Source organism: Vigna unguiculata, chromosome 9, assembly GCF_037176805.1.
Source record: "Vigna unguiculata cultivar grain cowpea cultivar isolate G323 ecotype 2 chromosome 9, ASM3717680v1, whole genome shotgun sequence".
NCBI classification, from domain to species: domain Eukaryota; kingdom Viridiplantae; phylum Streptophyta; class Magnoliopsida; order Fabales; family Fabaceae; genus Vigna; species Vigna unguiculata.
Window position 1 is genome coordinate 1,452,503 of NC_140800.1, and position 261,300 is coordinate 1,713,802.

Below are 261,300 nucleotides of genomic sequence, written 5' to 3' on the forward strand. Positions count from 1 at the left end.
CAAAAAAGATGAGAGAATAACGTTGATAAATAAAGAAAAAAAAAAGCAAACCGTTTTATAAAAATTCTTGTAAAAATAATGATCAATTTTCAAAAGTTTAATAAATAATTATATTTTTAAGGATAAAATTGATATTTTGAAATGTGTACACAAAAGAGAGAATTCTTTTTATATATTGTTATAAATAATAGTGTGTATTGAAAATTTTAAACTAAAAGAAATAAATATAATCAAAATGTTATTATTTTAAATTGTTAAATATGTATTTTTTTCATAGATAAGAAATCACCACTCTAAAAAAATATACTTGTTAGCATTCATACACATTCATTGCCTCAGATTAATCTACACAGATAGATTAATAAGTTTATCATTGAGTTCGTTGATGTCATCTTATGCTGCATTGCTTTTAATATTCCATGAATTAGATTCAACTAGAATTAAATTAAGATAGTGTAAGGCAAAACAACTTAAACTAATACTATGATAGATGAATTTCATTTGACCATTATTTATTCAGTTAGGTTATATTTTGACACTTGTAAATTTTATTAAAATAGTTCGATTCAATTTACATATTTTGACTTACCTCAATAATAATAATAATAATAATAATAATAATAATAATACATTTCTTAGTTCTAACAACTAACGAAACTTTCTATTCATATAAGGTATTTGCATTTCTATTAACTGTTAAGTGTATATCCATTTTTTTTTTCTATATCATATTTAGAAATATTTATTGACTTTGTCAATAACTAACTTTTGTGTCACACTCAAACCAAATTGTTGACAATTTTTTTTATTCATACTATAAGTATAATTCGTTAATTAGTTGTTAAAGCAACAGAAAAGAAAATCACATAAAAATAAAGACTTCCTATTTTTTAATACAAAACTTATTCAGAAGTCAGATAAGATTGCTTAAGTTGGAAATATTTTATACATGCTCAAAACTTTAATAAATCAGATTCAAAATTACTGAATAAGTTAAGACAATTTTACACACGTTTACCAATATATTTTGTCAGTTTCTAAAAGCTTTTGTTTTTTATTCAGTGTTTTTTTTGTCCATAAAACTTTTTTTGTCAATTTTTTTGAGTTAAGCAGACTTTATAAATTTGCATCTTTACAGCAATGACATCGAACAAGTTCGGTTAAATTTAAAATAAACATTACTATTTTTAAAATAAAAACACTTGAGACAAACATATAAAATAAATAGAAATTTAAATACTTTATTAATAATTTGTATTAATTAAAAATAAAAAGGCGACAAAGACTTTCCTCCATGGAGAAAAGATATATAAATTCTGATTCACGTAACAAAATAAAAAGAAAAAGAAAAAAAAGAAGTGTGTGTTGTGTTGGCGCGCGTGTGTGTCTGTTTCTGTAGAGGTAGCTCCCCTGACTCCGTCCACCACCTCCTCTTCCTTTCACCTGTTGTTTACCCTCGCTTTACGTCACCGTTTGATTGCGAAACGCAAACCTCCGCACCATTAAACGACACACACACTCTCTCTGTTTCTCTCTCTCTAAGCAAACGTTTTCACCGGTGCGACCCAGACAGTTACACAATCTTCAACCACACGCCTTCTCCTCCTCCTTCTTCTTCTTCTTCTGCTCTGCTTCTTCTTCTTCACTGACATCACAAACGCAAATTAACCATGAGACTGTGCGTTGCTGAGGCTGCGGCCGTCACTCTGTTTGCGGCGTGGCTGATTCTTGTCGACGCGCGGTTTGTGGTGGAGAAGAGCAGCATAACTGTTCTTTCGCCGCACAAGATGCGGACGAAACGTGACGGCGCCATCGGTAACTTTGGCCTTCCTGACTACGGAGGATTCATCGTTGGCTCTGTGATGTATCCAGCCAAAGGCTCGCACGGTTGTAAGGTCTTCGACGGAGATAAGCCCTTCAAACTTCAGTCCTATCGTCCTACTATTGTTCTTCTTGATCGCGGAGGTATCTATCTATATATCTATCAATCTATATGTGTATCTATCTGTTTCTTCGGTTTTGTCTTCGTTGACTTTGATTCGTTCATTGTGCGTGCTTCGTGTTTCATTCACGCCGTGTTAATTTACTGTTACATGATTTATTTATTTTTTTTGTCTGGTGTGTTCTGATACTAGTTATGTTCGTTGATAGTTTATACTTTGATTCTAGTATGGCATATGTTTATCTGTTAATTGATCCTGTTGTTTTTTCTTGTTATGTTTTCTCTTTTTATTGAGTTTCTTATATTTTAGTGAAATATGAAGAGAAATGAAGTCCTGCTCTTTCTTTTTTCGACTGGTAGTCATTGTTTCTTCTTAATTTGGCTTTCTTCTCCCGTTCGGATTAATGGCTTAATTAAGCGCTTATCACGTAAGTTCAATTTGTATAAACTGTTTATATACCGGAGGAAAATAAATTTCGGGAGTTATAAACAGAACAAAATATGAAAGAAAAATAAAATAAACTAATTTTATATGTTAAAATTAATTCATAGATAAAATAATAAACTAACTTACAAAGAGTCTCTAATATTAATTTCTCATAAAATTAATTTTTAACTTACGGAATCTTATTCCAAATGTTTTACACAAGTGTTTGTCTTATGATAGGTCCGTATAAAACTATAAATAAGCTCTTCTAAACAGGTTCTTGGATCTTTCTTTTAATGAGTCCTTAACGCAACAAAAGAACATGGCTCCGAAGCATTTCATGGGAGCTTCAAGAATCCTTTTCTATTATTATTCTTCACATCCATATTTTTGTGATGCTTACTGGGAAAGTTATTTGCATTTGTAGAGTGTTATTTTGCCTTGAAGGTTTGGCATGCACAACTAGCTGGAGCTGCAGCAGTTTTGGTGACTGACAGCATTGATGAGTCTCTTATAACCATGGATTCTCCGGAGGAGAGCTCTGATGCTGATGGATATATCGAGAAGATTATGATTCCATCAGCTCTGATAGAAAAATCATTCGGTGATTCGTTGAAGGAGGCTTTGAATAACAAAGATGAAGTTTTGCTGAGAATTGACTGGAGAGAGTCAGTACCTCACCCTGATAACAGAGTTGAGTATGAGTTTTGGACCAACAGCAATGATGAATGTGGAGCTCGTTGTGACGAACAGATGAATTTCGTGAAGAATTTTAAGGGTCATGCTCAGATTCTTGAGAGGGGTGGTTACACCTTGTTCACACCACACTATATAACGTGGTTTTGTCCACCGCCCTTCATTCTTAGCAGTCAGTGTAAATCGCAGTGTATAAACCATGGGAGATATTGTGCCCCGGATCCAGAGAAGGATTTTGGAGAGGGATATGAAGGAAAGGATGTGGTGTATGAAAATTTGAGGCAGCTGTGTGTCCATAGGGTTGCCAATGAGAGCAACCGTTCATGGGTCTGGTGGGATTATGTGACAGATTTCCATGTCAGATGTTCTATGAAGGAGAAAAGATACAGCAAAGATTGTGCTGAGGAAGTGATGAAATCATTGGGTAAATATTACTTTTTGATGCTGTTGAGTCAAAAAATAGTTTTCTCTTCTATTGTGAAAGTTAAATCTTAATGCTACAGATCTGCCTATGGAGAAAATTAAAAAATGCATGGGTGATCCTGAAGCGGATGTGGAGAATGAAGTGCTAAAGAATGAGCAACAAGTCCAGGTCACATTTTAATATTTATTGCTATGTCTTTAGAAAAATTAAATAAAAAAATGTTATAACTGTCATAAAAAGGGCTACAGTATAAAATGAAGTACCAAATCCAGGCGATTACATAATTCAATAATTGATGTACTCGTGTTTCATTTGTGATATTCAGATCGGTAGAGGATCTCGTGGTGACATCACCATTTTGCCCACATTGGTTTTGAACAATGTCCAGTATAGAGGTTAGTTACTTAAGTCCCACATGAAATCAAGTAAATTGAACAAGTCATGCTTTTACTGATTTCCAAAAATGTATGAGTGACCTATGCGTTCTTTTATTGAAATTGGCTATCAAAATCCTGTTTTAAGGGTCCAGAAAATCTCCGTGAATTTCAACTATGCAATGCTTCTGTCTAAAACTAGAGCATCAACCACCGTGATCATCTCCCGAGACGTAAATGGAGAACATTTTTTCTGTTAATGCAAAAGGACATGTTTCATTGTCCGAAAACTAGTTATGACTCACGGAAAATTTTAATTTGATTTCGGGCGTCAACCTAATTCTTGTTTGTGAATTTAGGGCTTTGACTCTGCCTTTAAGTTATTGAAAAACTTGGTTTTCTTTCTCACTCGAGGCAGATTGGTGTAGTTTAGAACTTCTTTAGTGCTCTCTAATGTAGTTTTGTTCTTCTGTATGATCTTCTTCCATTCCTTTATCTCTTGCTTGTATATTATGGGCTCTATGCTTTTTATTTTAGTTGAATTGAATGTCTAAATTTGTTATTGGTGTAATGTAGAGGATGCTTATGTTGTACGTCAACTTCAACTATCCTTTATATGAACATGCCTGATATATCTGATTTCTGAATATTATATTCATCTCGTCTAAAGGAAAATTGGAGAGAACTGCTGTACTGAAGGCTGTATGTTCTGGGTTTAAGGAGACTACTGAACCTTCAGTTTGTTTAAGTGGAGGTTAGTGTGCTTGATATCTTATTATATGAATTTCACTGATGATTGACTCTTCTAGTTCTAAAAGTCTAATGTGTAATATTCTAAATTGTACATCCTGGTTTGAGTTTACCAGATGTTGAGACTAATGAGTGTCTTGAAAGAAATGGAGGATGCTGGGAAGACAAAAAGGCTAACATAACTGCTTGCAAGGTAAAAAAATAAGGAATTGCTGTTACCGTTTCCCTTCCCCAAGTTAGAATCATTGGACATGTTGTATGGTAGCCATGTGTGTCTGCTTATGATTGACTACAAACTTAGACTTTATACTTTTATTCAGGACACGTTCAGGGGAAGAGTTTGCGAGTGCCCTGTTGTGAACGGTGTTCAGTATAAGGGTGATGGTTATACTACATGTGAAGGTATGCATTTTCCAATCTAAAAAGTTATTTTAGAATATCTAAAAAGGGTGATGGTTATACTACAGTACTAGGTTGCTTGGTTTAACTTATACAGAAGGCTTTTGAAAATATAAAAGCCCCATTTTAATATTGCTAGAATTGATTTATTCAAGCCAGTCATCTCATCTCTGTTTCTCTTTGAAGAGCCTTGTGTGTCAGTGTTACCTATGGCTGCTAGAGAATAAATTAATAAAATATTCAAATACTATGGATGGGTTAATGCATATTAAAATGACCAAACTACTAAAAGAGTCGTTGCACGGTCCATAATAAGAGGCAAAATGTTTTGCTTCTGTATTCGAGAGTTATATGTTCTGGTTCATTACGTTTCTGAGGTTTGTATTCTTTTCCTTATATGACAGCTTTTGGACCTGCAAGGTGTTCTATAAACAATGGTGGTTGTTGGTCAGAAACTAAAAATGGAGTTACTTTCTCAGCTTGCTCAGTTCAGTACTGCATAACCTAACTTTCATTTTATCTTCTGATTATTGAAAAAGACTTATTCTACCACTTTCCTTTACATCCCTCTTGGCTAACTGAATTCCCTTCTGTATAAATGAAGGACTCCAAGGCGAACGGTTGTCAATGCCCGGTTGGGTTTACTGGGGATGGTTATAAATGCGAAGGTAACATTCGATTTTACTGTGGCAAGCAATTAAACAAATGTTGTTTTCTTCGAACGATCAATTTTTTAAATATATAAATCTACCTAAAAACGTGTTTTGATCTTATTCAGATATTGACGAATGTAAGGAAAGAAGTGTTTGTCAGTGTGATGGCTGCAGCTGCAAGGACACTTGGGGTGGTTACGATTGTAAATGCAAGGGAAATCTTCTATATATAAAGGAACAAGATGTCTGTATTGGTAAGATATTAAAGCCCATCTGTTGCTTTGCTATTATTACTACTGTCAATTTGTGATCTCACCACCATAACTAATGTTTTCTAAAGAAAATTCAGTTTTGTTTATGATTAGAATTTTGCTTTCTTTCTCACGCAGAAAGAAGTGGATCACGATTTGGACGGTTCCTTGCCTTTGTGGTCATAGCAGTTGTTGTGGGCGCTAGTCTAGCTGGTTACGTGTTCTACAAATATAGGCTCCGGGTAAGCCTAATTCATTCTCAACTACAAATAATGTTACACAAAGTTCATGTTAAATTGGAAATCCAAATTATCACCAATAACTATATTAATTTATGTGTCTTTTTTTTGTAGTCTTACATGGATTCCGAGATCATGGCTATCATGTCACAATACATGCCACTGGACCAGCAAAATAATGTAGTTCATGCTGAAGCTCAGCCTTTGCGACAAGAAGACACCGCGTAAGGTATATTCATATCTCTTCACCTATTAACCAAAGACAAAACTTAGATGCAGTTCAAGTGTATCTGATATTGTTCTTTGATTAGAATTGATGTTTTACTTAGTAAATTACTGCATAAATGGTCCACATAAGTTATCAAGGTGAAAACATGTATAAGGAACTGCATTAACATTTTGTCCTTCAACTAATTTACTGCATTTGAGACAGCTTTTATGGGGAACAATCTTCTTATTTTACCATTATCTGTATTCTGCCTGCAGACATACACATGATAAGCTAAAAGTAGTCAAAGAAACTCGTTGCACTATAGAATCCATTTGAGAGATGGATTATAACAGGTCTGGCTATGTGGATTTGAATCCATTTGACAACGAGGGAAGATCAGTACTTTACTGTAGGGTAATTATGCGAACGATTGGAATGCATACAGAAATTTTCTGCATAGAATAATTTCCATTTTCCACAGTTTGTAAATAGAACTTTTGAGATGTACATGTATTACATTAGATAGAGAATAAGGATCCATGTGATGTTAGAGAACAACTTATGACAACATTGATACCAAGTTGTCAATATAAGGACATCACTCTGCTTCTTCTTTGTGGCCTAAATATAATTTTTGGTTCACCAATCGAATATCTCATCGACCATTCCTAATAAAAGTTCGTAAGGGTAATCAAATCTGCTCAAAGTTATCTTCAATCTATCACGTTCTTTTCGAATAAGCAAAAACTTATGGTACTGGTATTCTCCAATAAGAATTACTTGTAAAGGAAACTCCGAATTACTTCACAAAGTGCCATTGAAGATTGTTTCTCTAAAATTGTAGAATCACCTTGTAATAAATGTTGGCCATAATTATGTGCTAGATAAGAGAAGTGCTAAACAAGCTAATTGATGTAATAAAGCTGAGTAAATATCTTTTGTTCTTAACATTTGTTGAAATTATTTAATGTGGCCTATTGTGTTATCTCTGTTTATCTTTGTTAGTCAATTTAGTTAGTCTTATTAATTTCTTGTCTTTATTGTTTTATATATTATAAGCAGCCATTCTTGATAAGAGAACTCTTTGTAATTTGTTTTTTTTTTATCATTTAATGTATTTTTCCTTTTTTTTTTCTTATAAAATATCTGGAATTAATATGATAACTTAATTATTTTTTTTCGATGTGTCTTTTTATAAAAAAAAATTAATGTGATCTCACCTGTTAAATTAATGATAATTTAATAATAATGTGGTTTAAAGGATAGTGAAGTGACATTGTAAATGACACTGGTATTATTGTCTAATCCAACGGAGTTATTTACGTGTAAATGACATATGTCATTGTCGTTATGAGTGAGTTATCCAATGAGACATTAATCCTTCGATATTACGTGTGGATTATATTATCACACTATCACCCTCTAACCAATATCAACACCAATTTAATTAAATGATCGTATTAACTCATTTTTTACAAAATATGAAAACTACATCAAAAAGAAAAAGAAAATATTAAATATTAAATAATTTCAAAATATATTAAAGGGTTAAATATGTTTTTGGTCCTTTGACTTTTAGTGAAAATTGAAATTAAACCTTAGACCAATCTAGTTCCTCAACTTTGTAAATGAATGAATTTAGTCATTTTAACCAAATTTTATTAAGTTTATTGACGTTTCAAACATATTTTATTATAGTATTTTAGATTTTTTACACCGTTTGATACATGTTCACTTCAATGTTAGTTGATAAACGCGTTTGAAACATTAAATAGACTTAACAAAAATTGGTTTAAAGGAGTAAATCTACGCATTTTTTAAAGTAAGGGACTAAATTGGTTTAGGGTTTCCAAGAGGAACTAATTACAATTTTCAATAAAAGTTGAAGGACTAAAAACATATTTAACCCTATATTAAAAGCAAAAGTGGTATTAAACCAATGGAAAATTATACTTTGACTCCCAACTTGTACTTTTTGTGACTTAGTGTGAATCATTAATTTCTTCAAAGAAAAAAATAATAGTATATTAATCAATGATTCACACTAAGCCACATCAGAAAATAAATGATCGAAGTAAAAAAAAAAGATTGAAAGTATCATTGTCTTTAAACCAATTTAAAAATAACTAATTAAATACTCATAAAGTAATCCAGCATAAAAATATACTCATAAAAACAAAATTTTACCATAAATCCTACTAAAGAAAGCAAAAATTATTACACATGCATAAGTGTAAAAAAATAGAATAGTAAATTTGGTGCTTGAAAATATAGCAAAGTTTCAATTTTATCCCTAAATACTAATTAAACAGTAAAATTAAAAAAAAAAATATTTCGTTTTCCATTTCAAATAAATTCTGTATACTATTATTAAATTGCAATTTAATATCTATTATTATGATTAAAAGGCAATTTACATAAGTTGGTGGAGGCAAAGACAGGATAACGTTCTCTCTATTCATATTCTTCTGCCTACACTCTGCTCCGTGTTACTACTGTTACTGTGCTCACATGCTTTAACTCAGTGCTTCTTTCCATTTTCATTATCCAATGGCTTCTTTTCCTCTTTACCAGCCAACCCACACCGTTTTCTCCAATACCCAGGTTCCAATTTCTTTCCTTTTTCCATCCATTTTCTGTCTCTTCACTCTGAACATCTTTCCAACCATGTTTTCTTTCTCAACAGTTCAAGGGCTTGCGCAGTGGCTTTTTCTGGCGACCCTCTTACTCCTTTGGGACTCTTGCTGAAAACAAAGCACAACCTATTAAAGCTTTGGTTGCTAAATCCCCATTTCCCCTGTTTCAGCCTCCCCAAGTTGAAGAAGAGTCACCGTCTGAGGTAAATCCCATTTTTTGTGTTTCCTGTTTTGCCCCTTGCTTATTTGCAGTTAGCTGTTGTTTTGATGTTTTGGCACTGACTGACACCTATGAACAGTTTGTGTATTTGCTGTTTCCTTAGTTCGATGTGCTTTGATGTCCACAATACTTAAGCATGCTTGGAGACGGGAGCCATTTGTTAGTCTTATATAAAGATTTAGAAAAGTAGTTTTTATAAACGTGATAATCTAATTTGAACTTTTATAGAGAATCTCATTTCACGAGCGTTTTTTCCTCCTTGTATAAGTACTTATGGAGAAGCTTGTCAGAATATACCTTGGTCCATCTTTTTTGAGAGCTAAGCTGCATAAGTTATTTAACTTATACGACAAACTCAATTCACTTTTTCTTGCAGAAGTGATTAGAGAAAATTTTATTGATATAAGTCCTATGTAATGATGCTTTTTCTGTGATTAGTTAGTTTGTGGTTGTCTTTATGCATGTAACAAAGTGGATTTAAATACTGTAATGGTGTATGTGCCAATTCCATCCATATAGCTCCATCCGTATAGTTCATGACTATTACTAAGAAGTTGATATAGATACATGTGCATATTGAGATTAAGAAAAGTAGAAGAATGTGGTAACAAGATAGGGTTTTACAGTGAGAAGCGAAAAAGGTGGCAAGAAAAGACGGCTTTTATATTGAGAAGCAGAAAAAAAAATGTAGAAAAATAAGGCTTACCCCAGAAGCAGGAGAACCTGAACAAAAGATGCTAAGAAAAGATGAAACTTTAGAGAGAGAAGTTTTAAATGGAGAGACTAGATATGGCTATGACCATCGGAAATCTTGAATAACAATGATATTAACAACGACACAGCAAAGTAGGGGGAATGGGCGGGAAACAAAGTTGAAAGGGAGCTTACACATTTCTAGTTAGAACATTGTCTTGATAAATATATTGCAACTAGATTTTAATATATAGTAAACGTATTTGATACTTTTATGTTCACAACACTTAATACGTTACAGTGAATGCTATTTCTATAATTTTATGCGTTTTTATGTTTATAACTCTTAATGTGGTAGAGAGGGTTGTTTCTAATTTGATCTGCTTTTATGCATATTAAGATTCAATACCTTCTTTCTCAAACGGCCAGCCTTTTAAAGAATTCTTCAAGGGGTTTCTGTTTGATGAAATGTTTTTTTATTTTCTTTTTTGTTAATTTATTTGTTCCTCTAGTTGGAGCCTGTGGATCCTGACTTCTACAAGATTGGGTATGTCCGAAGCATGCGAGCTTATGGTGTTCAATTTAAAGAAGGGCCAGATGGTTTTGGTGTGTATGCTTCCAAAGATGTAGAGCCTCTTCGCCGAGCAAGGGTGAGTGACTTCATTTAATATTGCTAGTTGCCACAAGGGCTGATACATCACTTAAGTTCTACCAGATATGTAGCCTTTTCAAACCGCTGGTAGTGGAACAAGTGAAAATGATTGCATCTAATGTCAAAATATACAATTTTTTACATATTTAGTTATTTGTATCATGTCCTTTATGATTATAATTTTAGTAGCTGTCCATGGATGATTTCTCTAATGATGAAGTTGGGCAGGTTATAATGGAAATTCCTCTTGAATTGATGTTAACCATAAGCAAGAAGCTCCCATGGATGTTTTTTCCGGATATAATTCCCTTGGATCATCCAATATTTGATATTATTAACTCAACAAATCCAGAGGTATTTGCAATTCTCCTCTAAGTTCATTAGTTCATAATAAGATATAACCAAATTTGCTCGGTTGTTTTTTGCTTTTGATGATAAATACGTATGTGTCATCCTTTGTTTTAATTGTTGTACCTGCTACAAAAGTAAAAGATGTTCTGGTCATCTGCCTAATGCAATTGTGTAAATCTTTATGGCAGACAGATTGGGACCTAAGGTTGGCATCCCTTCTCCTATTTGCATTTGACTGTGAAGGCAACTTCTGGCAATTGTATGGTGACTTCTTACCAAGTGCAGATGAGTGCACTAGCCTACTTCTGGCTTCAGAGGTATGCATTGACATGCATTTGAATTGCTTTATTTGAAACTTACAATACAGTTTTAGTTATAGTTTTATGTCATCCCATATATTGATCTGTATATCTAGGAAGAACTTTTGGAGCTACAGGATCCCAATCTTGCTTCCACTATTAGAAAACAGCAACAACGAGCCTTAGAATTCTGGCACAAGAATTGGGTAAAGAGCAAATTCTTACTTGATTAGTTAGTCCTCCATTTTGAAAAACTTATGATATATTCTTAACAATTTGTGTTGATCTTGTTTAGCACAATGAAGCACCCCTTAAAATAAAGCGTCTTGCTCGTGATCCACAAAGGTTCATTTGGGCAGTGAGTATTGCACAGTCACGATGTATTAACATGCAAATGAGAGTTGGTGCGCTAAATCAAGAAGCAAACATGCTGATTCCTTATGCTGGTGAGCTCAGTTCACCTAACTCTGACTAAATGTTATACCTTTCATGCAGTCATATAGTCAAATGGGATACTTTATCTTTGAATTTCACTGTAGTTCTATTTTCTTAAGGAGTTTGTTTATTTTGATGTCATTTACCTGTTTCAGGAGAAATTCTAGAAATGAGAAAAATATAAAACTGGAAAAATAAACATTACAAAGCCATTTTTCATTACTATAAATTTATAATAGGAGTATATATTACAAAGAAGAACTTAAAAAATTTCGCTGTTTGATTTGTTCAATATGCATGGAATGTTTTTTTTCTGACTCTTTAAGCAGAGGAAAAAATTGTATAACATGCTTAGTTACATTCTCTTGGGGGAATTTATTTCTTTTCTATTTTTGATAATGTGAATTTTAGAAATGAAGTTTGTTGAATGATTGGAACTAATAGTATGGATTGTGAGTTAGCTGTGAACCTTTCATTTTCTCATCGGCTTTCTTTTATATTAAATTTGATTTTATTTGAAGTTCTGAAAAAATTAGAACAACTATCACATTTTTATGCAACAAATTATGCAAGTAAACGAACTCTATTTCCTTGAAATTGTCTTTTTCTTTTTATATCACTTTACTTATCAGAAAAAGAAAACAAAGCAATATGGTAGAGGTGAAGAATTGGCCAAAAATTTGGAATAGTTTATTTGTATATATTTCATGTGGTGGCAGTGTTTATTTTTACAACTTAAAACTAAGCTAAGTAATTAATATGGTCTTGTTTTTCAGATATGCTGAACCATTCATTTGAGCCAAATTGTTTTTTCCATTGGCGTTTCAAGGACAGGATGCTTGAGGTTCTCATAAATGCTGGACATCGTGTTAGAAAGGGAGATGAGGTAAGCTATTTGATTTTTTTTGTGATAAATATGTTCAATGTATTTAAAGCATGCTGGAACTTCTCTTAGGAAATAACTATAATTAGTATTGCATGTAAATATCCTAATAGTTTATTTTATACACAGGTGTCGTTTATCTCCTAGATGTATTTGTATGTAATATATTTTTTATCATTTGATTGGTAAGGAATAACATTTTATTTATCGCAATCTTCCAGTATTCTCCAGGGTGTAGTCCTGTAACAATTAACTTCACTTAGGAAAAAGAAAGGAAAGAAAAAGAAAGAACAGAAGAAGAATAGGATGACTAAGCCTCCTAAAGTTACAGAGCAACACACACTTACACTGACACAATTAACAGGAAAAAAACATAAAAGGAAATCATCATTATTACTTCAAAAAGGATCTAAAAAGGATTATTAACTCAAGAAGGCTCTGCAGTCCCTTTGCATATTTGTTCAAGAAACCCCCATAAGAACTGGTCAACCAAAATGCTCAGAAAAAGCTAGACGAAAAAGTCATCTAAAGAGGATAGCTGCTAAATGAAAATTCTCACCTTATGCTATAGATACATGCATCTAAAACCAGAAAAGAGAGCAAAGGTCCACAATTTCTTGCGTTGGAAGATATAGTTGCATTTAGCCCCGCATCAAGTAAAGATACGACATAATTACAACTTACAAGGAGGTTTGTGAGGTTGAATTAAGTCCATAGTCTAAATTTTAGGATCTTGCTATAGCTAAAAACACTAATGGAATGGGGAGGAGGGGAAATAATGAAATTGAAGTAAGAAATGAAATCCATGTTTCCCTATAAAGTTAAACATCTTACGTCACAAATTCATATTGATGGCTTGCATATAATCATGACTTTATGTTCATAAACTTGAAATATTAATTAGTTATTTTATTCGTTAGATAGAATTCTTTTAGAGCATAGATGCTTTTATGTTGGTGTAACTAAAATATTTGCTTCGATGTTTATTTTATCATTTGTATTGTATTATTCACCAAGACATGGACACCCTGATTATACTGTCCAAAATTGTAACAGATGACAGTTAATTACATGAGTTCGCAGAAGAACGACGTTTACATGCAAAGATATGGATTTTCATCACCTGTGGTAATTTTCTTTCCATTAAATCTTGATGAATGGGATTTCTATATCCTTTTGTTCTTTATCCTGAATATTTGTGTGGGTAGAGACCCACGAAAGTATACATTAAATAGAATCCATTACAGAGCTCACAGTCAACCATGTAGAGTGTCTTGGTTGTTGAACCACCATGGCAGCTTTCTTCGACACTATTTTTAATCGACATCAAGAAAATGTATCTTCTCCTTGATTGTCTTTCTTAACTCCTCTCACCTTTGTTATGATGCCACACTTTATTCATTCAATAATCTCAATCACATCTTTCACTAACCTTAGTCTCAATGTTAAAAGAGTTAGTTTTCCATGTAACTCTAGGAAAATTCAGTTAAATGATTTAAGTTTATATAACCATTCTGATATGTACTTCCAATGGTCACTTTGAAGTATGACACATGAAAGTGCTTCTTTGAATTATTTATATTATGATTTCGCTATTGATTTTTTCTTGTGATGAACAATTCATTCAAACTTCTAATTATTTGGTTTATATACTTAAGTTTTTGAAATGTAGTTCTGAGAGTTGCTTAAATTGCAGAATCCATGGGATGAGGTACAATTCTCAGGCAATGCACGTATTCATTTGGATTCCTTCTTGTCAATCTTCAATATATCTGGCCTTCGTGAAGAGTATTACCATAACAGTATGAGCAATATGAATTTTCTTTCTGGAATCTGCTATGTTACACTTATATCTCTTCAAATTGGCATTATTTAGATTATTAATATGACATTTTTGGCAGACGATCTATCAAAGGATGGTGATACTTTTGTTGATGGAGCAGTCATAGCTGCAGCACGAACATTGCCAAGTTGGTCAGACGGGGATGTTCCTCCAATCCCTAGTGTGGAAAGAGAGGCAGTGAAGGAGTTGCAAAATGAATGCCAAAAAATGCTCTCCGGATTTGGTACAACCTCTAAGCAAGACCAGAAATTGCTAGGTAAATGTGATGTTTGTAGCCTTGTTCTAGAAAGTAGCTACACAGAACTAATTGTCGTAATAATTTGTATTATGCAATGATTGCTTTGTGAGAATATATATATATATATATATATATATATATATATATATATATATATATAAGTATATATTATCCTGAAAATGGTATACATAAGCCTCTTAAGTTTTCTTCTATAAGTAGTACACGTGAGCTTGAAAATGTTTTGGGGTATATTCTGGTTAACCTGGAGTTAGTACATGTAAGACCAAAGTTTATCAAAAGTTCCAGGACTGCATGATAAAAGCTAATTCTTAGCTTACGCATCATGATTGCAGATTCCATGACAGATGCTACGAGAACACTTGAAGCTGCAATTAAGTATGCCATATTTACATCATCTAGCAGTTTCAAAAGTCTTCTAAATTTTTTTCAGAGGCATCTTAATTCCTAAAAACTCTAATTATGGTTTCTCTGTGAATGCCACATATGCAGGTATAGGTTGCACAGAAAATTGTTGATGGAGAAAGTTATCAAAGCATTAGATATGTACCAAGAGAAAATACTGTTCTGATCCCGAATCTACTTCCAGGAGAATAGTTAGGAAATTTTGTTAACACTGCGGTATATATCTGTGATCGCTGTCACCAGAACACTACTTCCATTAACTGCAGATTCTTCATTATATTGTACCTTACCAGGTTTTGTGTTGTACCTTGGTCAAGTTCTAAGCAAATTAATAAAAAGAGTGAAAGCATAGAAAGAAATCAAATCACTAGTTTAACCATGACAGTTCAACTGGAAAAGACAACATAAACCCCTTTCATGGAAAGTGTGAATCCTAAAATTTCATACGAAGGAGAATGACAGTCTGGCAAGTGTTTAAAGACACATGACAATATGCAAAGCTCAATCGAGAGAATGAAAACACGTTAACCCAAAATAGTTTCGTGTTTCGGGGCCACACATCGATGTGAACTATTATGAGAAAACAACAAATTAGGAAACAGGGTTTAATTATTCAATTAAGTCATAAATTCATACATGGTAAGCTCTAATGCCAAATGCAAACATAAACCCAAACATGTGTAAAATCAGTATCTCCAAAAAATGTATAATAGATCAATACACCAGAGCATTCTCAATTGCTGAAGAATGATCTCTATTGGTGCCAGCAAGATGTTTATAGATTACGGCATGGGCACGTAAAAAATTGTGGAGTAAAAGATGCAAGCAAGATGCTTTACTTCAGTTATACAACCAGTAGTTACACCATGGAAAATTTAGGAATAGGGATAAAGAACTGGGAGACCGCAATTAACCAGTAGTTCTAATTTATTTTTTTTGTTCTCCCGTGGCACTTCATTCTTAAGATTTCATGTCTAATTTTTTTCTAATGGAAGAATTTCATAAAATTACATTATTTAGTTTAAATTTAAATTTTTTTAATTATTATATTTAGTATTATTATTGATTATTGGAAATGATTCTTTGCAACTTCTCCAGGTCGTGGAGAAAGGTACTTGAGAGAAAGAAAAATAGAGGGTGTTAGGGAGGAGGCTGAGATGAATAATTAGAAAGAATTGATATTTTACTGTTCACTTTGTTTTACCAATAATCCCCACAAGAGCAAGTTCCATTTTTGAAATGATGGAACCTTCTAACATCTCTAAGAATGATTTCCCTGTCCACAATCTTTGATATGATTTTAGTGGCAACATGGCAGTCATTGCAAACTCGAAGGTTTTTGGCAACCCTGATGGTAGTCCCTGGGAGGGTATTTAAAAGGCCAAAAGCTATTGCCAGTCTCTCACTATGCCCACATAGCATAGTTTCTTTCTCTTCATCATCAACATTGTGAAGGACACACGAAGTGTCAGGCACATAGCCCTCCTTTCTCATTCTTTGGGACAGAGTTTCAAGATACTCATGAAGTTCTTTACTCTGTGGGTGTGAACCATCCCCTGCCAAAAACTTGTGAACCTCATCACCATGCTCAATCCAACTACAACCAGGTTCTTTTCTTACTCCCATTTCCTTCATTTTCTTCCGTACCTCTATTGCCTGTTCCCAGAGCCCCGCTGAGGAGTATATGTTAGACAGTAGAACATAATGGCTGGCTACATTTGGCTCCAAGAGAAGCAGGTTCTTAGCTGCAATTTCACCAATTTCTACACTCTGGTGAATCCTACAGGCACCAAGCAAACTACTCCATGCATCTATTTTGTTCAAGTTGGATGGCATAGTGTGGATCAATTCACAGGCCTCTTTGATCCGACCAGATCGACCAAGCAAGTCCACAAGACAAGCATAATGGTCAGCTCTGGCTTCAATCCCATGGCTAGCTTTCATTGTATGGAATAAATGAAGGCCTTCATCCACCATCCCAGAATGACTGCAAGCAGCAAAAATTGCAATATAGGTCACTTCATTGGGCCTTATTACTTCTCTATTGCTTTCTCCTTCTGTCATTGATCTAAAAAGCTTCAAAGCTTCTTCCCCTTTTCCATGCATCCCATAAGCCATGATAAGAGCATTCCAAGTAATAACATTTCTTATAGGCATTTGATCAAAGACTATCCTGGCCAGGTTCAGGCAACCACATTTTGCATACATGTCCACTAATGCACTTCCCACAGCAACATCCATTGCCAGCATTTCTTTAACAGCATAAGCATGAATCTCCTTTCCTTTACCTAACGCTGCCAAGGCTGCACAACCTGGAAGCACCGTCATTAGAGTTACCGAATTCGGCTTCAGGAGAATGCTCTCCTCATCCTCACAATGAACAAATGTGTCACTCCCATCTTCTCCTTGAACTCTCTGCATTTCATGCAAAAGATTAAGTGCATCATCATACCGCCCACAAATAACACAGCCAGTGATCATCGTGTTCCAAGACACTATATCCCTTCTATCCATGTCACCAAATATCATCTTGGAAATTTTAATCCTTCCCATCCGGGAATACATGTCCATCAACGCATTCTGCACATACTTATCCTTCCCTAGTCCCATCTTCACAATGTAACCATGGATCCCTTCTTTGTCCAAAAACTTCTCGCAACGCGCACAAGCAGGCAAAACACTCGAAAAAGTAGTTGCATTGGGACAAAACTCAGACTGAGAAACCATCTCAATAAACAATCTCAATGCTTCATCATCAAATTCATTCCGAGCATAACCAGCAAACATGGCATTCCAAACAGCCACCGTCCTTCTCAACACCCCATCAAAAACCAACCTACCCTTAGCAGCCTGCTTGCAATTACAATACATGTCAACCAACGCAGTCCCAACAAACGAATTCTCAATCAAATCCCCATTTCTCAACGCATAGCAATGAATTTCTTTCCCAATCCTCAACCTCTCCAGTTGAGAACAAGCTGGCAAAACACTCGCCAGTGTAACCCCATCAGGCCTAACCCCATCAACGATCATAAGGTACATATACATCAGCGCTTCCTCAAACCTATCATTCTGAGAAAGAGAACTAATAATAGTGTTCCAAGACACAATGTCTTTACCATCAAACACGTCAAACAACGCCTTAGCATCGCTAACTCTCCCCAATCTCGCATACATAGTCACCAACGCATTGTTGGTATATGTTCTCAAATTGTCGTTTCTCAGAGTATACGCGTGCACTTGCTTCCCGAGCCGCGTGCCACCCTGCACGTGAGAGCACGCGTGCGCCACACTGACCAGCGTGAACGAAGTGGACTCCACGTTTTCCGACAGCATTAACCGAAACAAGTGCAGAGACATCTCCCACTCCTCGAACCGACACATCGTCGCGATCATGGAGTTCCAAGACACCTGGTCACGCTCGGGGATTTCGTCGAACACGCGGCGCGCGCCAGCGAGGTCGCCGCATTTGCCGTACAAGTTGACAAGGGTGTTAGCCACGGCAACGGAGGACGCGTGGCCAAACTTGAACACGTGCGCGTGGATTTGCTTCCCGAGGCTGAGGTCGTGGACGGCGGTTGCAGCCTTGAGAACGGCGGGGAAGGCGAAGTTGTCGGGGGGTGCGGCGGCTGCGAGCATGGCGGCGTAGGTGGCGATGGCGTCGTGAAAGGAAGAGGATTGGGTTTGGTGTCGGAGGAGGTCTATCCATTGGGACGGAGAACGGCGTTCTACGGCGGCGGTGGCGGTGGCGGTGGGTGGAGGAGGGTGTTTGGGAGTGGGGAGAGTGCGAGTTTGGTGATGGGTTTGGAGGGAAAAAGGATAAGGGAGTGGCGGTTGGATAAGGTTAAGATTGGAATGCATTTTAAAAATGCGTTTTTTATGGAAACTTTTTCTGCTATTTATCTTTTTCTATATCACCCTATAGAAAAGTATCTCAAATTTCATCGGTATATATAAAAGGTAAAATGTTAGATAAAAATAAAATCAGCAACACATTTTCTAACATGAATGCTGAAGAAAGATGGATAATAATATATTTCACCTCCCATCTAAGATAAGATAACGAATGAGGGAGTGATTAAGATGAGTAGGTAATGTAATGAGTAGATAAAAAATATTATTATTTTATTGAATGTATTTATAGTATTGAAATACACACATTTTTCTTTTGTCTTTTTGAACCAACCACTTTGTTTCAAAATCCTAATGGAATCTTGTTATTTCATTCCTATTAGTTTATAATGTTAGGATAACCATATGTTGTAATGCCTAAGATATCCTCAATAAAAATAATATGGAAGTAGAGTCACAAAAAATATTTTTCTTATGATTTTTTATTAATTGACTATAAAGTTATAAAATGATAAAATATTCTTGTCAAAATAAGGAATGCAAGTGATAAATTGAAAAAAAAAAAAAGTAAGCATTTATTCCAAATTGGTCTTGTATATAAAGAGAAAGGTAATGTATTCTATCTAAACAAATAATACTAAGAAGACTGAAATATATTCTTCTATCTTTCATAAACTATTGAATCTTGTTTTTATTCTAGAAATGTTATTTAAATAACTTGATCTCATAATTCAAAAGATTCCACTTTTGAATTAAAAATGTATAATGATAAAAACAAAAATAAGATAATTTGCTAACTATGAAAAAATATATTTAAGTGCGTTAAGGTATATGAGCGAGTGAATAATGCTAAACAAATAGATACAAATATGCATATTTATTAATTGTTAATTAAATTGGGGCTCAACAACTCTTTTTGTTTCATGTTATGAAGTTTCTTTGTTTAGTCTAATGTTTTCAATTTGATCATTACCACAAACATAAAACAAAACAAACTATCAACTTTAAAGATGAATACAAATACTTAACTTTTCATTTAACACGCTTTCAATTAATAAAAATAACATTTTTTACTTTAAAAAAGTATAAATATTATTTTTTTATGAAGTGTTTGTGTAAAAGTTTCCAACTAAATTAGTCTCGTTCTGCAAGGAAAACGTGGGTTGGTGTGTGCTAGAAATGTCTCGTGCGTTGTTATTATGCCGAGTGAGAGTTGTATAAAGGTAGTTCCTTTGTGATGGTGGGTGACAAAGTGAGAATGGAGTCTGAATTGTTGGCACCAACAATTTCTGCAGCCAAAGTTTCAAGCCTCTTCATATACCCAATCAAGTCATGCCGTGGAATTTCTGTTTCCCATGCTCCTCTTACTCCCACTGGTAACTCTTCTTTCTCTCCTTGTTTCTGGTTGAATCAATATACACACAACTTTACTAATATTATTCATATTATATTGTTATGTTGTGTGACAGGACTTAGATGGGATCGGCAATGGGTGGTGGTGAATTCCAAAGGGAGGGCATGCACCCAAAGAGTTGATCCAAAGCTTGCTTTGGTTGAGGTTCAGCTGCCACCAGATGCACTTGTTGAGGACTATCAACCTACGAACAATTCCTACATGGGTAACCTCTTCACAACATGTGATGATTTTCTGGTTCTTTGTTTATTTCAAATTTGATGGATTGACATGCCAGTGGCACCTATATTTAACCTCTTCACAATAAAAATAGTATTGTATGAATGATGAATGATGAATGAGGAATAATGGAAATTAGAACTAGCTAGAGGATAAGATTAAGATACTTTAAAGGAAGTGAGGCTCTCTCCTTCAAAAATAGGAAGTTAGGCTATCTACTGAACTTGCCTTTATAGAAATTATTTTCATTTAACTTATTTAAAAGTTAAGATGGATAAGGATAAGTTGATTTTTTTCTTATGGGGGTGCTCAATGCTTTTACCTTCATATTTTCTTATCTTATAAATGCTAATGGAGAAGTTTGTCGAAGTAGATTTTGACTATACTTTGATACTGATACATACCCAATAGTTTGACTGGAAATACTGGTCTCTTTTGGTCTCTATGTTATTCTCTTTCACACTTTATAATTTCTTATCCTTTGGATTGGTATCTGTCTCTTCTTTCTGTATGATTCCTGGCACCAATTTGTTGGAGTGTTGTCTCGTGACCATCCTGAAACTGTAGCATTTTTCTGACAGACACTTTTTAATTCAGATTTTACTTAAGAACGTTGTACCTGTAGGTCAAATTGTAGCATTGTGGAATGGTTGAGACAGCAAGGATACCATGACATCAATCCTCCTATACTTCGTTAATAGATTCACTTTTTGTTGATTCCTCATTTGACAAATGCTTTCCCTGTGTTCTTTATTTTGAAAAATAAAATTGTAGTAGTTGAATTGATGATGGACTTTGCCTTTTCACAGTCTTCATTATCATGATTGTTTTAATATATTTCAGTATATAAATTAATGTCGCTACCTTCATATTTCAGTATTGAAAGCACCTGGGATGGAATCTCTCAAGATTTGTTTGAGTAAACAACATGAAGTAACAGAAGCTATCACAGTCTGGGAATGGACTGGATCTGCCTGGGATGAAGGAACAGAAGCCTCACAGTGGTTTTCAGATTTTTTAGGAAAACCCTGTCGACTGGTCCGCTTCAATGCTGGTAGGTCATTGAAACTATGAAACCTTAAATATTACGATAATGAGCACAAAATTAACAAGAAGGGTATGTTTCCTTAGACTCGTAATGAATTGGTACCGAACTATAACCGTTTAAGGAATATACCTGCAACATTACTTGAAAGAACTATTAACTTGCATTGCGTTGATTCATTAAGATGAATACATGTTACATTGTCTGGAGAAAGAAAGATGATTCATCTAGCATAGCTCACAGAAAGAATGAAAAACCCATTAATATGAACCTCTTCAATGTTTCCAAATGAAGCTTCGGAAGTTAGACGAGTGGATCCTAATTATGTTGGGGGACATCGGACCTATTTCTCTGATGGTTATCCATTCTTACTTTTATCTCAGGTCAGTCCAGTGTAGAAATGAAGTTTTATTTTACTTAAACTCTGATTTTCTATTCAGTATGTGTCATTTATGATTTTCAGGAATCATTAGATGCACTCAATGAGCATCTAAAGGAACCCGTACCTATTAATCGCTTCAGACCCAAGTATTCATTTTTCAATTTCTGTTGTTTTAGTACTGCAATTCTATTGTTTCATAAATTTGTTGCTAGTTTATACCTGAGGTACTGTTTTATCTAAGTGGATTACTAAACCACATAATTGAGTTTTTCAGCTCCTTCATGATGCAGTATTCTTGTTGAAGGTTGTGATCCATATTCTGAGGACTTGTGGACTGAGATAAAGATCAGTGGGTTTTCATTTGAGGGAGTCAAGCTGTGCTCCCGTTGTAAGGTGAAGAGTTCTTCTATAATTTCCCATCTATCTTATGCTCATTGGAACATTTACCTAGTGACTTGTGCTAACAACTTTAGTTTCTAACATGTACCAACATGATAAGCATATATTAGAAAGCAAGGAATGAATATCACTTTCAATTAGGGCTCAGTTGCTGTTATCACCAGATTCTAAACCAGTCATGACTTTATAGAACTTCATAATTTTTTAATATGTATGTAATTACTCTTGTCCCCATAGATTAATACCCAGGATCATATACTTATCACTAATTGGTTGTGTCTAACTTGCATGATCATGTTCAGGTACCCACAATCAATCAGGAGACTGGGATAGCTGGATCTGAGCCAACTGAGACTCTTATGAAAACTAGGTCTGGCAAAGTCATCAGACCAGATGCAAAAAATAAAAACAAGGTGAGGCACTTAGTCACCAAGTTGTCATTGAACATTCCTTATGTTTTATTGACATGTTTATTGCTTATGCAGGTGTACTTTGGTCAGAACATGGTATGGAACTGGATGGATTCTTCTGCTAAACGGAGTGGAAAAATCATTCAAGTTGGAGATCCTGTTTTTGTTCTTAGAAAGGTCTCTTCTGCAGCCGAAGCAGCTGCCTGAACTGTGAATCTGCAAGATTCTAATACCAGAAATTGAAGTGCTGCAATTACAAACTTTATCAAACATTAGTCTATTAAATTTCCACCATTCTTAAAAATATAATATAAACTTTAGTTTTGTATGTCTAATTCAATAAATATCTTTGTCCGTGTGTTTGTTTCCATATTCCTGAAAAGCAAATTAACTTTTAAAATTAAAGTTTGATGCTATGGAAAAAAATGTCCTGGAATGTAGTTTACAGAAATGTTTTCTTTTTCCTGTGTTCCGGAGCCACATGTGGTGTATTCTGTCTCATCTTAAGTGAATTACTTATTATACTTCTTTCAATTTTCTTATTTCAAAGTATATTTCTGTGTTATTATATTTTTCTTGAGTTATCACAACTATTATTCTCTTTCTATATTAATTATATTAGGGATATAATTGAAAAAAATAATGTTATCCTAAAATTTCAAAAACAACATAAAAGAACATATTTTTACTAAAAAACTAACTATTGAAAAGAAACGGAAATGGTATGTCAGGGAGATGGTATGTTAGTAGTTAGTATAAGTAGTTGATATTTAAATTCTTCTATGAACGTTTGCGATTTAATTTTTAATTTATGTATGAAATCAGGATACTAGGCATAATTCACTTCCAAGTCAGTGGAACGAGTGACACAGAAATATTAGTTAAATATTAAGTACAGTGTTTAATACTTTGTAGAGAAAAAAAAGCATAATTAATTCTTTTAATTATTAGTTTGAAGTTTTGTTTACATTTAGAAGAAAACTTTTATCACCCTGATCATTTCACCAAATTTTTAGAAAAAAAAAATTAACCTTTAAGGAAAACAGTTTTTTCTGTCAAATTATTTGATCTATGATGTGATGTCGTGTCAGTTGTCAAAAGATATTTTAGATTGCTTGGTTGAAAGTCACAAATGAACTGAGATGTACGAAAATGTGATATCTTTTACAGGTTAAATTTCTTAAAAGCAAGTGAAACAAAATGATATATCATAAAATAAATTAATCTATTTTATTATGAAATTCAAATTGTATTCCTTTTCATTTACTAAATATGAACCAGAATATACTCACTTTTTATGAGAAAAAACCATGCAACGAGTTTAAAACTGTCTCATTTTCAACCATAAATAAACATGTAACTTTGTCAGTAAATTTTATATTTTGTGATGTTTACACTTGATAGTCACGCGCGTTTCTTAATTAAGTTGTTTGAGTTTAATTCAAGCAAATCATATTGAAAAACTTGATTTCACCTACTAATTATATCAAAACGTAATGAGTTAATGAGTTTGGATTCTGTTTGATGGTGAATGTTGCTATAATAAGAGTAACCTGTTGAGAGTGGTGAGTTACTTAGAAGAGGAAGAATGGGTGGTGGAGCATCAACAACACCAACACCTTCTGCCAAAGTATCAGCCATCTTCATTTACCCAATTAAATCATGCCGTGGAATTTCTGTTTCCCATGCTCCACTCATTCATACTGGTAAGAAATTTTCCTTTCTTTTCTTTTTTCCGTAACAATTTTGTTTCTTTCTTTGTTTATGGTACAGTGTATACACAGGTTTACTAGTAGTTTTGAGTTATGTGACAGGATTTCGATGGGATAGAAAATGGATGGTGGTGAATCCTCATGGAAGGATGTACACCCAGAGAGTTGAACCAAGGCTTGCTTTGGTTGAGGTTGAACTGCCATCTGAGGCCTTTCTTGAAAACTGGGAACCAACTCAAGAATCCTATATGGGTATATTGCATTTTCCAGAACCATAGCATAATAAATAGTAAACATCATTGGCTTATGGTCTTAAACAGTTTTTACATAGCACGTATTTGTGTTGTTGAGAAAAGATGGGAATTTCACATTCTTCATAATCATTGTTGTTTTCTTCCTAGTTTAATGTTAAGTGCCACTTGATATTACAGTGGTGAAAGCACCTGGGATGCAAGCTCTCAAAGTTTGTTTGAGTAAACAAGAGCAGGAAGTAGCAGATGCTGTCACAGTATGGGAATGGACGGGATCTGCCTGGGATGAGGGAGCTGAAGCATCTCAGTGGTTCTCAGATTATTTAGGAAAACCCTGTCAACTGGTCCGCTTCAACACTGGTAGGTCTTTGAAAGTATGAAGCCTTAGAGAATAAGATAAGAAGAACAAAAAAATGTTTACAGTGGTGTTACTTTAGGCACGTAATTAATTGTTAAGTTCAGAACATATGCAATGATTCATTACAATGAGTCCACATTATTAATTGTCTGGAACTCTCTTAGTTGCTAGCATGGTCCATGGAAACAAAACGTATAATGTTGTCTCTCTCATTTTGCTTTGAATGAGAATGCTGATCAGCCTTGTTATCTTGAACAAGTAACCCAACAATCAAGATGCAGATTTCATATACTATCCATTGAAAGTTTCTTTTTGGCCTATGAAAGTTTCATATACTACAGATTTCATATCCATTGTGTTTATGCTTAATATATTTGAAACTTAGGATGATTCTAGGAATCAATGAGAGACTATGTTTTATGTTTTAAGTGGGATTAAAGCTTTTCAAATAAATCTGTTGTTTTATTCATATATTACTGTTATTTTACGCGATGCTAAATGCATGCAATATTATAACATGAACCAAATTACATTGTTTTCCCGTTGCATGCCATGTTACCTGTGAACCCAATGTCTTATCAGTGCTTTGAATGGCCTTAATGGTTATGATAACACTCCAGTGTTAATTTTCCAAACTGTAACCAAAGAATATTAACAAGCCTTGGAGAGTTGAAGGAGAAAGAAGCATACACGAGACCAGCATTAGGCCTGAATTATCTTGCGCAGCAAAGTTGACTTGAGAACAAAATTACTTACAGTGGTAATACATACAGAGTTCGAGGTATTTACTTTGAGACTGACAAATTTATTTAATGTTTCCAAATGCAGCTTCAGAAGTTAGAAAAGTGGATCCTGATTATGTCAAGGGACAACATGATACCTTATTTACTGATGGTTATCCATTCTTACTCGCATCTCAGGTCATTCTAGCTGGGAATGAAGTCTATATTTTACTTATTTGCTGAATCTCTTACTCAGTATTTGTCATTTATGACTTCAGGAATCATTGAATGCACTAAACGAGCATCTGAAGGAGACCATTTCTATTAATCGTTTTAGACCCAAGTATTGATTTCTCCATGTGTTTTTGTTTACTCCTGAAACTGTATTGTCTCCTAATATTTGTTATTTACATAGATAGACCAGGAAGGTGCTGAATTGATCTAAGCAGATTCTTAACTCACACAATTGAGTTTTATGGTGTTTCATTGTGCAGTATACTCGTTGAAGGTTGTGAACCATTTTCTGAGGACATTTGGACAGAAATCAAGATAAGCAAGTTTTCATTTTTTGGAGTAAAACTCTGCTACCGCTGTAAGGTACTTTATAATGTCCCATTCATCATTATGCGACTCAAGAACGTGGAGCACATGACTTACCCCGACACTGTCCATTGTTGGGAATAATTCAAGTGAGTCAAAAAGTCTCACGTGGAATAAAATAGACAAAATTAAATATTATATAAAAATAAAGACCCATAACATTATTGTCTTAAGGTTTTTGTGTCAAATTGTTGTCAAATATCTTATATATGTAAAATTAATGTCGTATAATCATATGAAACCACAATCTCTCAATAACCAATGATTATAACCATAACCCATATATAACCAAAACATATGACATAAAAATATAACCTATTAATGATATCAGAACTGATGATTCGGAATGACCGACCACGTAACCAAATCATATGAGAAAAAAAAAAAAAAAAATATATATATATATATATATATATATAAACCCATCATCCATCTATGACTCATCTACTCACTTCTCTGTAATGCTTTTCTGACATAGATATCTATCACATGGATTTGACTCTTCTAAAGTGAGCAAACATTTATATTGGGGGGCATATAATGTTGATTTGAATTGAAGTGCCTTGTTCACTTTAGAGGAGCTAGATTCTAAAATGCACTTGCCACTCTAATTTTTCCTGTAATTTCCTAGTTTTCTTGTTTATCCAGCTGGCTTGATTGATTGTTGTATGAGCAGATGCCTACAATCAATCAAGGGACCGGAATAGCAGAGCCTGAAACAAATGAAATTCTCATGAAAACTAGGTCTGGAGAAATCATAAGACCAAATGATAAAAATAAAAAAAAGGTATAAGACGTTGAGTCATCAAGCTTTCAATAAAGTTACTTTTGTTTAATGATGTGAAATGACGTGTGAACTGCTTCTGCAGGTTTACTTTGGTCAGTATATGACCTGGAACTGGACGGAATTTTCAGCTGAAAGGAGTGGTAAAATCATTGAAGTGGGGGATCCTGTTTATGTTCTTCGGAAGGTTTCTTCTTCAGCTGAAGCAGCTGCTTGAACTGTGTATGTGGAATCTATATCGGTGCTTTATGAGAAATTAAAGAGCTACAATGACATAAAAATGATCAACCATAGTACCTACTCCAATGAAGTTTGCTTTGCGTAGTTGTAACTGGATATACAAATGAATGCAAGCTGGGGCCTGTGATAAGGCTTGTGCAATGAATAAAGAGGTTTTATTTTTCTATTTCAATAATGGTAAGTGGTGCCAAAGATATAGTTGCACGCACAAACTGGTTGAAATGTGATTGGTTACTCATTAGTTTCATGAATCCACCCGTGTATTCTATCAAGAACAGAGCTAAAATTGTCTCCAAAAATATCCACCGAATGAATTGGCAGCAGTGTTATTCGTTGATGAATGAGTGGATTCTATCGTTTAACCATCCAATAAAATAGTATTGAAAATGTTAAATTTTGTTTGATTTTTCATTTTAGTTTTTCCCTGACAGTGAATGTGAGATGTTGTTTGGAGGCGTTCCAATGTTACTACTTGCAAGTACTAGCACTTATTTGTTTTGAAGATAGTACAGAGTAGCACCACTTAATCACTTCAGTTGTTTAAAACTCTTAATTTTGTCTGACCAAAACAGTAATGTTTTGCAAGTTAATCCTGAAAGGTAAATGTGTTCAACTATCTAACCATGAAAGGATTTAGTCGTCTATGCTATGATGGTGTTGACTATCAATCTTACAATAATTGAACAATGAATGATAAGAATTTTCAAATTATATGGCCCAAATGGTGATCACTTACACTGACAGCATCTACAGTACTCTCATTGACCTCTGTGCATCTGGCACACCAATTTGTCTACGTCCATGCACTGTTAATCTGAAAATAAACAATGGTTAGTCCTTAATTTGGACGAAAATTATGACAATTCATGGAATCTTAACCTTAGGAGACATATGTGAAAACTTCCGTTGTTTTTCCGAAGGTATGCGTGTCTTGACCGCTGATCTGATAAAGTCATGATAATGCCAACTTAGCTTCAGCATGCTGCTTTCACAATTATTGCAACCATGTGTGGACAAGTTTTTAAGAAAATACTTGATAAGAGAAAAGAATAGAGTAAACTGATTTTTGTTACAAGTTAAAATGCATCTGAAATTTTAAAAATCTTGAATACAATCGTTTTATAAAGTTAAATACATAAACTACCTCGGTTTATGAATTTCTTTATCATTGATGAAAAGAAGTTTATCCATCCAAAATTTATGTGCTGATCTAATACCAAATACTCATTCCATGGTTCAATTACTATATATATCAGATATACCGCATAAAAGAGAATTTTTGTATTGTTCCACTGTCAAATACTCATTCCAAGATCCACTTATTTATATATACTGGATAATAGAGTTTGATTTTGATAAGATTTATATATTAAAAGTCAGTTCAAAATTCACCTGCTACTTTAAAATAATAGTTATAACAAAAATCAATTTTTTTAATTTTATAAATATATAACATCCTCTTTTATATCATGTAATGATGCTCTTGTACACGTCTGTACTACAAAGATATCTACTTATGCTTGTTTTCCTCTCAAGTCTTCTAGTCTCGAGGAGCTCATGCAAGAAGCAATATTTTAAATGGCTTCAAGAGACAAGGATGAGGAGTGAAATTTCCACACAAACTGACAAGAATTTAAGACAGTTGGAACGACTCTATTAAGGACTTCTAAATATCTGCTTATGCTTGTTTTCCTCCTCAGTCCTCCACTCAAATCTACTCAATAGCTTCAGAAAAAAAAAAGCAATATTTTGAATGGCTACTAGCTCAAGAGTCAATGATGAGGCAGAACCTCAAAGAGGGTATTGGAGATGGAGCAAACAAGATTTCTTGCCAGAGGAGTCCTTCCAAAGCTGGAACAACTACGTTTCTGCGCTCTCACAAACATGGCTAAGGTTCAAGGATCGTCTCTTCAGCAGATCGGATGATGCCACTGAGACAGAAGAGCTCAAGAAACAAAGTGAGCATGACATGAAACGTTGCCTCAACTGGTGGGATCTCATATGGTTCGGTTTTGGTGCAGTGATTGGAGCAGGAATCTTTGTGCTCACTGGTCAAGAGGCTCATGACCATGCTGGAGCAGCAATTGTTTTATCTTATGTTGCCTCAGGTTTCTCAGCAATGCTTTCTGTTTTCTGCTACACTGAGTTTGCTGTAGAAGTTCCATCAGCAGGAGGGTCATTTGCTTATCTGAGAGTTGAATTAGGAGACTTTGTTGCTTTCATAACAGCTGGCAACATTCTTCTTGAAAGTGTTATTGGAAGTGCAGCAGTGGCCAGATCATGGACTTCTTACTTCACAAACCTTTTGAACCGTCCAAAGAATTCATTGCGCATCAAAACAAATCTCAAAGAGGGTTACAACTTGTTGGACCCTATAGCTTCTGGGGTTCTGGTGATTGCTTCAGTGATCACAATAATCAGCACAAGAAAAACTTCATTTCTCAATTGGATAGCTTCTGCCATTAACACTGCTGTTATTATATTTGTGATTGTAGCAGGGTTTCTTCATGCAGACACATCAAACTTGTCACCCTTTTTACCTTATGGGGCTAAGGGTGTGTTTCAAGCTGCAGCAATTATTTATTTTGCATACGGAGGATTTGACCATATTGCAACCATGGCTGAAGAAACCAAGAAGCCATCAAGGGACATTCCTATAGGTTTGGTTGGGTCAATGTCCATGATCACAGTGATTTATTGCTTGATGGCACTCTCGCTGAGTATGATGCAGAAATACACAGAAATAGACACTGGTGCTGCATTCTCAGTTGCATTTCAGCATGTGGGGATGAAGTGGGCAAAGTATGTGGTGGCTTTTGGAGCCCTAAAGGGAATGACTACAGTGCTTCTGGTGGGGAGATTGGCGCAGGCACGTTATATTACTCACATTGCACGATGCCACATGATCCCACCATGGTTTGCTCTTGTGCACCATAAGACCGGAACCCCAATAAATGCTACATTGTTGATCACCATTGCAAGTGCCATCATAGCTTTTTTCACAGGCTTGAAGGTGCTGTCAAGCTTGATATCTGTGAGCACACTCTTCGTCTTCATGATGATATCTATTGCCCTTCTGGTGAGGAGGTACTACGTCAGAGGGGTCACACCAAAGGAGAACCTGTTAAAGCTAGTCATCTTCTTGGGACTTATCATTGCTTCTTCGATGGGAATTTCAGCCTACTGGGGGCTGAGGTCTAACGGTTGGTTTGGATACATTGTGACTGTTCCTTTTTGGTTCTTGGCAACTCTAGGGATGTCGTTGTTTTTGACTCAGCAGAGGGCGCCAAGAGTTTGGGGGGTTCCACTTGTCCCGTGGTTTCCATCTTTGTCAATTGCAACAAATGTCTTCCTTATGGGGTCTTTGGAGTATGAAGCCTTCATAAGATTTGGAGCGTGCACAGTGGCAATGCTAATCTACTATTTTCTCTTTGGACTCCATGCAACTTATGATATGGCTCACCAACAAGAAAAGCTGCAATCGAAAGTTGATCACAGAGAAACCATCAAGAATGAAGGGCCATAGACATTGCATATTTGTTTTGAGCAGAATTAGATTTCCCTCACGCAAACCTGTTCCACAATTTACATGATATTATTCATGCTAGTAACCCTTGAATAGTTGAATAAAAAAATGCAGGTCATATTACTCAACAAGAATAGAAGAATTGAATAAATATAGCAGAATCATGTTTCAATTCATTCCTACTTGCACAGTGTATTTTCTCTGAAGGTTATCCAATGCAAGGTGCAAGGTGGCCAATAAACAAAACAATTCTACAGAAATAGCTGAAAATAGATATAAGGTTTTTTAATAAAAATGTTTACTATATCAATATTCAACATTTCAGCTCACACACGGTTAATATCACTAAGAAATGCTTTCTCCGCTTCATAAACAAATTGCAAACATTTGATACCAAATATATCACAGCCCGAAAACGGTAGCACTTTGAACAAATTACTGTATTTACTGAATGGCTCAGAAACAATGCTTCAATAACATGCATAATTCTCTCTAAAGCTTTGCATACCATTATAAAATCATCATACCAATTACCAGAGCATATTTTTGACAGAGTACATTGTACTGTGGAAAAAACCGAAAGCTATAATCAGCTAACAAACCTTTTAGAAATCAAGAATAAATTACCAAAACAAAGTTGCTTATTACGCATTATACAACAAGAATAGAGAAAGTTTAAGAAACTTAACATACACATGAAATGACCGGATAAACAACAATTGTTGATACTTTGACTATTCGTTTCATTCCTTATAACCCCACAATTTTTCTCACTCAATCATCATCTACGACTGTGATAGTTAATTATGGAACTATCGTATTTTTATAGATCAAGCATCTTAGACAAATTTAAAAAGGAAAAGAGCAAGGAAAACAAGTAGCTTGCATAGAAAGACAATTCTGGGTCCTGTAGACAACCATTATCAAAACATGAGTCTTTCGTTCTGTTTCTTTGCACCTAAGACAAAACAAAATACGAACTATGCATTCTGCACATCTCCAAACAGGCAAAATGAATATAGGATAGCAGAAAAGGTCGGTATTGAAGTGTATAACACCATCTGGCTTTATGAAAGTTCAAGGCGTTTGGCTTGAGGACCTCAATCAAGCTCCCTGTATCCAAAGTTCCTAACATCCAAGAAGAATTGTAATTGAATAACATATCTTACCAGATTTCAGCAACTTAGCTTGCTCCAACATTCACTGATGACTTTTCGAACATTTTTAGGTTTGCAGAGCTGTTGAACAACCATTGCCCATGTAGAAGCTTTTGGCAGCAAAAATTTATGCAGCATCACTTCGATGATTTTGGAAGCACCTATTGTTCTCTGTCGCTTAACTAGCCTTACTACAAGCTCATCTAGAAAATCCCTACCATCTTGAGGTGGATTCACATTTTCTCTTAAAGTTTTCAAGAAAACGTCGCACGTAATAAAATCAGGATCACAACCTTGATCTAGCATAATATTTAGAATATCAATGGCTCGAGAGATGTTATTATGCATGCAAAAAGCATTTAAAATTATGTTATACGTTATCACATCCGGCTGTACCTCCGGCCCCTGACAAAGCATCTGATTGAAAAGTTTCAAGCCCTGTTCCATTAAGTTAGCATTACAGAAGCAATGAATCATTGAGCTGTAAGCCACAACATCTAATTTAATTCCTCTACTCAGCATTTGCTTCCACACCATTAAAGCCTCCTTAACCTTCCCATCCTTGCACAAGCCATTAATGAGTATACTGTAACAAACCTCATTATGATTACAATTATTGGTTGCCATCTCTTTCCAAACAAGAATAGCTTTATGGCTAATGCCTGCTTTAAAATAACCCCTCATGAGGGAACTGTAAGTGAAGGAATTGGGCAAGTAACCTTTACTTTTCATTTCAGATAAGATCTCCCTTGCTTCATCTAATTTCCCTTCTCGGCAAAGCCCATCAATAAGGGCACTATAAACTATAGTATTTGGTTCACATCCCTTTCCAACCATTTCCTTCCACAACTGCATTGCATGATTGAATTTTCCCTCCTTGCACAGGCCACTGATAAGGGACGAGTACACAAATTCGTTCCCACGATGGCCTCTCTCTTCCAAGGAGACCAAAACTCGAGCCCCATCAGAGGCTCTACCTTGTTTAACAAACCCATTAATAAGTGTTCCAAAAGTAACATCATTAGGCACACATTTACTCATCACCATCTTATTCAACATACTCACCGCTTTCTCCAACTTTCCCTTGAGGCACAAGCCATGAACAAGTGCATTATAGGTCACTTCATTCGGGACACAACCCTTGAGAAACATATTATCAACAAGCTTAGCCGCACGTGCCAAGTCACCGTTCTTGCACAATGCACTGATCAACACATTAAACGCAACGGGGTTAGGGAAGGTGCCCTCAACTTGCATTTCATCCAACAACGAAATCGCCTCGTCGATTCTACCCTCCTGACACAACCCATGCATCAAGGTAGAATACGTGTATAAATCGGGAGCACAATTCCTTAGCGGAATCTCTCTAAAAACCTCAACTGCTTGATCAACCAAACCAAGCCTACACATGGCCTTAATGACCAAGTTAAAAGTGAGTGCATTTGGGTGTATGTTGAAATTCTTGGAAGCAACAACATGTGAGTAAAACTCCAAGGCACGATTGAAAAGACCCTCTTGAATAACCACATTGAGAACCGAATTGAATGATTTCACTGTTTGTTTACACTGAAACTCACCCCTCATTCTGAGGAACAAGTCCACAGCTTTCTCAGGCAAATGAGCCTTCCCATAAGCTTTGAACATAACAATGAAATTATTCTCTAGAAAAGCCCTTCTTTCGCGCTTCATTTGATCAAGGACCACTTCCAGGGACCCAAAATCGAGGGTAGAGGCGTGGTTCTGAATGAGGGAATAGAAAGACAAATCACCCAATTTGTAAGAACCCATTTTGGTACCTGATTTGAAGATTTCAGCCGAAGGGTGAGGCTGAGGGCCATGGGTAGAGAAAGAGTGAAAGGGGAATGCTAGGGTTAGGGAGAAATAGCGATGGAGTGTTGTTGGAAGATGTTTGAGAAGGTTTGTTGTGGAGCACTTGGGCATAGCATGGATCATTCCAAAAAGGTGAGGTTTTGATGTAATGGGTAGTGTCAGTGAGTTGAGTTCAGAGTTTTGAGAATGTTAATGTCGTCTTGTCGGAGATGGAGCGCGATTATCTTCTTCAGGTTTTGCATTTTCAAGAATACGATGCGGGAACAAGAACAAACCATTGTAAGACCTAACTATAATTAAAAGAAAATCATTAAACTATTTTGCTTTGCCATAGTAAAAAAGTATATATTATGTATAAGATCTTGTATTTTAAAAATGAGAACTATTTAATTATATAATAAAATTATTAGAGAAACTCATTATATTGAGTTGAATAATGAATATAATTAAATTGAGTTAGGTTTATGTTGTTAATTTTTGTGAACCAGTTAAATTCAAGTACAATTTTAGTTGATTGATTAATTAAAATTTAATACAAAAAGGAAAAAAAAAACTATTTTAAATATAATTACATTTTATGTTAATATTTCATTTTCCGAATGTGATAAAATAATCTCTCGATTTAAGGTGGTGATTAATTCGTACATAATTATTACATGTAATACTGTTATGTTTGCTTGTGTAGTCTTAAAAAAATAATATAAACTAATAATTGAATATTAAAAATAATTATGTAAAGAGAGATGAATTTTGTTTTTATTAGGTCATGTGTTGGTGTGTCACTTATTTATTTATTGTTCACATCTTTTTTAGGCATAGATATCTTAGAATCAATTGAATATATAACTATTTTAACAAAAAAAAAATTAAACATATAGTTCCTACTTCAAGAATTAATTTTTGTATTTGTGTTATAAACAATTTATATAAATGCTTTTGGATATATTACATTAATTTTTTACAAATAAATAAACAAGACTTTTTTTTTTTAAATTAAACAGCTTTGATTTTTTATTTTAAAATTTTGTTTTGTTGATAATTGGGACTTTGAAGTTTTATTACAAGATTGTCTTGCCACATACAAAATAAACATTTTTCTTAAGTTTTATGAAACAACTTTACAAATTATTATGTTTCCAATAGTCTGAATCCAGTACCAAATCTGATTCAGAATACAAACAGATGAGGATACACTTTATCTAAGGCCCTTCATTCTTGATGGTTTCTGTGTGCTCAACTTTTGATGGCAGCTTCTGTTGTTGGTGAGCCATATCATAAGTTGCATGCAGACCAAACAGAAAATAGTAGATCAGCATCACCACAGTGCACACTCCAAATCTTATGAAAGCATCATACTCCAAAGACCCCATCAAGAACACATTTGTTGCAATTGACAAAGATGGCAACCATGGCACAAATGGAACACCCCAAACTCTTGGCACCCTTTGCTGATTCAAAAACAGTGACATACCTAATGTTCCCAAGAACCAAACAGGAACAGCCACAGTGTATCCTAACCAACCATTAGGGTTCAGTCCCCAGAACGCTGAAATTCCTATTGAGGAACCAATAATGACCACCAAGAACATTACCAGCTTTACCAGGTTCTCTCTTGGTGTCACCCCTCTCACATAGTACCTCCTCACCAAAAGTGCTGCAGATATCATCATGAACACAAAGAGTGTGCTCACAGATATCAAGCTTGACAACACATCCAAGCCTGTGAAAAAAGCTATGATGGCACTTGCAACAGTGATCAAGAGTGTAGCATTTATGGGGGTTCCTGTCTTAGGATGCACAAGAGCAAACCATGGTGGGATCATGTGGCACCGTGCAATATGAGTAATATAACGTGCCTGTGACAATCTTGCCACCAGAAGCACTGTGGTCATACCCTTCAATGCACCAAAAGCAACCACATACTTTGCCCACTTCATTCCCACACTCTGAAATGCAATTGAGAAAGCTGCACCAGTGTCTATCTCTGTGTACTTCTGCATCATGCTCAGTGAGAGTGCCATCAAGCAATAAATCACTGTGATCATGGACATTGACCCCACCAAACCTATTGGAATGTCCCTTGATGGTTTCTTGGTTTCTTCAGCCATGGTTGCAATACTGTCAAACCCTCCATATGCAAAATAAATGATTGCTGCAGCCTGAAACACCCCCTTAGCACCGTAAGGTAAAAAGGGTGACAGATTTGATGTGTCTGCATGAAGAAACCCTGCAATAATCACAAATATAATAACAGCAGTGTTGATGGCAGAAGCTATCCAATTGAGGAATGAAGTTTTTCTTGTGCTGATTATTGTGATCACTGAGGCAATCACCAGAACCCCAGAAGCTATAGGGTCCAACAAGTTGTACCCTTCTTTGAGATTTGTTTTGATGCGCAATGAATTCTTTGGACGGTTCAAAAGGTTTGTGAAGTAAGAAGTCCATGATCTGGCCACTGCTGCACTTCCGATAACACTTTCAAGAAGAATGTTCCCAGCTGTAATGAAAGCAACAAAGTCTCCTAATTCAACTCTCAGATAAGCAAATGACCCTCCTGCTGATGGAACTTCTACAGCAAACTCAGTGTAGCAGAAAACAGAAAGCATTGCTGAGAAGCCTGAGGCAACATAGGATAAAACAATTGCTGCTCCAGCATGGTCATGAGCCTCTTGACCAGTGAGCACAAAGATTCCTGCTCCAATCACTGCACCAAAACCGAACCATATGAGATCCCACCAGTTGAGGCAACGTTTCATGTCATGCTCACTTTGTTTCTTGAGCTCTTCTGTCTCAGTGGCATCATCCGATCTGCTGAAAAGACGATCTTTGAACCTTAGCCATGTTTGTGAGAGCGCAGAAACGTAGTTGTTCCAGCTTTGGAAGGACTCTTCTGGCAAGAAATCTTGTTTGCTCCATCTCCAATACCCTCTTTGAGGTTCTGCCTCATCGTTGTCTCTTGAGCTAGTAGCCATTCAAAATATTGTTCTTTTTCTTTTTTTCTGAAGCTATTGATTTGGGTGGGAGACTAAGGAAGAAAACAAGTTTAAGAAGATATTTAGAAGCATGGGATTGAGTCCTTCCAAATGTCTTAAATTCTTGTCGGTTTATGTGGAAATTTCACTCTCCATCATTTGTCTTTTGGTGTACATTCAATAGCAGAAGGGCCACATCACATGATGGTGATCTATCAGAAAAATAAAAAAACTGAACTTTCTTCAGAAACAGCTTGAAAGTGTAGACATTTTTTTACCCTTGTGTGAGACTTTTTCAGCAGATAAAACACAGACATATCCAACAAGTGTTTAAATTGCTTCCCAATAATTGAAATAGAGCATGTAAGACTTTCCTTATAGGTTTCATAGTTTTGTTCTTACTGAGAGTAAAAGCGTCAGCATGTTGGAATTCTCGGCACGTTGTTATCAAATTAGAAATGAAGGCACGATGTCTTTGGAAAAAACAATGAAGTTGTCGTCACACTGTGCCGACTAACATGAAGATTCCATGATTTATCACAAATTTCATCCTAATCTAGAACTAACTGTTGTTTATCTCTAAATTCAGAGAGCATTAACATAGACTCATATAAGTGACATATACATTAACTGATATGAAAATTCTATTCATTCTTTTCTTATCACTGAATTATCAATCACTGTCCATTGCACAAGTCAACACCATCAAAAGATAAACCCATATCCCTTCCATTTCCATGTGCATTATTGGATAAATTGTGTTGTCTATTTGTTCACATTGAATATACGTGGTGTTTGCTTTATGAAAACTATGAGATTTTGCCAAGGAAAATCTTGTTTAGATGGTTTTAATCTAAGGAAATTATAGTTATAAATGTTTGTCTAACTAAAACAGTAAGAGTGTGGTGGAGAAAATAAGTATACACATTTTATATACTACATGATCTATTGAATATGGTATAGTGTGGAAGCTCTCCTTTGAGTCATGCGGCAAGCGCGTCAGAGAGCTGGAAGTTCTACTCTGAGCCACAAAGAGGTGCAATGCAAAGAAAACAAGCGGTGGTAAACAAAAAACAAAAAACAAAAACAGAGGTAGATAAAGGACATTTTCTGATTATTGTTATTTATCTTAAATAGGATTAGAAAGCTATAAGGGATACAGAAAAACTATCCTAAAATGTACCGGTTGTTTACTGCATTAAAATATCATACTTTTTTCAAGTTAAGGTGTTCAAGGTTCTTTATAAAGAATGCATGATGTTTAAGTTTAATTAAGTTTCAAACCTTTTTTTGTAAATTTAAGTATTTTAATTGAGTTTTTATTATGAATTTATGTTTTATTGACCGTTTAATTTTTGTAATGTTTATTATCTCATTTACTTTTATGTCAACGAGATAATATGATTATTATTTATAGTATTTTTATGGCTAATTAATTCGTTTTTTACTTTTGTCTCGAATCTCTTTAAAACGAAAATATTCTAAAGCAAGAACTTTTAATTTAATTTTTACTTTTTGTTATAATTGTGTTTTATATATGTCATTCCTTATTTTCTCTTCCATTTTTGTTGATACTCCTTGTTCTTTACAACCTTGAAATCTTCATCAACCCTTTATTTATTAAAAAAAATGTTTGTTTAACACAATTTTTGTAAAGATAAAATAATTTTAATAAAAATTAACTTTTATATTTGTACGGAGAAGGGAAAGTGAATAGTAGTGAGAAGTAGTATTGAATGATAACAAAGAAAAAAAGAGTAATGTTAAAATACTAGCGTCTTATTTATTAATGTAATGTCTTAGTGAGTGATACTAATAAAACTAAAAGTGAGTATGCATATTCCAAAAAAAGAAAGTTGCTCTTATTTAAGGCATTGTTTGAATCAACGATGTTATTAAATTTAATAAAAATATCAATATAATATTTATATAAAAATTAAGTTTGTTATTTGAATAGGATGAAATTGGTTTATTTTAATAAAAATTGAAATTAGATTGAGATTAAGTCAATAACAAATACGATGGCTAAATTAAGATTAAGTCAATGATATGGTACAAATGATAACAAATGGTCATTTTCCTGTCAAATCATATTATAATTACCACGTGACATAATGCTAATTTGACACATGATAATTTTAAAAGAAATTAAAAATTAAAAATACCATGAATTGGTATGAATGACATAATTATTGCACATTCTAAAAATAAGGACCCAGTTGAAACCAATAAAAATCTGATAACCTAATTGAAATTTTTAATAAAAAAAGAACCACCCGAAATTCAAAGGTAAATTTTATATTATTTATTATTAATAACACCAATTTATATTAAAAGTGAAACTAAACATTTAGTTTATTTTTAATTTATTCATTGTAAATGAAGAAATCAATTAAAAATATACTTTTTATTGGTTATTTTTAATCTTATTAATTACTTAAATAATTTCTTTTTTTCTATTTTTTTAAAGGAAAAAATTATAACAGAATATAATTTCTCAATAATTGAATATCAGCCGATTTTTCAATCCCAACGGTAATTAATAATTACTAAAATTTGACCACTCAAAAATCAATTTCTAGCATTAGCGTGGAATCAATCATTCAACACAGAAATAATAATTAGTGACTTCACTATCAAGATGAATTTCTTACACTTTAATTAATTTGACACAGAAATAATAATTAGTGACTTCACTATCAAGATGAATTTCTTACACTTTAATTAATTTTGGAAACCAAATATATACTTTGAGTTAAAAAATCAATTTTAAATAATTTTACATCACTTTAATCTTTAATGCAGAAACAACCATTAACAACTTCTGTAAACAAATTGTCATAACTAAAAAAGGTTTATATGAAAAAATAATAGTTTTTATTTTCTTACAGAATCTTGTAAATTAATAATAATACTTTTATTTCATTACATTATAGTACATTATTTACTATTTTATAAATATATTTTAAATTAATTATATATTAAGTGAGTACAAAAGTTTAATTTTCAAAATATTCATTTTAAAATTATAATTTAAATTAAATTTTGAATATATAATTTAAATTAAGTTTTAAATATAATTTGAAGGAGGGATGCAAAAATATTAAACACAGAAATCATGTTCTGGGAAGTGATTTCCTTCTATTAACTGGAAAAGCTTCCAATGAGTTAAATAAAATTTGAAGGGTCTGCTGAGATATTTTCTTTTAGTTTTGGGTTTATTTGTACTAAAAAATAGCAAAATTTGTCACGATGAACCAAAATAAAAATATAAAATGTCAAGAGTGTAGTCGATCAGAGCTGAAAAACTTTGGCATCATGATTACTACAATCCATTGCATACCTGCTTCACAGATTCATGTCACTGAGAAAGATAAACAGAAAAACTTTGACACAATGAATTTAATCATTATGTGTTACCATTAAAATATAATTTAACCCCTTAAAACTAGATTGCATTTTCTTGAATAGTGTAGAACACTTTTTTTATACATGAAAGAATGTAGAATATGAAATACAGAAACTATTTTCAGAGTTTTGGTAGTTTACTAATATTCTTAGATACTACAGTAAATCTGATATGTCCTTTTAAGGGCCAAATATACCATTCTCCCTACAAACTTCTACCATACATGTAACCGGGGAAAACCACAGAACCCTATGGAAGAGAATGTAACATATGAATATATGGTATAGCAGAGTTACATTTGAGTTTGAGCTACATCTAACTCTTAGCCTTTAGATTCTCAAGCATGGCTCTAGAGAAATATTCAGCCACATGCATTTGGTTGAATGTCACAAGACAAAGTAAATAGTATTATCATTAGGGAAGGGGGTGATAACAGAAGTACTAGTTCAGAAAAGTTAGAGCCTCTCTCAATCTGACTCAGCTGAACAAAGCCATTTTTGTACTGCAAGTAGATCAGGGAGAACAACTGCACCAGACTTCCTCCATTCCTCAGCTTCTGGAGTCTTAAATCTGTCCACCAATAGTGCATGCATCCCTAAGCTCTTAGTTGGCTCATAGTCTTTGCGTATGCTGTCTCCAATATGCAAAGTTTGTTCAGGTGCAATGTTTCCAGACCTCTCAAGTGCAATCTCATAAATTTTTGGGTTTGGTTTCTCAACGCCTTCAAGACCAGAAAACACACCAAAGTCCCACTCAGATCCCTGCATCATTAAACATCATCATACATAGCAATCAGACATTCTTGTCTTTGGGTAGGTGTACAAGACAACAAAAAGACCTGTAGTGATTAGCAAGTCTTAGATCTGAAAAGACCATCATGATGTCAACAACCAAAAAAAAACCTTGTCCCATTAAGTAATATCAGTTTCATTGATAGCTCTAAACAATTTCAACCATTCTCTACTATTATTTCCAACAAGGGCACTCACAGAAATTTAAGAATGTGAAATTATGCCACTTGTGGTTAAGTATATAAGTAGTTTTCGAAACAATTCTAAACGTATCTTTCGATGTCATTTACAAGTCTGACATAGCAAACTTTTAGACAAAACAAAGGAAACTAACCTCGTTTAATCCCAAAGCTGGAAGAATCACATCTTGATAGCGATACTCAGCATTGCTCACAATACCAACTTTGAGACCCTGTTCACGAAGCCATCTAAGAAATGGTTGAGAGTCTGGAAAGACAGAATATGGGGCAGATGAACCAAAGGATGCATATATGCGTCTGAAGATTTTCTCAAATGTCTCCTCATCATAAACATATCCAGCCTGCCAGAAAACAAACTTTTTCCATGAATTTTCACATGTGGGATTGCAGATATTATGAGCTTGTAACTCAATGCTCAATTCTGGTAGCTTAAATGAAGCTGAACACATCAATAAAGATTGGATTTAAACCTTTCGTAGTTCAGTGCATTAATTGTTTCAGAAGACAAATTTAGAACCAAACTACATACGCTACCTTTCCTTGTGTACCGATGTAAATACCAAAAACTTAGCTATTATATTATGACATTTAATACATCATACAACCAAAGTAATGACTTTACCGATGTCTTACCCTGACAAAAGAATCTCGCACACAGGTTTTCCACCATACGATGTTTGGCATTTTGGCTGCATACCCAAAACAGGGATAGTTCTTTGCCATGTCCTTATATGCAAGCTTAAAGCCCTCGTGCATACGTTTGTAGTCTGGGCAAGGCTGCCCTGCAGCTTTGGCTGCCATGCAATAATAGTCACCAAGCTCCCCTTTGTAAGCCATCAGGGTACCGGTAACATCTATTGTGACACAGCGTAGCTTAGCCAACAATGTCATGTTTCGTTACGGGATTGTTCAGAAGAATTTCTGATACAACAATGGCAATATAAATTACACTGAACCTAATTCGGTAAAGTAGAGAACTTCTTCAAAATTGATAAGCCTGCATATGTGATTCCAAAATTACCTTGTTAAATTTAAAAGAAAATTAAGTACAGATGAAAGAGCTTACAAGATCATAAGAGTTTGTAAGTTGTTTGGTTGTTTATAAAAGGGAGGGGACAAGAGCAAGGGGGAAAAGTTGGTACTATAAATGATATTATAGAGCAACAAGGAATTTTCAAATAACTATTAAACTTGAGATCTACAAGATAAAAACCTAGTCTGATATTAAATATGAACAAAGTCAGGGATGTATACAGAGCAGCCAGAAAACATAAAGAAATGTATTCAATTGGCTACAAGTGAATATAAGGCGTGAATATCAGCAAGTAAGCATTTTCTCAGGAAGGAAAAGCAATTTAAATTAGCAAGTATTTAAAATAAATATGAAAGCAGCAAAGTTACACTATGCTATCCTTGAAAGATACCGTGTTTATGAAGGCAAATGGAATTACTCTCATATCTCTGTTGCAAAATCTATTATACATGCAAAGAAAATATAAGGAAACCACTCAAGCAGAACTTTCTAACATAATTTAGAATGAAAGAGGAACGTACAGATTCAAGGATATTAAAAAGATGTAGGATTGAAGCTTTTTGCAGGTGGAAATGATTTAGGAGGACATTCAATTATTTGCTAATGAGGTAAAACAATAACAAAAAAACTGAATTTAGTCTTTGAAAGTAAATCACATTACTTCAATGTTCCATTTCAAGCAACCACCACAAGTACCAACCCAAACAGGATCTTCAGATCAATCATTCCTAGCAGTGACGTATAATTTGGTCATAATTTCACAAAATAACGACAGTAGTATGTTGGTCATAGTTTCACAAAAATAATGATAGTAATAAGTTCGACTCCTGAAAAACGGTAGTAAAACCCAGCTTTCAGGAAGTTAACAAGTTCATTTCATCTCAAAAAATTATCAGACACTTCATTCATGAACTTCTTTATGGTTGGCCATCTAAGTAAAGTCTTGATTTGAGATACAACTCCCGTGATGAAGATAATATTTACACAGCTTCCAAAAAACAAATTGTAAACTTAAAATCTCTTGTTACAATCTACAATCATCCAACCCAAGTCAAAAAATAATCATTATTTATCCCAAACGCATGAAGAATATCTCACACATACCAAGCCAGATTCCTCCCTAGTCTGTTCGATTAGCCAAGATCCATAAGGAAATGTCAAGATTGTATCAATGCATGTACAAGATTGTCATAACAATTACCGATCACTAAACAAGTACAATCTTGAAATCAACACAATTTTAAATTTGAATCAAACAACCCTCTGATTCATTTGGCGGAACAATCTTAAAACACACACCAAAAAAGATGATTCACTTCTGAATCTAAATCAATGGATACAATAAAAAACAAAATTCTTGCTTAGACTTGTCTCGCAAAAACAAAAGCAAAATCACAAGTGCGAATGTCTTAAATTGAACATGGGGTAAACAGTGAGGTCAAACCAGCTCAGAGGTTAGAATGAGAGGCAGAGTACTCACAAGTATTAGATTTCTCATTTGTGAAAATGCTAAATAAGACATAGATTCAAAAACAAAGCCTTATAGAACAATAACAAAGACAAGATCCAATGAACAGATACCCACCATCGAAAAGAAAAGATTTCAAGAGAACACACATGCAAACCAGAGTGTGGTTAGGTCAACACCCACAAAACATGTTACAAAAAGATCATATCTTCGCAATCAGAACACACAAAAGAGTAAATTTAGACAATCATACACAGAACCAATAAAATTCTTACCAGAAACTCAGAAAACTGAAAAGTTAGGAACTTTGTGTCTAAATCATAAATGCTGCAGAAGATGGCGGAGCTACACTATCGCGAGAAACATTGTGCACATTTCCATATGGTTTTTATTGGTGGGAAACAAAAGAGAGAGAAGCATTGAACGGTGATGCTGTTTCCTCCTTCTCAAACCAGAGGATGGTTATGTGTGCATAAAGGAAAGGAAAATTATCAAATCATATATTTATCACTTAATAAAAGTTTCTTCATTTTATTTTCTTTTTACTTTTTTAAGCATGACTACTTTTGATATTACCAAAATTATGTGTAAGAAATGAGGTGTTGTCTAATGTTTTTCATCATAAATCAATCAATGTATGTATGCATGTACATTAACTATAAATTAAATGAAATAGATGAATGTAAATAATAAATATAATTAATGTTATCTGTACTTCTGACACTGAATTTAAGAAAACTTCCAAAACTCCTATACTTATACTTAAACAGAAATAGAGTAAATATATCTATGTAACATTTAATTGAATTTAATAATTAAAATAAAATTTATAGTATAAAAAACATTAAAAAAACTATTAAGGTAAGTGTTATAAAGTATTTAATGTAAAAAACAATAAATTTTTATATATAGAAACTTAAAATTAAATATCTATTTATGTATATTTAATTTATATAATTAATATGTATATTATTGTTTGCAGTTAAATAAGTGTAGTGTTATTAAAAAAAATGTAAAATATATACAAATATTATTTTTGTAACACCTTTTAATGCATTTTTTTAATATACTAAACTTTATTAGGAAAACTGTATAAGTCTCAATTAAATAGTTCTATTTATGATTTTTTTTTTACTTTATAATAGTTAATTAAGTATGATAGGATTAATTAATAGATTATTGAGAATATACTGATAATATTCCTCATATAACAATAATATAAAATTCCGACTTATAATGAAAATTTAACTTAGAATGTCACCCTCCATAGCCTGTTTCACTCTGCAATTTGCTATAGTAAAGGGTGCTATCATAAACTTAGAATGCAGATTTTACAAAAAAACAAAATTAAGAAAATAAAATAAGATATCGTGATATAACTATTAAAATAATGATTTTATCTTCTTATTAAAGGTGTAATATTTGCTATTATAACAAATATTGGTATACCTCTACTTTATTTAATGAGATTTAATGTTCTGAACATTATGTGCATTGATGTTATTATTTTCATTAACTTACTTTAAAATTTTCATTGTATTATTTATTTTTTTAAAACAAGTTTTTTTCCTACCCATAATGTTCATTTGAATTTATCTCATTTTAGTCTTTCAATTAAATTATGAAATTCGGACATTTTTTAATTTGGTCTAATTAAATTCATCAAAATATATAAAACTGAATATAACATCGAATAATGAATTATCAAAAAACTGATTAAACATTAAAAAACAAAAACTAAAACCAAAATCCTATAAAAGACATTATAATTTAGTTTTGAATAAAGATCATTCAATGCATACTATTTTTTTTTGTATGCACATGTGAAAAGGATAAAATTATTTTTAAGAAAAAAGTGATAAAATAAAAAATATATATTTAATTTATCTATTATTTTATTAGTACTTTAATTTTATTATTATTTTTATTATAAAAACACTTTCCTACATGATTATAAAAAATAAATAATTAATGTTACTGGATGTATTACAATTTATTTTATTTTTATTCTCTTATATTATTTTCATTTTGTACTTATTGGTACAAATGGTACCAATACTATGGATACCAAAAAATATATTATTTTCAATTTTTTTCCAATAAATTAATTGTGATATACCATTAAATTGAGTCTTATTAATTTTGAAAGTACATTAGCAATATCATTCAAAATGCAATGGTCAGACAGGAAAAAAAAAGTAATAAAAATGGTGTAAATAGGTAAAAGATGAGGGACCAAAGAATAAAACATGAACTGTGCATGAAAGAAAACCATGGATTGTAGTCGCGGTTTTGGTTCAGTACTGAGTGAAAAGCAGAATGAGAATGAATGAAACCGTTTGCTAAGAGCCAAAACCATGGCCGTAACTACCATTACACGTGTTAAGGGAGACAAACCCTATGCAATGTTTGGACATAGAAATCGCTTTTTCTTATGTTTTCTCGTGATTGCTTTGAAATTCTATGACAGTTTCATCACTTCAGATTCTGCATTATCCGATTCTCAAAATGTCATTTCTTTCCCAATTTCCAAATGTTTAACCAAATTGGTTCTCATTGGATTCAATCATTGTTTTGGGACAAATGATTCCATAGAAATTAAAGGTTATACCCACCTAAACAGTTTTTCATTAATGAATATTTTTTATAAAATTTTATATTGAAGTTATATTAAAATATTGTGTTAAATATGTTTTTATCTCTAAAGTTTCAGTCAATTTTGAAATTAGTTTTTTTTTGAAATTTTATACCAATTTAATTTTTCATCTTTAGAAATATATGGATTTAGTCCTTCTTACCAAATTTTGTTCTTTATTTGACATTTTAAATGCATTTTACGATAATATTTGAATTAACATTAAAACGAAAATGTGTTAAACGATGTAAATAATTCAAATACTATATTGAACGTCAGATAAACTTAACAAAAATTGGTTTAAAGAACTAAATTCAGGCATTTTTAAAGATGAAAGACTAAATTGGTCAAAAATTTTGAAAATGGACTAATTTCAATTTTCACTGAAACTTTAAGGACCAGAAACATATTTAACCCTAAAATATTTAATATATCTACGATACTTCGATCTGAAATATCTGTGTCTGACAAGTATTTGTGTATAGTATTTTAGGATACTTCATTAGTACTTATAGGTAAAGTATCACACAATGTCAATAATATGTATTTATGTTTTTAAGAATTTATCATGATTTTTTAATATACATATATTATATTTTATTATTTTCAAAATAAACATATTAATATATTTGGACACATGTTATATTTAATATATAATCGTATCTGTATGATAGAATTGTATATATATTTTATTTGTATATAGACTGTTGTTTTTAATAAGATAATATAGAAATACACTTGAATGTGTAACATACTATTATTTATTACAAATAAAAGATGTTAAATATAAACATATAATAGGTAGTTTAGAAGGATTACATATTTATAAGAATGTATAAAGAACTTCTTAGAGAACTAATGTCTTAAAACGTTTTATATGTGAACATATTATCATTGTAGTTGCAAAAAAATAGTGAATTAATAATTAAAATATTTCATAATAATTATATTAAATGAATATTTAATTGTAAATTGTGTTTCAGAAGTTCAATGAGATTTTAATTAATATATTTCGTATAATAATATATTTATATAGACTATTAAGAATAGTATTGTATGTTAATTTTATCTAATAATAAATCTCGTATAAGATCACAATTTCATACGTATGTATTAATTATTAATTTCATAAAAGTATATTAGGTATGGTGATTTCCTCCATTTCTATTAAATGTCAATGCCTTTTTCATTCTTAACAATATGGCAAAAAATAAGACATTCAGAAGTTCACCATCCAATTTTTTTATTTATATTATTTGGACAAAACCTACTGAATATTCACATTATATTTTCCAAATGATAACTATTAGATTTCAAATCATACCATAACTAATTCATTACAAATATTCACTCTTAGTTATTTAATCTTATTTAAGCACAATAAAATAATATAGGATACCTTTAAACCAATTTCATACACAAAATATATATGTCATGAAATACAAACTAAATAAGCAAAATAAAAGTCGTGTTAGAGAATATCATTTGACATCGTTGTAAAACAAAAATAAACTAAGTAAATTAATAGTAGTATAGATAATAATTCTCATACAAGATAATAACTTCATACGTATTTATTAATTATCAATTTTATAAAAATATATTAAGTATGGTGATTTTCTTCATGTTTATTGAATGTTAATGACTATTTCATCCTTAACAAGGTGACAAAAAACCGTCATAAATTCTCTCCATCCAATATCTTTATTTATATTACTTGGGCAAAACTTATTTAATATTTTCATTATATTTCACAAATGATAACTACCCGTTTTCAAATCATACCATAACCAACTCATTATAATTAACTGCTCTTTGTTATTTAATTTTATTTAATCACAATGAAATAGTATATGATACATTTAAACCAGTTTCATCACAAAATATATGTATGTCATGTAAATACAAACTAGATCAGCAAAATAAAAGTTAAGTTACACAAGGTATCATTTGAGTGAGGAATTGTGTTTGAGAAACATTATTCAATAAGAAATAATTAATACGACATTTTTCTAATTCAAACAATGGTATATTGTTTGAGTAAGAAGTCTAGTTACCTGTTCGAATCAAATGAACTTACATCTAGTCTTTAGTAATCTCAGCTAGACTTTTTACTAAAACATCAAGAGTTAGGATTACAATATCCACCTATATAAAACATATAGTCTAGATATACAAGGACTTGAAATACACTTCAAAAATTTCAACCAGAGTAATACTACATACAATTACCTATACCTGTAGTTTCCATAGGGAAGGAAATACAGAAGACAACAGCAGAAAGATCTAAAACGAATATACCTAAAAACTATATAGAACTTTACATCAGAATCCTATGCCAAGGAAACCTTAGAACCAATTTAATCTTCTTTAAGTCTTGATGGAAACTTGAAAAACAATGAAGAATAATGCAGATTTTCTCCAAAAACTCTCTAGTATTGTCTCTCTGATCTTTGATTTCTCAACAAAACGTTAGTTTAAAACTGAAGCAGAAGTTTAATTTGTAAGCAAGATAGTTTTCTGACATAATTAATTGATTAGGTAATCAATTAATTTAATTGTAATGTCAAGGTTGATTCTCCATACTTAATCTAATTAGATTAAGTTAATATCCTAATTAATTAATATGACAACAAAATTAATAGTCATTATCCAAAATTAATCTAATTGATTAGATTAACAACCTAATCGGTTAATATGAGAACTTTAACATCTTTAGAACTCATTATATTTAAAAATGATCCAATTAATGTCATAATTATTTATAATTAATTATGTTCTGATTAAATTGATTTTAAGAATAATGTCATTATATTTATAATAATCTAACCAAACTCATATATATATATATATATATATATATATATATATATATATATATATATACCAGTCAGGCTAAATTATATTTAAAATCAATTTAATCGTAACTCGATCTTTTTTAAACGTAGTAATAAAAAAATTGGCAAAATTAACCCAACCAACAGTATTCATAGATTTCAAGATATATCTTATTTATAGGTTTACCTTTAATAAACTTCTAATAACCTTCACTTCCCGTGCAGAATTTTTCGACACTTTCATTAAAATGTGTTTATAGACTCATTTTCTTCCATAACTATTTTGTCATTCTTTTCATTCAAATTTTCATCAAAATTATTTCTTCTCAAGATTATTTGAACTTATTTTAAGTATAACTTTTCGAAATAGACTTTCAATTTATATATTTCAATTTTCACTTCTTCTCTAGATATATAATGTCTTACAAATCTTATTGATTTTTCATATTTTATAACTCAAATCTCAAACAAATTTATCTTACCCTAACAACATTTTATCAAAACTCAGTATTGAATATAATGATGATACGATACAAATAAAAATTGAAATATAATTAACAATGAAATTAAAAAAAAATATGATGCATATTTTAACTGAGTATTTATTGTACTAATTAATTAAAGTATAACAGGTTTGATTTAATTGATGATTTACTTGTAATAATTGATCAAATACATATCCATAACTCTTTTACAAATCATAAACAAATATTTGATTAATCAAACAATCATTTTTCTAATAAAAAAAACAGTTCGCGAAACATACATTGTTACAAATAATGAACTATCAATGATCACGTACACAATTCATTTAGATTTAATAATCAATTAAACAGCGCAATTCTAAATTACAAAAAACACAAAAGAAAACTTTTTGAAACACATAAAATATTTTCCAAAATACATATCCGAAATGAGTTTTTCAGAACAACTCTACCTAATATTTGTTTCGAAAACAACTTTTTGAAACACAAAATATGTTTTGGAAAAAATTTCCAAAATGATTTTTTTTTTTTTCAATATTTTCTCTCTTTTTCTTTCTTTTTCTTCCTCTGTAGTCGCAGACAGTGACGACAACTGCGACGAAAACCGTGGTGACAGCAGCAATGGTGGTGCGGTGCAGTGAATGGCTTTTGAGTCTTTTCATCTTATTGGCAGTGTACAGTTAGTAACTCTGGAGGTTCAGGAAGCAATAGCCCTACAGAATTAGCTACAGTCCAATCCAAGTTAATAGTTGTGTGACGTTGGCCCAATCTTACTTTAACCACGTATCACTATTTTCATAATAATGACAACAAAATACGGAAGTTAAACTCAAGACTATGGTATGAACTGTGTATTGGATACTGTCCTTTTGTACTTAAACATTAAACAACGTGAGAGAATATCCAAAGTTTATACGAACTACTTAATGCGAATCCGAATATGATTACATTCGTGTTCCTTTCTTTATTGTAACACTCACATTTGAACTTTGACCACAAACGTTCATTCATATTCCTTTATGTTCAGTCATCCACACTTGATTGGACACAACAATATCATAATACATTCGCAGAAATTATTTTGTACCAAGACAATTAATGGCCAAGAATTGCACTTGCAGATAAACTCTACTTCCCAATACTACTATTTTGTTTTCTATGTTTGGAATCAAAACATGGTTTACCTTGTTGTCTCTTTCAATCTCCTCCAATTAAAGAACCACTCACTATAATGAATCGAAAATTATGTCATTTTTTCTTTTCACTCAGAAGACAACAAAATAATACATTTGCCACAAATTTGATTCCATAAAGCAGGGATTGAGAACCAAGCATTTGTGTGGGAACAAATAATCCATGCATTTGATATTATCAACAACTTTGTTTTTATTTTCATGATAACTACTTCCCAAGCCATACAATAAACATTCTAAAATTATTAGATGACATTTATACTAACATTATATATATACCTATTAAAGTAAAAAAGTAAAATCAGTCATAAGCTTTATCCGACAGTGGAAAAGAACATGCAGAACAACTTGAGCCGTTTCCTGATAACAGGATAACTAAAACCAAAAATTCAATTACACAACTATAAGAAGACACAAACAACTAAAGAAAAAAAGAGTTAACTCATGAATTAACTCAATAAATTAACCTATAATTACAAGCTATAATATCTATTTATTGCTTTACACAGTTATCATATCACTTATGATAGATTTTCCAGAAACGACAACGTTGCTAAACCAGCTGCCCAGACATCATTATCTAGCACATGTTCTTGAGGAGAGTGACTGATTCCTCCACGACATCGCACAAACAGCATTCCCACCTGTTCAAATCCTCATTCATTGTCAGATTCTGCAGAGTAAATTGCATCTCAAAAAAAAAACCAAAATACAAGGAACAAAAATTTGTCACCTTTGTTAAGTGAGATATTGCCATTGCATCATGGCCTGCTCCACTCATTAATGTTGGCACTTCATCCTGAATGTCACCCTCCATCTTCTTTAGTGCAGAATAAGTTGCAGACTTCAGCTGAGAACTCAGATCAGAATCACAAATCACAGCACCAGCATCATGCTGAAGAGAACACAACAAAATCATTGTTAGTACAATTCAGAAAACTGAGAAAAACAAAAACACAACCAAACCGAACCAAACAGAACCAAACAAAACCTTGTGTTCAATGATGCAGGAAACTGAACGCTTGTCGCATATTTGGTAAATTTGTTTTGACAAATCATAGATAACAGCCTCACGTCCAAGGTCATCAATTGCTCGTATGTCCACTGTATATGTAACCTACAACAATCCAAAAATTCACTGTCATAAAGGGCCTCGACAACAGAAAAATATGAAATGATGACGCACGCCCACTTTGACATTCCAGGGTCAGCGCATTTTAGAAATTTTCATGGCTTGCCTGGCCTGGAATGACATTACTGGCACTTGGCCATGTTGATATCTCTCCAACAGTACAGACAAGTGAGCTTGACAGTGATTTCACTGTTGAATCACTGCAATGAGCATCATAAGAAAGATATTCTTCAGGATGTTTACAGAGGCTTTCCAAGACCACAATTTGTTCCGCAGCAGCCGCCATAGGATCCTGCCGCATCGACATAGGGACTGTTCCAGCATGACCTTGTGATCCTCTAACTGTAACCTGCATCGTTGTTTATGTACGAATTATAAACCAGCATTGCATGGGCAAGAACATATGAATATAGCAATAACTACAAGTAAACTAACAGCATCAGTGTGCAGATGAAAGTTTTGTTTCTTTGAAAGACGATTTAGATAATCAGTTATATCTTGTTGGGTTCACATAGAAGGAACAATCACAACTGATCCAAGTAATTAAGAGCATTACAACACATGACAGAAAATCTTATTTGTAACGTACCTTCAATCGTGTCTGCCCAGCTATGCCTTTAACCACACCAAGTGGGAAACCAACTTGTTCTAGCACAGGACCCTGCTCAATGTGAACCTGCAATGTGTAGTAAACAACAGCAGAGCAAATTTTTATGAGCTTATTGGTGAAATTATTGAGAAAAATAGCTCAATAGATTGACAATGAAAATGTTTATCACACCTCAACATAACCCCAAACAGATTTTGGGTCATACTTGAGCTTTAAAAGACTTTCCTCTGTGATGTCTATTGAGTTCTCCTTAAGAAAATCTTTTATCATTACATCCCTGAAAGAGGTATATGAATAAATATACTGATGATGCAAAATTTATCATAAATGTAACTTGTAACTAGAAAGTTGCAAGGTGAAACCTCTTATCAGATATCTCCAATGTTGTAGCAGGCAAAATACCAGCTATAGCACCACTGCCCAAAAAAGTAGTTTGAAATCTGACACCCTCTTCATCACTAAATGCAATCACCTGAATCATTAGAAAGATAAGATGACATCAATAAAACAGTAGCATAGTTCCAACATTTCGATGTACATTTTCAACTATCTTTTTTCTAGGTGCACATCATTATTACCAAAGGATCCAATACATTATTAATGAGCAGCAAGCAAAAGCCTGTACTCTTTTATTGCCAACTTGTATCAGTTACTTGTATCAGTTACTTGACTAACCTCAACGGGGCGCTTTAGCTTTTCCAGCTTTCCATTGACATGCATGGCCTTCAAGGCAGATATTGCAGAGACGATTCCTAGGGATCCATCAAACATCCCAGCATCAACAACAGTGTCCTAATATCCATCATAAAATGGATCATCACTATTGTCAAGGAAATGTTCAGTTTTATTTAAACAAATTGAGGGAACAAATGACTCACCATGTGAGAACCAATCAATAAAGCTCCAGCATTTGCATTTGCACCATCGACTCGACCGTGTACATTTCCCATTTGGTCCACCCAACTGCAAAAAACAAAAGCATCAGTCACGTCTTCAGAAAAACTATTCAGGGTTGAAGAAGTTAGAAGGCTAACGTTCTCAAACCAGCATCCTCCATCCATCTACGAATAAGATTAATTGCCCTCATGGATGCAGGACTCAAGAATGTCCTCTCCAAATAACCTTTACCATCACTCACCTGTAATCCAACAACAACATTAAATTCAAAGAATAAACAGTTTGCAGTGAAGTGTACATGATGAAATAAGCAATTTAGATAACACAATGTTGCAAATGTCTTTCAATGCTATACTTTAAAACTGACAGACATTGAAGTTATCTGCATTTTCCTGTATGGATCTGGATCATTGGGGTCAAGAACAGAAACTCATACATGTATGAATAGAAATGTAAATGAAAAAGTATCAAAGTAATGCTGAGTTCAGATATGTTACCTTCCCAAGCTCATAAAGCCTCGCCACTGCCTCGTCTCTTAGAATCTGTGGAAACAAATCATCTCTTTTTTCTAAATCTCCTGTCTCAATACCTAATCATTTCAAATAGGTACTTAGAACATTCACGCAATCAATCACATCCATCAACAAGAACAAACAAAGCTACCTTGTGCTTCCCGTTTCCTTTACTCATTTTTCTAAATTAAATTGCGACAGTTATACACAATTTCTCAGTACTAGTTGTGAAGAAGAAGAAACAATCCCAATTGCCAAAAACAAGATACTTGCATCACCCTCTTTCTCTTTTACACGGACTAATTTTAATTTCAAAATCTGACCCATACAAGAGTAGCATAACCCTCCTACCAACACCCTAACCATTCCAGACACAACTTGAACTCAGATGTCCCAATCAGAATAATAAGTTACTATAAATCATCTTGTCAACACAAACATCTCCAGTGAACTAACAAGAGTCATGAATTGACCCATTAGCTACACGCAACATATAACAACCAAACAAAACACAAATTTTCTGATCTCTCTCTACTCGGTCCTCACACAAACGCCATCTCCATGTGAATCAGGTGTCAACTCATCCACAGGCCCAACACAAGCCCAGAAAGGCACACCCAAGAGAGATGGTCAAAGGGAGAATCACAATACAAGGACCCACATGAATATTTTATCAAAAAAAAAAGACCCCTTTTTTGCGTAAGCTGGCTGAGAGAGATTCAAGGTGACGCCAGAAACGGGAGAATCTCAACCGTCACCACGCTGAGTATGCTTTTTCTGGGCTCTGTTGCATCGAAATCTGAGAGAAAGAGAGAGAGAAAGAAAGAAAAAAAGAGATCTTGTGCTAACATCATGGAAACGGAATCTGAATCCTTAAAAGGGTGACTCATGTCTTTGCACCTCATGCAAAGACTCTATCGCAAGAACAATAACAAAAACAACAAGCTTTGTTTTTTATTTGCTTAGACAACTGTAAAGAGAAGAAAATAATTACCAGAGAACATGGAAACACAGGAAAGAGCTGACAGGAGGCAGACGAGAAGGAAGCAAGAGTAAAGAAAAGTGGTGGTGGTGGAAAACATGGTGGTGGGTGGTGGTGGTAACGGCGGTGGTTGTTTATGGTGGAGAAAGCAAAAGCACAATAAGCTAAGCTAAAACTGAAGGGTTTAGCTTTAGCTTAGCTAGGTACCAATGCTTCCCAATCTCAAGGACCGAGTGAAGCACAGGGAATAATATGAATTTGTGGTGGAAGTGTTGGCGGCTCACCAACGAGCCCGTGACATGCACGAGCGATGTTGCATTGTGGTGGGACCCTTCTCTTCTCTCTCCTCTCTCTTTCTGTAAGTGCAAGTGTTAGTATTGCTTTTGCATTTCCATGTGTTGCAGATGCAGTTATCCTTTACGTAACTCCCTCTTTCGTCTCTTTTCACTAATATTTACTTCAACTGTTCAATCCCAATTACCATATATTTTATCTTTTTGTTTTTATTTTCTTTTCCACGATAACCGCCATTGCCAGATTTATATTCTCATAATCTTACATATCTCCTTCTTATATATTTCCTTCTTCCATGGTATGAAAGCGAGAAATCATTGGATACCTTCTGAATATTTGTGTAATTGAAGTGGCTTGTATTTGCTAGGATACCCTTTGTAGATCGGGTAGGTTATGGCTAGAAGAGCCAACAGAGCCATAAGTCTCATCTGATCTGCCTCTGAGGGTTGAGGAATACTTTGCATATTGCGACACTCTTTGCATATATATTTTTTTGTTTATATGCTTTTGTAAATTTTGTTCTCAGATCTGACTAGAAACAATCAAAAGATTACTATGTCAAAAAAAAAAAAAGAGTTTTTGAGCCTTATGATTATTTATATTCTTTTATAAATATTATTCTACAGTGTATTCCGTAGATTCCTGCCTTTTATCTCCTATTACTGCTTTTCCGCTTTGCCTACTTACTGTTGTTTTCCTGCCACTACACTGCTTTCTTGTTTTTTTGTTTTAAAATTTTCTTTAATGGATAACATACAGCCATTTCTAGGCTCCGACTACAAATCAGCCCTAACTGCTGTTGAAAAAATTACAAACTCTCCTCCGATAGGATATAAAAAACCTACTTCAGAAGTAGACCCTGTACACATAGTCATTATAGGACAAAATAACACTATAATAGCTCTTCTAGAAGAAGTTTCTAGAAAATTGAATCATATGATTGATTCTACTAAAGGGACGAACTTGTCCAAAGACATAGATGGTCTTATAAAGCAAGTATCAAAACTATTTTTAGGAACACATACACATATAAAAACAACTTCTAAAAATTCACAGAAATTTATCAAAGTTACAACTAAAAAAGATTCAAAAGCTGCAAGTACCAACACATCACCTTCTTCAAACAATGATAATAGTTTGTAATGATAACACAAACCAATACGTCTACACAAACACAAACTGATAATATTAATATGAATAGTACAACAGAACTTAGTAGCACACAAAGATTCCCTGGAACCCCCAGAAGATTAAGGGAACATCAGACTAGAAGTCAAAATCTTATACAACATCCAGGAATCTTAGATAGATTTTTAAATAGACAAAGAACTACTAACATTAGAAGATTAGAAGATTTAGTAGATATACAACAAAATACAGATATAGGATCTAACTCAAAGATAGATTCTCAAATCCTAGACAGTTATACAACATAGGTTGGTTAAGTTCTGAACGAACAAACCTCTATCGATATAGGAGAATAGAAGATTTTCATCTCCCTGACAACACCTATGAGATAATCCCTCTAATATCTCCACAAACAGGAAGACAATTACAAAATCAACAAGGAAGATATGTCCACATGGGATTAATTACCATTGGAGTCAGATCCTTAGCCAGACATATGATTGGAGCTAGAGCCTTGATAGTTCTACACGATTCAAGATTTCAAAATAATGATTCACAAAGTGTAATAGGGATTTTAGAAGTAGATTTAAATCAACCATTTTCCCTTATTTATCTTGCTCCAAATTTCACATTAACTTTACAAGATTTTATAAATCATATAAACTTAGAAGTACAAACGATAGGTTTTGGACCCAACTGGATGGGTGAAAATCTACATTTAGACATAACCTTCATAGGAAGAATAAGTAATCATATTTCTTCTATGTATAGAATAAACACTAGACCATTAGAAGAAGCCATTAGCTTTTATGGTACACAATTCTTACCAGCCCAGGCCTTCACAAGAATACTATAAGATCCTCAAATTCTAGGAAACCCACTCTAAACCCTGACAGGCACGTTAGAAAATTTAGAGAAAATAAAAATTACAAACAAACATTAAAATGTTATGCTTGTAGCCAAACTGGACATTTCTCAAGAGATTGTCCAAACATAGCAAATATTTATACAAAAGAAGCAGAGCTCATCAAATCTTGCCACATGAATCTTCTTCCAATTGACGAAGATGTATCTACTGATTCTGAAATATTATCAGTAGTTAGTATAACAGAATACAATGATGAAATTAATTTAGAAAAACAACCCAAAAATTATGACTTAATAAATGATTTCACAAATAATGAATTTATCCAAATTTACCCTAAAGAATATGATTTCAAATTAAATGACAAATATAATGAATTGGGCGCAATATTAGATGATTCTGGATATTATCTAATGAATATAACTGAAACAAATATATGTCCTCATACATTACAATACTTTTCAGGACCAACATTTATTTCCTGCCAGTATTGTGATAAATATTTTCATAAATCACAAAGGGCTCATTGTCCTTTATGCTACAAAAATTTTTGTACAAAATGTATTACAACACATCTAAAAATACAAGAAATACCAATTTTTTTAGAACAAAAAGAAAACATAAAAGATAAAAACATAATTGATACTAGGACTTCAATTTTAGAAACCAGAATAAATAACCTTGAAGAAAATATTCTTCTTTTAGAACAAATAATCCAAGATTCTGGAACAAGTATCATCTCAAAAAACATACTAAATAACATGATAGGAACCACAGAATGTATCCCATTAGTTTGCAATGAAAAACAACTAATATCTGTTAAAGTGTTAGTAAAATTAAATTTTCCAAAACAAAACAAAAACCCTGCTAAAGAAGAAATTATACAGGCCCTCTTAGACATAGGATGTTCTGAGACAGTCGTCTGCAAAACAAAAGTACCTTCATATATGATTACTAAAAGTAAACATATACAAAAAACAAGAACTATGTCTGGAGTAGTAATGATAAACGATGAAGAAATAAACAATATTTCTCTTCAATTTAGTACAAATTGTGACCTATTTGGCCAAAAAATACACCTTAAAACCATGCGTGTAGAAAATTTAGTCCCTTCAAAATAAAGCATGATTATTGGTTTAGATTTTATTTTAGGCCATAATAGAACTATCACTATAAACAAAGATTATGTCATTATTAGTGATAAAACACAAATGTCACCCATAATTAGTGGAGACAGCTATACAAAACAATCCACTGATGAATGTTCATGTACAAGCACCAAATCCTCAAAAAAATGTGATTGTATGAAAGAAGATTTAGAATTCATAGATTACTATCCAGATGACACTATGGATTCTTTTTCATCCATAAAAATACCCAAAACAATCACTTTTGATAATATCCAACAGATTTTGGATAGGTTAAATAAAACTAGTATAATAGGAGAAGATCTTACAAAATTTTGGGATCGTGATCCTATTACTTGTAAATTAAACATAATCAACCCTGATTTAATTATAAAGACTAAAGATATACAGTTCAATAATTGGGAACAGGAAGAATGTCGAATGCATATTGACCACCTTCTGAAACTAAAAGTAATAGCTCTAAGTGAAAGTCCTCATAGGAGTCCTGCATTCATAGTAAATAAATCTTCCGAACAAAAAAGAGGTAAATCTAGAATGGTTTACAATTATAAACGTTTAAACGATAATACAGTTGAAGATGGATATACAATTCTGTCTAAAGAAATTCTTATAAATCGTATTCAAAATGCAAAATGGTTTTCAAAATTTGATCTCAAAAGTGGATTCCATCAAGTAAAAATGGAACCAGAATCCATAAAATGGACAACATTCTCCTGTTTTGAAGGGTTATACGAATGGCATGTAATGCCTTTTGGTCTTAAAAATGCTCCTGCAATTTTTCAAAGAAAAATGAATAACATTTTCAATGACTGCAAAACTTTTACATGTGTCTATATACACGATATACTAGTTTTTTCCAAAACAAAAGAAGATCATTATCTCCATTTGAAACAAGTATTATACAAACTTGAAAGATATGGCTTAATTATATCAAAAGGAAAAATGGAAATTTGTAAAAATTTCATAGAATTCCTTGGAACAGAAATAGGTAATGGAACCATAAAACTCCAACCTCACATTTCTAAGAAAATTCAAGACTTTCCTGATAAAATTGAAGACATAAAAACCCTAAGATATTTTTTAGGACTCTTAAATTATGCCAGGAGTTTTATCCCAAATTTGGGAAAATACAATGCCCCTTATACAATAAAACTTCGCTAAAAGGAGAAAGAAAGTTTAATTCTGAAGATATAAAATTGGTTCAAGATATAAAACAAAAGGTAAATAAATTACCTACTTTACAATTACCATTAGATTCAGATTACTTAGTACTTGAATGTGATGGATGTGAAGCAGGATGGGGAGCTATCCTAAAAAGGAAGAAAAATAAATATCTGTCAAAAGATAATGAACAAATATGCAGATATGGTTCTGGAAAATATACTGTGAAACCACAAGTTTATCAGACCAGCACTGATTATGAGGTCAATGCAATTATACACGCCTTAGAAGCATTTAAATTATTTTTGATAAATAAACCAGAAATAACCATTAGAACTGATTGTGAAGCAATCGTTTCCTATGGAAAAAACCAAATAAATAATGACAAAAAACTTCACAGACGATGGCTACTTTTTAGGGACTACATAAATTCTGGAAAAATGATAAATTTTGAACATATCAAAGGATCTGACAATATGTTTGCTGATATCCTTTCCAGGTACATCATACAAAAGTGAGACTATACAGACATAATATATGAATATCTTGCGTATTCAAATTCAAGATCCTGAAATCCCTCCTTGATTTCGGGTCAGAATACAAATACAACCACTAGGGATTAGTCCTGCCTTTAGCCCTAATCCTGCCATTAAAATCACTAAACAAATAAAAAGGTTTCAAAGAAGGATATCGTGCCTAAGGCTATGAAAAACAGAATTATGCCAACAAAATCCCTTCCAATATTATTCTACACTTACCTCCTACAAAGCTAACATCAGAGTTTTGGAGTATCAGCTACAAATGCTCAGACATTTTATTGCTTAACTCATTTGCTTTTATATTGCAGGTACAAATATTCCAAAATGGAATTTATACAAAACACAAAGAAAGGATTTTCAGGTCCTAAACCAATCAAGTCCCCCTTTGTGGTGGAACAATACACAAAGTATGACAAACAAGAATTGCCAATACTCACAAATACCTAGCATTTTCCTGGTAGAGACAACACAAATGTCAAATTAAATGTTTTAATTGACAATATATGGAATATTCCAAAATACACAGTCCAAAATGAACACCAAGTCACTAAGGTGAAACAAAGCATCATTAGCGCACTATACAATTTCTGCAATGCAGATAACAAAGGAGTTCTGTTAACTTCACCATCCTCTCCCTCTAGGAAAGGATTTACACATTATGCCCTAATTACAGGGCCAAATAAAGGAGTTTATACTTCCTTCAAAGACCTTTCTGAGGCAAAACAAGACCAATTTTGGTCTACTTACAAAGGCTTTAATTCTTTAGAAGAAGCCCAAATGGCTTTAAAGCTGGGAACTATTGATGAAGAAAAAATAAAAACAGGGTTGACATTTGAACCAAGAACCCAAACACATACCTATGCTGCCTCTTGTAGTTTCTCACCACAAATGAACCCAAACATTTTCCTTGCAAAATTCGAAGTCATACAAGAGTTCTTGTTTGAAGTTCATGCTGAAACGCAAAATTACAATGAATTATTTGTAAAACCCCAGACTTATTTTGACACAAAAACACCATGCCAAGAGTCTTCAGACTATTGCAAAACAGTAACCACAAAATGCACATGCCAAATAAAATTCATTTTTAGAAAGGCTCAAATTGATTTAAAAACCTTTAAAAATCAATTATATAGAGCCATAGTCATATGTCCTTCACTATTATTAGAGGCAGGATGTCTCCAAACACTTCTTATCCCACCTACCGAAAAATTCAACTCTCTAACCCAGGAGATAAACTCGGTAGTAAATGAAATACAAGCAGAATATATGACCAATATTTGTTTACAAATCACCTCTTCCCCAAAAAGCGCCACAACCCCTGATAGTGTGGCAACACATGTCATAAAACTATTCACAGAATCAAGTCCAGAGGCCCATGTCCATCTAGAACACGATCTCTTGAAAGGTTTATCACTCAACAAAGAAAAGCTATACCAGTACCAACTTTGGAAAGCTTACGTTGAAGGGTCAAATTGGAATTTCTCCAGAAAGGATAATACCGAATATATCCTTTTAAAAGAAACCATAAATACCAAAATATACTGGAAAAAGTTTATGGGAAACAAATTTCATCCTTTCCCTATAGAAGTCAGTCCAATACTGGTTAAAAGATTTGAAAAAGAAAGGATATATAGAGAAATTTATGAAGAAACAGGAAGCCACGGACAAGGAACTCCTGGATCTTCTTTCCCTTCTGACAATGAAGACTCAGACCAAATACTTGAGGAAGATCCCGAAGACATGATTTCCACGGTAGTCTCCAAAAGAGGACAGTAAAGTGTTCTTACCTGTGACACAATAATTTTACTCATAACTAGGTAATAGACTGAAGGGTAAAAACACACAACGTTCAAATACAGACCACGTCACCAGATGACTTAGACTCTAGGTAACCGGTCACTTGAAAACCGGTTCAACAAGTTACAAGTTTCAAAGTTTTTCTATAAAAGAGTCTTTAAGTCCCTTATGCTGGGCAAGAACTCTGAACCCCTCTCTCTCTCCTAACCCTCCTCTCTCTCTACCTCTGCCTTCTCTCTATCACATTTTCTATTTTCCTTAAAAAAAACATTTCCTATTTTAGTGAGTACGGTTATATTCTTAAGCCTAAAATAACTTTTTAGGTGCCACCTTTTAGAGGTAATAAAAGTAACACAACAATATTGATCATATAAGAGATAAAAATGAGTTTTTAACTTATAAAAAAAAAAGAATTTAAGATCAAAAGAATTTGCTTTTACCTAAAAGTTTCTTTACAATAACTAAGTTTTGTTTGATAAAAAGTTTCAATTATCTAAAACTAATTGTCTTAGGAAATAATTATATACTTAAAACAATTATATACACTGACGAGATCGTGCTTAAACATGTTTACATTTTTTATTTCTCATAAAAATTTGAGTTAAGATCATAAAAAACATATAACTAATTTTTAAAATAGTTATTAAATGTGAAATTAGAAAAATAAAATATGTATACAATAAAAGTTTTTAAAATAATTGTTAAAAATAGAAAATGTTTTTAGAATAATGATTAAAAATAAACTATTTATAAAATAATTAATTTTTAAAATAATAATTTGAAATAAAACTGAAAAAATGAAATTGGATAAAAAAGAATATATTTTTTTATTTATATATATATATATATATATATATATATATATATATATATATATTCTTAGGAGATGAGTTACAATGATATATTGGTTTTTTATCCAATTTATATATAAAATTATGTAAAAAAATGTATTATTTTATATTTCTTTAACGAAAATAGGCTATTTTTCAAAGAGTTTTTTTAATAAAGTTTGGCCAATTTTTTCTCAAAAAGGAAAAGAAAAACTATAAAAAGAAGTTAGATGATACACTAATGGTAAAAAAGTTACATAAATAAATTGTACTATTAAACAATTATTGTTTATTTTTATGGAGACTTAAAACAAGGAGGGAAAAAAAGGATTTAACAAATTTAAGACAACAATAAAGAGTATATATTAAATAATATGACTGAGTAGTATTTGTTATTATTAAACTCTTATACACCTTGTTATTAATTGGTAAGTCTCATTCCTAAATTAAATAAATCATGTGAATTTGTATTGCGGTGCTAGAAGAGAATGTGTTGGCGAAGGTCTTTATTATCATTTTAATCTAAATCACAAGAACTATACAAATATTTACATTATTAATCAATAGAAGTGGTCATGCATATAAGATTGTTGAATTTTATGTCAAATACGTCAAAAACTTATGTTTAAAATAATTTATAGTTGAATAAAAGTGAAAAAATCTGGGCATAAAATTTGATCCTTTATAATTATCACTCATAAGATGTAGCGACAATAAATATGTTTTTAATGTATCAATAACTAAATGCAATGATAATAACACTATTTTATAATTTTTAGTTTTAGGAAACCTTTCTATAAAGAATGCAATTAATATATTTTTTACAATTTCTTAGCTTATTAATCATGTTTATGATATAGATTCTTATATTAATTAACTATTTTCTCACGCGCTATCTATTAAAGTTGAAATTATTGTTTAGAAAAAGAAAATAGTGATTTGTATTCTCTTTGTATTATTACCAAGCACGGTTGTTGAAAACAATGTTTCTGGTCATGTCTTTCTAATTATTTGGTGTAAAAAATTGTCCGTTAGTGGTGATTAGATTAAGCGAATAATTTTTATATTATTATGTTTGATAAATTTTATTTTCTTCAATTCTACATAATATATGTATATTAGTAAAATTAATGGACACAAATATTTATGATATTTTAACTAATTTAATGTTTTTATATTAGGGAAGATCATTGGTTACGAATTGGTTCTGACCTTTGAATCGGTGAAAATCGATGGCACTTATATTAGTATTTGGAACTTCACTTTTAATAGGTGTAAGATAAGATATGCGATGGGTTATGGAGGTGTTTAGGGGAAAGAGGTTACGTGTAATACTACATAATATTTATTCTATGACACATTATGGTTGTGGAATATTTGATATTAAAAGTAAGATAATATTTTTATGAATAAATAGATTATATTGGTTATAAATTTATTTATATTTGTTTGAAATTTTTGAAACATGTTAAAAACAGACGTTCGTTGAAAAAAAAAGGTTGAATATCTTGTTGGTTTGGCTAAATTTAATTATTTTATATTTTTATTTATTTGTAACTTCTTTTATTAAATTTTATTAAAAATATTTTAAAATGTTAGATATATTAATTAAAAATATAAAACTATAGGAAATAGTATTTTAGAGATGAGCAGTTACAAAGAGACTCAATTATTTTAATATTAAAAAGTTGTAATATAAAACACAGATTGAAAATAAATCTACGACCATAGAAGTGATTCTCGCGGTGAGCTTTTCAATTTGGACCTATCAGTTTCTTCATTCACGTAAGTTAAGTTTCAACATTTTTTCATTGGTCTTCTTCTAGTTTTGGTTGCATGTGAGGTTTTTTTGCTTAAATGTGTCCTGTTAATCTTCTATATAAGTCATTATTGATCATTGATCATAACAGTAGGTCTTGGTCGTTCTTGAGATATTTCTATGTATAGATAGAACATCCTGTGTGGTTAAAGGTAGTTTGATGTTTCAAGAGTTGTTTGGGTTGTATTTTACAAGTGAGGGAAGCTAATTTTAGTTTTACATGTTGAGATTTGTTAATTAGTGCTATGAACTGTGAATATGGTGTTTTAAGTTGTGAATTTGTATTTTCTAGCTTTGTGATGATGAACTGCATGTGTGATTGTAAAGTTGTAAATTAAATTGTATGTGTAAGTGCTTGATTTGATTTTGAATATGTGTAATATGTAGAATTCTTTATGACTTTAATTTGAATTGGTGAAATGTTGTGAAATTAATCAATATGCTTTGAGAATACCCCTTTTGAGAGTGAATTAGGTCATTTGACACTAATTGCGCCAAAAATATGAGTTTTGTGATAATTGAAGTGTTTGGGCATTGAGACTTAGCTCAAAGTGTTAAATTACTCAAATCAAACTCAAAAGGAGAAGTACAAATTTTATAATAAGGTCGGATGTCACTGACCTAGGGCACTGGGTGCCACTTCTGGATCATAGGGCGCTAGCAAGTCAGTGAGTTCCAGGGGTTATAGTCTCGGGCGCCACTTTTCTAACGTCGGGTGCTACCTTAGTTTTCTAGTTTTTGTCATCTTGGTAAAAATGAGATTCTCATTTCGTTAACCGTTTAATCGAGATAAAATTTTGACAGCAAATCCTAGACACATGAATTGTTACTTTAACCGGTGAGATCTTTAATTAGAGGTCTTTAGTTGGAAAAATTAGTTTCTTATGTTTGTCCTATTTTAAGTTTCCCTTTTTAGAAAAACACTTTTTATTTGTGGTTTTGGTTTGCTAATAAATAAAGGTATATGGTTGCTTATAGAATTATTGATGGATTCATTGACAAATATGCATGTGTATAATGACGTTTGAAACTATGATGATGATGGACTTGTTATTGGTTATGAGCATGTATGGAAATATATGGCGATTGTAATTGATCACAAACATGATGTTTGGTATTTGAAATTTGATGTGGAATCATGTTTGTGGATGAAAGTATGAGTTTAGCGTTATTCCAGGATTCTTGTAGGGAGATTTTATGGTGGTGTTCCTTTTGTGTATGCATTGGTTTAAGGAGTTAGTATTGGATATCCCGATACTATAATACCCATTTAAGACTCACATAAAGTAGAATGAGTTATGTGGGGAGAGGGGCAGGAGATCATGTCATTAAGAACGACCTCGTGTTCCTATGACGGTTAAAGAGACTAACCTTGTGTGTATTCAAGTAAAGCAGCTCAGGTCAAGCAGTCTTCTTTTATTACCACAAAGAAGCATACAATAATGCATAATACAATAATGTGTAAATCCGAATAATTGAGTTTATAAGAGTCTTTGATTATATAGTTTATATATGTATGATTAGTTGGAGTGCATTGTAATGTGATAGAACATGTTTCTTTTAATATGATATTCATTTTGTAAATTAGTTTACATTCTCTTGTTTGTCGTTCATATGCGTTATGTTCGTCTTTTGCAATGATCACCTTATTAATGTGAGCAGATGAAGATGCAGGTGTAAAGACATCTTTTAATGCTCTTAATGTTGAGGCATAAGCTATCTAGGTGGTTGAGCGATGTTAGATCATGAAGTGTTTTTTTTAGAACTTGGTTACTCTTAATTAATAAACTTGAGTATTATTTGTGTGAAAATAAGGTTGAAAAAAAAGGGTAGGATGAATTGTATTTTAAATTTGTTTCAAAATATCTTCGTAAAGCTTTATCTTATAGGCACTAACAAGCAAAGTTTACACTCAATAAATGACTTGTCTAGTGATTTTTCCTAAAAGTATCATCCAATAAAGATCACTAGACGCACCTTTCAAAAACTTATTTTTCATCGAGCTCTCCTTTTTAAGTTAAAAGAAGATTAATAACATGCAATATAAAAAGATAAAAAATGTTTACACAAGTTGTTTTTCTATTGGTTCATTTATAAATACATATATATTAAGTTATTAACCGACTTGGTCAAGTTTTGTTAGAGTATATAGAATTATATTTTGCAATTTTGTTTTGATTCGGATTCTATATTTGTTATACGGTTATAACCACTGTGACAACTCAGTCCTAGAGATTATTATCCTTTCTATTATATGTTCTCTATATATAAAGCATAAGCATAACATTATGGTCTATAATATAATAAGAAGATCTTTCCTATATTCTCTGCTTGTTTTCTTTTCCGTACTTTCCTCTCTCTATGTTAGAGTAGATTTAATTCTAATATGGTATTAGAGTGTGAAGCCTAATTTATGGCATCGGTCTTAAGCTCACGACTCATCCTTCTCCAATGGCTTCTTTGTCTTCGACTCCGGTTATCTTCTCGTATGCTATATCTGAGAAGTTATCTGACACTAACTTTTCACTATAGAAGCAACAAATCGAGCTTGTGATCAAAGCATATCATCTTCATCGATATCTCGTCAATTCATCCATCTCCTCGCAATTTCTACAAAGTGAGTATTGTTTGAACCTCAAACATTTCTAACTAGAACAACTTAGTATTTGAACAATGTTCTTGTGAAGTTATGTGCACTAAAATCATAAAGATCACACGAGGCAAATAACTTTTCTAAAGTTGACATGGAGCACATTAAAAATTGTGTTGGTATGGAACATATTTAGCACATCCTTAAAGAGATCTTTGGCATTGACTTGTGTTTTATGAGATATTTTGGTAGAAGTGAAAATGAGAACCTTCTTTACAACACAAAATAAGCCCATAAAGATTTTTGTTAGGTGCAATGCTAACTTGTTTTTCAAAAGATTCACTTATGTAGACAAGAGCTTTGTAAGATCTTCTTAATATAATGAAGATGAAAATATATTATTTATAGTTTTCAAAATTATAAAATAAATAGATTAATCAATATCTTAAAGAAAAATAACAAAAAAAAATTAGAAAGATAAAAGTTTTAAATAAATGCAAAATAATTTAATTAAATATATACATGTAATAAATAAAAATGTAATATATTTTGTATTTAATAAATATAAAATAAATCAATATAATATGCACCTAAATTTGAAACATACCTAATCCTGTACCTTTTACCAATGAACAAACCAAAACTGCAATTCTTCCGGTGTTATGAATAAAACAAAGTTAAAATATAAAGAAAATAAAAAATAGATATAAACTAAGCACAAATATCTTCTTGATGGAAAGAAACATTGAGGAAAAAAATTGCATTATTTGACAAGAAAGTTTTGTAAAAATATAAAATAGAGATCTACTTTATCTTTATAAGTACTTTTTAGTTTTTGTAAGGTATATTTAAATCAAAAGTTGTCGTTTCCGGTTAGTAATCCTGACATTATGGATACTCTTTACAATATTAAGGTTAAAAAATGAATTTATTTATTTTATTTTAAAAATTATTAGATATACTTTAAGATATCGTATCTATTAGTAATAACATAGTTCAAATCAACAAAAATATTGTATTATATCTTGCACACATGTTTTTAGTAACTTGCAAGAATGAAAATGACTCTTGTGATGAAACATATTATATATATATATATATATGAAAAAATAATTTATATATGAGTGCAACAAAATTATTATAATATAAATATTTCATTACTATTAAAGAAAAGTGAGGCTTACATTACAATGTAATAAATACAATCATTTCTGCTCCTTATTTTTAAAGGACTGTCCCAAATTAGTTGGGCCTAGAGCTAGTCCATTAGGAGCCAAAGACCCTAAACCAGCCTAACACTCTCACTCCCATCTCATTTACAGAAAACATCAGTTCTCAAATCCTTTGTTCTCAACAGAAGCTCTGCTAGGGTTTGATTCTTAGCCTCCGTCAAGTTTGCTCAAACTCTTTCGACTCCACATAAGTTGTATCTCACTCCCCTTTTTCCATTCCTAGCTTGTTTTTGTGATTCCAACTGAGGGTCAACATTATAGCCTCGTTCCCTATCTGTCCATCATTTTTTCCAGCTCTCAAATATGCTTTGGGACCTGCTGCGTTTGTGGGCTTAGGGTCGAAGTAGTTTGCTAGCTTTTTTCAGGTAAGGGAAGCTAGGGTTCCTTAAGTTTTGTAGCATAAGGCTTATTTTATTGTTGAATCGTATTTTAAATGCTTGATTGATGTTGTGTATGCATGAAATCTGAGTTGGGTATGTCTCTACCGTGTTTTTGGAATGGTACTCACGTGGAAAACATGAGTGGCCTGTTAAACTCGCTTAGGCGAGTATGTGTTTCGCCCAAACGAGGAGCTCTCGCCTAAGCGAGGAGCATCTCGCCTAAGGGAGAATAACAATGGCTCCCCCTCCTCTGTTTCAAGTGGTTGCCTGAGCGAAGATCTCTCGCCTGAGCGAGAGCAATCTCGCTTGAGCGATATGGGTTAGCTTGAGTGAGAACTCGAGGTGCCCACTGCTCGAAAACTCGCCCAAGCGAGAGTTGGTAGCTTGAGCGAGGGATCCCCTCGCCTGAGCGAGAGTTACTGGCTTGAGCAAGGTTGACAACAATGAGTTTGGAGGATTGGATATTTCTTTTGTTGTAGTTGTTGGTTGCATGATTTACTTGACTAGTCCCATTCAAAGTATGAAATATGTGGATATGCATGAAATCTCTGATTGTATGGACTGGATTGATGAGTTTGACATGATCTCAGCATGTGACGTGTATGGTATGGTTGGTTATGGAAGTGACATGGAATGGGTATGAATAATTATGTTATGTGGATTGTTGGAATAAGTTGTTGTTATGGTTAGGACGTAATTCCACGATGGTTTCGTGGTGGTGCCTCATTAGTTTAGGGCGTAATTCCATGAATCTCTAGGTGAGATCTCATGGTGGTGCCTCAGTTGGTCGGGACGTAATTCCATGACCTCTATTAGTGGGAGTTCATGCTGGTGCCCCATCTATATAATTTAGTAAGGATTCAAGATAAGGTTGCATCCTGACACTCTAAAGAGTCAGTTAGTCTCACATAAAGCGTACTGACTCTAATGGTGAAAGTAGCAGGAGGTCTGAAACTCATTAAGGGCTAACCTTGTGTGTGGGGATGAAACATCATAACACTTAGCTCGGTAGAGCAGCTCGATAGAGCAGGGAAGTCCACCACAAGTGCAAGCATCCGCTGAATCCGACTAATTATATGTATCTGGATGAGTCGTGTTTGAGTCTTAGTGTATTGTTTGGAAAGTCATAACATGATTGGTTGACATATGCATCTTGGACTGTGAAATTGTATGTGACAGTATGATAACCTATTTTCTACTCTAGCTTACCCTTTTGTTTGTTGTATGTCTTGCTTGTGTGGTTCTCTCTTCTTGCAATGATCATCAATTTATTAATGTGAGCAGATGCGAGAAATCCTCGTGGCCAACATGGTGATGGAGGTTCCACTGCTTAGTCATGTGGACTTAGGCTCTACTCATTATGTCTTTTCTTAGGGCTACGACCCATGTATTGCTTAGTCTTTCAGATCTCATTTTGATTTTGATTACTGTTGAACTTTGTATCTTATCTTATTTTTGGCATCATAGTGTGCCTTGGATATTGTAAGGAGTAGTGTAATGTTTATACTCCAGGACTATGCTATTATATTATTATGTGTGATGTTTTCTTTAATTAGTGTTATTAATTAAATAGAGTGTTACATACAATATTATCAGTATCAATATAAGTTAAAGTGGTACTGTTCAAAGTTCGTAACGTAAGCTCGTCCGTTTATTTTGTTTATTTTGGTAGTTAATGTTTTTTTATTCCATGAAAGATTATTTTGGTACGTCTTTTCAAATAATGACTATAACCTCAAAAATTCAAAACTTTTTATATTATATGCATTATTAAAAAAATTTATATTTTCTGTCAATTTTATTTTAATTTTTTTTAAAAAATATTTTTATAAAATATTTTGTATAAAAAATTTTTTGTAATAAATTTTGTAAAAAATACTTATAAATTTTATAATTTTATAAAAAATAATTATCTATGAAGGAATTACCTATCAATTAAAATTCATAAAAAAAAAACAGATAAAAGTATTTTTTTACAATTTTTTAAAGAATTTATAAAAAAATTTGTATGTAATATGATAATTTTTAATAATGATATAACAAATCACACGTAAATTACATATGAAGTTAGTTTACACAGTATATTAAAATTATTTTTTTCAATATTTACATTAAAATAATAATAGTATTATTATTATTATCATCACCATCATCGTGCTGTCTTAGAATTTGTTTTATAACTTTTTATTGTAGAAAGGTAGACCGGACCAAGAAAAAGGGACATAACTGGTGCACAGTGTATTGTTTTTATATATTATTTTCTTCGACGGTCACATTAAGAAAAAAACAATTAAAGAGTAATTATTATTATCATGCTATCTTAGAAATTTTTTTATAATATTTTATTGAGGAAAGGTACCAGTGGACCATTAAAAAGGACATAACTGGTTCACAGTGTATTGTTTTTTTTATTACATAAAAAAATGATATAATTAAAAAAAAAATTTTGTTCATGTGTAAGTTATGCAAAAGATTGTTGGCATCGTAATGTGTTGTTTAGGAGCAGAATTGGTGTGAAAGATACGAATGGACCTACAGAGTGGCATGTGTTGATTCATGTGCCTCTGCCTCCACATATTCATATCCTCATCACCTTTTATTATCCTTCATTTGAAAGGGACTAATTACTCTCTTTGGGGCTTTTATTTATCACTATTCATACATAATCTTCCATCAAAATCCTTTTTTTCTTTCTTTTTTAAATGCTTTCGACTTCATTCAATAGGTTTTTCCGTGGTTCAAAATATATCTTATTGGTTTTTAATTACTTCTTTGAAACATCAAAACTAAAAATCAGTATTTAAAATTTTCTCTTTTAATTTAAAGAGTTAGCATATTTATAAAAGAGATGTTAAAAGAATAATTTTAATGGATATTTATAAATAATAGATAAGAGTATTTTAATCATGTATTTGTTAATCGAGTAGTACAGGTACGAATACGAAGGCATATAACTTTAAAGATGTTAAAGAAATTGATACTCAATCGCTCTCATAAAATTTATAAATATTGAATTAATCTAGTAATAGATACCCACAAACAAGAAATATTTTAATTATATGTTTATCGATGGATAAATAATATTTATGATATTCAACTTGTGAATGATAACAATTCACAAATCAACATTGTTCTTTAATTTTTTTTAGATGTTAAGAAAATAAAAATAATCAGAGTTATTGGTAAGAAAAATACTAACTATTACCTAATTGTTTAAAATTTAATTTTATATTTTTATTTATACATTCGAAATTGAAATTATTTTTTAAATTTATATTTTATGATGTAACTTAACTTTATTTTTAGAAAGATAAGTTTTGTTGGGTGAATTTTGTAGGGCTTTTGTTGGGTAGGGCTTTGTTGTGGGTAAGTTAGATTCTCACTAAACAAATATATACTTATGGAAATAAAAAAAATTCAAAGGAAACCAAATGTTAAGTGAACTAAGTACTCCCTTGAATGATACACTCCTTAGATGATATATTCATTATGTGAGTATATATGCTCGTTAAGGAAATATTTGTGAAAGTTATATAATTATTTTGTTTTGAGATGAAAATACTTAAGATGTGAAGTTATACCATAATCTAATGATAGGTATGTGAAGCTCACCAGAATTATGTCATAATTCATTATATTGAATTATTATAGGAGGTGTATTGAATAGGGATTCTGAAAGATAATATCTTTACTATACTAATTATCATACTCACATAAATGAGGATATTAGGTGACGAGAGTTGATAAATGTTTATATATTTTGGAGAGGGAATGTGAAAAAATATTTTATATTGTAGATGCTATTTGAATTTACAGTGTCATATGATAAAGACTTATCTATTGAAATATGAGGTTAAGTAGACTCAAGACATAGGTCATAATTTACTGAGAGTACATACAATATGTGCATATCTAAATTTGATTCAACTCCCGACTCTTCTGAAAGTAGAATATTTTGTTATTGGTGATTTTATTTATCTTCATTGAATGACTTTATGTGGTTGATAATTAAGATATGAGATCCTAACATGCTTTTTATATGATGTTTTAGCAATACCTTACTATGATTTGTGTGGTTGCAAGTTTTCATATGTTATGATTGTGCATTACATGAGAGCATAAAATAATATGCAGGTGGAAGTACTAAGTTGTAAATGACTAAAAAGAGTTTAGTGATATAAATAATTTTGTATATGCATATAATATATTTATATTCCTCTAAGTAATATATATTTTATTTTGAAAATTTTCATTAAAATGTTATAAATATATTGATGAAAATATATTTGTAATAAAAAAATAAATCTTATTTTTTTCTAATTTTGAGATTTTTAATAAATTATACTAAATATGTTATGTTGTGAGATTTTTTTAAGCAGAGATTAAACACTAATTAAATTTGAATCAAATTTATGTAAGAGTCTTTTACACAACACCTTAAAAAGAATTAAAGATTTTTTATTATCTAATATAAAATTTAGACTCACTTTATTTTTAATTATAATTATGATTATGAATTTTGTTTGATTATATAATAATCACATCATAAATCAATTAACAAATTCTAAAATCGATAAGTGTATGGATTTTTTGAGCTCCAAAACATTCAATTGTCTAGCAACACCAAGGTTCAATCCAGAAAATATATGGTAGATTGGATTGCCACCTCACAAAGGAGTATTTTCTGGCTCCATACATTGAAGGGTTAGTCTTACTTAGTAAGATTTTACTTTTAAGTTAGGGTAATTAATGAATTAACCAATTCTCAATTCTGAATCATTGTAGGTCTCTGGCAGTTAATAGTGATGATTCTTGATGAGTACCTAATTGTTTGGTTTTGCTCCATTCATAAGAAACCCAACCATGACATGAAGGACTATCTACAAGGGTAATGTTATAAGTTCCATAACATCCAATTACTATATAACAATTATGAGTAACATTTTTTCAATTTAACCAGAGTTATGGCAGCATCAAACCAGTTACTGAACAAGAGATCAAAAGATGTTCAATTTATAACTCCAAATGTTAAGAGTCACATCTATAAGTTAATTAATATTTATACAATTTATATGTTAGAATAATTTCTCTCTTTGCTATTTTAGTGTAACAGGCAAAATAGTTCTTTTGAATGCAGATATTATGTGATGCATTGGATTAAAACTATAATTAGGGCAAGAATTAATTGTTGATGATTGGATAAAGGTATATTTGTAAACACTTATAACTTATCAATTGTATGTTTTGCAGAACTTCACACATACTAACATATAATTATTGTTTTAGGCCTTCAATGATGCCTCACCATAGACAAAGGATGACATGTTAGAGATAAAGAAAGAGTTTTCATCTTATTTGCTCACAAAATTGGAAGAAACTTAGGTTTTTAGGAGTTTTTTCCCTTCACTTTATATGTGTTTTTAATAATTAGTTATATCTACTTTGACTTTGGTAATTATACTATTAATTTCATAAGTTAAAAGATAAAACTTGTTCTAGACCTTTTATGGATTTCAAGTGTTGGTTTTATGCTAAAACAAAACGAATATTTAAAAAAAAAACTTCAAATTTACATTTGACTGTGCATTAATAGACGTAAATTTACATTTGACTGTGCATTAACAGACGTAAATTTACGTCTGATACACAACGTCAGACGTAAATTTTTACGCATGATTGTTTGACAAATTTTACGTATGGTTACAGTCCATCGCACGTAACTTTACGTCTATTCTCTTGCGTCAGACGTAAATTTACGTTCACTTTATAGTCAAACATAAATTTACGACTAACGTTACTACGTATGACCTGAACTAGACGAGAAAAGGAAAAAATACCGGACATAAAAGACCTCTTTTCTGTTAGTGATGTTTGAATAACGACTAAATTAATCCAAATTTTAAAATTTAACCTGACAAAACAAGTCTGAATGAGTTCTAAAACAATATTTTTCTGTTTTTATTGATGAAAATATATTTGTAATAAAAAATGTTATAAATATTTCTTTTCGTATAAATTTGAGATTTTTAATAAATTATGCTGAATAATAAAAGTAACTTGGAACATTGTAAAGTGAAAAAGGTGGTTGAGTGAAAGTAATTGGAGTTAGACAAAGATTGTCCAATAATAAGACAAATAATTAGATTAGTGCATAATAGCTTTTTATGGTCAAAGATTAGATTATATTATTGAAAAGGGGCATAGGATTAGATTGTGCTGCTACAAATAACTTCTCCCCAAAAGGGGGGAGCACCTTCTCTTTTTTCTTTAATTTAATCATTTTTAAATTAAACAATCGTGCAATCATTGATGAATTTTAATTTAAATATATCTATGCTCTTTTAAATGTAACAAATATAATACAAAAATTTAGAACATAAATTAAATTTATTTTTTACAATATTATTGCTGATCAGAAATATTTATCAACTTTCTTGTTGAAAAATAAATAAGCTCTTATTACTTTATCTTGTCTCAATATCAACGTATTTGGATTGACACTACTAAAAATTCTTATGTTACATTAAATTTTTTTTGCAAATTTGTTAAAAAAATTTGCAAAAAAAGAATTTTTTTCTGCTATTTTTGCTAAGAATCTTAATTGGCAAGTAATTTTTTCGTGAATAATTATTTCCTACAAAATTATAAAATTCGTAAGTATTTCCTGCCAAATTTGTTGTGAAAAGTGTTTTATACAAAATATTTTGCAAAACAATTGGCAGCAATTTCCTACAAATTTTTTTCATAATAAAATTTATAAGTATTTCCTAAAAAAAATATTCAAAACAAAATTCGTAGGAAATATGAATTTTTTTAGTAGTGTGATGAGAGGTGGTTAATAGTAATTTTTAATATGAAATAAAAATATACATATATTTGTCTTATATATTTTAAATTATTAAAATATATTTAGTTCATTCAATATTTTATTATAAAATTTATTTAATTACAAATATGTCTGATTAATATTAAATTTCTGATAGTATTATATTAGTTTTATTATAATAAAATTTTTTTAATGAATATTTAACCCATACAAATATTTTTGTTAATATAGACAGAGATACATATAAAATATAAATCATATATTTATCAAAGTGTTAAAATAGAAACAATCATAAATTTTTACTTTTAAAGACAAATATGATCAAATTTTGACTGACCCGAATTTAGAATCCTTAATCTGATTAGAGAACTTAATTTGTCATGATTAGTGAATTATTTTTGAATCCTGTTTTTCTCTCGTTTACTAGCTTGAATCGTAGCCGGGATTTGACTAGGAACAATGCTAATCTATGGTTATGCAATCATAATTTTTTTATCTAAAAATAATTTTTATATTATAACAATCGTTTTTAAAGTCATATATTATATGACTATTGATTACTTCACCATGTAAAAGAATATGATAGTGTATAAAGAATAAAAAAAAAAAGGACTAGTAAGAGTATTTTATTAAAAATATTACATCAAAACATTGTTTTCATTAAACTATATTAGTTATCGTATTGTCATATTATTTTACACGTTTTTTTTCTGATTTTATTATATTTTATTTTAGTAAGAGAGAAACATATTTATACATGACGCTTAAGACGTGGTAAAAACCCTTATTCCTTAACTGTCTAAGTTAATCCTTAAAAAAAGTGAAATATACAAATTTAATTTCTGAATTTCTAAAAATATTCAAATTGATTGCTAGATGACATAGTAAAATTGATCCTTAAAATTTATATTTGAGTGACAAAATACAATTTAATAAATAAAAATATTTATTTATTTACTAAAATACATAAGTTCACAATCTTATGGGTACATAATTAATTTATTTAAAAAATAACCGTCAAGTATTTTTTTAACCATTATTACAATATTATTTCTTATTTTTCTTGAATTGTATTAATTTAATATAGTAAATGTTAGTATAGGCTCATATTTTAGATTCATTTACTTGTGACTTTTAAGGTTAATTTTGTATTTGTATATAACAAAACTCTTGTAATATTTTATATACAAACAATACTAGATAATCCTCTTTTTCATATATTTATTTGTTTTCTACATGGTATCAAGAGTCTCAAACAATCCATCATTAAGAAAGAATTATGCAGTTGTTCATCTTTCCTAAACCCTAAGCCTTATGTCTATTTCACAAATTTTATTATTGATAAGAGATTTTGGTTGTAGTTTTTCTTTCCTAAACCTTAACCCCTAAGCCCTAAGCCTCTTTTATAATTTTTCAGGTTTCACCCGATCACAATTTTATTTTTTACTTTGAGGCATTTTTGGAGGTCTTACACCATGTTCTTTATGCCATTTTAAGGTATTTGCAATCCTCTAATATTGAATGTATTATATATGTTTTGTTCGTTACTTCCGTTGTGTGGTTCACATTTTTATTTTGTATTCTATCTGTTATAACGACGTGTAAAGATTATTCTCTTCAGTCCTATTAGTATGTAATTGGATGATAAAAAGTATTCCTACTAAAGTTATGTTATGAAAAACTTTTTTCGTGGAAAGTTCATGAGGATTATATTTCAGGTGTTAAGGCAAAATTGATTGACACCAAAGCCAATGGATATGCTACTACTTTAGAGGGATAGGAAGTTGATAACTCTAAAATTATCACTTGGGTCAATAATTTTGTTACACACTCGATTGACGCTCAATTGATGTTACGTGTTGGCAAGTGTACCAAATCGTACAAGTAATACAGTGGACAAGTCCAAATATCTTCTCCCACAAGGACTAATGTGATTTAAATTTAATACATTGTTTACCGATAAAGGCACGAAGAACAAAACATTTTTTGTTTAAAATAAAATTAAATGTAAAATTTAGATGTAAAATATAAACAAAAATTGACACATTGAAAACAAATAGCTTGATTGAGGAAAATATAAGATAAAATCCTCACCGGGATTGGATTTCACAATTCCACTCAAATTGTTAATAACATGTTTCGATTTTGTTGTAGACAAGCTTAAACTGAAATAATAAAAACTCTATATCTAACAAATTTTACTATTATGTTTGCATTAATGATCAATATGTTAATGCTTAAGAATGATTATTAACCACACACACACACACACACACACACACACACACACACACACACACACACACACACACACACACATATATATATATATATATATATATATATATATATATGTCTAGCATGTGAAACCAATAGTTGTTTTATTCTACTCAGGTTTTCCAAACTATCTTTTCTAAATAGTCATAATCGTAAGTCTACTTAACTACCAGATTTTGTTTATTCCTCTTATTTCAGTTCATTTGCTGCTTTTATTGTCTCTATTCATTCATATTCATGAGCCTTCATCCTATAAAGAGGTCATTTGTGATCCACTTTGGCTGAATGTTATGACTGAGGAACTTACTACTCTATATTAGACCCATACATGGGATCTCGTTGCATTGCCACTAGGGTCCTATTGGATCTCATTGGGTATACAAAATCAAAACAAAAAAAGATGACTTAGTTGAAAGGTATTAAGCTAAACTTGTTGCTAAAGGATATATCCAAGAGTATGGCAGGGATTATATGAAACATTTGCTCATGTAGCACAAATGACTATTGTTTTTACCTTGATTGTTGTTGCTTCTAATTTTCAATGGAAGATTTTTCAAATGGATCTAAAGAATGCCTTTTTGAATGTGGATCTACATGAGTAAGTCTACATATCACCACATGTCTCGCACAAATCTGGTGAAGTTTGCAAACTTTAAAAAGCCCTCTACGGTCTTAAACAAGCACTTGGTGCTTGGTTTCAAAAGTTTTCTAGAGTAATTGTATCTTTTGGTTTTGTTGTTAGTCATCATGATTTTGCATTATTTGTTAGGAAACCCAATGCATGACTTATTTTGCCATCCTCATATGTTGATGATATGATTATTACTAGTGATGATTTTTGATGGAATTGCATCTTTAAAAACTGCATTATTATATCATTTTTCTATGAAAGATTTGTGTGTATTGCGTTACTTTTGGGTAATGAGGTTACTTCTTCTTCTAAAGATTATCTTCTATCTCAGTCTAAGTATATAACTTATTTATTTGTGCGTGCTCAGCTTAATTACTGACAAGAAGATTGTTGATACTCCTCTTGAGACAAGTTTACGATATTTCCTATCGAATGGTGTTCCTTGGACTGATTCTACTTTATATCAAACTATTGTTGGGAGTCTGGTTTATCTTAGTGTGACTCGACCAGATATTGCACATGTTACTAATGTTTTTAGTTAGTTTGTTTTAGCTTCCACAACAGTTCATTGGGGGTGTTGTTCTTCGTATTCTCAAGTATCTTTGAGACACTTAGTTTCAATATCTTTTGCTTTCTTCTACGTTATCTTTAGACTTGCGTATCTATTATGATGCAGATTGGAATGGTAATCCTAATGATTAGAAATTCATTACTGGGTGGTGTATTTTCCTTAGTGATTCATTTGTATCATGGAAGAGTAAGAAACAAGATGTTATATCTCGATCGTCCATAGAAGTTTAGTATCGCACCGTGAATTTGACTATTTGTAAAATTATTTGACTGTGTTGGTTACTTGCAGATATGAGTGTCTATGCGAAAGATTTTTCGCCTAACAATAAAAGTATTATTCGTATTGTTTGCAACTCTGTTTTCATGAGCAAACCAACCATATTGAAACAGATCGTCATTTTAGTCGTCATCATCTTCAACTTGGCACTATATCTTTACCATTTGTTCCTTCGGTTCTATAGATTACAGATAAATTTATCATACCACACTCCATTTTATGCTTTCGTTTTTTATTTGAAAACTTTCAATGCATTTAGTTGTAATATTGTGAGTTTGAGGAAGATGTAACATAAACTCATCTACTTGTGACTTCTAGGATTAACTTTGTGTATATATAATACACCTATTATAACATTTTATATACCATCAATACTATATAATCCTTTTCTTCATATATTTATTTTTCTTTCTACGGTAAAAATGTAAATATTCATGGGAAACTCGTGTGTTTTTTTCTAGTTGAAATTAATTATTGATCAATGAGAATGATAGATAGTGGACTATCTTTTCATAATAATTATTTGATTTCCTATCTTCATTTTTTCCATTGTCTCATTGATTATGCAAGAGAATATTCAAAAGGTCCAAGCCCTAAGACCATAGTCAAATGCAGCATGCCCTTTAATTCTTTGGTTAATAATTTTTAAGATTAGAAGACACAATTAGGACCCTTTTGATTCGTCAAATTGTCAGTAATTTAGATTAAATTTTCTTTTTGTCTGTGAGCTCACTGTGCAAGTAGTCCAATCCAACTTGAATGCTTAGTGCCTCATCACGGACTTTCCCTTCTTTTTTATTATTCAAACTTTTTATATAAAAAAACATCATGGACCCCACAAAAAGCACAAAACAAAAAATAATGATAAAATTCACATGTGCTGTGTTAAATATAATTTTTTTCTCTATCTTTTTTAACACAATGGTCCACTGCATTCTTCTAAACAGTGACCATCAAACTTTTGCCATTGAGAAAAAATATCTGCCGACTTAAAAGCAACATCCATAAGTAAAATAATTAATTTTCCTTTCTTTCGATTAAAATAATCGATGGTTGGTATATCAGATTGTCAACTGTTCATCATAGATTCTGGAATCAATTCTGCACTTTAATCTTAGTATGTACCAAAACCTATATATTTTGGTTCCTACTTGTTGCATCTTTGTCTTTATATATTTTTTTAAAACTATTATATAAAACAATAAAGCCTGATTTTTAAACATTTTTTCGTGCAATTTAGAATATAATTTGTTTTCATATAAGAAAATAAAGATAATGTCAAGTGTACGGGGATGATGATATATATTATCTATCTTGATGATGTATGACGTGGAAAACAAATTAACAAAATTTCAAGAAATAATTTGACATATAAAAAAGGTAAAGTTTCAGTGAATAAGTGTATATATAAATTTATTTTATGAAATTAAATTAGATTTAATTTTTTTTAATATATTATTAAAGTTGATCAAATATTATCAAGCCATTTACAAATAGATAGCTACACGTTGGAGATGTTTGACACAATTTATTTCCTCTATAGTGTTTCTTTTTTTGTTTACTATTGAGTCATTAATAAAAATCATTATATGATTATATTTATTCTTTTTAATTTAGCCAACATATAAAAGTGGAGGTACCCACTTGAGAAAAAAAAAACATGGGAATTGCTGGTTCAGTTGTTGCAAGTGTACCATTCATTATTGTGCACAGTGGAATATACTTATTGGTTGAGTGTACATCCAAATATTTCATATCATTTGGAAGAAAAGTTAAAAATAATTTATATATTTTTCTATTGATATACGTAATTTAAAAGTAAAACTGTGACAAAACTATCAAAACTTCAAAACGGGTAATATTTAAAAATATTATCTTTAACAGATTTAAAATATATATTATTGATTTTGGATTCTAACTTTAGTTCATTACCTTATAAGATACAAATATTGTCTGTCAGATTTGATAATTGATGAGTTTGCCCATGACAAATGCTGAAAGCCACAGATGAAGTTATCTTCTGCCAACATCAACCTAGGAACCATGTCCGATGAAGCAAATAGGGTTAGAAGCATGTTCTGAATGCAAACTATGACATATAATACATGAATCATATTCTACCCTACTTTACAAGAACATAATCATATACCATGAGAGTCACAAAAACAGTGGTCACCATTCAGCAAAACCACAATCTCATCATTCTGAAAAGTATTCCTTTGGCCATTAAAATATAAAGCTCTTGTAGGGAATGCTTCCTGAGACAGCACCACCTGATGAAAGCCATGAATCAGGAAAAGAGAAACATAACCATTATCTTGTTACAAGCACAACATCTGCGAAAAAAGTGAACATGATTTTCACTTCCAAGAACAAAATGTTCATCGTGCTGAAACCAGGTATATGAAAGACAAATTTCTGCTTTTGGAGGGAGTTAAGTAAGGAAGGTGATGATGCTTACCACAATACAACACAATTCCGACATCAAGTTGTTTATAGTGTTCATCAGAGTAAAAAACATAGATACTGGTCGTGTTTATGAAAATGACAGTGGTAAAACTTTTAAATTATTATAGGTATACCAAGTAATTAAAGTTAAGAGATGAGACGTAAAGTTTGACATGCATAATTTGAGATCTGATTTTGAAATCTGGAAGGAATATTTAATTAGAAGTTAGGTCTGATTAAGAAGAGGTTAATTAATCTTCCAATACTAATGTTTGGAATGAACGAAGAGGCGAGAGATTTTAAGAATTTTTAATGTGATAAACACAATCAAAGTCATTCAAATATTGGCATCTGTCACCTTCAGAAATATATTGGCATGTGTCTGTCTCATACATGATGAAAATAAACCAGAAAGAATCTTCAAATGGTTTTGTTTTTCTCCTTCTGTACTTTTTACTTTTTTTATTTGAAGGAGTAAGCAGAATCTTTTGTTGAGAAAGGTGCACATACTCAATATAAAATAAGGGAATGAATTTTCTTCCCTTGATTAAGTTAAGAGACCAAATGACATTGGCATCAAAAAGGACAATAACGATAAAATTAGTAGCAATAATACATGTAAATACACTTTTTATTTCTAGTTATATATATATATATATATATATATATATATATATATATAATATTTGATGAATACTCATAGACTGTATAAACACCAAATTATTATAAGGAAACTTTAGAATATATAATGTTACAAGAATATCAATTAAAAAATTGAACTAGATAAAATAAAATTAATTATTTTCAATCTTATATTTGTAAATTAATTATATTCAGTTTTACTTGCTTCATACATTGTCTTTAAACACATCAAAACACACACAGCTATTAAATATTATGTTTAAAATTTATTTTAAACGTAAAATCAAATTAAAGAAAACTTAAAAAAATATATATTTAAAAATTTAATAAAATAATTTATTTTAATAAAAAATAATTTTGATTAAAGCCACATCATTTATTAGAATATTTAAAGAAAATATCTATACTGCACAAATTTATTTTATCTCCCAGTCAAAAGAGCGAGCTGGCTGCACAAAACAAAGAAAATTACGCAATCGCACGTCCTCTCATGAAACTTTCTATCTCTCAATTGCTTTTACCTTTTCTAAATTAAAAAAAAAAATAAAAAATCATTCACCTCACATCTGAGAGGAAAAAGAAAAAGAAAATAAATATATTTTTGTTTCTCACGTTTTAATGAAATTTAAAATTACTCATTCTTCAAAAATTTTGACCAATTTAGTCTTTCATCTTTAAATATGAGTAAATTAGTCCTTTTAATCAAATTTTGTTAAATTTATTTAACATTACAAACGTATTTCAGGATAGTATTTGAATTGTTTTCACCATTTGACACATTTTCGCTTTAATGTTAACTCAAATATTATCATAAAATACGTTTAAAATATCAAATAAATTTAACAAAATTTGGTAAAAATGACTAAATTCACGTATTTCTAAAGATAAAAGACTAAATTGATATAAATTTTCGAAGAGGAACTAATTTTAATAATTTTAAAATTCACTGAAACTTCAATAACCAAAAACATATTTAACCAAGAAAAAATATAGAAGATTTTTTTTTTCACACAATAAGTAGTCAATTCATAAAACAATAAGGCAAAATTCTAGGATTTTATTTTAGAAAATATTTTTATTTTGAATATATATTTCAATTTTAAAAATTAATTATTATTTTAAATTAAAATAAAATATTGCAAGTATTTTATATTTATATTATGTTATATATTATTTTATATATAAGATATATCAATAAAATACAAGCTATTCTATAAATCTCATATATTTGTCATATATGTCATATCTTTCATATTTTTAGAAGTCCTAAAAATTCCAACTCAGAGTCATTATTCTTACAACATGAAGAATGAACAAAAAAAATCTCACATATCACTATTCACTATTTAATTGTGAAAGCTACTCTTTGATGGTGAAACTATTATTTATGAACGGTAAGAATGTAAGTATATCTAGAAGGACTATAATTATAAGAAGTCGAAAGAAAATGTTTAGGATTATGATCTCCGTAAATTAATTAAGTATTTTTTTCTTATTTTTATTCAGGTGGAACTTGTATTTTATAGACTTTAGCTAACTTCTTTTTTACTCAAACTATTAAACAACATCATCTATCTCTTTAAGCTTCGTATTATCTTTAATTAGTTCAAAGAACTTACAAGTTATTCATGCTTTTCGTCTAAGTTTCCAAATGATTATTTCTAAGCGATTTTATCTAATTCGAAGTAATTAATACATCATATAACCCACAACGTTAGATTGGTTATAATCTCTTTTAACAGGTTATTAGTAGAACTACCCTTACAATTAACATAATTAGTTATATTACAAAATAATAATATTATAGTTAGAGGAGTATTTTGAACTCATAAATTACATTCAAACTAATAAATTCAAGATAAATATTTCATAAAAATAAACAAGTATTAAAATAAAAAATATCTTAAAATTTATGTGGTTTGTTTCCATTTGGAGATGACATAAGGAAAACTTTTTATGTTATGGTTTGTTTCTCTCTTTTTCACAGTGATGTGAAGTGAGTCACTAAATAATGAATAAAGTGTGAAAGTGAATTAGAGGTATTTGTTTGTTGTTTAAAGTATGCACGCGTGATGCCATCTTATCACAAACAAACATCATATCAAAACTACATTTTCTAACCCAAATAAGCTATGTAAGAACTGTATCAAAATTATAGGTTAAATATATTTTTTGTCCCTTAATTTTAAGTGAATTTTGAAATTAGTCTATTTCAAAACTTTAGACTAATTTAGTCATTTATCTTTCGAAATATGTGAATTTAGTCATTTTAATCAAATTTTGTTGAGTTTATTTAACATTTCAAGTGTGTTTCATAATAATATTTGACTTAATATTAAAGCAAAAATGTGTTAAATAGTATAAACAACTTAAAATCAATCCTGAAATAAACATCAAATAAATCCAACAAAATTTGATTAAAAGGACTAAATCCACGTATTTTGAAAGATAAAGGACTAAATTTGTCCAAAATTTTGAAATAGACTAATTCTAAAATTCACTAAAAATTAAATGACCAAAAACATATTTAACCCTTATACAAACATAAACATAAGGAAAATCAAATTAAAAAGTTAACCAAATAATGAGATTTGTATAGGCTTTTCCATTAAACACCTCCAAAATTTATTTACGCACTTCCAATTTCCAAAATGACCATTTCACCCTTTTATAAAACGACTTGCAAATTATTTATTTTTGGAATATAATTTCCATAATAAGATTTTTGGAATAGAATTTTCAGAACATATGAAATAAATTTCTAAATATTTTTTCAAAAAAGAATTTCTTGAAAAAGTTTTACAAAATGAATATAATTCCGTCGAAAAAATAAAGTTTTCAGAACTCATGAAATTTATAGAACGAGTTTTTTTCCACAATGTATTATCTTTCTCTTTCTCGATCATGTGGTACAACGAGGAAAAATATTTCTTTTACCGTAGGGGTGCATTTAGTAAAGGATGCAGAAAGCAAAAACTTATGTCAAGGATCAGGCCCGTGGACCGGTCCATACTTCTGAATTCATGAATAACATTTTCTTTCTTCACTGACTTATAGCTATAATAAATAATGTTTTTACTTAAATATTTTTAACTATTATATAAATAAAAATTTCATTTCTTTCAAAATATGTCAAAAAACTACTAAATTACGTATTTTTAATGGGTTACGAAACTGTTTATTCAAAAATTATATTCTGGAATTACTGTATGCATAAGCTTGAAATTATTTTTTCTACAGTAATTTATATACCATGTAATATATAGAATGACATTTTTGAAATTATTTTCTAAGTTAAACAATACATAACTATATTTTGGATTCGAGATTATAAAATTTGAAATACATACGAACTATAAAATATGAAATATATTGTAAATCATATAATCTACTACATATTTCTGATTTTGAAATTATCTGTAATTTAAAATATAGTTAGAATCATATTTCAGATTTTGAAATGCGAAATTTAAACATAATTTTGAATTGATTATGATTTATTAAGAGAGAAAAAAAAAATTACATTATAGGGAATGGCTTTAAATTTACCTTATTTTCTTCTGAACATGCGTAATTATTCTACAAGTTTATATTCAGCATGTGTTTGATATATAAGTTGTAGCAGTAATTTTAATTTATTCATAGAAAAAACTAAGGTGCATTTAACATGACACTAAAAGGTGTAACCTGCATAATTTAGATTTTTTGTTAGTTTCTTTTACTGTTTTTTATTATATCTTATAATATATTAATTATCACTAATTTTGATATTTTAAAATATATTAAAAAAATATTTAAAATGTCAATATCGTATACTTTTTAATGCTTAACAGATGAAAAAAAACAAAAATAGTAAAGAATCTCTACTCCATCCTAATCACTGAAAATTGTATAAAAAACAACATATTTTGACACTGTTTCGGTGAGCACCAATTTTAAGGTAGAAGACTAGTCTACGTGGTCCATTTTTAATGGTAGAGGAAAGTTATTTTCACACCCACCATTTTTTCTCTTGTATCCTTTACCAACCTCTAAATAATAATAAAATATTAAATTAAATTGCATAATTAAAATATAAATTAAATCATTAAATATATAAGTACTTATATGCAATCTCTCTAACTTAATTCTTTCTTTTTTAAGACATTATGATCATTGTTAGAGAATTTTATTAGACAAATTGAAAATATATTTCATTTCTTGATATGGTGTATATGAAATTTAACAATAACAAAAAAGTTGTTATGAGTTTTTTGTTGGATGAGTGCAACGTTTTCAGGCTGGTTTGTCTGACGTGTTGCGTAAAATTAAAAGGAAAAGTAGCCAAAAGCATGATCCAATTGTTTGCAACGGTTCTCTAACTTTATGGAAACCAATCTTTTCATGCTTCTTCTATGTGTCTTTATATGTTATGCATGTTTGGCATCAAATTTTTATGAATTATTTTATTTTTCTAACAAAGAAATTTTCACAATCATTATAAGAAATACATAATTATTGATGAAATTTTAAAATAAAAAAAAAATCTATCGATAATATAAAATTTGTTGACAAATTTTATTGATAGATTTTAAATTTTTAATTATCGATGAATATTTTTTGTATTGATAAATTTTGTTAATAATTCATATTTTTATAATCCAAAAATATTTTTGTTGATAAATATAGGTGTTAAAGTTCTGACTTTGAGTTTTGCTTATGTTGTACTAAAATCCGTCGATAATGGATTGATTTTAATTTTATTAATATATTCGATAGTAAATCAATTGATATATTTTTTTAAAAAATCATCAATAAATTTGTAGGTAATTGATTTTTTTTAACATCATGATAAACTTATCAGTATTTTTTTAATTTATTAATAAATTTATTTTTTAAAAATTTATCAAGAATTTTGCAAATAAATTGGGTGTCAATCTTTTTGTTAAATCTAACAAAATATTTATTACAAATTAGTTGAAGAAAAGTGAGGAAAAAAAAAGAGGAAGAGGGAAGACGATTGTAAGTGATATCTGTAACGGTAGAAGTAAAGACAATAAATACGAATGAGAAAGATGAGGAATAGAAGGAGAATGAAAATGAGAAGGATGAGAAGAAGAATGGGGAGAAGAAGAGTAGATTGAGATATTTATTAAAAAATAATACTGACAAATTATGATAGTTGATAATTACAGATATATTTTAATGATTATTTCGTCGGTAACTATTAATATTTTTTTATTAGTCGATAAAATTAATCAATATATATTTTACCAATAAATTTTCAATTGTCAGTAAACAATTAATAATTTTGATTAGTACCTAATTTGAAATTAAGCTAATCATGGTATAACTAACTATTTCGTGATTATTTACCGAATTTACATTTTTATGCCACCAAATGCATGCAAAAGCATCATTTACTAAGCTCTTAATCAATTATAATTAATCACATGTAGCTATTGCCGAATGTTGAATCCGTGATGAGAATTATAAATAGGTAATTAATTGTTGTGGTTGAGTGTGATACTCTATTTTCAACCAACCGTGCAGTGTTTGGCACCATTAATAATTAGTATTTTATAAATTAATATTTATTAGGGTTTCTAAATTCATACACTATCTTTCCTTCAAAATAATATCCAACCATAATTTCAATACCAGATACTCACAAACCTTATGCTAAACCCAATTCTATTAGTAACAATATTTAATTTCATATACACTTCAACTCTCTATCATGTTACAAAATTCACCATGAAATATATGCACTCGATGGTATACATTATAACGATAAGAAGAGGATATTTAGTGAGTCCATTAAACTCATATTACTAATTTGCGAGTGGGTTTAATTTTTGTAAAAATATTTTAGAAGTAACATTTTTTTTTAACAAGTAACTTCGGCTAAATTATAACTTATAGTTTGTAATTTATTTATTTATTTTTATTTTTCCTCTCATATTTTAATTATTAGTGTTTATTGAGTTATTAACAAAATTTAACATTACAAATTGAAATAACTTATGTTTTATTCTATGTGAAAATTATACATAATAAAATTATATAAAAAACTCAATATTATAAAAAATAAAAAATAAAGGTTTTAAATTTATGAAAACGAATAAAAATTAAATTTAAGTAATATTTATTGTATTAATCAGTTTAACTAACATGATTTTTTTTTTCAAATGTAAAAAGTATATAAAACTTTGAAATAACGAATAGAAGAATAATTTAAAATAATGAATACAATAATAAAAATGAAAAGTTTAATTATTTTTAAAGAAAATCTAAAAATTATATACATAGTAATATATATATATATATATATTTGTTTAAAATAATAAATATTATTTACACTGTAAAATATATTATTTTCTTTATGCTATTTTATATCTTAACAAGCAACTTATCTACAAGTTTACTAAACACTTAATTGAATAAATTAGTTTATAAACATAAAACTTATAAACTGTGTGAATTTATCAACTAACAACTGGTTTGATATTAAAATTTTTAGTACTTCTATTTATTTTCAAAAGTTATGATCATACAGTTGTTAACGATTTTAACGCGGTTAACAAAAAAGAACATGATTAAAGCGTTTTTAACATAATTTGAGATTCAATTGAAATAAAAATATAATTGGAGACCTACTTAAAACTTTTAACCAAATTTAAAATTAAAGGAGTAATTAAATCTTAATTAATTATTTATAAGACAAAAGGAAGTAAAATTAGGTAAATAATTAAGAATAATAAAAATATATTAAATATTAATGATTGTAGTGGATGAAAATTAAATAAAACACATGTTACAAACTAGCTAAAGTAGCTTCTAATTTATAGACTAGAAACTTATAAAATAAATTAGTTAAATTAGTTAAGACACCTAACACTTTTTTATTAATAAGACTATCGTATAATTAACTAAAGTAGGTTTTATTAAACACATTCAAGTTATTACTTAAAATTTAACTTATCACATTCAAGTTATTACTTAAAATTTAACTTATCATATATAAGTTAGCTTCTCAATTATCAATAAGTTGATTTTTCTTTTCTAAGTTACCAACTTAGTGGAATTGATGAAATATACGGTGAATGCACGGAAGTCATTAGCAATGGTTTTATTTTTAAGATGGAAAAACAAAACAATTCATTAATGAGTCTTACTAAATTGAAGGTTTTTAACGTGGCACTTTGGGTTTAACTCGTACGAGTTTGCATGTGATTTTTTCTTTGTACAATTGTTCTGATTTGTTATTATTAGTTGATACTTCATCTGGTTGAATGCTAAATATGTCGTAGCATGTATAAAGTAGTGTTTTGTACAAAGTGTTTAAAATAAAACATCTTCGGTGATTACAACATTTGATACGACTTTTTCTTCTATACGTATTCTTTCGTATAACAAGATACTCTAAAGATCAAGAAATGCTTAAAGTTATTATACTTCTCCTCCATTCGATTTAAAACATAATATTAAATAAATATAAATATTTTTATAATATCTTACAACACATATATATTATTTTTGTAATAAATATCATATGTCATAAGGAATTCGAACATCAATATATATAGGACATTGATCTTACACATATAAAACATTTGACATCATTTTTACCCAAAAACTTTAAGGTAATGATATTATGGACTTTTATTCTTATATAGTATTTAATTTTGTCTATTTTATCCAATGTGGGACTTTTGACTCACACTTAAACTATTCTCAACAATCAACTAAATGATAATTGGCACAAATTGAAAATGCATTTGAAAGGTTGTTTGGTTATTATATATATCATGACTGATATAGAAATGAAGATAGTCCCTTCCTTTATACAAGAAAAAACATTTCTAGTTTGCATCATACCGTGATAAATATAATTATGAACATAATATGTCACAAATTCCATTAAATCCGAATATTGATGTACATATAAAAACAATAAATTAAATAGCGAATATTTCACCAATTAACTTTATTTAATAGTTTATTACTACTACATCTTTTGTTCGCACATGTTTATAAATACAACTCATTCTCATTGAAAATATGTTTATAGAACATATTTAACCCATTTACTATTTTTGTTGGAATTCTTATATTGACTAAAGATAAGTTCAATTTAAGATGTATCTCTTAATATGGTTTCAGAGCATGAGTTGGAGGCTATCTTAGTGAAATTGTTGTTTGTTAGGTCTATTCTTCCACCCGTTATCGAATTACAAATTAATGTTTAATTTCATGCTTGAGATGTGTACATCTCGTTCTGAGAGGGTCTCGTTGTGACAGAATCTCGTCGTGACAAGATGTGTTGTAAGTTCTAAATTGGCAAGAAATAAAGTTAATTTACAATATATAAGTAAGTGCATACCTTATTTTACAAATTGATTTTGTAAGGTTGAATTAATCTAAGTTTACTTCTCAACAATTTAGTATTTTTATTTGGATAAAATTACTTATTATAAATATATATACACACACAAAGACACTTGACATTCACCTAACAAGTACAATGTTGAATTTGTAAGGTTTACCCTGCTTTCATGGTAACCCATTTTCATTTTTACCATTGACATAATTTTTTGGAAAACACAAGTGAGGTTTAAATATGGCCGCCAAGAGTCCTTTCATATATATTTCCTAATTTTATCGAAGCAATAAATACATACCAAACAATTTACAATTTCCCTAATATGGTACCATCATGAATGAATGGGAGCACATTTACCTTGTCTTACAAGATTTGTATGTACCGTGGACCCCCTCTATCCAATAATTCCACTATGCATAATTTAAGATCACCACACTTGTGCTTTCTTCCTATTCCAAAATACCTTTTACAACAATGTCAAATTAGTGAAGGTCCCAAAAGTAAGAAGTTGGTAAGTGCTTACTTTTCTGTCAGGTTAGGGAAAATCAAAGAGTCTAATGAAAAAAGTTACACAGAATCTGCACCAGTATATCATAATTGGAGGGTGTCATGTGTATGATCCAATATCAAAATGATCCAACATTTTTTCTCATCAAAAGACTTAGCTACCCCACTTTTTCCCTTTTCTTCCTATTTATTACCCTTCTTTATCTCACTCATCAACCTTTCCCTCTATCTTATTTAAATCTCCACACAACAGGAATGCTTTTCTCCAACACGTTAAATTTACCTTCACTACCTCAAACCTCTCTCCAACACCAACAACAATGGCAACAAAATCCTTAGCCTGCTCCTTGCTTTTGGGGATGGCTTGTTCCATAGTAATTGGTGCATATGAAGAGAGCTTGTATCCTAGGACTATTTCCAGTGACAATTATCATGAAGCAATACAACGTTTGCAGTCATTTAAGTCCTCTCTAACTACACGTGATTCCATTGCTTCTGCACCATCTTCCTCATCATCCTTCTCAACCCTTTCTGCTCCTGCTCCTGCTCCTTCTCCTCTCTCACTTCAGGTAATTCAATTCAACTATGCACACACCCTTTTAGTCTTTATAAACTGTTTGATATTTCTTGTGGTAAAAATATCAAGTGTTTGATATTTTTTGTCATGCAGGGAGTGAACTATCCACGTGTGTACCATGTAACATCTTATGGTGCAGACCCAACGGGTAGTTCAGATAGCACCGAAGCACTCCTTGCAGCCATAGAAGATGCAGCCAAGGGTCCCAGTGAAGGATATTTGATGCAAGGCATCAAAAACCTTGGAGGTTCCCGGATTAATCTCGAGGGTGGAAATTACTTGATCAGCCAGCCACTGCGGTTGCCGGTGGCCGGAGTGGGGAACCTTATGGTATGCCTGCAGAAACCGTTCTAGTTGTTAACTTCATTCATGAACAACTTTTTCTATGACAAATATAACAACTACCAATAAGTTATTCGTTAGTGTAAAATATGAAAAGTACCTTCCGAAGTTTTTATGCTCATTATTTTTTGCCAATTGGCACTTTGTTAGTGCATTGTGATACTTTATAGTTGAGCCAAATTTAATTTGGAGGCTGGTGGTGGTCCATATTTTGGTCATGATGGTGAAGCAGTTGGTCTAACTTGACCAAGAAAATAAGACTATTGCAATTAAGATTTTTGAAAAATAACTTCCTTCTTCAACCGTTCCTTTATAGTCACTACTTTCTGTTCTTTCCTGAAATGGGTTTTTCTTTTAACTTTTAGATTGCTGAAAAGTCTCGGAAAACTGCACTTTTTTTCTTCCATTTGTTTATTTAACAAGACATATCCATAAAGAGCTCAAAATTTGATGAAAAAATGCAGATACATGGGGGCACGATAAGAGCCTCAGATGGTTTTCCAGCAGATGGCTATATCATTGATTTGTCACCCTCTTCCAATGAAGGAAACACAGAGAGTTCTTCACATTCCTACAATTTTGAGTACATAACTCTCAAAGACCTCTTGTTGGATTCAAACTTCAGGGGAGGAGGCATTTCAGTCATAAACTCACTTCGGATTAGCATAGACAATTGTTACATCACACATTTCACCACCAATGGAATCTTAGTCCAAAGTGGCCATGAAACCTACATCAGAAACAGTTTCCTTGGTCAGCACATAACTGCTGGTGGGGACAAAAACGAAAGAAACTTCTCAGGCACAGGAATAAACCTCCAGGGTAATGACAATGCTGTCACAGATGTAGTAATTTTCTCTGCTGCTATAGGAATAATGGTTACTGGTCAAGCCAATGCCTTTTCTGGTGTACATTGTTACAACAAGGCCACTGGCTTTGGAGGCACGGGGATTTATTTGAAACTACCTGGATTAACACAAACTAGAATTGTGAATTCTTACATGGATTACACGAATATTGTGGCTGAAGACCCTGTTCAGTTCCATGTTTCTAGTTCTTTTTTCCTCGGTGATGGCAACATTGTCCTAAAGTCTAAGAATGGGGTTATAAAAGGTGTTGATATTGTTGATAACATGTTCTCAGGTTCAGATCATGGCGTTGAAATTGTTCAGCTGGACCAATCCAATAATCCTTTCCATCAAATTGAACAAGTTACTGTTGACAGAAACAATGTAAGAAGGATGAAGTTGAAGGCCACAGTTGCAAAAGGGTCCATGCAAGGGAATGGAACCTCATGGACCGTTGATTTTAACAATGTTTTGCTTTTTCCTAACCTTATAAAACATGTTCAGTACTCTCTAAGCACCCCTGGCAGCACCTTCCCGAATCATATTCTAAGGAATGTGTCTGAGAATCGTGTTGTGATTGAAACAAACGAAGCAGTTCCTGCCAGTGTTTTTGTTACGGTGGATCAAAGTGAGACAAGTTGAAGAAGGTTGAAAGCTGGTGACCAAAAATTTTGGTCAAGAGTCTTGGCTCAAGAGGGAATTGTGCATACCTTAGTTGTGAACTTTTTCTTTCTTTGGATCAATTTAAAGTAATAGTACCATATACTGAACACTGCTATAGGTTTAGAAGATTCAAATAGACTCAGTCACACATTATTATATTGTAATTGAATGAAAAGCATTCCATAGAAGATATACTTTTTCAACAGTTTGTTTTTTTAAAACTAGGCCCAGGTTGAATCAGTATTTGTTTTTTTTTTTGAGAACTTTAAAAGAAAAGGAAAGGAAGAATTCAGCTAGGATTTAATTTTGATTCACACTGTTGATATAAAAAACTCATTTAACGATTCCATCAAAAGTTTTACTGTGTGTAATGATAACAGAATCTAAAAATCTTAATCGCTTGAAAGTAGGCTTAGAAAAAAGTTACAAAAATGTTCTTAGACGAAAATTTAAACTATTTTTCTATTTAAACGTAAGTTCCAAAAAGCTCAAAAGAAAGACTGTGATGGCTACCAACCAATGGTTCATGATCTTAGCCCCATTTTTTGTTCTGCACCCTAAGAAAAGTCTCATCTCTCTTTTGGTACACTAATACAAAAAAAATTAAATATTGTATGTGCCAATCTGGGAAATAAATTTTGAATTGGGCTGATCTAAAAGAAAAAAAAAAATTTAACTGGGCTGATATTTATATTTGCACCGTCTGCCTTTTTTGTAACTTTTTTTAAAAAAATGCTTCTTTATGAAAATTAATTTTATATTAAATATAACTACTGGGTAAAAACTAGTTTCAAAATGTGGAATCAAAATATTTTTGAAATGGTGCCATCTAAAAATCTGAAAACAATTAATCTTTTTCAAGAACCCATACATGTGCATAAAATAAAGCACGGGGGAAGGAAGAAATTCTTATACTATTTTGGCCATATGTTTGACCCACAAACATGCAAGACAAACAACATTTTCAAACAAAACTAGAATAGTACATATAACACAATTCCAAATGACTCACAAAGTGACCTATATAAAACATTGGATTGACTCAAGAAATGGTGCTCCCTCTATATATGTTTCCTTGTAGAAGTTGGGAGATCATGGATTTGAATACTGCGCCAGTCTTTCCCTTCCTCTTAAAAGAACCATGATTTTGCGTTTGGTTGTTACCTTGGAAATTTAATGTGACATTGCAACCTATGCAACGTGTAGAATGTGGAGGAACAGGTTATAGAACTAGAAAACACAGCTCCATTTGAGGTCTTAGATTGTGGGTTTAATGTTAGAATGAAGTTGGACGTGACATGATAACCATCTGGTGTGAGAAACCAAACATGCACCTAACTTGATCGTGTCATGTATTCAGAACTAGAAAAGAGGGTTCTCCTTGGAGTCGAAGCAAGCAAGAATATTGGAAAAGTCCTTCACACCTATCGCTCCTTCCATGACGTCTCTTAGACTCAAACTCGCGACCCTCCAACGCAAGGTTTGGTACACTCTCCTACATCTCCAACCACGACCTTGATGTTTCACTCTCAACCTACCTTTTCTTATAAACCACCTTCTCCTATTCCACTCTTCCCCACCACTCCGTAACTTCCATTGCCTTGCCTTGCCTTGCCATGGCCTCAAACTCCATGGCTGGCTTCATCACCGGCTCTCATGCTCATTCTTCACGTGATTCCGATGAGGTATGTTCCCGTTATTCCTATCTATCACATGTACTTTCCCAACATTTGTTTAACATGTAACATGTTCCATGTTGGTGGTGGTTGCTGACACGTGAGATTTTGTTCCTCTGCAGCATCAGGCCCCTACCCGTCAACCTTCATCAAAAACATGTCGTGTCTGTGGTGATGAGATTGGATATAAGGAAAATGGAGAACTGTTTGTGGCTTGTCATGTGTGTGGATTTCCTGTGTGTCGACCATGTTATGAGTATGAGAGGAGTGAAGGGAACCAGAGCTGTCCTCAATGCAGCACTCGCTATAAGCGCCACAAAGGTTAGCTTAGTTCCATGTTTTATTGTAATGGAAGACTTTAGATATATAGTTTCTGTTACTGTTCCTGATAATTTTGGGTTTCGGTTGGATAATATGTATATTAGTATATCGTACAACTTTTAGTTTCTCCCGTAAAAGTTAGTGTTTTGTTCCCATAAGACATTTTTTCAAATGAACGTAAAAGGATATATATAAGAGCAATTACGATTTGTTGAACATAATATTCTGAAAATTTTCCATGACATTATGTATTTTCTTAGAAAGTTGTAAACCTTTATTACAACACTTGATTATTACTGAAGTTCCAATTTTGAATTTAGAATAACAGAGAACGAATCTAATCTAAACTAATTTTGTAAGTTTGTGATAACTTACTTGGTTTTTCTAAAACGTGGATGGCGGTTTCTGTGTAGGTTGTCCTAGAGTGGCTGGAGATGAAGAAGAGAACTTCGATGGTGATGATTTTGATGATGAGTTTCCTATTAAGAATCACCACGAAGATCTAGATCGGGAACGCGATGTTAATCATGTGGTAATTTATTTATACTTAATCAAGCTTCTATAAATAAGTGAAATGTGAAAATTAAATAATCTTTTATGTATCTCAACAAATGTGTTTGGCTAAAATGAATGATCGGAGAGATATTTTGTGATTTTTTTCAGGGAAATGGGGACTATAATCAAGAGAAATTGCATCCGATTGGTCAAGCTTTCTCTTCAGCTGGGAGTGGTGAGAGACTTGTTAAATTGCTAATTATCTATTATGATGCTTTTTCTTTTTGGGGTATTCTCTTTTGTTTATTTGTTGATCTACTGTTCAATAGTTACTGGCAAGGATTTTGATGGGGACAAAGATTTCTACAGCAATGCAGAATGGCAAGAAAGAGTAGAGAAATGGAAAGTCAGACAAGAAAAAAGAGGTCTTCTAAACAAAGAAGACGGAAAAGAAGACCAAGGTGAAGATGATGATTACATGTAAGTGATCTCTTCCATTGCTTTTTCCAGTGGATAACAAAGCCTTAATATGTACATGAGATTGTTTCCTAATGTTTCTTTTTCATGAATGCTAAACAATGCAGAAGAATCAAGTACATACATTTGTGTACCTTAAATAGTATTTTTCTCCCTACAAAATACAAGGATTATTATCTACATGTAATAGTCAAATGGCTCCTAAAACATTCAATACAACAAACTTTGATCTTCACGTGTATCTGTTAAGGAATGTACACAAAATAAAGTGTGGCACAACATAGAATATTTTGACTGGAACTGATGTGCTTTTGAAACCTTACAGTTTGGCTGAAGCTAGACAACCATTGTGGCGCAAGGTTCCAATATCTTCAAGCTTAATCAATCCATATCGTATAGTGATTGTGATGAGGCTGGTTATCCTTGCATTCTTCTTTAGATTCCGAATCTTAACTCCGGCAAATGATGCATATCCCTTGTGGCTAATCTCTGTGATATGTGAGATATGGTTTGCACTGTCATGGATTCTTGATCAGTTCCCCAAGTGGTTCCCCATCACTCGAGAGACTTACTTGGACCGCTTGGCCTTGAGGTTTGAGCGTGAAGGGGAACCTAACCAACTGGCTCCAGTTGATTTCTTTGTGAGTACAGTGGACCCTTTGAAGGAACCTCCCATTATAACGGCCAACACTGTCCTTTCAATCCTCGCTGTTGACTACCCTGTTGACAAGGTCAGCTGCTATGTCTCAGATGATGGTGCATCCATGCTGCTGTTTGATTCCTTGGCAGAAACTGCTGAGTTTGCAAGAAGATGGGTTCCCTTTTGCAAGAAGTATAACATAGAGCCAAGGGCTCCTGAGTTTTACTTTTCTCAGAAAATTGATTACTTGAAAGATAAGGTGCAACCTACATTTGTGAAGGAAAGAAGGTCCATGAAGGTGTGATACACTTGAGATAAACAAGTTGTTTCTGGTTTTATTTTTTTAGTGTGAACATGCTTAGAGGCTTGTGGTAAAACTTGTGTGTTTGCTCCACTGCAGAGGGAATATGAAGAGTTTAAGGTGAAAATTAATTCTTTGGTGGCAAAGGCTCAGAAGAAACCTGAGGAAGGGTGGGTGATGCAGGATGGAACTCCATGGCCTGGGAACAACACTCGTGATCATCCAGGAATGATTCAGGTTTGACTATTTAATTCTCCTGTTAGTTCTTTCTTATGTACTTTTCATTATCTTGTAATCAGGGAACAAACCAAATTAACACAGAAATGCCTTGCATTTATGCATTATCAGTAGCCATTGAATAATGCTCCCTTCCATTTTAAAGGAAAACATGGGACTTATATATCACAGATTTTCTTCAAATGTCAACGTGATGCTAATTGTTGAAAAGTTTTACATTTTGAGCAACATTACTTGAAATTTATTACTCTGAAGATGAAATCTAATATCTGGCCTCTGACTATATCACAAATTTTGTTTGGCAATGTGTTTGTTTGATTAATAATTAGTATCATTTGATACCAGGAATAATTGTCATCAACTGATATGGCTCCTGGATTTACTTTGCAGGTGTATTTAGGAAGTGCTGGGGCACTAGATGTTGAAGGAAAGGAATTGCCACGACTTGTGTATATTTCACGTGAAAAACGACCTGGATATCCACACCACAAGAAAGCTGGTGCCATGAATGCTTTGGTAAGGACAAAAACTTGATACTGTATTGTTTAGTTCTAATAGACCGAAATATTAGCAACTGATTTTTAACTCTTTTACTGTTGTGTATCCTCCAAAGGTTCGAGTTTCTGCTGTGCTTACAAATGCACCATTCATGTTGAATTTGGATTGTGATCACTACGTCAATAATAGCAAGGCAGTAAGAGAGGCTATGTGCTTTTTGATGGACCCCAACCTGGGGAAGAAGTTGTGCTATGTTCAATTTCCACAAAGATTTGATGGTATTGATCGTCATGATAGATATGCAAATCGCAACACTGTGTTCTTTGATGTAAGTATCATTCTTCTAAAAACTAACTTCACAAGTATGTGCAAATTTCATCTCACTGGCTGATTTTGAATGGTTTCTCTTCATTATAGATCAATATGAAAGGGCTTGACGGGATTCAAGGTCCAGTATATGTTGGTACTGGAACTGTGTTCAACAGGCAGGCATTGTATGGTTACGATCCACCGGTGTCGGAGAAAAGACCAAAGATGCATTGTGACTGCTGGCCATCATGGTGCTGCTTTTGCTGTGGTGGTTCAAGAAAGTCCAAGTCAAAAAAGAAATCAGGAAAAGGTCTCTTCAGTGTATTCTCCAAGAACAAGAACAAAAAGAAAATGATGGGGAAAGACTATGTTAGAAAAGGGTCAGGGTCCATGTTTGATCTTGAAGAGATTGAAGAAGGGCTTGAAGGGTACGAGGACTTGGAGAAATCATCCCTCATGTCCCAGAAAAGTTTTGAGAAACGATTCGGTCAATCACCAGTTTTCATTACCTCCACCTTGATGGAAAATGGAGGACTTCCAGAAGGCACAAATAGCCAATCATTGGTCAAGGAGGCCATTCATGTTATAAGCTGTGGCTATGAAGAGAAGACTGAATGGGGAAAAGAGGTAAAACCATTAATCTCAAAACAATGCAGCATTTGAATTTTCTTCATGCTGTGCACATTAGATAGTTTAAACTATTCACTTGATCTTTGTATGATGTCCCTATTAAGTTTTGACTAATGTGTTTCTTCAACAGATTGGGTGGATTTATGGGTCAGTGACAGAAGATATTTTGACTGGATTCAAGATGCATTGCAGAGGATGGAAATCAGTATATTGCATGCCAAAGAGACCAGCTTTCAAGGGATCTGCCCCAATAAATCTATCAGATAGGTTGCACCAAGTTCTGAGGTGGGCTCTTGGTTCTGTTGAGATTTTCCTCAGTCGCCACTGTCCCTTGTGGTATGGTTATGGAGGAAAACTTAAGTACCTAGAGAGACTAGCTTACACTAACACCATTGTTTATCCTTTCACCTCCATCCCTCTGCTTGCCTACTGCACAATTCCTGCAGTGTGTCTCTTGACAGGAAAGTTCATCATCCCCACAGTAAGTACCAGACAACACAACTACAAAGAAAAAAACTTACATATAAAGTTTCTTAGGTGTCTTTTGTTGTTGCTCTTTACATATGTTGATCTTTAATGTTTCCATTTGCAATACATATTCTGAATATGAGCTTGTTTTTTGTCTTGTGTACAGCTGACAAACCTTGCCAGCGTTTGGTTTATGGCTCTTTTTATCTCCATCATTCTAACAAGTGTGCTTGAGCTCCGATGGAGTGGCGTTACAATTGAAGCCCTGTGGAGAAATGAGCAATTTTGGGTGATTGGAGGTGTTTCTGCTCACCTTTTTGCAGTGTTTCAAGGTCTGCTCAAAGTTCTTGCTGGAGTAGACACGAATTTCACAGTGACAGCAAAAGCAGCAGAAGACACTGAATTTGGAGAGCTGTATCTGTTCAAGTGGACCACTCTTCTGATCCCTCCAACCACTCTCATAATCTTGAACATTGTTGGTGTTGTGGCTGGAGTCTCTGATGCCATAAACAATGGATATGGTTCATGGGGTCCTCTGTTTGGGAAGCTGTTCTTTGCCTTTTGGGTCATTGTTCACTTGTACCCTTTCCTCAAAGGTCTCATGGGAAAGCAAAACAGGACTCCTACCATTGTGGTGTTGTGGTCAATCCTTCTGGCATCTATTTTCTCATTGATTTGGGTCAGGATTGATCCCTTCTTGCCCAAGCAAACAGGTCCAGTGCTCAAACAATGTGGAGTGGAATGCTGAGACTGTGAATGCTCCAAACTCATTTGATGGGTGATGGCACTTGTGTGCATCGTTTTATTTTTTCTTATTGCTGTTGAGTGGTTTGCTTTGATGACAACAATTTATCTGTGTACATACATATATAGTCTTCTTGAAGAAGAAAATCGAGTCTGATTGGAATGTGTTCATTTCATGATACAACAGAACCATATATCATACCAATGTCATTGTTTGGAAAAAACATATATTGAGTTTTGGTGATAGCAGTTCATTTTTCATCTATTAGAACTTGATTCTTGAGAATAAGACTCAGTTTTTTGCCAACTTCATATGAATTTGCTGCAGAGGTCAAAGCAAACTCGTCCCAATTATCTTATTTATAACTCATATAATGATATGTGAAATCCTATGGTTTAGAAAAGATTACTTAATCCTCGTCTTCATTTTTCTATCAGTTGGAACACCTACTTCATCAATGTAATTAGTTCATTAAAGTGAATGGATGAACAAAATGGTTGCTAAGTTGATGTTTTTTTTTTGTTCTTGTTGTTAGTGTTGCGTGGATATATTTTTGCTTTAGTTTTATTTCCAATTTTTTTATAAATGAATTGATAAAAAATACTACTTTTTAGGTAAAAAAGAATGCGATGCTCGAACATTAAATTAATATTGCACACATAATCATCAAATTCAAATTGTGTTACATGTATAAAGATCAAAATAACGATATATAAAGGATTAACGATTACTTAGATCAAATCAACAGTATTTTACTTGTGTGGAGGAGAGGAATTTAATAAGTCTTTACGCATTAAATTGATAATTCTTTAATGTATAATAACTAGATCCATTTTTTTTTAATATTCTTTTCACAAAAGTTTCAAATAAGAAGCTAAAATAAAAATGTCATAACATTTTAAATAAACATAAAATTAGTAATCAATTTAACTTTTTATTTCGGGCAATGCGGTTCACTTAAACTTTCTTTAGTACCATGTATAGAAGTATTATACATATATCTCTCTAAATAGGTTATTAACAAACCCATCAGGCTTTAAAATTTCTTTTGTCCACCAATTCCAAATTTTCACACAACATAAAAATTAAAATTTTAATTTAATCGGTTTTTTTTTCTTTAACAAATTAGTAAATCAATTCACATAAACTAAATTACGTCGGTCTAACTTTTTGAATCATTATTCAAAAAAAATCATCTTTCACCGAGTGTAAATCTCCCATGAAATTTAAAATGACAATTTCACAACTTTTCTCTGATCTAAAACAAATTAATAACTGTTTTGTAATAGTAGAATTTAAAAATCATATCCGAACTGCTATAAAAAGATTGTATACATACAAAATAAAAAGATTTGAAAATAGTATAACTACTCATGAAAGAATAAATGTTTGTGAAAGAAGGAGCAGGTTACCGTTGGAATGCTTTTAATTGTGAAGCGGTGCGTATTAACTCTGTGCATCAGTGTCTTTATAAAAGGTTTCTGGGAAACATGCACAAAGACAGAGACAAGTCAAAATCATATTATAGAAACGAGGAAAAAAAGGTAGTGTCTTGAAGCGCTTGTACATACCCCTTCCTTCAGACTTTTTGTCTGTTCTTCTTAACGTTTATTTGACAAATCAAATCCTACATTATAAATTTGTTGGTTTTTCTCTGTGGTAGCAGAAGAAGTCACATGCTTCAACAAACATGCACCAGCATTGTCCCATTTCAGGAACAAATTTAAGGATAGAATGGCCATCGCCATATCATCTCAGCCACCCTCTGCATCTCCATCTACCAAGATGGTATGCCACACTGTTTCTTTCATTCTTTGTTTTTCATTATGCAGATTTTGGACTGAAAGCACAGAAAATGTTTTCTTTTTGTAAATATTTTGTCTTTATTTGCTTGCATGGTGGTGGTTTTGTACATGGTTAGAGTGGAAGAGTGGTGTATCGAGCAGAGTATGGTGCAGACCTCACAGGAGCAGATGAGAGCGGTGATGAAATTGTGAAAGGTGTTGAAGATGGTTATGGGATTGAGAGTGAAGTTGAGGTAGAGAGGTTGGAGGGGTTGTGATTGATCTGCAAGGTGGAAAGTACAGAATCAGCAAAAACCCATCAAATTTCCTTCTTCTGGGGTGGCAATGTTGTGGTCAGCTTTTCTCACTTTTTCCTCTTTTCATCCTTCACTTCTTGGTATACTTAGGTGGCATAGCACATTCTCATAATATGGACGAGCACGTTCTTTTTTTTTATATTAGAACTCAATTTTTGGGAAGCCAAATTCTAATTTTATTTTGTTGAAACCAGTCTGAAAAATCGGTCAAATTCGTCTGCGGGAGAATCGATTTCTGAACTGTTTTTTTTTTTAAAATGGAAGGAAGAAGGTTAAAAGAGTTTCTTTTTAGTAATTTTAATGTTATAATTAATTGATGTAATTTTTTAAAACAATTTAATATTGAAAATGTATAATTATATTTTTAAATAAATTAAGTTTCTTATTATTTCATATGCAATGTATAAATTATTACAAATTGTATTTTGAAAATGAAACACTTATTTTGAATCAACATCTTGTAGAACTTTGGTGGCCTTTTCAAAATTTTCAAAATAGACATGACTAAACACTTATTAGTACAGATATTTTCTTGCCTCTTCTTTTTGTGAAAAAGGTGTTGCATTCAGTGTATATGGCAAATACTATCAACATGCAAAGCGTTTCAAGTCATGGATTCAAAAGCATTATCTCAATCGAATTAACTAAGTCACAAAGTTTTCTAACTACAATTGAAAACTAAAGACTATCCAACAAACAAGTCCTCCAAAAAGTAGAGTCACATCCTCGCCATCTCCAATTGGTACCTCCTCCTGATCTTCAGCATCCTCTTCTCTCCTCTTGCAAAGTTGGCCTAGGTCCTCCATGCAACTGTAGCTGCAAACTTCTTAGTTGACGAAGTGTTCAATTCTAGAATAGTGAGGGAGATGCCTTTAAGCATTTATGCGTTTGCCATACCCAATCGATAAAGGGCTTGCATCTGGGGTTCCAAGAGTTGAAGATTATCAATTTTGGTCTCCAAGCATGCAACCTCATCTCAAATGTGGGAGTTGCATCTGGTTGGGGCTTAGCCTATGGTTGTCGTCGTCGAGCTAAGGGAGCAACCAAGCATAATTTTAACAAATAAACATAATCGAGATCCTGTGTGGACTGCCCAGACGGGGTATAGAATTGTGCACCTCTGTCAGGTCGCAAAGATGGGTGATCAAATAGAGATAGCCTAGAGCGGCCTTGCTAGCAACATTAGCGCAATGTTGCATCTCATCGACAATAAATGATCGACATCCATCACCCGACCAGAAAGGATGATGTATAAGATCACTTATCTTTGCGACCTAACAGAGGTGGATAATTCTATACCCCCTCTGGAGCGGCCTACATAAGATCTCGATTATGCTTATTTTTTAAAATTTTGCTTGGTTGATGTTCGACCCCGGCAACGATAACAACCACATCATAAGCCCCAACTAGATGCAACCACGCTTGATATGAAGTTTTGGAGGTCAAAATTGATAATCTTCGACTCTTGGAACCCTAGATGCAACCCTTTATTGGCTGGGTGCAAACACATAAATGCTCAGGGGCATCTCACTATTCCAAAGTTGAACACTTCGTTAGCTGAGGAATTTGCAGTTACAATTGCATGGCCTGGGCCCAGGCAAAATTTGCAGGAGGAGGTGCAGCGCCGCTGACTCCTTGGAATTGGGCTGGCGCTGGCCTTGTGTGTCCCAGCGGTGCTTGTTTGTTCCATATTCTCATGTTTTTGAGCTTCTTGTTGCTATTAAAGATCACTCACTTGTATGGATTTTTGGAACAAAGCTTACGATCTATAAATAAACATAAAAAATGATGATTAGTGGTAAAATTTGATCAATATAATCTAAAATGTATTTATTTTCAAAAAGCAAGATAACATTGAGGATTGAGTAGGTTAAAAGATATGGAAGAGTTGATTATGTTAATAAAATATAACTTAAATAATGGTAAAAATTAACATTATCACTCATGTTGACAAGGTCTGTTTTAAGAGTTGTATTCTTAAATCTTCTGGTGAAATTTTGTATAATGTGTCGAATGCAATATACATGTTGCATTCATCAGTCCATTGAATGTTGCATTAATAAAGTTGTGGCGGTTTGATATTAAGCACATGTTTTCTTAAGTTCTAACATGCCTCCTAAGGTTTTTTAGGAAAAGAAACCAAGCTTTTTTCACCTTCAAAGCAAAAGCAATGAGAAATATGTTGTCTCTTTCATCTTGTGCTACACCTATTAGAAGAGTGCCTTTATATTTTTTGTTCTATTTGCACCAATGGTTTGCAATATCAAAATCCATCAACCCACGGTATTACATCTTCCCAACCCAATTATTTTACACAGTTTGATCAAAATCATCCACAATCACAAACCCAATCATTTGACCTTAACACCACATATTTAAGGGTACGGGGAAATGACATACAGTCATACACCCAACTATTAACTTGTCCATACCTGAAATCTTTTCCAATCTCCTACACATGACAACACGAAAAACTTGTCCTGTCCTACTATAGTAGAAAATCAAACATCAAACTTAGCTACGACGTCGTTAGTGAGAATATTATCATCAATGAGTATGAAATCCTTTTCCAACAACCAGATAATGAGGAAGAAAACTTAAACCTCTGGCCCATAGTCAACAACAACACTTGCAAAATAATATCATCAATGAAAAAAATTATAAATAACAATAAAACAAATTCAATAGTTTTTATAACATATTTTATATTTTTTTTATCCTCTGGAAATAGAAGAAAAAACTATTTAAAAAATCAAATCATAAGTAAAATCATCAAAATTCCATAAAAATACATAACAAAAAATACATGCATTTGAGACAAACTTCCATATAAAAAGAAAAATTGCACTAGAACATTTAACACTTAATGTCAATTAATTTTTTAGACGATTTATATATGAGTCTAACTTCGGAATTCCATCATTAAAGAGAACAACTTTTTGCTTTATATTTTTTTCATTAGTCTTTCTCTTTTCTTGCATTATTAAAATTTCCTTAAAAAGTCTTATAAGATAATCAACTTCTCTCCATTTTTTATCTTGATCAGGAAACTGAAATCACATATCATTAATTTTATGTTTAATATTATGATTGAGTTTAGGTTAACCACAAAATTTTAAAGCCTTATCTTTAGTACAACATGCTAACAGATAGAACAGTTTGAGAGACAATCAAATTAATTCCAACCACTAATTAGAATCCTACACAAAAACTAAAAGCAATCGAAGGACATGCCAGAAATAAATAGACAGCACCACTTTTTGAGGATAAAAGAGACAGAAAAGATGATGATGATGATGATGAGCACATTTTATGAACGTTGTACAGAATTATGCACTTCAATGTCTGATAAGTCTGATATCAGAACCTCTATGTTAATGAACGAGGTGATTATAATAACCTAGAGTTCAATTCTTGGCTCTTCCATATAGAACAAAACGAGAGTTCATAATTTGACTTCTGAGAGATACAATCATTCACGTATCTTACTAGAGAATGAGTCCAAGTGCACTAAAATCCGCAACAAGCTTAAAATTCATATCATGAAACCAAGGAAAATACGAGTTGCTTTTTTGGTGTGCTTTCAAACGCATAAACATAAAGGAAGACAGTGGATTATCAACTAAGCAATATTCCATGTCCTTACCTTGCCCCACCAATCTCTCCACCCTCTCTTTAATTACCATTCCACCACTCATTTATCTTACTGCACTCTTATCTTCAGGATAAATAATTATGTTTAAGACATTATGCTACAAACTTTCAAACATATCTGTTGTTAATATCAACAAATCTGTGATATAACCCATAACTCAGAAGTCATATATAATCTACATTAATGTACATAAAAAATTGTCCAACATCATGGCTGAAACTGAGTCTGAGAGTCCCTTAGGTGCACCCATTATGAGCCCTATCAGAACAGCAAAACCATGCACCCCATCAGAGCACAGTATCAGTTTGATGGTTATTTTGGCAGCAATAGTGTGTGCCTTGCTTTGTGCTCTTGGTCTGAACACAATGTTGCTATGTGTGTTCCAATGTGCCAATCGTGTTCTCACCGAACCCTTTCAATGGATTGCCTCTAGGAGACTCAATTCTGGCCTGAAGAAGAGAGAAGTGGTGGCTCTGCCAACCTCAACCTACACTCATTCTGGTGGCTCTCCGTGTAACTGTGCCATTTGTTTATCAGAGTTTTCCGATGGGGACAGTATAAGGTTTCTCCCAAACTGCAATCACCGTTTTCATGTTCAGTGCATTGACAAGTGGCTGCTTTCTCACTCTTCTTGCCCTACTTGTAGGAACCTCCTCAAGTCTAGTCATTCACTACACTCCTTGCATGTTCTAGTATCATAGTTTCATTTACTTTACATGTGTTTTGGACCACTCTTATTCCTAAGTTAGAATCATATAAATTGAGAGAGTTTTGTTTCTGCTACTACAAAAGAAAATCAAGATGAGTTAACAAGACTCACACATCTTCTATAGCAAACTTTTTCTTAAGGTGTATTCTTCTCGGCTCTTTTATTGTTTGAGATATGTTCTTTATTATCTATCTATGGTATTTTGACACTACTTTTTTTATTTATTATCATTTGTCATTATTCTTCACTACTGTTTATTTTTTTTTTTTTTTTTAAATATAAAAATTAATTTTTGCTAATACTAGTTTACTTTTATACAAATTATCGAATGATGGTCAAATAGTATCAAACAACATTTTTCCTTATTGTTCTGTGAATGAGTGTGTCTAAAGCGAATTTTGCACTTATAAAATGATTGAGATACATGTAGTGGTGTAAGAAATGTATAATGATTAAAAATAATGTCTATCTTGAACTTTTTAAGTAGTTATTATATTTTAATAAACTTTTAACTGAATAAAGATGTTTATGTCATCTGAATACTTAAATATATTCATTATACTAATCTTTTAAGTAAAAAAATGTATATTCATTCTCATTTCCATCCTTATATGTTATAAAAACTTTGTCTTACTATTATCTTTATGAAGTAATTTATGTTTATGTTTACTCGCATTGCATTATTACAAATATTAATTAAATAATTTTATTGTAAATTTAAAAATTGCAACAACAAAAAACATACTATTAAATAAAAACTATACATAATTAAAATTTCACAACAAATATAAAATCTATTAATTTTTCAAATTAAAATATATATATATATATATATATATATATATATATATATATATATATATATATATATATATATATATATATATATATCTTAGGAGTTTGGGGGAACTTGGGTAAATATTGAATGATTTCAATCATTGTAAGAGAGAAAGCAAATTTGTTGTGTAGAAAAAGATGTCTTTAAATGAAATGAAATTGAGAACAATAAGTAAACAAAATGTAAGTGTTTTTTTTTATTAACTAATAAACTAAGGGTTTATACATTTAGTTAGAGTAATTGAAACTAAAATACTGAAATGCATCACGTCATTTGAAGAAAACTACATAAAGGCAAAAAAGATGTATATTGAATGAATTTGAAAGATATTGAATGAGTCAAAGAATTAGAGAAAATGAAAAATTGTATTGCAAAAAAAGTATGATTTTTTAAATGAAATGAAAAAGAAAAAAAAACTAATGAAAATAAGTTTGTTAAGCTACTTAATAAGCTAAGACTCTTTGTAGTAACTTAAAATGGTAATGAGTATAGGAACAAAATATTGTGCAAAGCTTGTTTAAAAGGAAATTCTTTTTTTTTATGTTAGTTAAAAATTTGATAATATGTAATTTCAAAAAGTTAAATAGAAGGTAAGATTTACGCTTTATATTTTTATATTGTTTTGTTTATAATCGAGACTATATATATTTTTTATCAATAATATGAAATGTTACTTAACATATTACTAATATCGGAAGATACAAATAAAATATTCTTAACTAAACAACTAAGTATTATTTGAAATAACAAGCATCCATTGGAGTGTCCATTAGAATGCAAACTTTTTCTCTTAAGTTTTTTTTTAATCTTTATAATGTTTCTAATTTGTTTTTGAGCAAGAGTCATTTCTTCTTCAAGATATTTTCTATTTATAGAATTTTTGAAAGATAATTGTTGCATATATTTTCTAGTAATTGTGAGTCTTAAGAAGTTCTTGATTGATGAGATTGTGTTTAATATCATATACATAAAAGGGTTACAATAAATGTTCTTATACCATTTAATGTAAATTTCTTCTTAAGAAAAATGTAATACTTTAAACCTAGATCATAGAGCTTTTTCGCATATTTTATATAAAGGAACGGAAGTTACTCGACAAAAAATAATTAACAAAAAAAATAGAGAAAAGAAATTCACACAAAAAGGAAAAAATTTCAAAATAACGTCTTGTAATTAGAACCAAAAGAAATAAAATTATATTTTAAAAAATGTTAAAATGTATTATTTCAAATAAAAATAATTTAGTTGACCCACCAAAATCATAGATTACTGTATTTAAACACCTAAAAACATATAAACCCTACTATTCATTTAGTTTATTTTTTATTTAAATATACTTCTGTTTTCCATATCTTTGTAATGAGTCATAATTTACGTACACGTTAGCAAATAAAAAAGTGGTAGATGCTTACAATTTAAAAGAATAAAATTGAAATTTATTTATTCGAAGCATATAGTACAATATGCTTTAAATACTTGAACACACTAATAAAAATATAGTTGATAAGTAAAAAAGGAATATTAATTAAAAAATGATTTAAATAATTAAAGATAATATTTGTTATATTTTTTAATAAAATAGTTATTATTTTAATAAATTTGAAAGAGATAGGTGGGAGTATAATTTTAAAGTATGGAAACCATTATTGCAAATTTAGTTGGAAGTGAAAAGTAGGTTTATATATATATATATATATATATATATATATATATATATATATATATATATATATATATTAAAAATACTTCTTTATAATTCTTATTTAAGTTTAAACCAAATCAAAATACAAAATGCATACTTCCGTTCGTTTTGTCACTCTTAATAAACTTAAAAAATCAATAAATATTTTTACCTTTTTTTATTTGATTTAAGAATATATTTTAAACAATAACTCAGAAATTTTTTTTTTTAAACACACTTTTATTTTCTAAATAAATGTTAAGTGAATTTTTTTCTCATACATACATATAAAAGTTAAACAATAATTATTATAAGGACCCAATTGTGGTCCTTATCTCTAAATGCATATTCTCATTTCGTAAATGCATATTCTCTTCCGACATATCCAAGTGTGTGATAAAGCCACATTTGTCCCATCACTTTCTTCATTTCGTGCCTTTACAAGAAAACTATAATTTACAACTTAATTATGTTAAATACAACACGTGCCCTCATTGCTTCAATACTTCATTTTTGAAAGAGTTTCACGACTGTTCTAAAATGATACAAAAATGAAAATTATGTATTCAACGATATTAGAAATAAATAAAATTATTTCATAAATTTTATTTTAAAACGCTCGATAAAGGATAAAGTCCAACCCAATCAAGTAGTCTAACCAATAATTATGGACTAAGAGATAAGTATTAGAGAATATTCGTATTCGATATCACAATATAAGTATAATTGTTTAAAATTGAATTGCTTTGGATGATGATGATCCATGAAAGAAATAAAAAGAGGAGAAGGAAACTAAACTAAATAACAACACTGAGATGTTTAATAATAATTTAAACAAATTGGGTGAGTTTGATTAAACTTAAAAATAAGCACTTTTAACAAGAGTGATTTATTTATAAGTAATATTTATGAAAACAGCTTATTACCCGATTCTCAAATAAGTGATTATTCTAATAAGTGTTTATTTATAAATACTTTTAAGTTTAACCAGACATTCTTCTTCATAAAAAAAAATGTACTTTTTATGTTTAAAATTTTGTTGATAACTTAATTTACTTGTAATTAGCTAAAATTAATATTAAAGATTGGAATTAACAAACCCATACATTTTTATTTCATCAAGAATCTGACATTTATATATATTTTATAAATAATTTCTTTTAAGTATTAATATATAGATAAAGCTAAGCATTTATAAACTTCTTTAATTAACTTGCAATACCAAGACAACTTCATCAAATCTTAATTTCTTGCTATCAAATTTATGATTTCATAACTGGAATGTCAAAAAAATTTGTATATGTGGGTATCCGCAGATAAAACCCGCAATAGGTAAAAAATAGATATTATAAATGAATAGTCACAGATAACGGGTACAAATATTTTTATTATTCGCATGTTAACAGAACAGATACAGGTATCATAGTATCTGTACCCGTGGATACCTGTATCCACTATACTCTAATTTAAATGAAATAAAAAATAAAAAAACATGATTAAAATATTAACATTAATGTTAAATGAGTTATTTTTTTATCAATTGATTTTTAAAAAAATTCATTTCTTTATAAATTGTCATTCAACGTTATTTAAATGAATTATTTGAACTTTATTTGAAATTTATAAATGTTATATATTGTATTTTATTTGAGTTTACGATTAAAATATGTTATTAAATATTTATTTATATTTTTTGTAAATATCCACGTTTATCCGTGAATATCCGTAGATATTAAAAAATTATGCGAATACCTGAATAACGAATACCTGATGAATATAAATACATGTACGGAACGGATATTTATATATTTATCTAGCGAGTAAGATATGGGAGAACTACTACCCATACCTTACACAAAGAACAAACCATATACCTCATTCAGAAACTAATACTTTTAATAGATGTTAATTCCCTAAGAAGAAACACAAGTGATTTCCTTCCTTGTGAAGAAACCCTTAGGATAGCAACAGAAAAAAGAGAGTAAAGAAGAAAGGTCTGACCCATCAGTACTGTAAAAGTTACCTTCTCTTTTAACAAGAAAATATAATCAAATCAAACTATGTACAAAGGAAAATAATGTACAAAACCATCTTGCACGCATGACAATCCAGTATCCTTCTAGTAATTCTCCTTACAGAAAGGGTAGCTTAGTTATACACAGGAATGATCCTTAATCAATAAACACACAAGTTTATTTGCAACTTTAGTCGGAGTAGTATTCACCATCATAGAATGAATCATCATCATCCCACTCATCATAAAGAAGAGATTTCAGCTGTTGTGCCCTCAATTGTTCTTGTATTCTGTCTCTGATTGCTGTTCCCTGGGATATCAGAAAACTAACCAAATTAGTACATTACACATCCGAAGATCAATGCAATATTTAAGTAGGGAACAGTGTCACATGCAAACACTAGTCATTTGTTATTATGGTAAGCAATCTTTTGGAGAGGTAAAAGGAATCTACCATTTTATGGCAACCTTCTTCAAACATCTCAAGAAACCCAGCTACCAATCGATCTGCATTTTCAACCCATTCATTAGGGTGCATTCCAGCAATTTTTCCCACCGTTTGAATCTGCAAAGTTCAACAAATTAGTCATCACCAGTATATTCAATAGGAAAAGACACATATTCAGCACTGTTCAAGTCCTATATCAACTCCAAAATAATATATAGTGAGAGAACAATCTTGTCCTCACAAATCGATTTTGTAAAGCTAGACTCAAACTCAGATTCTAGTAATATAAAGAATAAGGATTATAATTCTTGCAACAATTTGACACATTTTACTGTCCCTTCAGCAAGGGAAAGAAAAAAAAAATGACAATAATGTGTATAGTAGATTGCTGTGGTCTAATGAGATTTAAAACCTCTAAACTGAAGAGATGTGTAAAGTGAGAAAATAATGGCATGTCTACTACTAATTTAAAGAAATTTATGTTTACAAAATGCTTTAGTTTAAGAGAACATTGGTGAATTTGGTCTCCCTTTCTTTTACATATCTATTACTAAGGACAACAGATGTTTCGCACAAGATTTCCTAGAATATCATTTCAACATTATAAAAGGAGAACTAAATCAAGATAATGAAGAAATCACTAGTACTTCCTTAGAGAGTTCCTTCAATTTGACACCAACCACAATCCGAATTCAAAAAGGTAGTTTATAATGTTTCCGTTGTGTCTTTACAACTTATTTTTGAGTCTTAAACTTCTTCATACATTGAATTAGAGGGCGGGGAAATGATCAAACATAGAAAGATTTAAAATTAACTAACTGTTATACAAAGATAAAAGCAAAACGAAATTAAGAAGCAAGTAACCTTTTATGGAAGATGGCAATCTCACTCAAAGACTTGTGTGCAAACAGTTACTAATGCAAGTGCTAAGATCTAGTAGGATATTTCATGATCTAATGTTACCTTTTTTCCCACTTTCTCTTGTTGTTTCTTCACTCTCTCCTGCAATTTTTTAAGTCCCATATTCATTCTCAACCTCTTCTCCTGTGAATAAGAGATTGCGTAACAAATATAAGTTCCCCACTAAGCAATGAAGCAAACCAATGATGAAACTGAATACTAAAACATGAAGAATTTGAAAGAAGGCAAAACAAAGATGCTAACCAAAAAGAACAAACCTTGACATAGCTGACACCTAGTTCCTTTCTTGTGTAACCACGGTCCAAATTACGCATTACATATTGATTATAATCTTTGATAATTCTCATTATAATATCAGAAGTAGAAATTCCGTCAGTCCTCTTTGTTTCCTTAAATTTTCCAACAGACTTAACCTACATAAGAAATTAAAAGGCATAAGATCATGAATTGCAGAAGAAAAGTTTGAGATGGTTACAAGTAGTCATAATTTGATAAAGAATAACATGGTTAAATGTCCGCAACCAGCTGTAGGCCAATCAGCATATATTTTTTGAGATGAAAAAAAGGCATAAAAAAGGCATAAAGAACTGAATGCTATGAGAAATAGATGTGAATGCTGCCAAACAACAGCCACAGGAAGAAATGACATTCAATTAATGGAAACGTAATTAGAATATAGTTCTATCACTTGAACTTACATATTCATACACATCCTTTCCAGCTCCACTTGCATCAGCATAACTATGATAATAGAAAAAGGAAGTGATAATATATATGAGAAGAACTTGAAGAAAATGGTACCAGTCAGAATATACTCAAGTGTTGCAATGCAAGCAGAACAGTATCACACGGATAGAACAGAAGCATCACAAGACAGCCAAGTGAAAATAATAATAATAATAATAATAATAATAATAATAATAATAACAACAACAATAATGATGATGGTAATGATAATAATATCAACAACAATGTAACAATAATAAATTCTAATACAAAGATATTTCAAATTTGGCAACATATTTATGAAGAAGTCACAAGTTTTACACCTAGATCGAACACAAAAGTAAAGTGTAGCCTGGGGCTGGTTAACCTTACGGAAGACTATCATGTGCCACATAGTCAATTTGATGCTTGTCAAGGAACTCCTTGGTGATTACCCATGGCGCATCTGGAATAACTTCATCAACCCACCTGGAGCAAGTACAATTCAAATGCTTCACACACTAATATATAGGGTAAGCAATTAATAGGATTCATAATGCAAAGGTCAAATATAATGTAATCAGGAATTCAAAGGCAATTTATAAGTGAGACAAACAAATGGAATCAAGTCAATTTTTATTTTTTTAAGATTTCAACAACTAGTTGGATTTTAGGAGACGCTGGAAAAAAGAACACGGAGCTTATCGTGGATAAGCAAATGATTCTCAAAGTAAAATGTATTGGAAGTAAAATCCATCCTCCAAAGCATATCCTGATGAAACAATACCACAGAACCACCACCATATACAAATAAAATAAGGGTGATGAAATGAAAGCCAATAATTTGGTCAGAGCAACACAGTAAAAACTTAGCTTCTGAAATCAGCTACAGGATGTAGCTAACTCAGAAAAACCTCAGCAGTAAGATAAAAAAGATTATCATTCATTTCTGCAGCTACAAAGTTTTATAAAAGTGGGCCTTAAGCTCAACTCAACCTTACAAAACATGCTTATAAAGGAAGTTATGCACCCATTTATATAGTATAACTTAATCATACCTCTAATTAAGTAAGATCTCCAACATCTCCTCAGGCTGAATTTGCTGAGATAGACTCTAATACCATCTTAAGAAAGTAAGTTTTACTCAACCTCATAAAATGAACTTACAAGATGAGGTTTAAACCCAGTTAAATATTATAAATTGCTCATATTTTTAGTCAATGTAAAATCTCTAACACAAGCACCAAAGAACTTGGACACTACAAATTAGCACAATCACGTCTATACTCTCAAATCAAAACTATAACATTGTATACATACTTTTACAGCTCCAATCTCAAAATTCATTAGACTACTCTGAAAAATAGTCAACAAAAGTATCTTAGTCGGAAACCATACAATCAGTTTCCCAGAAAAGGGTAATGAAAGAAAGGGCAGGTAAGTTTCAACAGCAACGCATGCCATCAAACTATATACTACCAAAACCTGATCTTATGCAAATATAATTCATAAGTGTATAATCTTTTCACTGACAGTGTAAAGAACATCAACAAATTAGAAAAATCATAGTAAACATGATTTTTAAGATAGGTATTGAGAAATCCAACAAAATTGTCATATTTAACAATTTTTTATTGGTTGACACCCTTTACAGTATATGTATAATTTGCCCATAATTCTTTGATAAGAAAAAAGTTTTCAAAGCAAGAGTACAGTAAAGTCGGAACACATGCAAAAACGAGTCAAAATTCAAACCCGAAAGAGAAAAGCGAACAAAACCTGCAGTGGCGAAGAGACTCATAGCGTTCTTTCTCAGTCATAACAGTTTTGCCCTTATACTTATGGGTGATCTCATCATTGCAGCATCCAACAAGGAGATAAGTGTTTGGAAACCTTCAATTAAGAAAAAACAAATGGATTTAAGCAGCATGAACATTCTCCCTCAAACAACAACTATGTTTAAAAATAGAAAAAACAAAAGAAAAAGAGACTGCCTCAGCAAAACACACAAAACCCCGTTTTGAAGTGGGAAAATTAACCAAACTGGGGGTTAGTAGAGTGAAGTGAAGTTTAGTCCATGAACATGCACCAACCAACCCAAAAGAAATAAAACATGGTGTACAACTACAAGTCATAAAAACGTGTCCTTTCCAAATAAAAAATGAAGTAAAGAGTATGAATTACAGTTTCTTAGCTTGCTCAAGAGAACGGGCATGGCCGAAGTGAAAGAGATCATAAATCCCATCAGCATAAACTCGAACAGGAGTTTCCTTGCACCCCTTTTCCATAACCTTTTGCTCTTCTTCTTCTTCCATCACAATCTATTTTTTCTCTTTCTCTGAGTGTAAAAAGGAATGAACGAGTGAGAGGTGTTGTGAATGAGGTCCAAGATCAGGCCACCATCTTCCCAACCGTTTGCTTGGACCCACCTGAAACTCGCCCCACCCGATAGATAGCCGGAACAATCGAACTTTTGCTTAAGCCTTGTTTGTTTCTTTGATAGAAAAAAAAAAAAAAAAAGTAGAAAAGAAGCAAGCACTTATTTTACTTAATTTTTCACTTTATTTTAAAGTGGTCACCCAAAAAATCTCATGTAACACAAAAAGTCAAGGTTAAAATTTATTTGTATTTTTCTTCCTTTATCCAAATGTCCGAGACTTTTTTAAAGACCAGACTACAAAATGTAATAATTGACCAAATTTATCTTAGTATATATTTAAAATTGAACATTAATATATTTGGCATTGAAATATTCGTGTTTTTTCTGTTTTTTAATGAATCACTTGATAGAATTTTTTTTTTTAAATTGAAATTAAAATGATGATTTGTTAACGGCAATTAAGGGTTTTGGTTTTTTCCATAATTTCAGACTTTTAGACATGTTTGACCAATTTTCATCGGAGGACATGGTTATATAACTGTGTTTTAAGGAAACTAAACTCAAATTACATTTTTTTTTCTCTTTTCTAATTTTGAAAATATGGCTTTCTACCCAATAAATATGACTCAGTTCATACTACACCATAAAAAGCAAGAATATTTGTTTTTTTTATTATTATTATTATTTAGGAATTATATATAATAACAAATATTTTTTTCACTATGATAAAATAATAATTATTAAATAAATGAAAACACAAACTTTTACTCTGATTGTAATTTTTTAGAAATCATATGTTGGATTTTCAAAAGATATCTGTGTTTTGAAAAAGTTAAGGATAATACTTTGTTTATTATTTAGGTTGAATGTCTATTTTTCTTTACAATTTGGCTTTCATGCCATATTTTGCCGTGAGCATTGGAAAACGTGGTGGGTAGTCCATTGACCTGTAGAGTGGAATTGAACGGTGAAGATCCTATGTATTACTCTTCTCTTCTTTTTTTTCTTTTCTTTTTATAATAATAAACAAACTGCAAAATAGTAAAATCCTAATATAATAAAGAAGGAAATAGTATTCGATTTGGAATTTTGAATAAAAATTTTATGATATTTAGGATATTTTTTTAAATAGGCTCTTTAGAAAAATTCTAAAAGAATTTCCAATATTGAACATAGAAAAATCAATTAAGAATTTTATGTTCGTCCATTTGAAGAAATAATGTTATATTATATTTAATTAAAAAATAAATTATTTAAAAAATTCATAAATACTGATTTTATAATATAATTTAGAAAAAAAAACTATTATTACGATGATTTTGTAAAAATAATGAAAAATAAAAGATAAATTTTAAATTTTAAAGTATTAATATCATTGTTATTATTGATAATGATTTTAAGTTATATTAAAAGAATCATAAACTATTCTGTAATTAAATTTAAACATAATATTTTAAATTACTTTTCCATAATTTTAATTTTAATTTTTTTTCTCCTCTTCATTTTAGAAAAACAAAAAAAAAATCAAATAGGTCCATTTAGAAAAATAATTTAAAAAAATATATATTTGGGAAAATAATATTTCAAAAGGCTTTTTAAGATTTTTTTTAAATGTTAAAATCTGAAAAATTAGATATTCCAAGTCGTTGCTTTATAAAAGCAAATTAAAATTAATATTTGGTTATAATTATATTAAAAGTAAGTATTAATTTGTTTGAGTGTGACATTAAAAAAGTATTTTTCCTATTCTAAAAGTACGTCAAATATCTTGTAAATACTAATAAAATATTTTTTGTTTAAAAATACAAAATAAACAACTTCTATTGAAAATATAGTTCTTATATATTTTTTTAAAATAAATATGCTAATTAATAAATTTGCAACTGGACAAAGAAAACCATGGGAAAAAAAATTATTACTTGAAAAGTAACTGTACAAACTAGCTAAAACTTACATATTTATGGACGTTACATAAATTTTCCTGTCAGCTAAAAAATTATCTTCGAAAGGATATGAAAATCTGAAATTTGAGGTTTGAAGTGCATCTAAGAAACAAATTAAGAAGTTCATACACTTCAAAATGCATATGAAGATTGTACAATGAATTGAAAATATCTTTAAGTATTTTCTTTTCATGCACATGTGTCTATATTTTTCTTATTTATTTTTCATTTTCAAATTAATAAATTTCTTATTCTCTTACGTGTATATATATATATATATATATATATATATATATATATATATGTGTGTGTGTGTGTGTGTGTTGAACATCAGGATTCCTTAAAACTCAAAAATCACACACATAAGAGAAAGGCATAATGGTGAAAAGCTTAAAATATAATACACAACATTTAAATGTAAGAGAATTTAGAAGAATACATATTAACACTACCCTATATCAATGGTTGAGTTAAGAGAAGAGCCATGGAATCAATCAAATTTAAAATTAAAGAAATTATTGTCTTGAAATCACACTGAGAAATCAGAATATCTGAAGTAAACATTACAAACTCTAAGATCAACTACAGTAAAAAAGTAGCAACATGAATTTGTAGAGAGTGAAAATGCATGCCTCCTTCTCTAAAAACCCCAATCATGCTTTTGTGTTTGAGTTAGCAGAAATTTCCTGGCAGAAGCATTATAACAAAAATGGTTAATCCAAAATGGACAAGGGATGCAGTCAATTTGAATCAGAAATCTGAATTACATGTGACATGTATTTGATCATGAAATATTGATTACCTTAGTGCAAATGTATATGTAATGGACATCAGGATTCTTTCCTAGAGCTTCCTCCACAGAGGTTCCATCATCATTCAGGGGAACAGGTTTTGTAAGCTCCCAAACTGGTTGCTCAGATTTCTCTTCTGAAGCAAGTTTCTCTGCATATACCAAAGTCTAGGGTTTAGTTTGCACTCCAACTTTAATGCACAAGGCTAAAAATAAAAAGGTAAAATGAAATGAACACTTCAAATATGTTAAAATTAATCTATCTAGAAGTTCAAAACTTATGTTAGAATGATCAAGTCTGAGTCTAAGTTTCATATTGGATAAAAATAACAAAGTTAAACACCATATAAGAGAAAAACCTATAAACTCAGTTCATTGAGATTTTGAGTTAAAAGTGGTGTCTTGACTCTAAAATTGATTTTAACTTAAAGGCATAAGTCTAATTCATCTTATTTTCTCATTGTTTTTTCTCCTGTAAGTGCTTATTTAGAAAATTGTCCAAACAGAACAGAAAGTGTTTAACTTGGAATGGAAGATGACAATGACATAAAGATTGAATGCAACCTATGACATGGAGTTTTATTGTCCATGAGCATGATTCCCGTAGCAAACGTAAGCGATACAGTGGAGATCCATATGTGACCTGCAGATTTTACAACCATTGAAGCCTAATGCAAAGGCACATTCTATCCATTGGATTGGAGAGTAAATCTGAATGCAGATTGATGCTTAAATAAAGAGGTGCAATTACCAGAACATAAACTCCTTTATCCTTGAGGACCCTATAGTGTGTCATCAACTGCTTCAATAATGGTGAACAGATCAAGAATAAAAAAAATCCTAAATAAAACAGAAGCTGTAAAACAATTATAGACTTTTGTTCATGGTTTTATTCTACCTCCAAATCTCCTCCAGCATTTTTGTTGCATTTTGTCTTGAATTATTTCCACACTACAAACAAGAACACGTAAACACCAAACTATAAGACTTGTCAAACATACTTGCATCTCAATGAACCATCGCTACACTCACCAAGATAGAGTCAAGAGTCCCTGAAAAAGCAAAACCAAACAGTATCAGTAGCACAATCCATTGTCCAATATGAACTTATTATAATAAAGACAGATAAAAAAAACAAAACTAAAATTACACAGCAAGCACACCTTTGTCAATAGCAGCATCAAAAGACTCTGATTCAAAATCACTCATGTTTCTCACATCCATTTTCATATCTGTCCAATTATGAAGGATACATCACACTCACATTGCCATCTTTGTTAAAATCTATGAATTTCTCCACATTCTCAAAAACTAACTCAAAATTAATATATAATGTAATGACAAAACTCTTGTTCGGTTCCATAACATTAACTTGTAGACTTGACACAGATAAATCACAAAGCAGAAAGGATACATTTCAATTGGGGAATATCTTGGTATTTGCTTTTCATAGCTTCAATAACCACCGCAGATATATCAATGTTGACAATATCTGTGTAACCGCCATCAACCACCATGCCTTCGCTGAAGGCTGCAAACACCACAAAATCGTTTTTTTATTTCAAAGAAATGTAATTTTTCTTGAATCCAAAGAAAGAGGCATGTACCCATGAATGAGATCTGAATAAAAGACAAAAAGATAAAAAGAACAACGTGAAGAAAACGTGCCTGAGTTGCCACAACCAACGATGAGGATGCGTTGGGTAGGAGGGACATAGAGGTTGATGATGGGAGCCAAAGTGATGTACTTTTGATACCAATCGAAGGGACCAGGTTCGTTGGTGTAGCGGTTGTCCCAGTACCATGGTTCACCGTAGGCTTGGGTACTTGACGTCATAACTCTCTCTCTCTATGAAAATTGAATGGTGTGAGTCCAATTCAATGCCTTATGAGGAAGAAGTTGCAGTCACAAACTTTGTTTTGTTCCAAATCTTGGAAAGAAATGGAAAGAAGATGAGAGAAGTGATGGAAAGAAAGTAACATCTACTTGCTTGACGTGGCATTCAAAGATGTGCTCACTCTCCTGCATCAGCCAAATGCGGTTTCAATTTTTCTTTAATGAATAAACTTCTTGGATTATTTTCATCATCACCATATTTTAACATAGTTTAGTAAATAAATTAATTTTCGCTTAAATTTATTTTATTTTTTATTTTTAAAGCGATATAAAAGATTCGCAATTTGAGAAAATGGTATATTGTGGTAATGAGATTTTCCTGTTCCAACTTTAAGTTATATCCAAAATGTGTCCCTATCTCACCGATAATCACGAACCGATTGCCAATAACAAGTAACCAAATGTTTGTTTGAACATTTGATGTGATGCACGTTACGTGCAACAATGCACACCATGTGTCTGATTAATGTGCCCTCTGGCCACAAACAAATTACGACGACCACGACCAATGCTTCTTGCTCACGTCTATTTGAAGACTCGTGTTTTGGTTTGTTGAACGCTAAGGCGACGTCACAAAGTAGTTAAAGGTACACTTGTTTAGTTTATTGTGGTTTCCCGTATAAGTTTGATGTCAACTTTATTGACACATTGAAATACAAACAGTTTCATCTTGATTTCACATTATAAATGAAATTGAAAACTTTCAATAATTATGCTCACGTTGAGATCAATCTCAGCTGAATTTTATGCCCGGGAAGAGTAGAAAAAAGAAGAGTTTCGCATAAGGTTTGCAAAGAATTTGTGGTACAAAATGTTTGCATTGATAATCCCGGAATTCAATGAAATTTGATAGTTCTCTTCTTCAATAACTACAATTGCAATAGAGGTAGTAAAACACAAACCTATTGACAAGCCATAGGGTAGAATGAAAACTAATGGACCTTTTACCAACTAGCTTTTGCAATTTAAGGAATAGATATTTCTATAGTGCCTATTGGGCTATTGTTTATGTTTCAAAGAAACGAAGTTCTGCCATAAACTCTTGGCGTTTGGGGCAATACCATGCAACTGCTTTTGCTGAACCAAGTACTTGCAATGCATATTCCAAAGCAAATACAGGTTCCTGTGCATGAATAGGCCAATCAGGGTTCTTCAGATCAACTTTAATTCCAGAATCAACTCTAAAACTGACAGGACCAACAATCTGCAAGATATAAGGTGTTTTGGTTAACATTACAGCAGCATTACGGACCAAATGCTTGAACAGTTTGCAGTGCATGATTAGAATCATGAGATCGGAAAAAACATGGATAGAATCGCCAAAATGAATGAGTTAAACTTCTCCCATAAGTTAAAATCAACTCAAGCAGTTGAACTTTTATAAATGTTTTTTTCATTTAACATCTTCAAAACATGAGGTAAATAGTTGACTTTAGCTTATTGAAGAAGTTCAATCCATTTTACCTTTTTACTATTTTCTCTTACAAGCGTTTATAGAAAAGTTTATTCCAACAGTGCCAAAATGTCTTTTCCAGATAAAGCTCACTAATCAGAAGAAGTTTTAAAACACTGAAATCATACAAATTTGTGAAATAACTGATTGGGAGGTACCTGCTGCTGAAGTGATACTGTAGCATTGGGTAAAATCGCTTGAACAGCTTCCAAGCTGGGCTTTTGAGAATTGAGAAGATCTTGAGTTAGACCAGTTGCAGCTGAAAGAAATTTGAAACCAGAAGAGAAATCCAACCGGGCCTGAAATCGGGTAAGATCTAGAAAAGGCCTCTGGAAGTTTCCAAGTTGAGCCGTGAATGAAACGGTTGCAAACATATCTGCTACAAAGAAAGACTTTACTCCAGAAACCTGGAGAAAATATCCTGGACTACCATCTTCTATTTGTGCTCTTGCTGAATTATCCCCAAATGCGGCGGTTGAAGCAGCACCTTCTCATTAAAGAATTCAAGGAAACAATAAGCATACTCTAAAACCATCCACAGCTTCAAGTAACAAGGCAATGCGCCAGATCAAAGATCTTTGTGATGTGATCATTACCAATGTATTTGATAAGTTGTTACACGAGTTACCCTCATTGTACACACTATCTTAAGTAATATATACACCCCAGAGGCTCTCAAATCATTTCCATCTAGTGATAACAATGACATGCATGTGAAATGTTAAGAAAATGTCTAACAGTTTCCTCACTTCTTCGCTAAGAACATGTGTCAGCAAAATACGTTACAAACAAGAAGAAAATTTACCAATAATCCCTGAGGCAGACACGTGAGGATTTGAAAGAAACACATCATACGGTTGCACCAATTTCAACTTTGGAGCTTCACTTCTCCAAATATCAACTTTCTTCCTGTAAGAAAAGGCGCTTTTGAAGGCCAAGCCAGGAAGTAGAGAAGGTGGTACTCTATCATCATGGTTATGAATATTTTGAAACTGCTTGGGTGACCCAGAAGTGTAGCGTGCCGACAAACGATAAGCGGTGGAAGAATCGCTGGTAGTCACAGAAGCAAGATCAACTGCAGTTGAAAATGGAACATCCCAGTAATTACCAGTGTTATTATCAACAAAAAGACCAGGAGAAACTGCCTCCACTGTTAGATCATGATCTGGAAACTACAAACACACACCAATAAAATTTTGTATGAGTAAAAAGACCAAAATCTAGTTCAATTTCATGTCAGAAAGTTACTATAGAACAAAAGAAAGTAGATTGTTGATGTAAACCGGATCAACGTTATGATCAACTGAGAATAAAAGAATTTATCTTTGGGATGCGCAAGGCGATGCATTCAAATGCTTACCGTATGGTGAAAGGCAAATTTCCCACGAGGCTTTTCGGCATCATCATAAGCATCTAAGCCAAAAAGCAATGTATCATTTGCCCCCAACTGAAACTCTGAAGAGAAACCCAAGGCATACAAGGACTTCTGCTGCAAATGTCTCCCAAAGGTTTTTAACCAAGAGGAAACCCCCTTTGGCTTCTCCTCACTGCTCTTAACAGAGGAAACAAACCTCTGCAAATTGAACTGACCCAGTAAAAATAAAACCCTGCAAAACTCTCACACTGAATATCAGTTACCAGAATTCACACAAATGTCCCACAAGGTAAAATGGGATACATGGATCACACAGCCTCAATAAAGACCAAATCTTCAGAGATATTATTATATACTAAGAGATCCCTTCCACCAATGTCTTTTTCACAATATTAAAACCCATACAATCTACACTCCACACAAGCAATAATTGACACAACCAATTGTTAAACTAATGAAAACAATCACTGAATTAATCAATCATTTTGATAACAGCAATACCATATAATCTAAGAAGCAACAAAAGTGGAGTATATTAAACACAGAAAGAAAAAAAAATCTAACACGCCAAGAAACGAAAAGGGGCGAAATGCAGAAAAGATTGAAACTTTGGTGGAGAATTGAGTTGGCATACCAATTATCAGAAAAGGGGAGGGAGATAAGACGGTGGAGGGAGAGGCCATGAGGTTTGGCGTAGGAGGGAATGAGAGGGGCATTCATGAAACGGTGCATGAATTCGAGTTGTGTTGGTCTGGAAAGCCTTGTGCCTCGTGAGAGACCCAAGGGAAGAGGGTCCCCTGGGACGGCACAGGCCAAGCCATCAAGGGTTTGAGGAGTTGAAATGTCCAAATCCCAAAACCCTCCTCCATCCATTACCCATCTCAGTTTCCTCATCACAGTCCAATGGATTGAATCAACCAATCAATCAACTGGCTCTTCTACTTCTTCCTCTTCTTCTTCTTCACTCACTCATCCACTAACTTTTTCCACACTCACTTCACCAAAGTCAGCCACCCAATCCAACCACACTCACATGTTATCAACACTTTCAAGTTTAACCAAAATAATGGCAAATGGGAATTTCTACTCAAACTAACCACCGAAGAAGAGAGATTCTAACATGTTACACACAATTTAATTATCATTTCAAGTGAGAATTTTGTAGATGAAAAAAAAAATGATCGGAAGAGAAGATATTATTAATCCAGTTCTTCCTCAGGACTTGCCATTAGTCAGGTTTTTTTACTACATAGGTTTATCAAAGAACCAATGGACGGTGAGTAACCCAAAGTTTCTTTTTTATCTTATTATTAAGCATATTTAGTGCCAAAATTTTGAAAAGAAATTATATAAATGTGTAGATTCTTTGTAGCCAACAAACTGAAAAAAAAAAAGTCTAAAAATTAATTTAAGGACAAAAACCATTAAAAAATATATTGTTGAGAGGTTAAAATACACTATTTTATAAAAAATACAAAATGGTTTATTTTAAATATATCTAATCTTGATCATTCATGACAAAATTTCATAAACAATATTTTAAAATGAGTTCAAATATATCTTTAGTTTGATAATTACAAAAACAAATCATCATAGTGAAGAATTTTTTATTAAGTACCTTGTTGTGGCATGTTTAAGGTTTGTCATTACTAAAATATACTAATGCATGCCCAAGGTAGTTATTAAGCATGATAAACCACAATGTAAAAATACAATGGAAATATTAAAATGGGAATATATATGCAAACTTATTTTTAATTCCACTACAATGTTAATAAATTATCGGTTGCAGTTTTCTTTTAAATTTTAAATATAATTTTCTAATCGAAATATGTTATACTACTTTGACAATTTCCACCACACACACCTTCTACATCCTATCTTAATTCATTTTCCTTCTTTTAAATAAGACTTTTGAATAAATTTATCTAAACATATTAAATGAACATACCTTTTAAACTAATGTATAATTTTGAAGCTGACTACAATTCAAACCATAGAAATAATAAAATGTAAATTAAATATCTATTTATGATAAATATTTCAAAACAAATAGTATTGATATAAATGTGTAGGGCTTATTTGACTTAAAAGTTGAAAGCTAAATAAATATGTAAAAATTATTTTTCTGCTTTTCTAATTTTAGATTAAAATTTTCTTTAAAGTTGAACTTTATTAGTTAAAAATATAAATATTTTAGCTATATTTTAAAATGAAAAAAATGTTTAAAAATAATAGTTACTTTTATTTAAATAATATTATTTTAATAATGATAAAACATTAAAATTCAGGTATTTCAAACAATTGATCATAAAAAAACTGAAAAAACAATGTATATAAAGGAACACGACACAGAATAAAGCAAAAAACAAAATTACTAAAGGAAAATGACACAGAACAGAAACAAAATTATTAATAAAGAGTGTGCAAGGTAGGGAAGGGATTGCTTGAAGCATTTGAAGTCTGAAGGAAGTAAACTTTATAAAGGATAAAGTAAAAGAGAAAAAAAAAAAAGATAAAAGGAAAAGAAATATTATATTAAAGGAATCTGATAAAGTAAGAAAGTTAAATAATTGTTTGAAGTAATTTTTGTCATCTTAACATGGAAATTTACAGAACAAATAAACTGAATTAAACCACACTTGTTTTCTATGTAATTTTTCTTTGTTCATTCCTATGTTTAAGTTCGGATTGTTCTTTTGCTATTTTCTGTAATATTGTTCCCTGGTTTCTGGTAGATGGTCTGCAATGAATTTGTCTAAGCTGTTTCAGAACTAACTCTATAGTATCAAAACTGCTAGTTACAACATCTTGCTCTTTTTGTGATCAAGTTTCACTTACAACATTGTGCCTATAATTTCACTCATGATAGTGCTAAATCAGAAGTATGATATTCAAAACCATTTATATTTAAAGATCTGTTACAGTCTACAACTCAATCATCATCACTGCCAGAGATAGAAAATATTGAACCCTTCATTTGAGATTTTCCCTGCAGTAGTTTGCTATCTTTCAATATTCGGAAAGGAATTGTAGGATCATGTTTGGTGATAGAAACCCCAAGATTCCGTGAAGCTGAAAGAAGACGTGTCCCCATTCTCGATTTTCTACCTTTGCTCCCTGATAAAGGACGTTTACCAGGTTTCAATTTTCTGTTTTTGCTTCCTGATTTTTTGGAAACCAATGGAGTATGCAAGACACGTGGACATGTTTTGGGAGCGAAACGTGGCAAGGAATTTCTCTGTATCTTCAAGCAACCACGTTTTCTGGCCTTTGAATGAACTTCAATCTCACTATGGACAGCTCTGGAGGTAAGATCTGAGATTGAAGAGCTGCTAAAATTGTCAATGCCATTGAAACTTGTAAAATACTTATTGATTATACCTGTGACTGATATCAATTGTGTTGACATCTTACTGTGACTGCTTTGCATCGAGTTAGGATGCAACTCAACCAGATTTTCAAGTTTATTCTCCTCTGGCATAACGTATGAACTCTTAGCCATACTAGTAGGTTTGTCTACAAACATGCAGGGATTTCCTTCTGACATTCCAGTGGCTGCATTTTGATCTTGATTTTCATGAGAAATTTCATTTTTCTCTGGCTTCTTTGAAACAATATTAGTGATTTCATGCTCTTCCACTAAACATGCACCGGGTTGGAACCCTTTCGTTTTCTTTTCCTCACTGTTACATCTTGCATTATCACCTTTGCAGATCATTAAGTTCTTATGTTTTGATAGAGCATCTTCATCACAGGGTGAACAAGGAGTACACAAGCGTTTTAAGTGCTTAACTTCCACATGAAGAAACCATGTTCCTAGCATGGCAGGGAAAGCAAACTTTATAGGAAAGGAATCAGGGAGGTTGTAGAAGAGTGATTTTCGCTTCACCTGGGAGAATATGAAGTAACTTATTGAGTACAAGCTTAATGTTACAAAATTCATAAAAGGATACATAGATACTGAAACAGAAAGTAAAGTACTTACCATTAATCCATTGACTTGAATCTCTCCAATATCTGGTAAACAACTGAGGTGTGCTTTCTCAAAGTCTCCTGCAGAACAATCATTGCATCAATTATCTCTCATGTCAACACCTAACATACACCATGTTGAACTACAATTTCATCAATGCCTTTTTATTTTATGAATGATGGCAATGGTCAAATCAACAGTACTCCAGAACATTAATTTATCCAAAAAAAGACTAACCAGAATTGGAGACAAAGCATTTAATGGAAGACTCAAACTCACAGAAAACTAGATTTTGAACATGCCCCGTGAAACCCCCACCTTTATGAAGAAAGAACAGACCATCACATAGGAAAAAACACAAAACTAAAGAACTCTGTCTTGACAAGCAAAATATTCATTACAAACAAAGATGCACCACAGATACTTCAATTTATGTAACGTAACCTTGTCAAATACATATCTGTGTCCGATATTATAAAATACTTTATCAATACTTATTAATAAAATTTCTAATCTATAATACAGTAACACTTTTATGATAATAATTTAGAATTTCTATTTTGACAACATTTAATATATTTGATTTTAATTTGATTCACATAATAGAAATCATATATTTATAATGCTTTTAAAAAAAATTGCACATTTTTCAATATACATATATCACATCACATCGTATCTTATTATCTTCAAACTCAGTATATCAAAGTATCATGTATGTATCCATGCATCACAGATTACAAGGAAGTCTGCATTTAGTATATCAAAGTACCATTTACGTATCCATGCATCATAGATTACAAGGAAGTCTGCATTTAAACGTCAACTAATTTGGAATATCCAAAAAAATTATACAGTTCTCTCTAGACGGGTCAAATGCTTTTAGCTTTCTTAAACTTCAGCTGAGGAAAAAGAGAATGATAGTAGTAGTACACTCATCTTGAACCTCGAGACAGAGATCTCAACATTGAAGTTCAAAACAAATTCAATTCAATATGCTATACATTTATGCAAAAATGCTGAAATTGATTACACGGTTTCACTGATGAGTTAAATTAATACCATATATGGGCTATAATATAACAATCATCATGTAGCGGCGGTAATATCAAAGCTAACTAGTCCACACATTAAAAATGCTGAGCTTTCGCCATAAGCTTCATCTTTGATTCTCAAATTCAATTGGAAACTAGCGGTAAGCCATGATGGTAGAGAGAATAAACGGATTTTGACTAAAATGGAGATTGAGACAAGTTTCATTACAACAAACTCCACAATAGATACCCTAACATGCTTGAGATTGAGACAAAAAGGGATATTTGAAGCAATAAATGAAAGGTAACAAGATTAAAAAAAAAAATTATCTAAACCCTTGTAAAAAGATCAGCATTGCCATCATAAAACATGCCGAAGGAATAGACAACTCATAAGACAGAACCTCCTCCTCAAAGTTATCGTTACAGCAACAATTCATATCAAACAAAGCGATGCATGGCAGAAAAGGTTGCAACTTGCAAGTGAAATACCACAGCCGAATAGCAAAATCTTCAAATGGGTTAAATATTTAAACAGAGAATCTGAAGGGTAGAGGAAAAAAAAAAAGTCTTTTTTCAGCTTTTTAAGTGCTGTGGACTTACTTTTAAGAGATGCGGCTGTAATGTCAGGAGGGGCATTGAAGGCAATGTGAGTGCCTAAGTTTGTGTCGGCAAAGACTGTAACTTGAGCTTCACCACCCATTGGGCGTGGATTGTGGCTGTGTTGTTTGGAGGTCCTGGGATGAAGAAGTTTTCAGTTCAAGTGTTTCATTTGATTCAGAAGAAAACAGTGAAGGTATTCAAGAAAGAAGCTTGAGCTGCTCATAAATTTTGGGCCATATTTTCTCCCTCGCGGGCCGAGGCCCATCTGTGTCCTTTTCTTTTTATTTTCAATAAAATAGAATAATGTTATTTTTTTTTATCACTTATACAAAAAATAAAAGAAAAAGAATTAGGGATGCTCACTATTGTAAGAAATAAAGGTATTATTAGCATAAATTTCAATAGAGTAGGTTAAGTCTTTATTTTCTCTAGTGGTGAAAACTAATTCTTATTATATATCTTATCAATTACAATCTTTTATTTATATCAATTTTCAAGATGGATTCTCAACTTCGTTTTTATTTTAATATGATTTAAATTCATACTTATTATTAATTATCTCACTAATATCAATTTTTATCATAACAATTTCCTCTTAATTAAGATAAAATCAGAACAAATCCTATGAGTGAATTTCCATCTTATAAGAACACGATTTTTATTTTATTTTGATACACGTATCAAATTTGTTCAAAGATTAACAAAAATCAAGGCGAGTTGTTGAATCATGAATATGATCTGATAACCATATTTAGTTTTAGATAAAATTTTGTTTTGAATTTTTATCAGTTTACAAAAATCATTTTTATTGTGTCAACATTTTTTTAGACTATTTTAAATCCTTTAACAATCTTTCTATAAGTCTTAATCTCTCAATTTTTTTAATATCGTTATCTTAATCTCTTAATTTTGAAAGTCATTATTTTATTCTCTCCCGTCAAACATTACATTTAATCTCTTTAATTTACTGTAATAATAATATGATTAAATGTTAACCTATCAAAACATGTTTTACAATTTTAAAATAGAAAAAAATTTGTTAAAATACATTCATGAAAATAAACTTAATAAGTATAATTTTCAAATCCCGTTAGGAATTTCACTCCAAAAGTTCACTCACTTTTTATTTTAAAAATTATGACAAATATACTCATTATTTCACAAAGACAGAGATGCTACACAAGTTTCATACCAATTGAGTATAGAATATGAAAATAAACATAAATTTGAAACTTACATGAGCCATATTGCCATCCCCAATTTGAATTGCTTTTTACAATACTTTAAAACAAAAACATTTGAGATAGTTAACAAAAAAGAGAAGAAAAAAATCATTGGCTGTTTAAGGTCATTAAGAAAATGTAATTTTGGGATACATTCTGACAACGAAACCCCAAAAAATTGCTTTACACTAAAAAAGATATCATTGTCTGCACAAGCCTTAAATCCATAAGACAAATCCAAGAGATCATATAGTTCTATTTTCCTCAATCGAGTAAACATGCGAAAAATTAAGTAAATATTCTGATTTCATGAATTTAAATTAGGGGTACCTTTTTTCTTCACAACAAAAAGGATCTTCATTCTCCACATAACCATGCACGTGCGATCAAAGGAGAATGCATTATAAGCATCACCATTGGCTCAGCTTATTAAAATATAAGCCAACTCATTGAAAGAAAAAGAAAAGAGACAACAAATTAACACTACACACATCCCAAACGATTGAATGCATTGGTTACAGAATCTAATTTTAACAGCTAACAAAAAATTCAGAAACTCATAAGCGTGATCAGGGAAGGATCCTGCGTCGCGGGCGTGGAGTCTCTCGCCTCACATACATTTTCTCCATCTCATTCAGTGGTCGGCTTGATCCATCTGCTATGCTTGCAAATTTCCAGCCTCCACCACCTCCACGTTTTCCCCTGGATCCCAATTTCTCTACTGTAAAAGTCCATCCATCTGAAGGACGTCTTCGACTGTACTTGTGGCATTTGACTTCTCCAGCCATCTACACACAATCAAAGTCACATTATTTGATGATATCCACAGACAAAAATCACACTAGAAGCACATGGAAAAGACAAGAGGCTGAATATGGATCCGAAGAGAGCTGTTTAAGTATAAGACCATTTAAAGAAATTTCAGCTTATAATAGTTTCTCCTGATGTTTTTACGGGTCTTCATCTAGTCACCATCTTTCATTTTATATAATATTTCATCATCTCTGCCATAGGAAATTTGTGAAGGAAGGTCCGCTATGGCGACATCATAGGCAGCAATGGTGTGTTTGTATAGGTGAAATTTTGGCCTTATGCCAGTATTAACACTGCTTCCAATATTTATGATCCAATTTTTATCTTTTCTTAGATGTGCACTCATCCTTAGCATTTTAATCTCTGGTAAACTATTTATTTGTTACTGTTAGAATTTCACGGCCCAACAATTTGCAACCGTAAAGCATCATTGGAAGCACCTAGCACTCACAAATTACACCTCAAGCACTTGGCCACTTAATCCACTATATTCAATCCAGTGACATCCCCATCAATCTCTCCATTACCTTGGGGTGGTCATGGTTTGGATTTTCTAAAAATTCAAACCAAAACTATACCAAACCCTAAAACTGGCTTTGGATTTTTAATGAACTAGTTTAAAACTAATTTTTCTCCTCAAAAACTAGATTTTTATTTTTATAAATTACACATTTATTTAATTAGAAAATAAATAAATAACTCCGCTACAAATACAGAGAGGGAGACTATATACAGTCCACCACGCTCCACAAACAATATTAATGAAAGTGTAAGGACAAATATCAGTTATTTCTACAAGCATCCCTCTTACATCAATGGGTCTTGTAACCTGTATGAAATGCTCCATCACTTAACTATCCATATATATAAATATTGTGATATGACCATTTCATCAACTATCAGATCATACATGCCAATAACAAATTAAAAGAGACAAGTGAGAAATGATTTCCACTAACAGTGCTAAAGTGTATATTAACTATCAAGATAACAAGCAAATACAAAAAGGCAAAATTAAAAATGTCAAGTTTACAAATACTTGACAGGTTAGATTTTTTAATGTGCCCAAAACAACATATTGCCTTTCATAGTAGTACCAGGAAAGCAACGGCCATGGTTTAGAAGTTTTTAGAAGTTTATAACACGTTACTCCTTAACCACCTCCACTGAAAGAAAAAGTCTGTCCAAGTGCTTACAAAAAACATATCTGAAACAATACCTAATAAAAGAGAACAAAATGTTTCTTTTCTTATATTATTACTAAATAATTCATAAATAATGTATTGTCCAAAATTTATCTGTTAAGATTTCTTCAAGTTCCATCATTTCTTTTGCACAAATCTAGTCAACGCAACCATACTTGTTAGCCACAAATTGTCAATTAAAAAAATGATTTTTTTTCAAAGATTCTAATCAACCATATAAATCTGTTTGAAATCAGTCCTGCATCTGCAACACTCTACTGGGCATACTGTGTTTATAAATAAATAAAAACCAGCATGAGTTAAAAAAGAGAATTGGAATAATAACCAATTATAATCTTCTACCATTAGGTTGAAGGCTCTACAGAGCTTTTGACTGCCAAGATCCAACAAGAGTTTGTGACTTCACTAGGACAGAATTCCTAAGGCGTTTTGTGTGGTTGGGAACACTCAATCTGAAATCATACATGATTGCTAAGCACAAGGCCAAACTGGAATGCAGGAGACATGGATGAATGTCAAGCCCAAATTGGAGAGCAAGAGGATGATGTTCTTGTCGTGCCACCTCTACAAGTGGAGGATGTTCTTATTAATATGCTTGGCAAAGGAGATCGGGGTAATGAAGATCCCTTGAGTGTTGGTTTAAAAATATTTATATTAGACATCTACTGTTAGGCTTTTGGGCTTCTAGGTGTTTTTTGTCTTGAACTTGGTAGTTGGTATTTGATAATTTGGCATTTGGTAGTTATGACTTGGTTGACATGCTTTCTTTCTTATGGTTTATGATGAACTTAAGTTTGATCACGTATTTTTAAAGTGTAACACCGTGACTGATGTTTTTAATTATTTGTTATTTGCATGTGTATACATATCATGTTCCTGTAGAAGTAGAATGTAGGATCTAGATTATGATTCCGATCTTGTGAGCCCTTCACATTCCCAACCATAATCTTGTGTTACACTACCTTGACCGTACTTGATGGACTATCATAGGATGTGGGAGGAAGATAAATTAAAACAAGACCCTAATTAAAACAAAAGGAATATCATCTACTTCTGAATCACCATCTAGTTACTTCTTCATTCAAAGATCTAGGATCAAGTCTATTGCTATATTGTTCAAAGAAAGAGGGAAAAAGGCTGCCCATCAGACAGAAAAGTGAACCTTAACGAGCATAAAACGGACATGGACAAGCAATGTGATAAACAGGCAGCTAATGGCCTAACCAAACTCCTAGCAGAAAACCTTTTATTCTTTGTTCACAAAACAACCAAAATTTTCATTCATCTATAAACAACAATCGTATAACTTAGTTTTGATTTAAAAGACAAGACAGGAGCAAAACTCTTGGTGAGAATTTGGGATCTGCTCCTCCAAACATTGCCCATACGGCTTCTCATTTCTAGGACGAGGATATGAAAGACTTCTAATAATCCACAACAATACCAAACAATGTACACAACATCGTCACTTCAATTCACATATTGACACCCAAAGACATAGTAATATAGATCAACGGCCAATAGAACTTACTTTCTTTTTGTTGAAGTTCATCTTCTCGACAAATTCTCGATACAGCATGTCATCCTCCTTCTTGGAGATCTCGTAGTGCACTTCATCCACATCTTTGGTAATGCCATCCCACCCCTCGGGCATAACCTTGAAGTCCGGCTTATACGGAAGAGACGCAACATGAAACTCCCTATCATGCGAATTAAAAAACCTGCAACCACCAAAAAAACAAATCACAATTCCTAACACCACACAAATCTTAAACCCTAAACCCTAAGAAACTGAAACACCGACTCGGGGAAAGTATCGAGCAAGAGCTCGATGGAATCATCGAGAGGGTGACCGAGTTTCTTCTCCTCCTCTTCCTCGATCTCCTTGAGCCATAGAATGGCGTGAACCCTCTGCCGCATGATCCTGTAATCTTTAGCGAGTTTCTCCACAGTGTAGACCTCGGGATTCTTCTTGTGCAATCGGTACATCTCCGCCTTCTCGGAGTCCTTGAGATACGAGCCTCGGGCGCCGGGCTCCTGAATCTGCTTCATCAGCACGCTAGTCTCCGTCAAGCGTCTCCCCCAGCTGTCCACGTACGCCTTACCTCGGCGGTTCGCCGCCTCCAGCTCGCGCACCTTATCCTCCGTGTCCTGCAGCTCCGACAGAACCGCCGACTTGGAAGGCGAGGGTTCACCGTTGAAGTGCTCACCGGCGATCCCCGTCGACCACGACGTGGTTGTATGCCATTCCGCGTCGAAGGCGCCTCCTCCTCCGTCGCGCGAATCGGTCGAGAAGGAGATGATTCTAGAAGATGTTGGGGGAAGAAGGCTGTCGTGACTCAGCGACGCGGCGACGCGGCGCGTGGCGAATGCAAAACGGTGAAGGGCTTGCATTGTGAGCGTGGAGCGGCGGCTAGTGAGCAAAGTGGTGAAGTGAGGAAGCTGTTGAAATTTTATTAATTAGTTTTAGTCATGAAAATCACTAATTTCGTTTTGAAAGTATTTTTTTTATACTTAATTTTTTATGTATTTAAAAATATTTAAAACTAATAACAAGTCGATAATTTAAGATGTTTTTTTATGTACAAACACCTTAGATTAAGTCCTTGTACAAATATGTCATTATGGAGTTTACTCTTATTTTTAATGGTAACATTATGCCTAAATTATCGATATGTCAAAGGGTCTTTATAATAAATATCACATAGTTGATAAATATCATTGACAATTACTTGTTGTATAGTTGCATTACCACATTTTATTTGGTGTTGTACATTGAATATCAAACTCCATACTTTAAACACACAATAGATTTGTAATGAAAATTAAAACTTTCACGTTTATTATATTAAAAATATATTTTAAAAAAATAACCGTTATTTTGTTATTATTATTAGTGACAACATCCATCGTTCATATTGAAGAATCGACCAAGGGAAAAATCACACAAAAGTTGTTAAGGAGCATCTCAAGCTATTTATTTATATTTAATATATAATATTTTAACACTTTTGTTTGGCAATTATTTGCTCAACTTTAAAAAAAAAAAATAACACATTTGTGTGTCAAAAATTTAAACCAAATTATTAAGTTTTCTTAACAAATTCATTAACCACTCAATTATTTACAGTTTATGACTCCACTTGTATACACTTATAAGTCATTTAATCTTAGCTCTATAATACAATAATTGTATTTAAACATAATGTTTTAACTATGATTTCTCTAAGAGGATAAAACAAGCTATGAATAGAAATATATGTTAAAATTAACTTTTTAAGTCTTGATTGACAAAAGTTATTTTACACATATGATAAGCATTTGAGATTCTAGTTAGAAGAGTCTAATTACATAATTTAGTCTATTAATTTGTCTATACGACTTGAAATTTATTGTTTCTTCTAAGATTGTCTTAGAATGTGTATTAATAATTTAATCTTAAACTTTAAGTAGAATTCATATCAATTTGTTGAATTTGATAATCTTGTTTGCAAGTCATTGGAGTAGATGACATTTATATGATACATCAGTGATACTATATCAGAATTTTGATTTTATTTTTCACTAATTTTTATAATGTAAAATATTTAACAATTCTGATTTATTTATAATTATATTTTATATATTTTATGATACTAAAAAAAAGTGAGCAACTAATCTATTTGACTAATAAGTCCATTATATCATATTGATTTAAATTGTCTTGAATTATTATTTTATAATTGTGGTGCTTTGTGTATGAACTTTGATTTTAAGGTATATATAAAATTAAACTAAATTAAAATAATAGAAAACAATTAAAATTGTGACTTGTATGGTCATTGTATCTTTTTATGGATTAGAATTAAAAAGGAAGAGACATATGCAGACATGTCAAAGCAAGTTAGGTTTGTGGACCGGTCCACCAGCTCGTCAAGAAAATGACGGATCGGGTTGAAAACTCTAACTTGTTAACCCGTTGTGATTTGGTCTGTCTAGTTCATCAACTCGTATTTTTTTATTTTTTATATTTAAAATTAAAAATAATTTAAAAATAATAAATTTTATATTATATAAACAAATATATATATATATATATATATATATATATATTATAATTTATAATCAAAAATTTAAAAAAGATAAAAAAAATGTGGTGGTTTGCCAATCCACCCTGAGACGAGGTGAGTTACAATATCCAACCCGTTTACTAATGACGGACTAACTTGACCCAGCACGTTTTTAACCGATCAAGGACGGGTCAAATTCATCCGTTTTGCCACCCTCAATCCGTTTTGTCATCCTAGACAAATGTAATGGCTTGTGACACAAATACAATTGTCCAATGAGGTTTTTAACCATCATGAAAACCTTCTTCTTCTTTTTCTGGTTGTGACAGAAATAACCATTTGTGTTGTGGTTCTACAACAATAAAAACCTTTGAACATTTTGTATGAAAATAACTTTTAACTCAAATAGAAAAAAAAAAAAACTAAATTGTGATTATTAAAAGTTTGGAATTATCACATAAAGAAACAACATACACTGCTAGAGTTAAATTTCATAGACAGAAACATATTCACTTTGAACTACTTATTTAAAAGTGACAAATTACTATTGGAAACAAGCTTAAAGCATACAAATGGAAGCAACTGAATCAAATACTTGTTTACCACACTAAATTAAATAACTGCAATGGGGTATATGCCCCTGCAACTAATCAAGAACATTACCGTGTTAGTGTTTTTCTGACAGATATCATGTTAGTGTCATTAATTATTGAAACACAGTCCATGGTTATATTTTGATGAAAAATGTTTAGAAGTCTCAAAATAAACTACATAACAGTTAATTCTTTCAATGAAAATTTACTATTTAAGTTTATGTTAAGCAACAATTGCTGAGGAGGACTAATAAAAATGGCAAGTTGATAATTTTTATAGAGACCTCTGATTGTGGCATGCTTTTTATATAGTAATGTCTTTATTATAAGTTTGTGTGATTTAACCTTGTAACAGAAAAGATAAGGATAAAGTTGGCGTATAGCAAAACATTGGTGATGCAGATGCAGCCAAAACCAGCCCAGGGTTTAGTCCCAGTGAACTGTCCAACACTCCTCCAAATTTTCATCACTCATCATTTCAATAATTAAATCCTTCTGCAAGATTCATACTTAGATAACTAACATTTATGACCATTTCTTGTTTACTATATGATATCATGAATATAAATATATGTATATACTCCACCTACCCTAGATGTTCCTTCACGTGCTGGTTGGTGATGACTTGTGATCAACTCAAAATTTCACGAAGTGATGGTTTGAAAAGAAAGTTAAGAACTATGGGTACCGTAACTTATTGATATGAACTTGATGCAAAGTTCATTGGAAGTAATTTATATGAACCTGCAACCAAATCCCAATATGCAGGTTTTTCATCAACGAATTCCACAAGTCGAGATCGCTTCAACTGCTCATGAATACTCAGTTTTGACTTTTGAAAGGTCTCATTCAAATCAGAATTTGATCATAAACTAGTTAAGAGCAGATAATATATAAAAAAGGTGGAGAGGAACAGAAACTGTGTTCGTAACGAGGAAATTAAGACCTGCACACATTTCAACAGAAAAGAATATATAAACAAGAAAACAGGACCAGGAAATTGTTCGACAAGACAACAGTGTTTAATCAAGGGAAAGAGTGAAAGAGAGAGAGAGAGAGAGAGTAAACTAAACCGCACATTTGGAAACTAAGGCATAAAGGATTTATGAATTATTCGTTTCTGTAAAAGCATATGCATACATATGAGCTGAATATAACTAAAGTCCACTTTGTTTTTCTGATATTAACAGGGTTCACTAACTGAACCCTTTTTATAACTAAACATTTTTGATGGCATGAAACATATCTATAATTCATTCTTATAAAAGGTATCATTGGGGAAGGCATTCATAGTTAGATCAGACAAGCTAAAATCATTATCCAAGAGCAAACCGTCAGAGACATCCATGGTAGTAGTGGTGGTAACCGAGTTACCGGAACTTGGAATAAAACCACTGCTCTTGACATAATCATAGGAGTAACCTCTCTGTTGTTGCAACAACTGCTGCTGATCAGTCATTTGTTGTTCCTCCTGCTTCTGCCAAGGAAGTGATGCAGGCACATGATGAACCCGGTTGTTGTTGTTGTTGTTGCTGTTGTTGTAGGTTCTAAATGGTAACAGTGGTGTAGTAGTTGTTCTGTTATGGTGGTGAATCTTGTGTTCACTGCTTCCTTTTTGGAAGTTCAAGGTGATAGGACCCTTATGGACCCCAAGTGTTGATATGGCTGTGGTAGGACACCCTGTGAATTGTTGTACTAAAGCTCTAAAATTTGTGGTGTTGGCATTGAGGAGGGTGGTGGGGGTTCTCTTAGAAGCTCTAGACCTTCTTCTTATTGGTTTGCATACATTACCCTTTGGTGTCAATTGGTTGGAGATGCTATTGCTATTGCTATTGCTCTCTGATGATGGCATGGTTGGAGGTGGACTAGTTCTCATCACATCTGTGTTTGGTGCCAAAGAATGATCATGAACATCATGATCAAGATCATGTTCATGATCATGGTTATGGCCATTACCATCATCCATTAGAGGTTGCTGATAGAACTGCATCCATTGATGATCAGTAGTAGCAGTCATGGTCATGGTATCCCTCATGTGGGTTAGAACTTAGAACTTAGAACTCAGAACCAGAAGAAGGAAGAGTGATCACTCCCTCACTCTATCACACATTCCTTCATTTAAAGAAAGAATCAAAGTTGGCTCTATTATTATGAATGAACACATGTGTGCCTTGTAACGGTCAAAGTAAAAAATGTCCAAGTTTTGACTATTCTTTGATAGGGACTGCAAAGAAACTTGATGAAGAAAATGGTGTGCTTCCACGAAATATCGTGTTCATACTATTCTCATCGTTTTGACATAAACCACAAATTTAAACGCCTCTCTACAAACAAATCACACTCCTATTAAATAAGATCATTATCTGTCAAGTGTTAATTATATATATTTAAGATCAAACTTAAATTCGGTGGGAAAGTTGAAACATTTTCTACAGTGTGTTCATACAAGTGACGACATGAAAATGTGGAGTGACATCATTGTTGGACTGGTTGTTTGTTATGTTGGAGGTTTTTGCAGTGATGTTGGTCATAAGATTGTGTAGTGTGTTGAGTTGATGATGAAAAAGATAAGATTTAGATGGTGTGAGCCACCCACCCACCATACCTTGTTCATCAATGTTTGCTATGTTTTATGCGATAGTTGCTGCTATGGTAGCAATTCAACGTGGAGAACCCACGTGTTTTTACTAGAAACAAAGTCTCTGTCAAAGTGATGTGTACAAAGGAGAAAGAAATTAATATGGAAGAACACCCACCATTGTAAGCAAAAGTCTAGGTTGATCATAGTTAAGTGAAGGGACACATACTTTAACACTTTTAAAATATTTCAAAATACTAAACTAAATTGTCCAATTATTTAGATAAACTAAACTAAATTAATTGTTTTATAGTTTCATTCAAATTAAATTATTGAATAGGATTATTAGAGTATTGGAAGTATTATTGATAAATATATAGTTTTAAATTATAGGTTTTTCAAGAGAGAACACCTATAAATACAATATCAATAAAATATTAACTCAATTTATGTATAAATGATTGAAACCACTTTAATCCTAGATAATGAATTGATAAGTCTTCTATTTTATATATCTTTACTTAATATGAGAATAAGACTCATACTTTAATTGTCAACTTAATTGTCAACTGTTTTCATGTATATATCATTCATTTTACTTTACACAAATATAATTTAAAATATTCAATTCTATTTAAAGAACAATTCATTGTAATCCTATATGTGAATTAATAAGAAGAATATAAAAGGAATCAAAGAAAGAAAAGTTAAAGACATGTAAAATGCAATTAAAAATGATATATTTACAAAGATATAAGTTTTTAATGTGTTTCTTCTTGTGTTAAAATGTAATAAAATTGTTTGATAAATAAAAATTCAAAAGCTTTATTTTAGATTTTTAATTCTAAATTTTCTTATGATTTAATGTCTGAAAATCGATTCATAAAAATCAAACTAGTAAACGAAAAGGATATAAATAAATAACAAATGAAGAAATGTTTAATATTTCGTTCTAGGTTTTTCCTAATTTGATATGAGCGATTATTTATAGAATGAGTGGTCTTTAGATGTTAATTGAGATGAAATTGTCATTAAGGTGTATATTTGTAGAAAAATAAAAAGTTATGGATTAATTTGAAGAAAATATAGTTTATGATGAAGTTTAAAAATAAAATAAGATAAAGTTAATTATTGGGATATCAATTTATACAAAAGATAAAGTTCAGAAAAGCTAAATACTTTTTTCCTTTCTTTAATAAAAGAAAGCACTTTATCATCTCATTGATCTAAAGAATCAATTTTGACTGACTCTAGCCAATTCGATAGAAAAATGAATAATTTCCTAATCAAATATTTAATTTTTCAATCATTATCAACGTTCATGATCCTTTCTAACTACATATTTTATTATTAAAACTTAAAACTTAAAACTAAAAGTATGATTTTAAAATCGATCCACATATATAAAAATTGTTTTAAATTAAAGAAAAATTGTTAAATTAAAAATACTTATAAAATATCTTTTTAAATTTATAAATAATTTCCTTTAAATTTAAATATCTTATACGTAATATGTATGTTAAAATAATATTTTTATTTATACGTATTTTTATAAGTAACTAACTCGCCTTAAAAATTCTTTGAAACTAAACACTACTACAGTTTTAACCAAGAACTGGTCAAATTAATCGCACATACAATTATTTAATTAATTATAACATAAATTATTATGTAATTAAAGTCCTTTAACCCTGCTGTGTTGACTTTTAATTTCGGCTAATGTCCTTCCAAAAATAACAGCAGAAAAGCATACAAAGACATGTAAACACCTTTTACAATTTATATTATAACACTTTCAATATATACGAATTGCTTAATTAATTCTCAAACCAATATATTTACAACTCACGTTAAAAACTTTATTTATAAATAATTGGTCTGAACCTTTTTTATTTAGAAATGTTTTAATTAAAATCTATAGTTAAAAAATAGTATTTTAACTATATCAAATGGTAAAAGTAGTAAATACTCAAATAACAAGTATAAAAAACAAGCTAAAAAGATGAAAAAGTTAGGGTTTGGATAGTTTGAGTAAGAATTAAGAAACCCTATAATTTTAATTTATTTGGATTCCCAAAATCACAAAAGGTATATATGCAGTGTATGTATACATATAGCATGAATTAATTCAAATAGGTTACTTTTTTTCCTATAATTATGTAATTTTTAAATTATTAAAATTTTGATTAAATCTACAATTTTTAAATTAATATGAATTTGAAAAGAAGTAATTTAGTAATTAAAATACTTCACTTAAAAAAAGTGTAAATTTGTTTGTGAGTAGCAGGTAAGGTAGAAGATTTGCCGACATCACATGTAACATGTTCTCGCTTTATACCAAAAATTCAAAGGACTTAATCACTAATAATATTACGAACTTGTTATTTTTTAATTTAATATGTAAAATGTGCACGATAATTAATTATATTTGATTAAATAAAAAAATTCAAGTAAATTTACGTTGCGTATACTATCCATATTTGTCATTATAAATTAGTTAAATATCCTAATAATTAAAATATAACTGGCACTTGAACCTTACACGTGTTTTCTTCTATATAAATACAACATAAAATATCTTACACTATTATTATATAAGCTACCTTGGAATGCACGTGTTTGCTTATATTTAAATAGCGAAATATTCAAATATTATATTAATTTGCAATATATCATTTTTGTTTGGAATTATGCATATTAATTGAAACGTTTATCCATTACTTCATCTATATTTAAGATGTATTTCAAAAACTAGTTTACTAAAGCTTATAAATTAGAAGTTAATATAAATTTATAAGTTTATAACCACCTATAATAATGTGAAACTATAATAATCATTTATTTTAAAATTTGGTTTGAATCTAATTCAAAAAAGTTTACAAGATGAAGGTTGGTGTTTATTTATGTATTATATCTTGATTACTTATAGAATTTTAACTCACTCTGCCACGTCTTTTTCACGTTAAAACAAAAAACAAAAAAACAAAATGTTTAAGAACTTGTTGATAATGATAATCAATAAATTTTACTATATTTAAAATATAAACTTAAGTTTGATTTAAAATTCAAAAATTAACATAAAATATAAGATATATTATTACTTTACACATTTCATCATGCCATACCTCACAATGATGTGTAAGTTCATATTTATGAGCCACAATACATTTGTAGTCATGATCAATAAATTATTTACTAATTTTATTTGACTATTTTATAAACTAATTTAATTTTTATAAAATTATGTGATAAATATCTCAAATTAGATTATTTTTAACTGTATTTTACTTATAAATTACTGATTTTAGTTTGTGATTCTTTTCACAATTATCAATATATTTTCCATCTTTCCTTTTTCTATTTATTATTAAATAAATAGAAACACTACAAGTTTCAATAGAAATTTAATTATTTTCAAATTTTCAAAATTATAATTATAAAACAATACATCTATTTATATAACAAAACTCATAATTACACAATAACTTGTATATTTATATCTTTACTATTTTGCATTTACTAATTAGCATATTAGTATTTAATAGATCTATTATTAAATACTTTTAACTCAATAACTCAATTTTTAAATTATGATCTTAAGGTTAGCAGTTAATGTACTAATTAAAAAAATAATATGGTTACCAACTAATTCATAAACTGTTTTACTAGTATATATTATATTTTATAATTTTTCCTTTTTGCAATAATATGTTCGATCGAAAACTTATCACTTTGTCAACTAATTGAACTCATGACCTTGATTTTGATTGAGCGCTTACTACTTGACTAAAAGTTATATAATTATTAATCATTAGTCAAAATACAACTCTTTTTATTTAAAAGCGTATAAATCCAAACATCATGATCTGATTGTGACTCGATCTATCTGATTTCCATCACAAAACAATTGCTTGCTGCCGCTCGCAAGATAACGTAGCAAATTCTTTTTAGTTTGAAAAGAAAGTGTTAAAGGTTATCCCTTCATTACGTGTGTTTATTTTATGGATGAATGGGTGGACGCGTGGCAAATGCCCTTCTGCTCTTGCTTCTGAGTTTGTGTTATTATTTTATGATTTACACGATAACGATGCAATATATATAATACAGTTGAAACACAACGTTTAAGAAAATTAAATTAAGACACATACGTGCCAAGAACAGAGCGAAATAGAGTGGCAAAATTGGTATGAAATTTATATGCAGAAATTGCAGTCAGCAGAGAAAGAGACAATGCATCAAGAACTTGGACCACTTCTTCCACTCATCAAAATTTGTATCAAATTAATATGCTTCTATCTGCAATTTCATTCTTCGTTTCTGCATAAATTTGACTCAGTAAAACAACACAAGTGATGGTAAGAACTGAACTAGAGTATGTTTAGGAATTGTTTACAATACATATTTTGAAAATACTTATAAAAAATTGAGGTTAGCTAATATGAAAACTATGTTTTGAAAAAGTTATAATTTGTTTATGTTCTGGAAAAAACTCTATCCAAACGTAACCTAAACATGAATATATATATTACAAAAAATAGCATCTTATGCAGCATAAAATTATATATCCAAATGAAATGGAAATGAAAAGAAAACCAATTTAAACTCTGACCGGTTCTATTCTATCACGTAAACTGGTCTTCTAAATATTATATAATTAACTGTATTCCAGTTCATCTTTTCCATGAATAACTTAAGTTTGATGAATAATTTATTTTTAAAAGATATAACTACGGATTAAGAACAGTATGTTGAACACAAAATTTTGATTTATTGAACGCTTTAAATACTAATCACCATAAGAAAACTAGATAACATAATACTTAAATGAAAGTAAAAAATATTTTAAATACTGATGACCATAAGGAACTTTTAACAGAACAGAAAAAGAAAATTTATTCTGATTTAATTATAGCAAAATTAAATTTAAATACAACTTTCTTCTTTAATTTCGAGATTTAAACAATATGTATAAAAAGAATTAAATATATTTTTTGTCTCTTAGATAAAAATTTGAATTAGTTTTAAAATTGACTCAATTTAGTCTTTTAACTTTATAAATGTATGGATTTAATCCATCTAACCAAATTTTTGTTATGTTTATCTAATGTTTCATAATAATTTGAGTTGTTTACACCGTTTGACACATTTTCGCTACAATGTTAGCAGAAAAAATTATCTTAAAACACATTTAAAACGTTAAACAAACATAACAAAAGTTAATTAAGATAACTAAATTCACGCGTTTATAACATTAGATGACTAAATTTTTAAAGAGATATTAATTTCAATTTTACTAAAAATTAAAGAATAAAAGTATGTTTAACTCTTTATAAATTATTATTAGACTTTAAAGTTATAGATGACTTCGTGGAGTTGTAGAGTAAAATTTTGAGTTAAGAGTTTAAAGGACATCATAGAGTTTTCGTGTCTTAAAAAGTTTTATATTATTTAAGAAAGTTTGAGTCGAAGCTAAGTATAATTTATAAGTCTTTCTTCTGCAAACATCTTTAGCAAGGAAATTTCTTTTAATATAGATTGGAACAAAAGCTTAACCTAGTTTACAATTTACTATGATATTATCAGTGTGAAGTGAGGGACTGAAACAAAAAGATTGAAGGAATATAGTATTTGTAATGCGTCAAAGAAAGAAAAAGTTTGATTGTTCTTCATGTTAGCTTCCATGAAACATTTATTACGGATGGTCAAACTTAATTTTCCGTACACAGAGAAACATTGAGGAAGGGAAATCTGACTTGGTGTAATGCAATACATGAAAAATCAACTCTCACTATTTCTTTCTTCATTCTTCTATTGTTCAATTCAACGCACGCCACGAAAAATAATAACAAATACCAACCATTGTTCACATGCAATGATATTTCTTTAGGAAAAGTGTGGGTAATAGTTATATTTTTTATATATAGTCTATATCCAATGACTTACATAGAGAAGGGCTAGGGTCTAATGTAAAGTCTTGGTCACATCTAAGGTTTGAACTATGGTTTTGAATACCAAGTTTGAGGAAGAAACATTTCTAGAACCAAAGGATAATCTTAAGGTACTAGTGTGTATGTGTTGATTAATTACTTGAGTTCAATCCATAGTTTTATGTGAATAGAAAAGGGGAAAAAACATAAATGTAGTATGTTGCTTATTGTGTTTTTATTGTTTTTTTAATCAGAAAGTGGAATTTCAAGCGAATACATAATTTTTTTTACGTGGATTATTGGAATGGAGATTTAATTCTGATTTAAAAAATAATAGAACCAACACTTGAAATACTTCATTTAAATTGTATTCGATAAAAACAAATCATTCTTAGAAATGAATATATACAGGTGGTTTCAAATCACATAAACATACATTATAAAAAAATATATATGTGTATAATTTGCATCTTAAACCAATTTTAATTAAATAACCGAAAAAAGGCATATGTTATAGAATCAGTACGCACCATAAGAAATCATTGATACTTTTTTCCATTCATTTGCTTTATAAAAATGTATTCAATCTATTAACAATTCACTGCCAATGAAAATAAAAAATGTTGGATTTCATTTTTGTTGGATTGACCTTAGTGACGCGAATTGACGGTAGCCTATGGAAAAAACTTGCTTAAATTACACGTTATACCGACTGACTACGTATCCGCGTAATTAATTTTGCTCAGATATTACTAGAGTTGTGTTTTTTGTCAACAAATTACACTTTTAACATTAATTTTTCTTTATTGTTTTAAAATTTGTATAACAATGATGAAAAGAAAATATTTTTTACAAGCATTTACAAACAAGAAAAACAAAAATGAAAATACGGTAAGAATCTTTGTAATTGAAAGTAAAGGCAAGAATAATTTACTAAAGTAAACCATGATTCTTAGCTTTTCACTCGGTCTGAATTTTACTTCTAATTATGAATATACAATAGTTATATTACAAAATATAAAATAATGGTTATCGAATCCATTCATTTAAAATAATGGAAAGAAGATTTAAAAGGATGGAGAGCCTACATCTTTCATTATCCATCCAAATTTAAAAGGAATGGAGGAGAGAAAGTGGCTTTATGAAATTAAAAAAAAAAAAAACACTTTACTTTTATTTTTGCATACATAATTTATTTAGAGAGAATATTTGTTTAATATACAATAAAATGAGTGAAGAAGAAAATTAACTATCTTCTTTTATTTTAGAAATAAAAAATAAAAAATCAGAACCTAGGTCCCTCACTAGGTTGGAAAGATCGCATCAATGCGTGAACTTCAGGACCATATACACATTCAAATCGTCCCCTACGTGTGGCTCCATCGAAGAAGTTGAGCATAGATAAAAACTAGTGGAAGTGCTACGTCAATTACAATCCGAGTACAATTTACAATTAATTGGCGGCTACAGTTACAACAGCATCTCCCGGGATGCAGAAAAAGAAAAGGAACATGCACAAAATTGGAATAACAAATTCCGATCCCAATTCATTTATACCCTCACAAGCTAAAACCTATAATTATTCTCATTGCATTCTTGCTATTCTACAATTATTTCAAGTATTGCAGTAAGTCTGGGTCTTCTATATCTTTTAAGAAGCAAAGAAGAGCATACAACACTTACAGAAGAGAGAGCCATGCATGCACCAGCAACCCACGGTGGTAGTTTGATCCCCAGTGAAGGGTAGAAAACACCAGCCGCAACTGGTATGGCCACAACATTGTAAGCCATTGCGAACACATAATTCAATCGAATTCGAGAGAAGGTCTTCCGGGAAAGATCAATGGCTGTGATCACATCTTCTAAGTTATTTCTCATCAGCACATAGTCAGCAGCTTCAATTGCAATATCAGTTCCAGCTCCGATAGCCATACCAACATCGGCTGCAGCTAATGCAGGAGAATCATTGATGCCATCACCCACCATTGCAACTATGCTTCCATCTTTTTGGAATGAACGAACAACATCAGCTTTTCCTGCTGGCATAACCTCTGCCCTAACATCTTGTATGCTAACCTGTCATACAATACGTTTTTTAAACACAAGTTAGACAACATCAATTTCCATCCCAATATCAAGTGTTGTATAAGTTTCTATCCCATAAAATTTATGATGCAACTCTGTACTTAAGTACTAATTTTGCTTTAGACGGACAGTTTGTTAGTTGAGTTATGATTCACAATGGAGAGCTAAAGATACCGGTAACTTCATATTTTACATCAGATCAGTGTTTCAACTTATACCACTTTAGTTATGAATTAAGAGTACCTACAATAGGCCTTCTCAAAAACGCCAGATTACAAGTTAAAACAAGTTTCTTCATCCCTGGATCTTAAGCATGTCTTTCCCATATCCCTTGATTTTAAACACCAAAATTGCAACAATATTTCGGTGGTTATTGATCTTCTTTACACAAGCAAATAGTTATAAGAAGGCAGACAGAACACAGATTTTAATAGCGAATATAAATAAAACATAATACACAAATATACAGACCTCCTTAGCAACCGCACGAGCTGTTCTCCAGTTATCTCCTGTAACCATAACAGGTGTGACACCCATTTTCTGGAGACCCTGTATGACTACAGAAGCTTCTCTCTTTAGTGGGTCTGCAATCCCCAAGACTCCAGTTAATATATCATTATATGCTACCAGTATCCCTGTCTTTGCACTTTCTTCAAGCTCTATCACAAAATTTTCCACCTCTGTTGAAATATGTATGCCATTTTCCGCCATCAACTTCCTGTTACCAACCTGTTGAGGACAAAAGTGCCATGGTTACAACTCTCAGGAAAACAAGAAGCAAATTCCAAGGTTTGCAGAGATCAAGATGACCACGATAGTAAACGGACATACCAAAATGCGCTTCCCATCAATCAAACATTGAACACCTCTTCCAGGAAGAGCAGAGAAGTCTGAGACGTCAAAAAGCCAACCAGTTTTCACGTCATTCTCAGCACCAGTATCAGCAGAAGAGTCATCAAAGAAATGAAAATGGCGTGCATATGCTAATATTGCTTGTGCTAGTGGGTGTTCACTGCTAGCCTGAATCATAAAAATTAAATGAAATATTACAAGTCATAATTGGTTACGTTGTTACCCTACAGGAATCAGAGAAGATATAGAAGCGTGTAATTTTCTGACAATCAAACATATAAGAAATTATGATTCATTAATCTACTCTAAACTTGCTACTCGTGCCATAACGCTTTTCAAGAAGTTAAGCAGACAAGAAGGAAGGAAATATTGAAATATCCTATATGAATCCTCTATAAATTCACCTGAATGCTCTGAACCAGATATGTATCATCAATAGAATAAATAGACAATAAGAAAAAAAAAACGTAACAGTCATTTAGAAATTAAAATTCACCTCAGCAGAAGCCACCAATTTAAGAAATTCTCCACGTTCCATTCCTGTGAATGTCTTGGCAGTAGTAACAGTGGCTTTTCCCTGAGTTAGAGTGCCTGTTTTATCAAATATCACGTACTTCACCCTCTGGGCCCTTTCCAATGCATCGCCCCCTTTGATTAACACTCCATTGTTAGCCCCAACCCCAGTTGCAACCATCACAGCCGTTGGTGTTGCCAAGCCAAGTGCACAGGGACATGCAATCACAACTACAGATATTGAGAACATCAGCGCAAAAACAAAGTGATTTCCATTTTCTGGCAGCCAGTCATCTGGGTAAGCTCCAATAGACCCAGCAATGTACCTACAGATAATGAGCCAAATTTATAGATAAGAAGGATTAAGAATTCCAATCCATTAGTTATCAACATCTATTAATGTGCCCAAACCAGTTAGGTGACCTTACCAGCAAAATAACGTCAATAATGACAAAGAAACGACCAATGGAACAAATATGCTGGCCACCTGCAAACCAAGAGAATAGAACTTAAGCTAATGATATATTCACTCCTCTATGGACCAATAAACTACTCCATGTATCTTTTATTAAGATGAGGCTACTTTCAAAAATAGAGACTACTTTCAGAAATGATGAACAAGCAAAAACATTCCCAACATTTAGGAGGAAAGCCACAAATTAGAATAACTAGAATCGTTAAGACCCTAATTTTCAGAGATCAGAGAGACTTCAAAAGACTACCCTAACTTTACAAGCTTAACCAAATTAGCCAGAAAACAGTCAAGGAACAGACTATACGATTCCTTTATACTCAATGTATCTTTTATTAAGATGAGGGTATTCCAAATACCAGAAATTTTGCTTAACAAACTGTAGAGAGAGTAACAACCACGTAAAACTACAATATAACTTAAAATTTGAGATTGCCAGAGTAAGAAGAGTTGCAACATTTGAAACAAAAAGAAAATGATTGGTTGGAAGTGCCAGGTCACCTTGAAACATGAAACAATTGGCTGAACTGGAGCACAGTTTCACAAGGTAATCCTTTCTTTACAAAAAAAATACTAAGCAAAAGGCATTCACTGTGAAAGTAACTCGAGAAAAATATAGGTAACCCTGAGGGCAACATAGGCAAACACAACCATGACCAATATACTTACATAATCAGCAAACTTCTGAATAGGAGCTTTGGACATCTGCGCTGTCTCAACCAAGCTAATAATCTGGCTCAGAACTGTGTCAGATCCTACTTTGGCAGCTTGAACATGAAGGACACCATGCAAATTTATTGTGCCTCCAATAACAGAAGCATTCACCTCCTTTAAAATAGGCACGGATTCACCTGTTACCATGCTTTCATTTACATAACTTGAGCCCCAAGTAACAACACCATCAGCAGGGATCTTTGCACCAGGAAGAACTTTCAATGTGTCCCCAGGTTGAACAAGCAAACAATCAATTTCCCTTTCTTCAATACATTTACCACCTAGATATCAATATAATTTTAGTTGTCATCATATTCATCCAGAACATGATAAATGTGATAATAACCTTAATTAATGATCCTTCAACCTACATATAAGATAATGAAATCCAAATACGTTTTGTTCCTTCTACAAACAAAAAAAAAAACAAATAAATTGAAATTCACGCACACCTTTATCTTTGACAACTAGTAAAGCAGTCGCAGGTGCAAGTTCTACTAATTTCTTGATAGCATCAGATGTCTTTCCCTTGGCAAGGCATTCCAAATACTTGCCCAACAATACAAATGTTATGAGCATAGCACTTGTTTCAAAGTAAGTTGGAGACCAAAATCCAGTAAGAGCACCATATAGAAGAGCACAAACAGAATAAACATAAGAAGCGGTAGTACCCACTGCAACAAGGACATCCATGTTTGTAGAACCATTTCTAAGAGCTCTGCCAGCTGCTATGTAGAAGCGCTTACCGATCACAAATTGAATGACACTCACCAATGCCCATTTCAACCAATCACTCATGAGGAAAGGCCCACATCGCCGAAGTAAGAGGGAATACACCATTGGTATATGAGGACAAACTACCCTCACGAAGAAGAGAGGAATCTGAGACAAGCATCGGGCAAAAATATGTTAAAAAATCTAACATAGCCTAAAAACACAAGGGACCGTTTATACTATGACTCAAATTTTAAATAGAACTATTTTTCCTTTCAGCAATATCAAATATTGTATTGTTTCAGTATGCGTATTTTTCATTAAGAGAAGATGATACTAAGATAGAAAACCTCTTCTTTTATGTGAAATTAATGTATGGATGAATTCCCTACAAGGCATATGTTTATGGGATTTGACAATTGCAGACTCTCCAAGGATGGTAAGATGCCTAATATTTTAGAATACTGAAGCAAGGCAATAAATGATTTCTATCCCAACCGCCCACAACTTCTTTACAGTTCTAATTTTCCCTTCTCAAATGAAATATATATAAGAATCTGTTTCTAAGTATAAACAAGAAATTGTTTTATTGTCAATGAGTTTTCAAGATAAAGCACAGTTCACAACTTAAAACAAATAATATGTAGTGTTTGTCGGTGCCAGAACATCATCTAACAAGAATTTTGACATGTGATATTATGTACCCATAGAGATCACAATTAGATGGAAAGAAATGCAAATAAAGAAGACAAAGAAATACAATGAAACTATATGATCATTATGTGATTTGAGATTAAAAAGATACTCACACTAAGTAACAAACTGGAGACAAAGAGCCGAAATATAGTTGAGATCTCTTCAACACCTTTAGAAGCCATTCTCGTATAAGGGCTTCTAACATGTAATGTAAACTTCCCATTGCTTCCGCCCTGGATTGCATCAACTAAGGATCTAGAACTGAGAACTTCTGGATCAAACAGAACATCCAATTCACCTGAAATCTGGTCAAAATGAAACTGCCTGACTCCTTTTATGCTGCTAATAATGCCTTCTAAAACTTGTCCATCAATCACACTGTACACACCAACCACCCCTAAGATTATTTTATCCTGTTCATTGCTTTGTAAAAATGAAGCATCAAAACCACAATCTTCAATCGCGTTGACTATATCATCTTTACTAATTACACCGGGATCATATTCAACTTCACCTGCCGAAGTAGCCAAAGCTACCACCGCCCTTTTGACCCCTGGAAGATTTCTTAAAATACCTTCAACGGAATTTACACATGCTGCACATGTCATACCTCCAATTGCGAACTGTCCCACCATGGTTCCATGTGGCATCTTTCCAACAGTACTGGATTCAGGTAATATGTCTGCTTCAAACCCAGCATCTTCAATTGCATTTTTAATGTCTTCATCCTGGAATATGACAGGTTTAAACACATAACGCAATATCTTATCAAATACAAGCTTCGACTACTAAATCACTGCAAAAAAAGAATTGTTTTTATTCATATTATATAGGACTAAAGGACTGGCTAATCATCACTTAACATGCATCAGTCAAACAATAATCTTCCAATCAAATATACTCTTTCTATCTCATAATGAGTTTCAGTTTAAGTTTTTTTTTTTTTTTTTTTGCATAGATTAAGAACGATGATAAATACATCACTTTATCAAACAATATTTACTAAAATGACTCTACTCATTCACTAAATGTGTTACTTTTATTGAGACACAGTAATTAATTTGTTAACAGATTGGGAATAAGAACATTAATGTTTCGTTGAAAACTGCTAACATTAGTTACTTAGAATTTTATTTTTTTTTCACAAGTTTAAAGTTACAATCATTTTGGGACAGAGAGAGTATCATCTTTCAGTAGTAGCAGAACCAGATGGTTAAAAGGATGTCTGCCTTAGTGGCCAAATTATGATATCTGTGCACAAAATATTTATACCACTGAAAAGAAAAAATAACCACTAAGAGAATGAGTTGATCAGAGGAATATCGATATCAATTGAAGTTTTATGATATAAATTATCGTGAGAGCTGAGAGAAGAAGCTTAACATCAATTCCAGTCAACATCTTAGAGAAAAACATACACGGTGATCACCTGTACCTGAGGACCCCAAAAAACCTGGTTTCATATCCAAGTACAAGAAACCCCACCACTGAACACAAACATGTAAAAGTAACCCAAAAAAAAAGCTAACACAGTTATAAGTATAACTAACAAAAACAATGCAATCGCCATACATACTTTAAAAGCTGAGTTGGAGAGTGTTTGCCAGATAAAAAGTTATGTATGACTTGTGACAGGAACACAGTATATAAATGTCCACTTAAATGCAATCACCAGCGACCAAAGCAATAAATATAGAAAGCAGACGATAAATAACAGCAATAAAAAACACAACAGCAAAATTCACCGGGAAAAACAGCATGATTACTGATTTTACGAGCATGGATCTCAATTCCAGACGTAAAGCACGTGCCCACGATTGACCAAATGCAGTCAATTAAGGCCAAAAAAATGGTAAAAAAAACATCCAAACCAAAAAAAGAAAAAACATAACGGAAATATACTCTCAATTCATAATAATTAAGTAATTGTTAGGTAGAGATCGTTTTAAATATATATATATATATATATATATATATATATATATATATTAATTATCTAAAATACTTTAAAACAAACTACAATTATGGCTTTAGATAAACTTCTCCACAAATTAGGAGGAAAAAAAATAAAAAGCTAAAATTAATTAATTTTCTCCCTAAATTAAAATTAAGTGACCGCAGCACACATTTTCTTCTTAATTTTATCTGCTGCAAGTGTTTAATGCAAAGATTTATATCCAAGCAGAACATAACTTGTAAAGCATAGTTAACTAAAACTTCAAACAAGTTAAATTTTCACAAGCAGTAAATAGAAGATGCAAAAGTAACTGTGTAGAGAGAGAAAGACGAACCTTGAGCAGAGCCGAGTTGAAAACTACGTCGGCTTTGTTCTGAAGCAGTGCGACGGAGGCGCTGATAACTCCGTCAAGTGATTTGAGAGCTGATTCGACGGAATTGGAGCAAGCGGCGCAGGTCATGCCGGTGACGGTCACCTGAATCCGCCTCGCTTCGGCGTCGATTTTGTCGTAGGAGTCCAACAGCCGCACATCCTCGAGGTCATCGGAGTCAGCTGCGGCGGCTCTTCTGTCACCGGCGAGGGAAGTGAGCTGCAAGCCTCCGGCTCCCGGCGCCATCGCGTGAGAGAGCGTAGAGAAACAAAAACACTGAGATCGTTAAGGCAAGAGAAACTGAAAAGGATGTGAACAAAAGGTGAAATGGAAAAGAAAAAGGGGGAAATATTTTCGACGGCAATGTTGAATAACACATTTCAATTATCATTTTTATTTATTCTATTAGTTATAAACAGGTGCAAAATGCGCGGTATTTTTATTTCCTTTTTTACCCTTTAACTTTTGTTTAATTCCGATCGCCTCCCATTGTACTTCCACTCACAGAGATGTTGTACTGCACATTACGTAAACCGTGTCTGTGCGGCAATGCAACTTGCGTGTATAATTATTTTTTGTTGGTAAATAATTAAATTGTTTGTCGGAATAAAAATACATTATAAAAGAAAAGAAAAATGTTCATTGATAACTTTTCAATAGGAATAAGTATATTATTAAAAAATAATATTCCTAAAATATTTTAAATAACATAACCATGTGAAATTGTGACTAACTACGTTGAATTGAAATAATCCAACTATGACTGGTCTTTGTTCTCAGGAGGGTATAATGGTGATTTACCATGACCTTTGTTGTCAGGAGCTACACAAATCAAAATTGTTCTGCTGCATCAACTTCTGATGTTCATGAAAAACCCATTCAACTTCCAGTTTTCAATGACTCTTCTCTTGAAAAAAGACACCAGATTTTCGTATTATAGAAAAAAACAAAGGGTTAAAGTTGGACTCTATAAATAACTGGAATTGGAACTATATAGTTCTTTTTAAATAATAATTATTTTCCAAAAAATGTATAATAATACGTATAAAGAAGATAAAACAAAAGTGGACAAAGTAAGTGTGCATGAGATTGAAGATAAAAAAATAAAAATAAGAGCAATTTTTTTTTATGCCATAAATGTTTATGGAAAGATGACAATTCTCTCCACTACATCCATTTTGATAACTTTGTAAGGAAAAAGACAGAAAAATAAAGGAACATTTCCATTACCTTCCACTACTGAAAACTAAAAACTACTTCTCAATCAATTACAAAGAAAATGTAAAAGGGAAACCATACAAAACAGTGACTTCCAAAAATAACAATGTGGCATCCACAAAAGCCTCTTTTCCCCATCATTCATTACTATCATCCATAAATGCAGATAGTAAGAAAGAAATAAAGTGAACAACCAAGGTCCATAATTATTTAATATGAATGGAAATACAAAATTAAATTAAAATTTATACCTACTTATATATTATATATAAATAAATAAATTTTATTTCATAAATTAATTTTATAAACTTAAACTAAACTCAAAATGTATTTTTTAAATGATACTAAAATTATAAATTATTCTGACAAAATTTATTATTTGTTAATTTCACATATATGTATGTCTTTATAAAAAAAATGTATAAAATATCTTACATCAATTAAAAATAAAATAAATTTACGATAAAATAAAAAAGTACAAAATTCACAATTCAAAAAGTTAAATTATATTTAAAGTTTATTTAGTAAGAAACTTAAAAATTATGTTTCATCAATTAAGATACAGGGATAGTTTAGGGATTTAGAAATATAGAAGAAAATAAGTTCAAAATTAAAAGAAAAAAACATAATGTTAAATAATATAACTTCTCTTTCATTTTTTACATTTTAAATCAATTTGGGAGAGGGAAGACGACTATTTCAGTATTATTTATTTTCTAACTTTGAAAAATGTCACCTTTATAGAAAAAAAACGAAAACTGTCAATTCTACAAAACCTTCGTAAAGACTTTCACCCTTTTGTCGTTTCTAACTGTACGACACACTCGAAATGTAGGAGGGTGTAGTTTCCTTCTCTTGTTTGTAAGCACTTTTTTTCATTTAAAGTATACGACAAGTATTATAAATTAGGCTTAAATATATATCTAGTCCTATTTTTGTTAAAATTATTTAATTTGATCTCTATTTTTATTGTTTGTTCAATTTAGTCCTCATTTTTGTAAAATCACATTCAATCGAGTACTTTTGGCAAACGATGTTAAAATTGTTAACGGAATAGTGAAACTGTTTGGGTTACGTGTCAAATTTTTGGCAGTGACGTTGGCACAGTGAAGTTGGCACAGTGAAATTTTATGGCCATTGTAGGTTTAAAAGTCAGTGAAATTGATTTGGGGAAGAAATTAGGGTTTGAGAGGTTTCAAGCAAAATTGTGCTCAGCAAGAAACTTGTGCACAATCCGGTTGGTGATTCAGAATTCGTGTTTGAAAGGTATGTCTCCTCTTGCTTACAATCTCCAAGCGCAATCTCGAAGCTTCAATCACAAATTACTCTCCAAGCGCAAATTTCCCTCTTCGCGAACCCTAATTGATGAACAAGAAACTCCACCACCCAATAACCCTAATTTTCCCCTTTCTCACAACCCTAATTTTTCCCTATCTCTCAACCTCTCGAATGCCCAATTTCAATTTTTCACTCAACGAACTCTCGAACTCTCAAATGCCCAATTTCCTCTCGAACTCTCGCTACAGTAAACCCTCAATTCAAATTTTTTAATTTTTTTAACTTTACCATGTTTTATCTTTGTACATAATTCAAACTTTTTTCTCTAATTTCTTTTCAACGAAAACATTGTGCCAACGTGTGCGATCATATATTCAAAATTTTGACACGTAACCCAAACAGTTCCACCTTGTCACTGTTCCGTTAACAATTTTAACACTATTTGGGAAAAGGACTCGATTCTATAAATTATTATTCCTAAATTCCTGATGAACAATAATGATAATGTGCAATGCTATGTTATAATTTTGTAAGGATCGTTTGGAAAGTATATAGCTATTTTTGAGTTAAAGGGTCCGTCAATGAATTATACGTTAGAATCTTGTATTAAATAATAAGTTATCTTCATTTCATAAATAGTAAATATAACACAAAAACAGTTATAAAAAATATATATCAGTAATATAAATAATCAATATGCAATATAGTTATCATTATCAAAACATAATAGCTCCTGAATTGTGGAAAAAAACAAAAACGCCATCAAACGCATTTTACACGTTTGGAAATTGCTAGTAGTTTAGCAGAAGACAAAGTCGAGTGAATTTTAAAATATGCCTATTAAATCAAAATTTGAACTAAAAAACTAAGATGACAGAGTCAAGAAAAAAAAATTGTGATTATTTATTATATAACTATTTTTTTCTTTTTGTAAAAAATAATAATGTCAATTGATTGTTTAAGAAATTGTTCTTTGCATATGGAGAAAAAATTGGATTGGAAATTAGAAATAAACTACAATCTGAGGAAAGTCGAAAGCATAAGTGGTTTTGGTGACAGAAACCAGAACATGGAATCCTGTGGGTTGGAACGCATAAAAAATTATAAAATTAAAGTTTCTGTTAACTTCAAAATATCATCCTAGTTTTATTTTAGTACAAAAAATCAATTCACTGTGTATCTTAGTGTTTGCATGACTGGTCTTCACCCTCTCACACGTGTTGTAATAAATAATTACTATAGTGTTAGAGATGGCAAATAAACTCGTGCCCGTGGGTATCACCCGAACCCGAACCCGTCCCCGTTTTGACGGAGAATTCCCGCTTTGACTGGGTATGGGTATGGGTAATACCCGAAATTTTCAACTGGGAATGGGGATGGGGATATATATATACCCGCCCAAATACCCATCCCCGCTTAAATTATTAAACTATCTATAATTTATTAAATAATCTAAAAAATATATATAAATAAATAATATATTTACACATAAAATATAATATAATATAATATAATATAATATAATATAGTATATATACATATAAATAAAATATACTTATATATATATATATATATATATATATATATATATATATATATTTACACATATACATGAAATATAATATAATATAATATAATATAATATACATATAATATATATACATAATAATATAATATAATATATATAATATATACGTATAAAACAAATTAATCATTTAACTAGTGAGATCTTTTATAAACAAATTTATAACATTACAAATTTATATATATATATATATATATATATATAAGCATAAAATATCTACGCATATACATATAATATATATACATAATAATATAATATATATTATTATATTTATATTATTATATAATATAATATAATATATACTTAAAATAAATATATATCTATAAATATATATATATATATATATATATATATATATATATATATATATATATATATAAACATAAGATATCCACACATATAATATATATATACATAGTAATATAATATATAATATAATATAATATAATATAATATAATATATATATATATATATATATATATATATATATATAACATATTTCTCATTCTCTTTGTTTTTTGTTATACACTTTGTTTACTCTCTCAATTGTCTGGTTTGTTTTTCAAGATTTAATTTTGAAGGTAATTTTTCTTCTTCTTATTACATAATTTTTACTCTCTGTACATGGTTATGTTCAAATAGGTGTTCCTCAATTTCATTCTATGAAATAATTTTTAGGTTACACATTTGATTATCTTTATTTATTTATTTATTTTCATGAAAATGTTTGACTCTTATTTTGTAGCTCTTCTTTTTGTTACTTTGGTTATACACTTTTTTACTCTCTTTTAATTGTTTGGCTTGTTCTTTAAGGTTTAAGCAGATCTTCAAGGTACTTTTCCTTTTATCATAATCTTAATTATACATTTTTTTTTCCGTTATGTTATGTTCAAATGGATATTCTCAAATTTGGGTCACACATTTAATTATCTTTACTCCTTTATGATAATTTTATTTATTATTTATTTTTTGTTTCATGATAATGTTTAATTCTCAATTTTAAGTGCTCAATTGCATAAATCCTTAATTTAATTCAAGATCAAAAGATGAAGAATCTATGTTTAAATTTGAATTATTATTAATTTAATTTTGTTATCTGTGCTATTTCGTTTAAGTGGTATAATATAAATTTTTAATAGTATAAAAAATATTTGAAATATTTTTAAACTTGATTATTGGTTTTCCTTTTATATTTTGTTAAAAAAGAAATTAACCTTTTTACTTTGTTTGATTTTTTTTGTTACGTATGTTAGTTTCTAGATAAAATGAGCACAGGAGATCAAGATTTGCAGGTACCAAGTCCACCATAGTGTTCACAACAACCAACTCCCTTTCAAAGTTCCAATAATGACAGTCAATCTCCATTGAATCCATCTACGCAAACACCTTCAGAAGTTCATGATGAAATACATTCAACAACACAAGTAGAGCCTGAGAAAGGGAAATTGAAAAGTGTTGTGTGGGAACACTTTGAAAAGATAAAAGTTGATGGAAAATACAAAGCTAAATGTAACTATTGCAAGAAACTGCTTGGTGGAGAAACAAAGAATGGAACAAAGCACTTGCACCATCATACAAACATATGTATTCAAAAGAAGGCTTTAGCAAAAGGAAAAGGGGGACAAAAAACACTTTTTTCTAAGATTTCAAGTGGCAAAAAGGAATTGGCTTGTGGAGCTTATAATGAAGAAAATGCCAAGAGGGAACTTGCAACAATGATTATATTGCATGAATATCCATTGTCAATAGTGGACCATATTGGTTTTATTAGATTCGTGACAACAATTCAACCATTATTTCAACTTCCTTCATGAAATACGATAAAGAAAGAGATACTCGGCATCTATGAACATGAAAAACAAGTTGTTATGAAGTTGATAGATACAAATAAAGGAAGAATAGCAATTACATCGGATATGTGGACTGCAAGCAATCAAAAGAAAGGGTATATGTCTATCACAGCTCACTATATTGATGACAATTGGACATTGCAAAATATAATTTTGAGGTACACCTTTTTTAATTTATAAATTTTCTAGTAATTTTTTTTATGCACCTCTAGCAAGATTATATGTCTTACAAAATATTGCTTAATTTATAGGTTCATTTATGTTCCCGCACCTCACACAGCTGATCGACTTTGCAATGTATTAGTTGATTGTTTGTTCGATTGGAATATTGATACAAAATTGTCTACTATCACTTTAGACAACTGCAGCACAAATGATAGCATGATTGAAAAAATTAAGGATAAGTTGAAGTTGGACACACTCATTAAGAAAGGGTCTTTGCTTCATATGCGTTGTTCAGCACATATCCTTAATTTGATTGTGAAAGAAGGGTTAGCCGTCCTAAAAGAAGGGGTGGAAAAAATTCGAGAAAGTGTAGCATATTGGACAGCAACTCCTAAAAGAATGGAAAAATTTGAGGAAACAGCTAGACAATTGCGAATTTCTTTCACTAAAAAGTTAAGTTTGGATTGCCCAACTAGATGGAATTCTACTTACAAGATGCTTGATATTGCCATATGTTATAAGGATGTGTTTTTTAGGTTAAAGCAACGTGAAGCTCAATACACTTCTTTGCCAACTGATATGCAGTGGGAATTTGCAAAGGATGTTTGTCGAAGGCTAAAATTATTTAATGACATCACATAAATCATTTCTGGCTCCAAATACCCAACTGCGAACATCTTTTTCCCAAAGATTTGTGAGATCAAGATTGCAATAAATGATTGGGTTAAATCTCCTGAGATAACCATTCAAAATATGGCAATACAAATGTTAAAGAAATTTGAAAGTTACTGGAGTGTTATTCATGATATATTGGCAATTGCTTCAGTTTTAGATCCAAGGTACAAGATGGACATGTTAGAATATTATTTTTATAAATTGTATGGTAATGATTTTGATCTGAAACTTAGTAGGATTCGTCAAATGTGCTATGATTTGGTTTTGGAATATCAATCAAAAAAGAATGAAACTTCTTCTTATAGAGCTACATCATTGGAGTTGGGAAAGGATGTTGATAATGATGCGAATGAATTTTTAGAGTTTATGGCAAAAAAGAAAAAATCTAGAACTACAGTTATGAAAACAGAGTTGGATTATTACTTGGAAGAAGATAATTTGCCGGTTACACAAGAATTTGATATCCTATCATGGTGGAAAACAAATGGGTTAAAGTTTCCAACCCTTCAAGCAATTGCAAGGGATGTTTTAGCTATTTCAATAACAACTGTAGCTTCTGAATCTGCTTTTAGTACTAGTGGTCAGATATTAACTTCTCACCGTAGTCGACTTCATCATATTACTATAGAGGCTTTGATGTGTACAAGAAGTTGGATATGGAACTCAAACCATCTAGGTAAGTTACTCAAATTTATTAATATTTTTTGTTAGTGTTTTTTGTGAATTCTCATCTAATATTCTACATTTGGTGTTTGTAGGTGTTAAAAAATTAAAAGGAAAAGATGTTCTCATGAGTGAAAATGAATCTGATGAAGAAGGTACATTATATTCTAGTAATTAAAATTTTCAATTTCAATTATTATATCATATCTAATTTTTCATTTTGTTTCTATGTGTAGGTGGATCGAATGCAAATGAAACCACTGATCATTTGTAAAATTAATAAATATTTTGGTTATTATAAAATTTTAGTAATGTGTAATTTTTTAGCTTTTATATAATTATTTGAATTTTATTTAGTTGTTATTTGATACTTTAATTTGAGATTTATACTATTATAATATTTTTCTTAATATTTGACATCATGAAAATCAAAAAGAGTATGTTATTTTAATATTGAATATTTTGATAGTATCATGATTCCGTTGGTGTGATTTTTAATTTTTTTTTATAAAAAATATTTAATTGATATATGGAACAATAAAAAAATGGGTATGGGTATGGGTATAAGAAAATACCCGTTACCCGGTGGAGATGGGGATGGGTCAAAAGTTGTATACCCGTTGGGTTTGGGGATGGGGATGAATTTTTATTATGGGGATGGGATGGGATCATGATACCCGTACCCGCCCCGCCCCGTTGCCATCCCTATATAGTGTTCATTAGTGCTTTGTAATTCATAATCAATATTATTTAATGTATAATAATAGCAGGTAAATGACATTATTTTGAATTATTTGTAATCTTTAAGATTAAGCTACACTTGCATTTATAAATAGATAATGTTGATTTGATGGAAATAAATAAGGAAATTGTTTTAATTTATTTTCTCCTGTTCTCTCATTTATTTTATGTTTTAAGTTTTTATTTCTTATAATATGTTATGTTTACAAATAATTTATATTTTATAATTCATGTTTTGAGGTTAGTTGTGAATTTACTTCTATTTTTTTAGATTTTATTTTTGTTATTTTATTTAGAGTTTTTTTTTTTCATTTTCTATTCAAACTATGTACTTTAAGTTGACTTCATAATAATAATAGTTATAATAATATTGTCATGTACCATTACTAAAAAAAACGAGCTTATAGAAAAAACTACAACTATACGAGTTATTAATAAAAAGTATTAAAATTGACTTAATCGGTTTTAGTGAATGACACAATATATGATTTTTATAATAATGGCTGAAATCGAGATCATGCTTGTAGTTATGATTTTGGAATAAAAAATGTTTTTTTTTCACTTAAAGGGAAAAATAGTATGAAAAATAGAAAGGATAAAAGTGGGAAGAACAATAACAAATATGAAAATATATGCTATAACGATAAAGTGTATTATTGATCTTATATTTGAAATATATCGAAATATCTTGTTAAACTTTATCGATGATAAATAAAAAAATATGTATAAATATAGTGATTTGGGTCATGTGAAGATTAATCTATGTTAGATGTGAGTTTTAAATTTAATTCAATCTTACAAAATCAGTTTATAATGTAAATTTTGCACTCTTTAATCCTTATATATTATGATGTTATCTCTAGTTGATATAAAATTTCTAACGATATCCTTAATATTGCAAATTTCTTTATTGATTCAAATGAAAATCTGATTGAAAGAAAAAGTAACATGTGTTTCTATTTTAGTTCCTTTTAACCTACAAAAAAGTTTGAGGTTACATCAGAACAATAATTGAGATGCATACTAATGTAGAAAGGAAAATGACAACTAAACATGAAATTATTTTTTCCAGCATGATTTAGATTTGGTTGCACCGGTGTTTATATTAAAAATATAGAAACAATACTTGTTCTAAGGTTTGAAGTTTTTCGTAGTCATCATTAAAGCTTAACATACATTATTTTCAGTAACGGGTAAATAAACACGGGCCAATATAAATGAAAGAAATTTCTCAACGATAACGACTTTGAGTTGCAATATTAACTTGAGAAGGCATATATTGTAGTGTATGTTTAGTTGAAAATCTTTACATATATTTAAGATGGTAGTAAATGAATTCAATTTAATAAAGTCATTATTATACTTGAACTTGGCTTTGGAACTAATGTTTTTTTTTTACTTAAAAATGTTAACGAGTTTAAGTAAATTTTTGGAACAAATAATTAAGAACAAAAATAAAAAGAAAGGAAATAGAATTCCTCAAGGGTTTTGGTGGAATTATCAGATTTATAAATAGATTTTGCTTATAGAAAAAAATAAAATACAAGAAAATGAATATTGAAATAAGCTCGTAAAAGTAATTTAAGTATTTCTTTAAGTACGACTTGAAAAAGTTATTGCTTTTGATGGTTTGTGAATAAGAAAGTAGTGTTGTAGATTGTTGCATATTTTTTAGAAAAAATAGAACATAAAAAGTCTTAGTGTGTTATAGTCTACCGATGTTAAAATAAAATTATTGACCTTGTAATGGGTTGAAGAATAATTGTGTCGGATCATGATGCTCTATGAGTAATTATGTACAAATTAACAAAATCAATATGGTTTTTTTGTTTGCAAATATCATGTTTTCAATAAAAAAAATTAGCTTATTTTTGCATAAAAGAAATAATTAGGTTACTTGAACTTATCACCGATGAACAATCCAAAATAACTATTTAACCTTTAAAAAACTTGTTAATAAATTGTGTCTTACAATAAATAAGAAATGGACATCTATTTATAATACCGATAAAATTTATTTATAATAATATTTTTCACCCTATCATATAAATACCTTCATTACGGAAACAGGTTAATTTATTATTTAAATTTACATAAAAGGATATATTTTTAAAATTATTACAAAATTTGGTGAAGTTAGAAGAGTATTAATGAATTTAGGACAGCTGTGATGAAGTCATTTTTTGTGTGACGACTTTTTTTTTCAAAGAAATCTTCATATTAATAACACGACTTTAGATTATTATTTTTTCTCAACTAAGTCTTCTTATGAATGACGACTTTAAATTATTATTAATGTGGAGTTGTCACATATAAAAATATTTCAGTTTAATTTTTTTTAATTATAAACTTTTATTCAATTTGTTTTCATTATTTGTTTAAATGTATTATTAATTGATTTAAAGTAGAGTGATATATATATTTTATTCTACTTTATTTTAATGATTTATATTTTTTATTTAATTAATTTAATATTTAAAAATAATTGAATTAATTGAATACATGATAAAGATTATTATAATAATAAAATTGAAATTACTTAATATAAAAAATTTAGTGGAGTACAAATAAATGATATATCGTTGTCTATATGAACAATTTTTTCGATTGTAACATTGGTTAAAACAATTTTCAACTTACCTTTACTTTTAGTTGAGTAGTTTAAACAAATTAATAATACATTTAAATAAATAATTAAAAAAAAAATCAAATTTGAGTTCATGTTTACAATGAATTCACATTTAAAACAAAAAATTAAAGTAGTCACTGTTGTGAAGACTTTTCAAAAATAATAATAATAATAATAATAATAATAATAAAAAAGTAAGTCATTACACTAGAGGACTTCATCCTAAAAGGTGTCTTAAACTTATCAATATTTTTACAACTTCATCAATTTCATAATAATCTAAAAATATATCCTTTTACGTAAATAAAAAGTTAATTGGTTTGTAAATTAATTTCATAGGAGACTCTTTACGATAAAATATATAATTTTATTGTGTTTGTACGAAAATGAAATTTTATTTATTTCAAGTGTATAAAAATCAATAAAGTATCCGGTAAAATTGAAATAGTTAGGGAATGATGAAAACTCTTCGATATAGATAAAAAAGAGTATAATAATTTCAAGAATACTCATATTTTTTTTATTAAAAATAGTCATAACCTATTACATCTTTTCTTAATTGTTAATTTATGTTTTATTTTTCATGAATTTTACTACTAAACTTTAATAAAAATATCAATACTTAATTTTGTAAGTCATTTTTTAATAATAAATATCAATATAACATTTATATAAATAATAATTTTTGTCTTACAAAAGATACAATATTTTTCTATTTTGAAAAAAAAAAGACTAAATTGAAATAAATAGAACGGGGATTAAATTGAAACAAATAAATATATGTGATGACTAAATTGAAACAAATAGTCATATGTAATGACTAAATTAAAATTAAGACAAAGACACTAACACGGTAATATCTTGTCACGTGACACTGACAATATCACGTGTCACACCAATGATCTGACATGTGGCAAAAAAAATATAACAAAAAAAACAGGAGTTAACATGTGGCACGCCATTAATGGTGTTAATAATATTTTTTCCTGTAAGGACCTAATTGAAACATTTTTTCAAAAGTTATTGATTAAATTGAATTTTTTTAAAAAGCAGGTAGCAAACTGAAATTTTCAAACAGAAATGGATATCAATCGACTAATGGGTAGCAATCGACTAATTAAACCAAAAAATTATCATGATAAATGGAAGAATTTTAAGAAATAAGTCATATTCTTAAACATTTTAGTTGTCACTGGAAATAACTCTTTAGATTTACAAAACTTTCACCCATGGTTGGTATTTATTAAATCATTAAACGGTGGTCACCCAAAAAATTTTTAGGTCTTCGTAACATATTTGACGTATATCCTAAGTTTGTGAGTATATTCATGATCATCTTCGTATAATAAAGGTAATATAATATAAATTCGAGAAAATCCTAAATATGATATGTTTCTTATAAGTTTCTTGATATTATGAATATCTTCATGTTTGCTTGTTATCAAGACAATACCTACAATACAATTATGTATTCATCTAAGAATATTTCGGCTGTAACTTTTTTTACAATAATAATATTTTTAAGCAAAGAAAAAGGCTGTATATTTGAAAAGATATATAGGCCCATTTTGAAAACACAGTATAGCAAGGCCCAACCCAAATCCTCTAGGGTTTGCAGATCTATAAGTCACCAAACCCTAATTTGTTCGCGTCTTCAGTTTCAAAGAGAGTGAGACGGCACAGAGAGAGAGAGAGAGAGAGCGAGGCGCAAAAATGGTGAAGTTTCTGAAGACAAACAAAGCAGTGATAGTCCTGCAGGGGCGTTACGCTGGGAAGAAGGCGGTGATAGTGCGAACCTTCGATGAGGGCACGCGCGAGCGCCCCTACGGTCACTGTTTGGTTGCAGGAATAAAGAAGTACCCTAGCAAGGTGATAAAGAAGGATTCGGCCAAGAAGACCGCAAAGAAGTCGCGCGTGAAGGCATTCATCAAGCTCGTCAACTACCAGCACTTGATGCCCACGCGCTACACGCTCGACGTGGACCTCAAGGACGCCGTCACCCCCGACGTCCTCCATGCCAAGGATAAGAAGGTCACCGCCCTAAAGGAGACCAAGAAGCGCTTAGAGGATCGCTTCAAAACCGGCAAGAACCGGTGGTTCTTCACCAAGCTCAGGTTCTGAGCTAAATTGTACTTTTTTGTTTTCAACCGTTTCCATTGGATCTCGCTTTGTCGATTTAATTATTGCTTTATAATGCTATTTTGAGTTTAGATTTTTAAACTGTTAGCTTAAATTTTGGCTCAATTGGGTGTTTATTGTGCTTGTGGAGATTATAGATGAAACTTTTAGCGATTATAGATTGAATGCGTTTGGTTTGAATGTGATGAATTTGCGATTTGCCTGTTTATGCTATTTTTTTATGTTGATTAATTTCGATATTTAGTCGCCTTCGGCCTTTAACTATCTAATTTAACTATCTAATTATAATTAGGAAATTTAAAAAGTGAGAAATCACATATTTATTTTAAAATGTTGAGAATTAAACACCTATGTATTGAATAATGCATTCATTTTCAAACTATCGTTCACATTTGTCGCTGTTCTATCCAGAATTAATCTCGTTTTTAGAGATATCATATCTGATTTCTCGTTTTGTCGTTTGATGTATGTATTGATTTTGCAGTATCTGTGTTATTATTGATCTAAAGTTGGATATTAGATTTTGTCGTTTAATTTATTTTCTCTTGTTCTCTCATTTATTTTATGTTTTAAGTTTATATTTCTCATAATATGTTATGTTTACAAAGAATTTATATTTTATAATTCATGTTTTGAGGTTAGTTGAGAATTTACTTCTATTTTTTTAGATTTTATTTTTGTTATTTTATTTAGATTTTTTTTTCATTTCCTATTCAAATTCTGTACTTTAAGTTGATTTCATAATAATAATTATAATAATATAGTCATGTACCATTACTAAAAAAAATGAGCTTATAGAAAAAACCAAAAATATGAGTTATTAATAAAAAGTATTTAAATTTACTTAATTGGTTTTAGTGAATGACACAATATATGATTTTTATAATAATGGCTGAAATCGAGATGATGCTCCTAGTTATGATTTTGAAATAAAAAATGTTTTATTTTCACTAAAAGGGAAAAATAGTATGAAAAATATAAAGGATATATAAAAGTGAGAAGAACAATAACATATATGAAAATATATGCTATAATAATAAAGTGTATAATTGATCTTATATTTGAAATATATCAAAATATCTCGTTAAACTTTATCGGACATTAATTTAATTTTACAAAATTGATTTGTAAGGCAAAATTTGTATTTTATTTTATTTATATATTATAAAATATTTTTATTTTAAATTAAATCGATATGGAACTTCCGATGATCCCTTAAATTTGCAAATTTTTTTGTCGATTCAAATGAAGATCTTAGAGGTTACATTTCAACAATAATTTAGATGCATACAAATACTAATGCATAAAGGAAAATGACAACTAAACATGAAATTAATTTTTCCAGCATGGTTTAGATTTGGTTGCACGGGTGTTTATATTAAAAATATGAAAACATTACTTGTTCTAAGGTTTGAAGTTTTCCGTAGTCATCATAAAAGCTTAACATACATTATTTTAGTAATGGGTAAATAAACACTGGTCAATATAAATGAAAGAAATTTCTCAAATAACGACTTTGAGTTGCAATATTAACTTGAGAAGGCATATATATTGCAGTGTATGTTTAGTTGAAAATCTTTACATATATTTATGATGGTAGTATATGAATTCAATTTAGTAAAATCATTATGATGATACAAGAACTTAGCTTTGAAAGTAATGATTTTTATTTAAAAATGTTAACGAGTTTAAGTGAATTTTTGTAACAAATAATTAAGAACAAAAATAAAAAGGGAAATAGAATTCCACAAGGGTTTTGGTGGAATTATCAAATTTATAAATAGATTTTGATTATAGACAAAAGAAAATACAAGAAAATGAATATTGAAATAAGCTCGTAAAAGTAATTTAAGTATTTCTTTAAGTAAGGCTTGAAAAAGTTGCTTTTGATGGTTTGTGAATAAGGAAGTAGTGATGTAGATTGTTGCATATTTTTTAGAAAAATTAGAACATAAAAAGTCTTAGTGTGTTATAGTCTACCGATGTTAAAATAAAATTATTGACCTTGTAATGGGTTGAAGAATAATTGTGTCGGATCATGATGCTATACGAGTAATTATGTACAAATTAACAAAATCAATATGGTTTTTTGTTTGCAAATATCATGTTTTCAATAAAAAAAAATAGCTTATTTTTGCATAAAAGAAATAATCAGGTTACTTGAACTTATCACCATGAACAATCCAAAATAACTATTTAACCTTTAAAAAATTGTTAATAAATTGTGTCTTAGAATAAATAAGAAATGGAGATCACTTTATAATACCGATAAAATTTATTTATGATAATATTTTTCACCCTAACATATAAATACCTTCATACAATGGTTATTTTACGGAAACAGGTTAATTTATTTTTTTAATTTACATAAAAGGATATATTTTTAAAATTATTACAAATTTTGGTAAAGTTGTAAGAGCATTAACAGGACACTTGTAAGAGTAAAAGTGACGACTTTTACTTTTTTTTTTCAAAGAAGTATTCACAGCAACGACGACTTTAATTTTTTTTTTTTATGTTTCAACTAACTCGTATTAGGAGGACGTTTTTATTATTATTTGTTTAGATGTAAAGTTATCATAGAGATGAGGATTTAAGTTAAAAAAAAATTAGAGATCGACACGTAACACAACGACGTTAATAATTTTGTTTTTAAATAGACCAAAATAAAATACTTTTTTAAAAATCAAGATAAAATTAATTTTTTTTTTAAAAACAGATAACAAATTAAAATTTATAAAATGAATACTAATCGATTAATTAATTAAAAAAATATTATGATAAATGAAAGACTTTTAAGAAATAAATCATATTCTTAAAAGGTTTTAGTTGTGACCGGACATAACTCTTAGATTTACAAAACTTTCACCCTTGGTATTTATTAAATCCTTAAATGGTGGTCACCCAAAAAATTACTTTAGTCTTTAGCCTTTTTAGACTTCGTAACATGTTTCACTTATATCCTAAGTTTGTGAGTATATTTATGATCATTTTCGTATAGTAAAGGTAATATAATATAAATACGAGAAAATCCTAAATATGATATGTTTCTTATAAGTTTCTTGATATTATGAATATCTTCATGTTTGCTTGTTATCAAGACAATACCTACAATACAATTATATATTCATCTAAGAATATTTCGGCTGTAATTTTTTTTACAATAATAATATTTTTAAACAAAGAAAAAGGCTGTATATTTGAAAAGATATATAGGCCCATTTTGAAAAACAGGGCCCAACCCAAATCCTGTAGGGTTTGCAGATCTATAAGTCACCAAACCCTAATTGGTTCGCTTCTTCTGTTTCAAAGAGTGAGACGGCACAGAGAGAGAGCGAGGCGCAAAAATGGTGAAGTTTCTGAAGACAAACAAAGCAGTGATAGTCCTTCAGGGGCGTTACGCTGGGAAGAAGGCGGTGATAGTGCGAACCTTCGATGAGGGCACGCGCGAGCGCCCCTACGGTCACTGTTTGGTTGCAGGAATAAAGAAGTACCCTAGCAAGGTGATAAAGAAGGATTCGGCCAAGAAGACCGCAAAGAAGTCGCGCGTGAAGGCATTCATCAAGCTCGTCAACTACCAGCACTTGATGCCCACGCGCTACACGCTCGACGTGGACCTCAAGGACGCCGTCACCCCCGACGTCCTCCATGCCAAGGATAAGAAGGTCACCGCCCTAAAGGAGACCAAGAAGCGCTTAGAGGATCGCTTCAAAACCGGCAAGAACCGGTGGTTCTTCACCAAGCTCAGGTTCTGAGCTAAATTGTACTTTTTTGTTTTCAACCGTTTTCATTGGATCTCGCTTTGTCGTTTTAATTATTGCTTTATAATGCTATTTTGAGTTTAGATTTTTAAACTGTTAGCTTAAATTTTGGCTCAATTGGATGTTTATTGTGCTTGTGGAGATTATAGATGAACCTTTTAGCGATTATAGATTGAATGCGTTTGGTTTGAATCTGATGAATTTGCGATTTACCTGTTTATGTGGATTGATTTCCATAGTTAGTCGCCTTCGGCCTTTAACTATCTAATTATAATTAGTAAATTTAAAAAGTAAGAAATCACATATTTATTTTAATATGTTGAGAATTAAACACCTATGTATTGAATAATGCATTCAGTTTCAAATTATCGTCCACATTTGTTGCTGTTCTATCCAGAATTAATCCTGTTTTTAGTGATTTCATATCTGATTTCTCGTTTTGTCGTTTAATGTATGCATTGATTTTGCAGTATCTGTGTTATTATTGATGTAAAGTTGGATATTAGATTGAAATTCACTAATAAGTATTACCCTCATTTTTGTTTTAGGGTTTGGCTGTTGTCTGTTTGGTTTAGAGTTTATGAAATTGATTTTGGATGAAAATTGTTCGGAGTAAAAATGCTTGCGTCTAGGAACCTCAATATGTGGTGATTTGCAGTTATTTTGATCGACACTGCATTACTTATTTTATGCTTCCATTGGCGTCGTTTTTGGAACAGAATTCAGGCAGAGGATGATCGTCTGCATAACTAAAATTATTATAATTTTAAGTGGGATATATGAAAATTATTGTTTTGAATATCTAATTAAGTATTTAAAACATTTAATTTGTTTTATATTTATTAAAATTAATGCAATATTATGTATATTAGTACCTTATTGAGGCTACAAATTATGTATATTAAATTTAACCATTTAAAGATTAAAGCAAGATTATAAGAACAACAAATTATTGACCACATTGAAAAACTAATTGTAGAAGGATGTAATATCTATCTAATTGGTTAAAGATATTTTATGTTTTTAAGCATATAAATAAATTAAATATCTTACTAGTGATTGTAGTAAGGCGTTGGAAAAATAGAAATTATAACTTGTAAATTTGTCCAACTTTAATTAATATTATTTTTTGCAGTTTATGGAAGTAATTCGTTTTATTTATTTTTTGTACTTGAAGGTTGAGTTAAATCTTGTGTCTCTAGATCTTACAATTATATAGAAGTCCTATTATGCTTTTATTTCACTCCTTTCGAAATTTGATTGTTTTATATACCATCTTAAAAATTTGTGGTTGATAAAGTTGTGGATTTTATTGACAGATTAATCAATAAATTTTACAGCTTTTGATCCTCTAAATTTAATAAAGTGTCATTTTCGGCTGTTATAGTCGAAACAAATGAGTTTTGTATGATTTTTTATTTCATTTTAATAAGGTTTTGTATTTGATATGCTTTTTAATCCTTCAAATGTAGTATTTTGAAAATTGAAATCATAGTTTAAAATTTTAGCGGGCTAATTCTTCAAAAAATCTTACGAGTTTAAAACTAAAATTAATTATATAGTATAGATTTTTCCAATTTTCATTCTCATATTGCTTATATTTATTTCCATTTTAATTTTATTAGATTTCTTTAATTATCTAGAGTAGGGATGGCAACGGGGCGGGTACGGGTATCATGATCCCATCCCCATAATAAAAATTCATCCCCATCCCCAAACCCAACGGGTATACAACTTTTGACCCATCTCCATTCCGGTAACGAGTATTTTTCTTATACTCATACTGATGTCAAATATTAAGAAAAATATTATAATAGTATAAATCTCAAATTAAAGTATCAAATAACAACTAAATAAAATTCAAATAATTATATAAAAGCTAAAAAATTACACATTACTAAAATTTTATAATAATCAAAATATTTATTAATTTTACAAATGATCAGTGGTTTCATTTGCATTCGATCCACCTACACATAGAAAAAAAATGAAAAATTAGATATGATATAATAATTGAAATTGAAAATTTTAATTACTAGAATATAATGTACCTTCTTCATCAGATTCATTTTCACTCATGAGAACATCTTTTCCTTTTAATTTTTTAACACCTACAAACACCAAATGTAGAATATTAGATGAGAATTCACAAAAAATACTAACAAAAAATATTAATAAATTTGAGTAACTTACCTAGATGGTTTGAGTTCCATATCCAACTTCTTGTACACATCAAAGCCTCTATAGTAATATGATGAAGTCGACTACGGTGAGAAGTTAATATCTGACCACCAGTACTAAAAGCAGATTCAGAAGCTACAGTTGTTATTGGAATAGCTAAAACATCCCTTGCAATTGCTTGAAGGGTTGGAAACTTTAACCCATTTGTTTTCCACCGTGATAGGATATCAAATTCTTGTGTAACCGGCAAATTATCTTCTTCCAAGTAATAATCCAACTCTGTTTTCATAACTGTAGTTCTAGATTTTTTTTTTTTTGCCATAAACTCTAAAAATTCATTCGCATCATTATCAACATCCTTTCCCAACTCCAATGATGTAACTCTAAAAACTCTAGATTTCATTCTTTTTTGATTGATATTCCAAAACCAAATCATAGCACATTCGACGAATCCTACTAAGTTTCAGATCAAAATCATTACCATACAATTTATAAAAATAATATTCTAACATGTCCATCTTGTACCTTGGATCTAAAACTGAAACAATTGCCAATATATCATGAATAACACTCCAGTCACTTTCAAAATTGAGAATTAAACATTATCATGAAACAAAAAATAAATAATAAATAAAATTATCATAAAGGAGTAAAGATAATTAAATGTGTGACCCAAATTTGAGAATATCCATTTGAACATAACATAACGGAAAAAAAAAATGTATAATTAAGATTATGATAAAAGGAAAAGTACCTTGAAGATCTGCTTAAACCTTAAAGAACAAGCCAAACAATTAAAAGAGAGTAAAAAAGTGTACAACCAAAGTAACAAAAAGAAGAGCTACAAAATAAGAGTCAAACATTTTCATGAAAATAACATGATAGGATATCAAATTCTTGTGTAACCGGCAAATTATCTTCTTCCAAGTAATAATCCAACTCTGTTTTCATAACTGTAGTTCTAGATTTTTTCTTTTTTGCCATAAACTCTAAAAATTCATTCGCATCATTATCAACATCCTTTCCCAACTCCAATGATGTAACTCTAAAAACTCTAGATTTCATTCTTTTTTGATTGATATTCCAAAACCAAATCATAGCACATTTGACGAATCCTACTAAGTTTCAGATCAAAATCATTACCATACAATTTATAAAAATAATATTCTAACATGTCCATCTTGTACCTTGGATCTAAAACTGAAACAATTGCCAATATATCATGAATAACACTCCAGTCACTTTCAAAATTGAGAATTAAACATTATCATGAAACAAAAAATAAATAATAAATAAAATTATCATAAAGGAGTAAAGATAATTAAATGTGTGACCCAAATTTGAGAATATCCATTTGAACATAACATAACGGAAAAAAAATGTATAATTAAGATTATGATAAAAGGAAAAGTACCTTGAAGATCTGCTTAAACCTTAAAGAACAAGCCAAACAATTAAAAGAGAGTAAAAAAGTGTATAACCAAAGTAACAAAAAGAAGAGCTACAAAATAAGAGTCAAACATTTTCATGAAAATAAATAAATAAATAAAGATAATCAAATGTGTAACCTAAAAATTATTTCATAGAATGAAATTGAGGAACACCTATTTGAACATAACCATGTACAGAGAGTAAAAATTATGTAATAAGAAGAAGAAAAATTACCTTCAAAATTAAATCTTGAAAAACAAACCAGACAATTGAGAGAGTAAACAAAGTGTATAACAAAAAACAAAGAGAATGAGAAATATGTTATATATATATATATATATATATTATATTATATTATATTATATTATATATTATATTACTATATATATATATATATATATATATATATATATATATATTATATGTGTGGATATCTTATGTTTATATATATATATATATATATATATATATATAATTATTTATATATATTATATTATATTATATATTATATTATTATTACTATGTATATATATTATATATGTATATATATTATATGTGTGGATATCTTATGTTTATATATATATATATATATATATATATATATATATATATATATATATATATATATATATTTTTATAGATATATATTTATTTTAAGTATATATTATATTATATTATATAATAATATAAATATAATAATATATATTATATTATTATGTATATATATTATATGTATATGTGTAGATATTTTATGCTTTTATATATATATATATATATATATATATATATATATATATATATATTTCTTTTAAATTTTTATAAATTTGTAATGTTATAAATTTGTTTATAAAAGATCTCACTAGTTAAATGATTAATTTGTTTTATACGTATATATTATATATATTATATTATATTATTATGTATATATATTATATGTATATTATATTATATTATATTACATGTATATGTGTAAATATATATATATATATATATATATATATATATATAAAAGTATATTTTATTTATATGTATATATACTATATTATATTATATTATATTATATTATATTATATTTTATGTGTAAATATATTATTTATTTATATATATTTTTTAGATTATTTAATAAATTATAAATAGTTTAGTAATTTAAGCGGGGACGGGTATTTGGGCGGGTATATATATATCCCCATCCCCAGTTGAAAATTTCGGGTATTACCCATACCCATACCCATACCCATACCCAGTCAAAGCGGGGATTCCCCGTCAAAACGGGGACGAGTTCGGGTGATACCCACGGGCACGGGTTTATTTGCCATCTCTAATCTAGGGCGATCATAAAATTACTCACTACATATATTCTGGGAAACTTCCATGTCAATTTAAAGAAAAAGAATAGTTAATTTTCTTTTTTTTTTCTCTTTGAAATATATTAAAATATGAAGACAAATGTACATGTATGTATGCCTGTAATGCTAATTTTATCATTTAAACATGCAATAATAATAATAATAATATAGACCTAATTTTAAATATTTTGAAATTGTTGTAATAGTGAAATAGGTTAATACTGGGAACGAACGTGATATATAATGGGTGAATTGACGAAAAAGTTATGTATAGTATGATTCCATGAATTCATGTAGAAAGTGACATATAACATTGCTTTTTGTAATAACCAATTTTATGTCTCATTTTACACGGATTATCGACGTAGAAAGGTGCTAATATTGTTGGTTTGGGTTTTAATCGATGTTGGATGTGAAACAATTTTTCAATGATGCTTCTATTTTGTACATTTTTAACCCTTAATTGAAAACACTTTTAATTAGTCATAGGATATGGTGTAGATTAACATTTTGGCAACACGAAAAATTAAACAATAAAATTTGATGAGGTTAAACATATTTGAACTTAATCCCAATACGTGTTACATTCCTTGTCACAAAAATAGTATGGAAATTGTAATACATAGAATAAACAAGAGTAAAATAATATACCTTTGGTCATTAAGCTGTTTAAACAAATCAAAACATAATCATTCGAGGGAGAAATGCCATGAACATATATTACACAAATCATTAATCTTCATATAATTTCATTTTAGCCAAATAGGATATAACAAACAGACCAAATTCATGAATGAACAACCGATTCAAGGGAAGCAAATAACTACCTTTTAATAATATGATTATTTACTGATTTATCTTAAAGTCAAATGTCCTCCACAACCATATAATATAACTAAACTGAGCTCTCAAATCAACTTTGTCTATTCTAAAATAACAATCGATTTATTTAACTGAATTCTAATAAATATATTTTGTTTAATTTTTAACATATATCTCTAACATCAATTTTTTTTTTAATTCCATAAGCATAATTTTAAAAAATGGTTGAAATTTTGTATTTTCTGATTTTAACTTTACTTTTATCTAATATTTTATACTAATATTTTTAATATATGTTCTATTATGTTTTAACTAAATTATCTAATTCAAGTTTTACCTTGTTCACATTAATTGGTGATTGTAATTTTTTTTCTATACTAACCAATCACTTGCACACATATATTAACATATTAATTCAACAAAATTATTCTACTTGGAGCTTAGAAAGTTTAAGATTGTACATAGGGATGATAATTGGTCGGGCACGGATAGTCTTTATCCGTAACCTGATCTGAACAAAAAAAATCATCCGCTACCTAGCCATTTACTCATTGGATATCTGTTTAAAAAATATTTGCGGATTTTAAAAAAAATTGTGGATACCCATAAATATACCTATATATGCGAATATTTAAAAAAAATATATATTTTACAAACTTTTTAAATAAAATTTAAATTATATATATATATATATATATATATATATATATTAATTTTTAATTTTAATTCAATTGAACCTAATAATATATAAATTTAATTTTAACTTTAATTAAATTAAATTTAATAAAATATAAATTAAATTTTAATTTTAATTTTTTTGCGGATATCCGTTATCCGCAGGTGCGGATAGTGTGATACCCACATCCGACCCATTTATAAGCGGGTATTAAAATATCTGCTACCCGCACGTAACAAATACTTGTGAGTACTAACTATCTGTTGCGGATTTTATCCTTGAATACCTGCAAGCGCGGATATTTTTGTCATCCCTAATTGTTAGTGTTTAAGAGATGCTAGCAAGAATTTTCACGTTGAAGGATGTGTTATGGGTTGGCTGTAGTGGTGATGTTGATGTAATTACATCATGCGCAAACGTCCAACAATAAACTTGTAGCAACGACGAGGCTCAAGCAACAATGACAAGTACAAATGACATAAAAAATGAGGAGTGACACGATGTTATCACAATAAGAAGTTAGGGAGTGGAGGGAAACTATCACATAAATAGTTTAGTGAAACACAATTATGAAATGAATAACTAAAATAGTAGGGTTTAAATGTTTTTAGTCCTTTAACTTTGACAAGATATTTGAATTTGTTTATGTTCAAAATTTTGTTAAATTTTAATCCTCAAACTTTAATATGAATTAATATACTTGTTTTAATTCAATTACATTTATCTTTTGTTTGTACATGTTAAACATGTCTTCTAGCTAATACTGAAGAGGGAGTGTAAATAATATAAGAAACTCATGATAGCATAAAAACGCATTTAATATATAAAAAAAATCACAAAATTTGGGTTAAAGGAATTATATTCATTTTCTTTTTAGGTTTGAGGACTAAATTGTATCAAAGTTTCAAACAATAACAAATCAATTTATCGATAAAGTTCATAGATTAAAAATATATTTAATCCAAAATAGTACATACTACATTGATTGGTTAAGGAACTTATGTGTTATATTTGCTATTACATGTATTCATGTATGTAATCATTACATATCACATGAGTTCCTTGGCCAACCAATATAATATATATTGTTAGAATGATAATAATAACAATAATAATAAAATAATAAAATAATAATAATAATAATAATAATAACAACAACAATAACCATAATTAAATTTGGACTTAGTTAGTTCACATGCTCAACTAACACAATCATGATTATTGTATTAATGATTTCACTTTAAAATGTTCAAATTCAGCACATTTGTATATCTTCATCTCCTAAAATCCTTATAAGATGTTGCATTTAGTGGTTGTAGAGGTTGTTTGATTGTTAAAAATGCGTCTAATAGTTATGTAAATAGATATGTTGTATGTTGTTTAATAGCTTTAGACTCATATTAGTATGAGTTTTCAATGACTTGGTATACATCGTTTGACAAATTAATGATCATTTCCTAAGTTTTACTATCTCAATAAGAGGTTTTGCGAACTTCTAATTAACAAGTTATTGTTTTGTATCCTTGTACATGTAGAGCATATACTTTGTTGTAAAACTTGAATAGAGGGAGTTACAATTAAGTACCTACTAGGAAAGCTAATAAATGAGACAATTGTGTTTATTGTCTCTTCTTAGCATGATTTGCAATTAGTTTATATTATTTTTCTATGTTCTTCTCTAGACTCATTTCTACATTGTCCAAGGTGCGATAATGAGTATCTTTAAATGGTTACAATGTCAACACTAATTTTCGAAAAGAGAAATGATGTTCCAACTCAAATGAACCTTGTCGATCTCTTCCATAAGGTCAAACAAGTCCTAAATTTCAAAAAACACAAAAGTATAAGTAGGAGCGACTCAACGGTTTGGGAGGCCTAAAACACATTTAAAAAATGAGGCATTTTATTTAAAATTTATTTTTTGAGCTTTTTTTGATGCAAAATTATTTATTAAATTGTCATAATTAATTTAATTTAACATTTCTTTCATAATACATAATAGGACTAATCCGTTTAATCTTTCTCGAGACATTGTTGATCTTAAATAAGTTTTTATTATATTTAGATTTGAGAAACTCCTGTCGACTTAAACACTGACATTGAAATTGTTAACACAATTTTATACATTATATATGCATTTAGAAAAGAATTTATTTTTTTTATATAATTAAGAATGTCAATTGGTTTATCTTTTTCTAAACCTATAAATTTCTTAAGATATTTAATTCTGAAATTAAATCAAATCCAACAAATTATCATATTTTGAAGATTTTTCAAGGTTTAAGCATTTTTTTTTCAAAAATGAAATATCTACACACCCTAATACATAAGACATTTGCTCTTTTTTGTTCATAACTTTTTTTTGTTATGCAATTAAAGTCTCAGTTTTTTTTTTTTTTTTGAATAGCCTGATTCAAAATTTCTAGTTGACATATGTATATATTTTTATATGAAATAAAAAAAGGATAATATATAAAACATTACTAAAGAGAAATATATAAAACAAATGAATTAAAACAATAAAACCTAGTTTCGGTTGTCAAGAAAATAAATCCGATAATAAACTTGCAGTATTTTGAAGTCTCAAGTCTTTTTTTTTTCTTAAATCTAAACTTTTTCACAAACTTACAAAGTCTCTTTTTATCCTTAAGGCCTAGAGCGAGTACACTCACTGGCGTTGAGTAATTTATAGCAGCATTGAGCTACATCCAACAACTTTGATCCTTCTGATTGGTTTGCAATAAAGTGCCTTAAGTAGCCCTCGTCGTCTCGAGGAGTGAGTCCATTTATCTCCGTATAAGCTTTCAAAGATATACCGACCATAGGTATCTTACTTACCATCAGATACCGACAATCGTCTTCTAACATTACCGACCATTCAATATCAGGTTTTCATCATCAAAAACAACCCAATTCATGAGACCCCTTGCATTGCATTACCATAACGAAAAAAGAGAGAAATGACTATTGTGATTCGGAATGGACCTTTCTTGGTGGAAGAAAGGAATAGCGATGGATTCCTATGAAGCATTCAGGAACAAGAAGATTCAATTGGACGACGAAAGTCACGAAAAATATATCATTAATGTCCTGTTTGAGTTTATAATGCTATCATAGTTCACAAATCCACATATACCTGCAGATACAAATTTTATTTGACATCCCTAGTAATATAGGTGTGATCTTATGAAATAATCTTATATCATTATTAAAAATTTCGCAGAAACCTTTGTTTTATTTTTAGTGTGTGCATGACTCCACAACTCAGATTGTGTATCAACACCAAGTAATTTTACATAAACTTTTTATTTCAATCTCTCATCTAAAATGATTTCATCAAATTCCATCAAGACCAATTTTATTTTAAATTATTTTCATGATTTAAAAATTTTCGTTTAATACTTATATTAATTAATTGATAATAATAATACGAATGAAATATAAAGCTTTTAAAATAATTGTTCAAACTTTATACTTTATTTTTATTTAATATGAACATTTATTTTTAAATTAATATATTCAAGCATTTTTTTATTACCAATAACATTTGTATTTTTAATTAATTAGACCTATTAGTTTTTTTTTTTATTTAAAAACTATTCATCAACGTCTTCTTTTAATTAATTTTAATCTATCAACTTTTATTTTATATTACATTTTCACACTTCTCAATCCCTCAAATAAACAGCATCCTAATTTTCTCTTTATCCCATCAAATTATTTCATTTACTCTCCCAAAATCCATTCTACAACGTGAAATGTCTATTTGTTTTTGTTATTAAGTATTACTATAATGTTAATAATAATTTATATTATTATTTATTACTCATGTTTTTTTTATTGAATTTTGATAAAAATAATTATCAATAGTAAATTTTAACGACTAACATCTAATATTAAATTATATTAACAGATATTTCTCTAATATAGATGAGGTATTGTTTTTTTCTGTATTCTATGTTAATATTATTGAAGTACAATTCATATCGCTTATGGTTAGGAGTGTCCATAGGCTTAATAAGTCAAATTTACCGCTGAACTTATTCTTAACTTCTGTTTAACTTCTGTTTTTATGTGTGCACAATTAAAATATATTTATTTATATTAAGATCGCACTTAATTGCTAGAGTATGACTCACAAAATCCTTTATAATAACTGGGATGAGTAGAAAATCCAAAATATTATGACAAATTTATACCAAAATTAAAAAAATGCTATTGAATGACAATAATTGTGCTTAAGAAATTATGATATTAGTGTGTTTCTAAAAACTATATAAATTAATTTACTTAAATAGTTTACAAATTAATATTTGTTACATTTTTTCCACTTTTAAAAGGGTTTTTAAATAAAAAAACAAAAATATATTAAAAGACAACTTAGAAAAAGACTCTATAAAACTGATTTTCAAACCTCAATCCTCATGACAAATTCTCCATCAGAAACACATTTGTTTTGTTAGGAGAACATTCCCTTCTTAGTCTATTTTAATTTTTATCATTTTATTTTCTAGATAGCTATTTTTAAATTAAAATATTTACTTATTATAAACAATTATCTACTCTAAAATTTTAAAAAATAGCTATATTTATTTTTATAATTACTTTGTAAAATATATTTATTTAGTAATTATAATTATGATAATAAAATTCTTTTATTTTTTATTATAAAAAAGTGTACACGCTCAAAGAGATATGTGTTTTGAGTAATTTGGATATTTAGTTTTCTTATTTAATTTTGTTGCAAATGGATTATAGGAAATATTTTTTAGTCAGAAGTAACAAAGTCAATAACAAAAAAAAAAAAGAAAAGGAAATAAGTGGAGTGAGTGAGACGAGGGCAAAGTATAGCAGCAAAACAAAATGTTGAGAGTTGATCCCTAACCTCTGTTTTGCCCTCACCTCTCCCAATTCTCAATTCCCTTCCAACTGCAAATAGAAATTCCGTCGCGTCTCCCCAACACAAAACAGATTCATCCATGTCCTAAAATCACCGGATCAAATCAAATTGAACAAAACCAACTCAATCGCGCGATCAAAAGGTTCTCTCTCTTGAATCTTGAAACCTGTTTTTTCGCTCACTATTTTCTCCATCATCCATAGTCTATAAAACATGCGTATTGTCAAATATTGTTGTTATTTATTTATTTATGTATTGATTATGATTAGTTAATTTTGTTTTGAGACCAATGGAGGTTCGTCTCTAACAAATGAGTGAATTGTCTTGTCTTGTTATAAATTAGTTTACAGCAGATAATAGAGTTTGGAATCATAGGCAAACGGATTGTTTTGCCATAAATTATAGGTGGATTATTGGTTTTCTTTTTTGCCATTTTTAAGCAAATTTTAATGTGCCTTTGGACTGTTGCAAACTGATTATTAAGTTAACCAGATTTTCTTTATATTTGAACTGAAGCCCTAATTTTAAGGCAAAGTGTCACTGTTCCATCAAATGAGGCCAAATTATGTTTGTCTTGAATTGATGTTTCAGCTCCAAATTCATCTTATTTTATTCTGAGTTATTATGATATAAAGTAGTCCATAGTTCTATTTAGGTTGGTAGAAAGATGGTTGCATTGTAAGATGAGAATTAACCGCACTTATATATTATAATCTTACCTTACTCCTAGTTGATGTGGCACAATAGCCTTAAAGAACTTGACTAGGATAGGTTCTGAACGACTTTGATACCATTGTAATTGAGTTTTTGTCTACCTGGCCTCACAAATCTGATTTGTAAGATTAGGATTGCAACACTATGTGATATCCTAACATTTGACAGATCACTTCTATGACTGTCAGTTGCAAGTTCGTTTGTTCTAAAATTAAAGTAACACGGCGTTTAATTACTGTTAGTAGATTTATGCTCATATGCTCATTATTCTGGAGGTATACTTATGTTTTCGAGTGCTGCTATGTAATTACTTTATGGAGAAGGTCAATTGCAATCTTATTTCATGATAATTATTCAACAGCTACGAAATATAACTGTTAATGATGCATGTGTATGATGTGTTGCTTATAAAGTACATAACTTATTCAACAATTCAACCGGAGCTAGTGAGAGTAGTGGAAATCTGGACATTAATGTAGATCCAGTAGATCCATTGTCTCAATTGTTCAATATTCCTTTCCCATCCAGGCTTGCTATGGTGGGAAAGGGAAGCAGAAGTTTCTAGGCTTATTTGTCAATTATGTTGTAAAAGTTTAAGATATTACATGAGATGTGGAGGGGATGGGAGGTCAGAAATTGAAGGACCTAAGTTGGTCACCAAAGATGAAAAATTACACCTGAAGATTAAGATGTGAAAAACTCACAAGGTTAAGGAGAACATGTAAATGTCAACAGTAAATTAAACATGACCCGAAAATGCATATTCATAGCTTTGTAAGTCTTAACTAATAGTTCTAAAAGAATTCCAAATTAGATAAAATCATAATGAACTCATAACCAGCTAGCCTTAAATGCTTAGAGCAAATTGGGTAAGCAGTTCAGTTCAAGGGCAGAACTGCACAAGCCAGGAACAATACAAAGACTTTCAGATTCCAGAAATATGGAACAATTGCCGAATAGAGACAAGAGTACAAGGTATTAGAAGTAGAAAAAAGAAGCAAAACAAAACACAATTGTGAAGTGGATGCAAGAGCAGAAGCACAGTGATAAGAGAAGAACAAAAATTGTACATGTGATTATGGTCTCAGCTCAGACAATGCAAAAATAAAAAAAGCCCATGCAAGAATGATCACAAACAGAAGCATAATTTTCACAATATCAAGATTGTGCGATAATCCTCACAATTTTCACAACATTTTTATTGAAAAGTGGTAGTATTATAAGACAGAGGATTATTATTTCATATTTGAGATTTTTTCTCCGTTTGGTCATTTCATCCTTTTCAAGTACTAAGTTTTAATTATATAGTGAAGTGTTTAGGCCATAATTATATGTTGAAAAAAAAAATGGAGGAAATTTGGTTATATATTCATTGAGTAGTTTAGTTTTACTACATGTCAAGCTGATAACTGTGTCATAGAATGACTACCTTTTATTACTTTTATTCATTGTTTTTTATATACCAATTTTTAACTGTCACATTACTTTGAATATATTTAATTGGTTGAATCCTTTTTTGTTGACACAGATTTTTCTTTTTCCAAAGGTTCATGGTATTCTCGACTGCTTTTCTCCATGAAGGTGGCCCCTTTTTATCTAGAAAAAGGCCAAGAGCATTAGATCTTGGACATCAAGATATAGATTTACATGCAGATGCAGAAAGGTCTTCATTTTTTGGTCATTACATGATATTCTGACTTGTTCTTATGGTGATATAGGCATTTTATGTGGTGGTATTAATAAAAATTTTTCCATTGATAGCTTGTTAGGCGTGGTTCATCACTCAATTCATCGAGGTTCAATTTGGTTGTATGTTTGATTGTGATTGTTCTAACAAGTCACTTTATTTCAGAGTCCATTAATTATCATGTTATGATATTATCTATTTGTCATGTTTTTCCTGCTAGTAAGTTGATATTTCTGCATGCTACCATATCATTTCCTAGGGACTTGTATTTGGATTTTGGATTTTACTTTTATTTGCCTTTTTGTATTCGTGAGTAGGAAATTTTATATTAATTATTGGTTGTATCCCCTTGTAGAAATTATTTCCTTCTATAAAAAATGAAAGACAAAGAAAGCTGCTGACAATTGATGGAATTGACTGAATGTGAAAGATATAGAATATGGTTACGATAATAAAACTGCTATTGATTTAAGGCCACCTTTTACACTTAAGACGTTAATCTCTGAAAAATTCTTACCTCTCCTCCTTTTTGTTATTAAATTTTTTTATTTGTTTGAGTGCTTCTCTAGGTGCATTAGTACTGGTGATGTTCCCTCTTCCAGTAACACTGACGATAAAGTTGATCCAGATTCTGGAATGGAGATGAGCTGTCCATCAAATATTAATAGTGGCTATGTTCCTGTGTGTTCTACCACAGGGAATATATCACACATGGACCAGAGTTTCTGTGGCTATGTGCAACAGCCTGCTCTAGTGAGTGGATGGATGTATGTGAATGAAAGTGGGCAAATGTGTGGTCCCTATATTAAGGAGCAGTTATACGAGGGCCTAACTACTGGTTTCTTGCCATCTGAGCTTCCTGTGTATCCAGTGATTAATGGCACAATAATGAACCCTGTACCACTGAATTACTTCAAGCAGTTCCCTGATCATGTTTCCACTGGGTTTGCATATCTGATTATGGGTATCTCAGGTGCAAGGATGCCTACAATGGCAGTATATGAACAAGATAGATCTTTCGAGGCTGCTCCTCTGGCTGGTAACCCAGATTCGGAATCTGTGTCACATTCGCATGTTAATTACTGCAGTAAGGAATCCAATCATTTAAATCCACACTCAGAGGCATTCGACAGTTTAATATCCTGTCAGATGGTAGTGCAATATCTACTCTTTGTTTTTGTCATGTAAAAGTTAGTTTGCAATACATTGAGGGCATGTTTTATGGCTTATTTCAGTTACGTGAGGAATGCTGTTGGCTTTATGAGGATGAGAAGGGTATGAAGCATGGCCCCCATTCTATCAATGAATTGATTTCTTGGCACAGTCACGGATATATTAAAGATTCAGCAGTGGTAAGATGCATTTTTTTTTCCGATGAAATAATATTATAGGCTGCAGGTCTGTTGCAGTAAATGATTGAACGATTATCCCATTGTTTATCATCATCTTTTAGGGCGTGTTTATCATCACAATTGTTTTCTCTAGAAAGAGTAATGTTACTCTGTCAATCATCCTTGTAACCGGCTTTTGTTAATTGACAGATCTTTCATTCTGATAAGAAGTATGACACCTTTGTGCTATTGTCTGTTGTCAATGCATTAAAAGGAGATACCACTGGAACCATTTGTAGATCAGGTTCTAAAATTAATGAGGTTGACGATATGGTAGACTTGATTAGTGAAATATCTGAGAACATTTCTTCCCAATTGCACATGAGTATCATGAAAGCTGGTCGCAGAGTTGTGCTAGATGGAATTATTGGAGATATTATTGCTGAGTATGTTACAGAAAAGAAATGTAAGAGGCAAAAACTTGAATCAGTTGCCCATACTCCTGAAAACAAGATGGTAAGTTTAATTCCTTTGCAAGTACTATTGTTGAAAGCTTGAAATTGTGTGGGTCTTACTAAGATGCTGAATCTTTGCTTTAACAGTTTATGTTTTATGTGTAGGTCAGTAAAGGTTCTGCTATTCCCAGTGATCCTGCTATTACCCATATTTTTGATGATCAGGCTTGTCATGAAAGCTTGAGACTTCCCTCAGCCAGTTTTAAATCAGTTGGAAGCGTTGAGAATTTTTGGTGGTCATATGCTGTTGTTCGCAAGGTACTTCTTGATTATTGCATGCAAGTCATGTGGAATGCAGTGTTTTTTGATACAATAGCAGATTACTTATATTCTTGGAGGAAGAGGAAGATTTGGTCTCATCCTAAGCCTCAACCATCTACTAATGGATGTAAATATCATGCCGAGAAGATTGAATTAGAAGCTGTAAGTACTGACTTCTGCATAGCTTGCTTGATTTTTTTTTTTGGCTTAAGTTGTACCTATAATGATCATACAATTATTCTACAGTTGGTTCCCAAGCCAGGTTTCCCTGAACGCAACGCTGATGGCTATAATCAGTTTGGAGTATTAACAACAAAAATAAATCATCCTAATTTATTTTTATCCCCTAGTAGGTTCGAAGGTGGAAACTTACTGAAAGGTCAAAATGTTTCTTCTCCTTATAATGACTCTAAAGATTTGTCATTCATTCTTGAAAGTGTGGAGAATGAGCTTCACTTCTCTTCAAAGGCATCTTTTGCTGATTACATTCGACATTTTATTGAGAAGGAAGTGGACAAATTAGTTCCTTTCCCAGAAGAAAACAAATTAAATGAGGTAACTTGATTGCAATTGTTTGTATTCTTTTTCTGTACAGGCACTTTTATATTGAAGAATCCTTTAATTCTTGCAGGTTGCTGTTAGTGACACTTGCTTTTCAGATATACTTGCTGACAAATTGTCTGCGAAGGAGATTCTAAATGAGAAGTCTCTGGATTCTGTTGAGGAAGGAAATTCATTTGGCAAGTCTGCATCTGGAAACCTTATGTCTGATATATTTTCAAAAGCATTTAAGGAGTTGTGTGGATACGGAGATGATGTGGTTGAAGAGGAGATTGATAACCTACCACCTGGAATTGAAAAGAAGTCTCAAACAGTTGTCCTACACCACGAATTGAAATTTCGACCTTCAAGGTCAGTTGAGTGTCATCCTAAGATCACAGAATATGTTGCAACTGCACTGTGCCGACAAAAACTGCATGATGGAGTTCTGGAAGAGTGGAAGTCGGTGTTTCTTGATTCTGTGCTCGATCAAGTTTTTATATCAAGTACCATAAAGAAACATTTTATGTCTGATGGGCAGGAGGTAACAATTTTATCAATCCAAATATTTCAATATTTACGAGAACATAAAATTACAGCAATTCAACTTGATCTCTCAAACTGTCTTTTTGTTTAGTTTTAATTTGTCTTATTATTGATACTTTATTGTTTTTGCTTTAATTGATTATAATTCTATAGAAAGGAGAAACGTTCAATTCAAGCAAGAAAAATTTGAATGGTGCTACTTCTGGACTTGGTAGAGAGAAGGAAGGAGAAAAGAGTTCCGAAGTTCGTCTGGTGATTGGACAGAATACTTATTACCGCAAGAAGCTATCACGGAAGGAGTTAGTTTCCTCACAGACTGTAGCAGAAAAGGATTCTAGGCCAGGGAAGAAGCCCGCGGGCAAGTTGAGGAAACTTGTTTGTGGAGATGTTGGTGATGCTGTTGAGGTTGAAATAACTTCTGTTAAACATGGAAAGACAAAGAGGATTAAAGGGAAGAAGGATTCATGTTCTAAGGGCAGGTCTTCTGTCACCGTCAATGGTAGCTCACACAGTGATAAATTATCTTTAAAGAATAAAGCTGGTCAGAAAGTGTTGAAGTTTTCAGGTGAAGTCCAAAGTATATTTCGTGGTTAATTTGTAGATACTGGTTTCATGATTATAAATTTGTATTTTAATAAGAGCTGTCCACTTTTCCTTATTCAGATAATGTCAAGGATGTTGTGAAATCCACTGTAAAGAAGCTTTCAGTGCCAACTGATAATAGTGTTCGTGAGAAGAAGGTTGTCAAGAGTGATGCCACTGTTAAAGAGAAAGCCTCAGGTCATTCCTCGAGAGAGATTCAAAGTGGTAAGTTAATGGTACATTCTCACTGGATTTTTGTATGTTCCTCAGCTCTTGTTCGTGGTTGAAACTTATCTGACTTTTGTAGAATGAATACCTGTCTATTCAATTTTCAGTCTTTGCACACACACACCAGAAACAAAAGCCTTGTATATCAATAGGTGAGTTTGGCCACATTGATCACATGACGACAGCATTTGCTTGGTTATGGACCAAATCTTCAGATATATTTAGGATGAGATCTCTTTTAACAATTTCTTTCAATGTTCTTGGTCTGCATCTCTCCCTTTTTTCAGAGGACAAAAAACCTTCAGTGTACTTATTGGTGCTGTCAACGACCTTCTTTGTGCTTGCCCATACCACCTTTATTGATTTTCTGTCTTGTTTTCCTCAATACTAATGTCTCGCATCGCATAAAATAATTTTGTATCCCATCTTTCTTGTGTGACTACACATTCATCTTAACATTCTCTTTTTTGCTACTCTCAATTTTTCTTGTGGTTGTCCCTCGCTATATAGTTATACTTTCATTTACCATCATCTTAACATCATGTTTGTATATTAAAGCAGTATAGTTATACCTTCATAGATTTACTGTCAACATTTTCTTGTGTGCACATTCTTAATACCATCTTTGTATTCTATCTGATCTTCTCATCAAATTTTCCATCATTTTGTAGCATTGCTTCTAGAAATTTGAATTTTTACAGTATGACATTTTCTCTCTTTTAACTTTCTAGGCATAATACTTTCTTCTACTGCTAAAATTGCAGAGCATATGTCCCTTGATTTCTCAATCAAAAACTATATCATTTTGCAAATATAGTGTATTTAGGGATAATCTTGTTTTTCCTGTGTAAGCTTGTGCAAGACTTTATTAAAGTAGGACTTAAGCTTGAACGTTATTTAATCCTATCCTTATAGGAAAGCATTAGTTTCTCCTCTTGGAGTTGCCCCATTTAATATATGTTGTGTAACACTTTTCTTATATAAGTTTTCAAGAACACTTCTTTCTAAGTTTTATAGAACATTTCTCTTAACACAATCATAAACCTTTTACAAGTTAACACAAATTATATGTTATGTATCACCCTGTAAAATATATGACTTTTGTTGTAGACATTGTCATAAAACCAAATGCCTTTCTATCAACCTGTAAAATATATGACTTTCGTTGTAGACATTGTCATAAAACCAAATTGATTCTCTGCAATTCTTATTCTTCTATTAGTGTATGCTCAATCATCTCTTTTTGCCTTAATTTCATCGTGTGACTATTAAGTTTTATACCTTTGTAGTTAACACTATTGGGAAGTTAGTTTAAGCTTGATTCAATCTCACAAAACTGTCTTGTAAAGTTGGGTACACCCTTATTTATATATTGTAATTTGACTTTATCTCTTGTTGTCGTGTGGAATCTTTAATACGACTCCCTCATTCCGTAGACTGAATTTCTTAGTGTGGTCCTAGATATTTGTGAGTGGTCTACAATGGCCGGTTAGTAGGTGGCACGATAGACCCAACAAATCTCATTAGGATAAACTTTGATGCCATATTACGAAGTAAGTTTAAGCTAACTCAACCTTACCAAATCGATTTGGAAAGTTAAGCTTGTCACCATTTATATGTTGTAATTTGGCCTGATTGTGGAATCTCCAACAAACACAATTATGAATATGTCTTTCGTTGTTAAATATAGGAACTAAAGTGCTGATCTATCCCTCGTTTGACATTTTCTTAGATCTCTCAATCACATTAAACAGCTTAGTGAGACAAGTTATACCTTATTCTTCCACATACTTTGAAACTAAAAAAGTGATACCATCTTGACCTACGCCACCATTACTCAACCTCTCAAGAGTTTCTTACACCTCTCTAACCTGAAATCAACAGTAGTATCCCAAATTTTGTTATTCCTTTTATCTTTCTAGTCTTTCTGTAGTACGAAAAAAATCCTTGTTCGTCCCTTAAAAGCTTACAAAAATAATTGCAGTTCCTTTTGATATTTTGATCTGTGGCAAAACTCTTGTCTGTTCATCTTATGTTCTCCATTTTTTCTAAGGCTTGATATAATGCCTCACTAACAAATATCATGGCGTCTATTTTAAATTCAGATAGATGCCTTGCTCATTTTTCTGGTTTATTGCACCCATGCGAGGCTTTAAATTTGTTTCGTACCTTATATTGAACGCATTCATTCCACCATTAACATTTTCTTGAACACACACTAACATGTATACATATATTTTATGGGTTGCTTTTTTTATATTTACAGCAACGAATAAAGCATCAAAATCAAAAAGGAAACATCAAATGGATGGTACAGAATCTTCACATCCCACAAAGATTTTGAAAATTTCAAATGGTGGTGCTTATCTGGATGCCAGTAAACAAGTTACTGTGGAAAGGACGAAGTCTGCTAAACCCAAACCATTGAATTTATGTCCTAAATCTGGTGGATGTGCTAGGACTTCTATTGATGGTTGGGAGTGGCATAGATGGTCTAGAAGTGCCAGTCCCGCATATAAAGCACGTGTTAGGGGCCTTCCGAGTGTCCAGAACAAGTGCATATATTCTGAAAATAATTTATCTCAGTTGCCAAATGGTAAGGGTCTTTCTGCAAGAACAAATAGAGTAAAATTACGTAACCTTCTTGCTGCTGCAGAGGGTGCGGATCTTCTGAAAGTGCCTCAATTGAAGGTGATTGAACAATTAAAGTATTTTTGGCCAATTTTGTTTAGAGCATCATGATATGTCAGATTTAAACTATTATTTACATTTCTCAGGCACGGAAGAAGCGTTTACGTTTTCAAAGGAGCAAGATCCATGACTGGGGACTTGTTGCCTTGGAGCCAATTGAGGCAGAGGACTTTGTGATTGAGTACATTGGAGAGCTAATTCGTCCTCGGGTAATAAAAGAACTGTTGTGACAACTATTCATATTTTAAGGTCATATAGTCGGTTGATTTTGCAAAGTCAATTTTAACTCTATATATTTTGTATGTTCAAATATGTATAAAGACCATTAAGCTAGCTGTTTTTCTTTATAAAATTTGCAAATTTCTTATAAATAAATGTTGAGGATGATGGAGTACTTTTAATCCGTCTAATTGCACTTGAGTGATCACATGTACTCCGGCTGCTAGGTTTTTTACTTGTTTCTTATCTAGTGGTTTCCTTTTAAAGAATAAATGCAGCATGAGTCCTTTTATGGCTGTAGAATTTGTAGTTGTACATGATGGTTGAAGAGACATTTCCTCGTGGAGTGTGTGCTAAACACGGATTTAGTTGATGTCATGGCAGTTGGAATTTCATCAATTGCAATTTGTTGCGACTCTTCACCCAAATGAAACAATTTATATGAAGTTGTTTTATTACCAGAATCCCACATTGAATTGGCAATCATTGAGGAATTTCTAGAATGTTAATTCTGTTGTGATTCTTGCAATATGATATGGGGGAATGATGACCTGCTAAAGTGTGATGATGAACCAGGGATGCAATGGGTAGGAGTGTTCAGAATGCTTGGTGTTGGTTAAACTTTCTGAGATGGGTCTGGGCATTGGCACTGAGGATGGTGGTGGGGTTGTTGTGAGGTGAGACGCACCACATATTTGTGCATCTTAGGATGTACAGGGGCAGACGAAAGGAACTGAAGAGGTGAATGAGCAAGAAATGGGTGTTTTAGGGTTACGGTTTGAAAATTAGAGAGAGAAGAGCTTGGAGAAACACAAGTATTATTGTGTATTGTGTTATACCATCTTTAAACCAATAAGCATCAGTTGAAGTTACCCTTCAGTTATCTATAGCCAACAGACCCCAAAAGCTTGGGGCAAGTGATTGGGGACCTTCCAACACATTGATAATGAGGAAATAATTAATTTCTAATTTTAGAGTTTATTTATTTATTTAAAAAACATTTTGTATTGTTTTGAACAATTGATAATGAATCTTAATTTGTCTTCTGATTTTGCATTTCAATTCTTGTTTGACAACCCCACTAATGAATCTTAATTTGTCTTCTGATTTGCATTTCAATTATTGATTGGCAACCATGCAATGGGTCAATATTGTATGGGAAACTGATGATTTTTTTTGGACAGATATCAGATATACGGGAACGTCAATATGAGAGGATGGGAATTGGAAGCAGTTACCTTTTTAGACTTGATGATGGTTATGTGGTCAGTAAATATTGCTTTAATAATTAATTTTTTATTTTGGATGTCTCATTTATCTTGCTTATGTAAGGTGAATATGAAGTCATTGTTTCAGATGGATCTGATATTTTATTCTCCCTATCCTCCCTATCCTCCCTATCCTCCCTATCTTGGCATTGATTATTTACCATAATGAAATTTATGGACCAAAGAGTAGTCAGAGTAAAATCTTATGGATTGTGTTGTCTTTTAAAATTTTGTCTTTTGAAAATTGATGAGGACTCTTGCTGACCTGTTCATGTAGATAATCAGGTTATACGTTAAAAGCTAGATGATAGGTTTATAACTAAAATGTTGAATGTCAGACCTAGGTAAGTATTGACTCTGTAAGTTGGGTTTGAGTTCAATAATTTGATAAAGCAAATATTCTTACAAATGGGCTAGTGGATGATTATCTAAATAGATAGTTGTGGTTAAATTCCCTGTTATATCATATGTGGCTTACTATCAAACACAGGCTTTCTTGGTAAGCCAATCCAGACACATTAATTTTGTCTTGGGATTGGTTCGTCCACGAGATCTACAAAGATATTACCTAAATGAAGTGTTACATTACCTGTATTTTTTACATGTTTTCTCATTAATATTCTCGGGATAAAAATATATGTTGATAAATTCAAATCTAGTGATAACTATTGAAATGATACATTTATTTTTCCTTTCGAGTGTATGTAGGTTGATGCCACAAAGAGAGGTGGAATTGCAAGATTTATTAATCACTCATGCCAGGTACTTTTTCTACTATCAAATACATTTTTTTTTGTATTGTTTATGCATCTAAAGAAGTATTTTGGGTGTATACACGTCACTTCTGTTCCTGATTTAACGTTCTTGTAATTTGGACTGGTTTTTGGCAGCCCAACTGCTATACAAAGGTTATATCTGTTGAGGGTCAAAAGAAGATTTTCATATATGCAAAACGACATATAAAGGCTGGTGAAGAAATAACATATAATTATAAGTTCCCCTTGGAGGAGAAAAAGATTCCTTGCAACTGTGGTTCCAGAAAGTAAGATGATGACACTTCAATTTCTGAGCATGTTTTATTTTTTCTATCGCTGCTAGATATTTTAGCTACCTTAAATTTTTAAAAGGAATTGCTGTGTAAACTGTGATGCATGTATACCCTCTTGAATGATTGTCTTGTGTTACTTACACATTTGGTACAAGTACTTGTTGCATACGCATGAATATTCAACCGTTAAAATGAGTTATTACTTAATATCTCACTCAAGTACAAGCCAGTTCATGAAACACAAGAGTTTTCTATTTTATTGCTTGATTTGCTACTGGTACAAAACGTTTGCATCACCCTTTTGGTTATTGCACATACTTACTCGGCACATCCAACTATACAGGAACTAGTGCTTCATTGTGATAAGCATTTTGAGTGAACCACACCATATAAGTTAGCCATTGTAGTTTGAGTTTTGGAGAGCGCAATGCATTATAAACCCTTCACCGGAGTCCTATTCTTCCAGTGCGGACTTGGTCCTTTACAACTAAAATAAAGCAGGCTTTTTTTTTTTTTTCTGATGATATAATCCTAGTTGATGAATATGAGGAATAAATATTAGCTTTTGTTTGTGTAAGAGAAACAAAAGGTTTTCTGTTACATTGAAATATTAGTAAGGTAAAGAATGCGGAATGCAATTTTAGCAAGGTATGGGTTATAGCAATTGTAGCAAGTATTCTGGATTTATTTTACTTGTTTAGAGATGAGGGAATGTGACCCTTGTAGATTCAGGTTGGATGAATTCGATGTTGTGAAATAGGGGCCATGGTGGAATGTGGTGGTGGATATCACTTAGGTTGCCATGAAATTGCAGTTGTAAGTTGGATTTTTGAAGGTGGGCTGTGGCAGCCATAAGACGGATGGCGGATGGCGGACAGTGTTTGAAATGACCATGGCGAAGTACCTGTGGAGAATTGAAGAGGTGAAGAACTAGCTGTTGTAGTTGGAGAGCCCAAACCCTAATAAACTGCCCACTAGAATCACAGATTTCCAATGTTGGACTTGGATACTAATATGCCAATGCCACCATGCATTGCAGCCCTAACACTTGTTCTGGCTGGTTGTACACTAGTCTTCGACTGGTCTCAGGAAACATTCCCCATGTTGATGTCTCCACTTATACAGGTAGTTTGCATCTGAGGCTGAGGTACATGATGGAAAGTGCTAAACCTGGTATATTATAGAAAGACTAAACGAATTCTATCCTGCAGAATTTCAAGGGTCTGCATCTCCAAATGCCCAAAAGGTCACAATTCTCTCACAAATGACTAGAAGATCTCTTTCTTCCCTAACGTATCTTATTGACAACACCCTTATTGACAATACCCGTATGTTCTAATTACCCCAATCTCCATCTAAGTAGCTAACCATTTCTATCTATTCCACTAACTATCTATCTAGCGGGTATCCAACCTATCATAATTTCATAACTAATTCCTAATGTTTAGCTAACAAAAACCATCAGGAAAGACCTGGATCTCAATTAAATTTTTTGAAAAATTGGTTTTTGATGATGAATCACAATGGTGTTTTTGACAGATATTTGAGTTTGATGTGTATTCATTCAGAACATTTAGGACAAAAATGAAGGTGGAAAATTGCCGGTTGCTTGTCATTGCATGTGGTTTAGATATACTCATATAGTAACATATCTATGTATTTATCATGCAGGTGTCGTGGATCATTGAATTAGGCATTGATTGGATTTTTGATACTGGTATGCATTTACTGCTGAAGGTGAATTTTGTTGTATACAGCTTCACTCTAACTTGTGTCATGTTTTTGTAGGTCATTCTTTTCGAAGTCCACATGTTAAATTATTAAGTTGACAGGATTTTCAACATAGGTTTGTACTCGTATTGCCTATTAGAGTTTTAATCATGGTATTCAATCATGTCAATCATTCAATTTCAGAAGCTTCTGCTTTCTTGTCCCTTTGCATGCACTCATTTTGGAAATTTTTGGTTTAGGGAGTTTATGCACTTATGTGCATTCAACTCTTTAAACTTATGAATGTGGCTTTAATTTATTAAACATGTGAGTTAATCTTTTGGAAAAGAGTACACCTTAAGTGTGATTGTTTGGTAGCTACAACTGATCCAAAAAATTATATGGCTCTGATTGGAACATTTGGTATATCATTAATGTTGTTGTTTCGTTTCCAGGGTTATACACTTTCAATAATTGTTGGATGTTGCATTCTGAAGACTTGACTCTTATTTTAATATTTCACTTGCCATCAAATGGGATGAGTTGCAAAAGTAGTTTGTGATCATACGTTGTACGTTTCTGCTCTCAAAATAATCTCTGGTGTTCATGGGGATTATTTATTATTTTTAAAATACTAGGTTGTTATTTTATTTTTACATTACATGATGTGGCTACCTCTGCATTGTGATAGGTAACTGTCAAGGGAATATAGAGGGTAATAGTTGTATAGATTCAGTTTCATCTGTGTAAAGACTTACTATGTTTAACTGTTAATAAATGTGTTGTCCTTATACTCGTTGGGTGCCTGCTTAATAACTGCTTTCTGCTCCGTTATTTTACAACATGCATTGTGTTTTTAGTCATCACTTTTCTAGGATTTTCCTAACTACATGGAGATTTCTTTATGGTTGTTGATATATATCTTTATGAAAATGTCCAAGTACTGTTCTTTGATTGTGTACTCCAAATTGTATGAACTAATCTAATTCCAATTAATTATGAATACAATTTACCTTGGCATAATACGGAAAGTCTAAACTTTATATCTTAGGATTGGGGTGGGGCTAGCATGTCCTGTGGCCATAAATTCTATTGCACCATTATGAGTTTATACTGCCACCAATTTTTTATTAGGATAGCTAAAGAATGATTTAGCTCTAGTTTCAGACGTCATGTGTACACTTATTAGCAGTTTTTGAATTTTTCTTTTCTATATAAACTGTAGCCCATATGATCCACTGAATCAATCATGTCTTTCTTCAAAACTTGATATGATGCATGTCTAGACCTTCACATGTTTGGTTTCCTGTTTGTTGATTTGCTTTTAGATAGACGATATGTTGAATTGAGTATTCCCTAATTAGGAAATCTAGGTTTATAGTTTCATAGCTCTCCACACTCCATCTTTTTATACTTTGACGTTCTTGATGTGTTAATATAATTTAAAACAAAGACATATGCAATCTAGTGCACGAGTTATGGTTATTGATTTAAGTATTGTGGCGTTTCAGGTTATGGATCAGCGTCGTTGATGATATAGGCTGCAATGAATAATATTGATGATTGATATACAATTTGGATTGCCTGCTCGTTTGGTGATGAATTAAGTAGCTCGTTCATTCTTGTGGACTTTTTTGTGGCAGTTGAGTTTCTTCTCTTTGAAGCTGTAAATAATTGTTTCCATGTATATATTTTTTGGTAGTGAAGGAATGATTTGTTACGAAAATTGTCTAATTCATCAATGAGTAAAAAACTTTGGAAACATTAGTACAAGCTATTTGAAAATAAAACAGTGTTAATCTCAAATCCCCATTCCTGTCCCCTAATTATTCACATTTGTCAGTTACACTCGTTTATATAACAAAGATTTGATTGAATTATATTAAAAGCTGCGGCTTAAGTCCAATAATGATGGTATTGAAATTTCTTGACTATAGTGGGTCATTAAATTCGTCGACATTGATATCATCCTTTTTAAACAGTTAACTAATATATATTCAAGGGCTAGAATTTCTTTAGCTGTTTCTTTAGCATAGACTAAATGCTCTTTGGTCTCTACGAAAGTATATGCCTCAAATAAAAATTAGGGTTAATTGCACTTTTAGTCTTGTAGCTATTATTGCACTTGTATAAATTTAATCCTAAGTTTCAGTAATGTTAGTTGGGATTTTTATGTATGGTAAAAGTGTGATTTTTGTGTCTCAGGTTTCAGTTGAGTTCCTTGAAATATCACTATTGTGATTTTATTCCTTTTGTTATTTGGAATTTACTGATTTGATATTGATTGAAGACTTGTTTGAAAGATTAAAATTGCACAAATGTGCGATATCTTGGATCAAATTGATGCAATTGAAACTTTGGGACTAAAATTACTTATTTATTTGTAATATTTATGGCATTGAATAGACTCAATTGAAATTTCAGAGACTACCATTTTAGAATTGCAATACCCGATGGAGCAAACATGTAATGAAGTCTAAAAATTATTAGCTATACTTGGAGGCTTTTCCCATCTGTAAACAATTTTAGACATGACCCAAACTAGGGAAATGGTAATATTTGAAGTGAAAGGGTTGTAATTGGGAAGGTCAACTTTAGTATGGTTAAGGGTGACCGTTTCGTGTTATTCATTGAAATATATACTAGTATGTATTTATATAATTAATGTTTATTTTAGCACAATAGTTTTAAGATTCTAGAAATAGAAGAATTTGTGGTTATTAGCTACTTGAATTTTTAAAGTCCTTTGTCACCTGTGTTGTCAGATCTTAATCGTGTATGCGTGTAAATAGTTAGGAAAAAAGCCTCGTGGGAATTTTGGTCAGTGTATCTTACTAGTGTGTAGAATTTGTAGATGAAATTGGTTGCCTTTTATCTTTTATTTATTTTTCTTCCCTCCTTCAATTCCTGTGGTTGCAGGATTAGCTCACATAGGAAATACCATTTTAGTTTGCTGAGTTGGATTATGCCTACTGGTATGTTTCTCTTTCCGTTCCTTGTTCTAGTGATTCTTGGTGACTGGTGAGTTCTTTCTTATTTCTTCTCCAGTGATTCCCATTTTCATAAATTCTTAGACAAAATCTAGTGTGCACCGGCCAAAAGGTATTTAAGAAGTGAATTCCTAGTTAAAAACTACAATCTGATGCAAAAGTTAAAAAAAATTTCGCCTTTATTGGTTGTATTAGTTCTTTGCTTTATTTATCTCGGTAATTATTTGCCTACGAATAGCAACGAATTCAGTGCAAATTATAGTAATTTTTCGCGATTTATTTTACTTGTTTAAATAACTTCACTCATTCCCAACAAATATTTTCTGTTGAAGTATTAAGTTCATGTGGAGGTTGTAGCATAATATAAATATAAATAATAAATTAAGAAACAACCACTACATAAGCTTCTTTAATGGTCCACGAAAATTGAGATGAATTCACAAACCGGTTGAAGAGTTTGCTTAAAAGTTGTGAATGTGTTATGTACATGAGTTAGGAATATTAGATCATATTTCATAAATCAAACTCCCATGTGAACATTTGTGGAAATATAAACAAAAACCAATTATGTTACAAAGCCATTGACACTATCATTCACACACACACAGAATGATAGTGTCTGTGTTTTATTATTAGCATTGGCAAATGACACACTTCGAAGAAAAAAAGAAGAAAAACAACTAAGGGGCCAAGCATGGTGATGGGATTTACTCACTTGATGGATTATAAAACATCAAGCAGAGACTCAACTGAATATTCTGTGTGGCTTCTTGTGACAGAAGTCTAAGGATGAACCTATTCATTGCTGTGCATCTATGATTATCTAAGTGGGTATATCCATAATCTTTCAAGTGCTTGATTTTCTTCTCTCACACGAGCAATCACCATTGGCATTACAACATGGTCGTGTATTTCGAGCAATTAACTCCGCCTGTGTTACCTCATAAAACACAGCCGGTCCCCAGCCCGGACAAAGGAGGAGGGTTGCAATTTCAAGTTTGTGATGAAAATTAAGATATGACCTAACCAATGATATATCTTTTTTAAGTCAATGAAAATACATGTTTCTTATAAATATTTCACTTACCATGGCGCATATCTATGGCTTAATTTTGTATGGTCAAAATAACTTACACGCATTATGTCTTGTTTGTTTTGTTAATTAATTTTGTGTTGTGATAATTTCATGTAGTTTTTGTAACGTTTCACACATTATATTTAAACTTGCCTTGAAGCCCTTTAGTTGTGCTATTTAAACACTTCAGCAGCCACACACTGAAGAATGTTAACTTGGTTACATGGAATTTAGCTAATAATTTAACAACATCATGCAATATAGGATTTCAGAGTCCTATTAGGAACAGAAAGGAGTGAATTATTCAATTCTGCTTTTGCATGTCTCATATATGTTTGGATGTCGACTAAAAATGACAACAGAAGAATCATGTCAAAAGATGGGGAATGTGACAAAAAGCTTATTTGAAGAAAATTTCTTGGCTTTCTGAAAAGAACGAATGATTCCAATGCCCATAAAAGAAAAGAAGAGATGTTACATACGTGTGTGAAAGGGGAAGAATCTATTTTCAGAAGTCACGTATAGAACAAATTTGCTTTATTAAAATCAAATCCAGAGGTAGAAAAACTTATATATGATCCAAATGCGAACAAAATTATATCGTTGAATACTTGGATCAATTAATATCAAATTATAATTTTATATTTTGTTATTGTTATACAATTATATTAAATATTTCCAAAATAATTTTATCTCATTCGAATGAAATGATTTGATGTAAAAATTTCACGAGTTTCTAAATTTATATATGAAGGAAATGCCAAAGAAAAGTAGCCATCCACTACCATTTTCAACTTTAAAAGGAAAGAATAAAATATCTAGAGGATTTTTTTACTCCATTTTATGGCTGTGATCACATATACCTTGTCCATGATAACGGAAAATGTGCACTTACAAAGCTTAGAAAGTATATAGACATACGAATGAAATATATGATCTACTAGATGTAAAAAAAAAAAAGACAAGGGAGTTTTTTATGAGATAAGTATAAAAATCTCTCTCTAGTATGACTATGACTATTTATATTGTAAGTCATTTGAAAATTCAAATATAAATGTGAAAGAAATATTTGCTAAATCAAATTGAAGGGTTAATCCAATTCAAAAAAGAGAAGACATACCTCTTTGACACATAATTTTGTAAGTCGCATTGTTCTTCTTCATCATTGCTTCTATAGGTTGAAAAAGTTATTAATTGTTTTCTTTAAAAAAATGTTGTTATTGATTTCTGTATTTCTCTCTTTTCATTTTTTTTTTCTTTTCACCATATATATTTTTATTTTCTCTTTTAAATTATTTATTTTTACAATTGATTAGTACGTAATCTCGTTAATTAAGATTTCTTACATTTAATAAAATTTTAATAACATTCCTCAAATGACACGACATAAAAGTGGTTATATCAAATCAACTACAATAAAATATATATTCAAAATTAGCATAAAATGCAATCAACCAGAACATTTAAAAATAGAGGTGGTACTTGATCTTAATAAGACACTAAAGTTCAGTCACTGCATTATAGGATCTAAATTATAAACATCCCAAAAATTAAACAATACACCTTTAACCCCTTTAGCAACAAGCTGAAAACAAAATATAAGCACCACATATTTATCATCATCTCTCATTTTTTATGATTATTTTTTTAAAATCGTTACATTTAGTTTGAATTAATCAATAGCAAGAAAAGGTTGAAGGACACATACATATACATAGAGTGTATTCAATAAGAATTTCAAAAAGCATATATTGAGTCAAATTATAGGACCATTGTAAAGGTTCACGAACACAAAGATGAATCATGAATGAATCACACAACACAAACCATGGACCACACCAGGCACCATCACCAAATTGTCACCACTGGCTAAAAATAAACCAAAACATAGATTATGAGTTTGAATTATGATAAAAATGATAACATTTTCTATTAAACATGTTGTCATATTTAGATACCTAAGAATTACACTTCGTTGTCAAAATATCATATTCGATTATGAAAATGTCACCTCACCATACGACAATGTTCTCTTTCTTAGTATCACCATCTTAAGTCGTTGCATATTTTGTACCAATGAAACTATACTTGGCTTTAAAGACTTCCTTATAAATATCATTTCAGATTTTTTTTTTAGCAAATTTGAGTTTTTTAAGTTTTTATTGCATTCTTAAAACAAAGTCTAAACTGCTTATGATAAAAATATTTTATTTACCTTGATTTTCCTTTTATTTAAAAATCTTATTTGAGGTGACAAACATTCACCACATTATGCTCATCAATTACATGTATAAATTTTTCTCTCCCGTTTTAGTTCAGAATTTTGTTTTGACAAAAAACTTCAATGCTAACACTATAGTTTGAAAAACTAATGTATATCACTTTACAATCTTTTATATGAATTGGGGAAATCAAGAATATATGTAAAACGATCTTAAATTCGTGCCACGTTCATGCTTCATTTATAGTAATGGGTATCTGTTGTGAACGAACTTTCCTTTTTTTTCTTTTCTGAAAAAAGAATAAGGAATTACTTTGTATGGTTTGAGCTTATTCATGTGGGGACAAATGAATATTAGAATAAGTTATGCTCATTTGGTATACAATATTTTGTGAAGAGTCACTTTCTCACCTTCTTCACTTGTTTCGACATAACTCTCAGAAGGAAAAAAAAGCATCCCAATTGAAAAAATATTATTGGTCTGCCAACACCAGCTGTCACATTTTCATTCAAGAATTTCTTCTACAATATACTTTTTTAAGAAGATTAAAAAATAACTTTAAACCTAATCCATCCTACACAGGTCGATTCACAAAATAAAATTTACACCCATGTATTATGAAATCTCTTTATTTTATAAATGTGAAACTTCCAACAAATAATATTATTTATCGTTAATTCAAATATATTGAAATTTAAAATTTTAAAAAGCTTTTACTTTATTTAATTTTTAATGCCATGACATACATAAACTTTTAGGTAAGATATCATGGTTTGATTAACAAGACCTATTAAATATAGGTAATTACATAAATAATTTTTATCTAGTAAAGCCATTTTATCAGTATTTTCAATTTGTTCACATGTGGCTAATGATTAACTGGTGTGTAAGATGCTACAAAGGGTGAATAACAGACTCTTAGCTCAACTTAATTCATCTGATGATAAATAAGGAAAATTTTTCAGCTCACTCATATGATTAAAATAAATATAACAAGTTCTTCATGTAACATATCTTTCATATCTCATATCTCTCATATTTTCACAATCTCTATAAATTCTCGACACTCATAATATTTGATATTGTAAGACACTAATATTCCATATTGTAATATAATTTATAAAATTTCATAATTCCGCATCCTAATAAAGTTCGCATCAAACTTTCAAAATCAAAATGCGGACTTAAGTGAATATTTATTGTACTAGAATATTAAGAGAAAGGACAAAAAAGTTAGTAGTGATGGATTATTTTAGTTATTTGGTTATATATATATTAATATATAAAAATTTAAAAAAGAAGGTTTATAAAAAATATAAGTGATTTTATTAATCACTAAAAAAGTAGAATTTACATAATTATTATTTCCCTTCTTTTTTTATGTTCAACAAGGGTAAAAAAGAAAATTATTTTTTAAACCTTTTTTCTTTTCCTTCTCTTTTCATGTTTCTCAAGAGTGATTTTCATGCAATAGTTAATAGGACGTAATATTATCTTCAATATATAGTCATTTGATTATGTGAGAACTAGTATCCTATGCAATACAGGATAAATATATATAGGATTAAGTATGTTTTTAGTCCCTGAACTTTGGTCCAAAATTGGAATTCGTCCTTGGTCGAAACTTTGATAAATTTTAGTCCCTAAACTTTAAAAATAAATGAATATAATCCTTTTAACCCAATTTTGTTAACTCATTTTTAAGTTTTGAATGCATTTCTCAGTAAATATTGAAGTTGTTTATGCCGTTTGACACATTTTCGACTCAATTTTTACTGAGAAATGCGTTTGAAATGTAAAAAATAGTTAACAAAATTGGGTTAAAAGGACTATATTCATTCATTTTTAAAGTTTAGGGACCAAAATTTATCAAAGTTTTGAACAGGGACGAATTCCAATTTTAAATCAAAGTTCAGGAACTAAAAACATACTTAACCCATATATATATAGGAATATATCCAGGATAAATATATATATATATATGTATGAAGATAAAAATATATGCTGAACTTTTACTTTAATTTAAATAAAACGTTACTTATATTGTTGCAAAATTTAGTGAGTATATTTAACTTCCAATTAAGCAAAAATTTCAATGTAAATATACAAGAGGTAATAATTAAGTTGCATTAGAAGTTGATACAAAAAAGTGATATTATTATGAGTGACTCAAAAAAAGATATTTTTTTTTCTCTTTTGAGACAGGGATATCAAATGAACTCATTTTCACAGTTTATTGTTCAAAGTTTGTTTCGATTTTGATGGAGAATGTGGATTGATTGGATGTAAGTATTTGCAAGTGGTAATGTTCACACATCAGAGTGAGTACACATCTTCGTACCTATCTCTAATTTAAATTGTAACTTTTTTTGTCCTCAATTTTTTAAAATTATTTTTAATCTACATATTCTTTTATATAATTATTTGACCTTTTGGGTATAATTATTATTTCATACTTCTCTTTAATATTTATTTATTTATTTTAATATTTGACATTGATTTTTTTGTTGTATATTTTGATATTAAATATTTGATAATATTTATTTTTTGTGATTTTTATCATTATAAAACTACTTAGATATGATAGAAGTAAGAATGAAACAAAATTTGTATACCAAAAGATGTTTATTTAAAAAATAAAGATGCAGTAAAAAATGTAACTATTTTCCGAATTGCATTCCTAATTTTATTAAGGATCGATCTATAGATATTATTTCATAACAAAAGATACGTAAATTTGGATTATATTTATATAAAAAGAAGAACAAGTGCATTACAATGAAGAAACTTATAATAGGCATCAAATATATCATTTAACAACAAAAGTACAAATAATGAATATTGATTAGGTTAAGTAATGAATATATGATTGTTGTATAAAAGGCAATATATAGTGTGAATAAAAAGTGAAGAACTGATAAAAGAATCAAAGGTTTACTAACATCGTAACGATGCAGCAGCAAGAAAAAACAGGTTTTGTAGAATCATCCCAGGTTTGCACAGATTTATCACTGAGTTCACCATCCTTGCAAAGCAAAAGCAATGAGAAAAAGAGGGGAAAGAAAAGGAAAATGAAAATGGAGAATGAGTGGAAGTGTTCAACATCGCTGGAGCTTTACGAGAACCCATGGAAGATAAGGAAAGTGTTGACAAAGAGCGACACTGGGAGACTCAGCAGGCTCTTGCTGGGGGCAGATGTGGGGGAGAACTTCATGCTGCCCGTCCTCGATTCCCATGCGCAAACAGAGGTCATCAATGGAACGGGCAGCACGGTCAGCGTGTGGGACGTTGACACCATGTCCATGCACAACCTCATTCTCAAGCGTTGGCCTTCTTTCAACAACTTTGTTCTGATGGGCAGATGGAGCTCGGATTTTGTGCAGAGAAGACAGTTGATCAAAGGCGATGAAATTGGACTGCTCTGGGATTCCTTCAAACACTGCTTTCACTTCTCTGTGCTCAAACGCAATCACTAGTTACTGGTATGTTTCAACCAAAACATCTCAAAAGTTTAACGTCGACTAAAAATAAGACAATTTTATAGTATATAGTGTATAAATAGATGCATATCTCATTTTACAAACCGATTTTATAGAGTTGAAACATCTCATATTCTGTTGAAGATTTCACGTTGACTAAAAATAAAACAATTTCATAATATATAATATATAAATAAGATGCATATCTCATCTTACAAACCGATTTTGTAGAGCTGAGTTAGACTTAAACTCTAGTAGATATTTGAGAATGACTTCATATATCTTGTTATATCTTATTAACAAGATACTAATAACTATAATATTTGCGGATAAAAAGAAAATCACAAACAAACGTTAATCGATTTATGAGAAAATTGAGATGTTTGTAAGGAATCATATGATTAGTAAATAACAGTGACAGATGTTGGTGATTGTCATCAAGAAAACCTATGAAAGAGATGGTTATTGTGTAGATAGAGGTTATGATCTTAAGTGATATATGAAAATCAACAAATGATTTCTAATAATGTACCTGCAGGTAGAAACAAAACTGTTATTAATGTAATTTTTCTTGGAAAGAATGTATTTTGAATTTTCCTTGTGCAATAACGATGTTCACTTTCTATTTCACATGAAGCATTATTGTGTTGATTTGCAGTTGTAGCAGTGTGTTGTATTGGTAGTCTTTAAAGAGGTAATTAACTTAACATTAACTTCATGTTATTATAAGTAATAACATTTGAAACCATGCTTGAGAAAACTACCAATCATACTTAAGCGTTATAGTATTTTGCATTAAATGACATTATGTTGTTCCCATTGGGAATACAAACACGTGAATTAGAGTGCCATATTGAGAAACGTTGAGCATTATATAAATGAGAAAATTCAAACCAATCATTTTAAAGTTTTAAATTAAAATTGAATAGAAATGCTTATATGTTAGTTAAATTCGTGTCTTAATGGTATTTTGTCGATCCTCTCAGAAAATATCTATCAGATTTTTAGCTAAGTGATGTTACGATGATGCTGAATGGATTCATTTACTGTTGAATTCTTTGAATTGTGTTTTGTTAGTAAAATGCTAATTTTTTTTTTCTGTAGTCAAATGTTGTCAAAACGTATTAGGCATGGAAAACTCCAACTGTAGATTCTCTTTTTCTCCTTTTTTCATACTAATTTTTTCGTAACAGTGGTAATAATTTTTCTTGGTAGGGAGAGAATTTGATTCAGGCTAATGTATTTAACTTATCACTTTTCGCTGATAAAATAACTTTCATCACACACATATACAAACTTTTTATCCCATAAAATTAGCCAAACAAAAGTTGGCTTGTGAGGAATTATTCACACTCCAACTTATATCACTTTTTCTTATTTATTTATATTAAATAGTGTTCCAAGCAATATCAATTGTTTTGTGATAGAAGTTAGAGGTAAAGTGAGTTAGATTATAATTATGATGGTTGGACTTATACACTCTTTAGTAAAAAAAGCTCTACGTTAACTTATGACGTACATCTCATATAATGGTAAGTGTTCCATCCTATCAAATATCAATATGTGTATCTATTAAAATAATATTTGAAAAAAAGAATATTAATAATAAGATTAAATGTAATGTGTTCGAAACGAGTCCAAATTCTCTACCGATTTTTTGAATGTTGTCCTCTGCTGAGCATTAAAAATATACTGTGTTAGCATTTTAAGTATTTTGTTAATATATTTTAAAATGTCAAAATCAATGGTAATCGGTGTATGATGAAGGTACAATTGAGGAACAGTAAAAAAATTCAACAGAGAATCCAAATTCGTTCGAAATATGGTTTTAAAAAATTAATAAAATAACTAAATTAAGTAGTTTTATTGCTTTATATATGTGGTTTATTATAAATCTCTTACTGTATATTAATATTAATGGTAACATTGAATTATGTAGGTGTTTATTATATTTGTTTGACAGAATTGAAGATTATTAATAATTGATAGGTAGATGTTGTGTGGCATTTAAACCACTGGTACAACTTCCTTGTGAATATCACCAATACATGAAAAGAATTACTCTTAATTCAGCATTAATTGTATACATAACCAAATAGCATTCACTGAGATGCAAGACAACTCATACCACAATCAAAATCTCAAAAAGAGACTTTTGACTCAGTTTGACTGAACATAAGATTGCAACAGAGCTTTATTTTTTATTTTTTGTACTTTTCTGGTTGAACTTTATAGCAGACTCAGTATCCCTATGCATCAGGCTTGTAGCATCATTTCCTCAACTTCTTTTATTTTGGTAGTAATTCTTGAACTATATCATTTAGAGGATCCAGAAACAGAAGAAGAATTCAATAAACCAGAAGAGAAAGAAAAAAGATGCAATGCAAGAAATTTACAATATTTAACTAGGATATGTAACACAAGAAAATGAGTATTTATTTGGTAACATTATTAAGAACAAAAACTTCACACAATTAGTCAAATTTCACACAACAATTAATCCATTGTTTTGTAAAAGAATCGATTAAGACCATCATGCAGTGACATTTAATTTCTTCTTTTTCTTTTCTGGCCAACATTCAATTATGCACACGTCATCTGAATGCTAAAAACATGAAAAAACTCACCAATTTGGTCAATAAATATGGAATTGAATGCACCAATACAATGTTTTCCATTATCCTTACACCCTATTTTAGTTTCTCATTATTGAACACTTTGGGCAAAAGGAATCTTGCCTGGAGATATTACACACACACACACACACATATATATATATATATATATATATATATATATATATGTATATATATATGTATATATATATATATACATATATATATATATATACATATATATATATATTTGTTTTAATTATAAATATGCAAGTTTAAATGAATTTTGTTGTTTTGACGAACAAAACAAAGTAGACTTTGTTTACTCTCATACTTGTATATGAAGTTATGTGTGTTGGTATTGTTCTTTTGAAATGTTTCATCATGTTATATATATGGATTTTTTGTAGATTAAAAATTTTATAGTTATTTTATGAACTATTTTCTGGAATCTCTTAACAACTATATTACTTTGTAATTAATAATTTTCTCATAATCTTTTGCAAAAAATTATAGTTAGGAATGGTAAATCCTTGTTTCTCACCCTTATGATGTTAATAGAAGTCAAAAGTAAAATGATATAAAACCACTGGAAAGTAACAGAACTAAAAAAACCTCCATAACGTCACTATGGTTTGTAAAATCACAAACAGGTTTTGGTATTTTCAAGTATTAATAAAAATGTCAATAATGCATTAATAGTGTGGATTTTATCTGAAAAAAAGACAAATTGCATGTAATGCACAGAGCCACCTAAAACACTAAATATAACTTGTCTTTTTTTGAATATGTTAATAATAAAAAATGTAATGTTATAATACTTTAGAAAGACCAATGCTTCATGTTAAGCTAATGTCACAACATTTTTTTATTTTCTTTCACTTTTTACTAAACCTTAAGTACATATATATGATTATAATTGTCAAATCTATAGCTATATTATTTGATACTAATTACAATTTTTTTGACTGAACTTTCTCATTATCATTTAAGTTGAAGATTGATAACTCAAAAAACTCAGACATATTTAATTTCAAAATAATATAAATTTATTTAGCAAATCAATATAATCTCACATCATTATTCTCTTGTTAGAGAGATTCTAAAAAAGATAGATAGATATCTGAGTAGAATGAATAGAATGAAACATGAATTCACATTATTTAAATTCAAAGACTGTTTTGAGTACCTTCATTTTTAATATCCAGAAACATAAACTGTTGAAGTATTAAACGAAATTGAAACTTTTGAAATGATTGATGTTAACATGAAGAAGATGTGTTGTTATTTCATAAGCTATCATCTAGTCTGAACTTATCATTACTGAATAAAACTTTCAAGTCAATGCAATATTGATCTCCCACTCTACCAAAACTATATGTTTTATGATGGATAAATCTTTGTGTAGATTTCTAAATTTGGCATAAATATAGTATTTATTTTAAATTGTGGTTATTGAAATTAAATAGTTTACTGTTTTTTTCACCCAAGAAGTAAGAAAAGAGAAAAGAAGCAACTTTCTGACAGGTCTCAAGGAGAATTATGTTTATTGAAAACATATGATGGTGTTCTTTCAGAAGCACGACAAGAGCTTAGAAAGTGGTTTCTCATAGCTGGTTAGCAGTAACAATTCTGCATCTTGCAGAAATGGGTGGACCAATCAACCATGTGATCAAATTTTTAGCATCTATTGTTCAACACTTCTGAGTTCATACATATATATAATAACATTATATTTAATCAAATTTTGGAAGAGTTAACTTAACCATAACCCTTTATCTATTGATCAATTGTAAACGGATTTAGATAATCTATTATTCGATATAACAATTAATAGTTTAATAATCTCAATCAAAAAAAGTCTAAAAAGTTGTTTTTTAAAATGAATAACTTTGAGTAGAAATAATATACAAGTTTCTTACAAAAGTTCAGCTAGAATATAAACATTTCAAACAGAAAATAGCTGTGAAACAATATATTATTACCTAAAGTTTAACCAATATTGAACTATCAAATATACTCTCTTAAATATAGTAGTAGTTCAAATCCTAAAACTAATTGCTAAATTTAGTAGTCTATGAGTTTTTGTTACTAATTCAATTTGAAATTTAGTCACTGCATTAATTTTCAAATTGAAGTCATTCTCCCTCGGTCTCAATCATCTCATCCATATGTCTCAATCATTATGATATATATTGTTAAATTAGTGTCCAAAGAATATAAGTTAAAAATTACTTTTTTAGCCTATTATTAATGTGATCTATTTTTATATTTTATCACTCTTTCTCTTGAAAGTAGTAGAACATCTTCTTCATCATGTTGTTTTGTAAGTGCATATAAGATAGATGCAATATTCATCCACAATACTTTCTGTATTTCATAATATATATATATATATATATATATATATATATATATATATATATATATATATATCACTGTTTAATTAGTAATATACAAATAATACAAATAATATACAATGAATTGAAAAGAGACATGAATTAAAGTTTTTAAGAATTAAATAACCTACCTTAATGATTCTAGGGACCAAGCAATTGTTCATCTTTTATATTTATAAAAATAATTAATCCCAAACACGTGTACATATTTGAACATTCATGATGAACATTACTCCGCCAACTTGCATCAACAATTAAAATTTAGAGCGTCGTCATCTCAATTCCCAAGTGCAGGTTCTATGCAATTTATTACAGAAAAATGATTATTAGAACAAGTGAAGGAGAGAACAAAGTGTTGTATGTAATAAACAGTTTGAAAACTCTAGAGTCAGCATCGGATTCTTGTCACTCACTTTTTTGTCACTTTTAATTAAGATTACAAAACCTAACTTGAAAGTACTATAACTTTAAACTTTGTTTGCTTAATATAAAAGTGTGATTAGTTTGACGAATGTTCTCCACCTGAAACTCTGCCATATACAATTTTACAAATGTCAGCAACACTAAGATGAATTTGGAATTTGAAAAACCAGACACAGCTCCCAAAATTAGTAGACAGCAATACTACAATTGGGTGTTTTGAGTCATTCAATAAATACAATACTAACCATTTCAGAATCTCGATGAATTTAATAAAGAAAAACAAGTATACATACTTCCAGCATTTGCAATTATATACGTGTCTTCTCTGCTGAAGATCCATAATAAATAAATAAGAACACAGAGACCATGAATACCACTGTTTGGGATAGCTACAAATGAAGGAGCCTTTGGTCATATGACCACGCTACAAACCGAGGTAGTGCTGCTACAGACAAACACAAACCTAAGTTTCATACACTGTTTCTGTCCTCATCATGCCATTACATCATTACAAATAACCAGGATCAAAATAATGTGTTGCATAAGTAATATTTGAACTTGTTAAATGTAGAGTTATAATCATCCTAGCTAAATAAACAAAATTATAACCAAAACACACCCCTCCCTCACTGTCATAATATATGAAATTTTGGTATATACACTAACACATATTATAATGTTAATACTAATTGTACTTTGTTTAAGGGGTTCTTGAAGTTTTGTCTCTAGATATTTAACAAAATAAACACATAATGTTCTTATTTTTTATACATATACATAAGTTTTATCTTTTACTTAATCAGTTCTCTTGTAATTAGGGGTGCATAAACTATATGATAGGTTATGGTCATCAAGTGTGTCAAATCACATCAAGTGACCTTAGATCTCAATTTTTAATGTATTTAAATAACATTTAATGTGTATAATTGTTTTGAATTAATTAAATAATATTTATAAATTAAATTTATAGTTTATCATACCTTTATTTTATTTAAATGATATTCTTTTTTAGTAAAATAATGTAGACAAAAACAGTAAGCTATATATATCCTATACCTACAAGTAAGGTGAACCATGATTATTATGATTTTATTTTACTTTATTATAGAGTAATGATATTTTATACATATTACAATTATTTTACATACAATAAAGGTAAAATAATTATAATAAAAATTCCTAAAAATACTATCAGATAAGTACAAAAGAATTGTGTCTCAAAATATTATTATTTTTTTATTAAAATAGTAAAGTGTATTATTTTATTTTACTTTAAACATAAAGTGTTAGGATATTCCCCACATATTATTATGATTTTTGATTGATGATTGTTGCGTGATAAGAGCCAAGAGGAATGTGAACTATTGACGTAACTGAATAAATATCATTTAAATTTGACCAACATGATTGATTGGACAGTACAAGGCCATATTTTCCCAAAGAGCTTTTGAAAGATTTAATACAATTCACTGTATATTGGTAAAAAAGAAACTGTACTTCTTTTCTTTTTCTATTTTTCCAAATTCAATTTAGTCTCAAAAACCAATCATTACAATACTGCTCAATAGGCTTTTCTTCACTGTTTACAATTTAGTTTTCAACAGTTTCACTATATACCATTTTACGTTAGAAACTGCAATTAAAAACAAAATTAGGTTATATATGTTATCTTCTAAAAGCAACAATATTACACTACTATATTTTAAATCTCAAATGGTGTTTCTTGGTTAAATCTTTCTTAAATGGATATTCAAACACCTTTCAGATAACTTTTCGGCACAACTCAAAGATGCTATGAACTCAACATTGCTTGTTACAATGGAGTTGGTTGGTTGGACCAATAACAAATATACAAATTCAAAAAGAGTTGTTCACTATTCTTACCAATTAAGAGACGAGAGAGAAAAAAACATATACTAATTCATATAATTAACAGAAATAAAATAATAAAAAAAGAGAGAAAAGAGAAATATAATAATTAATTTAATCACGAGATTTCAAGATATGTTTTTATAACAGATTTCAGATTTCGTAAATAATATAACTCGTTTCATTAAATGTATCACTCAACTACAATTTATAAATTTAAGTTAGATTTATTTAATTTTTCTATAAAAAGATAGATAATGAATGATATAAATATTGCTCACATATCCAAAAAATTAAAATTATTTTATCATTTATATAATGTTTGAATAACTGTTTTGTTTCCTTTTAAATAATTATGTTGTAATATATATATATCATAATTTTCATTAATTTTACATCAATTATCATCAAAGTTTACGGACTAAAACCGTATTTAATCATAATTTAATTGTAGAAAATTCTTTTCACCAAATGAAATTAAGCCAAAATATTCCCTTTGAGAATTCTACCAAGCATAATTCTTCAAAAAACATAATTTAGTTATTCAATTTTGTGCTTTAAGAAAAAATGTGTTATGTGAAGTTTTAAATTATATAAACATTCTTGTGAAATATTCATAAACTTCATACTTTGTGATTTTGATTGCTCTATTAAGTGAAAATTGTCAATGTTATAAAAGGAGTTAAAATTTAATGAAAATTGTGAATGTTACACATATACATATATATATATATATATATATATATATAATTAAACTATGAATTAAAAAAAACGAGGTTCACTTTTTCAATATTTTAAATTTTATTATATGATGGTAGATTATTGAAGAACCAATTTCAATATTAATTAAACCAAAACACTACATTCAGTTAACAACGTATTCGCGTGCGATTCAACTTCCGGTTCGAACAATTATAAAAAAGATTGATTTAATAAACTTATGATTGTTTCACGTTTCTATTATAATGCGAACAGAAGTACTTGAAGTCCGTGTTTGACCTAATGGGCTTCAAATTGGAAGACTCCAGAAAGTTTAATTTGAGTAGACATGTAAATATAAACCTAATTTTTTGTGCTTGTTTTGGATTATGATGATTGAAGCGTCCAAAATAATTTGCAGAATCAGGTAAAATCTTAACAAATGAATCAGCACGAGTCCGATCGACAATCATCATAACACACCGTCAAGTGACACAACAATTTTTCTAGAAGTTAACTACTCATCAACAAGTACTAGTCTATAGAACAAATTTTGTTCTAAAAATATCGTTTTGGCGTATTAGCAAGCGGTCAGTCATTTTAGTGGTGTGGTGGGAACCTTTTATTTGATTGTTCGGACTCAATTGTTGATTATATGAAAATATATATTAATAAGCGATCAAATTTTTTAATGGTGTTAATTTAATATTTTATTGATAGTTTATGGTATAATTATTGATTATATGAAAATATGTGTTAACAAGCGACTAGTCATCTCAACGATATCGTACGAATGATTCGTCGGTTTTTTAAGTTGCAATGCTAAATATATGTAGATATGTGTCAGACAACAACATTCGGTATGTAATGTCGGTAATCATATTTTAAAAGTAATTGAGTTTTGATTACACAAACCCTACTAAAATGTCCATGTAAAAAATTATAAATAAAGGTAAAAGTTAAGCTTGTTGGGACTTTTTTCTCAAATTTATTATAACATTAATTGCTATTGTTCATTGAACTATTACTAACTTAAGTATCAGGACCTGTTTACCAGATACTTGGTTGATGTATTTCACTATACAAAAGTGAAGAAAAGTAAATATTAGACTTTTACATCCAAAACAAATTGTATAGATAAACACAATACATAATAATACTATGAGAAAAAGTTAACTTTTCTTTCTTTTACGTACCAAAAAAAATATAAAAAAATAGATACTTGTTAAGTAGCTAAATGATTTACAAATATTTTTCAGATACTAGTTCTAGAATATGACGACATTTCAACTTTATACGAATCATAATTTAATTATTTCTTAAATTTTGAAGAGAAAATATTACTCCCCTTAAGTGTATATAGATACTTAAACTTCGGTTTTATATTACCTAATTAACTAATACGTAAAACTTTACGATTTTATAAGTACATATTCTTTATTTTAATTTTATCTATTTTATAACCAGGGTCTTGCACTTCAATTTTATTTTAAAAGATTGTTAAATTAAAACTTTGTCTGTTTGATATGATTGATTTAAAGTGAAACTAAAATATGGAATGAAATATACGATAAATACTTTTTTACATGATCCTCGAAATTTTCAACTCATACAAAATAGCCTATTTTATTATGTTTATTCACACATTTTAACACATAAATATTCCATGTCGGTTAAGTGATATATTTGTATCACCGTGTTCTTTGTAGAAAAATCCATATAGAGGAAATAAAAGAAAAAAAAACCTGGTGTTCATAATTTTTTTATTACCTTCATCGATAATTAATTTTATTAAGAAAAGGTTATATTAAAAAATTAATTTTTTTAGTTATTCTCTCCATTAGCACGCATCCCCATAACATTTCACGCAGTATAACTGTTTATGAATAGCGCAGATAATTCTATATAAATTAGAATTCGATTTTGGGAAATCAAGTTTCATTCCCTTATGCACTAATAAATAAGAATACAAAATGCATTGTTAAGAAAATAATTGTCAAAGTTTAATTTACGGGGGAACCAATTTCTTGGAAACCAAATTCTGATCTCTTCTTAATTAATAAGACTAGAACATGCTCTGTGAAGAGAAAAAGGTAAAAGTAATTTCCAAAATCAATTAAAAAGAAAAAAAATTTACGTTAAATAAGAAATATGTAAGAGAAAATGAATTAAGTTGAAATCATTTATCCATTCTCATAACCAAAAGAGAGTTATATTAGTTAAAAAAGAATAAGAAAAAGGAAAAAAAAAGGAAAGAAAAGGGTGTATTTATAGAAACATACTATTTAGTTGTAAAGTGGTAAGGACATTTGGTCAAATGTAAAAGTGGAAGAAGTTAATAAATGAGTGGAGAGATGAGTGAGGGCAAAAATTGTTAGTATGCACAGACAGTACAGATTGGTGGGCTGTCTTCCCGCCATTAACACCACTCTGCTCTTTCCACCACACCATTCCTTTCTCTCACCTCTCTCTCTCTCTCTCACTACCTCTTCTATAAATAGATGGAATAATACACACAGATTTTTGCTATTGCTACTTTCTCTTCTCTTCTTCTCTCTGCACCACCGATATAAAAAAAATAAAAAATACAAAAAAAATGAAGAGCACTCACTTGACATAAGCAGCAAGTAGGTAGGTAGCACAGAGGCAGAGGCTGAACTCATAAATATCCATCATCGAAGAAGAAGAAGAAGCGAAGGGTTTTGATTTCATTGATTCATCATCATCATCATGGTGAGAGAGAGAGACATGATGATGATGGGCACATACTCATCATCATCATCAAGAGGAGACATGAATGAGAAACCTGCATGGCTAGAGAGCTTGATGGCTGAGACATTCTTTGGTGGTTGTGGGGTCCACCAGGATCGCAGGAAGAACGAGAAGAACGTCTTTTGCTTGCACTGTTGCCTTAGCATCTGCCCCCACTGCCTCTCTTCCCACCGTTCTCACCCTCTACTCCAGGTATTATTATTTTCTTCTTCAAAACCCTCTTTTTCTTCATCTTCTTCTTCTTTCTTATGCAGATTCTCCATCAAGTTCTCTCTTTTCACTCTTTCCTATTTTGGGACTTTTTGCCTTTCAACTTTTCAACTTTTTCAATTCAGATGCAGCTGGATCTCATCTCTCTCAGGGTTTTATCGAAATTCTCTCTTTCAAGACCGCTTTTTTGTCACCTTATTCCCCTCTTCTGCTTTCTCTCACATGCATAATACCTAGCTACCACCACCTTCTGCTTTTATTTCTCTTCTTTTTTCTTTTTATTAATTCTCTCAACTCTGCTCAACTTGCTTCCATCAATCACATGAATTAATTTCACACCCTTTTCTCGAATCTTGTAATTAACAGTCTCAGAAGAAAAAAAAAGTGAGCTTAGTTTTTCTCAAATTGAAATTATCAGTTTAACCTTGTTCATGCAATTTCACCTTTGAATGGTTTCCGAGAAGTGGTCAATGGAATTATAGGGTTCCTTCTGGTATAGATTCCTTTTCCTATTTTTATAATCTGAAAAAAACGACAACAAGAATTGAGTTTTGGTGTCTGAACTTAAAAGAAGTGTTTGGTTTTGGGTGAGTAATTGCGTGGTTGAACTCACCAATATTGTCTCATTCTATTTGGTGTTTCCCCATATCTGTGTTTATGCATATTTATACATGGTTTCCATAAGGGTTCACCATGTCTTCCTTGATTCCCCTTTTTGGTTTCGGTTTCTTTCCCATTAATGGAAGCTCTCTTTTTTATCCATTTCTCCCTGCAAACCCTTTCTCAGCTGTTCCTTTCATTGAAAGTGAAAAGTTTGACCCACTGCTTCCCAATTCATGCCTTGTCTCATTATTAAATAAAATTGCACAGGAGAACCCACCACTTCTCCCAAATTATTCTCCCCACTTCACACTTCATTTATTTTCTCTAGCCCCTTTCAATTCATCCACCCCTTTAACTCCTCACAATTTACCCTTTCCCTCTCTCACATTTCATTAATGCTGCTAGTAACACTGTTGACAGTTAAGTTTACCCCAGATAAAAATAAAGGAGGTTACTAGAAACTTGAGCTAGCTTTTGTTGACATAAATATGGAAAGTATAGTTGCTTTATTTGATTTTTTTACTTGTTCAAAGTTAACCTCATTTGTTTGAAGAATCTATCATCAATAATGAAGCCTCTCATACCATGTCACAGGTGCGAAGGTATGTTTATCACGACGTGATTCGATTAGATGATCTGGAAAAACTCATTGATTGTTCCAATATTCAGGTCAGACAAATTTCTGCCAAGGAATACAACATGAAAAAAGCTTGCAGATTTATATATATTTATATATAATTGAGTTGCCCGATATACATTTTAATTTTCATCGAGAATGTAAATGGCAGTACTAATAAATTAATATCTGAAAATTTTCAGGTTGGAATATAATTAGATAAAATAATGGTTGTTATTATTATGAGACTGAAATGGACATTCTTTGTTTGTATTGGATACATGGCAGCCCTATACTATAAACAGTGCCAAAGTAATATTCTTAAATCAGAGGCCACAATCAAGGACATGCAAAGGTCCTGCCAATGCTTGCTTCACTTGTGACAGGATTCTTCAGGAGCCATTTCATTTCTGTTCTCTATCATGCAAGGTTTTTATCTCTTTTCTTTTCTCATACTATATATTTTGCTTTCTTCTTTTTTTGGTTCAAACAAAACAGCAGACAACACATGATTAAGTTATACTTTTGTTAAGTAGAATGTTTCAACATAGATCATTCTAAAATAAAGACTAGGTTTTGTAAGGGAATCTATGTGTGTGTTTGGTGAGGGATTCAAATCTTAGGTTCTTCTCTCTCTCTCTTTGTTCATGATCATTTCTTAATTACTATTAGTTCACAGTTTTATTATAAAAGGATAACAAAACATTGATTCCAATTATTGAGTGCATATGTAAATATAGCAAAATGGGAATGTCTGAGGGAAGATGAAAAAGAATTTTAATTTCTTTCTTGGCAAAGAAACACCAATATGGGGGACATGATCACTTGATGGGAGAAAAAAGAGAGGAAGAAAGAGAGAAAAAAATAGAAATCTATTGATAGGATTTGAGCTGTGAAATTTGCAAGGATCCTTATTTGGGTAAATAAAATTACCCTATTGGATGACATTTATGAAACTGATAAAAGTATTTTTCTTTCACATTTATATTCAAGTCACTTTCAAAATCTTCCACTTTTTCCTTTTGTTTAGAAGAAAATGATCTTGATTTTCTCTATCACTTTTCCTTGCATATCTTTTTCTTCTTTTTACCACCATTTTCTTTTATTACGTTTCATCATTACCTTTCTCCTTTCTATTTTCTGTCTTCCCCTTTTTCTCACTCCACCACAAACATTGCCCTCAGAAGAAAACGGGATAACGTAAGCAGAACAATGCAAAACAAAACTACACTTTAATATATCAGAAACTTTTTAATTAATTTTTCTTGTATCAATTTTAAATCTGACTTTTTTTCAATATTTAATTCCTCTATAATCAACGAATTAGCTATCTATATCTATCCAAAAACTAAAATAGGATAAAGAAAATGTTACGTACTAACCACATTCAATTACATTATCATTGCATTTAAATAAATAAAAAACTACTAATATAAATGTTGTCTCTCTACTCTAATATTATTGTGTAGTAATGTTATGATGTATTGTACTGAATAAATAATTAATATAGTTGATATGGACAATTATAATATGTCTTCTTGATAATATTAGTATAAATTTATTATGTGATATGATCAGTGTACTCTTATCTTTAAATTAATTTCTTGAAGTAAAATCCATGTTAAAGGACAATTTTTTTTTTTCTGAAGATCCTAGCATACTAAAATGCTTATATTTTTTGTCAATGAAAATGCTTTAAAATTTTGTCGGTTATATATGAAAAATAGTGAATCCTTAGTAAGGAACTGAAAAGGTGAATTATTTTGCATGATGATAGATAATGTAACATTATTAATAATTCTTATAATAATTATTTTAAAGAGTAGTTATTTTCATTGATGTGAATAAGCATTGAGAGAATAAGAGGTGCATGATAATCCATATACCAATGACAATTTTATATAACATTTACCAATGCAGACCATAGGATTGATTAACCAATCATGAAAAAGGAAACACCCTTGACTCCACTTCATCACCAGAACCCATGCTTAATAAGTTCCAAGACCTTTTACCCATCCCATAAAAACATTATTAAAAAAACATCACATTTTTAAACACTCAATCTGACCAAACACATGCAAAACCATAACACCACACCCTAGCCCTACTTCCTATGCTTGCCTCCAATATCACCTGCATGTCGCAGAAACTGCTTCATCATCATCATCATCATCATCAATGTCTTCTACAAATGTCAAACCATCATTCGTAACATCCACACATGCATGTCACTACAATTTAGAATATGTAAAAACTTTTACTTGTTAGATGAAAAATGCATGTTTAATCTTAAACCGATGAAAAAGTGCAGGTTGATTACATGGTGTACGCGGGTCAAAGCTTGTCCAACATTTTACATCGATTCGATGAATCTGATTTTGCAATATCGCAGTTCGAGGGTTTGAGAGTGGATGGTTCAGAGGTAACTGATGAAGATACCCAAATTGCCCCTAGCTCCTCTTATTCCAACACTGAAGCCACCAGCAATTCCGTAATTTCACGTGAACCTAATAACAACTTGAAGAAGGGCAAGGGCAACAACACCTTCCTCCCAGGGATCGTCCTTTCTCTTGGCAGTAGAAGAAAGGGTGCCCCTCACAGGGCCCCCCTCTCCTGAACCACCAATATTATTATCATTATAATAATAAAAGTTCTCAAATTTAGTTAATAATAATAATATATTATTATTATTATTACTGTTAATTAGTATAAAGTTATGGCCACAATAAATATCCGGGTTTTTAATTATTATTTGTCATATATGTATGGTAAGAAAAAAAAAAGACTTCTTTAGTAAGGGCGTGGTTAGTTTTAAGGGTTGTTTTATGAATGAATGAAGGTATGGCATGTGCATGATGCAGGGTTAGGATTCTCCATTGTCATCTTTGGCGGTTGTTGAAACCACCGATTTTGTATTGGATGCTATGGAAATTTGGCTTATGCAGTGTTTATGAGAGATGTGTTGTATAAATTGAAAACACAATTCCCTTATATATTCTGTGTATGGTTTTTCATTCTGAACTTATATGAAATGCTGCTCTATTTGATCTTCTGATATCACAAGAGTTTGGGTTTTAAAATTGTTGATGAAGAGATATTGTTTTGTAGTGGGTGATTATCTGCAACTGTACTTTTGAAAGAACTTTTAAAACTAGATCCTAGTCTGACTTGGGATGGTGACTTCACTGGTAAAGAAATCCTATTGTAATTGAAAGGGAAGATGCTAAAAAACTTTGAAGGAAGGAAAAAAACAATGGTTTTTAAGTTACACATAAAGTAGCTTTTTCTCTAAACATAATTTCTGGGGAAGAGGTTCTTGTAATATAGGATCTTAGGCTCGAAGGTTCTAGGGCACAGTCGCAGTACCTTTACCTTTTTGTTATTTCACCTCGTGATTCCTAGTAAAAAGACATAGTAATTAATATGTTTGTCAAAACATAAAAATAACCTACAAAACTAAACTCCCCAAGAGGTTGACCTATGTCTAAAAGTTCTAACGAAATATAAAGGTAAAGGAACCTACAACCCCATCAACAGTTTAGGCCGGTTTGAACAGTTGACCTAAGAGTTAAACTTGAAAGTGAAAGAATTCACCGTTTCATTCATTCTTGATCCACTATTTTCAAATATTCTTGTGTTTTCATGTTTTGGTGAATTTCTACAAATACCCTACTATCAAATGTGTTTTAAAATTCTGATTAAACATGGGCTTACCCATTTGACGAAAACAAGGTAACAACAGATCAAGGTTACTTATAAAGTTGTTATTATTACTATGTAATGTTGTTAGGTATATTATACACGTACCCTAGTTGGTAGAGAGTAATGAGGGTGCATGGAGAATCGGTGGAAGCTACACTACTGTAGAAGAATGTTAGTAGAATAGAATAAAGCAGAAGTACTAAACGATAACATTTTTTTTCCATTGTACCTGCATGTTAGGTATTTGTGCTAACGTCATAATTAACACATTCTACCTAATAACTATATCTTATAAACTTTACAATGTTTTCTAGTAAAAACTTTACTATGCTACTAACATATCGAATATTATTTATATAACCGAAACAGCAACATTTAATGACATTATTATTAGTCTATGAAGTAAGGTTTTCAGTGACGGCTACCATCACGATTTTCTTAAATAAAAACTTATGCTTTACGTTTTCATTTTTTTTTATTTAATATTGTATAAATTATTGAGAGTGCATGAATTTTTTTTTTCTTCCTTTAAAATCATTATTAAAAAGGTATTGTGATTTTCACATATTCACTAGACTTCATGTTTTCACCTACAACTAAGGATTTCTTCATTGTTGCATTGAGATGATTTTTTAGCAATAGATTAAGAAGAGTGATTCTCCATTTCACAAACTTAGATTGTGTATCAGAGGTCTAGAGAAAGGTAAAGACTATTCATTAGTAATAACAACTTTATTTTGGGATTTTTTTCAAGTTCTTGCTTCTTCTTTTTTAATGATTATATGCATTCTTTGTACAATTGTTTGAAACTCTTTTCTTCTTTTTGTTTTAATAAGAATGGATCTTTTGCTTTGATCTGAAGATTTTGTACGTTAAAAATAATTTTTTGCCCATATATTTTGGTGTTTCTCACATAATTTATTCTAATATTTATTATTTTGTCATTGAGTTATTACTGTTTGGTTGTCATTTATATTAAGTAATAATAAGATAGGAAGGTTGGATGATAATGTTGGTGAAACCACTCCAAATAGTCATCAATACAAAGCTAAGGCAAAAACACTTCTCCACCATTGATTTCCAAAATGCTATCTATCCATTTAGCAAATGAGTTAAAGATATCTTGATGATGAGATAATGTGAAACCAATATCCACACATGAAGGCACCAAAGAAGAAAAATATGTTAAGGAATGGTCAATTGATATTTAAATTAGTCATTACACTACAATAAATAATAATATTTTGTTTCTAAAATTAGTTTTTATTTAATAATTTTATTGAAGTGCATTAATAAAATTAACTTGTGCAAAACAAAACTACAAACTAAATAAAACAAAATACATTTGACATCTCTAATAGAGTCATGATTCATTATCGGTGGCAAAATGAATGAGTCTAATCTAAGTAGGATGAAATAGATTGACTCGCTATAAAAGACCGGGTTAAAAATTTTGGTACGTTCCTCGTAACAATAATTATATATCCTTGAAATAATATAACACAAAAAAATTAATATGTTGATATTATTTGTTTTAATTTTTAATTTAGAAAAAAACATAATAGAGAAACAGTCCATTATGATCCATCTTTAACCTACTAAAGTTTAAATTTGAGTAGATGGACTAGTTAACTCATGGCCCAATATCAATTTTACCACCCTGTTATCTAGGTTGGTCATATTAAATTGATAAGTTCATACATTATATTTTGTCAACATGACTGAGAATGTCGTATTAAAATATGAGTCGATGCATGAAACTCTTACCAACAAAGGAGATAAGCTCTGACCTCAAAAACGACATGGATGACAGACATAACTAAACACTATTCATCTTTCGAAAATGGTGAGGGGAACAAGTGTGACAGCAAGAGAGGAGTGTGGTTGGGGAAAAGAAGAAACAAAAAGAAATATATTAGTAATTTTATAAATTAAAAATATATTGGCATTGAAATTAGAGGAAAGTAGATTGAGAATTACAGTCACCTGGAGATTGTTGGGCCATCAGTGTCGGTATGTGATGATGGCCTTTCCATGTAATTGGGCCCAAATATCGGTATCTGAGAAAGATGCTGCTTCGACTCTTTGTATCTGTCCTTAGTAATCTTTCTTCATAACATCAAGTTTTAGTTTATTTTTTTAATCTCACGGGAAAATTATGATTAAAATTTTACAACAAATTTTGGTTAGTGTAACGGTCTTATGGGTCTATTTTTATTTTATATTTGTTGGGAGAAAAATTGTTTTGAAGATATAAATAATTATTTATTTTCATTTCAATGCAAGGTTTACATGTTTATGTCTAATTTTTTAGTGATTTATTTTGCAAGAGTACCAGTTCAGAGGTCATCACACGCGTTTGTTGCACAAAATTGATTCCTATCTTTCAATTGTGTCCCTTACATTGAATTACTAGTTTAATTCTTAACTGCACGAGTCACAGTCGGAAGCCACACAAGTGATTCAGAAGTTCCTGAGTTTTCCGTTTAGCGTCAAATTCATGTTCTTCCATCCATTTTTTAGTCAAAAACGTGGAAACTACCATGTTTTGCTTTTAATAAGTTGCTTGTAAGACAGACACCAATTAAAATAGGTATCCACCCCCTATTCAGAGGGATGAGAGAAGATAAAAAAAATACTAAACTGAATGACTGATTTTGAGAGGATGTGGATAGATAGATTTTGGGTCTCTCGAAATCATACCTCAAATTCCAACCACTCATTATAAGAAATTCATTATACACACCAAAAAGTCATTCAATTCGAAATCAGAGTTACAGAACTCGATACGAGGTTTCTTGATCCCCCCACTTCTTGCCAGCTAGAATAAGAAAACTACAGTAAACTGTATGTGCCCGTAAATGAGCTGAATAATTAAACCAAAAATCAGGATATGAAATGTCATTTGAAGCGTAAATTACAAATTCAATATCAAGAGTAGTACATTAGATAAAACATCTCAACACAATTTACACATTAATCTCAATTCTCAACCTCATCAGCAAAGAAAACACTACCTCAGGTACAGTCAATCACTATTGTAAAAATTCTAATTTGACCAATGTTTACAAGAGCATCACGAATGCATTCCAAGCAAGAAACCACATTCAAACACTATTTCCTACCACAAGGTATGACAAACCCACTCCACCCAGAAGACCGCGAGGAATATTATATAAGATCAGCAACATTCATTGGCATTTCATCAATCTGGGTACTGTAGTATTGCTCAATGTCTCTCAAGATCTTGATGTCATCACTCTTCACAAAATTTATCGCAACACCCTGCAAACCATGATTGGACCAATTACAAGTGGTAATATATATTATATAGGTCAGACAAGAGTTAATGGTCAAAAGAACATGCAACTAAACGGATTCAAAGAGTACTACGACCACGAAACAGTAGAGAATCTCTCAAAATTGTTTGAGTGCAAAACAAAGTTTTTCATGTCAAAATTAAACTAAACAAACAACATTACTTCAACTATTTAAACATTCCCAGTACCTTTCGCCCAAAACGTCCAGAGCGACCAATTCGATGAATGTAAAGCTCTCGATTGTTTGGAAGGTCATAATTGATAACTAGAGACACCTGATAACAAAAGTAAATGAATGACAGATATCAGCGATTAATTCCTCCATCATGTAAATACAGTTCAACAGTAATTAACAATAGAATCTCAATATATTTCAATTGATATTGGTCAACTTGGTTATCTAAAATTCCATTCAATTTTAAGAACAAAAACAAATAGCCATATAAGCAACCAAGAACAGGGTATTGACTCATGACATATTATCACATACCCACACATTGTATCGGATATTAATGATGTGAATTTGTCTTATTCTACAGCAGATAAAACAAAGGAAAGTAAACACACAAAAGACCGGCCCCACAACTTGCCTGCTGTACATCAAGACCACGGGCCCAAACATCAGTTGTTATTAGTACCCGAGTTGTTCCAGCACGAAATTCTCCCATAATAGCATCTCTTTCTTTCTGAGGCATGTCACCATGCATTGATGAGACAGTGAAATTATTGTTACGCATTTTTTCAGTTAACCAGTCCACCTGTACCAAGAGGATAGAAACTATCATAACAAGCAAACACAGACGGATGGTATACAATTCAAAAAACAATTATTCAGTATATTTGAAGTGATGGCCTATCCTCGTATGAATGTTTACAGTTCTCATGTACCTTCCGCTTGGTGTTACAGAATATAACAGCTTGAGTGATTGTGAGTGTATCATAAAGATCACACAGGGTATCAAACTTCCATTCCTCCCTTTCGACTGCAACAAAAAATTGCTTGATGCCCTGTAATCGTAGAGTGGGGCAATTGCATCAATATCCATTTAAAATCAAGCACCAATAAGAATATCAAACGCTTGCTTACCTCTAATGTCAATTCATCACGTTTTACAAGGATCCTTACAGGATCGGTCATGAATTTGTTTGTCATTTCGAGTATTTCATGAGGAAGGGTAGCAGAAATCAAGACAACCTACAGAATAAAAACTCGGTTATTCAAACACTACAATATACTTTACTTTACAACATTAATCAGGCTTCAAAAGAATCCAAACAACAATGATCCACAAGAATGCAGTTTGAGCAAAATGAATACAAATCACTTCAGTAACCTAGACTAGGGATCCTGAAGATCCATCCAATTAAGTTATAAAATAAGCCTCAAAAGTAAACTCACCTAGCTAGTTAATTTAAGAATGATGCAACAATCAAATGATCATTGCTGGCCACTTATTGTGATGAAAAGCAGAAGCCCAGTTATTTAGTTATTGACTTAATTTAATGTCATTGATTTTAGGTACACAGTTTTTAATGAATTGAAAAGTTGAACTAACTGGAAAACAAACAAAACTTCAAAATGGAGGCTTCAGAACCCAATTCTACATTTATACTTGAATTCTGGCCACAGTTCCTTTCCCCATCAATGTCACACCTCTCAATGATGTCAACAATGAAATGTAGTTTTCTAACAGACATTCATTCACAGCACACCTCCCATATCCCTATTTGATGGCAAAGTTATTCTGAATTGGAATTCTGGTTTTTGCTTCAACGTGATTTTTTTCATTGCGATTCCTTAGGCATAAGATAAGAACTTATTCAACAAGATTTTATCACATAAGAACTTGTCATAAATCTTATCTTGAACCCAATCAATATTTGTTATTCTTCTTTGGTAAATGGTTGCCCAAAATTAACTACTACTATGCACCTTAACAACTGCAGAAATTTGATTCCAAAACTCGTATACATTAATCGAAAATAGGACAAGGGAAACAGAACCTGAAGGTCAGGGGGGAGATATCTATACACGTCATAAATTTGATCTTTAAATCCTCTGCTCAACATCTCATCAGATTCGTCCTGTTAGAAAAAGCAAAAAGTTATATATGAAAGTCCTAGAAACATGAAAACAGAAAGAAATACGAAACCAACTATTCACAAGTGGAAGCAATGAACTCACCAGAACTAGCATCTTGATAGCCCTCGTGCGCAATGTTCTCCTTTTGATCATGTCACAGACTCGGCCAGGAGTTCCAGACACCACATGAACTCCATACTCAAGTTTCCTAATATCTTCACCCACACTTTTACCTCCAATGCAAGAATGTGCTTGTATGTTAATGAAATCCCCAATAGCCAATATAACCTTCTCAGTCTGGGCGGCCAGTTCCCTTGTTGGTGATAATATCAAGGCCTGAACCCTTCAAAAGTAACAAAATAATAATCCTAAATAAATACTTAGTCAACAAACTCTAAAAGATAACACGCTCAGTCAGAAGTAGTTCCGGACAACCGATCAAATTCATTCCTTTCATTCTTAATAAAAGAACTTAATTTTCAGAATATTGATATAAACACAAAAATTAACCCTCTATCAGCACCTAATCAAAATCTCTTGTTTGCCACGGGCAAGCTTTTCAAAATACGCCTACAAACAACCACAGTTTCAGTCACAACATCAAGGTTTTTTCCATCTGTGACTGCAATTTCAGCTGCATAGGTAGTATTTCCGCAATTTCAAATGAATCCGCAATTTAAAATCTTGAACCCTATCTCAATACCACACTAATACCCATTGTTTGTTAACATTTCCCAGGAATACCGAAAATGGCGACGAAACCGTGAAAAACCCTAACCTAGAAATTCAAACTCTGGTAACAAAGAGAGGGCAAATAAAACAGAAGAAACGAAGGTTACTTACTCTCTGACGGAGGTATCGACAACCTGGCAAACGGTGAGGGCAATCATGGAGGTTTTGCCGGTTCCGGATTGGGCCTGGGCGATAACGTCACGGCCCTGGATGATTGGCGTGACGGCCCGTTGCTGAATGGCAGAGGGCTTCTCGAAGCCGTACTGGTAGATTCCACGGAGCAGATCGTCCTTTATCCCCATCTCCTCGAAGCTCGCGATCGCCTTCACACCCTCCGTAGTCTCGAAGTCCAACTCCTCCGCCGCGTTCACCGCCCTCCGCCGGTTCGCCGGCACCACCGACGTTGTTGCCATCGCCCGCCGCCGCACTACGAATTGGTTTCGGTTGGAGAGAGTGGAAGGAGGCAACGAAATTTGGGAGATTAGTTCACAGTGCTGCCAGCCCTAAAGCAGGTTGAAACCTATATTATAACAATGTGTGTGGCCCATAACATAACGTAACCTTTTCCTTTGCTTGGGTCTACTTTGGCTTCAGCGTTATCCTCAGTTTCACATTAAATTGTTATGTTAAATGTTATTATAATATAACCCTTTCTTAAGTTAACTCGGTTCATATCAGTCATTTTTTCAAAGGTTCAATATAAATTTAGAGGAACATTTTTTTTATTTTAAAATTAAAATATTTCTACAAACACATTAATGTTTTTTATAAAAAAAATAAAATAAATATACCGAATTAATAAAAAATAATTATTTCTATCAAAGTTTAATCGACAATATTGATAGACCTATTTTAGAAAAAAATATAATAAAATATGGTATGATAAAAATATGATTAAATAATGATGAATTTTAATTTTATCCCATGTGAAGTGTGCATTAGATAATAAATTAATTATACCATAAAATTCTTTACAACTAGCATTCAAATATTTTGTTGAAAATGTTTGATACCATATCTTATTATATTTTGAATTTTGAATAAATATATATATATATATATATATATATATATATATATAATATTAATAATATACTTTACCACTTAGATAGAAGAATGTTCGAATACCCTGTTAAGTGTAAGAAACTCTGACCTAATTACCATGTTGATAATTCAAAATTTATTTCATACCTTTTACGATAGTTATTATAAAAGTGAATATTTGTCTTACGTATGAATTTCTAATTGAATAACATTATTAAAAACAATTATTCTAAATATATAATTCATTAAATAATAACTTAATTTTTCTTGTTGAAAAGAAGAAACATATTTCCTCAAAATTAGTGTATTTAACATTTGTACATTTTTTTATTCTGTTATATAACTTTTTCCGTAGAATTGTGTACAATTGGGTTTACTTCTTTTAGATTTAAGAGAAGATTTTAACTAAATCAGTTAACCACGGTCTTATTGTCTTATTGACAGTAATTAATTTTCTAATTAATTTAAGGCACTTAAATTTTTCATTATACTTTTGGAAAAATCTTATGAAAATGTTATTTTTTATATTCTATAAAGTATATCAATTTTGAATTTTCATTTTTCTTGACATCTTTTGGAATTCATAAATAACTGAAAATTTCATTTAGTTTGTAGAAATAATATTTGGATGCATGGATATAATATTACCCAATTCATTGTATACTTTGTAGTTAACTTAATAGACTTAATTGCACTATTAATTTTTCAAATTAAGGCTTTGCTTGTGAAATTTCTCTAGTTATGTTATATGTATGATTTTATCTCATATTATTAAGTTTAATTATAGCGAAAAAACTAGTACTTAGTTCCAAAAATGAATCACTTTACAAGATTAAGATTAGATTATCAATCATTAAAATATAAGTATGGCATTAAAAAATTGCTGATAAAATGTTTTTTTTATTTAAGAAAAACTAATAGTAAGTAAAGTGACATGTGTATGAAATAAGATTCAAGTTTCAAAAGATTTAAAAAATAGACAACCCATATTAATATGTGAATGTCTTGCATTGATGAAGCAACAATACTATTTATAAATGCAATAGGGGAAAATACAATATCATTATTTATTTAGGCTCAATAATATCACATGAGGATTAGATTATTTTATATGCATTTATATTAATTTTTCCTTAAGATCAACTAATAGGAGGTGTTTTAAGTTTCTTTCTCAATGAAACATGACTAATAATTTTTCCCCCCTTTCTTCTAAGTAAATAAAATTATATTTTCCAAAGTTAGGATAAAATTATATTTTCCAAAGTTAGGATGGAACATGTCAAATATACATAAAATTGATATGACACGAAATAAAATGATTTTTTGAGGCGTGTAAAAATACTACCCTTAAAGATTTATCCGTTGTAAATGCACAAATTTTCCAGGGTACAACAGGAACATCTCAGATGTTCCGAAAACCTCATAATCTAACAAGATAAATAACTCTTTACGGAGTATCAACAAATCCAGAATCCCAGACAAATAGTTCATGAATACATAAAATAATAATAGAGAATGGAAAGAAGAAGAGAGGAGAAGAAATAAGAGCATCAAGGTGTGTCTCAGGAGAAGGAATAAGACATTTTTTATAGGTGGAGAGAATGGTCGAGAATACAACAATAGTAAAAAATATTGATGTTGATATAAATACCAAATTAAAAAAGTTGCACCAATAATGGCCAAAACTAAAATAGTAATGAACAATGCAATGGTCATATATTTTGCAATATATTAAACCACCATTTTTACAACAAAACATGTAAGGATATCTTATTACTTGTTTTAATTTCTAGTATAAGGTAGACATGATTTGTGATATGTGATTCCTTCCGGTTAAAGTTACAAAGATGATTAAATTTAGGGTTTAGAGATTAAGTTAAACTTAACAACCTAATTTGAAATAATTAGTTCTGAATTTGGTAAGCCAATGTGTGAATGTTTATGAGATATTAATATCTCTTATAGACTTGCTAGGTTTGATAATTGATTCCTCATTCAAATGGTTGAAAAATTCAATAATTATCTTGGAATGGTGTTTCACATGGTTTTTGATACCATTAGTTATATTTTTAAGGAGGGGGTATTACTGGAAAATACAATATCAATCAGACTTAAGTCCAACCACATAAGGCATTGACACTACTTTCAACTTAAAACCTTAAGGCAATGGGTTTATGGGTCTTTATTCTTATATAGTGCTATACTTTCTTATTTCTAGCTAATGTAAGACTTAGATTCACACTTAGATTTCTAACACTCTTGATGATGGTTCAATAAACAAGTCTCTTTAAGGTTTCATAGCATTTGCTTTGTGGGTCATATAGTGATAAGCATTTGAAGCACTTTAGTTATATAAATTGTCTCATGTTCGCCCTAACCTTATATCGTATAATAGTTTTGTTCGTGTTTTAACTAAATAAGCTAGTATGATAAATGTGTGTCATGTGTCATGAATTTTATTAGAGTGATTTGTAATGTGATTCGCATAGTTAGTTATATTTTTTTACAAATACAGAAAGGTATCTTGTCCAAAATTTATGTGATGTTGGTCAAGTAAAAATATTCATTTTGAGTATTAGATGTAATTTTCAAAGTTTCCTTTTTAACTCTGAGAGATAAAAATTTGCTTATATTGAATGGTTGATACATAAATTAAAGTTTTTAAAATTTAAATTAATTTTTGTCATTTAATTTTGTGGTGTTTGTTTGAGGTATTATTGAATTGTGTTACTCCAACAAACTTGTGTTGAATTTATAGCAAACTAGTGTGATGAGCATAAAATGATCCAGCAATGTTTACTATAAAGTACAAATTTGAGAAATTCATTAAATGTCAAGTGTTGAAAGAGAAGAGTGTTGTAGGATTGTAGATAGAGCTCAAAAAGTTTTACGTTATGAAGGTTTTAATAATTTGTATATAAAGCAAACATTATGTTTGTATAAGACGAATAGTGAAAAGACAATTAGTAAATAGGTAGATGAATTAAACATGATGATTCTCCGTTTGGAGAAAATCAATGTGCATATTGTATTTAGATATTTTAATAATTTAATAATTTGATCTTATATTTAGATATTTTATTTATTTTAATCTCTATAATGTTTTTCTCGATTGAATCCCTATCTTTTAAAAAATATTCAGATAGGCCTTTTATACTTTTTTTAAGACTAAAGTTGGGTTTCATTAAATTACTATTAACATCATTTGAGATGTGTCACACGTTAAAAAGAAGAAAAAACACTCTTTAATATTGATTTGACAAGATTTACTTTATTAAAAACATTTGAAATCAATCGAGTAAAAAAAGAAAAATATAAACATATGTCTAAGTATATATAGACTAAAGTACTAATCAAACTTAAATATTGTCATCATTTACTAATGAAATGACATTCCGAATATATTTTTATTCTCTTTGAGAATCTTTAGAGTCTTCTTAGTTTAGTGATATTTCTTCTTTGACTTTTTAACTTCCTTCTATCCATCCTCTTTTACATACTTTTTGAATTATTTAGGTTTAGTCACTTTTTTTTTATAGTATTGGCATCTTTCATTAATGATCCTATATATATATTTTTTTTAATTTTCCCTTAAAAATGGTTATAGGAAAAGTATTTTTAAACAAATCCTAAAATTTACAAATAAACTAACATGCCAAAATTTAAATAGACTAATAAATTAAATCTTACTTTAATAATTATATTTTTATTTCAAAATTTAATTTTATTTATGATATGGAATTATAATTTTATTAAGATATTAGGTAAAAATACATGTATGATATATATATATATATATATATATATATATATATATATATATATATATATAATATTAAAAGGGTGAATAGATAAACCTATTTCGGAGAAAAAAATTTATCTATCTCTTGTATTATTTTCAATAATTTATTCTAGTATTACTTCTATAACTTCTATAATGATTTTATTAGGTTTTTGACCAATCTCTTGAAACACTGGTTAGCGAGATCCCGTTTAAAATTCATTAGAGAAATTGGCAAGTTAATTAATTATATTGTAAATTTTTGATATAAAAAAAGGTGAATGATTTTATCTTAGGAGTAATTGAATACAAAATTACAAAATGTATATGTCATTTATTTTAAAGTGTAAATCAAAACTTTTATATTTCAATTTAATTTTTTTAAATTTAGTAAAAACCTTTCCCAACAAAATGAATCGTAAGAGTAAGATCACGAAAATGTACACATTTCCCAGTCACATCCCACTTCTCTTTCTTTCCACGTTTCCATCTCAAACCCAAACACGTCTCTTGCACCTCCGTAGCTTCTTCTACTATCTCACTTCTCTTCTTCTATCTCCCTTCTCCACACTCACTCTCAGATTCTTGGTTTTCAGGTATGTGAATTCTTGCTTTGCCCTCCACTTTTCATGGGTCTCTCCCATCTTAGTGCTGGGCTCTTCTTGATTCACCCTTAATTACCAATTTTATTTACTTGTTTGTTATGTCAATAATTTGATTGTTGGAGTTGTTAATGGTAGACCCTTTGAGCCAAATTTTTCACATTTGAACTGAGACTGCTCACAACTCCAGAGATTGTGAGAAAAAGCTTGTTCCAATTGCATATTTGTTTTTGTACATATTTGCAGTACTTGGCTCTGGTTGATATAAATATTTTTTTTGTGTTATTTTCCTGTTAAATTATCGTGAGTTTCTCCTGTTGAATCGTTTGATAGAATAATAGGTGTCATATACTAGTATATTTAAGTCGCTACAGACCATTAGATTAAGTTTAATATGTATATTTGATTCACAAGGAAAGGAGAAAAGAAGAGAAGTTTACTGATGACTGTTACATGCTGTATATTCTACTCTTATGAATATATTACATTCGTAAAAAATGTTGTATCCTAAGATCTGAAATTGGCTTCTTGCATGATCCGTCGTCCACTTGTTCGTTCTGCTGAACTTCTGTTTTTCTGTATGTAGCTTGTTTCTTTTCATAGCTTGAATTTCCAAGGGCAAAATTTATGTAGATGAGTATTTTTTTTTGAGTTTGTTGACTGAATTTACTGTGGTGGCGTTGTGTAAGAAGGAATTACTTGGCAATCGCCGATGCTATTTCTGCGCTATGCTTTTTCCTGCTAATCACAGATATAATCAGTTAAATGACTCATATTTCAGGTCCTCTTCTTGACACAAATGGCAGCATCATTGGCATGCCTTGGTGGGAGTGGTTTATATACACACAGCAATAAAATAATTCTTGGCAAGGAAGTCAATGGAAGACATCTCTTCTCATCTCATAGACTTTCATCACTGAATAAGGAATCAAAGACAATATCGGTCAAGGCATCATTGGATCAAAGAAAACATGAAGGGAGAAGAGGATTTTTGAAATTGTTGAATGTCGGAGTTGGCTTACCTGTACTATTAGGAAGTGGGAAAGCTTATGCTGATGAACAAGGGGCATCCTCCTCCAGAATGTCTTATTCTAGGTTTCTTGATTATTTGGACAAGGATAGAGTTAAAAAAGTGGATCTGTATGAGAATGGAACCTCGGCTATTGTGGAGGCTGTATCTCCTGAGTTGGGTAATAGAGTGCAGCGAGTGCGTGTTCAACTTCCCGGACTTAGCCAAGAGCTCCTTCAGAAATTCAGGGAAAAGAACATTGACTTTGCAGCACATAATGGCCAAGAAGAGACAGGTTCTCCGTTAGCTAACCTCATTGGGAACCTGGCTTTCCCTCTAATTTTGATTGGAGGATTGTTCTTTCTCTCAAGACGTTCATCAGGAGGAGTGGGAGGTCCTGGTGGGTCAGGCTTTCCTCTTGCTTTTGGTCAATCCAAAGCCAAGTTTCAAATGGAGCCTAATACTGGAGTGACATTTGACGATGTTGCTGGAGTGGATGAAGCTAAGCAGGATTTTATGGAGGTGGTGGAATTTCTTAAAAAGCCTGAGAGATTCACTGCTGTTGGGGCTCGCATACCAAAAGGTGTTCTTCTTGTTGGTCCTCCTGGAACTGGGAAGACACTTTTAGCAAAGGCTATTGCAGGTGAAGCAGGTGTCCCATTTTTCTCAATCTCAGGTTCTGAGTTTGTGGAGATGTTTGTTGGTGTTGGTGCTTCCCGAGTCCGCGATTTATTCAAGAAGGCCAAAGAGAATGCTCCATGCATTGTTTTTGTTGATGAAATTGATGCTGTTGGAAGGCAAAGGGGTACTGGAATTGGTGGAGGGAATGATGAAAGAGAACAGACCCTTAACCAACTTTTGACAGAAATGGATGGATTTGAGGGTAATACCGGTATCATTGTCATTGCAGCTACTAACAGGGCTGACATTCTTGATTCTGCATTATTAAGGCCTGGCCGATTTGATAGACAGGTAAGACTATATTAGTAATGCTTAATACACATTTGTGTGAGCCAATCACTGAATGTAATGCTTTTGCAGGTGACAGTCGATGTTCCAGATATCCGGGGAAGGACTGAAATTTTAAAGGTTCATGGTAGCAATAAAAAGTTTGAAGCTGATGTTTCACTTGAGGTAATTGCTATGAGAACACCTGGTTTTAGTGGAGCAGATCTGGCAAACTTGCTGAATGAAGCTGCTATATTAGCTGGTCGGCGTGGAAAGGCAGCTATTTCATCCAAAGAGATTGATGATTCTATTGATAGGATTGTGGCTGGAATGGAAGGAACAGTGATGACAGATGGGAAGAGCAAAAGCTTAGTGGCTTATCATGAAGTTGGGCATGCGATTTGTGGGTAAGTCAAAAATTAGGGTGTAGTTGTCTTTTAAGTAAATGTGTATGATTTTTAAGTAAATGTGTATGATGGCAATGAAAGCAGGGTGCTATACCTATATAAACTGGTGTTACACTTGTATATAAGCGCAATCCTGAAAAAGTAGTGGTTCTCATTCGGTAGCTGTTCTAACAAACAAGAAAATTGTTCTCAAATATCTATCTGTACTTGCAGAACTTTGACTCCTGGTCATGATCCTGTGCAAAAGGTTACCTTGGTTCCTCGTGGGCAAGCTCGGGGTCTTACCTGGTTTATTCCTGCTGATGACCCAACGTTGATCTCCAAGCAACAACTCTTCGCAAGAATTGTTGGTGGACTAGGTGGCAGAGCAGCAGAGGAAGTTATTTTTGGTGAGCCTGAGGTTACCACTGGAGCAGCTGGTGATTTGCAGCAAATAACCAGTTTGGCCAAACAGGTTGGTGTTCATGACTTTATTTTCTGTTGTGGTCTATCACTTTTCACTTCTTCTCTTTTCTTTTCTTTTTTGCTTTTGGCGGGGACGGATGCTAGAAGTATTTTAGACTCTACAGAATTGGTAGAGTAATATGAATTTGGTTATAATTTATCAGTATATTCAGTATTTTATTTATCTAGCTCTAATTAATTGGTGAGAGCTGAAATGGGATCTTGTCAAAATATTATTTTTAATGCTTAAAACTCAATTCGTGTCTTTAACTGAAAGAATGACATTTCTTCATTTGGGAGGATGAATTTTAATACTCTTGTCAAAATAATCTTTCTTATTCTCCCTTTTTCTTCAGATTACAATTTTATAACGCCTGTTTATCTAATAAATGTAAATGATACTCTTGCAGATGGTAACCACATTCGGAATGTCTGATATTGGTCCTTGGTCACTCATGGACTCATCTGCTCAAAGTGCAGATGTGATCATGAGAATGATGGCAAGAAACTCAATGTCAGAAAAGCTTGCCGAAGACATTGATGCTGCTATCAAGAGAATTTCAGATGAAGCATATGAAATAGCATTGAGCCAAATAAGGAAAAACCGAGAAGCAATTGATAAGATTGTGGAAGTTCTACTGGAGAAGGAGACAATGAGTGGAGATGAATTCCGGGCTCTCTTGTCCGAGTTTGTTGAAATTCCTGCTGAAAATCGGGTCCCTCCTTCAATACCCTCACCAGTTACTGTTTGAATAGCCTATATGCCACTGCAATGTAGTTTAGCTTTACACATGCTGGATTTCTGAAATTGTGAAATATTTGTAATATACCATCGACTCCAATTTTTGTAATGACAAAAGATCTTAGCTTGCTTCTTTACTTTTTCTTATGTTGGCTACAGAAAATGTATGTTTCTTCACAATTAGTACATAATGTATCCTTAAGGAATAGTAATAATATTAAGACCCATCTTATAATTGTAACTGGTGAGATGCATTTTTTAGTTTGAGTGTAAAGGTGTTCTGCTTGAGTTATCTCTACAGTAAAGAAATGAAGACTTAATATCTTGCTAGATGTCACAAAAGGGTGTAAATGAGCTTGGGTACCATAATGATTCAAGTGATGTGGGTCTATTTCAAGCAAATAATTGAATGATTATCATTAAAGTCAAAAGTGTGGTTTAGCAGTAACTTTTTGTGCCCTCTCCATGATGATATGGTGGCAAATATTAGCTAAGGTACCATGATGATATTTAAAGTGATGAGGGGTAATGAAGTAAATAATGGAATGTATGTTCATAAAAGTCAAAATATAGTGTAGATGTGATATTTTTGCCCCTCCATAATAATTGGGTTGATATAATTGATGTGTCATTATGGGAAAAGGGCAATGTTAAGTGATGTTTGATGTTTTGGATTGATTTCCCCTCTCCTGCTGATGTTTGATGTTTCATGATTGACTAGAGGCAGAACAATGTGAGGTGATAGAGAAAGTTTTTGGAAAAGGTTTTGCTATTTACATTTTCTTCTTACTGTTTCTTATTTTTAATGTTTTTAAATAATTATCCTTTCTTTAGAAATCTGGTATCAATGAAATAGAACAGAGATGCATAGAAGATAACTGCTAATAAATTGAGAAACAAATTAAAAGCATGGTAGAAGATAATACTAATAAATGTAGAAACTAATTCTTTGGACACGAATGCTTTTTAATTTGTTTTATTTTAATTTTTTTATTTAATTATCATCAAATATAAAATTTTATTTTAAATTAAATAATATTTACTAATTTGAAAAGTATCAATTATTGGTATTTTTATGTCAATATTAACTAAAATCCTTTTCAATTTGGTCGATAATTTTTTGGTCCATAATTTTATTGCGATGGATAAACTTATATTTACCTTTGTTTTAATCCATCTTTATCTTCACCATCCCCATTCACACTAATCCATTTGCATTCACATCACTTCATTCTCATCTAAACCAAAAGAAAAATCTAATTATTAAAAGAAAATGCATAAATTCTTAATTGTCATTCACATCAAAAGACAATACATGAATTAAGTATATCGAGAAATTAATTACAACATAAACAGTTTACACATCAATTTTGTGTTAATTATGGGATCCCAAATTAAAACACTCAAATTTAAATTGAAAAAATAATTATTTGTTAGTATTGTTATAAAAAATCCACATCGAATTGATTTGACTCACAAAACATTGAGCTAAAATTCTCGAAAAACAATTACTACGAAAAATCTTAAGCAAAATTAATCAAAAAAATTTCAATAAACATTATCATAAAATTAATAATCGATTTCAACTTAAAAAATAATTACGAACGATCTTAATTTAAGAAAAAAAAACTTCATAAAATTATTAGGAAAAAACTAACAATAGAACATTCAACTTAAAGTTAACACATGAGAACATCTAAATCGCGCAATTAAAAAGAAATTATATACAAAATAAAAATAAGAGTAAAAAAAAAATACAAAGTCATTTGAAACTTATACTAAATTTTGGTAAACGTTTCTAAAAACACTAAATATTTGGTATGATACATGGGCAAATTAAATGTTAATTATTTCAATTATACAATAATTTTGTAAAGCTAATTGAGTACTAAGTTAAGATTGAACCACCCCAATAATTTCTACATAAAAAATATTGATTTTTATATTAGTTTGTTTATACATAACAAGAAAATCCCAAACACATCTTTTTAGCCTAATATGTGACCTAAAGAAAGACACAACACAACCAAGGTAAACATGGAAATAAAAAACTAACAAAGATATTTGAATTAAAGATAACAACAACCAAGGAAAAATATAAAATGTCGTATAGATTCAAAGTTTTTCAAAAATCTAAAGGAAAATATTAAATTAGGAAAAAAAATTGGTGACATGTTATTTATTAAACAATGATAGGATATTCCATCTCCATCCACAAGTAGATAAACAACTTCAAAACTTTCTTAATGTCTTCACTCTCTTTTGAAAGATTCATGTATAAGTACTGAAACAATGAACAAACAACGAGAAGACAAATTTGTTAAGAAATTTATGTGATATTGTAGCCAATCTTTGAGTGTATTTGCCAAGAAAATTTATACATTTACTGACATTTTGGTATGAGAAGAAAAAGAAAAGACGAATATATCTTAAAAATGTTCCTTCTAGTAATAACACGACTACTGTACAACTTTGTTCCATAAGCTTCTATAACTTTTCAACATCATCAAGGAACCATGTTTGTTTCTTTGTTTCCCCTCTCTCCCAAAATCCCAAACATTACTACCTTTTTTCTGTCGATATTATTCTCCCTCCACACTCACTTTCACAAACTTGTGAGTAAGATGCTAAAATAGATCACTTTGCTTCATTTTGGCCATTTTGACTTCTTTTATAATTGGTGTGCTAGGAACCAGGTGTCATGATCTACCAATTAAAAGTACATTATGAGTATTCTTTTAAGTTTTAATTAATTAATTATTGTGTTTAATTTAATAAATTTTGTTATTTATATAATAAATTATTTTATTGTAATGAATAATTGAAACTTAATTTGTAATTGTTAAAATTAATTATTGTATATTTGTATCTTTAAGTAATGTGTTACAAAAATATTATTTTTTATTTTAACTTTTATTTAGAAAAAAAATGTCAACTCAACTCTATCCTATCAATTTGACAAACTATACATAATTAGTTTAGATTGGAAGCTTCAATGTCTTCGTCTAATTTACCTTCTTGTGATACCCTTAATTTCAATTTTAATGGTTAGGAATTCAAGTGCGATACTAAAATTTTATATTGAGTAAAATTGAGAAAAGTAAATACAACCTAAAGATAAGAAGTCATGAAACTATTGTCTTAAAAATGTTAGATTAGAAATCATGTCAATCCTTTATATTATTATATGTATATTAAACATATGTCTTATTAGTATTGTATTTATATGGTGATTCTCTTTGAAAAACTCATATTTAATAAATTAAATTTTAAAGCATAAATGTATTTTATTTATTCAATGTACGCTTATTTTTTAAATTCTTATTTGTATGTATAATACCCAACTTTTTCTTCCTAAAATCCATAATTAATACAAATTAAATAATTTAAAATAAAAATTTATTTCTATTTTATTGAACATCTCAAGAAACAAAAATAAAATATGAGATATATTTTTTTCTATCTTTTTTTTTGTTAGAAAATATCTATATATAACACAAATATAATTAATACAAATTACATAATTTAAAATAAAACTTTATTTCTCATTTATAGAAAATCTCAATAAACAAAAAATAAAACATTAAATATATTTTTTTCTATCCTTCTGTTTATGTTTCTCATAAAATCTTTTTAAATCTATTGTATATAGTGAAAATCACACACATAATCAATTTTATACCTTTTTAATAACTTTGTTTAAAAAATAACTATTATATATAACTTACTTATATTATAATAACTACTTTATATTTCTTTTAAAAAAAAATTATACAATAACTACTTTATATATTTTTTAAATAAAATAAATATTTTAAATAATTAGTAAACAATAATTTTTTTAAATAAAAACAATAAATCACATAGAATATATACACTTTAGCTATTATAACGTTTCATGGTCTTACGCTATGTAAATGAAAAAGGTAAGGATTAAAGAAGTAACAGTGAAAAGGAGGTTGACTAATATTTTCATTCTAAGTTTCTGGGATGCTTTCCTCAAAGAATAAAAATTCCACTTTTAAAATTATAAGAGTACAAATCATTTTTTAATTTTAATTTAGACACATTCGTCTCAAATTTGAAGAACAAAAGTTTATTTAAGTGCGAAGATTGTTAGTCATCAAATGATTCCTAAAATAAATTGCATCTATAACATAGCACAATGTATACAAAATGATATCTACAAATAATTAACGTCGTAATTATATAAATTTGAGTTTGACCATTTAAATAATTAAGTTAATAATTTTGAGGTTGACCTAGCTTTAGTTACTCTAAAATAAATAGTGTTAATAATTAACAAATTTTTCAACATTAATTTGTTAATGTGAGCCAACCAACATGAGGGCCACTTCCTATTTATTATTTAATAAAATCAACAATAAATTTTTTACTCATTTCTTGTTAGACTAATCGTAAGTCAACGATTAAGTAGTTAATGATATAAGGTTAAAATTAACCTATAGCCGAACTTTGTTTACATCTTCATATATATGATTAAGATTGTGAGAATAGGTGCTTTGTATTATAATTATTTGCACGGTATCTAAATTAATGTTATTATAAATATATTGCTGAAGAAGTTAATAAATAACAGTTAACTATAACCCACCCAATGAAGAGTTAAATCGAACCTAAATAAAAAAAATTCCAAGTAAGTTTAGATTTTAGATCCGATATATTTTACTGGATCTAAATTAGATATAGAGCATATTTTGAAAAATTCTGAACCCTATTCAATTGAAAGGAACACTTGGAATAATAATGATATCTATCATTGACATGCCGCAACAATACTCATCAGACAGCGTTAACTTTTTGTTCTTGGTCATTGCATCACTCATGATAAAACCAGGTTGGAATAGAAGTTATCCCTTCCATGTCATTTTGCATATGGGGTATAAGATTATCACAAAAATAGTGATGCATATGCATTCAATTAATATAAAGGAACAATCCAAAGAAACAAAAACAAGTGGCTGTACTGTATCATGTATTTTCTCTCTCCTGCTCTGTGAATTTTTGTCTGTTGTGGGACACTGACAGTGTTCAGCCTTAACGTTACCCTTTTGGTTTTCTCTTCCTCGCGACCTGAAACTATCTTGTGTTGGATACCTGATGAATCTCAGCTTCGGTTTTGGTTCTGTGGCTGACACCAATCTGCTGCTAATACTGTTTCTGCTGAATACACTTTGAGGGTCACGAGTACCAGGTTTTTGCGACAGTCTAGGGAAGGTGAGGATTGGTTTTCACCAATTCTTGACTTTTCAATTTTGAATTTCAGATTATTATGATTTATGAGTTGAAAAGTTTATAATCTTATCTGATTAAAAATGGTTTCAGCTAAAAGCTAATTTGAATAATTGTATGGTTTTGGCTGAAAAGCAACTGGGGAAAAACTCAGATGCGGGTGTTTTTGGCATAACTGTTAATCCTTAATACAAACTTTTATCATACAAATTGCGTGAAACTACAATTCTAATGAGAAACTCAACTGCATCAGAATTTTGTCTTTAAAGGCTTTTGGCGCTGTTAGTTTTTTTATTCTTCTTATGTCTGCAGTTGGTTTGAATATGCTTTGCTTTGGTTTGTAAAGGCTAGGCCTATATAAATTGGGTTTGTAAATTTTTTTGTTTTCAAAGATGGGATTGATGGTGATGGAAGCACTCGTTGAAATAGCCATATTTGCTTGCTTTTCCAAATTTTATAGGTTAGTTTGGACCTTTGGTTATAGTAGGCATAGATTTCATGAGAGTTTACTTTAAACTTTCGTTGGTTTTTGTTCAGATAACTAACTGTTTGACGTTTCGTTTCAAAGATAGAGTAACAGAAGAAGTTATTGAACTGAGCACGAAATGGCTTCAACTGAGTTTGGTGAAGACAGTGATAGCAGAGGCGGTATGTGGGTTTTAGAACAGAGGATTGACCAGCCAATGGATGAAGAAGGTGAAAGGCTCAAAAACATGTACAGAGAAAAAGTATGATGCAAATCCCCCTTCACATGATTTCTTTTGATGGATTCAGTTTTCTTTGGTATTTGAAAAGATATTATGCTAGCTAGAGAATTTGGTGTATAATTTATTGATGTTATTGGTTTGATTTGTTCAGAAATTTTCTACACTGTTGCTTCTGCGGCTTGCATATCAGAGTCTTGGAGTAGTGTATGGAGATTTGGGAACTTCCCCCTTATACGTTTTCTATAATACATTTCCTCGTGGAATTGACAACCCGGAGGATGTGATTGGAGCTCTTTCTTTGATTATATACTCTCTTACTCTGGTGCCGCTGGTCAAATATGTTCTTATTGTATTACGAGCGAATGACAATGGTCAAGGTATGTGTTTGATTTTGGTAATTAATATATTTATGGTTGGATTAAGGAAATAGCTCAGAATACTAGTATTTCAACGTATGACATGAACATGAACATGTGTATCTGTTGATACTGTTGGAAATCTATGGAGCAGGTGGAACGTTGGCTCTTTATTCTTTGCTCTGTCGACATGCAAATATTAGAACTATTCCCAACCAGCATCGTACGGATGAACAGCTAACAACATATAGTCGATCTACCATCCGTGAAAAGTCATTTGCCGCGAAAACCAAGAGATGGTTAGAGGAACAACCTTATATTAAGGATATCATTCTTATTCTCGCCCTTGTTGGTACTTGCATGGTGATCGGAGATGGAATTCTTACCCCAGCTATATCTGGTATGCATTGTGTCAGAAATTGATTTCATGAAGTAGTTCACCTTTTTATATGTATGATGATGTATTGCATAAGGCTGCAGATAAAATGATTCACCTTCAGTGCACTTTATTTTCTGCTTTAGTACCATCTTGAATATCCCTTCAGTGAGTTCCAGATATTCATTACAAATTCTCTTGTTGCAGTTTTATCTGCGGTTGGTGGCATCAAGGTAAATCACGCAGATTTGAGTAACGGTACGGTCCTACACCTGTAATGTAACATTACATTTTTCTTCTGTTTCTATCTACCATTATGTGTGTTAAGTATTATACTTACAAATTCAACCATTTTATGTTCTTAGTCTTTAAAAGTTTATTCTTTTTCTCATTTTTTCCTGAGTTGCAGAGGTAGTGGTGCTGGTTGCTGTTGTTATACTAGTTGGGTTATTCAGCATGCAACATTACGGTACAGATAGAGTTGGTTGGCTCTTTGCTCCAATTGTCCTTCTTTGGTTTCTCCTAATTGGAGGCATAGGCATCTTCAACATCTGTAAATATGATAGCAGTGTTCTAAAAGCTTTCTCACCACTGTATATATACCGCTATCTAAAACGAGGAGGTAGAGATGGTTGGACTTCCCTTGGTGGAATTTTGCTCAGCATAACTGGTATCTTCACCTTTTATATATAACTGTTGATTTCTTCCTTGCATTTTAGAATTGTTAATAAAGTGAATACATGACTTGAGCTTGGTTATTTGTGATGATTTATTTCAGGGACAGAGGCTCTTTTTGCAGACCTAGCCCACTTTCCAGTCTCTTCTGTACAGATTGCATTTACTCTCCTAGTGTTTCCTTGCCTTCTTTTAGCCTACTCTGGACAAGCTGCATACCTTATGCATAACTTGAATCATTCAAATGATGCGTTTTATCGTTCTATTCCAGGTTTGTTATATTTCTCACTTTTTTTTTATCTTGATATTTCCACTTTTGATGTTCAGAATATGATCAACAGCCATGTTGTTACATTCCTAAGACAAACCTCTTGGTGGAAGTTCTTTCTTTAATTAAGGAGTCTTTAATGAATTTTAGATATTGATTATCCTTAATTCTGCAGACAAAATATACTGGCCAGTATTTGTTGTTGCAACAGCAGCAGCTATAGTCGCAAGCCAGGCCACGATATCCGCAACCTTCTCAATTATCAAGCAAGCCAATGCTCATGGTTGTTTCCCAAGAATAAAAGTTGTACATACATCAAAGAAGTTCCTTGGCCAGATATACATTCCAGATATCAATTGGATCCTCATGATTTTATGCATTGCTGTCACAGCTGGGTTTAAAAATCAGAGTCAAATTGGAAATGCATATGGTAAGTTATTCTTCCTTTGCTGTGAAGCACAGTTTTTCACCTTTCTCTGCCTCATTTTTGTCAAAATTGTAAGTACCTACATTGCAATTGCAGGTACTGCAGTGGTGCTAGTGATGCTGGTTACAACGTTGCTTATGATTTTAATCATGATATTAGTGTGGCGCTGCCACTGGATTCTGGTTGTGGTGTTCACTGGTTTATCACTGATAGTGGAATGCACGTACTTCTCTGCTGTACTCTTCAAAGTTGATCAAGGTGGATGGGCTCCTCTTGCAATTGCTGGAGCATTTCTTCTGATCATGTATGTATGGCATTATGGCACTGTGAAACGCTACGAGTTTGAAATGCACAGTAAGGTGTCAATGGCATGGATTCTTGGACTTGGACCAAGTTTAGGACTTGTTCGTGTCCCAGGAATAGGGCTGGTATACACAGAGCTAGCAAGTGGGGTACCCCACATATTTTCTCACTTCATCACAAACCTACCAGCCATCCATTCTGTTGTTGTTTTTGTATGTGTGAAGTATCTTCCTGTCTACACTGTCCCAGAAGATGAAAGGTTCCTTGTGAAGAGGATTGGCCCAAAGAACTTCCACATGTTTCGATGCGTTGCAAGGTACGGATACAAAGATTTGCACAAGAAAGATGAGGACTTTGAGAAAAAGCTTTTCCACAACCTTTTTGTGTTCGTTAAGCTGGAGTCTATGATGGAGGGATGCTCAGATTCAGATGATTACAGTTTATATGAACAACAAACTGAGAGATCAAGAGAAGGTTTACTACTGAACAATAATGCAATCACAGCATCGATGAATATGAATCCAACAGTTTCTTCTTTGGATTCTATAGTCTCAGTTACTTCTCCATCACAGTTGAATGCTACTGTTAGGTCCTCTGGTCATGTGAGCAACCAAACTGAGGTTGATGAAGTTGAGTTTTTGAACAGTTGCAGAGATGCTGGGGTGGTTCACATACTCGGAAACACAGTTGTGATGGCTAGCAGGGATTCAAGATTCTACAAGAAAATAGCTGTGGATTATATATATGCATTTCTCAGGAAGATATGCAGGGAAAATAGTGTGATCTTCAATGTTCCTCATGAGAGTCTCTTAAACGTTGGTCAGGTTTTCTATGTATAGCTTCCCCTACCCTTCTCTTGGTAATTCTTGTGTCAGCATAGTTTATGGGCACAGTCAATCAAAAAGCATGTTAAAATAAATAATGAACATAAAACAGTTTTAAAGCTATTCAAAGGCTTTTTGGTCGACTGAGTTTGTAAATGTTGTTCTTACACACAAGAGTTGTTCCAGTTGGGCTAAAAATCAGTGAGATTTATCATCATTTGTGACTGTAATTTTAGTCACTTTAAGTGTAGTGTAGCTGCCATATCAGCGATCCGTTGTGGTATGTATCATTCAATAGAGAGAATGTCTTCAAAAGAACGACCTTGGGTGGTTTCTTTGAAATCTGAAATTCATTATTCATTTGATGTTCCCAGTGCTACACTAAGTTGTTCAACTCTTCTAGCACTAGTTTGTTCCTCTTTATGTCAATTACTATTCTTTCTTGAATGAAATGTTGTTTAGGTCCTTCAGATTTGATTAATACTGATAAGATGTAAATCTAAACTCATATATAAAAGTTTGATATATATCATTACATCAAATCAAAATTTTAAAGATAATAAATTTGGCAGGGGTATGTGTTGTCCATTTTAATATAAGTTCAGTGTTTTCAATATTAAAATAGGTTTCTACATTCACGTCCCAACTCAAAATGCAATTCCCTAACTAAAGTAAGTTGTCTTTCATTTTTAGTTTGTTCAGAGTAAGGAAGAAAATTTGGAAAAAAAAACCCGGTTTATTTTTTAGCTTTATCTGTGGTTGACGATGCATTGCATTATTTGCATGTACAGACTAGTCCTTGATAAGGATCCTGAGTATGTTCGAGCTTTTGGTGGGACAGATTCTATTGCTGAAGCATGCAAATGAAAAGGCTATTGAGTACTTTGAGTGTGCAATTTCAAAAGATTGAATCCATACATAGTTGCTTTCGTGTTTTTCATTTGTTTATGCTTGTTTCATCTGCTGTCTTCTTTATTATGGCTCACAAATCATTCTTTAATATTTTTTGCTGCAACTTTCAGTTAGAACTTTAGTGTTCTAGTTCTTGAAAGAGGGGGTTTACTGTTCATGCTTGTTTTTTATATGATTTATAAGCTTAATTTCTTCTGTAAACTCATTTAATTATCAAATACAAAAATATTATATGGCTTCTTTTATTTTTCAGAGTTTACAAAATGCTAATTAAGAAGATACATATTCATAGTGTATCAATTAGTGTATCATATGCATTTACTTGCAACAACTCTTTGATGTTTAATTATATTAATCAAGCCAGTTTAGGAAGAGCATCCCACATGTACCACATGACAAGCTCTTTAATGGAGAGTTTTCTTACATAGGTAGTGGTCATGTGTCATTATCCTATTGGAGAAGCTTTTTATAAAATAACTTTTCACATAACAACGCATGAATTATTTGTTTTGTGAAAGTGAGGATTGTCACATGTCAAACTCTACTTCACCATGTTGACAAACAAGTCTCTCTGGATAAACACTTTGTATTTAGATTTGTTGTGTATTGAAATGAAGCACTACATGGTCCTTTTATAGGCCTTTGGACATGACCCTTCAACTACATTCATTAAATATAACTACTACCTAACTCACAATTAATGAACTCTATTGCATGCTTAATCATAGCTAGACCCACTCTTAACCTTTTGCAATCTCTTAGACAATTAATATAACAACTTCCAACTACTCACATTTAAGTTTACCTAACAAAATCCCCCCGTAAACTTAAATGCTCTTCTTGTCCTTCATTCCGAGTATCATCTTATTGTTCTCGAACAAAGAGGATGACATCGGCTTTGTAAACATATCTGCAGCTTGTGCTCGACTTTCAACATGCTCCAACTCTACATTTCCTTCTTTCACTTGTTCTCGGATGAAGTGAAATCGAACATCAATGTGCTTGCTTCTCTTATGATTGACCGGGTTCTTTGCCAATTCAATGGCCGACTTGTTATCAACTCGGATCACAGTCCCCTTTTCTTGCTTCAATTCCAGTTTGCTTAGAAGGTTTCTAAGCCAAACTGCATGGCAGACACTCTATGATGCTGCAACGTACTCTGCTTCACATGTTGACAGTGTTACAATGGGCTGTTTCTTTGAAAGCCAGGTGAACGCCGTGCTCCCCATGAAGAATACATATCCAGACGTGCTTTTCCGGTCATCAACATCTCCACACCAATCATTGTCTGAGTAGCCGACTAGTCGGTAATCATCCGTCCTAGTATACATCAGGCCAAGTGACACAGTTCCTCTCACATACCTTAAAATTCTCTTTAGGGCCTTCCAATGAGTATACCTTGGTTCCTCCATATACTGACTTGTTATTCCAACACTCAGCATTAAATCTGGTCTGGTATTTGTAAGATACCTGAGACTTCCAATCAGACTTCGGTATTTGCTCGCATCAACTCTGTCTCCATCTGCATACTTAGAAAGTTTTGTGCCCGGTTCCATAGGGGTGGAAACCGGGTTGCAACTCGTCATTTTGAACTTCTTTAAGACATCCTCAGCATACCTTTCCTGCGACATAAAGATACCGTCCTTCCCTTGAATGACTTCCAAACCAAGGAAATACTTCATAAGACCTAAGTCGGTCATCTCGAACTCCTTCTTCATCACTTCTTTAAATGCTTCAATTAGCTCAGCATTATTCCCCGTGAAGATAAGATCATCGACATAGAGGGCAATGAACATCACATCTTCTCCTTTCTTCTTTATGTAAAGAGCATGTTCATAAGGGCACTGCTCATACCCATTCTTCTTGAAGTAAGTGTCGATTCTTTCATTCCATGCTCGTGGAGCTTGCTTTAGGCCATAAAATGCCTTCTTCAATCTCAACACTTTCTTCTCTTCGCCTCTTCGCATGTATCCAAGTGGTTGTTCAACATATACTTCATCCTCCAAGACTCCAATCAGAAATGCTGACTTCACATCCATCTGCAAGATTGTCCATCTGTGTTGAGCTGCTAAGGAAATCAACAACCTGATTGTTTCCATCCTTGTCACTGGAGCGAATACTTCGTCATAATCTATTCCTTCCTTCTGCTTGTACCCATTCACTACGAGTCGAGCTTTGTATCGCTCAACTTCTCCTTCAGCGTTTGTTTTCTTCTTGTACACCCACTTTACGCCAATAGGCCGAGCTCCTTTGGGCAGATCAGTTAGCTCCCACGTGTTGTTGTGTTCGATTGCTTCGATCTCTTCATTCATTGCCATTTGCCACTTTTCCTCCTGCACGGCCTCTTCAAAGCTCAAGTCTTTCGAATCTGCCAAGAAACATACAACATGTACTTCATCAGTCGAGTTGTATATGTCTTGCAAGCTTCGGGCTCTAGGCTGTAGAGGTTCATCTTCTTCATCAGAAGTCTCATGATCTCTCACAGCTGGTGGTGTATCTACTTCCAAGCTTCTAGGCTCCTTCTCCGAGTTGTTCCACTTCCACTCGCTCTCTTCATCAACTTGAACATCTCGGCTCATAATCACCTTCTTTGTTATTGGGTTGAACAACCTACACGCCTTGGTTTTTTCATCATACCCAATAAACACGTACTTCTTGCTCCGATCTTCAAGTTTGGTCCTTTGTTGAGCAGGAACATGACCATAAGCAATGCTACCAAACACTTTGAGGTGAGACACACTCGGCTTTCTTCCGCTCCAGACTTCTTGCGGTGTCTTCTCGTTCAGCTTGGCATGTGGACATCTATTTTGTACATAGATGGCACATTGCACTGCTTCCGTCCAGAACTCCTTAGGCACATTCTTGCTTTTCAACATTGTACGAACCATGTCAAGTATGGTTCAATTTTTCCTCTCAGCTACTCCATTCTGTTGGGGTGAGTATGGTGCTATCAGAAATCTCCTTATTCCTTGCTCCTCACAATACTTCATGAGCTCAGATGAGATGAACTCGCCTCCTCGATCAGACCTAACAGATTTGATAGGCATACCGGTCTCCTTTTCAACCATTGCCTTGAACCTTTTAAACACTTGGAACACCTCGGATTTCTCCTTCAAAAAATACACCCATGTTTTTCTTGAAAAATCATCTATGAAAGAAATGAAATACCTTTTTCCACTAAAAGATTCAAGGGTAATTGGTCCACAAATGTCTGTGTGAATTAATCCGAGTTGTTCCTTTGCCCGGTACTCGGCAGTCCTCGGAAATGAGGTCCTTGGATGCTTCCCGAGTACGCATTCTTCACAAAATTTCTTTTCAAACTCCACCGTCGGGAGTCCTCGCACCATCTCCTTTTTCACCAACTCGACTAGTCCACCAAAATGCAAGTGGCCAAACCGGAAGTGCCACATCATAACTTCATCCTTCACGTCAAGTTTCAAGCACCTCTCTTGGACTATTTTCAAGTCCAGCTTGTACATCCTGTTCTTCTTCATCTCTACTCGGGCAATCAATCGATCTGACTTGTCTTTCAAGTATAGTACTCGGTCTTTCATCAGAACCGAATAGCCTTTGTCCATCAGCTGGCCCATGCTCAATATGTTGCTCTTGAGATCGGGTACATAGTACACATCTTTGATTTCTCCAACTCGGTTGTTCTTCTGCAAGTACCAGATTGTACCCCGGCCTTTTACTGCCACCTTTGATGCATCTCCAAATGATACGTGTCCAGCGTCAACTTTGGTGAGCTCCTTAAAAAAATTCTCGTCCCCGCACATGTGGTTGCTTGCTCCTGTATCAAGGTACCAAACTGAGTTGTCAGAACAGCTCGGACTTAGCTCGGCACTTGATCTCCTGGACATCATCAATATTCCTTCTTCCTCAGCATCCTCAGAAAGGAAGTTTGTTTCCTTTTTGCTTTCAGATCGGCAATCCTTCGCAAAATGTCCAACCTTCCCACAATTGTAACATTTGACTCCTGAGTAGCAGTCTTTAGCAAAATGACTGTACTTACCACATTTGAAGCACTCAACTCTTGAGTTGTTCGACTGGCCTCCTCGGCCTCTACCACCACGACCTCCACCTTGTCCTCGGCCACGCCAGTTTTGTTGGTCGACCTGTTCTTGACTTCTTTCATATCCTCCTCTGCCTCTACCACCTCGGCCTCGAGTGTTCTGAGTATAAGGAACCTTTTTCTCCCTAATGGTTGCCTTTGCTTGGAGTGCTTGATCAAGGGAATCCTCTTTCTTTTTCCTTCTCCACTGCTCATGCGCTTCAAGCGACCCAGCAAGCTCTTCCACCGAGAGCGCTGTCAAGTCCTTGGATTCCTCTATTGCGCAAACTATATTCTCGAATTCGTCGGTTAATGACCTCAAGATTTTCTCCACCACTCGACAAGCGGGCAGCGTCTCTCCATTTCTACCGAGCTGATTTGCTATGGTCTCAACTCGGGAGACGTACTCAGCAACCCCTTCATCTTCCTTCATCCTCATCCTTTCAAGCTCGCCCCTGAGAGTTTGAAGCCAAACTTGCTTCACGCGGTTATCCCCTTTGTATGCCTTCTCCAGAATATCCCACGCTTCTTTTGAAGACATAGCATTTGCTATCTTCTCAAAGCCGGACTCATCAACAGCTCGGTACAGCACGTACAAAATCGTTTTGTCCTTTGCTCGTGTTGCTTTTAACGTAGCAATCTGGGCTATCGTCATTTCTCCAATATCCTCTGGTTCTTGGTGTCCATTTTCGACCACCTCCCATACTTCTTGGGAACCAAGGAGAGCCTTCATCTGCAGGCTCCATTATCATAGCTGACGCCTTTTGATAATTTCGGCAGGGGCATGCTGTTAGCTAAGCTGGCCATCTCGATCAAACTCTCTAACTCACTCAAACACTCAAGCTCTCAAGCTCTGATGCCAATTTGTTGACAAACAAGTCTCTCTGGATAAACACTTTGTATTTAGATTTGTTATGTATTGAAATGAAGCATTACATGGTCCTTTTATAGGCCTTTGGACATGACCCTTCAACTACATTCATTAAATATAATTACTACCTAACTCACAATTAATGAACTCTATTGCATGCTTAATCATAGCTAGACCCACTCTTAACCTTTTGCAATCTCCTAGACAATTAATATAACAACTTCCAACTACCCACATTTAAGTTTACTTGCAACAATTCTTTGATGTTTAATTATATTAATCAAGCCAGTTTAGGAAGAGCATCCCACATGTACCACATGACAAGCTCTTTAATGGAGAGTTTTCTTACATAGGTAGTGGTCATGTGTCATTATCCTATTGGAGAAGCTTTTTATAAAATAGCTTTTCACATAACAACGCATGAATTATTTGTTTTGTGAAAGTGAGGATTGTCACATGTCAAACTCTACTTCACCAAGATAGCATTTCTAGAGTTTTGGTGCATGTTAGTATTCTAGGGTTTTAGACTATTTTGGAGAAACCTTACTCTATAAATAGAGGTGTCTCCCCGTGTATTTCTCATTTTGAGAATGATAATGTTATGCTGCCAAAATTATTTTTGAGTCATACTCTTTCCTAAGTCACTTGCTAGACAATGTGTAAAATTTAATAACATTTATGCAAATGTTTGAGTTGGTTTAAAAATAAAAATTTTATAAACTCAAATGCAAAATTTTAAAATAATTTTTAATTTTTTTATAACAATTAAAAACAAAAGAATTTAAAATTTGAAAACAATTTTAAATAAAGCTCAATGTAAAACATAAATAAACTTAATCTTATCAAAGATAAGTTAAATCATTTTATTCATCCCTGAGTCTCAATTTGATAAAAATATTAATTTTAATAAAAATATTTGTATAACATTAATACAAAAATTAAATTTGGTTTCAATTTTGAGATGTACAAAATTAAGAAAAAAGTTACATCAGACTAAATTGAAAGACTAAAATAACGACACCTTATATGACAACGAAACATGGTACTATCTGTCACATTACACTGCATTGTTACATGACACTAGATTAACTTAATAACACATGACAATTTTTTTATTTAAAAATAAAAAAAAAATAATAATCTCAAACTAACACGGAAAACCTCTTTAGTATTATTAATACAATATTATTGAAAATGATTTAATTATATCAAATATCTCAAAATAAAAATTAAATTGATAATATAAACGTGGGACCAATTTATGATTTTCTTACGTTGATGGATGAAATAATTCAAAGAGAAGCAAACAACGGAACAATATTTACGTGAATATTTCCTTGGAAAAGTTATTATTTTAATCTATAAATATATAAGTCGACAAAAAATTCAGTTTCTTTAAAATAAAAAATTCTGATTTAACGTCTGACTGTTGCAAATGTGATTGTTATATTCCATCATTATACTTTTGAGACCATTTGAAAAAATAATTTAATACTAAATTTTTTTTAGGATAAATTTGATATTAAAAATATAAAATCTATGAATTTGTTTTATAAAGATAGATAGGGATTAATTTTCATAGTTTTTACATCTGAAAATTATAACATCAACTTTTTTTTTTCTTCTAAGAATTAATTTATTATTCATTAATATACACTTTTTTATAAAGGATGTTGATTTACTCCATTTCCACAAACATTCGATGTCTGCGGACAAAAAGAAGAAAGTGATGCAGACTAAAAGATAGACATTTAAAACAAGGAAAGTGAGATTTTGACAAATTTTTTTGAAAAAGTAATTTTTTTTATAAATTGGATTAAAGTAGATTAATTTTTTATTTTTTTAATTAAAAAGAAATAATACAAATATTATTTTTTTAATTTTTTTAATAATTTTTCAAATTTTTTTGAAAAAAACTTTGTTAATATATATTTTCCTTAAAGCAAATAATAACATATATACGAGTAAGATGATGTATTATTGCTTTGATTTGACTTATATCTTCAATTTAGAGACAGGTGTCAGGTTATTTTTTCATTCATATTTGTACCAATATTTTGAAGTAAACAGTGGTGGAGGTTTTTTCCCTTTTAATTAATTTCTTAAACCCTTTTTTTTTTAATTTACTTTTTATATTAAAAATGTTTTATGATGTTACTAGCGTAAACACAGACGCGCGATAGTGCGTCTTGTGTGTATACATTTTTTAAATATGCATGATATTATATTAGTAGGTAATAATATTATCATGTTATTAAGTTAATATATAAATTAAAATTATATTTATTAAAAATGAAGTGAAATATATGATAATAGATAAAAAAATAACCATTAATAAATAAAGACGAAGAGAAGAAGAAGAGACATCTGATTTTATAAAAAGCTTATAAAAATAACGGTCTAATTCTTAAAAATTTAATAAATTATTATATTGAAAGGATAAAATTGGTATTTTGAAATGTAGACACAAAAAGGAGAATCTTCTTATATATTACTAGCGTAAACACAGGCTCTATCGCGCCTATGTGTATGCATTTTTTACATATGCATGATATTATATTAGTAGATGATTTTATAAAAAAATTTGTAAAAATAACGGTCAATTTTCAAAAATTTAATAAATAATTATATTTTAAAGGATAAAATTGAAATTTTGAAATGTAAATACAAAAGAAGGAATAAAATTAACTGTCAATTTTCAAAAATTTAATAAATAATTATATTTTAAAGGATAAAATTTGTATTTTGAATTGTGGATACAAAAGAGGGAATCCTCTTTATATACTATAGATTATAGATAAAAGACTGATTTATTTTTTTATTTTTTCTTAACTCGTGGTCTTCTATTATCTTGAAAATTTATAAGATTAGTTTTTTGTGAAACAGCACAGTAATACTTTCTTAAAGTTTCACTGATTTTGTTTTTTTCTAAAATGAGAGTTACATGTGATTTTATAACATAAGAAAATAAAAACAATAAAAGTAAAAATTAGGATGACAATGTTGCGGGAATAAATTTCATCATTTTATACTCATATCTAAAAAAAAAATATTATTGTACCCATAAATATAAACGGTATAAAATAGAATAAAATTTTTATCTCATCTCAATCTCTTTCATAATAGATATATAGGTGTTATGTCTTTGTATGTAAACACTTTTTTATTGTTTTATTCTTATCAATTAAATGATTTTTATGTAAAAAATAAAAAATTATAATAAATAAAATATAATATTATCAAATATTTAATATAAAAAAATTTATTTTTATTTTTTTAATATTAAATATTTAGAATATATATATATATATATATGTCTATGTTTTACATTAGAGTACCAAATAAAATTTTATAACAACCAAAATATTTATTATACTTTAATAAAAGTCATAATACACTGCTTAATAAAATCACAAAAGAAAAATAAATAATAATTAAAATTTAGTATTGATCTTTCATATTTTGCTATTAAATTTATGTTGGATGGTGATTGCTCCAGTACACTCAATATATCTCACATCACTTAGTAGTAATTTAAATGCTCTTTAATCTTTTCACCATCTGAGATGTTTGTTAAGAACAAAACCGTGATAAAATTTTATGCTCCAAAATCGTGTTATATATATATATATATATATATATATATATATATATATATATATATATATGAGTACTAATTTAAATGGGAATGGGGATGAGTATTAGATATCTACATTCCCATACCCAATTGAATAAATCAGATATTATCCATACCCATATCTGTACAAGTCAATGCAGGAATTTCTCATCAAAATGGGGATGAATTTGGTACTTAATTTTTATTTCTCATGATTTTTTATTTTATTTTATATTGACATGGACTTTTTCATTATATGAATTTGTTCAATAGTTTCACATCATAAGAATCGAGGTCAATGTTAGTTTAAATGTATTATTATCACTCAATTCTCCTAGACTTCTTTTAAGGACAAAATCATAATAGAAGTTCGATGCAATGATTGGTCTTAATATGTCATCTCAATTTGGGAATATTATCGCTTCATTTGGGAATGTAAACTTCCTTAATTCTTAACTGGAGGGTTTGTACCGATACCCAATCATCTCATGCCAATTAGGAGACGAGACCATAGTCAGTTTAAATACGCTTTTATTCTTCAACCTTTCAAGACATCTTTAAAATACAAAATTGTGATAAGAATTTTAGACTCCAAAATGAAAAATAACTCTCCTATACAAAATCCTTAAATTCTTCATATATTATCTTAAAAAAAACTAATGAAATTTTGTATTACACTGATAATTGTCTTATCTAGTATATTAATGTAAGATGTTGAACTAATAACACGGATAAAGTTGTCTTAAAATTTATATATATATATATATATATATATATATATATATATATATTTATTTATTTATTTTAATTGTACTTATATTTTTATTAAAAGGCTAAATACATTATCAGCTGTATTCTTATTTTAAAAATTAAAAAAAAATCATTATTATATATTGAAATCGAAAAAGTTATAAAAGCATATATTTCTTAAATTATTTTAAAATTACTTTTTCTATCTAATTCATGTTAGAAATATTAAAAATAGAAGTTGAATAAATCATTGAGAATTAGCCATTAAAATTTTAATTTGAGGAAGAAATAATTATATTTTAAAATATTAAAAATATACACTAAATAAAAAATCTTAGTGGATAATCTCTTGAACTATGTTATATGGAATGTATTGAAATTTTAAGTATAAAAAAGAAAGTTGATGAATTGATTAGCTTGAAAATTTGGTGCAACATTTGATATGAATGAGACTCATATCTTTGATGATTTGTTTCTGAAAATACCCACAATAATGTGTTATGTTGAATTCAATCTGGAACTTAGAAGTTATTATATTTAAAATATAAAATAATGATGGGTGCAGATTGAATTAGGATTTTCAGTTGGTAACTTAGTTTGAAATGGTTCGAAAATCCAAAAGAGAGATGTGTTAAAACGTAACGTGTGTGAAGTTCAAAATCAAAAGCCTTCAGAGGTTCAAATCTTGACCAATAAGCTATGATCTGGACGTTCTGAAACCATGGCGTTGGCAAAATTGACGGAAACCACCGTTGAAAGAAGGAAGACGGTGTTGCTAACTAAGTGTGTTTCTGATTCACACCAAGAAAAGGATTTAAAGATGCCAATCCAAAGAGAATTAATATTCGACCACCACCAACAACCATTCATTCCAAAGCTAACACAAACTCTTCCTACGTCTTCAAAAAAACAACAACATTTTCTTCTAAGTTTTACGATGAAAAAAAAGTTTTTTTTTTACTATTTGACATCTATCTGACGATTCTTCATCTAAAAATAACATAATCTTAAAAAAGTTAATTTCTATATTTACAGAAAAGAAAAAAAAAATAGCGAAGAATATGATCAAATGATAATAAAAAAAATATAGTGTTAAAATATCGATGTCTTTTATATATATATATATATATATATATATATATATATATATATATATATATATATATATATATATTAAGATTATTAATCAAAATATGTATTTCTTTTATTAATTTGAACGTTCACATTAATGTAATTATTATTACTAAAAATATAAGCAATCAATTTGAAATTAATGAAAATAAATAAATAAAAAGATCTTTGCGCATTTATTCATATTTCAATTTCTTTTTTGTATATATCAGTGTAAACACATGTGTTCTCTTCACTTTTTCAAATACTTATTAATTATTTAAATTTTAAAAGTAATAACTAAAGGTAAAATTAGAAAAACAAAAGGTGTATATAGTTAGATATAGTTATAATTAAAATAAATTTTAGTTAATGAAATAAAAAATATTGTCAGTAACATTGTGTAAATGATATTATGGATAATTATTTAAGTTTGAATAAAAATTACTAAAATGATAAAATAATATATAATTCTTTTATAATACATAATTATTTAAATTAAAAAAAATAGTTACTAAATAATAAAATTAAAAAATAATTTTTTTATCGTGAATTATTTAAATTTAAAAAATACTGATTAAGTGGATAAAATTGAAAATTAAAAAATATCAAAACAATATCTTTATATATAGTTATAATAATTATTTAAATAAAAAATATATTTATTAAAAGAGTAAAATTGGAAAGTAAAAAACACATACTAAAGTGTAAGTGTATAGTCTTTATATATATATATATATATATATATATATATATATATATATATATATATATATATATATATATATATAATAGTGAATTATCACATATGTGATTATGATATTTTATTTCAATGAATTAAATTTAATACTTATACTAACTTAGACCCTTATTTAAATTAATATATGTATATAAGTTATATTTTGAATGAAAATAATATTAAAAGAGTGATATAGATAATGATGAGATACAATTGAGTATTAGTTAATTTTGGATTTGATATAAGTAATAAAGATGAAATATCATTATAATTAGTGAATTAAATCGATTAAAAAATGAAGTTAAGTGATTTAATAGTTTATTTAAATTGAACCAATAAAATTTAATACTTTCTAAAAGAATGTCCAATACATATTAAAATTAAATAATATAAAATGTATTGTACTCTGTTTTATTCTACTAGGCGTTTGCACATTGGTTCACCTATACTGTCTCCTACAGAAAGCCTTGGAAGAAAAAATAAAATCGAAAAGAAAGGGGAAAAGATGGAAAAATGAAAATTTAGAAAAATTGCCACAAGGTCAATAAGACATTTGTCTAAAGAACTCAATTATTAAGGTTTTCGTATACTTAACAAATTCTTATTATTTTATTTTAAAAAATTAGGATTTTTTTCATCCGTTCTTATCTTAATCTCCCTCTTCTTATAAAATAAGCTATGGAATTAGTATACAATTTAAATTTGGTTATATAATTTTTTATATATTGGTTTTAAAAATAAGTAATATGAAATTCTAAATAAGTTATATGTTTGGTAGAATTATGAACAACAAGTTATATTAACATCACAAAGTTTATTGATTATATTAAAATTTATTAAAATAAAAAATAATTAAATGTATAAAGAATTATTTTAAATGTATAATAAAAATTACATAACTTATATTATTCTTTATGAATAAAAGTTAAAATAGATAATTTATCAATACAATAATTTCTTGTACGAAAAATAATTAATATAAAAGTCAATCAAACTATCATATCTATAATCTATAATTATATATAAAGGGATTCCCTCTTTTATAAAACTATTTACTTATTTCTTTTTTCTTTTTTCTTTTTTCTCCTACTATTCATCAACAGTTATTTTTCTCATATTTTCTCCATACATTTCACTTTAATTTTTATAAATATACTTTTAATTTTGTTCATTAACTTAATAACATTACAATATCATCAATTATAAATATAATTCAAAAATGCGTACACACAGGCGCTATCGCGCCTGTGTTTACCCTAGTAATAATATATAAAGGAGATTCCCCTTTTTGTGTCCACATTTCAAAATACCATTTTTATCCTTTAAATATAAATAATTTATTAAATTTTTAAAAATTGACCGTTACTTTTACAAGCTTTTTATAAAATCGGATGTTTTTGTTTCTTCTCTTCTTTATTTATCAATGGTTATTCTTTTGTCTGTTCTTATATATTTCACTTTATTTTTAATAAATATAATTTTAATTTATATATTAACTTAATAACATTACAATATTATCATTTATTAATATAATATCACGCATATTTAAAAAATAGATACACGCGATAGCGCCTGTGTATCACGCCTGTGTTTACACTAGTAATATATAAAGATGATGATTCTCTCTTTTATGTCCATATTTCATAATACCAATTATACGCTTTATAATATGATTATTTATTAAATTTTTTAAAATTAATTGTTACTTTTACCTATTTTCTATAAAATTGTTTATCTTTTTTCCTTTTTTTTATTCATCAACAATTATTCTCTCTATTCATTTCATTTTATTTTTAATAAATATATATTTATTTATATATTAACTTAATAACATTACACTATTATCACCTATTAATATAATATCATTCATATTTAAAAAAATGCGTACACACGCTACTATATATAATTTTTTTTCTCATTTATAATTGATTGATAAAAAATATATTGCTAACACTTTTTAATAAGTTCATATTTGCATGTAGTTGTTACCCACATGTAGCAGGTCATTTAATACCCATTTATAAACGAGTCAGATGCAGGTATCATACTATTCATAACCCCGAGTATCTTTATCCGCAAAAAAATTAAAATTAAAATTATGTTTTATTAAGTTAAATTTAATTATAATTAAATTTTAATTTATCTTTTATTAGATTACGTTTAATTTAAAGTTAAATTTAATTTAATTGTTTTTTGTAATTTTATTTAAATTTAATTTTAAAAATTTATAAAATATATTTTTAAATAGTTGCGGCTATTCACGTGTACCCACAAGTTTTAAAATACATGCGGATATTTTTTGAATAGATACCCATGTGAATAACAAAACGAATAATGAGTAAATTTTTTTATTGCAGGTCAGGTTGTGGGTATGTACTATCTGTGTCGGACCCGACACGACCCAACCCAACCCGTTACAATCTCTAAACATAAACAAAAAATGAAAATAAATAGTTTTTTTTTGGCTTAAATACCTTTTTGGTCCTCATTTTCGTAGTGTTTGTTGCGGATGATCCTCATTTTGACAGAATGTTTAAAATGGTCCTTATTTTTACCGAATGTTTAAAATGGTCCTCATTTTCGTAATTCATGTTTTATTTGGTCATTTTCTGTAACGCCGTTTAAATCATTAACGGAGCATTGTACCACACTTGTACAATACATGTAACACACCCTAATACAAACGGTGCCACATGTACAATGCTCTGTTAATAATTTAAACGACGTTACAGAAAAGGATCAAATAAAACATGAATTGCAAAAATGAGGACCATTTTAAACATTCGGTACAAACGAGGACCATTTTAAACATTATGTCAAAATGAGGACCATCCACAACAAACACTATGAAAATGAGGACAAAAAATGTATTTAAGTGAACATTTCAGTAATTTATTGATAGTTTTAAAAGTGAAGTGTTAAATTTTAAATGACAATAATTTAATCTTTGTTCCCTTCTTTGGAGTAGCCGCCTAAATTGAAAGGTGTAGATGTAACCCATTTCTCTTTGTTTAAGAATTTAAAATTGCATATGTTCCCCACCAAGTGCTTCTCTTCTGCTTACCTACCACGCCAAGATCTTCTACAATCTTCTTTTCCTATCACCATTTTTATGCTATGCTTCGTGTAAAATAGAAAGAGAGAAAAAAAAAAAAAGTGAACACGGTTAAAAAATATAAAATATGCCTCCTGTGGTTGTTTTACAGTAAGGAATTAAATTACTTGTGATAAACTTAGGTAAAGATGTTGTTTTGAAAGCAACTTTATCGGTCTTGATAATTTGTTGATTTGAAGAATGTTTAGATACAAAACATAATTAACTACTTACAAAACATATATTAGTCAGCTCCTAAAGTTGCTTTTTAAAGTGGGTTTGGAAATCAAAGTGAATTTGATCCACTACAATACCTTAATTAACTCATAAATTCAATATTTTTACTATCCACCAAAGTTTGAGTTGAGTGACTTCGGCTGGTTTCAAATTAAGATGTGTTAGTTTGACTGTGATCAAGATTAACTGACCTTTGTCAAAGATCGAGAGGAGTCGACTTGGACTAAATGTCAACATGGGTCAACTAATTTCGACTCGGCTTGACATTTAGCTTAAGTTGACTTGACTCGATGTTCTACTCGTGTCGACTTATCACGACCTTCGACTCTAACCAACTCAACACGACATTCGGTTTGAGTCAACTCACTCGACTCGATCTAACTCAATTCAACATTCGACCTGGGATAACTCATCACAATCTTTAACTTGAACTAACTTGGATTAACTTTTGATCTAAATTGACTTAACTCGATCTTCAATTTGAATCAATTTATCTTGACCTTGAATTTATGCCAACTCATATGAATAAGGGATTCTAATAAGTATAACATGAAATATAGTTTCCATTTTTCACAACGTCTACCATATCATACAAACTAACATTCTAA

The 261,300-nt window shown here is 30.9% G+C and overlaps 26 protein-coding genes, 2 long non-coding RNA genes and 2 pseudogenes across 48 annotated transcripts; 15 read left to right on the top strand and 15 right to left on the bottom strand.

The window, feature by feature from the left end:
- The first annotated feature begins 1,398 nt into the window (after window positions 1–1,398).
- LOC114163894 (vacuolar-sorting receptor 6-like) lies at window positions 1,399–7,012 on the top strand. Its single transcript, XM_028048272.2, has 13 exons — window positions 1,399–1,965; window positions 2,797–3,489; window positions 3,569–3,657; window positions 3,815–3,884; window positions 4,534–4,617; window positions 4,730–4,806; window positions 4,934–5,015; window positions 5,417–5,499; window positions 5,617–5,680; window positions 5,791–5,919; window positions 6,055–6,158; window positions 6,270–6,384; window positions 6,642–7,012. Exons 1-12 carry the CDS (start codon window positions 1,671–1,673, stop codon window positions 6,381–6,383), a joined length of 1,884 nt encoding a protein of 627 aa, XP_027904073.2. The 5' UTR covers window positions 1,399–1,670; the 3' UTR covers window position 6,384; window positions 6,642–7,012.
- A 1,777-nt stretch (window positions 7,013–8,789) lies between these two features.
- On the top strand, window positions 8,790–15,345 carry PTAC14 (plastid transcriptionally active 14). Of its 2 annotated transcripts, XM_028046171.2 has the most exons (13): window positions 8,790–8,970; window positions 9,053–9,205; window positions 10,428–10,565; window positions 10,796–10,921; window positions 11,107–11,235; window positions 11,334–11,423; window positions 11,513–11,663; window positions 12,429–12,538; window positions 13,592–13,663; window positions 14,232–14,337; window positions 14,437–14,634; window positions 14,970–15,012; window positions 15,127–15,345. In XM_028046171.2, exons 1-13 carry the CDS (start codon window positions 8,917–8,919, stop codon window positions 15,203–15,205), a joined length of 1,449 nt encoding a protein of 482 aa, XP_027901972.1. In that variant the 5' UTR covers window positions 8,790–8,916; the 3' UTR covers window positions 15,206–15,345. The 2 variants fall into 2 exon arrangements, with proteins under 2 accessions (XP_027901972.1, XP_085522566.1); XM_085666440.1 differs by lacking the exon at window positions 10,796–10,921.
- An 852-nt stretch (window positions 15,346–16,197) lies between these two features.
- OTP84 (Tetratricopeptide repeat (TPR)-like superfamily protein) lies at window positions 16,198–18,952 on the bottom strand. The gene has a single exon (XM_028046443.2). The coding sequence runs from the start codon at window positions 18,898–18,900 to the stop codon at window positions 16,240–16,242; it is 2,661 nt and encodes an 886-aa protein (XP_027902244.2). The 5' UTR covers window positions 18,901–18,952; the 3' UTR covers window positions 16,198–16,239.
- A 1,042-nt stretch (window positions 18,953–19,994) lies between these two features.
- On the top strand, window positions 19,995–23,130 carry LOC114163795 (uncharacterized). Its single transcript, XM_028048120.2, has 8 exons — window positions 19,995–20,267; window positions 20,361–20,510; window positions 21,402–21,578; window positions 21,864–21,952; window positions 22,033–22,097; window positions 22,242–22,344; window positions 22,653–22,763; window positions 22,836–23,130. Exons 1-8 carry the CDS (start codon window positions 20,129–20,131, stop codon window positions 22,965–22,967), a joined length of 966 nt encoding a protein of 321 aa, XP_027903921.1. The 5' UTR covers window positions 19,995–20,128; the 3' UTR covers window positions 22,968–23,130.
- A 1,074-nt stretch (window positions 23,131–24,204) lies between these two features.
- LOC114163796 (uncharacterized) lies at window positions 24,205–27,821 on the top strand. Of its 3 annotated transcripts, none has more exons than XR_003599425.2 (8): window positions 24,205–24,466; window positions 24,575–24,724; window positions 24,904–25,083; window positions 25,910–26,001; window positions 26,082–26,146; window positions 26,298–26,492; window positions 27,052–27,190; window positions 27,273–27,821. XR_003599425.2 is itself a non-coding variant. In XM_028048121.2 (8 exons), the coding sequence occupies exons 1-8, from the start codon at window positions 24,349–24,351 to the stop codon at window positions 27,402–27,404; spliced, it is 951 nt and encodes a 316-aa protein (XP_027903922.1). In that variant the 5' UTR covers window positions 24,205–24,348; the 3' UTR covers window positions 27,405–27,821. The 3 variants fall into 3 exon arrangements, 1 of the variants encoding a protein (XP_027903922.1); XR_003599424.2 differs by having other exon boundaries at window positions 27,080–27,190; window positions 27,273–27,448; XM_028048121.2 differs by having other exon boundaries at window positions 26,298–26,400; window positions 27,080–27,190.
- Window positions 27,822–28,839: 1,018 nt separating this feature from the next.
- EMB1025 (Pentatricopeptide repeat (PPR) superfamily protein) lies at window positions 28,840–34,218 on the bottom strand. The gene is made up of 2 exons (XM_028047487.2): window positions 32,123–34,218; window positions 28,840–31,000 (listed from the first exon to the last, which is right to left on the bottom strand). The coding sequence occupies exon 1, from the start codon at window positions 34,061–34,063 to the stop codon at window positions 32,129–32,131; it is 1,935 nt and encodes a 644-aa protein (XP_027903288.1). The 5' UTR covers window positions 34,064–34,218; the 3' UTR covers window positions 28,840–31,000; window positions 32,123–32,128.
- Window positions 29,181–30,953, top strand: LOC114163274 (cationic amino acid transporter 5 pseudogene; annotated as a pseudogene).
- Window positions 34,219–35,019: 801 nt separating the features above from the next.
- Window positions 35,020–36,978, bottom strand: LOC114195945 (cationic amino acid transporter 5-like). The gene has a single exon (XM_028086397.2). The coding sequence runs from the start codon at window positions 36,910–36,912 to the stop codon at window positions 35,140–35,142; it is 1,773 nt and encodes a 590-aa protein (XP_027942198.1). The 5' UTR covers window positions 36,913–36,978; the 3' UTR covers window positions 35,020–35,139.
- A 3,597-nt stretch (window positions 36,979–40,575) lies between these two features.
- LOC114164806 (Haloacid dehalogenase-like hydrolase (HAD) superfamily protein) lies at window positions 40,576–44,298 on the bottom strand. Of its 2 annotated transcripts, none has more exons than XM_028049574.2 (4): window positions 44,089–44,298; window positions 41,946–42,309; window positions 41,447–41,653; window positions 40,576–41,082 (listed from the first exon to the last, which is right to left on the bottom strand). In XM_028049574.2, exons 2-4 carry the CDS (start codon window positions 42,201–42,203, stop codon window positions 40,789–40,791), a joined length of 759 nt encoding a protein of 252 aa, XP_027905375.2. In that variant the 5' UTR covers window positions 42,204–42,309; window positions 44,089–44,298; the 3' UTR covers window positions 40,576–40,788. The 2 variants fall into 2 exon arrangements, with proteins under 2 accessions (XP_027905375.2, XP_027905376.2); XM_028049575.2 differs by having other exon boundaries at window positions 41,946–42,233; window positions 44,089–44,293.
- A 6,990-nt stretch (window positions 44,299–51,288) lies between these two features.
- On the bottom strand, window positions 51,289–55,363 carry AAH (allantoate amidohydrolase). Of its 4 annotated transcripts, none has more exons than XM_028048202.2 (12): window positions 55,109–55,363; window positions 54,100–54,191; window positions 53,740–53,843; window positions 53,584–53,668; window positions 53,381–53,497; window positions 53,068–53,177; window positions 52,877–52,982; window positions 52,685–52,771; window positions 52,202–52,444; window positions 51,955–52,080; window positions 51,697–51,858; window positions 51,289–51,607 (listed from the first exon to the last, which is right to left on the bottom strand). In XM_028048202.2, the coding sequence occupies exons 1-12, from the start codon at window positions 55,194–55,196 to the stop codon at window positions 51,485–51,487; spliced, it is 1,443 nt and encodes a 480-aa protein (XP_027904003.1). In that variant the 5' UTR covers window positions 55,197–55,363; the 3' UTR covers window positions 51,289–51,484. The 4 variants fall into 4 exon arrangements, with proteins under 4 accessions (XP_027904003.1, XP_085523095.1, XP_027904004.1 ...); XM_085666969.1 differs by having other exon boundaries at window positions 53,381–53,457; window positions 54,100–54,144; window positions 55,109–55,312; XM_028048203.2 differs by having other exon boundaries at window positions 54,100–54,144; window positions 55,109–55,312.
- A 25,938-nt stretch (window positions 55,364–81,301) lies between these two features.
- Window positions 81,302–81,912, bottom strand: LOC114195844 (uncharacterized). Its single transcript, XR_003606584.2, has 2 exons — window positions 81,610–81,912; window positions 81,302–81,494 (listed from the first exon to the last, which is right to left on the bottom strand). It is a non-coding gene; the product is annotated as an uncharacterized LOC114195844 (long non-coding RNA).
- Window positions 81,913–91,415: 9,503 nt separating this feature from the next.
- QRT3 (Pectin lyase-like superfamily protein) lies at window positions 91,416–93,831 on the top strand. The gene is made up of 3 exons (XM_028047100.2): window positions 91,416–91,991; window positions 92,093–92,329; window positions 92,806–93,831. The coding sequence occupies exons 1-3, from the start codon at window positions 91,743–91,745 to the stop codon at window positions 93,829–93,831; spliced, it is 1,512 nt and encodes a 503-aa protein (XP_027902901.2). The 5' UTR covers window positions 91,416–91,742.
- LOC146883439 (uncharacterized) lies at window positions 92,199–93,807 on the bottom strand. The gene is made up of 3 exons (XR_014984621.1): window positions 93,676–93,807; window positions 92,442–93,556; window positions 92,199–92,335 (listed from the first exon to the last, which is right to left on the bottom strand). It is a non-coding gene; the product is annotated as an uncharacterized LOC146883439 (long non-coding RNA).
- A 1,547-nt stretch (window positions 93,832–95,378) lies between the features above and the next one.
- On the top strand, window positions 95,379–100,909 carry LOC114163047 (cellulose synthase A catalytic subunit 4 [UDP-forming]-like). The gene is made up of 12 exons (XM_028047099.2): window positions 95,379–95,537; window positions 95,651–95,849; window positions 96,263–96,381; window positions 96,513–96,579; window positions 96,674–96,824; window positions 97,147–97,759; window positions 97,862–97,999; window positions 98,390–98,515; window positions 98,613–98,825; window positions 98,915–99,433; window positions 99,567–99,917; window positions 100,071–100,909. The coding sequence occupies exons 1-12, from the start codon at window positions 95,469–95,471 to the stop codon at window positions 100,650–100,652; spliced, it is 3,147 nt and encodes a 1,048-aa protein (XP_027902900.1). The 5' UTR covers window positions 95,379–95,468; the 3' UTR covers window positions 100,653–100,909.
- Window positions 100,910–102,051: 1,142 nt separating this feature from the next.
- LOC114164745 (putative E3 ubiquitin-protein ligase ATL44 pseudogene) lies at window positions 102,052–107,305 on the top strand (annotated as a pseudogene). Of its 2 annotated transcripts, XR_014984620.1 has the most exons (4): window positions 102,052–102,193; window positions 102,316–102,437; window positions 102,571–102,786; window positions 103,307–107,305. The product of XR_014984620.1 is annotated as a putative E3 ubiquitin-protein ligase ATL44 pseudogene, transcript variant X2 (transcript). The 2 variants fall into 2 exon arrangements; XR_014984619.1 differs by lacking the exon at window positions 102,052–102,193 and having other exon boundaries at window positions 102,249–102,437.
- A 4,336-nt stretch (window positions 107,306–111,641) lies between these two features.
- LOC114164591 (choline-phosphate cytidylyltransferase 1-like) lies at window positions 111,642–116,226 on the bottom strand. The gene is made up of 8 exons (XM_028049317.2): window positions 115,906–116,226; window positions 115,501–115,614; window positions 114,115–114,210; window positions 113,715–113,757; window positions 113,274–113,429; window positions 113,059–113,139; window positions 112,102–112,212; window positions 111,642–111,957 (listed from the first exon to the last, which is right to left on the bottom strand). Exons 1-8 carry the CDS (start codon window positions 116,034–116,036, stop codon window positions 111,838–111,840), a joined length of 852 nt encoding a protein of 283 aa, XP_027905118.1. The 5' UTR covers window positions 116,037–116,226; the 3' UTR covers window positions 111,642–111,837.
- A 2,303-nt stretch (window positions 116,227–118,529) lies between these two features.
- On the bottom strand, window positions 118,530–120,813 carry LOC114162712 (S-adenosyl-L-methionine-dependent methyltransferases superfamily protein). The gene is made up of 9 exons (XM_028046672.2): window positions 120,503–120,813; window positions 120,249–120,365; window positions 119,998–120,066; window positions 119,867–119,886; window positions 119,733–119,785; window positions 119,586–119,616; window positions 119,399–119,477; window positions 118,847–118,986; window positions 118,530–118,730 (listed from the first exon to the last, which is right to left on the bottom strand). The coding sequence occupies exons 1-9, from the start codon at window positions 120,669–120,671 to the stop codon at window positions 118,698–118,700; spliced, it is 711 nt and encodes a 236-aa protein (XP_027902473.2). The 5' UTR covers window positions 120,672–120,813; the 3' UTR covers window positions 118,530–118,697.
- Window positions 120,814–121,491: 678 nt separating this feature from the next.
- PDE320 (pigment defective 320) lies at window positions 121,492–124,733 on the bottom strand. The gene is made up of 5 exons (XM_028049309.2): window positions 124,194–124,733; window positions 123,545–123,791; window positions 122,990–123,356; window positions 122,343–122,671; window positions 121,492–121,935 (listed from the first exon to the last, which is right to left on the bottom strand). Exons 1-5 carry the CDS (start codon window positions 124,451–124,453, stop codon window positions 121,738–121,740), a joined length of 1,401 nt encoding a protein of 466 aa, XP_027905110.2. The 5' UTR covers window positions 124,454–124,733; the 3' UTR covers window positions 121,492–121,737.
- Window positions 124,734–126,119: 1,386 nt separating this feature from the next.
- On the bottom strand, window positions 126,120–129,341 carry LOC114162722 (uncharacterized). Of its 3 annotated transcripts, none has more exons than XM_028046683.2 (3): window positions 129,173–129,341; window positions 127,548–127,615; window positions 126,120–127,451 (listed from the first exon to the last, which is right to left on the bottom strand). In XM_028046683.2, exons 1-3 carry the CDS (start codon window positions 129,270–129,272, stop codon window positions 126,495–126,497), a joined length of 1,125 nt encoding a protein of 374 aa, XP_027902484.2. In that variant the 5' UTR covers window positions 129,273–129,341; the 3' UTR covers window positions 126,120–126,494. The 3 variants fall into 3 exon arrangements, with proteins under 3 accessions (XP_027902484.2, XP_027902485.2, XP_085522491.1); XM_028046684.2 differs by lacking the exon at window positions 129,173–129,341 and adding an exon at window positions 128,974–129,131; XM_085666365.1 differs by lacking the exon at window positions 129,173–129,341 and adding an exon at window positions 128,906–128,924.
- Window positions 129,342–130,683: 1,342 nt separating this feature from the next.
- GCD1 (ribosomal protein L20) lies at window positions 130,684–134,860 on the bottom strand. Its single transcript, XM_028049239.2, has 3 exons — window positions 134,218–134,860; window positions 133,945–134,134; window positions 130,684–131,183 (listed from the first exon to the last, which is right to left on the bottom strand). The coding sequence occupies exons 1-3, from the start codon at window positions 134,805–134,807 to the stop codon at window positions 130,965–130,967; spliced, it is 999 nt and encodes a 332-aa protein (XP_027905040.1). The 5' UTR covers window positions 134,808–134,860; the 3' UTR covers window positions 130,684–130,964.
- Window positions 134,861–138,134: 3,274 nt separating this feature from the next.
- On the bottom strand, window positions 138,135–139,325 carry LOC114162584 (uncharacterized). Its single transcript, XM_028046517.2, has one exon. The coding sequence runs from the start codon at window positions 139,088–139,090 to the stop codon at window positions 138,302–138,304; it is 789 nt and encodes a 262-aa protein (XP_027902318.2). The 5' UTR covers window positions 139,091–139,325; the 3' UTR covers window positions 138,135–138,301.
- A 7,664-nt stretch (window positions 139,326–146,989) lies between these two features.
- Window positions 146,990–154,316, bottom strand: LOC114162264 (copper-transporting ATPase RAN1-like). The gene is made up of 9 exons (XM_028046091.2): window positions 153,898–154,316; window positions 151,720–152,334; window positions 150,649–151,078; window positions 150,152–150,477; window positions 149,439–149,497; window positions 148,994–149,336; window positions 148,477–148,665; window positions 148,117–148,374; window positions 146,990–147,636 (listed from the first exon to the last, which is right to left on the bottom strand). Exons 1-9 carry the CDS (start codon window positions 154,177–154,179, stop codon window positions 147,160–147,162), a joined length of 2,979 nt encoding a protein of 992 aa, XP_027901892.1. The 5' UTR covers window positions 154,180–154,316; the 3' UTR covers window positions 146,990–147,159.
- Window positions 154,317–166,381: 12,065 nt separating this feature from the next.
- LOC114196276 (large ribosomal subunit protein eL27-like) lies at window positions 166,382–167,085 on the top strand. The gene has a single exon (XM_028086869.2). The coding sequence runs from the start codon at window positions 166,452–166,454 to the stop codon at window positions 166,857–166,859; it is 408 nt and encodes a 135-aa protein (XP_027942670.1). The 5' UTR covers window positions 166,382–166,451; the 3' UTR covers window positions 166,860–167,085.
- Window positions 167,086–170,168: 3,083 nt separating this feature from the next.
- On the top strand, window positions 170,169–170,731 carry LOC114196272 (large ribosomal subunit protein eL27-like). The gene has a single exon (XM_028086867.2). It carries the CDS (start codon window positions 170,225–170,227, stop codon window positions 170,630–170,632), a length of 408 nt encoding a protein of 135 aa, XP_027942668.1. The 5' UTR covers window positions 170,169–170,224; the 3' UTR covers window positions 170,633–170,731.
- Window positions 170,732–181,920: 11,189 nt separating this feature from the next.
- Window positions 181,921–199,399, top strand: SDG25 (SET domain protein 25). Of its 5 annotated transcripts, none has more exons than XM_028047308.2 (19): window positions 181,921–182,136; window positions 184,237–184,371; window positions 184,965–185,547; window positions 185,631–185,747; window positions 185,937–186,242; window positions 186,347–186,664; window positions 186,749–187,057; window positions 187,134–187,586; window positions 187,742–188,153; window positions 188,252–188,395; window positions 190,665–191,089; window positions 191,176–191,298; window positions 192,493–192,573; window positions 193,285–193,338; window positions 193,467–193,618; window positions 195,296–195,341; window positions 195,413–195,470; window positions 195,790–195,905; window positions 196,846–199,399. In XM_028047308.2, the coding sequence occupies exons 2-16, from the start codon at window positions 184,259–184,261 to the stop codon at window positions 195,315–195,317; spliced, it is 3,612 nt and encodes a 1,203-aa protein (XP_027903109.2). In that variant the 5' UTR covers window positions 181,921–182,136; window positions 184,237–184,258; the 3' UTR covers window positions 195,318–195,341; window positions 195,413–195,470; window positions 195,790–195,905; window positions 196,846–199,399. The 5 variants fall into 5 exon arrangements, with proteins under 5 accessions (XP_027903109.2, XP_085522617.1, XP_027903110.2 ...); XM_085666491.1 differs by having other exon boundaries at window positions 185,024–185,547; XM_028047309.2 differs by having other exon boundaries at window positions 184,255–184,371.
- Window positions 199,400–204,546: 5,147 nt separating this feature from the next.
- On the top strand, window positions 204,547–209,417 carry LOC114195942 (B3 domain-containing protein At2g33720-like). Its single transcript, XM_028086394.2, has 2 exons — window positions 204,547–205,103; window positions 209,207–209,417. The coding sequence occupies exon 1, from the start codon at window positions 204,573–204,575 to the stop codon at window positions 205,095–205,097; it is 525 nt and encodes a 174-aa protein (XP_027942195.1). The 5' UTR covers window positions 204,547–204,572; the 3' UTR covers window positions 205,098–205,103; window positions 209,207–209,417.
- Window positions 209,418–215,580: 6,163 nt separating this feature from the next.
- Window positions 215,581–220,280, top strand: LOC114164589 (PLATZ transcription factor family protein). Its single transcript, XM_028049316.2, has 4 exons — window positions 215,581–216,069; window positions 217,285–217,359; window positions 217,595–217,735; window positions 219,621–220,280. The coding sequence occupies exons 1-4, from the start codon at window positions 215,836–215,838 to the stop codon at window positions 219,924–219,926; spliced, it is 756 nt and encodes a 251-aa protein (XP_027905117.1). The 5' UTR covers window positions 215,581–215,835; the 3' UTR covers window positions 219,927–220,280.
- Window positions 220,281–223,885: 3,605 nt separating this feature from the next.
- Window positions 223,886–227,664, bottom strand: EIF4A-III (eukaryotic initiation factor 4A-III). The gene is made up of 8 exons (XM_028048359.2): window positions 227,258–227,664; window positions 226,517–226,757; window positions 226,336–226,416; window positions 225,419–225,526; window positions 225,220–225,339; window positions 224,922–225,089; window positions 224,520–224,606; window positions 223,886–224,296 (listed from the first exon to the last, which is right to left on the bottom strand). The coding sequence occupies exons 1-8, from the start codon at window positions 227,557–227,559 to the stop codon at window positions 224,183–224,185; spliced, it is 1,221 nt and encodes a 406-aa protein (XP_027904160.1). The 5' UTR covers window positions 227,560–227,664; the 3' UTR covers window positions 223,886–224,182.
- A 4,726-nt stretch (window positions 227,665–232,390) lies between these two features.
- LOC114162991 (ATP-dependent zinc metalloprotease FTSH 2, chloroplastic-like) lies at window positions 232,391–236,260 on the top strand. Of its 2 annotated transcripts, none has more exons than XM_085666581.1 (5): window positions 232,391–232,571; window positions 233,355–234,554; window positions 234,624–234,937; window positions 235,151–235,391; window positions 235,792–236,260. In XM_085666581.1, the coding sequence occupies exons 1-5, from the start codon at window positions 232,410–232,412 to the stop codon at window positions 236,131–236,133; spliced, it is 2,259 nt and encodes a 752-aa protein (XP_085522707.1). In that variant the 5' UTR covers window positions 232,391–232,409; the 3' UTR covers window positions 236,134–236,260. The 2 variants fall into 2 exon arrangements, with proteins under 2 accessions (XP_085522707.1, XP_027902825.1); XM_028047024.2 differs by having other exon boundaries at window positions 232,405–232,567.
- Window positions 236,261–241,073: 4,813 nt separating this feature from the next.
- On the top strand, window positions 241,074–245,691 carry LOC114163122 (potassium transporter 10-like). 5 transcript variants are annotated; one of them, XM_085666872.1, is made up of 9 exons: window positions 241,074–241,361; window positions 241,769–241,836; window positions 241,945–242,104; window positions 242,235–242,460; window positions 242,594–242,839; window positions 243,023–243,073; window positions 243,225–243,485; window positions 243,594–243,761; window positions 243,934–245,691. In XM_085666872.1, exons 3-9 carry the CDS (start codon window positions 241,982–241,984, stop codon window positions 245,325–245,327), a joined length of 2,469 nt encoding a protein of 822 aa, XP_085522998.1. In that variant the 5' UTR covers window positions 241,074–241,361; window positions 241,769–241,836; window positions 241,945–241,981; the 3' UTR covers window positions 245,328–245,691. The 5 variants fall into 5 exon arrangements, with proteins under 5 accessions (XP_085522998.1, XP_085523000.1, XP_085522997.1 ...); XM_085666874.1 differs by having other exon boundaries at window positions 241,949–242,104; XM_028047220.2 differs by lacking the exon at window positions 241,769–241,836 and having other exon boundaries at window positions 241,079–241,361; window positions 243,934–244,188; window positions 244,282–245,691.
- Window positions 245,692–261,300: the final 15,609 nt, after the last annotated feature.

Coding starts and splice junctions, on each gene's coding strand:
- LOC114164806 (XM_028049574.2), bottom strand. CDS start 42,203: ATGACATTGTTGGCTAAGCTACGCTGTGTCACAATAGATGTTACCGGT. Junction 41,654..41,945: donor TGCGAGATTCTTTTGTCAGG/GTAAGACATCGG, acceptor GTTTTCTGGCAG/GCTGGATATGTTTATGATGA. Junction 41,083..41,446: donor CAGCTTTGGGATTAAACGAG/GTTAGTTTCCTT, acceptor TTAATGATGCAG/GGATCTGAGTGGGACTTTGG.
- LOC114162264 (XM_028046091.2), bottom strand. CDS start 154,179: ATGGCGCCGGGAGCCGGAGGCTTGCAGCTCACTTCCCTCGCCGGTGAC. Junction 152,335..153,897: donor TCAACTCGGCTCTGCTCAAG/GTTCGTCTTTCT, acceptor GTCATATTCCAG/GATGAAGACATTAAAAATGC. Junction 147,637..148,116: donor CTCGTGCGGTTGCTAAGGAG/GTCTGTATATTT, acceptor ATTGTATGACAG/GTTAGCATACAAGATGTTAG.
- SDG25 (XM_028047308.2), top strand. CDS start 184,259: ATGGTATTCTCGACTGCTTTTCTCCATGAAGGTGGCCCCTTTTTATCT. Junction 185,548..185,630: donor GTTTAATATCCTGTCAGATG/GTAGTGCAATAT, acceptor GGCTTATTTCAG/TTACGTGAGGAATGCTGTTG. Junction 191,299..192,492: donor GAGAGCTAATTCGTCCTCGG/GTAATAAAAGAA, acceptor TTTTTTGGACAG/ATATCAGATATACGGGAACG.
- OTP84 (XM_028046443.2), bottom strand. CDS start 18,900: ATGCATTCCAATCTTAACCTTATCCAACCGCCACTCCCTTATCCTTTT.
- LOC114162722 (XM_028046683.2), bottom strand. CDS start 129,272: ATGGGTGGTGAAGCTCAAGTTACAGTCTTTGCCGACACAAACTTAGGC. Junction 127,616..129,172: donor TACAGCCGCATCTCTTAAAA/GTAAGTCCACAG, acceptor ATTGTTCTGCAG/GAGACTTTGAGAAAGCACAC. Junction 127,452..127,547: donor TTCAAGTCAATGGATTAATG/GTAAGTACTTTA, acceptor ATATTCTCCCAG/GTGAAGCGAAAATCACTCTT.
- GCD1 (XM_028049239.2), bottom strand. CDS start 134,807: ATGCAAGCCCTTCACCGTTTTGCATTCGCCACGCGCCGCGTCGCCGCG. Junction 134,135..134,217: donor TTGCTCGATACTTTCCCCGA/GTCGGTGTTTCA, acceptor TGGTGGTTGCAG/GTTTTTTAATTCGCATGATA. Junction 131,184..133,944: donor TGAACTTCAACAAAAAGAAA/GTAAGTTCTATT, acceptor GATTGTGTGTAG/ATGGCTGGAGAAGTCAAATG.
- LOC114162712 (XM_028046672.2), bottom strand. CDS start 120,671: ATGACGTCAAGTACCCAAGCCTACGGTGAACCATGGTACTGGGACAAC. Junction 120,067..120,248: donor AGATATTCCCCAATTGAAAT/GTATCCTTTCTG, acceptor ATAATTGGACAG/ATATGAAAATGGATGTGAGA. Junction 118,987..119,398: donor AATAAAACTCCATGTCATAG/GTTGCATTCAAT, acceptor TGGTATATGCAG/AGAAACTTGCTTCAGAAGAG.
- LOC114162584 (XM_028046517.2), bottom strand. CDS start 139,090: ATGAGGGATACCATGACCATGACTGCTACTACTGATCATCAATGGATG.
- LOC114196272 (XM_028086867.2), top strand. CDS start 170,225: ATGGTGAAGTTTCTGAAGACAAACAAAGCAGTGATAGTCCTTCAGGGG.
- LOC114195942 (XM_028086394.2), top strand. CDS start 204,573: ATGCAGCAGCAAGAAAAAACAGGTTTTGTAGAATCATCCCAGGTTTGC.
- LOC114163122 (XM_085666872.1), top strand. CDS start 241,982: ATGGCTTCAACTGAGTTTGGTGAAGACAGTGATAGCAGAGGCGGTATG. Junction 242,105..242,234: donor AAAACATGTACAGAGAAAAA/GTATGATGCAAA, acceptor TGATTTGTTCAG/AAATTTTCTACACTGTTGCT. Junction 242,840..243,022: donor TCTTACCCCAGCTATATCTG/GTATGCATTGTG, acceptor CTCTTGTTGCAG/TTTTATCTGCGGTTGGTGGC.
- LOC114164591 (XM_028049317.2), bottom strand. CDS start 116,036: ATGGAAGAAGAAGAAGAGCAAAAGGTTATGGAAAAGGGGTGCAAGGAA. Junction 113,430..113,714: donor GAAAGGATGTGTATGAATAT/GTAAGTTCAAGT, acceptor TTTCTTATGTAG/GTTAAGTCTGTTGGAAAATT. Junction 112,213..113,058: donor AAGAGAAAGTGGGAAAAAAG/GTAACATTAGAT, acceptor TGAACTTTGCAG/ATTCAAACGGTGGGAAAAAT.
- LOC114163795 (XM_028048120.2), top strand. CDS start 20,129: ATGGTGGGTGACAAAGTGAGAATGGAGTCTGAATTGTTGGCACCAACA. Junction 20,511..21,401: donor TACGAACAATTCCTACATGG/GTAACCTCTTCA, acceptor TTCATATTTCAG/TATTGAAAGCACCTGGGATG. Junction 22,098..22,241: donor ATTAATCGCTTCAGACCCAA/GTATTCATTTTT, acceptor TTCATGATGCAG/TATTCTTGTTGAAGGTTGTG.
- LOC114163047 (XM_028047099.2), top strand. CDS start 95,469: ATGGCCTCAAACTCCATGGCTGGCTTCATCACCGGCTCTCATGCTCAT. Junction 95,538..95,650: donor CTTCACGTGATTCCGATGAG/GTATGTTCCCGT, acceptor GTTCCTCTGCAG/CATCAGGCCCCTACCCGTCA. Junction 99,434..99,566: donor AGACTGAATGGGGAAAAGAG/GTAAAACCATTA, acceptor TTTCTTCAACAG/ATTGGGTGGATTTATGGGTC.
- LOC114196276 (XM_028086869.2), top strand. CDS start 166,452: ATGGTGAAGTTTCTGAAGACAAACAAAGCAGTGATAGTCCTGCAGGGG.
- PDE320 (XM_028049309.2), bottom strand. CDS start 124,453: ATGAGGAAACTGAGATGGGTAATGGATGGAGGAGGGTTTTGGGATTTG. Junction 123,357..123,544: donor AATTTGCCTTTCACCATACG/GTAAGCATTTGA, acceptor GTGTGTTTGTAG/TTTCCAGATCATGATCTAAC. Junction 121,936..122,342: donor CAGTATCACTTCAGCAGCAG/GTACCTCCCAAT, acceptor TATATCTTGCAG/ATTGTTGGTCCTGTCAGTTT.
- EIF4A-III (XM_028048359.2), bottom strand. CDS start 227,559: ATGGCAACAACGTCGGTGGTGCCGGCGAACCGGCGGAGGGCGGTGAAC. Junction 226,417..226,516: donor CTATCAAGATGCTAGTTCTG/GTGAGTTCATTG, acceptor TTTTTCTAACAG/GACGAATCTGATGAGATGTT. Junction 225,090..225,219: donor TCTGTAACACCAAGCGGAAG/GTACATGAGAAC, acceptor CTCTTGGTACAG/GTGGACTGGTTAACTGAAAA.
- PTAC14 (XM_028046171.2), top strand. CDS start 8,917: ATGGCTTCTTTTCCTCTTTACCAGCCAACCCACACCGTTTTCTCCAAT. Junction 9,206..10,427: donor AAGAAGAGTCACCGTCTGAG/GTAAATCCCATT, acceptor TTGTTCCTCTAG/TTGGAGCCTGTGGATCCTGA. Junction 13,664..14,231: donor ATGGATTTTCATCACCTGTG/GTAATTTTCTTT, acceptor CTTAAATTGCAG/AATCCATGGGATGAGGTACA.
- EMB1025 (XM_028047487.2), bottom strand. CDS start 34,063: ATGATCCATGCTATGCCCAAGTGCTCCACAACAAACCTTCTCAAACAT.
- LOC114195945 (XM_028086397.2), bottom strand. CDS start 36,912: ATGGCTACTAGCTCAAGAGACAACGATGAGGCAGAACCTCAAAGAGGG.
- AAH (XM_028048202.2), bottom strand. CDS start 55,196: ATGTTTTCCACCACCACCACTTTTCTTTACTCTTGCTTCCTTCTCGTC. Junction 53,844..54,099: donor GGCTTTATGAGCTTGGGAAG/GTAACATATCTG, acceptor GTTGGATTACAG/GTGAGTGATGGTAAAGGTTA. Junction 51,608..51,696: donor CAATATCTCACTTAACAAAG/GTGACAAATTTT, acceptor GGATTTGAACAG/GTGGGAATGCTGTTTGTGCG.
- LOC114162991 (XM_085666581.1), top strand. CDS start 232,410: ATGTACACATTTCCCAGTCACATCCCACTTCTCTTTCTTTCCACGTTT. Junction 232,572..233,354: donor GATTCTTGGTTTTCAGGTAT/GTGAATTCTTGC, acceptor CTCATATTTCAG/GTCCTCTTCTTGACACAAAT. Junction 234,555..234,623: donor CTGGCCGATTTGATAGACAG/GTAAGACTATAT, acceptor ATGCTTTTGCAG/GTGACAGTCGATGTTCCAGA.
- QRT3 (XM_028047100.2), top strand. CDS start 91,743: ATGGCAACAAAATCCTTAGCCTGCTCCTTGCTTTTGGGGATGGCTTGT. Junction 91,992..92,092: donor CTTCTCCTCTCTCACTTCAG/GTAATTCAATTC, acceptor TTTGTCATGCAG/GGAGTGAACTATCCACGTGT. Junction 92,330..92,805: donor CCGGAGTGGGGAACCTTATG/GTATGCCTGCAG, acceptor GAAAAAATGCAG/ATACATGGGGGCACGATAAG.
- LOC114164589 (XM_028049316.2), top strand. CDS start 215,836: ATGGTGAGAGAGAGAGACATGATGATGATGGGCACATACTCATCATCA. Junction 216,070..217,284: donor GTTCTCACCCTCTACTCCAG/GTATTATTATTT, acceptor ACCATGTCACAG/GTGCGAAGGTATGTTTATCA. Junction 217,736..219,620: donor TCTGTTCTCTATCATGCAAG/GTTTTTATCTCT, acceptor GAAAAAGTGCAG/GTTGATTACATGGTGTACGC.
- LOC114163894 (XM_028048272.2), top strand. CDS start 1,671: ATGAGACTGTGCGTTGCTGAGGCTGCGGCCGTCACTCTGTTTGCGGCG. Junction 4,618..4,729: donor TTCAGTTTGTTTAAGTGGAG/GTTAGTGTGCTT, acceptor TGAGTTTACCAG/ATGTTGAGACTAATGAGTGT. Junction 4,807..4,933: donor CTAACATAACTGCTTGCAAG/GTAAAAAAATAA, acceptor ACTTTTATTCAG/GACACGTTCAGGGGAAGAGT.
- LOC114163796 (XM_028048121.2), top strand. CDS start 24,349: ATGGGTGGTGGAGCATCAACAACACCAACACCTTCTGCCAAAGTATCA. Junction 26,147..26,297: donor ATTAATCGTTTTAGACCCAA/GTATTGATTTCT, acceptor TTCATTGTGCAG/TATACTCGTTGAAGGTTGTG. Junction 27,191..27,272: donor ATGATAAAAATAAAAAAAAG/GTATAAGACGTT, acceptor CTGCTTCTGCAG/GTTTACTTTGGTCAGTATAT.